The sequence below is a fragment of the Kogia breviceps genome, chromosome 13, assembly GCF_026419965.1.
Source record: "Kogia breviceps isolate mKogBre1 chromosome 13, mKogBre1 haplotype 1, whole genome shotgun sequence".
NCBI lineage: Eukaryota > Metazoa > Chordata > Mammalia > Artiodactyla > Physeteridae > Kogia > Kogia breviceps.
Window position 1 is genome coordinate 19,967,980 of NC_081322.1, and position 288,358 is coordinate 20,256,337.

At 39.9% G+C, this 288,358-nt stretch overlaps 1 protein-coding gene, 1 long non-coding RNA gene and 1 pseudogene across 2 annotated transcripts; 2 read left to right on the forward strand and 1 right to left on the reverse strand.

Moving 5' to 3' along the window:
• Nucleotides 1-1,123: 1,123 nt before the first annotated feature.
• On the reverse strand, nucleotides 1,124-30,872 carry TBX18 (T-box transcription factor 18). The gene is made up of 8 exons (XM_059083131.2): nucleotides 30,132-30,872; nucleotides 28,709-28,913; nucleotides 26,458-26,559; nucleotides 23,136-23,307; nucleotides 14,761-14,928; nucleotides 11,651-11,715; nucleotides 5,960-6,054; nucleotides 1,124-4,108 (listed from the first exon to the last, which is right to left on the reverse strand). Exons 1-8 carry the CDS (start codon nucleotides 30,436-30,438, stop codon nucleotides 3,384-3,386), a joined length of 1,839 nt encoding a protein of 612 aa, XP_058939114.1. The 5' UTR covers nucleotides 30,439-30,872; the 3' UTR covers nucleotides 1,124-3,383.
• An 8,980-nt stretch (nucleotides 30,873-39,852) lies between these two features.
• Nucleotides 39,853-190,558, forward strand: LOC136792425 (uncharacterized). Its single transcript, XR_010836209.1, has 5 exons — nucleotides 39,853-41,026; nucleotides 41,850-41,912; nucleotides 162,291-162,356; nucleotides 183,755-183,863; nucleotides 189,608-190,558. It is a non-coding gene; the product is annotated as an uncharacterized lncRNA (long non-coding RNA).
• A 91,204-nt stretch (nucleotides 190,559-281,762) lies between these two features.
• Nucleotides 281,763-282,606, forward strand: LOC131767754 (poly(A) polymerase alpha pseudogene; annotated as a pseudogene).
• The last annotated feature ends 5,752 nt before the right edge of the window (nucleotides 282,607-288,358 follow it).

A 288,358-nucleotide genomic window follows, 5' to 3' on the forward strand; every position in this document is an offset into this window, starting at 1 on the left:
CTACTGTTTATCTGAACACATATTTTAAGGAATGATGATCAATGAGATTAAAACACAATATGGTAATAATTTAATAAGATGACTTAATTACCAATGGAAGGCTTAAGAAAATCTCCATGCAGATGAGTCAATAAACTCCCCATGAGGAAACCCAGCAGAGTTACACTTTGAAATAAAGGATTCTTTACAAACCTAATTAAAGACAGCATTGGCATAGCATCCACCAACTCTACCATGACCCCTGAAAGAAACTCATGAAATTCAATAACGGCTGGTGTAATGGCTTTACACCAGGCTTGGTTAGTGATCATTTTTCTTGCACCTTCTCCTTCGCATTCATATTTTCCCAGAACTTCCCTACTCCAAAAATCACTCCCTTCTCTTAATCAAACCTCCAGCTGTCTCTAAAACTTCTGTTTATCTGTTTCATACTAAGGTGTGAGTTGCTAATAGGTTTAAATCTAGGGAGTGAGGTCTCAAGAGGAATTCACATTTTAAAAGTGAGGTGCATTTTGCTCAAAATTCCACTAATATAAAGAGTGAGTGTGATCCTTTGCTATATCAGCAACACTGTGCCCCGACCTTCTCTGGGGGCCACCAAAGTCTCCTGACCCCCTACATTCCAGAAATCAGGGGTCAGCAAGTGGGTGCCCTGCCTGTGAAAAGCTGGTGACCTCTGGGAGGGAGTTTGTATGGATGCAAGTGTTAATTTTCAAAATGTGACTGGTTGTGATAGCAGCAACCTCACCTCATCACAATGTCCCTTGGAATGTTTTCTGAGTAAGGGGTCTAAAAGTGATCTGTCATCACTGGTCAGTGGTACAAGCAGCTCATTCTTATATCCTTGCCCTTCCCCCCCAGACCCGAAAAAAAACATCCCACTCTGCCCTCCTCTTCTTACATTTGAATTTTCATGTGTTCAACATTTGTCAGGTCTTCACCTTCAATGACATGGTCAAGGCACCAAGAAATTATATTTAACACACCAAAAATGAATACCAGGCCCATTTCCCCAGGCCTTGTAATCATAAGCTACAAAATTTGTGTCTGGAGTATGCATGTGTGGGCCTATTCTTGGAACAACATTTATAGACACTTCAAATAATTCCCCTCCAAAGCCATAAAAGGGTTTAGTAACACACTTTAATATATAATTTCTTAAGCATTTTTTAATAAAATACAGATATATAATTATAATTATCAATGCCTGTATGTCATTTAATATAATGATAAAAGGCTAGTCTTTGAAGTGACATGATGATTAATATTTACAGTAAAATCTAAAGGAAACAGCATTTGTACAATATTGCTAAATCGAAAAGATTAAAAATTCTACTTGTATTGCGGTGTCATCTCAAATCACAAAGAGCAAAAAGGAAAATTCTCATCTTATTAATGCATATAGGTATAGATCATTACTTTCTATGTTTTCTCCAGATGGAAAACTCTCTTGTTCTCCCTAAATTATACCAAGCACTGAGGCGGGATGTACTCATAATAAGGACTTTTCCCAAATCTTTGCCAAGTTATTAATACCATACACAAACATCTTATGTAGATCTACCTATTGGATATATGTCATGTGTCTTCATGCTAATTTTAAATTTAAAGATCAATACTAATTTGACAAACTGTTAGAGAACCCATGAGGAAATTTATCAGTATACATAACCAGAGTCACATTCTGTGCAAATACTGTTTAAATAGTAATCTCCCTCAATATGTAACAGCCATGCTGTTTTAAAGTAAAGAAGCAAACCAGGAGCTTCACCCTAGCCCCATCTAACCTAGGGATGGGTTAAAGCCATTCTGTTTAGCACTGAAACACACTGCTTTTGCTTGGCAAATATATGAAATGTGAGTCAATGGACAGACACATGATTTTATCCTCAATAGATATACGGTAATGCTCTTCACCTTGCATTCTTAGCCTTTCCTATTCATCTCGTTATGTGCTATCAAAGTTACTACATGCTTTGAAACCCTGTATACATTGTTTTAGGGGTTTTTAAAAAATAATGCTGTTTTCATTTTTTTTTCCAGTTTTGAAGTTAAAAATGATGTTGAGGTTAAAAGTTTTACAGCTCCTTTATCATAATTGGTATCTTCCTCCTTAGTCTTGCAAGAGGAACTTTATAGTAATGGGCTTTGGCCTTTGCACTGCAACCCCCAAAAGACAGATTGCTGGAGATAACCCCCTGAAATTCCTTACAGCGTTATTTAACACCATGAAGGCCTAGAATCTATCTGTTTTGAGAAAGACTCAGACAAAGGGACAAGGTTCAGGAGGGGGGAAGGTTTCAATTTGTAGGAGTTATGAGACATAAATAAGTAGCATAAATGTCTTTTTCCCTTACTTATAGACCATGGGTCAGGAATCTCAAAGCAAGGTGGAAAAAAATCCTGAATTAAAAAAAAAAAAAACCACTATAAAAACCTAAGGGATAGCTAACAATATTCTTCTTCTTGATTTAAAAAGCTAGACGTTTCTGATTGGAATCAAAGAATTTGAGGTGGATTTATTTTCTTTTTGCCATTCCAGTCATATCATATATTCCTTCCCTGGTGAAAACTGGAATTTAAAAATGTCTATAGGACCTTCTTTAGTAGTCTACTTGATACTAAATAAAATGAGCAAAAAAATCCAAAATACTGGAAATTTATTCTCTGCAGATGAATAACTACCTCTTACATGTCCAACAGAAAGTGAAAAAAATCACAAGCCTTTCCATTTTCCTTAAGAAAGTAATTATTATGGATTATGAATTTTTATAGGACCAAAGTCACCTAATACCTGTGATAAATAAGAGCAAGTAGGAACACAAAAGCTAATCCTTCATGATTACAAATACCTCAGTACTATTACTAAGACTTCTACTGACTTAGGTTCTCACATTGTGCCCAAGAATAACAGAAATCACAAGACTCTGTGTGCTGGTTACTGCTGGTTATCAACCCTCAAGTAGGAAACTGTGTAGAACATTTTCCTGATAAATTAAGTTATATGTCTTAGTCTGGTTAGTGTCATTGCCAAGTTTTACGTTTGCTGTTTGGTGTTTTAAAAAGTATGAGAACTTTGTTTAAACATACTACATTTATGTCAATACTCTGTGTAACTGGGGGGAAAATAGAGGGAGGATGTGGTTTTGCAGGCTGCAAAACTCCACATGCCATATACAGTATACATATGTACCAAAGATAATTACAATCTCACCATGAGAAAGTCAAAAAAACTCAGTGAGCCTTCATTTTCTATTATATGTACATTTTACAAGCTACTGATAAGTTTCTTTTCATATTGCTTTCCAAAAAGAAAAGACAAGGAAAACGAAGAAAGAATATACATTAGCCAGATTCCAATGTAGTTTAACTTAAAGGCTTCATCAGACCATATGGGCAGACACTTGAGATGATGAGAGAGTTAAGCTTCCTAGGGTCCTAGAATCAAAGAAACTCTGCTGACCCCCACTGCTAAGCAGGTGCACTCCTTCCACGGGGGGCAACATCTGCCGATCCGTCATGGTCCCACTCGGTGAGGACCCCAAGAAACTTCCTTGGGAAGAAACAATTTTCTCAGGACTGGCAGCCAGTTTGGGGGATGTGGAGAAGTTATATCCATACAAGGCACAGGGGCTGTGTAACCTGAACGTGTTATAGGAACCCTGGTGTGTCTGGTTAGCAGCAAAGGCGTTGCTGGGGGGTGAAGGCATGATGTACTGGAGCTGGGGGGACATCCCAGAAATCTGCATGGACAAGCTGGTCTGTGGGCAGCTGAAGGTGTCCGCATCCGTGCCGCCCATGGACATGTTCACCGAGGCGCTGCCGCTCACGCCCACGTACGAGGGAGTCCTGGGCGGGGCGAAGGTCTCGCCTGTCTGATTGGTGAGCCTGTTGTAGGTCTCGGCCAAGGACGTGCTGTATCGGTTGAGGGTTAGGCTGGAGCGGGCGCACGCGGAGTAGTCAGCCGGGGCCAGACTGCACAGCTGGCTGGTGTTGGGTCCCAGATGGAAGGCTGGAGACGAGCAAGGTGAGCTGGACAGAAGATGAGGGTGGGTGGCTGCAACGCCATTCCCAGAACCTTGGAGTAAGGTGGAGGAACCTGTATTTCCTACAAAAGAAAATGAAATGTAAAGAGCATCTTTTCCTTTCAACTGTGTACACGTGAACTAGACGGACTTGTTACAAGGGGCGGGTACAAAGACGAAAAGGAGATGATCTTCGCTCTCAGGAATTGTAATTTAATTGAATTCAGACTGAAATATTTTAAACACAGATCCTCTCAATATTTTCAAGGACATTATCTCCCCAAGGAGTGATTTTGTTTTTTCCAGAAGTATTAGGACACTATCACATAGAATTTTCACATTTTCTCCCTCAATTTGCTTTCTCAAAGTTTTCTCATTTTTTAATAATAAACACTACAAATACTGACTTTCCTGGCAACTTTCGAAAATATAAATTTCATCTTACTCTGTATCTTGTTCCAAAAGTTCCATCACCTCACTTCTACCCAACTTTTACTCTTTCTTTCAGCAGAGCTTCCTCTGGAGCAATATATTTTCTTGCAAGAAAAAAGAAGGAATTCACAGAAAAGAGCCAAATTGGTCAAAGACACATCCTGCCTCAAACAAACTTGCAACTTCCCACTGCAAGCCTGTGTGCATCAATGACTGTACCACTCAGGGCTACTGAAATAAGGCAACGGTCTAGAACTTTTTTTTTTTATTGGAGTATAGTTGCTTTGCAATGTTGTGTTAGTTTCTGCTGTACAACGAAGTGAATCAGCTACATGTATACATATCTCATTTCCAAACAGAAAATGGTTTGGTGAATCACATGCTAACACAAGAGCAGAGGTCCAGCAAATAAACAGTCCTGTGAAATAGAGAGGGGGGTTAACCCTGCATCTAATCAATAACAGTGGTGGCGGCTGACTCCCCACTCTGGATTTGCTGACAGATTGATGTTTGCAACTTGACGGAACTTAGGGAGAGAAGAGAATTCCAATGGGCTGGATAGGTTGTAAAACCTTCATTGCTCTAGCGACAGTGTTTTATATAGCTTCTCAAAATAATCTAAAAGCCCGATCTGCCCAATGATAATTATCTAAAATCCAGCAATGCTAAATTCTCAACGGGGTGCTGGGCAGGATCAGGCGTAAAACGCCTGAGTGCAGGAGTGGGCTGCAAGTCCTACCTACCAGGTAGAGTAGGAAGCGTCATCCCTTTCCGTGCTGCTCTGTCTGAGGAAACACCAGCCCTGGGCTAGTAGGAAATACTCAAAGGGGAACTCAGGGAAGGCCGCCTCAGTGTACCTGACCTTCTCATCATAAATACAAGAGAACCCTGCCTAGAGGCAATTCTGCTGAAGGAAGAGGAAGCTGGCAAGAAAGGGTGAACCAGGACCAGCATCGGCAATTATCTGTGAAGTACGCCTGGTACCAGGGCCAACTGGTCTACTACCTCTAATTTTAAGACGAGATTTAGGGTAAAGTAAAGGATATGAAATATATAAACAGCCTAAAACATCCAAGACTTAACCTTTGACCACAACGGCCATTTTCCTGGCCCATCCCTGTACCAGACAGAAAAGAGAGGGATCCTGTAATGGGAGGATGTTGGTAATGAGGTTGCCATTATAGAGGACAAGCAATGACTTGTGCAGTTTTCAGTGCCTGAGCATCTAGGCAGGACCTGGGTGTATACATGACCCAGGAGACTTTTTTTGTTTGTTTGTTTTTTGTTTTTAAGACTTTTTTTTGATGTGGACCATTTTTAAAGTCTTCATTGAATTTGTTACACTATTGCTTCTGTTTTATGTTTTGGTTTTTTGGCCAGGAGGCATGTGGGATCTTAGCTCCCAGACCAGGGATCGAACCTGCACCCCCTGCATCGGAAGGTGAAGTCTTAACCACTGGACCACCAGGGAAGTCCCTGACCCAGGAGACTTTGTGATTTACCTTGCTTGGGAATTCCAGGGATATCTTCAAAGGTGAGGGTCCGTAGTGAAGGTCTCCAGAATGCATATGACTCCACAAGGGCTTCCAAACCCATTCTAAATGGAAGGGTCAGGATGGGGGTGAACACAAGAAGCCCAGTTAGGAGCAGTTGGCATTTTCACCCATAATAAGCAGCTCAGAAAACACCACTGGTGCTGACAGTGGCCCCCCACATTGGCAGGTGAGGAGCTTGGCACAAACAGAAAATAAAATGGTTCAGAGATGAGCTACCATTCTGTCACCAGGAGCACAAGAGGATGGAAACCACCCAGGATGTCCTGTTAACGTTCTCAGAAATCGTAGCTGATCTCAGGGGATAAAAAGCTGTACCCTTGTACTAGGAAGTTGGGGTGAAGAGAGTCCATCCTAGCTGCGGTGAGTCCAAGGCTTTGCTGTGATCTGGAGCTCATCCTCTCTCTCTGTTACACCCCTCTCCCTCTGATACAGAGAGCTCTGCCACAAAAGCACTCCCTGTAAAGAGGCATTTCTAGCCATCATTCGGTGCCTCGGCAGCCGGCTGAGAAGAGCACTTCTCCAAAAAAACTGACTTCTCTCTCAGAGGCATGATCACCACACCCAGGGCAGCCAGGGTGGGCTCTGGGGAAGAGGGGGGAGCCCTGGCTTCTCAGCCCAGCCTGCAGGATGATCACAGGAAGGTGATCTCACAGGACGCTACAGTATATGGAGCTGGTATCAGCATCAGACAGTATTTTAAAGCCCCTACATACACTTAATGAATGGACACTTAGAGAGACAGGATAACTTCATTATGGGCTACTTACATGGATATATGTATATTTTAAAACAAGGGTGACTACTCTAAATACATAATAAATGTATGTATCTCCTACCGTAAGTGATTCAGATATCACTTCCGTACATCAGATAACTAAGTCCTCCAGGTCATAGAAATGAGGCCCTTCACTCAACTAGCACATTCTCAAGGCCTCACCACTATTTCCTCAACCATCTCAGTGCTAAGCACTTTAATCTAGGTAACACTGTGCTTTTCATGAACTATATAGCTCCACTGTAGGAAATGCCTGATTCCTGAGTGTCAAACAGCACACGAACATCCCTTGTGATTGTCAGATACAGTTTTATTTAATACAGATAATCTGTATTTAATGCTGATATTAAAGACAGGGTCTATCTTTAATAGCTTCAATTCCACGTGCTACTTTCCCTCCATCCCCAAGTCACGAGCTATGAACTAAGACTAGAGAAAACCCCCTCACAGAGTCACACCCCCTATACAACATGGCAAGAGGTCTCGAAAGACCCATGGTAAGTGACCTGTGCGTGCAGATAAAACCATCTTCCCCTGCTTGCCCTGGGCTGCCCTGAGCATGAAGGACAGAGTCTGGCTTCAGATGGAATCAGTGTGAGTCAGAGAGAGGACTGTTTTGTAGTAAGGACACTGGATTGGAGATCAGGAGAACTGGGCCGTGACTACAACCCACTAACCTTGAGTAAATGTTTGAAGCTCCCTGGACTGCAGTTTCCCACAAAGTGAGGATTGGAATACAAAGCTTTAAACCCGCTCCTAGCTCTAAAGTTGTTTACCACTAAGTGATTTTTTCCCAAACAAGACATGCTATCTACGGCTGACTACAAACCAGATCCAAGACCACTCTACTCAGCAATATTTTATGTACATTGAAGTACTGACTGGGGAGAAGTTTGGCAGCCTGGTCAATCCCAAAGCCCCACATAACCTGCAGGTTTCATTTAATACTCAACTTATGAACACTGGGTGCTGATTACTCTATTTTTAGCTTGTACTAATACTCAATTTTTATGACTTTCTAGAAACAAGCTTTTTTAAGCTAAAGAAGTTAGGACACAGTTTTGCATAAACTGCTTTGTTAAACCTCATAGATGAGTTTTCATAATTGTAGTTTTAAATATTCAGGATACCAAAGTAGTCCTGGAGTGATCTCAAGGGGAATTTACAAAGAGGTAATTCATGAGCATCTATGGGACCTAGAAATTTATTAGCTGTGGAGATGAGCATCAGTGCATTATTTGCTTTAGCAGTGTAAACTTTATGATGCTTCAAATACAAACCCACAGACCAAATTTTTAGGGAGAAGTTATTGATCCTCACAAATATATAACCCTAAGCTTTAAAGGGATGCTCTGAAGGTGACAAATCTACATGTGATCTGATTTGGACCTATTGATATTTTTCTTGAAACTGTTGTTTCACACTGCAAGTTCTAGAAAGGATTTCAGATATTTTGCAGGAAACAGTTATAAAATATTTATTAGCTGAATCTGGACTTTTTTTAAAAAAAGCCTTCATTTTCTCCAGTAATGGAGACTTTTCCCATCTAGTTAAAGAAAAGATAAAAGACACCTCCTGCAGGAGTGTAGCCAAGATGGTAATTTATACAAGATGCTTTTGAACAATTTCCACATTTTATCACCTCGCTAATTTATGCTATCAAATGGCCAAGTTTATTTAGTAAAATGGTTATGTTTTTCCTGAAGTATTTAAAGAGAAGAAATTTTTGTACCTTCCTGAGTAAAACATTTTATAGGGTCAACCCTAAGGCCTAACTGAAGAATGAAACTATTCTCAGCACATAAATTCTCCTTCACGTAACAAATGTCTTGCAGGGGAGCTTTTAAGGGCTGAAGCTACTGATTCCTATAAAATAGGCTGCAGAACCATAAGTAGCCAGAAAGGTATAATTTTTAATTAAATTGTTTTATAAAGTTTAAAAAAATCATAAGCCCAAGTTTCTTTCTTGTCCTGCATAATTTGTTTATTTCATGTCTAGGGAAAAATAAAAACAGAATGTGTATTAAAAAGCAGTAACAACAGTGCAAGAAAACTGGGGGTATTAAAGAAATATTTTGAATTTTTTCTCATGGACTTTTTTCTCTATTAATATATGAAAACATATCACCCCTCCCCCAAGTCCTCAGCACCAACACACCTTCCTGGTCTTACAGATAACTTTTTTTTTAAAGGAAAATAATATATAAGTTAAAGCTGACCAAATTCTCTCTTTTCATTATAAGTGTCTTTTGCATTTATCAGTGGAAAATGTTAAAATCAGATTTTTTAAAACTGTGAATACTGATTCATAGATATTTAGCATTCCAAAATGGGCACTGAAGAGCTTTTCCATGATAAGCAGGAGAAGTCATTTAAATGAGAAAAAAAGTGAAACTTCATTTCACTAACAAGAAAGCTATGTATAAGTTTAACATGTTTTTCCTATACTAAGATATTGTTTAAACATTTGGAGTAAAATAAAAATTTTAAATTTTAACAACCTTTAAAAAGTGTTAAAACATAATTTATTATTTTTTGCATGTCCATTAAAAACTTTAAAAGGTTTAGAGTCAGGCAATAAACAGTAGCAAGCACCATGGATGCCATGCTCATATACTCCTGAAACAGCCAAAGGGAAGAAAAAATTTCTATCAAACCTAGCATTTGACCTCATGGTACCAAACAAGAGACTTAGTGGTTTATTTTCACCAATGCCTCTGAGTTTTTTTCACTGATCTAATTTTTAAAAACTAACGTCTTTTCATTATGCTGACTTATCTAGAATTCTTCCTGAAACCTTGTAATATGTATCTTATGATCTCACTTCTACTTATAGGCTTATCCACTATGACTACTACCCAAAATACACCTTTAAAAATATGTTTAAAGTTATTGCTTCAAAAACGAACTGACAGTAATGTGCAACATGATAAATATAATGAACACTGCTGTATGTTATACAGGAAAGTTACTAAGAGAGGAAATCTGAAGAGTTCTCATCACAAGGAACAAAATTGTTTTTCTATTTCTTTAATTTTGTATCTATATGAGATGATGGATGTTCACTAAACTTATTGAGGTCATCATTTCATGATGTATGTAAGTCAAATCATTATGCAGTACACCTTAAACTTAGGCATGCTGTTATGTCAACTGCATCTCAATAAAAGTGGAAGAAAAAAAAAAAAAAGACTGCGTACAAGCCATGTGACCCCCCCAATGTCAACAGCAGTGAGATCTTTGCTAGAGCCATCCTACAGGAGAGCCTGGACTTAGTTCCTGGCTGTATAGTCTCAAGCCTAAATGCTGCCCTCCTGGAGTTTCAGTGAGTTTTAATAAATTTATTCTCTGCTTTAAAAAAAAAAAAAAAAAGAACTGAAAGAAATGCAAAGGTCATAAATAGATAAATACTCTTCTGCTATAACCAAAACCACAAGAAGATTCCATCAAAGTATTTGGCAAGGTAGAAAAGGAGTCATCCCAGGGGCTTCCTTCCTTCACCTTACCAGTGACCACCCCAGTTACTAGATTATTCAACTTTCAGAAACTCCTCTGAAAAGCAGAGTTAACCACGAGATGATGCAACATAACAAAAGCCAAGCAAAGTTTTTCTGCACATGGAAAGAGACATCTAAAATGACAGAATAATCTCAATACAGCAGACAATGTACAGTAGGAATACCTGCCAATCTTCCTACAGAGTGAAGCACTGTTATTAGGCAGTCTTGTTGATCTGGCCGTGCTAAGTTAAAGGCTACTCCACTCTCATACAGTTTAGCCCTCACATTGCATGGTGTTTAAATGAATCATTGCATATGAAGATGAAATGCAAGCATTTGAGTTTATTCTGAGAAAAGGTCTCTGTCTACACTACCTTGCCCAGCTAATCAGCTGAAAGAACTAAAATTCTGCACTACTGCTTGATTGTTTTCTCTATACAATTTTAAGTGAAATTGTTCCTAAAATAAGATAATCGGGGATTCTGATTTCATGTAGACACCTCCTATCAATACCAAGTTTTCAAGAAGTATTTCTGTTGTAAAGTGATAAAAAAAAGATCTCAAATACTTTTTAAAAACAAAGTGCTTTTAAAAACATCTAAGTCAAAATCTTACTCTGAAAGGGCATCTGGAGAACGTTAGTCTATTATTACTATCAACAGTTATTTTAGAAAACATTGCACCGAACTGTATTGGGATAGAACCATATCAATAAATTCAAAAACTCTTGGCACACTAACTAGGGTGGTCTGCTTTTTGATAAAAAGTAATAGAGTAGAATTCATTATTGTAGCTCTCCCACTTAGTACAAACACCATAAAACACGACACAGAAAAAATAAACAAGTGTGTGGCTGTCAGTAGAGCCAAGATAAATTTGGAAACCAACGAACATCAGCTGTCTTGGCAGTGAGGAGTAGTCTCATATTCTAGTTGGAAATCTGAGTGAACAAGAGTCTCTGTCCTATTTCAAAGACAGATCAATACATAGTTGTGACATCACTAAGCAAATTCTAAACCAAGAGCAGATGCAGAGAGTATTTTGATTTGGGATATTAAAGCCCCTGGATCTTGAGGGGCAGGTTTCCACAAGGCCCCTTCAGAGGCAGCATGCACTGTACACCCTGAGAACTTCCGTTTTGACCCCAGCATTTCACATCAACATTAACCTTAGAAATGGGCAAAATGCCACACCCAAAATAAGTTACATCCAAGGCTCAATGATATTAGTAAATTTAAATCCTCATCAGAAGTGATTTCAAAACCATGTCAGTAAATTTAACTGTTTACTTTGTAATGGAAAATTCACAATAAAAAATCAAATATATTTATCACAGCCAGAATGTTTTTCACTAAGACTCACCTGTTACGCCCAGAGTCTCGGAAGCCTTTGGCAAAGGGATTCCTATCTATCTTCAGGCGAGTAATCTGCAGAGCAGAAAAAAAAAAAAAAATCACATCAAGTCTTATTATAAATGCCAAGGAAGGTTATTAAAAATGGAAATAATGGAAGAACTATAAGTAACTCCAAAATTAACTGTCAGAGGATGTACTGTGTTCTTCTTCCCTATTATATTAGTAGCAAAGCTACATGAACATTTCAGAAATCATCTAGACATTCATTTGCTATGAAAAGGACATTCCTCCACCTCTATTCAAGTTCTGTAATAGATAAAGTTTGCTTTGCTTTTAATAACCCTGAAGAAGGAGATTCTGAATCATCTGTTGATAATTTGCCCTTTGTTTGACAATCTCTCTAAACTAAAGTTCTTCCCTTTATTAACTCTGTGACATGTGTCTGTTTCTCTTGCAGTAGTGGTGATGGGGAACAGCTAATATCCAGCTTCTATTTAACAGCCATTTATACGCTTGAATGTTGTTAACCTTCTTCAGAAATACGCAATATACATTCCTTTAACTTTGTCTCTCCTTGAATCATCTTTATGGTTCTCATCTCCTCTTTTATCTGTGGAGTCGTGACCTGGTCAGAGCACTACAGTTAATGTCTAACCAGAGGTAACCATGACTTGAAGGTTCTAATGGGATTCAATCTTATATATGTAGGAGAAATAAATAATGGCTTCATTTTAACTACAGTTGTAATTTGTTGACTCACAACCAGATTTTTGCCCAGGAAGACCCCAAGATTTGAGGGAAACATTTTTGCAAGTGGTCTAATTGTCTCCATTAAAAACAACTATTTTTAATTATACCATCCTGAAATTGACACTAATAAACAACATCCCATTTGTTTCTTACCAGATCTCCACTGTGCCCAAAGGAGTTAACAGCCTATTTTCTAAGAAGCACATCATGCTTTGTTTTCTGTGTTCCCTGGTTTAGTGGAATCTCAAAAGTTAATGAACATCCTTCTTTCTTATTGTGCCATTTTGGCCAAGGACAAATGAACACTGCTGGACGACACTAAGGCAAAGAAAGGCACCCTTGGAAAGTCGTCTGCAATCCCCCTATATTATGCTGTGTATGCTCTCAACCATCTGCCAATCAGCCATGCAACACCTGAGGTAGGTGTACTCCATATGCTACTGTCTTAGTTTGTGGATAAAATTACATTATAAATGTGATAATGTAAGAGTCTGCTAAGTAATTCACCATGTCTGCCACTCTGCCACTGAAAGAATTCTTTATAATTCATTATAGCTCAATTATCTGTTCATTTAAATCATGTTTAAAGAACATTTAATAACTTAAGTGTTCATATAAAATAGTATTTTAAAAGAGTACAGATTTATATAATGGTGCCTTGTCTAAATATAGGTTTATCACAATGACTATTATAATGATTTTTATTACTGATATCACATCTGTTGAGTACATACCATGTATGCTGTAATATGAGTTTTGTGCATATTATCTTATTGAATTCTCATAGCAACTTAGATGTTGTTATTATCCCAATTTTATGTTTCTTTTATACTGGGTTAAGTTTCCTATGATCATAAGGTTAACTGGCCGTAGAACTGGGCTAGCACCCCAGGCTTTAGAGCCCACGCTGGTAGCCACCAAGCATGGTCTGCTTACCAATTTTCCAAAAGTTCTTCAAACTAGCAGCCAGGAAGTTTAAAAAAAATGAACATGGTTTTTCATTATCAATTTTCTTTTCTTCTAATTTTTCCATCCTATTAATTGATTTGTCAACATTTGTGAACTGGAGTTAGTCACCAACATGTACCAAAAGCCCACTGCAGCTTGTTTATTGTATCACAGAGGCTAGTAGAAAATACACTTTTAACACAGTTAATTGGGTGTGTTGGAGAGAGACTGACAGACAGACAGACAGACAGAGAAAAAAGATGAACGGGGTAACAAATGCCTCTGCTCTTTTCTCCCCGTGTATTATATTCTTCCTTTAAAAAAAAAAAAAACTCATTTTCTATACCTGACATATTTTAAGAATATCTTCCTAATTATCTCCAGCCCCTTTAAAGGTTAATTTCATGTTCCCTCCCCAAAGCCTGTATAGAAGTGTGACAACATGAGTATGAGAAGACAGGACAGCCTGGGCTGTGGGACAGGTGTCGCCACATGGACGAGAACAGATGAGCCTCTCAGCCCTAATGGAGGACGCAGAGGACAGGGTCCAAATCTCCTAAGAAGCTTTAAAACAACAGAAAACACAACAGGATGTTTATAAAACCTAAAATTGTTAACTGAGATGTATATAAATGTAAAGAGAAGTGGAAACCTAAAATAATTCTGCTGACCATTGAAATTTTAAAACAAAATCTACCACAGACCACATCAGCCTCAACTTCATTGCTATTTCTTATGAAAACTGGCCAGAATTGCAGGGATCAAATAATTGCCTCAATTCAATTCTCCACCTGCTTGACACAGCCTTAAAGAAGTACATATACTTACTCATATAGAAAAGAAGTATTTCACTTCTCAAATTATTTCTAATTTTATGAAAGGATTACTCCACAATCGCTCATCTCTCAGACTATAAGCATATGCATCACCCTCTATCACAATTAAAGCATATCTTGAAAGAAATAGCCCTTTTGTATACATATTCTAAAATGACTGCATAGGATAAATGCTTCTGAAATATTTCCCATAATATACGGATAGTAGTTTTAAAATAAAGTGAGCTGTCAAATCCCATGCCCTGTGACACAACTCACTTTCATATCCTACATGTCTATTTCCTAGTCAATACACATGCTTTCTAATTTTAATGATGACATCAGGATTCAATGTCTCAAAATGGAAAGTAAACCTGCCAGTCATGAGACACACTCTGGTCTAAAGAAATCCTCACTAGAGTAGCTTTACATGGGGAATAATGGATAAATAATTGTTATTACAATACATATATATTCTGGATGTCATACATGGCAAATGCTTTATGACAATTCATAACATTTAGATACAGTGAAAAGAAGAGCTAGCTTTCAATCTGCACATGAAATTAAAAGTCTAGGAAGATCCCAATTCTGAGAACAGTACCTGCTGATTCTGATAGGCGGTGACAGTGGTGAAAACAGTTTCTGGAAAGGAGAATGCCTTCACTCCCTCCCCAGATGGAACAGGCTTGATGGGAGAAAGATCATCTCCACAGTCTTTACGGATGACATGGACTCGCGGTTGGTATTTGTGCATAGAATGAAGAATAATCTATGTCAAGGAAAGAAAAGCCAAATTTGTCAGCAACTTCTGCCTTGACTAAATATTTAACGTGCAAAATGAATCCCAGTTGGAAATAAAAATATCAAAGGCTCTGAAAGTGCCAATTTAATAAAGTATATCAAAATTGGACTGAGACTGCTAGGAAGCTGTTTGCAAAGTGTGCATAAAAATACAAACGAAAAAAAGTAATCACTATTTTGGTGGAACCCTGTATATAACCATACGAATGTAACATCAAATTTTCTGTTTCTGAAAACACAAGAATAAATTCATAAGCCTTTTATTTATAATGAGCCTAATGGAACACAGAGTCCAAAACAATAAAACTAAGAATGAGATTGAAATGATTATTTGAATTTTACCACACCCATCCCCTAAAAATAAGTATTTGCACACCAAGTTTTTCTTCAGAAACATTTTTCCCTTGTTGGTGACCACAACATGTCTATTCAAGGGCTAAGGGGTTTTAAGGATACCCCAGGGTGTGACTTATGTGTGGCTCACAAAGTCTCTGGTTTGCCTGGAGAGCCCAGAGTCCGTGCTCCCATCATAACAAGGCTTCCAAAACCCAGATGCCTGGCGATGCAAAAGCTCTCAGACTCAGCTAGGGGAATCTGATGATATGGTTCAACTCCCTTCTGCCCAAAGACTCCACTTCTCAGAATTTATCCTAAGGAAATATTCCAAATCCAGAAAAGCGTTTCATATACAAAGATGTGCAGCGCACCATTTATAACAGCGGAAAAACTATAAACCACTGACATGAGTAGATTGGTTAGGTAAATGAAAGTCCACACAGTGGGATACAACATTATTCAGCCGTTACTAATCCTTTTAGGACATTTTTAACCACATAATGAAACGCTTCTTTTTAAATGTTAAATTAGAGTAAAGGATCCAAGTTGTTTTTCAACTTATCATAACTACATAAAAGTAGACAGTAAAAAGGACCCATACAAAGATATGAAGAGTGGTCATAGCTCTGGATGATGGAATTGTGCGTGAATGTTTTCTTCTTCTTTATATGTTTTATACTGTCAAGGTTGAGGAGGTGGGGTAAAGAAATAGCCCTAATCCTCTATGCCTACTTTTTGGAGATCAGTTCGGTGCTTTGTGACCACCTAGAGGGGTGTGATAGGGAGGGTGGGAGGGAGACACAAGAGGGAGGGGATATGGATATATGTGTATACATTTAGCTGAGTCACTGTTATACAGCAGAAACTAACAAAACATTGTAAAGCAATTATACTCCAATAAAGACGTTAATAAATAAATAAAATGCAATGTGTGATTCTGGGTTGGAACCCAGACAGGAAAAAACATTACTAAAAAGACATTATTGTGACAGCTGGAAAATTTTGAATATGGACTGTGTATTAAAAATACTATATGGCAATGATTAAAAAAAAAAAAAAAAGAAAGAAATAGCCCTATCCAATGAGATTTTCTATTTGCTGCCAGGAATCCAAATTAAGGTATTCGCTAATGAGTTTAGTTAATGAATCTATAACTTTCCTGAGCTATACAATTTGAATTCAGGTTTTGAGGAGTTAGGAACTTGGAGAAATACTTAAACAAAGGTCTGGGAAAAACACAGTGGTTGGTTGACCTGCCTCATGTTTTTCAGGATGTGCGCAGTTTAATAAGCCAAATTCAGAATCACTGGTCAGCCTAAACACAAATAGCCCTCTATCTGTAGAGTGTGTTTGCTGTCCCCAAAGGATGTCTTTACACTCTGTTATTAACCAACAGTTTTGGGGAGTTTTTAACACTAAAATTTTCTTTCTATCAGTGGAGGAAATGCCTGGATAGCAGATCTAATGATGGCACCCACCAGACGTTCTTGATGGAACAACAGCATGAGTCTGAGGAAAGGACAAGAGGGGACAATAGACTTCATCATCACCCAGGGACACACAACACAAATCAGCAACCTCTGGAAAAGTCTTTTTCCAGGTTTAAAAAAGGACAGAATTTCAACTAACTCATTCATGGCTCACAAAATCAGTTTAAAGTGTTGCAATTGGAATTTTTTAAAATAAGTAAAATTAGAAAATAAAGCAGAACAATAGAGTGTGCTGCTTGTAGTAAGGATAGGTACTGTTTTCCAAAACACTGTCTGTTTTCTGTGTGTGTGTGTGTGTGTGTGTGTGTGTGTGTGTGTTTGTGTGTGTGTGTATACTAAGTCTAACGTGAAATGTATGTCTGGCTGTGAGTCAGGTAAAAAGTATGAAAAAACAAGATTTAATTCCAATGATTCTAATGATTAGCAAATTCCAGAACAGACTAAAAATTGGAAAAAGCCACTTTACATTAAACAAACAAAAATACAGTGCATAGCCAAGAAGATGAGAGTGAACTGGCTTGTAGTGAAGGAAACAAAAATTGAGTTGGGTTTCTGTTTACTAGTCAATGAAAAGTGGGTTCCTGTTTTATGAAGTCTTTGTTCTCTCAAGCAGATTTCTCTATATAGCTATATACACTTTAATTTCATTTATTTGTTTATATCCTTACGGAATCTCCAAAATGACTTAAGGTGGGGTATACTGGGGTAGGGTACAGAAATAGATGAGGTATGCCTATGTTTGCACATTAAAGGGTAACTGCCAATAGTAACCTGAAAATTATTCAAGAAAAATAATATACTTTCAATATGATCTATAGGAATGTAGTATATCCCTGGAAATTTTAAAAGAATGCTAAACAAGCCTTAGTTATTCTCATAAAATTGCATTATTTGCTTTTTAATGAACTATCAAAGTTATAATGACAAGTATCCAAGAATTTTTTTTAACATCTTTATCGGAGTATAATTGCTTTACAATGGTGTGTTAGTTTCTGCTGTATAACAAAGTGAATCAGTTATACATGTACATATGTTCCCATATCTCTTCCTTCTTGTGTCTCCCTCCCTCCCACCCTCCCTATCCCACCCCTCTAGGTGGTCACAAAGCACCTAGCTGATCTCTCTGTGCTATGCGGCTGCTTCCCACTAGCTACCCACCCTACGTTTGGTAGTGTATATATGTCCATGCCACTCTCTCACTTCGTCACAGCTTACCTTTCCCCCTCCCCATATCTTCAAGTCCATGCTCTAGCAGGTCTGTGTCTTTATTCCCGTCTTACCCCTCGGTTCTTCATGACATTTTTTTTTTCTTTCTTAGATTCCATATATACGTGTTAGCATACGGTATTTGTTTTTCTCCTTCTGACTTACTTCACTCTGTATGACAGACTCTAGGTCTATCCACCTCACTACAAATAACTCAATTTCGTTTCTTTTTATGGCTGAGTAATATTCCATTATATATGTGCCACATCTTCTTGATCCAGTCATCAAGAATATTTTGCTTATTTAATAGAACAAGTAGAACGAGGAGAGCCACTGGCATTATAAACAAGGAGACCACAATGATAATGCCCATTTCTGCAACTCAAATAATTATATCTGATCTGCATGTTCCATGCTCTCTGTTCTGTTCAGATGGAGGACGTTTTCTTTCTTTGGGGCATTACCTAGTAGCATAGATAGTCACATGGACCTCTGTCCATAAACACGGGGTGCTTTCCCATGTGACGGTTAATACAGTTTTTTCCCACATTAAAGATACTAGGTTTGAGTCAAAAGAAGCACGATGTTACGTATTTCTGATCTGATGGGCCTAAAGTGCCTGTAGTTTGACAGATACACCACCCGTCCCTTACAAAACAGCTCAATAGGGAAACACTACCTGCTGACTCTGGAAATTTTCTACATGACCTAAATGCCAGTATTGGAACAAGTCAAGCAAAGGACCAAGAAGGAGCAGATGACAAAAACCTGGCTCCCTGCATTTTTGGTGATACCAGATGCGGACTTGCTTTCAATCGTAGGGGTCAGGTTATTTACACAGGGTCGCAAGCTTCATGGCAAAGTGGCCTGGGTTTTGTTTCAAGTGTGACGTTGTGTATGAAGCACTCCTTACAAATATGGACTTTCAAATTCATCAGCTCATTTGAGTCACTCAAAATTCTCTGGTTCCAATATAACCCATGAGAGAACCAAGGCCCAGAAAGTCAAAGTTCTTTGCTTATGGACCTTAGACCTCTAAACCATGGCAAGTTCCTTCCATCAGGGAGATCTAGCAATCTCCCCTGTGACCTCTTGCTTCCCCATCTGATTCTTGAGCAGAAATGGGAAGAGGGTGAGGACAAACTCAGAGCTAGGGTGACTGTATCAGTGAATCCTCAGCAGCCGGAAGAACAGACCCTCCGACAAGTTTCCTGGCTGTGGATCCCTGACTGTGCTTCCTTCCAAAGTACACCAGCACTGTGGGTACAAGTCCTGCTCTGGTTTAAGGTGCACCATCACCTGTTAAATGTCTTCTAATTCTGCAGGGAAATGATCACCTAAATGTTTCCCTCCAGACAGCAAATTCCAAATGAAACATGCACATGATGAGAAGGAAATACCCCACCCAAGCATGCTGACCATCTGCCCCCAGGTAATCCAAGGACCAGTCTTGGTTTGAATACAATCCAAGACAAAGCTGACTATGGTCTCCCAAAGGGCAAGTAGGGATTATAAAGTCTTCACAACATTCAAGATTAGCTGTGGACAGTGAAGTAAGTCAGAAAGAGAAAAACAAACACCGTATGTTAACACATATATATGGAATCTAAAAAAAAGTAAAAATGGTCTGAAGAACCTAGGGGCAGGACAGTAATAAAGACGCAGACGTAGGGAAGCAGCCACATAGCACAGGGAGATCAGCTCGGTGCTTTGTGACCACCTAGAGGGGTGGGATAGGGAGGGTGGGAGGGAGACGCAAGAGGGAGGGGATATGGGGACATATGTATATGTATAACTGATTCACTTTGTTATACAGCAGAAACTAACACAACATTGTAAAGCAATTATACTCCAATAAAGATGTTTAAAAAAAGACATACATGTGTATTCCTAAAAATTATAAGATTAATTTTTCTTAACTTTAATAAAAAAGTTGACATGCTAAACAAAACAAAACAAAAAAGATTAGCTGTGGAATGGTGGGACATTTCTACATCTCTAGATTCTCACCAGTATTCCTCTCTAAACAATTCTTGGTGTTTGGAAAGATGAAAAATCACTTTGGGGAAAATCACAATGGCACATAATCTCATGCTTTGTGCAGCCTTAGGTCCACTCACAGCCCCGTGACAATTTGCTTCCTCCAATCTCTCTGTGCTTAATAAAAGTCCCAGGTCTACATGGAGTTCTCAGGTCACCATGCTGAACACTTGTACATCTTTAGCAGAATAAAACTGGGAACTGAGAGGACAAAAAGTAGGAAACTAATTTAGAAAGCAAATTAGAAAATTACCTCGCATTTGAATCTACAGCTCGATTGGTTAGAGATTAGTGTCACTTCCTTTAGAATTGGGGGGTGGGGAGGCTCAACTGTACGAGGGCAGAGAGGTGAGAGACCCTGAGAGGTCTCTGCATCAGGAAAGGGACTGCTGAATTAGTCCCATCACAATGGTACTGCTGTCTTCTCAGACGCTGAATCACATCAGCAATATTATAAGAAATGACTTCCTAATCTCTAATCTAACCTTATTTAGGGTCATCAAACTGAGCAAAGAAAGACAACAGACACCTTCTTCACAGAGCCTTCCCAATTTCTCCTGGCTGGAACAATGTGGCAGCTGCACTGCTCTGCGCTGGCATCACGATCACCTGTGTGCCTGTCTTCTCTCCCCATCTAGGCTAGAAGATCACTGACGGCAGAGACTATGGCTTCTTATCTCTTGCTACGTTTTACAGAGTCTTCAAAATTTTGTTTTTAAATAAAGAACAGAAAAGAGCATTTTCCCTCCTACCTTCTCCTCTAGTATCAAGCAATAGGTACATTTTTACTATTTGCAAAGGCAATTTCCTTGCTTCCAAAATGCACACGTACATATTATTCTCCCCCTATTCCCTGAGCACAATAATTACTTTCCTTTATTAAAGTATTACATACCATCACAAACTTAAAAGAATTTTACCGGAAGATGGCACACTTCTATAGATTTTGTCTGTTTTCTGCTATGTTTTTATTTTTTTTAAGAGTGAAATGTTATAATTATTTAGGTATAAACAATTGTGGCTGAAGTTGCAGTCTATTCCTTTGTATTTTAAACAAATGCTGTGTGATAATTAACGTTATGTGTCAACTTGGCTAGACCGTGGTACCTAGATGTTTGGCCAACCACCAGTCTTGATTTCGTTGTGAAGGTACTTTTCAGTTGAGATTAACATTTAAATCAGTAGAGTAAAGCACATAACCTCCATAATGTGGGTGGGCCTTACCCAATCAGTTGAAAGACTTAAGAGAAAAAAGGTGGAGGTCCCCTGAGGAAGAGGAAATTCTGCTTCCAAACTGCCTCGAGGCTCAAGCTGCAACATCAGCTCTTCCCTGGGTCTTCAGCCTGCCCACCCACCCTGCAAATTTCACACTTACCAGCCACCACAATTGTGTGAGCCAGTTCCCTAAAATAAATCCCTCCTCTATCTCTATCTCTATCTATCTATATATCTATAACTATATCTATACAGTCTATTGGTTCAGTTTCTCTAGAGAAAGCTGTTTTAAATAAAGTCTAGTGAAATTATGAAGTTAAAATCAGATAGATGGATAAATTACTAGATCTATATCTAATTTTGTAGATATGGTAGAGATTAGATATAAAGCCAGTAATTTGATCTGAAAGAATCTGAATTATAGAATGACTATATTTATTTAAATTATTTAAAGGATTTTGTCCCTTATATATGACAGTGTATAGCTTTTAGACCCACTTATCTCTTTAAAAGATATATTCTCAAACTATAGAACTCAGAAAAGCAGGGTATGTTTAAGCTTTGAAAACAGGTAACACTTAGTGCCATTTACTTTTAAAATTTTTACTGTAAAAAAAATTAAAGACTCCTCAATGGATGCACTGGTAAAATTTCACAGTTGGCTCCCTCAATGAGACAGAAGAAACTAGTGTTCTTTCATTGAAATCAAATGAAAAATAACTGTTACAACCTGACTGTGTATATACAGAAAAAAAAAGAAGAGAAGCAAAGTAATGCACTTAAGTACAGGGCATGAAGTGGAATTCAGAAATAAACTGTACACTGTTACTTTTCTGATTCTGGTTTAGAATATGAAAGGCAACAAATAAACAAAAGTACTGGCAGTCTGAGAGAGATGAGTCTTAAAAATCCAGATGCTGCATCTGTACCACAATGAAATTTGTACTTGAATGTCTTCATTAAGGTTAATTTGCTTAAGATATTATCTAGCAACTTACAAGTCACATCCTGTCATCGCTGTATTACTAGTTTATGACAGTTTGCATTTTTGTTTGCAAAGATTGGCCCATAAATATGCTATCTTCATGTCACCCCTTTGAGAAATGAACTAGTTGGTATTACTTTTATGTACCATATATGCTCTTAAAAAGGCATTACAATCGTGCTTCAGTCAAGACCCTCTCAAATAACAGAAACCTAATAGAAATGCTAGCATAGAGTGGAAATCAGCATGTATCCAGAGTTACTTATTTATTAAAATAATAAGGATAGTCTTGCCTAGGAACAATAGTGTGTAAAAATTAATGAGGTGTTAAAAATGACTATATTATTGAAATGGCTGGCTTTAGCATATATATCATTTTTCAGCAGTTTTAAGACGAAAAGGAATTATTACAACGTATTTGACACCTTAGATGTCATTACAAAACAATTGGGAGCTTGCAGGTGGAACACGCAAACAGCATAAGCCTGGGCCGTTATTGAGAAGCATGAGCTTCAGCTGGAGAAAGAACCGGATGCAGGCAGGACACAATAAATCATTATCACTGTTCACCCAACTGCCAAGAATTCATATTCAGAGTATAATAATTGGCACCTCACGGGATTTCAAACAAATGTTTTGGCTAAAAATGGCTGCCTGAGGTTCTTTCATTCCAATACAAATGCAATATCTAGTTTTCCCTATTAAATGCTTCAGAGAATACTCCGGCCACAGGCATTATCTCTGATGCAACTATAACCTAGATTTTGCACAGATTGTGCACAGGCTAGTCAACCAGGAGAGGAATTTCATGATCTTAGAAAAGTTCATTTCCTTCAGGCAGGCACAGTACAGATACAGCCCACGCCATCCAGTGGAGGCAAATTAGGGAGGCCATGTACTCACGTGGCCTTGGTCATCCAGTTCGTTGTTGGTGAGCTTCAGCTTGTCAAAACTGATCACTTGTCTCATCCAAGTCTCCCCTGAGGCAGGCGAGTCCGGATGAATGTACACCCGGGGTGGCACAGGGGAATCAGCGTTGCCCGCCACCATCCATTTAGAGCTGTGGTAAACATACCTAGAAGGCAATGACAAGGCTCAGTTTGTAAATTGTTGCTTTCTTGGAATTTCTAACTCAGTAGACTCAGACAAAATGTGTACCCTTTAAAAAATCTAAAATTCGACAATTTGCTCTTTACATTCAATGCATATAAAATAAGAATTCAAGCACTTTTTAAAAACTCTCTGAAGCAGTGGTAACCTACTGACCACTCAAAGTGGTATGTTAAGGATTTAGTGAAAAATATGCACACTATTCCCACCATAAATGCAAGTATTTTAATTTGGATGAATCACACTTAAACACATTATACATTCTGTCTGTATCCTGATGTTTTCCATTTTTCAACTGGATGTTCAATTGACATGATGAAACTAAGTTGTCAATCTCCCCTTTAAGGAAATCTCAAAAATACTTGAGAGTTATATCTTAAAGTGTCCCACTTTCTTTATCACTTCCCATTTTAGGCTTATGTTCAAACTGATGAGATAGATGGTAGAAAGGCAAGGGGAAATTGTCAGAACTTTCAGTAAATTTATTTTCATAGGGAAAAAGGTTCCATCTATTATCATTTATAATTATTTTTTCTAACTCTATTACACTATAAACTGAGGATATTCCGTTTAATTTTAAAAGTTTGTAAAATCATAAAACATAGGCCTTTATCTCCTATATTTCTTTTTTTGACTATTGTAAGAAAATTCTTTAAATTTTTTTATACCACTAATTAAAATACACATCAAACTTTAAAAATTATGATATATCTAATTAACATTACCTTTCTAACTAAGAGACAAAACATCTTATTCTATTGGTTTGTGTATGTCAACTATATTGACTCTGTAAAAATAATCATTTAAATAACAATGTTTCAAGTAGTATATAAGACAATAATGTTTAATCTTATATTCAGACCATCATTTATTAATGTTAATTAAAAATACACTAATTCAAAAACTAGAAACTAGTATATCGATGATTGACTTAGAAAAGGGTAGAAAATGAAATTATATACTTGGATGTTTTTCTTCCATTTGTTTTAAAATATGGCATACAATTTAAAGCAACAATTTATAAATAGTCTCAGAGAATTCTACCAGTATATAAGCAAATTTCTTTTAAAATAGCATGAAACATTTTCATAATATCTCTGGTGAGGCTCACTGTTTCAATATGGTCACACATTTCATTCTCTTTTGAGTTCAATATGCCTTCTATTCTTTAATTCCTCTTCTTGGGAAAAAATACATTATCACAAAATTAAGAATAATAATACAAACAATTCCCCTTAATTGATATAGTGCAATTTCAATAAATAAGCTCCTAAGTGCATGGCCTTTTGTGAATATTATTTTACATTCTAATAAATCACAATCATTTTTCATTTCACCAAATACCACTCTTTGATAGCAGAGAATAAGCCAAAAATATTTGTTTCTACCATTGTTGAAAAAGTTGGAAAATAAAATACAAATCTTAGAAATGCAAAAAAAGCAGCACAATGGATAAAGAGCTATTGCCAAAATAAATAGAGTAATGTGCTCTGTTAAAACCTTGAAAAAGTATGCATATTGAATAGTTCAAAAATGCACACACACTAAGAGAATAAATGCTACATGTTACATATTCTTTGTGAAACATTCTCAACACAAATGCTAAAAACAATTTTTTTCTTGAGAAGCAATATAAGTGAAAGCAAATTTATGTTTTATAATTTGATCTTTTATAATATGGCATCTTAATACTAATACTTGAAATTCTTCTTGCTTTATGTGTGAATAAGGATCAGTTAAGTAAAATAAACCATCGAAAATATATGGAAGAGATTTGGAGAAAGAAATAGAAGACAAACTTAGAAGAAAAAGGAATAATTTCTAAGCTCATTAGAATTACATTGTCTTCCTAAGCGTAAAACCCAAATTAGAACATGGATTTTAAACCAAGTATACTTAAAGAATAAACTTCAATGCCTTCTAGCTTCTATCAAGTAGTAGATAATTTTAGCAAAGCCCCCTAATGCATTATTTAATTAAAATAAGGGATACAACTTATACATAAAACACAAATAATAAAACTGTCCTTTTTATTACCCATATTTTTAGTATTCCATATGTGCCTGTACTAATTAAATCTGTACACTTTTGACACCATAAACCTGTTTCAAAAAAGAGACTCCCTAAATCTTAAAGCGTAATAAAAACCAAATCTGATTTCATTTAAAAACTTACTAAATGCTCTAGCTGTTTATTTAAAAGACAGAAACAAAGAAATTTAAAGCAGCATCTTCTGATTTTCCACTCAGAATTTCCTTTTTTAAATGTTAGCATTTTTTTAACATCTTTATTGGAGTATAATTGCTTTACAATGGTGTGTTAGTTTCTGCTTTATAACAAAGTGAATCAGTTCAGCTCCTCAGGAAAATAAAAAGAATTGCTATTGACGACTGTTGATTTGCTTACTTGCAGGAGGAAAAGCAAAGGTTGGTTTGATACTGAAGAAAGTATCTTTTCCAACTTTACTTGGTGTATAGATAAATATATTCCCTCAAAATCCAAACACTACAAAACTTTTTAAAAATTACTGTGTTAACTACCAACCAAAAAAACAACAGTAAGGTAACAAATTCATTGCCAGCTAAAGATGTCTTAATATAGTAATGAATTGAGATTTTTTTTCTAAATTGTAAAAAATCTTCAATAATTTTCTCAAATTAAAGGGAAAAAAGCCTATGAAGTTATGATTTTGTATGTAACACAATAAAGGGAATTTATTTAAATGTCCAAAAAATCACGAAGAAAATGAAACAATTTGCTAACTATTATGTATATCTACAAACTTGACTCAACGTTTCGTCTCAAAATCCTAATCAAAATGTGAATCAACATTAAAGTCACATTTAGTTTAGCAACACTAAACTGACCCCTTATTAAAATTCCTCAACACTTAAAGACATTTCTGTATCTACTAAAAGCAAAACAAATTTTTTTTTTCACATTTATTGCAAGAGAAGGCACCATCTAGACTACTGGAAGTGACAGGGTTTGGATTATGGATCTGATAATTCTACAGGCTTCTGGAAACAAATATCATAATCAGCACAGATTAAATAGGCGTATCCTGTAACATGCCAGCATTTTCTTATCCTCCGTACCCATCTGATCACTGTACCTGTATCTTTTGTTGTCCACTGGCACAATATCCATGGCAATGTAATATTGCTGGTGAGGATCTAATCCTGATATCTTCACTCTCATTGCTGGAAACATGCGCCTATGTATAAGGGAGGGGGGGAAAGACGGTTTGGGTTCTGTTTTTGTTTGATTACGCTTGGAGAATAAATAAGCAAAGAAAACTCTCGAATCTGTATTTTTCACATGGAAAAACTTATAACATTCACTTTGGTAATGTAATTCAAAGAATCTGAACATGGTACGTATCAAAACTGAGTCATTTAAATGTAATTTGTTGTACCCTGTACTTGCATTCCATGTTTACTGAAATGTCAGTATAGCTAAAAGCAAAAAAAAAAAAAAAAAAAATTGTACACTGAAGAAATAATGGCACAGAAAGCACGTTATTTTTTAAACAAAAATCGGTAAGCAGATTAACTTTAATAATACAAATAATAAAGTGTTCCAAATGGTAGAAATAGAAAATTTGAATTTCTAAAAGTGATAAAATATATTATAATGTGAAATTTTAAAAGGGTTATAAAAAAAAGCACAAGGAGCCAATGTGCCATGCCATAACCAAACAATATGTTCTTTATTGAGACAGGACTTCCTGTCTGCAGCATGGTAAAGGTGAAGTGCAAAAGTTGCTCTAAATTTGAAAGGTATAGTAAAACTTCTTTATTGAAAGCAGAAACTAAACACAATGTATATTTACCAAATCATTCCTTCCCCCACCATACCCTGAAAATACTTCCTTATTTAACCACACTTACTCAACACTTTTCTAATAAAACAAATGAAAATCCACATTTCTATTGGCTTCCCAGAGATGCATATAAAAGGAGATGCTAAAATAAACGCACCTATCTTTTAAAAAGGGCACAGAAGCAAGGAATACAACAGCAAATTATTGTATATAAAAAAACAAATAAAGCAGTTCTCTTTTTTAAAAAAAACAACTTTCATCTAATGATTTATGTCTAGGACACTTCCGGTTAATCTAATTTTTGCTAATTTAACCTTATAACACAAATTTTAGTACTGTTATTTACCAGAAATGTTTCCTATAACAATAAAGCCATTAAAGACCACTTCTAGAGAAAAGAAAGTCCATTATTCCTAACTAGGCATGAGAACAGTTTAATATGCTGGCTGTTTTAGTGTTATTTCAGTGCACCTGTAAGATAAAGAGTAAAGGTCTTTAACTACATCCTTTATAAGACAACTGTTGCTTTGTGTTGTTGAAGACTGAATTTGGATCATTAATAAAAAGCTCTGTGAAAATGTAGAAGGTAGCATATGGATTCAATAAAATATGTTTTTGTAATTTCTAATAAGTTTGGATACTTTTATGCTATCCAGGTTTTTGCCATGTGTACTCCCTGAAAGAGTTGTGTGTGCTTTTTAAAGTTTCTTTTAAGGAAGATAGTATTCACCGATTTCACTGCACTAAATTAACTGAAAACTTCAAAATGCAAATATTTCTGTTCCTCCCTCACATTAACATGATCTGTGCAACAAATCAATTAATTTTACTAACTGACGGATGTGCAAATTTCACACTTTCAAAAAAATAGATATAACTTACAAATTTTTTTGGTATTCCTCAGCAAATTTAGGCTAATTTGTTGGATTTCATTTAGAAAAAAAAGTAATCACGTAACTGTGAATCTATAAAAAGAATGTTTTTTTAAAATCGGAGCAATTGTTTTTGCAGGGATTAAGCACGTATTACTGGTGATTCCACTACTTTTCATCCTAATCTAATATCAAAATAGCATAACACATCACATTCTCATACTGCCAGCAAATCTTTTGATAAAGAACCAACTGGAAGTTTCGAACTGCGTTTTTTTAAAAACGGGGGGAGGGGTGGATAATCTGTTCCTTAATTTCAGAAACATAACTAAAGCCTAAATAAATGCCGGAACAGATATTAAGTATGATCACGAATCTGTAACTACCCTGCATGCGGATTATCAACAGTAACCGTTACCGCCTCCGGGGCGACAGCGATTTTCTCCTCAGCATCCAAAGAGAGGACAGCCGGGCTGTGCCCCTGGCCGGCCGACTGCACTCCGGGTTAGGTAGGCAAAGCCAGACTCAAAAATGAACCACTACCCAGGACCTTGTCTGCAGAAACTGCTAACGAGAGACCCCACCTCTCTGGCAGGTACTTCTTTCCAACCCACCAAGAGGTGGGGTGAGGCCAGAGCCGGGGCCGTTCGCGCCAGCCTGCCCTTTACCTGCCGGCCTTGGTGATGATCATCTCCGTGCCGATCTCGTGAAAACGCTTCCAGAGCTCAGCTCCCTGCAGATCCACCCGCGGGGCCTGCGGCGAGGGCAGCGGGGTCCCGGGCCGGGCCAGGGCGGGCACCGGGGACCCCTTCGGGGAGTCTCCTGGGGATGCCAGTGGGGAAGCGCCCTGCAGGAAGCCGTCCTCACAGCCGCCTGGGCAGCAAAGGGCAGAGAGGGGTAACCGGTGAGGGCTCGAAATGGGAAGCCTGGTGGGGAGATGAACCCCCGAGGGCGGCTGGGGAGAGGAAAAGGACCGCGAGGAAAGGGGAAGCTTTCTTGCCATCCGGCCCTTACAACAAACAGGCCCATGGGTGGGTAAATACGCGCTCCGCCAGCCAAAGGGACGGACACTCGACGCTCAAGTAGGGCCCTCTCGGCCCCCAAGTCTCAAGTCCCGCAGAGGCGTGCGGCCAGCTTCCACCCCACCCTCCCTGCTTCCGCCTGGTCAAGGCCCCAAAATAAGTTTTGTGCCGCAGCCGGAGTCTGGGATGCATGCCCAACAGAGCCTGAGATGGGTTCCTGAGTCCAGATCCGCAGTGCAGGCCCCGACACACCCCGCTCCATGGAGAGCACGAAGCAAAAGCGCCTGGCGACCCGGCTCCTGGTCCCAAGCGTTTGGGCCTCCCTTCGCAATAGGCGTCCGAGGCGCCTTGCTCCGGGCCCGGCCGGAGGCATCCTCTAGAAAACTCTTCAAACACCGCTCTCGCCAAACTCCCTAGCCGCCCGGATCTTCTTAGCAAAGCAGCAGCGGGAAGAGAAGAGCACGAAAAACAAGCCCACGATCGCCGTCGGCCTTGGCAGCGGGAATCAAGAGAGGAAGGCAAGGGAACCGCTCAGCTACCCCTCGGGAAACCACGTTTGCAAATACGCCGCCCTCTTCCTGGTTTGCCCAAACCGTTTAGGCATTCGTTTCGGTTTAGGGGGGTGGGGGTATGCCGTCGCTACCCCCACTCCCCTGCTTTTAAAAGTTAGGAAAGAAAAAAGAGCACCCAGGGGCTGAAAGCCCAAGGGAGGCAGATGCGGAAAGCACAGATCTGCACCGCCGAGCGCCGCAAACTGCAGCTGCTGAGGGCGCGGCGTGAGTGGGCGGCGGCGGCAGCAGCAGCAGCCTGAGAAACCAGACTGAAAGCGGTATTTTACTGTCTGGAGGGTGACCCGAGTTGCGCGGCGAGAGCGTCCAGGGCAGCGCGAGCTTTGCGCCCTGACTCCCAGGCTAGCGCGCTGATGGCTGAGTTACCCCGGGCGCACAGGGACACCGCGCGCGCGCACGCCCACAACTAGCAGTAGTTCAGGTTCTCCGCGGCGGTACTGGCCCGCGGGACCGGGAGAGGACGTCTAAGGAAGAAGTTAGGCGGGAAGGGGCCGACTCACCCGAGGCTCCGCGGGAGCCGCAGCTCCGTTCCAGGTCTGCGCAGCTCCGGATGGGCCCGGATGCCGCCCCAGCCGGCGGCGAGAGCGCAGTGCCTTCGTCTCCCTCAGAGGAGCCCTTTTCTCCGGCGCCGCCGCGGCGGCTGCAGCCTCCGTCATCTAAGGCCCCGGCCGCCTCCTCCGCGCCCAGCTTTCGCCTCTTCTTCTGAAGCTGTTGCTGCTTCTCGGCGCCGATCAGTGCCTCCACGGAGAAGGCGTGCGCCTTAAGGCTTAGCATGCTGCACGGCGAGCCCCTCCGCTTCTCGGCCATCCCCGCCGCCCGGCGCCCGCCCCTCGCTCATATACACACGCGCAGGCACACGCACACACTCGCTCTCCTTCCCCCACCAAAATCTGAATGACTCTCGGGGCCTCCCGCAGGCCCAGATCTGCCCTCTTCCCCGCCCGGGCAAAAACAAATTTGGCGTTTCCTCTCTCGCGCTTGTGTTGGGATCCCAGGAACCAGCGACGCGCCCGCCAAGTTTCCTTCCCTCGGTCTCTCGCGCGCTCTCTCAGTGATGGACTCTTTCGCTCCCACCCCCTCCAACTCTTCCTGCAGCTCCAAGATCTGCCTCGACTGATGCGCCAGAGAGGACTAACATGGGTAAAAAACACTCTGCGGACACAAATTAGGGATTGTAATTGAAATTTGTTGCCTTGATCTGTCAGCACTTCCAGGCAGGAGAGCGGTGGGAAGAACTTGCTCATTAGTGTCAATAAAGGGGCGGGGGCGGAGTCCGGGGAACTGTCAATCACCGAGACGGCCAGCCAATCAGGAGGCGCTGACTCAGCTCCGCCCCCGCCCACTTCCTTACAAGGTCGCAAAAAACCTAGAGTGGAAAGCGCCGCCGTCTGGCTTGGAAGTGCCAGCCCGGGCCCTGAACCGGGTCAGTCTCCCTGCCTCCCACAGCCAGTCCAGCCCTGGAGTCTCCAGCTTTCCCCACCGGGACCTGGAAAGGCTGAGGCTCCTGGCTTGAAACCGAAATGATCACCACATTAGAATATCAAGAATCTTTCAAGAAACCTTAAGTTCCAGTCCCATTCCCTTATCACTTAATATTGCTACAACTCAGAACATTTTGAGGAGTGGGGAGAATTCACAGCCACCAGGCCCGTCTTTTCTCAGGGACACATTCCTGCATTTAGTAACACTCACTCTGCGCCGGGCGTGGCACTAGACTTATTTGTTTTACTCCGTGGATTTTTCTTGGGGAGGGAGGGGGGAATTAAAGATACGCTTAAATCCTTTATATTTAGGAGAGCAAAATTTTACCCCATTATTGCTCAGTCCTTTATATGAACCAGTCAGAAAAAGCACGCTCTTTCCAGAGTCTCCCATTTCTTTCGAACAATGATCGCTAATTTAAACCTGGTATTTTAATTTTTATGCCTTTAATGATAAGGACTTAGCTTTAAGACCCCTAAACACTTCGCAGAGTGAAATAAGTTTTAAGATGCAATAAAATTTCCATTGCAGTTTTAGAAAATGTCTCTGTGATTTAACGTAACTTCATGTTTGCCCTGTTTTTGCCAGTTAGCTACTTCTTTTCTCAGGCTTTTAAAAAGCCAACATGTTTCTTTAAAACAATTTTTAAAACCTGTTTTTAATTGAATAACACTTAACATGTATCTGTACAGTTTGTTTTGTAGTTTCAACTCGACTTTTGCTCTGGATTAACAAAAATAATGGATGTGATGTAAATAGAGCAAGTCTCTTTGTAGAATAAAACTCATGATGGATATCACTCTTAAATCTCTGGTATAAAATACACGACAAAGGATTGAGGGTTTTTTGTTTGTTTTTTTGTTTTCTCTCCCTCGCTCTGTTTAACCTCCACACTGTTGGCTGCCCCATTATCTCTTACTTCTCTCTTAGTTTCCAGTACAGTGATTCAGGCAGTAGCTTCGCCACTGCGATCTTTTTACCGTAGCTCCAGGGGGAACTCGCGGTTCCTCCAAGGAAACCAGAAGAGCGGGAACCAGAGCGGGCGGTGCTCAGAGGCGTCTCCGCACGCGCCGCCCGGCGGGCCCGGCAGCCTCAGGGTCAAACATGACTCCCTAACAACCTGAAGAGGAGGCCTCTTTTAAAAGATTGAAAACCAGACTCAACCAGGAGGAGGTGTTTTGCATTTGCAAAAAAAGGCTTTGCGAACGGTCTGGAGCGGTCCGGACCTCGGTGGACCTCCAGACTCCGCGGCGTCCTAGGCGGGTAGTACAGCCTTAAAAGTAAGCGCAAACCTGGTTTCTGAAGCCTGCCCGAAGACGGGCCCAAGCCCGGGAGAGCGAAGAGGCCGCCTGGAGGGCTGGGGCAGGGAGTGAGGAGGGGATACGGTGGAGGGAGGGCCGCAGACCTGGCGCTCCGCGCGGCTGGGGCATCTGAAGCCAGCATCCGCAGCCTGCCGGGACCGAGCGCCCCGCTCCACGCCCAGGCTTTCAGTGGCCCCAAGGAGGAACGACCCGAGGCTCCTCTGAGCTGCCCTTGCGGACTTGGAGAGTTGGAGGCGCTGAGGCCCAAGGGTGGAGTCGCCGGGGCCTTGAGGCCTACTCCGGGGGAATGGCTCCTCTGGAGAAACCCCAGGCCGCCAGGGACGATCACGGTTTTCCAGACGCGAAGCCTGCTTTGTAGACCGTTCTTGTCCGTTTACAGGCCCCGCAGCTCAAAACTGATTTAGAAAGGACTACACAGGCCTGCAGGGCCCCAAATCCTCCTATATCCCTACACCGCTTCTTTCTCCTTTACCCCAGGCAGCGAGGGGCGCATACCTCGGGACGCGCGGGGACTTGCGCCCCACAGACAAGCTGGAAAGCCGGGCCTCACACACATCCACTATGTCAGATAGAACGTGGCCCTTAAAAATAATCCAGATGTGCCCTGGGGGCCCGGGACAGGACCAAGGCTCTGGTTTCCTTAGTCCAAGTCCAGGCTGGGTTTCGGGAACCACAGCGATAGAGCCGCACCGCCGCTCTCCACCTTGGGCTCGCATGGAATCCGGCTCAGACTCCGGGACCCAGCGGGACCAGCTGCCCCCGACCCCACGAAGCAGAAGGTCGCAGACCTCAGCTCACCCCCGACCTTCGCTCCCGAGAGGGGAAGCCGAGCTTCTCCAGGAGCCTGAGGGAAGGAAGGCGGGTTTGGCAGGCTGGCGGAGTCGCGGCCTTCGAAGCGCTGGCGAAGCCACCACCCTAATCGGGCGTTTTCTCAAAAGCGTGGCACGAGCGTGCCAGAGTCGAGCCAGGGCCTTGCACTTTGCCAGTCAAGAGAGCAAAGGAAGCGGGGACAGGGCGCAAACTGGCAGGAGAAAAACTCGACAGGGTGCGCGCGTGCACGTGCCTGTATGTGCGTGGACGCGCGTGTGTGCACCTGCGAGGGTGTAAACATGGGTGGGCATGTGTACCGGGGAGCATGTGCCTCTCGTCACTTTAAGAGAGAAAATGTCAGTATGAGCTATGTTAAGGAAACGATTAAAACTGAATTAAACCGTCAGGCCTCTGGCACGAATAGCACGGCTCTATTTCAAATAAAAGGCATCCAGGGAAGAATGTTATCAGAGTGGGCTTCTCTCAGGAACTTGGGCGGGGAGAGAGAGAGGACACAAGAGCCTTGCGAATGGTACCTAGTGGAATCTGTGCGCAGCCAGATAGCAAAACTATCGCGGGAGGGGGGGGCGTTGAAAAGCATAGTCAGTTCCTCTTCCTTATTTTTCTCTGTGCATTTTAAAATTGGACAGTTCCGAAAGATTTTTTAAAACGCATTCTGTCGATTCCCGCTGTGCTTTCTCAGCCTAGAGCCTGTTCACACTATATATAGTGTAACATATATGTTTGGAGAGAGCTTGCTATTTCCACTTACCTGACATAGCTACTTGTATTTATAAACAGTTACTTTTTAAATTCTGAATTTAAAAATCCTATGCGTTAGGATTTCATTCTCTAGATAGACAAGTAGACCTTTTTTTTTTTTTTTTCTTTTACACTTCACGGTGGCCATAAGAGTTTCTAACCCTTACGATTAATTTCCCACACTCAAGACATGACACAGGAGGTGAGCCCTGGCACACAAGAGTCTGTTCTTGGCCCTTGAATGGGAGTTGCTTCAGGTGGTCCCCAAGTTTCCAAACAGGCGGGATCCGGACTTCCTTCCCATGCGCTAAAAACAAAACAAAACAAAACAACTTTATTATTAGCTAGAAGATTAACCTAGCGAGAAGTACAGAAATAGACGGGAGAGTGGGGGTGAGCAAGGGCCCAAATCTAGCACCAAGGGGGGTACTTATTTGGCTGCCTTAATTTGTAACAATTTGGGAAGAAGGTACATCCTAATTGGGGGCGTGGACGTCAGAGCCGCCGAGTCACCAGGCAGCACCTTACTCGCTGGCTGGAGCTCCCTCTCTCCTCCCTTCCTTCCCTTACCGTCTTCCACTCTCTTCGTTATCTGCCCTGCTTTTCTCGCCTCTCCCTCTGATCAGGGTTAATAAAAACAATAAATTATAACCTGTATAAGTTTACAAAGAGTAATTTACAGGAGTAAATTCAGTCGGCTGGGGGCTGGACCGCTGCGCTCTCGAGGCCTTCCTTCCTGCCGGGTCTCCGGCTGCAGCTGCAAACCCAGGCCCCGTGGAGAAAGCGATCCAGAACCTCGATTCCTCGCGGCTCGCTTCTGTCGTGAATTTGCGCACACACACACACAGCGCACTATCCCACATGTTGACGATTGTTTACCATTCTCCTCCTCCAACAACAAGTCTCTTAAGTATTCTCATCAGCTGAGACCGAGTCTCGATAGCAAAGAAATCGTGTAGCCCACCGAAGTGCTCTTAGGGGCTCCCGAGCGCCCAAACTCAGTTTGGGGTCCGGAGAGATTCCTTTTAGTGCTGGTTTTTCAATCAATGCTCATGTCTCGGTGAGGTTTAGGGGAGGTGCGCTGTTTGGAGAGAGCAAAAGGCGTGTACTCTAATGGTAAGCTTGTCGTCATTACTCCCTCCCTCCCTCCACTTACAGTTCTCCAGGGAAAGGTAAAGGAAGGGAGAACGGAGGCCTCTGACCCACCAAGTCGAGGGGCTGTGAGGACGTAATGAACCTGTAATGTATCCGGAAGAAAATTCACTCGGCTGGACGAATGAGCTTCGCCACTCATGTCCAATTTCCAGCAGTATCTGCTCTACCTCCATACGATGCTGGAATTATTTTTCACCCTTTGCGTGAAAAACCGCCCCCTTCACTTCCTCATTCATTGACCTACACTCCTCCGACGACACTACTACAGTAAGGGGTTAGTAACAGAAATGTCCAAGAAGGAAACACTTGTCTCTATCACTAATACCTGATCCAAATACAAGCTGGCTTCAAGGAGGTAATGAAATTAACACCTAGATGTAAATGGATACCCAAAGATGGGTAGATGGACATTGTTGAATTGCAACAGGTCAATCTGGACATAAATCAAACTGAGACAATGAATGGGGAAATTAAATAATATTCTCTAAATAGTTAATGGGCATTTTAATAGTTTATGCTTTATAAAATGATGTTTAAATTGATATTTAAGATATGCAGCTTCATATTCTTTGAATTAAATGTTTAATACTATTTTCCCCATAAACAAAGATTTTCTTGAGTCTGCTGGTTTAATTAAATGAATTGAAAAAGGAACTGAGTGACTGTTTAGGCTCCAATAACTAGGTAGGATGTTTAGCTTTTTATACAAATTATTACACCCTCTAATTGGCTGTAAATTGGGCCCTGTTCTCCTATTTCACATCTGTAGATACCCACAATTATTAAACAGTGAAAATTCTGTGGGCATTTATATAATCTGCTGAAAGTACGAACAATAAAGAATGTGGCTGAAATTTATTCATATTTTTGTACTGACAGATGAGACATTTCAGTTTCAGCTGAATGAAAAGACTTTTAACAGATTAATTTAAGGCTAGCCCTGGAACTGCACAAAAAGAAGTGAGCTATTGAAAAATTGTATTAAGAATGAACCCTGAATTTAAACACATGGGCAAAAAATTTGAGAACAAGCTTTGACTTTTCTACATTACTTTTGGTTTTGCTTTGTTTTCACTTATAATTGTGTAAACTTTTCCATCCTTTAACGAGTGTAAGATGAACATTTAAGATAGCTGAAAAATGAAAGAGTTTAAGGTTTTCCCCGTTTTTGATATAAAAATATTAAAATTTGTCTCAAATAAAATAATCTTGCTGGAATACACTTCCAACCTGGGTTTTCAGGAAGAGCCAACTTAGAATCTTCAAGCAAAAGAACAGTAATAACAAGAGGATCTTTACCAAAACATTTAGAAATTTTGGAAATGTTGCTTGTAAAGAATTCTCAGCATATATAACACTGCATTTCCAAATTCAGTCTCAAGAAGAAAGAGGGAGAGGAAAAAAGCTATCCAGGCCAAGCACAATAGGTGATGTAAATTTTGAATAACTAGCATTTCTAGAAAGACTTGTGCTTTTTTCTGTTAACCTTTACTCTTTGGTGCAGGTTCCTTCTCAAATTACATAAAATGTACTTTAAGAAGCACTCACTACCTGCTACAGATGTCCAGGAAAAACTGAATTATGGAAGTCGGAAACATATGGCAGTTGTCTATTGCAAAAGGAAGGTACATATGAAAATTATAAATTTCTTTCTTTAGGTCAGCATTGTAAATGCATTTTATAGGGTTCACAGTATGTATTACACCTGTGGATTTAATTTTTGAAATATACGTTTTTAGGAGAAATTTGTGGTTTGGGATTCTAAGAGAAAGAACTCGTCTGGATGTGTTAGAAATAAAGAAAAAACAACAAATAAAAATAAATATGTGGAGAGGCAAACATTTGTCTTTTAATTTCCCAGTTGGTTACACTGAAAAGGACATCAGACCATCTATTGGCAAAGGATTACTCACAACACAGGAGTTGCCCGTCAGCAGAGCATGCTGCATTTACTGCGTTCCAGCTCTGAAGAAGCAGAGATGTCAGCCTGAGCAAAACCAGTTTGGGGTCGATATAAAAAACACCAGATTAAGAATTGGATCACACAAATGTCAAAACCACACTAATATAATTTGTTTTTGAGAAAAATTTCCAACTACTTGCTTTTTCCCCATCAAATTAGATTTTATTTTATTTTATTTAATGCCTTTGAAACGTTTTGTTTGAAGTCGTATTTTAATATTTTATTTTCGGTGTGGATACCAAGCACTATCAACTACCAAGATATCTTCTCTTAAACCTTCAAAGTTATTTGAAAATAATACCTCCAACTTTCTACCTGAAGCCCCCTTTGGTATCTTTAAATTTAACTCGTGGATCTTAAGAGTCACAGTCTCCTGTTCCATTTTATTTGGAGAAATGTTAGAAGCATGTTATGTGAATGGTCTTGGTCAAAAAGAAGTTTAAACAAATATATACTTGTTTAATACCCTAAGACTGCGGCAGGTGCCCACATTTAAGGTCGCTGTGGGTTCACGTCAAGAAAACCGTCTTCAGATTCCCCTTGTGGAAGCTAGGGAAACGCTCGTGCCTGATCTCCGCTTTGCTGTGTTAGAATGAAATTTACTTGCTGGGGTGCGGGTTGTGTGAAATAATGCAAAAATAATAACAGATGCTCTCCACCCTGGCAGAACTTTTATTTGGTTGCGTTTTGAATTCCCCTAAGTGATCAATTGTTGAGTGGTCGCCTGAGTGGGTTTTCTCTTTTCCAGATCCTGCCTTACCGAAGGCCAGTCCTGCCCAGGCTTTAGACCATTCGATCTATGTGCGGCGGTAAGATATCGAGCTTTCATTATTGGGGGCTTCCAGACAGGTGGGGGAGAAGAATGCCTGAGGCGCAGAAAAGACTATCAGATTCTTTTCTGCTTATTCACAGAAATTTGGGAACATGGAAAGTGCCAAGAAATTTCTGGTTTCCTTCTCCAAGTCTTAGGTCGTTTCCAGAGCTCCCACCCTGTCCTGCCCAGACGGTTCTCGTTAACATTTACAATTGGAGCTCTTCAAGGGGACCCCCCAAGATAGCATATATTATTTAATAACAAAAACAGCAGTAACGGTAAAAAGAAATAAAGAAATCAGTCCAGTTTCCAGGGGTACCCTAGAAACCCCAAGGCAGATCCGACTGGTAAAACATTTACGAATTCACATTCTCGATGAGGTTCCACGCCTAAAATTAAAATCCAGTCTGGGTGTCTGAAGCTCGTTTTGCTTTGGTCAGTACCTGCGTTTTCTTTCATTTTGTTTCTGTTCCCTCCTGGGTTTCGTGGCTTTTTTTTTTTTTTCCCCCATTTGCAAAGACAATCTGATTTACAGTTTGACTGAGAGTTGCATTTCTGTTTAGAAGGTGAAACGTCCAAGTCAGTTAGCCAAATTATTCCCCGACGGCTCTAATATTGCGCCAGAGTCCCAGAGTCAGTTATTTTTATGTCTGACTGTATTTCAAATGTGCAGGGTGATAAATAAAACACGCCTCAAGCTGCAAACTATCTCAGTGTGATGAGGAACAATTGACAAAAATTAACTCAGCCAAAGCGTTGGGGTTCTTGCGAGCGGCTGGAGCATAAATCAGTATCCTGGAAGCTTCGGGAAGCAGCGCGCTTGAAGCCGCGCGCCCGCTGCAGCCGCGATTTTCCAGCAGCCGCTAGGCTCGCCTGGCTTGAGTGAGCGAGGCTCGGCCACGGAGATCCGAGCGGGAATCGGATTGCACCCCGAGTTCAGAGTCATCCGAGAAAGGGACATGTTAGGGGAGAAAGGCATGGCCACGCCTAAGCGACTCCGTAATTTATCACTGAGACTTCTCCAGTGGGTTGTGTGCGAGTGAAGTCAAGAGGACCAGGAAGGCAAACTCGGGGGTGGGGGGTTGAGCAGGGAGTAACAACCCCCAACTTTCTCTGGATCCCAGAGAAGCTTCTTTGATAGCTCATGTCACTTGAAAAGGAGATTCGTCTCAGCTATTAATTAAACCTATTTTACGGAAAATCAAGGGAGGAGCCTGGAAAGCTCTCTGTGTTAGCACTGTAACTGCTTGGAGTCCGGAGCCCGCCAGTGCGCACGCCGAGTCCTCGCCCCCTTCTCCAGAGCGAGGTGGCTGGCCGCGACACTCAGGAGGCATGGGTCAGGCAGGGCGGAAGTTGTTCGGGTCGGTTGCCGCCAGCCCTCGCCACCTGTTGGAGAGACCAAGCCTAAGATCCCGCGCCCCCGGGCGGACTCGCGCTCAGCGGCCACAGGGAGTCAAGGCTGAGGAGCCGCGGGTTTCTGTTGCTAAGAGCAAAGAACAGCCCTCTTGGTGCTAAGTGCACAGTAAGTGCGAAGAATAAATACATCATCTCCCGGGTCGGCTCTCTCGGAAAGGCCTCTCAGCCCCCTGCCGTTCAGAGCCCGCTGAGGATTATTGATAAGAGCGGAGGCCCGCGCCGCGCCGCGCCTGCGCCTCCGCTCGCTGGCTGAGAAGGGCGCGCTGCCTGGCGCAGCGCTAGCTCCTCCGAGGGGAATTAAAAATAAGGATCATCAAACCCCTCGGAGACGTCCCCACACCCAGGAGACCGCACAACGACGCTGACGATGTCCGAGGCCTCAGGGGAGCCTCAGCTGCGCCGCAGAGCCCGGACACAACGTGCGCGGCGTGTGCGCATGTGTGCATGCGTGAGCGTGCGTGTGCGTGCGGATTCGCCGCGCCCGGTGGCCGCGGGAAACGGCTAGTGTCTGTAGGAGGGGGCAGGAAGCTATTTTTGTCTTCTATATCTTCGAATTAAGATTCTCCTTTTAATATGGGTTAAAGAACAAAGTGAGTGAAAACCTAAGCGCCCCCCTCTCCCCGCAGGAAGCTCTAGTTCCGGGGCTGCGCGGGCCCCGTTTTTCCGGGGGTTAGCGCACGGGAGTTGGACGCCCACCGCGTCCGCTGCTGAGGTCGGGCGGCCGCATCCCGGGGCACCTGGGCCTCTTCGTGGCTCCTGGACTCCACGGCGCAGGCCTTCTCTTGCGCTCGGCTCGGCAATCCCGGGCCCCTTGACCTCTGCAGCCGCGCCGCCCACCGCTTCCTCCCGCGAGGACGTAAACCCGAATCCACTCTGGACTCGGGCCTCGGCCTGCGCCGTGGCCCGCGAACCGCCCGGGTCTGAGGATTCTGGGCAGGGGGGAGGCGGGCTGAGTTCCCCTCCTGACGCGATTCCGCACGCATCTGTTTCGGGACCCTGGCCGTGTCCCGGCCTTAACCTCCTCAGCGTTACAACAGGGATAATAATCCTTGCCGGCTTGCCCGCCAGGTGGTGGCTGGATAATATATTCCGGTGGAGGAGTGCGGAGGGTTGGTAGAGACTGTCAGCTATTCCGCTGGGGGGGGCGTTCACAGCCCTCCCAGATTGGAGGGTGGAGGGCGGGGGTAGTTCAGCCCCCGGCCTGCGACCTCCCGGAAGAAAGGGGCTCGTTGCGCAGAGCCCGCCACGCTTCCGGCTGGGGCACGTGGCACCCTTGGGGACCTTCGGCCTCACTGTCTCGAGCTCGGCCTGGGGCGGAGCTGCCTTCTCGGCACCCTGTACTCGGCTCTGCGCGGACCCCGCCGTCCCACCGTCTCGCCGCGGGCAGCAGCCGTAGGAGAATCCGGAACTTCTGGCCAGAGCAGGAGCTGAGCGTCCCCGACTGAACCCAGGCAGAAAGGGAAGCCCTGTAGGTTGTCCTGATCTGCGGACGCAGTGGAGGCGACCCTGAGTCTTGCAGGAAAACCAACCCCAGAGGAGACATTGGCCTCTGATGGTCAGACCTCCGCGGAGAGTCTCAAAGGAGGACATCCCAACTCTTCACAAAACTATAAAACCATCTAGAAAAGTAAGCGTCCACATGGATCGAGGGAAACAGTTGAGAATTTAAAGGTAAATAGAAGGAGGAACTTGAAAGGAATATTAATGTACATTTTCTTTGCACCTGAGTTCAGGTTAACTCTCAAACAAAAAAGGACTTAAATTTCCCCAGGCCCTGGGCCTGCTATCGCGCTGTTCCCAGGCCAGTTCCCGTGACCTGTTGCCATTATCAGTGCTCCAGATAGTGGGCGAGGAATGAGCTTCTTTCTCATTGTCATTTCCATTTATAAATGCAGGGCACGCTGCTGATGAACTTTCTTGACTTTTCTTATTAGTGAGGTTCTCTTGGGTTTTTTGTTGCTGTTTGTTTTTGTTGTTTAGAAAGGCACATTTCACAAGTTTGTAAGTAGGCCAACTGTTGCAAACTGTCCCATCTTGAATCATATAGCAGAAGAAAAAATGAATACAAAATAACCTGTATATGGGGGTAGTGAGCTAAGATGGTTATGGGCTCTCAGTTGCATAGTTATTTCTAAGAAGACTTCATTTGAAAAAATGAAAAACATTTTGGGGCAGTTACAGTTACATTAGTACATGTTGTGGAAATAAGCTTGCAGTTAGAGCAAAATTATTAGAAACAGCTGTGATGTTAATGTTTCAAAACCCAAAGTGCTCAGTATGCTCAGTATCTACTTTTCATAATTTTTTCTTGTGCATCCAAATAGTGCACTACTCTGTGTAATACAAGACACTTGTTTAATAAAGCAAATGATTGTCTGAGTCAGGGAGATTTGGTCCTCTTTACCTCTCCCAGTCCATGTGCAGAGCAGATCAAAGACCTGATTACCTCTGTCTTTCCAAAGGCACCAGATGGTATCTTGATTTTTTTTTTCAGATATTTTAGCAATTCAGAGGACTAAAGAATGTGTGTGATGCTACAGATGAAAGCTGTACCCAGGTAAATTATTTTTTAAATTAATGTCATGCCTACCTTACCTTATTCCACTAAAGTTTTGAGGAGTCTCATGAGAATATATATAATGAATAAATATATAAATGGTGAGTAAAGGTTAGAACCAAGTAAAATAGAAATCACAATCCAGGATCAAGATAAGAAGACTATAACTCTGATATGCATGTGGAGTACTACACAGTTATTAAACGGGAACTTTGGATTTGTCTCTGAGCTTCCTAGCATCAAGAGTAAAGAGCAAAACAAGATCCTTATAGTGCACAGGGAGAGATCTAATCAGTTCCTTATAGTAAGCAATAGTTCCCTAAAATGATAATGATGATGATAGTAATGATGCTAGCAGCAGCAGCTGTTCCATTTGGGAGATCAACTGCCCTTCCCCTCCCTGCCTCCCAAGTTCCAACACATTCAGATACTCTTCTTGGGTTGTTTTTACTTTGTTACAGTTAGGCTAAAAGCTGCTTCTCTGCATAGAGGCAGTTTAACATCTGGAAGGAACTTTGGAATCAGAGACATCTGAGTTCAGTACTGGCTTTTGCACTTAGGATTCTGCTGTAACCCTTGGCAAGGCATTTAATCTCTCTCTTTCTCTCTGAGACCCAGTTTTCTTTATAAAGTGGAGACAGTTTGTCCCATAGGCTTATAGGAGATAGTTGTCTACATCCTGACACTAAGAAGGTCTTTGTGTGAGGCTATTGCTGTTTTTTATTTTCCTTCACATAACACAAATGTTAGTTTCCTTTCTCCTTTTCCACAGCTATACAGCATTCAATGGCACTTCTACCTTTGGACCTCAGAGCAAATGAGAATGCCAGGCTTTAGACTTGAAGACCTGTCAGTACAGTTATATGAGCAAGGTCTCTGAGGTCCTTTACTCTCCCTGCTTACCTGTAGTATTTTTCTGGGGAGAGAAGGGGTATTGGTAAGATGGACCTTGTCTTAAACCAGCAAGTGTAAGAGGGTGTCAGTCCCTGAGGCTGCAGGGCCACAGGTGGGTTCTATACAGCAGCACTGCTCCTAGTCACCACTGGGGATGGCAACTGTCTGGATGACCTTGATAATGAGGTGAGTCATGCCATGAATGAGTTCCAGGAGAAGGAAGATAGATCTCTTGAGTATTTTTTTGGAGGGGAAAAGAGCACTACAGTTTTGCAGGTGACTATAGAAAGTCAGTAATCTCATAAGTATTGAGGATTTGGGGCAGGAGCTAAATACAAGGTGACCCTCCCCTTTCCCCCATCCTCCCTTACCCTGCCTCATACTGTGTAGAGCTTCTAAACTCAGTACTTGTGAAGAATCCAGTAGTGGCTCTAGGTTTTATGGAGACAGATTCTCTGTCCTGGATCCACCACCTAAGACTATCCAGGCAGTTGGCCTCCAAGAGGTCCTCTCTTTTTGTCTCTCTTCCCTCTTTCACTTGCTCAGTACCCACTAAACTCTCACCTTTCTCCTGCTAAAGCTTGCAGGTTGATAATGGGTTAAATATCAATCTAGTGTATCTAAGTTTTTATGTTTTCCAAGTTAGTTGTATCTTAGAAAAGAATGGAGGTGTATATGTGCATGTGTGACCTGTTCTACAAGACTGTAAGAATCCCAAGGTCAAAAACGTCATGGTGTTTATGCATTGACTGAATTTGGAACAGCAGATCATTTGTTTCAGGCTGAGGTGGCCCCAAGACTAAGATGCCAAGAAGCACACTTGTACTTGTTGTTTGTGGAGTACAGGCCAAACGATCCAGAATAAATCTCCAGCTTCTCTCCTTAGCAAATGCACAGAATATGGCAGAAGGGAAGCAGGCTTTATGATGGCTTTTTGTGACGGATTTTTACCCAACTAATTAGGTGCATAGTGGATATTGAGCAGTGTGGTGTGCAGCCAGCAGTGGGGTTCACCTGGCCCTGGGAAGGGGTTTAGAGAGGCCTCCCTGTTCCTGTGGCATGGATTTTGTGGCCACGTTTGCCAACTCTCTGAAGCTATCTCAGGGGAAGGGAAAGAAGGAGTGAGAAGACAGCTAAACTCTGTTAAAGTATATGAATCTGAATTCCTCTGCTGATTTTAATGGATTCCAGAATTAAGGCTGAAGGCAGAACCAGTAGACTGTTTTCTAGAACAATGCTGTGAGAGAAGGATACAGTAAATTCTCACAATGAGGCATTTCCTTGCTTCCTCTATCAGTTGGGTCATTGAGCCTACAGCCCAGCCCCTCCCTCCATCCTCTATGCTTACCTTTAACTGGAGCTCCTCCAAGCAGCCCTTCATGCTGTGGCCCACCCAGAGCCTCAGCCTGGGCCAGCTGGTACAGCACTCCTGCATTTCCTCCCTGGAAAACTGGTGCTTCCAGAGCTTCTGCTACTATTGCTTGCTGCCACCAAGTTGCTGAACTTGCCTGTTGCCTTGGTTACTGATACTATCTCCACAGTCACCCCAACTTCCCATCGCTGGGCCTGCATAAATGCTTAGGTCTTAGATGTTGGAGGCCCTGCTAAAGTGCTTCCTTCTTGCCCATATGGGGTTAGGCTGGGATGGTCCAGATCACTTGTCTTTTCTTCCTGCTGTGGATTCTTGTGGTTCTTCCTTCACTGCCTTCTCCCACACAGCCGTAAAAGTGAGCTAATGCACTCTGGCCATGCCTTCTAAAGGTCCCCTCTTTGAGTGGCAGGCCCAAAGGTATGGAATGGTACTTCCTGTGCACCTCTCCTTGTAGCTGCAGGAGGTACCCATGTACCCACATGTGAAGGCTCGTTGCTGGTCCCCTTCAGGCCAGTTAGGTTTTCTTGAGTTCAGTTGAATGCACATTCATTCCCATCCGTTTATGGTGCATTTATCATATAAGTTTCAAGCTTATTTATTTTAGAAAATTTCAACATTGTAGAAGTTATGTATTAGTCATGGAAAGTAATGCTAACTGCTATATCATACAATCCTTGAATAACAGTGGAATAACCCAATACTAGTTTACTTCTCACTTAAGAGGCCCGTGTGGGTCAGGTGGCATCTTTCCTCCAGTTGGTGACTCAGGCACCCAGGCTGACTCCTTGTAGCTATGCCATTTGGAACTTGACTTCCAAGTTTGCCCTGGAAACAGAAGAATGTATGGGGAAAGCACACCTATTCTTAACGACCTCAGCTTTGAAGTGACACGTGTGACCTCTGTTCACACTGGAAAGCAATCCCAAAGCCCCATGTACCTGCAAAGGAATCTGGAGATCATAGTATTTTTTCCCCAGGAAAATAGAAGTAATTTTGATGATTACCTGGCTTTTTCTCTGTTACAAGTTTTGAAGGGAAACCCTACTCTTTTCTGTATAAGGGAATGTCCAAGGCTAGTATGCTCCAGACTCAAAAGGACAGAGAAAATAGAATGCACTGTTTAATCAGGTATAAAAACTAAGATGAGTACTATAGGCCAATATTTGGTTTTTGCTTTTACGGAGCTGATTCAAGGACAAAGTTCTCTTTGAGGTCAGGGAGAATTACATTCCATGGAATTGAAACAAGGTGTCTGGAGGAAAATGAGGATGTGATGAGCCAAAGGATCTCCACTTATTGTGGAAACAGCTGTATCAGTGTTAAAAGCCCTAAATCCATCTATTACAGATCTCCATAGTGTTTTTATTGCCAGAGTAGTTTCCAGTGACTTGGAACTTGGGAAGGTTTAGCCAACAAGCTATAGTGATATTCCAAAATCCAGGAATTAATCATGTCTTTTCTGGCCTTTTACTTTTAGTCCTAATAGATGCTATCAGCACGCTCCCTTCCTTCTCTGTCTTGCTTAACATTTTATTTGTACCTTTAATGATTTAACAGATGTCAAACTTTGTTATGGGTTTGACAAGGGTTGACGTTGCTCGAACGTCCTTGCCCGGGTCTGGTTCATTTATGAGGGGATAACAGACCACTGATGTCATTTTCATGTGCTTTGATGGAAGTTTTAGTGTCCCAACTCCCCTGTGGACAGAGTTTTACACTTCTAAAGTGGTTGCAGCCTTCTTGTTAAGTTCTTTTCCCAACACACTCTTGAATTTTACTTTCTCACTGAACAGTATATTGTAATACCATTTAGGATAGTTGGTTCAACACCAGTATGCTCAAATTTTCCAGATGAGTAGTTAAGAGAAGAAAACTCTAAATTTCCTCTTTTTTAAGAGAGATGATGGACATCGCATATTGATCTGTAGTTCTAGTCTTCGAAGAGACTAGAAAAACCTTTGTGCTGTCTGTTCTTAGAATAGTTGCATTTATTGTTTAAAATAGCCTGACTTATTATTTTCATTCCTGAACTTATATGTGAGGAGGTCTTAGAAGTCCTGCCAGAACTTTAGAAGCCACTTGATTGGTTAATGCTCACTGGCCAGATTCAAAGCACCTAAGGAAGGCTCTGGCCAAAGAGGGAAGCTAACTGGGGATCCCTTGAGTGCCAGGAGACACATGTCATGAACTATACTGATCATGGAGAAGACCTGGCCTTTACCTTCAGTAGTTTATAGCTAAATGAACTGTGAAAAATCAAAAATAAATTAACTGTATTAATAGGCCAGGGAAAGCATGGTCAGAGGCAAACCAATGATAATACCTAAAGGAAATGAAGGTGAAAATATTTGGCTGGTATTCTTTCATGCAGAAATTTTTTTTTTAATGCCCCAATAGGAGTCAGGGTCAAGTGAAGGAATAAGAGTTGAGAGGTTGTTTCTGGTGCAGATCCTTTAACTTACTGCCTATATGACTTTGAGGGAAGTTCTTTAACTTTTAGGAGCCTCTGTTTCCTCAACCAAGAAATAGAGTAATGTGGACCCTGACAAACACATTAACTGATTGTGGATCAGATGAGACAGTATATTTGAAAGTGCTTTAAGACAGTAAAGTGCTGTGCAGGTAGCTTCCCAACCCCACATCTACACACAAACTGTTGCAGCTCTTCATTGCAGCACAAGGAAAGAATCCCACAGGAAACAGCACTTCTGGGTGGAGGTGGTGTGGAGGCGATTGATTTTTTGGTATGTTGTTTGGCACCGTAAGTATGTGTAAAAACAGTAATGTTGGTAGAGACCATTTTTTTCTCCCAAAGTTCACTTCCAGCTGCTAAAATCATTTGCTACGTGAATGGAAACATAAGTACGGTAGTATGTGGCACTTGGTGATGGCTCCAGATCAATTCTTTGACAATCAATTTGCCAAATTACCAATTTCAGGAAACCATCAGGTATATATTTTTTATCAGGGTGGAGAAGGTTTGTAAAGAGCCTTTTCACCAGCAGAAGTAGAGGCAGGGCCAGGGCATACACCTGCAGAAATAGAAAAGGCTGTAAAATGTGTTTAAAGGAAAGCTCATCCATCCACATCTTAAATGCTGAGTGCTGGAGAATTGCTTCAGCATCTGAAATGTGAATCACATGGGAAATTGATAACTGAGCTGCCCTCTCCAGTCATTTGTGAAAACTACTGGTGCAAACAATCACCAAAACTAATCTTTTGAAAAAATTCAACAATAACTCAGTGAATTGGTCATTCAGAAACTTTGTCAGACCAGTAAGGGGTGACCATTGATCACTGATTCAAATGAGAGTGGGTTGGATCTAAATTGCTTTCCCCATCCGTGTGTGTGTGTGTGTGTGTGTGTGTGTGTGTGTGTGTGTGTGTGTGTGTGTGTGTTGAGGAAGGGGGAGCGCTGCAGTAGTGGCATTTAGGTAATGGAGATTTTCAGAGCTCGATGCGAGATAGACCCATAGTTTTCTATAGCTTATTCAGTTTGGAGCAGGATCCAGAATAGTATTCAGGGTAAGGTAGGAGTAGAGGCAAATGCTGGGGGTGAAACGGCCCTTGGAACCCAGGTGTACAGGACCCATCCCATGAACACTGGAGTTCAGACACAGAGAAGCCAATCAGATTTCAGAAGCACCTACAGTGGGTTTAGAGCTGTGGTTAGGGAATGGCTCTGGAGCCCCTCAGGTGGTCAGAGATGTGGGCTGGTGACATCAGTGTCAGCATCTGAGAGCAGCAAAGGACCAAAGAAGCCAGTGCTGAGCCAGAGGTCAGGAACTCCAAGTTCTGGCCCCAGTGTTTCCCTTAAATTGATGTAAACCAGTGTTTCAGACTCTTTGTGCAAGATTATTTTTTTGAATGTCAACCCATTTTGGATTGACATATGGTCCTGGTGTACATGACATACACTCAGCTTGTGCCACATGTGACTTACCAGGGGAATTAGATGACACCCAAACTGGTTTACACTCTGTTGAATGAAATGAGTATACTACTGATCGTGGGCTTGCACGTCACAGAAATATCAAATTACTGTAAGTTTTTAAGTGTTTATTTTGTTTTTGATCTTATCTTTGTGAACTGATAACAGTTTATGGACTTTCAATGGAGTGCATGGTCTCAAAGTTGTTTTCTATTTTGACACTTTGTAAATGCAGATGTGGGAGAGGCACTAATCTTTCAAATACAGTGATGTTTCGTTTATGGGTCATTATTGGAGAATGAGAATGTGAAACTTATATAGGTGAATGCTTCAGAAAATAGAAGCTTAATATACTGGTTAAAAGGAGACTGGTTGTTTTGCAACCTCCATTTCTTATTCTTCCTTAGTATTAGAACCCATAATCTTTGGTTGGACTCATGACCCTTGGAATAAAAACTACATTTCTCAGCTTCCTTGTAGCAAGGTATGGTCATTTGCTAAATTCTGGACAGTAGCATATAAGCGTGGCAACTTCTGGGAAGCCTGAAAGGGAAAGCCCTGGAATGTGGACATAATTGCTGGGACTCCAACACTGATATGCTTGGCTGCCTCGGGAGTGCAGGCCCTGTAAAGCACAGCAACAGGACAGATAGAGCCTCAGCCCCTCTCTCCGTGGATTCAGTGTGGCACATCAGCCCTAGCTGCAGTGTCAGATGGATGTGAGACAAGGAAATTAGATTCCATAGTTTTCAATGGTGTTTTATTTATTTGCTGAACCCAACCCTTAATGATATAAGTATAATCTTAAAATTCTGATGTTTATATTAAAATATTTATTTAACAAAACAGTTTATTTCCCTAATCCTTAAACAGAGAGTTCAAAATGTGATTTAATCTCTTTATGATTAACAAGCATCACGACACAGGGCTATGATTATATGTGCCATCATCCAGGAGACCACAACTGCTTGCTTATGAGGACTGTGCTTATAAGATTGTTTTCCTTGTCAGCTCTGCCACTTCTTACTTTCAGTGTGCCTGCATCTACAAGGTAGGACTATATTCCTTTAAATGTTTTCTGCTTCCAGATGGCTGCAACATGGAAACCAAAAGTATTAAAATTGGGTTAGATTAATTCCACCTCTATTTATTAAACACCTACTTATGTGCCAAGCACTGAACTGGATGCCAGGCATCCACGTATGAACTAATATAATCCTCAGTCTCAAGTTGTTTAAAATCCAGTGGGGCATTATTAGTGACATCAACAAAATATTCTAGGAGCATTAAAGAGGAAGCTATTACTTTTGTCTGGTTTGGGAGCAAGGTTGTTAGGAGGGGTGGGAAATGTTCCCAGGAAAGGTAACAGTGGAGCTGGGTCCTGATGTGGGATGTCACCTGAGGAAGAAGTTGTTGATAAAGTCACTCCACATAGGGACATAGCTCAGGAGAGCCATAGCAGAGAGACAGTGGATGCCACATTGGTGAAGTAGCCCAAGGAGGTGGAGGCATGTAGCTGGAAAGGGAAGTTGAAGGCACATTTAGATGAATGGATTTTGAATGGTTTATTTAAGAGTTTGGTCCTTGTGGGCAGTTGGGAGCCATTGAAGTGTGTTGTTTGTTATTTGTGTGTTTTTAAGCAGGGCAAGGATATGACAAATATCTAAGGGAAGTAATTTCAGACAACTCTGTGAAAGAAAAATTGAATGGGAAAAAGAATAGAAAAAAATGGTAGGAATCTACTGCAGTATAATTTATACTATGATCAGAACAGGACCCAAGACATTGGCTACGAGGAAGGGGGATGCTTGTGTGACACGTTTTTAAAGAAGCAAGAAGACTTGCTGGGGGAAGGTTGGTTGTATCTGTGTATGTGGGATGAAGGAAGGGGAGTCAGTTACAGTCTCAGTGAGACTGAGGACACTTTTGACATGGGACTCAAAAGGAAGATTAAGTTTAGGGAGGAAGGTGATTTTAATCAGATTGTGTTGAGATAAGATCTAAAGAACATCAAGTTTTAATGTTCTACAGGCATTTACAAATTTTAGTTATCTGCTCCCTCGGGCAAGGGCTGTGTTTTATCTCTTTTCCTGTGGTATCCCCATCAAACAGTGTTTGACTATGACCACTGCACAGTATCAAATATATATTGAGATAATGACTAAATAATTCAACTAATGGAAAGGTCTAGGGAATAGATAGGTATTTGGAAGTCAGAAGTTTATGTGTGATGTTTGGGTCTGTGGGAATTGAAGAAATGAACACTCAAAAGCTTAAAGAGGGGTGAAAAGAGAATTTAGGAACTTTAGGAAATCTCATAGGAATAAAGAGGAGAGGTAGTGAGGATGTATCAGAATGGGTGATCAGATAACAACATGTTCTAGAAAACAATACAGTTTTAAGATTGAGACAGTGGTGAATTCTATTAAATGCCGCCACAGAGTAAAGTTTCATGAGGACTGAGCTCACTGGTAGATTTGGAATTAAGAATGACAGAGACCATTTAGAGAGCAATTTCTGTAGAGTGATGATTCTCAAACTTCAGTGTGCATCAGAATCATCAGGAGGGCTTGTTTGGTAGGTCTGGGATATTTGCATTCTTAACAAGTTGCCAGGTAATTCTACACTGTTGCTGATCCAGGATCATGCCTGAAGAACTACTGCTATAGTACTTCAGAGAGAAAATGATCAGATTATTTGGGGATGAAAGAGACTTTCCTAAAGGAAGAATTCCAGGAAAGACGGAAAAAAAAAAAAGCCCACTGTCCTCACTAATTAAGACTTCATCACCTCCTGGTGGAAAAGCAATAGAATAGATTTTTCTTAAATATTTGAAGCTGAAGAACTTTTGTCAAGACATGCAACCTCTTTGAACTTCTGTTTCATATTCTGTATAAATAGGAGTAATAATAAAACCTACCTCTATGCATTGTTCTTAGGAATAAATGAAATATCAGTATTGTGATAGTATTCACCTATGTTTAGTGCTCAAATAAATAATGCTGAATCTGAGCATATACACTGTTTATCAAATGCCAAACAGCCTATATATAAATGCATCTGTTAACAATAAAAACTGCCTCTACAAACTTCCAGCAGTCCTCCAAAATATTTTTTTTTATAATTGGCACTCCAGTGCCATCTATAAATTATAAATTGAGCAAATATAAAAGGCTTGATGACTGTTTTCAGGGGCAGTGGAATTTAATACTACATACCACAAAGCTTTTTCCTTCTTTCTCTTTAAATATGTGCTGTTCCAAAATTTCCATCTCCCGAAATATTTTCCTGTGGTCACTTTTAAAAATAAACATTTAAATTAACTATTCAACATTTCTTTCATTAATGTGATGAGTGAATATAAATCATTAAAACATGTTTGAGGAAAGACTACAAAAATCTATTCAAATAAAAATGTGAATGTTTGCTAAAGAATTTAATAGGAAGCCAAAACAAACTCTGTCAATATTCTTTATTAAACAAGTGAAGTATTCCTTTAACTCACACTATATTTAAATAATGAATCCACAAGACTAGGTAAACAAACCAGGATTTTGAGAAATAAAATTTAAATATGTCTTACAAATATTCTAATCCAGTAATTATACTTAGGTAGGCAATAGTTACTGAGTGTGGTGTTTTATGGCTATATAATAATAATATTTTAAGATTGTGTCTGCATATTAAGAAAAGGAAAATATGATAATATCAACTTCATATAATTGTTCTGAGCATTAAATTAAATAATATACATAAAATCTTTAGATTACTTGGAACAGAGTAAACACAATAATAACAACAATAATATACATAATAGCTACCACTATTTTTGTCTGAAATTATGGTCAAGTTGTTACCACATTAGCCTAGTTTAATCACTATTACATTATTATGTAGTATATATTATCATTAGCCTCATTTTACAGATGAGGAAATTAAACCTTAGTGAGGAAGTAATATCCCAAGTACCACAACTAGTAAGTGGTGGAGGCAGTGTTAGAACCCAGGCTCTCTACCTCTAGAGCTCTCCCTCTTCCCTGCAAAACCACTACTATACAACACCTCCATGTGTTGGTGCATATATTGTTGTGAATCTAATAGAAATGTTGATGAGGGAAGGCATGATACTGAATGTGTATCCAATGCATTTAATTTGAAGCATTTAATTATAAAGCATGCTTGACTTAACTTGAATGCAGGAAATGTGTCTAAAAGAAGACCATGATCATGTAGAGAGTTACCAAAACATGCAAATAAAATGCTATACACATTTAGCAAATCACATATCTGATAAGGGGCTTGTATGTAGAATAGGTAAAGAACTCTTACTACTCAGTAACAAAAAGACAAATAACCCCATTAAAAACTGAGCAAATAATCTGAATAGACATTTCTCCAAAGAAGTTATGTAAATGGCCAATAAGCACAAGAAATGATGCTGGATATCCTTGGCCATGAGGGAAATGCAAATCAAAAACACGAGATACCATTTCACACCTACTAGGATGGCTAGAATAAAGAAGTAAAAGATACACTCATACACTGCTGGTGGGAATGTAAAATAGTATGCAGCCATTTTGGAAAATAGTCTGGCAGTTTCTTAAATGAGTAAACATAGAGTTACCACATGACCCAGCAATTCCACTCCTAGATATATACCCAAGAGAAATGAAAACATATGCCCATCCAGAAACTTGCATATGAATGTTTATAGAAGCATTATTGATAATAGCCAAAAGGTGGAAACAAGCCAAATATTCATCAAGTGACGAATAGATAAATAAAATGTGGTGTAACCATATAATGGAATGTTACTTGGTCATAAAAAGGAATGAAGTATTGATATATGCTACAACATGAGTGAACCTTAAAAACATTATGCCAAATGAAAGAAGCCATACAAAAATCAATGGCATTTCTGTATGGTAACAACAAACTGTCTGAAAAAGAAATAATGAAAACTATCCCACTTGCATAGCATCAAAAACAAGAAAATACTTAAGAATAAATTTAACAAAGGAGGTGAAAGATCCGTATGCTGAAAACTATAAGACTGTGATGAAAGAAACTGAAGAAGACACAAATAAATGGAAAGATATCCTATGTTTATGGATTGGAAAAATTAATATTGCTAAAATGTCCACAATATCCAAAGCCATCTATAGATTCAATGCAATCTCCATCAAAATTTCAGTGGCATTTTTCACAGAAATAGAAAAAAACTATCCTGAAATTTGTATGGAACCATAAAAGACCCCAAAGAGCCAAAGCAATCTTGAGAAAGAAGAACATAGCTTCAGGCATCACATTTCCTGATTTCAAACTATGTTACAGAGCTATAGTATTCAAAACAGTATAGCAGTGGCAAAAACAGCCATACAGACAAATGGAACAAAATCAAGAGCCCAGAAATAAACCCTCATATTAACAGTCAACTAATATTTGACAAGAGAGCCAAGAATATCCAATGGAGAAATTAGTCTCTTTAGCAAATGGTGTTGAGAAAACTGGATATTCACTTGCCAAAAAAAAAAAAAAGAAAAGAAAAAAAGAAATGAAATTGGACCCCTATCTTACACTACTCACAAAAAATAACTTGAATGAAAGACTTAAATGCAATACCTGAAACCCTAAAACTACTAGAAGAAAACATTGGAAAAATTCCTCAACATTGATCTTGGCAATGATTTTTTGGATATGACACAAAAAGCACAAGCAACAACAGCAAAAATTAGTGGCACTACATCAAACTAAAAAGTTTCTGCATAGCAAAAGAAACAGTCAACAGAATGAAAAGGCAACCTATGTAATGGTCGAAAATATTTACGAACCATATAAATAATAAGGGGTTAATATACAAAACAAATAAGGAACTCATACAATTCAATACCAACCCCCCCCCAAATAATCCAAATAAAAATGGACAAAGGACCTAAACAGACATTTTCCCAAAGAATACAAATGTCTAACAAGTACATGAAAAGGTGCTCAGCATCGCTAATCATCAGGGAAATGCAAATCAAAATCACAATGAGATACTGCCTCACATCTATTAGAATGGCTCTTATCAGAAAGATAAGTGTTGGAGGGGGTATGGAGAAAAGGGAACCCTTGTGCACCATTTTTGGGAATATAAATTGATGCAGCCACTGTGGAAAACAGTATGGAGGTTCCTCAAAAATTTAAAAATAGAACTACCATATGATACAACAATCCCACTTCTGAGGGTATATCCAAAGGAAATAAAATCAGAACCTCAAAAAGATATTTGCACTTCTGTGTTCATTGCAGGATATTCATAATAGCTAAGACATGGAAACAATCTAAGTGTCAGCAGAGGAAAGGATAAAGAGGATGTGATATATATATCCATATCACATTCATATACACACACATACACATACTGGAATATTATTCAGCCTATAAAAGAAGGAAATCCTGTCATTTGTGACAATGTGTGTATACCTTGAGGGCTTATGCTAAGAGAAATAAGTCAGAGAAGGACAGATACTGTATGATCTCACTTGTAAGTGGAATCTAAGAGAGCCAAACTCATAGAAATAAAGAGTAGATTGGTGGTTGCAAGGGCAATGTTTATTACTGAAATTTCTTAGAAAAACCTTAAATATTTAACGATGGAGGCATGTAATTAGGTTACACAATTATCATATAATAGTATACTACTGTTAAATGAAAAGTACAGTGACTAGCAACATGAACAGATTATTATAATGGCATATTAAGCAAAACAAATAAGTAAACTTCAGAAACAAAATCCTACCAGAATGCAAACTTAAATCAACTGCCTAAAATTATTGTATATATATGAACAGGGGTTAGGTGGAGACACAGAAAAATTGAAAGTTTGATTTGTTGGAAGAGAGGAACTGTAGGTAAATGTTTTTATTTTCTTTCCATTTTTATCAATATAATGGGCAAAAAATAGGAGATATATGGTGCAGTGGAGAAAAAGTGCTGTCAGTTGCACTTACCAAAGCTGACTGCTATGGCAATGGGTGAAGTAAAATAGGAGTTAAGATATTAGGTGAATCATTAGAGATGTCTGATACAATTTATCAAATATTCGTTTCAATTAAAACTTTTGCAAAAAATGTTCAAGGCACTTTATGAATGTTTAACCTTATTGTTCAACTCCTTACCCCAAGTTTGGGAAAGGAATTGCTGTAAGAGATGCCATCCTACCACTGTGTCCTCAGAGGTGGACACATAAGAACTAAGTGCTGAAATCAGGAGTTCTCACATAAGACCAGAGGAAGGTGGTACATAGAAACCAAGGAAGTGGATAAACCCATGAATGAATGCTGAGCCCATCAAGCTGGGAGATGGGACCAAAGGACTGTAAAACAAAAAATGCCAGAGTTGGATATGGAACCAGAAGTAAGAGTAAGTGCAAGAAAGCCAGAAACAGACATCCTGATGTTTCATAGTAATCTGAGATGATTTTTAAAATTTTCATGCTACTTAGTGTGTAGAAAACTGGAAAGAGCATCACTCTCAAACTTACAACAGAAACAATGATAATAAAAAAAAGCCAGAAAATCTGAAAAATCATGATTTTTCATGAAACCATCAGAAAGCTGAGATCACAGGGCAACCAACTAATCCAGAATCTTAGGAAGCACAGGTACCTTCAAGGAGAGACAAACCAGGAGCAATTAGGGCTTACCTGGGGCTGATGCTACCAGATGCCGCACAAACTGGTAGGAAAAATTCTGCTAAAAACTTTCACAAATTGCTTAAGGCCAAATAGGGGCCGGCATGAAAATATAAAATGCCTGCAAGCAGCAGACACAAGGAGAAATAGCGCCATTTTCAGGCTCTTCTCCACAGATCTCAAGGAGTGCTCACCAAAAACAGTGAAGGTAGGATGAGAGTACCAAGAAAGCCATCCTAGGATCTTGGAGAGGGGGAAAGCATCCACAGTAAGAAGGTCAAGAAGACCAGCCTGTGTCCTTCTCTCCTATTTTTTTTTCGAAGAAACAAAAGTCCTAAGCTACTGGGGGAAGGGCAGTAACCCCTGTGGCACTTAGGGTATTGGTGAAGACACATGGAAGCTGGTGGCAGGAAACGGAGAAATCTTCTCTACCTCTGAGGGAGGTACAAGAACACTCCTGGTCCTAGACCATTAGATGTCTTCTACAGCTGGGGACAGGGCAGGATCATAAGAGGGCCCCACCAGTACAACCCAGGGACATAATTCCTGCCTAAAACTAAAGCTTAATCAGAGCAACACAGTAAACATCCCACCTCCTCTTCCCAAAACAGAGACTAAGAATCTTTAATAGCTAATAGCAGTCTACTGCTGGAAGAGGGGCTGGACTGTGCAGGGACACCTGTCTGAGACATAGGAGCAATGACTTAAAGCTGAGGAAAACTTTTTTTTCCTCAGATACTGAGGAAAGTTCCTCAGATACTGAGGAAAACCCTCTGACAAACCAACTACGACAATAAGCACAAAGTAATTCTATGGGAATTTGAAACATATGGTACACTGAGAATAACCTGAGCATCAGCATCCCCTGACCCATTTAAATTTCTGACTAGATTGAGTCAGACTCCCCTCCCCCACACTAAAGGCCTAACAGAAGAAGTGGTATGAATATTTTCATACATAAAATCTATTTACCTTGGTCTCTACTGCACAAGATGTAAGGCATACAAGGAAGCAAGAAAAAATATAGCACAATTTCAAGAGACAAAGAAATTAATAAACTAGACTCATATAACACAGGTATTGAAACTATCAGACAGGAAATTTAAAATATCTATTGCTAATACATCAAAGGATCTAATGGAAAAGGTAGACAATATGCATGATTAGATGGGTAACATCAGAAGAGATGGAAACTGTAGGAAGGAATCAAATGTGCATGCTAAGAAAAATCACTTTAAAAGAGGTGAAGAATGCATACAATGCCTACTTGTATCATCACTAAAATCAATATACCTGAGGGAGGAATCAGTGTACTTGAAGATAAGTTAATAAAATTTACCCAAACTGAAAAAAAAGGAGGGGGAGGGGAAACAGAACAGAGCTCCAAGATCTGTGGGATAATATCAGAAGTCTAACATATGTGTGATTGGGATACAGAAAAAAGAGAGAGTGAATGGGGCAGAAGAAATATTTGAAGAAATAATGGCCAAGAATTTTCCAAAATTAACCAGTTTCCAATCAACAGACCCAAGAAGCTCAGATATCAAGCAGGATAAAAACAAACACACAAAATACCTAAATATAAACACTTTATATTCAAACTACAGAAAACCAAGAACAAAGAGGAAATCTTGCAGGCAGCCAGAGAAACAAAAAGCAAATGAGGAACAAATCTCAGAGTAACAGCAGATTTCTGATCGGAAAGTATGAAAAGCAGAAGACAAAAGAGCCACATCTTTAAAATTCTTGACTGCTCCACCCAGGTATGGTCCAATAGGACCCAGAGAAGCTCTGGCTTCCCAGATAGCTGCATGGAGGAGCCTGGTAGTATATTAGGAAGTGCTAGGAAATTAACACCTCTTGGGGCAGTCTTTGACCAATGGAAGGCAGGAAATATTGATAGAAATGAACCAGCAAATAAATTGCTCATTTTTTCCCTTCCAACCTCCCAACAACAGATTGTTCCAAGTTGTTATGCTTCCATGTGGACTCTCTGGAGAAATACTATGTGACCAATTTCCAACCTGTGTTTTTCTGAGAAGTTGTTATGAATTGTCAATGCACCTTCTTGCATTTGCTGACCTTTTTTTCCTGCCTATTCCCTTCTCCCCTTTCTCATTTCACTGGGATTGTACCCTCCAAAAAAGTAGCAGCATATTCACTTTGCTTCAGGATCTATTTTAGAGTAGAGAAAGCTCCACACATTTTGATGTTCATAATATCTGGGGAATTCAATAAAATGCAGATTCTGATTCAATATTCTTCGGCTGGGCCTCAGATTCTGCATTTCTAACCATCTCCTAAGTGATGCCAATGCTGCTGGTCCATGGGCCACATTTTGAGTCACATCACTGTAGAATATATAGGATAAAGTAACTGGTATGAAAAGGGTTGTAATAACTCCTGGTATGCTGTGGCATTACAATTATTAAAGCTTTCGCCTCTTGTTAATTGAGCTGAAGTATAGGTGAATGACATGGTGTAAGAAAATTGTGTCCTCTCTACTTGAACATTATGGGAACAATGATAATCATAAGGATTATGCTGTTGGGTGGCTGCTTTTGACATCATCCGAAGCCTTGCAAAAAAAATTATAGGCTCTAGACAATTATTAACTTGTGTCCTGCTGTAAGAGCCAAAGGACCTTACGGCAGCTTTAGAAAAACTTTCATCTCCTGCAGCTGCGAGACTAACTAGGCTGAAATTCAAACATTTGATCGAGTATAAGGGTGGTAAGTCGGCAAAGAAAACTAAATGTACAGCCTCAATAGTTCTTCTATATCTAACTCATGGCTCTGATAGGGAAAGAGTTAGGATCCTGAAAATTAGAATAAGAACATTTGTGTGCATGAGCCTGAGAATCATTAACCTCCAATTTCTCTTGAATTCTCTGGCCATTAGAAGCAAGTCCTTACTTCTTGCAGACACGAGGAGCCTCCCCTTACCTGGAAAGTAGTCAATTATATATCTCACTTTAAGTAGGTGTCTCAGAAGATGATGCTTGTTGTCATCAAGGTCTGCTCCTCACCATATTTTATTGCCTCCAGATAATAACCTGGGTCAAGTTTTAGCACAGGCTGAGCAGGGAAGTACAAGGCTGCTTCAAGAAGAAGCACTTACATCGCAAAAGAATTGTAGTTCCTGGATATACACACATATCAGTAGGAACATAGGCATACATTAGGATATTGAGGGGGCTAACTAGGGGTAGGTACTATATATGAGTAAGAGAGAATTCATTGTCATGGGCATCTCACATATAACTCAGGACTCAGTGTTCTGGAAGTATGTCTATTTCTGGTCTTAATAATTTGCTGAGATAACTTCTTGAAACTTGGACATAGCAATGGCCTACAATAAATGGAACTTTCTTGGTGGAGGATTGAAGAAGTAGTCAGAGGGCTCAGTGTAGTGGAAATCTTAGAATAGATGGATTTACTGTGTGGAACACCTGACTATGTTCCCAGAGAGGCAACAGAGAAAACCCCATTCTCTAGAACTGTAAGAAATGTACTGCTGAAGGGGACTCCAGATATCTTTGAGAAGCTTGGCTGTGGAACTTGGATCCCCAATATCATTGGGAATTATGAGATTTTATAATAACAGGTGCTGGTGACAGCATTAGCCACCAAAAGTAAGGGGACATAATAACCATACTGGGTAGCAAGACAAGCAACAAGTGAGCCTTGATTCAGAGATCTATGGTGATGGCTAATAGAGTACAGATTTCTTGGGGCTAATACAGAGGGGAAGTTGACCTGAGTGTTGATTTATATATAAAAACAACTGGTACCCAGCAAGCAGAAGGTGAATGTCAGTTTCAGCAGTGGAAAAATCATGGTACTTTACCCTGTTTCCAGATATAGGATAGTTTACAGAGCTGGAGTATATTGAAAAAGAGATCAGTCCTTTTGAAAAAGAACCTGAAATGCCATCTCAAGTACAGTATGGTAGTGGCAAAAACAGACATATGACCAGTGGGACAGATCCTTCCCTTAATGGCCCTGTGGTCAAGGTAATTGTCCTCTGTGGAATACCTAGGCTTCTTAAGTACTGTAAAATATGAGGGCTGAGATGATACTAATACTAGGAGACCTGAAATACCATGTTGGTCCTCTGGTTAGAGTGGGAATTTATGGAGGTCAGATAATATATGGACTTTTAGCCCAAGTTTTTTTCATCATGAGTTCAGTGGCTTCATAGATCCAACCTATGGTTATACTCCAAATATGTACTTAGCAGTTGATAGAATTCTTACATAGAAGGGCCCATTGAAAACCCCTGAAATCAATCCCCTACTCTCCCTGGCCAGGATAAGCATGCCAGAAGGAGTATAACATTCTAAGAGGTATGGAAAATATTAGCGCTATCACACATTTAAAAGATGCAAAGTGGTCTTCATCAGGTCTCCATTAATTTACCTACTAGACCTCCAGAAAACCCAGATGGATCACAACTGATTAATGTGGACTACAGTATATTTAATATACATGTGTGGTAATGGTAGGGGGGGCATTAGTAGCTTCACTCACAGCTGCCGTGACATCAGTAAGACTCTGATACCTAGTATGCAGCTTTTAATTTGGGGGAATGCTTTCCTTTGATCTCTAGCAGCAGGAAGAATCAAAAGCCTATCATATAACAGGGACGGCACTATGCCTCCCCTATCTCCTTTCATAGATATCAGACCTGCATTGTACTCTCTCACTGCCTATTCCTCTTCCTTTTCCCTCTCACCATCACAGGCATTTCCCCTCGTGAATAACTTATACAAACAATCCCATTTTGGAGGGGACTATTTCTTCGATGATCCAAACTAACGTAAGGTGGAAGTAAGATTGATCCTATTTGCCGTCATTCCCAGTTGTCCGTTTATGGAATTTCTGATTTCCCTTCTTGTAACGTTAGGCTCTGTTGAGTTATATTCCTTGGTCATAGATGGTGGGGTACTTCCTTCAGGGACAAAGCAAGATCCACTGAACTGGAAGCTATGATTACCACTTGGCCCTTTTGAATTAAGCATCAACCAACCAAGTGACCCAACAAAGGCTGAGATAACTAACCTTAATTACCATGAGGAATTGTATGGGGACTACAAAATAGAGGGTCTAGAAAAACTATGTCTGATGCCCAAGAAAATCACTGGATTGTATATTGGTGCTTCTGTGGCCAGGGATAAGTGTGAATGGGTAATTGCATCAACCATGGCAAGACAATTTAGGGTTTAGACCCCTTGGGAATGATCATCAGCTTAATTCCACTAAGTTAGTACAATGCTGGCCAAGGGAAAGGGAAGTCTGGAATGAGGTAGAGGAGGGAGATGATCCCTATTAACTATGGCTCCAAGAGCACTTGCTGCAGCATCAATGATTATAGCTTAGATTGATAATCCTGTTGAAGTCTATTTAGAAGATTACAACTGGCCATTAATTTCAAGAATGAGACACCTTTTCTCTCAGGGAGGAAGTGAGGACGTCTTGTTCTTGTATGAGATTTGGTTATAGTAAAGGGTGAGAACAGATCTGAGAGGTGCACGGGGTGAATTGTACTAGACCAGTTTGTGCACCAATCCCTATGTGCTTGACATTATTATCCCCTGGGTCTGTGGTGTTGCTTTCCAGCCTCAGCAGCCACAGTGATGGCTTCCACCAGTTCTGCAGTTCACTTCATCTTCTAATACCATTGGTGGTCTCGGCTTCCCCTGAGGAGTGAGAACTGTTCTGAGATGCAGTTGTTCCAAACAGCCTCTTTGGAAATATCCCACATGGCTGACAACCAGCTATGTTTTCTTCAGAGACTGGCCAATCTGGGTAATGCACTTCTTAGTATTTGCTTCCTCCTTTTCCCTGGCTTACTTCCCACTTCTGGCCTGGGATTGCACTTGCTAATAGAGCAGCAGCACATAACCTGCCTCAGGTTTTGTCTTCCTGGGAACCAGGCTAAGATAGCCATATGTGTCATAGGAAGGCTTTTAAGTTGTATTTTAATTATTTGTTTTCCTGTCTCTCTTCCACTTTAGATTGATATTTCCATGAGCAAAGACCATGTCTTAAATCAGGGTTCAACAAACTTATTCTGTGAAAGAGCCAGATATTAAATACTTTTTGGCTTTGTAGTCCATATGGTCTCTGTTGCAACTGCTCAACTCTGCTCCTGTAGAGAGAAGGCAGTCACACTAAAACATAAATGAAGGAACATGGCTGTATTCCAATAAAAGTTTATTTACAGAAGCAAGCTATAGCCTGGATTTGAACACAGGCCTTAGTCTGCTGACCCCTGCATTAAATTAAAAGCAGCATGATGTGATGGAAAGAGCTAGAGTTTGGCAGAAAAATCGATCTGGATTTGATTCCTAGTCCTGCTACTTAACTGCTGTGTAACTGTTCAAGTTTATTTCTCTGAGCCTTAACTTTCTCATTTGCTAAAGCGGGCCTTGTAACATTTCACATTTTTGTAATAATTAAATGAGATAATGAGATCATTTTGACATAGTATAAATGCTCCATGAATCAAAGCAATTGTCTTATTTTATTTTATTTTTTCTGAACAGTACCTGGCATATAACCCAAAACATTTTAGGTATTCAGTAAATGCTGGTTAAAGTAATAAAAGATACAAAATCAGCAAACTGCTTTCTACTCATGACGGGTTCCCTAAGTAGGCTTTCCGAACATCTTTCCTGTCCTTCGTATAGATGCATTGATTACCTGGGCGTAAGCTGTATACTGTACTTCTAATAGTAAATCACTGAATTGGGATTTTGCCGTAAATCAGTCTCATGACTTACAGTTATATGAGTTTTCCAAAAGTCTGATACTAGAGAAGATCACTGATGTTCCCACTTGAAGCTCTGCAGATCAAATGTATTAGAATATAAAGGCTGCCTGAAGCTCTTTCTTCTCCAGGTCTTCTCTGAAGTTGAGAGAGCCTGGGCTAGTTTTGAGACTTGCAGTGTATAAACCAGTAAAGTGCCAAATGGAGTTAAAATCGTGTGGTCTATTTTAAATGTTTACATGAAGTAAAGTAGAGCTTTTAACCCTCAAAATAGAATGTATTATATTCCCTTTTGACTGTAAGCTGTCAGAGGTCTGAACATGAGGCCCATCATGACTGTAGGGCTGGGGCAAATGGACCTCGGGTTTCAACTCCTCTGAGCCTGACCCTGCTCAACTCATAAGACTTCTAACTTGTTGGCATTTAAAGCATTTTTCAACAACTGTTTTTTTGCTTCTGAGAAGTAGTTCTACACTTCCATAAAGCGCACCTGGAAATATTGGTGCATTTTGGATAATAGCTCTCATATTTCAAAATTAGACCTGATAACTTACTCAATGTGGAATGAGAAAAACAGACGCTCAGCCAGAAGAAATTCTATAAAATGCAGTTTAGGTTGATATACCTAAAACCATGCATAGGTAATAAGTAGTTTCATCCAACTTGGGGGAATATGTTTTGGAACTAAATGCTATTCTTTTTGCTTAAGTTTGAAGAAATGATATACATAGGAGGCATTAAAAGTATATATATCAGTGGGAGCTTTTTATTATGGGTTGATATAAATTATCCTTGGAGTCCTCTAGAACTAAAATACTTTGAAATAATATTTATGAGTGTGCCCATGGCCACAAAATTGTGTAATAAAGACTATAAGGGACCATAGGCACAGCATTTTGTTGTAGACAAGGGGTTCAGAATGTCTCCCTTGTGATTTTATACAGTTGAACATCCTCTGGCTATCAGAATTCTATTTCTATTGACTGCTATTTATAGAGCGGTATATTGTGTCAGGCCTCTGCTATGAGCATTCACTTAAGACTCCTTAAGAATGGTTACCTGATGATTATTTGTGGAATGTTTTTGAATGGATACACTATCATATTTTATTCTCACTCTGACCCTGTGAGGTATTATAAACTCAACTGTGTAGATGAGAAGCTGCAGTCAAGTAAATAGTGAGTAGTAGAGTTAAGATTTATTTTGGCATCAACTATGCTGAGATGTCTGGAGGGCCAACTGTATTCGATGTACTATGATCACTTTATATAAGGGATTTGAGCATCTGTGGATTTTGGTATCTGTAGGGGCTCCCAGAAGGGTGACTAAGTGGGTAGCTTTGATCCAGCTGAACTTAAGTGGTCATAATATTGTTATTCCATAGTATCTGTTCTGTATCAGAGACTGAGGTAGACATTGGTTTATGTTGTTTCTAAATCTTAAACCAGTGATCTTTCCCTGGAAACCTGGGCCAAGCCTTCCATGAGCAACTGGGAGGTGTTTAGATTGTATTTTAATTATTTGTTTTTCTGTTTTTAGCTATCCAAGGGCAAAGATCATGTCTTATAATGGGAAGCAGCATGATATGATGAAAGCTCAAGTTTTGCAATTAAACAGCCTGTCTCATTTTATGGGCAGTGAAACAGTATTAAGATGAAGTGACTTGTCCATAGTCACACTGCTGTGAAGTGGTAGAGCCGGGATGAGAATACAAGTTAGTATAGTTCAACAACCACCTTCCTCCTTTTTCCCTCCCGCCCCTGAGCAATGATGAAGGATGGAACAATTATGGTGCTGTTGTTTGGTCCTAATGTATAGCTGGATCCTTTCTGTACTGGTTAAGACATACATCTGGATTTATTGATGTCTCATATTTTTACACTTCAAACCTGGGCAGACTAAATCACACAGTGGAAGCAGGTACAAAAGGGTAACCACCATATTCGTTGCTGTGTAGAGATGTTTGAAGGTTCAATCACTTATGTTAATTGGGCTGTAATGCGTGGCTTTCTATAAGCAGGATGCTTGGATCCTGGCTGTAGCTTTGATTGCAGCAGCTCCTTCCAGGTGGCAAGAGCAGGCTTGTGTGGCTTGAAAAGTAGTACAAGATCTGACCTAAGGTAGTTTCTGAGGTTGAGCTACAACTGACTACGCTGCCATGTTAGGACCTTCTTCTCTCTGGCACATGGTAGACATAATTCTGTGGAACCTGCTAAAGTGATGCTTTAAGCGGAGAGTAAAGAACCACGTTACCTAAAGGGACTTTTGGCAGACTCGGCCCCTCTGTGGAAAGTGAACCAGGTGCCAGGCTCCGGCCATACCCACAGTCAATAGTTCTGCTGTTGATAGGTCATCTGACCTCTGTGGAGATGACTGTGCCGAGGATTCCATCCAGAATAGACTAAAAGCTGATGTTTCAGTCTGGTTACAGAGCAGTGACTGCACAGACTGGTTCTTGCTGGGTGGTCTGGAGCAGGGTATTGTTCCAGTTCAAAAGGATAAATTGGAAATGTGCCTACATACACATTCATGAAACAGTCTAATGTGTTCTGGAAGAAATCGCTCATAGAGTGCTGCATTCTGAGGAACTGGTACTCAATCCAAACATCAACACAGAATATTTAATTTTATTAAATTATTTATTCTTTCATTCATCAAGTATTTATGGGCTGCCAACCGTGTGCCAAGAACTATTCTAAATCACAGAGGCTCAAAGACGAATGAGATACAATCCCTGCCCTTGAGGAGCTCGCAGCATAGTGGGGAGACAGATATAATAATGGGCAATGGGCTTCCCTCGTGGCGCAGTGGTTGGGAGTCCGTCTGCCAATGCAGGGAACGCAGGTTCGTGCCCCGGTCCGGGAAGATCCCACGTGCCGCGGAGCGGCTGGGCCCATGAGCCATGGCCGCTGGGCCTGCGCGTCCGGAGCCTGTGCTCCGCAAAGGGAGAGGCCACAGCAGTGAGAGGCCCGCATACCTCAAAATAATAATAATAATGGGCAATGATAAAACAAGGTGAGAGATTATTGGCAAGTATAAAACTGCAGGAGATATTACTGGAGCAGCAAGAAAGGACCTCTAAACTAGCCTGGTGTGTGGATGGGGTTTCAGGGAGACTTCCCGGAAAAGGTAGCTCTTGTGTTGAGTCTTAAAATAGATGCTGAAGTATACCTGGCAAAATATAGGGTGAATAATAGTCCGTATAGAGGAGCTTGGAGGAGTAAAGCACCAAGCAGCAATGTGCCTTTTTGGAGAATGTTGCGGAGTGTATTGCTGATGGAGCACAGTTAGGATGATTATAATATGTCCAGAGGGTAATCTTCTTTATCTAAAATCATAACCATATTGCTCTCTCTAGTTCTAATTTGGTATGATCTATAGGTTTCAATAACTTGAGTGATAAATTAGAGTTCAAATGATGAAATTTGAGTGCCCAATAATCATTACAACAAAATAACATGTGCTCTGTTTCTGTGTAAAGATACCCAAGGCTTAGTGGGAGACATCTAGTTTCTGCAAGGACCAGACTGCCAAATTCAACAGAAATATAACTGGGAACACCATCCCTGTATCTTTTAGGTTTTAATAGTGGCATTAATCTCCACCATCCCTCCTGGTATGTGATATTGTTTTTGATTTACTATCTTGGTCTTTGAGTCAAGAGCAGTTTCAAAGGTTTCTATTTGGTCTTTCCTACTATGATAGGTCTTACTCCATAAGATGAGGACCCAATATGGGGGTTACTTTAATTGCTTAACATATCAATTCCAATTATAAGGTAGAGAATTAAGGAAATGACCACTGGGCAGGTCTCTAAAACTTGTAAGCCAGACTTTAGCCATAACTGCATTTATTACCTGTCGTCTATAAGCCCTCAGTCTAGCAGGGGGACCATGAGGATGCTTTGGGCCTCTGGAATTCACTGTCAATTCAGACTCTGAATCCAGTAGCTTCAATATGTCTGGGTATTCCCCTTTCCCCAGTATATCCATTCACCCAGGTATATGCCCATAGATCCCATTGGGGAAGAACAGGGGAAATCATTACAATATGTCCTTATAGCAGTGTTGTAGTGTTCTTCTTTCGAGGGACCCTTTCAAGTCAAGGGATTCTGGATCTGAAAACTGAGCAAGGGATTGGCACTTTTTTTCTGATTGTAGAAGTAAAGCAGCATCCTTGTCGCTCAGTGGTCTATTTTGCCCCTACAGACGCTGCCATGTTACGTTAACCATCTCTGCAATTCCCTGTGCGTCAAGACCTCTTGGCTACCCCTCTGGTCTTGCATGTAATAATTATGGTAACTGGCTTCTGGTGCGTAAGTACCCCCATGTAGCCTCTAGTACTTTGGGCCCGAATGTTATTGAGCTCAGTTCTATGACTGCCTCCCCTACAGTGAGCCCAGCCTACAGAGAAGGGCCACCATGAATATTTACTGTTGCTCATGCCCCTCCCACCATCACCATTTTAATGGCCTTAGTGAATGATACGTTCTGTTCTCTCGACTTCACTGGCCTTTTAATATATTCATTCCAGCATGTCCACTTCCCTTAGCCTCTTTATTTCTTCCTCTACCATCAGCCAAGGCAACCCAAGCATTTCCATTTCTCTCAGCATTGGCCATAGTTTTTTAGAAGTCTCTAAGAGCTACTCTAGCAGTGAGCTTATTGCATCACCTGGGATCTTTACCAAGTTATTAAATGTAAATATACTGGCTTGGACAATAAATGTTTGCTCATTTAATCTTACCTTCTGGATTATTTGATGTACATTCTGGATACTTGTATCAGTCTAGGTCTAGTCAGGAAACAGAAACTACAGTGTAATATGAACAAGAGATTTTTAATATAAATAATGATTAAACCTTATAAGGGACGCAATAACTATAAGGATGCAAAAAGAACTCTAAAGGAACCCCTCGGACTAAGGAAGCATACCCATGGAAGGAACAGCTTGGAATGGAGGCTTCGTCCCCAAGGATGGACCTCACTGTGGTAGGTGTGGTTGCAATTGATGGTTGAGATGTTTGCTGGGTTTCTTGGGTCAGAGTTGGTCTGCCATTGTCAGGCAGTAGGACGTAACTCTTTGGAGTGTAGGTAAGCTGAAGCTGGTGGGTAGGCATGAAGAAAGAGTTGGGGTGCCACTTCCAGTGCAAGTCCTGGAGCGCACCAGTGCTGGTGATAGGGCGACTGCAGCGAGATGGTCACCAGGCCCAGGCAAGGGCTGTGGGGTCACCACTGGAAGCTTTTCAGCTCCATATACACTCTTGTACACCCGTGAGAACTCCCATGCAACAACCGTACCACTCCCTATTTCTTCCTAACGAGATAGAGCTATCTTCCTCACAAGTAAAGAAATTCTCACCTTTCCCCTAAATGAGAAGACACACAGTTCCAACAGTCTGAAGGGGCTCTGCAGAACCAGCGTCTTGAGGGGCATCCATCCAGATGGCCTCATGCCATATTTGAGGGGCTCAGTTTTTCCCAGCCAGTGTTCTTAGCCTAACAGAGTGAGCATTCAAGCATCTCTGGAGCTCTGACACTCAACTGTCAGATCTCTAGATCTCTAGGCTGTTGCTCTGCTGTGTCTGCTCTTCCGTTCAGGGGTTAAGGACCTGTTAGTGAGCTACCAAAGATATGCTCTGGCTCTCACACTCAGCTCTTAACCGCCTGTTAATGGCTCAGTTTCTCATCATCCCTCTGTAGGACATCAAAACAACTTAGAAATAAATAGTCACCTCCACTGTTCTTATTGTTACTTCAGATCTTTTAAGTGTCTGGAATGTTTAATCTGCAAAGATATTTCCTTCCACTCAGACATTTTCCAAGGTAACCACTAGTGAAATCTAGCAACTGAGCTGCCAACTTGTGTCAGGAACTATCTATGCTTCACTTACCATTCAGGATAGCATCCTTTTTGCCTTTCTGTGACGAGTAAGCCAGTCTCAAGTTCTTATCTTACCACCTGTTTCTCAGACCAGCTCCAGTATCACTTGTATTAGTTCATGCCTACTGAGAAGCAGATGCCAAGATGGAATTAGACATGTAAGAGATTTATTGGGAGAAGGAGCTGGAGAAGGTGGGGAGAGGCTTCAGGCCACACGTAGGTCTGACATGTATGGAATGTGAGAGAGAAAGAAAGTGGATGGGAAAGAGGAGTCTAGTTTTGTACTGTGATGTGATTTCAAGAAAGGTTCATCCAGGATGAGGAGTCCTCAAACAACCTCAAACAACACCACGTATTAGAGAATCCCTCCATCTTGGCAGAGTGCCCCTGCCATGTTCAGGCATTGCCTGGGAATGGCTGGTGGGAAATGTGGCCTTGGTGAGAAAATAGTCCAGAGAGGCAGCAGGGGGAAGAGAGGCACTAGTCAATTATTCTCCCAAAATCAGTAAAGTTGAACAGGCATTTTCATTGTTTGCTTGGGGAGTCTGCACCACACAGCAAACTTTCCAGCACTCATCAAGGGGGCGGTTGATGGATCAGGGCACTGAGAGCTTGAGGAGACAACAGCTGTTTGCGTTTGAAGTAGCCTAAGTAGGAGGCATAATAGAGAAGGGACTGAGGCTTGGCAGGGTCAAGGGCTGATGGTATCCTGACTCACCCCAGCAGAGCTAGAGCCAGGCCATGAGCTGCCTCAGACTTTTTTTTTTTAACTCTTTATTGGAGTATAATTGCTTTACAATGGTGTGTTAGTTTCTGCTTTATAACAAAGTGAATCAGCTATATATATACATATATCCCCATATCCCCTCCCTCTTGCGTCTCCCTCCCACCATCCCTATCCCAGCCCTCTAGGTGGTCACAGAGCACCGAGCTGATCTCCCTGTGCTATGTGGCTGCTTCCCACTAGCTAGCTATTTTACATTTGGTAGTGTATGTATAAGTCCATGCCACTCTCTCACTTCGTCACAGCTTACCCTTCCCCCTCCGCTTATCCTCAAGTCCATTCTCTAGTAGGTCTGTGTCTTTATTCCCGTCCTGCCCCTAGGGTCTTCATGACCATTTTTTTTTTTTTTAGATTCCATATATATGTGTAACATATGGTATTTGTTTCTCTTTCTGATTTACTTCACTCTGTATGACAGACTCTAGGTCCATCCACCTCACTACAAATAACTCAATTTTGTTTCTTTATGGCTGAGTAATATTCCATTGTATATATGTGCCACATCTTCTTTATCCATTCATCTGTCAATGGACACTTAGGTTGCTACCATGTCCTGGCTATTGTAAATAGAGCTACAATGAACATTGTGGTACATGACACTTTTTGAATTATGGTTTTCTCAGGATATATGCCCAGTAGTGGGATTGCTGTGTCGTATGGTAGTTCTGTTTTTAGTTTTTTAAGGAACCTCCATACTGTTCTCCATAGTGGCTGCTTCAGTTTACATTCCCACAAACAAGAGGTGCAAGAGGGTTCCCTTTTCTCTACACCCTCTCTGACAGTTATTGTTTGTAGATTTTTTGATGATGGCCATTCTGACTGGTGTCAGATGATATCTCACTGTAGTTTTGATTTACATTTCTCTAATGATTAATGATGTGGAGCATTCTTTCATGCGTTTGTTGGCAATCTGTATATCTTCCTTGGAGAAATGTCTATTTAAGTCTTCTGCCCATTTTTGGATTGGGTTGTTTTTTTGATATTGAGCTGCATGAGCTGCTTGTAAATTTTGGAGATTAATCCTTTGTCAGTTGCTTCATTTGCAAATATTTTCTCCCATTCTGAGGGTTGTCTTTTTGTCTTGTTTTGTTTTTTGTTTCCTTTGCTGTGCAAAAGCTTTTAAGTTTCATTAAGTCCCACTTGTTTATTTTTATTTTTATTTCCACTTCTCTAGGAGGTGGATCAAAAAGAATCTTGCTGTGACTTATGTCATAGAGTGTTCTGCCTATGTTTTCCTCTAAGAGTTTGATAGTGTCTGACCTTACATTTAGGTCTTTAATCCATTTTGAGTTTATTTTTGTGTATGGTGTTAGGGAGTGTTCTAATTTCATTCTTTTACATGTAGCTGTCCAGTTTTCCCAGCACCACTTATTGAAGAGATTGTCTTTTCTCCACTGTATATTCTTGCCTCCTTTATCAAAGATAAGGTGACCATAGGTGCATGGATTTATCTCTGGGCTTTCTATCCTATTCCATTGATCTAGATTTCTGTTTTTGTGCCAGTACCACATTGTCTTGATTACTGTAGCTTTGTAGTATAGACTGAAGTCAAGGAGCCTGATTCCTCCAGCTCCTTTTTTCTTTCTCAAGATTTCTTTGGCTGTTTGCGGTCTTTTGTGTTTCCATACAAACTGTGAACTTTTTTGTTCTAGTTCTGTGAAAAATGCTAGTGGTAGTTTGATAGGGATTACATTGAATCTGTAGGTTGCTTTGGGTAGTAGAGTCATTTTCACAATGTTGATTCGTCCAATACAAGAACATGGTATATCTCTCCATCTATTTGTATCATCTTTAATTTCTTTCATCAGTGTCTTATAATTTTCTACATACAGGTCTTTTTTCTACTTAGGTAGGTTTATTCCTAGATATTTTATTCTTTTTGTTGCAGTGGTAAGTGGGAGTATTTTCTTCATTTCACTTTCAGCTTCTTCATCTTTAGTGTATAGGAATGCAAGAGATTTCTTTGCGTTAATTTTGTATCCTGCTACTTTACCAAATTCCCTTGCTGCTTTTAATATTTTTTCTTTGTATTTAATTTTTGATAGTTTGATTAATATGTGTCTTGGTGTGTTTCTCCTTGGATTTATCCTGTATGGGACTCTGTGCTTCCTGGACTTGATTAACTATTTCCTTTCCCATATTAGGGAAGTTTTCAACTATAATCTCTTCAAATATTTTCTCAGTGCCTTTCCTTTTCTTTTCTTCTTCTGGGACCCCTATAATTTGAATGTTGGTGCGTTTAATGTTGTCCCAGAGGTCCCTGAGGCTTTCCTCAGTTCTTTTCATTCTTTTTTCTTTATTCTGCTCTGCAGTAGTTATTTCTGCTATTTTATCTTCCAGGTCACTTATCTGTTCTTCTGCCTCAGTTATTTTGCTATTGATCCCTTCTAGAGAATTTTTAATTCATTTATTGTGTTGTTCATCACTGTCTGTTTGCTCTTTAGTTCTTCTAGGTCCTTGTTAAATAAACGTTTCTTGTATTTTCTCCCTTCTATTTCCAAGATTTTGGATCATCTTTACTATCATTATTCTGAGTTCCTTTTCAGGTAGACTGCCTATTTCCTCTTCATTTGTTAGATCTGGTGGGTTTTTGCCTTGCTCCTTCATCTGCTGTGTGTTTCTCTGTGTTCTCATTTTGCTTAACTTACTGTATTTGGGGTCTCCTTTTTGCAGGCTGCAGGTTCGTAGTTCCCGTTGTTTTTGGTGTCTGTCCCCAGTGGTTAAGGTTGGTTCAGTGGGTTGTGTAGGCTTTCTGGTAGAGGGGACTAGCGCCTGTGTTCTGGTGGATGAGGCTGGATGTTGTCTTTCTGGTGGGTAGGTCCACATCTGGTGGTGTGTTTTGGGGTGTCTGTGGCCTTATGATTTTAGGCCGCCTCTCTTCTAATGCATGGGGTTGTGTTCCTGTCTTGCTAGTTGTTTGGCATAGGGTGTCCAGTACTGTAGCTTGCTGGTCATTGAGTGGAGGTGGGTCTTGGCATTGAGATGGAGATTTCTGGGAGATTTTCGCCATTTGATATTACATGGAGCTGGAAGGTCTCTTGTGGACCAGTGTCCTGAACTTGGCTCTCCCATCTCAGAGGCACAGCCCTGACGCCTCGCTGGAGCACCAAGAGCCTGTCATCCACATGGCTCAGAATAAAAGGGAGAAGAAAGAAAGAGAGAAAGAGAGAGAGAGAGAGAGAGGGAAAGAAAGAAAGAAAGAGAAAGAAAGAAAGGGCAAGTAGCAGATAAAATAAAGTAAAATAAAATAAAAGTTATTAAAATAAAAAATAATTATTCAAAAAATTTTTAAGTAATAAAAAAAAAGAAGAGAGCAACCAAACCAAAAAACAAATCCACCAATGATAACAAGTGTTAAAAACTATACTAAAAAAAACAACAAAAAAAATGGACAGACAGAACCTAGGACAAATGGTGAAAGCAAAGCTATACAGACAAAATCACACACACAAGCATACACATACACACACAAGAAGAGAAAAAGGGGAAAAAATAATCTAACTTGCTCCCAAAGTCCACCTCCTCAATTTGGGATGATTCGTTGTATACCTATTCAGGTATTCCACAGTTTCAGGGTACATCAAGTTGATTGTGGAGATTTAATGCGCTGCTCCTGAGGCTGCTGGGAGAGATTTCCCTTTCTCTTCTTTGTTCGTACAGCTCCAGGGGTTCAGCTTTGGACTGGGCCCGCCTCTGTGTGTAGGTAGCCCGAAGGCATCTGCTCTTCGCTTAGACAGAACGGGGTTAAAGGAGCAGCTGATTCGGGGGCTCTGGCTCACTCAGGCCGGGGGGGCGGGGAGGGAGGGGCACGGAGTGCGGGGTGAGCCTGCGGCGGCAGAGTCCGGCGTGATGTTACACCAGCCTGAGGCGCGCCGTGCGTTCTCCCAGGGAAGTTGTCCCTGGATCCCAGGACCCTGGTGGTGGCGGGCTGCACAGGCTCCTGGGAGGAGAGGTGTGGAGAGTGAGCTGAGCTCGCACACAGGTTCTTGGTGGCGGCAGCAGCAGCCTTAGCGTCTCATGCCTGTCTCTGGGGTCCACGCTGATAGCCGCGGCTCGCGCCAGTCTCTGGGGCTCCTTTAAGCAGCGTGCTTAATCCCCTCTCCTGACACACCAGGAAACAAAGAGGCAAGAAAAAGTCTCTTGTCTCTTTGGCAGGTCAGACTTTTCCCGGACTCCCTCCCGGGCAGCTGTGGCGCACTAGCCCCCTTCAGGCTGTGCTCAGGCCGTCAACCCCAGTCCTCTCCCTGTGATCCGACCTCCGAAGCCTGAGCCTCAGCCCCCAGTCCTTCCCGCCCCGGCGGGTGAGCAGACAAGCCTCTCGGGCTGGTGAGTGCTGGTCAGCACCGCTCCTCTGTGCGGGAATCTCTCCGCTTTGCCCTCCGCACCCTGTTACTGCGCTCTCCTCCGTGGCTCCGAAGCTTCCCCCCTCTGCCACCTGCAGTCTCCGCCCGTGAAGGGGCTCCTAGTGTGTGGAAACCTTTCCTCCTTCACGGCTCCCTCCCACTGGTGCGGGTCCCATCCCTGTTCTTTTGTCTCTGTTTATTCTTTTTTCTTTTGCCCTACCCAGGTACGTGGGGAGTTTCTTGCCTTTTGTCAGGTCTGAGGTCTTCTGTCAGCATTCAGTAGGAGTTCTGTAGGAGTTGTTCCACATGTAGATGTATTTCTGATGTATCTGTGGGGAGGAAGGTATCTCCGAGTTTACTCTTCCACCATCCTGAAGCTCCTCCCCCTGCCTCAGACTTTAGTGGTGGTTCATGAACTATCAAAGGTTGGTGTAAGGGCCTAGTACCGTCAAGGTCTGGGCCTCACCCACGGAGTTGTTACTTTTAAACAGTGATAGAAAAATAGTCAGAGAGGCAGAATAAGTAGTGTAAAGTTCAGTGTTTGAAATAAGATATACCTGTGTATGAGTCTCAGTCTAGTTACTAGTGAAACTGGAATAATAATAGTGTTGATCTCAGAGGAATGTGATGATGAGGATCAAGTAAGAAAATCTACGCAAAGCTCTTAGCACCAAACAGGACATGTTGCACTCATTAGATTTCCACTGTAAAAAATATTAAACAGTTAATCCAAGACTAGCACCATTTCACAACCACACAAATTAAAGAAACAAGGGAGCGGATACAAGAAAGATAAGCAGGGCAGTCAGAATGTTTCATTGATCACATTCTGTTGCTAGCAGGTTTCTTTTTGAAATGGGCAGCTCAGCAGCTCTTGTTCCAAACGAGTTCTTGGAACCCAGTGATTGAATTTATAAGGATACAGCAGTGAACAAGCTGATTAAAATCTCTGTGTTAATAGAGCTTATGTTTCAGTGGGAGAAGGCTGTGGGTACCTTTGTTTCTGCAGAAACCCTCTCTGTCTGCATCAGAGGAGCTCTTTGCAAAGACTAAGAGTTCAGCTGGAGCAGGGAGGCTATAGGTGGATTTCAAGAAGGGTAGAGGAGAGAAAAATCCTCTCGCATCCTCCACTGGTTTCTGTATCACACTTTTCTTCCTTCTCTGTAGACAGTATAGTGGTTAAGTGCAGGAGCTCTACCCATATTAACATTTTGCCTTTACTCAGCATTAAGTAGTTGTATGTCCTGGGTGTGTTACCATGCTGCCTATACTTCATTTGCCTCTCCAGATCTGTTCTCCACTCTTCTCCTCCTTGCTCTGTATTTGGGAGGCTGGCCTTTAGAGACTGCATCACCAAGTTCCCCTGTCCTGTGGTTTCTAGTTGAGTCAGCCAATGTGATATGATTCAGGAGATCAGAGAGAGGGGAGACAGAGGTCAGGATATTTATTCTCCTAGCCACCTGCCTGCCAGGTCACAGTTTGGCAGTGGCTGTGTCCTTCTATCAAAAGCTGTTGGCTGGTCTTATAGTGTTCCAGCCTGCGATAGTAAGAACTTCCTGACGGGGTTAGCCTCTCACCATTGCTTGCTGGTTTCCCCTAATTTTACCCACAACTTTGTAAATAGTCACTTCATTTAACTCTCTTTATTTACCCCTTTTGGGGTGGCATCTCTTCCCTGCTGGGGTGGATCTCAACAGGTACAATTGTTTTTAATCTCTAAATCTGTTCTCTCACTTATAGAATGGGGATAATAATGGCACCTATATCATAGAATTTTTGTGATGGTTAAATGAGGTAAAATTCTTAGCATGGTGTCTATAACATAGTAAATGTTCAATGAATGTTAGCTGTTGCTCTTGGTACCGTTATCATTATGATTATAATTTTTATTCAGGTCCTGGACATTGGGACCGAGATAAGAATGCTGAGAATTGGGCTTTCATCCAAAACCTCCACTTAAGTCAGGATACTTGGGTCCCATTAGACCCCATTGCATGATAAATCCACTTTGCCAACATACAACTCACAGCAGGATCGTTCTGATCATCATTATTTCTGAGTGCATTTAAAGGCTGAAGGTTAGTGCCATTACCATTTATATTTCCCTTGATGCAAATTAAATTAATTTAGAGAAGGAATTCTCAATCAGTAGCATGAGGTAGAGGAAAAAATCCTCTAAGCACCTCAAAAGACATTACTACAACTTAGAGAAGCAAGACTTATTTCATCCTAAATGCTTTATAATTCCTGAATATATATCACAATGAAAAGAAAACAATACCTAAAAGAAATGGTATAATTTATCCACATTATCTGTGTAATCATTCTCATTGAGGATGACCATTGTGAGACCACAATGGTCTCATTGTGGCTTGGATCAGTTAGTATATTTTGTCATTGAGGAGATAATAGTCTTAATGAGGCTGGGTTGCAGATTTTATCTCCATGTAGTCCTCATAGCACAGAGAAATATTCTACTCCATGATTGAAAACTGTACTCATGGTCTGATATTCCAGTTTGTAAATGCATGATGATGATCACAGGGGAATGAAGAGGAAGTGAGAGAGGGTTTGGTACCTATTAATTTGTAGAAGTGGAAGAAAACTCCAAGCCCATGTTTTTCTGGGAGCGGGTAAATAATATTATTTTCCTATGCAAAATTCTAGTTTTTTGGTATGTGAATAGAATAAATTGTCATGTAAAGAAAGAACAGTGTAACTAATATACAAGTTTTAGTAATACACCCTTAGTGTCTGTATTAGTTTCCTTGAGCTGCCATAACAATTACCACGAACTGGTTGGCGTAAAAGCAGAAATTTATTCTCTCATAGTTTTGGAGGCTAGAAGTCCCAAATCAAAGTGTCAGCAGGGCCGTACGCTTCCTGAGGGCTCTAGGGGAGGATCCTTCCTTGCCTCTTCCTAGCTTACGGTTGGTGCTGGCAATCCCTGGCTTTCCTCGGCTTGTGTGAGCAGCAACTCCAATCTCTGTCTCCATCTTCACATGACCATCTTCTCTCTGTGCCTGTGTCCAGATTTCCTTCTTTTTGTAAGAATACCAGTCATATTGGACATGGGCCCCACTCTAATCCAGCTTGACTTCATTTTCACTTGATTATATCTGCAAAGACCCTATTTCCAAATAAGGTCATATTCACAGGTTTGGGGGGCACATGAATTTGGGGGGCACATTATTCAATCCATTGTAACTACTCAAGGGTTGGTTCATCGCTTTGTGGCTCTTTTAGGCTTGTCTTTTTTCTTCTTCTCCTTTGATACTTGATTCACATCTCTTTAGCCATTTTTCTTTCTTTTAAAAAAAAATTTGATTGGCTTATCCACCGGAGAAAGATTTAAGTTACATCATTTTGGTGATTACACAGCAGACAGGCTCTGTTTGTGGGGCAAGGGTTTGTCTCTCCCCCCTCACTCCCCTTCATGGGGTGTATATTCATATTTTCACTGTCCCTTTGCTACCTGGAGAATTATTGGTTGGTGGGGGAAGGAGATTTCGGTGAATAATGAGCCATCAGAGGGCTTCTCCATATGGTGTTTTACAGTCCATAGACTCTAATAAAATGCCTGCCAGCTAATCCTGTTCTCTGTTGCCTACTCTACAACGTCTTCCTTCCTCATGCCCCCTTTTCTGAAGCTACTCCCTAGAAAACACCCCTGGCAAACAGACTTACATTACTTGAACGAATCCCACAGTTCTCTCCCATTTCCCAGCAAATGTATGTTTACAACAATTAAACCTGTAGAATTTAAGGATTGTTGGGCAGAGAGGAAACATGGAAACAGAGAGATCTTCTGCCTTTCCAAGCCCTCTCTGCTCAAGCCGCTTCCTCACCCTTTCCCAAGCAGGAAGAGTTGCTAAGCTGACTGTGTGCAGTCCAGGGACATTGACTGGTGTTCTGATGATCAGGGTTACAGCATTCATGCTTGTGCACCCATAGACTTTCTTCTGTGCCCCTCCGTGGTGCTGCTGGTGCAGTGAGAAAGCCTGAAGCTGTCTTGTTGTTCCCCTCAAAGTATGCCTGCACTTGTTGGTCATAACTCTGATTTCTGTGCCATATGACTGGCCAGAGATGGTAAGAGCCTAATATGAGTTAGGAGTAGGGGTAAGAAGTGGCTCCACTTTGTAGTTTAGACTATGCTGCATACACAGCCCAACTGAGTTTTCACCTTCATTTTGCACTGGAGGTAATTGGGCAGGGCTAAGCCAATAAAATCCAAGAAACAACCCCAGCACTTTGCACTTTGCTTCCCTTCACGTGTGTGCGCACACGTGGCACAGCAGGAACCTCTGAGGAGAGGTGATTGTTAGAGCAGAATATGTATTTTTGGATCGTTTAGCCAAATATGTCAACATCCCAGCAACAGTTCTAACAAGTATGTTACAATCAATGTCTACAATAAGAGAACTGGGTTTATTTGCTGGCTTAACTTATTCAGGCCATTCATTAGTTCAAATAATTAGGAATTGTCCCCATTGTGGGAGCCCATAGTATGTCCTAGGCAGGTCAATTCAGAGGTGAAACTATGTTAGATTGTTACAAGAAGTATGAAGCATGTACTTCGACAGCAGTTTTGCACTTATTCATGGCGTTGATGTACAACGAAAGAGAATATCATTTCATAGTGGCTCTGACTAATGTGTTATTAGTTGGTCATTAGACCCTAGAGCTTGGATTTCTGTATAATACTTCAGTTTTACAGGACACAACACTCTAGGAATAATGATGTTATTGGAATATTTTTTATTAAACTATTCAGTGACTAGCTTTGAGGTTGTGGCAATATTTTAGATCCTAAGTCATTAACTGTATATATGTTGGACTCTAGTTCTTTGCCTTATCATAGAGAAAGGTATTATAATTATGAAGGATCTAGTCTATGAAAGGTCTATTACAGGATCATTAGTTTAAAAAGAATTTGAAAATGTGGCTTATTTCAAGTTAAACCAAAATATATATTAAAGCCATTCAGATGCCATTAAAACCAGCAGGACTCTTAACCCTTTTAATGGATTAGCTAAAAAAATCAGAATTTTAAAATCCAGATATATACAATTTTGACACGATGAAATAATTGTTTGATCCATTTCTTAAGAATAAGGGTTTAATATTTTTAAGGACTAATAATTTTACTTATATCCAATTTTAGTCATTTGGTTACCCATTTAACATTTTTATAGTTCCAAAAGAACCCAAGCTGATATAAGTAAAGATTATTAGAAATATATAAAAATAAAACTATTAAAATATTTTGTCACAGGTAGGGTACAATTATTACCTGTATATTAGTATAATCATGGCTGATGATATGGGTAAAATTTTTCAATAAATTGAGAAGAAAGAAACATGTTTTTGTGGTATGTTCATTCCAGAACTTGAATGGGTTCTAATGGGACAAACTCCTTGTTTTTTCCCACAAGAACATGAATAAGTTTTTGTTCCAGTACCATTAATTGGAGATCCTTAGTAATGGCTTATCTCTAAGACTATCTTTGCTGAAACTGATGTAAAATTCGTATGTAACTTTTATTTCCAAATGTACATGTATGTCCCATGATGTGTGAAAGGTAGCCTTTCTTAATTATAATCTACCTCTTTATGGCATTGTCAATAAACTTTCAGGAAATGGCAGAGTAGCTCCATTTTGAGGCTGAGGAAGCAACATCTATAACCAGAGTCGAAGAGAGCTCACTGGAGGTAAACTAAAGCCCACAAAAATTAAATACTTATCCATGGTGACCCAGAATATCATTAGGCTCAAATCCTCTGGCTCCTGAGACAAGCCCTCTTTTTGCTCTCACTTACACAATGTTGTATGCTTCCCTGATACATGCCTTCTGAATGTACTTCTCAGTGTGTGCTAAATTAATTGAGGCTGTTACCTGGACCTTGAAAGACACGTTCCACCCTGTGGTTCTTCACAGATTCAGATGTAAAATCTGAAGTGGGTCCACATACTGACTTCAATCTTTTGGGGCAACTTCAACTTAATATCACTGGCAATTCCTTGCACAGATCATGAGTAACGAGTGACCCCCAAGCTCCTCTCAGTTCATTATAATCTTTCATTTCTTCTAGAACATGTGAACTGGATGGGTTTTTTTTCCATTTATGCTGCCTTATCGTTTAATCATTTAAAGAAATATTTAATTGTATGAAAATGAAGGTTGCTACTGAAGGAGAAAGAGTATTCAAGGGACGTTTGCACTGCTTTTTCTTGGCTAACTTGCTCAAAGTGAGTTCACTGTAATGTTACCAACTCACTGCTAATGAGATTGTCTGAAATCTGCCAGCCTACCCCATTCTTGCTTCAGGCCCTGTGCTACTGAAGTTTTGCTCATGGCATTGGCATTGTTCTTCCTGTACCCATGACTGGGTCTGTTAAGACCTTTCATACAATAGCCTCAGAACTCTGGTTACAATTAAAGTTTTGATTAGCTGTCAGTGATGTCATAGCCATGGTTATTTTAAATCCACTGTGCTAAGTGTTTTCCTTTTCTTAATGTACTATAGAAATTCCATTTCTTGACAGCAGTAAGACACTTCAGGCAATGTGTTTCAGGGCCAATATTGCACTTCTCATGGAGTTAAGACACTTGGCCTTCAGCCTCATGACTTATAACACAATCTGAGTTATGCTATAATCACCCAGATATATACATGGCCTGTTGTGTTTTATTGCTTAAATGGAACCTGTCCCAGCGCCTCATCAACTGTCAAGGTGGGAATACAGCCCCAGATGACTGTTCAGATTCCCACCGGGGGTTGCATTTGGTCAGATCTCCTTCAGCCTTTCAGGGGTTGCACTGAAACTGGAGGCCTTTGGTGCATTTGCCACAAAACAGAAATCAAACCCTCCAGCGTCTCGGGTCTCACTGCCAGACTGCCCAACTTAGGTTGCCAAATATCTCCCCCTCAACACATTTACTGAACTTTAAAACAGCAGAACAGCATTGAATGAAGTCCAGTAATTTTTATAGGATATATTTTAGTCACTAGGCTTTGAAGACTATTCCAACATTAATTATAAAGTTTCTGTGTCTGGATAACCTATTGTTAACAGTTATTTTGCAAGCGCTAATGGCAAGATGGAAGATTTCCAATAACTTTATTGAGGAAGTGGCAATTAAAATGTTGAGCACTGCAGGGTACATACAAAATAAAAATAATCTTGCAAACACGGCACTGTACTTCACGACAAAAATGGAGGCATACTCTGTATTTTCAAATAGATATGATGATTTTGCACTTCCACCTCTTTTGGTTGGAGGAGGATCGAGAAGTTTCTTTTTTGTTGGTTTGTTCACTTTTAAAGGCAGCGTGAGATGCCAGTGCTCGGGGCTCGGCTGACATTATTTACCACAACGTCATGAAATGATTTTAAGACAAGTTGTCACCATACTTCTTTCAACAACAAATATCACTAAAATGAGATCATTGGCTTCGTGTGACAATTTATGACTCTGGAAATGCATGAGCTGTCTTTTCTAAGGACCCTCAAAGACCTCATCCAGCATGGTTTTCCCTCCAGAGCTCTCCGGTGTGACCACCCATCTTCCAAACTCACCCTACCATAGTCAGCCAGCAGCTTGGGGTTGTTCTCCGGTCATAATGCTGAGAGCAGCATGGTGGATAGCAGGAGGCAGCAGGCAGGATGGAGGACACTTCAGTACATATGGTGTCAGGGCAAGTCATAGAGGGTTGAAGGGACTTGCCCAAGGTCACAAGGCTGGGAACCCATAGATGGTGCATGTGGGCTCTGGGTCCAGATGTGTGTCATGTTCACCATATTGCTTCCAACCATTTTAAATTCAGAGTGCAAATTATTAATTGCACAGTCAAGACCCCTGGAATCAAAAACTGATTTTCTGTCAACGTGGTGCAATTACATTTCGAAAAGGATTTTAGACCAAGAATCCATTTGTTTTCCAACTTTACTTGGCTCACCACTTTCTTTTTTTAGCATATCCTGATTGCTGTGTAACTTAGGCCTAGGTTTCCCTTATTAATTTGGTGAAATAATTTTTTACCTGAAGTGTAATCTATATTTTCCACTTTGGTTTAAAGTGGAATGTTTATCAGTATTGGCTAATGATATCAAACCATGCTATAATATCACTGTGTGAAGTTTCCTGCTAAAATATTTTCCTAAAGGTTATGGTTTTCTGGGATCAATATATACTTCCCCAGGTCTTCTTTTGTGGATTATATCTTAAAAACACCTTATATCTGAAAGATCATAAAAGAGCAGTGAGATCAGGAATTAGCTCTTATTTTCTCATGCAAGAACAAGAGTGAACATAAGAAACTGAAGTTACCAGGACTTTTCCACCCACTTTGCTAAATCAGAGGTATTTTAAAAGACATTTTTAAGGATCTATACTCAGAAAGGCAATAATTCTCACTAATGGGGTCTCTTCTTTTATAACCCCTGTATTTGTGGAATTAATTCTTATATTTTCACATTACTTTATTTACTTATTCTTATGAATCCTAAATATTAAACCAGATTATTAGATTACTCTTTAGCTTTCTTAACTATTTTGTTTAACAGCACATCAAGGGCATATTAATTTCAGTTAAATAATTCATTTCTAGAATTTCATGATCTAGCCTGAAAGCAAATACTTCTTTAGCCCGCCATCTTAGGAGAGGATTTTTCATTTGTTGACTTATTGTTCCTTATGAGAGGATTTATAATTTATTGTTTAGTGAATATCATTGGTTCATATTGGGTAAATATATTACCTCTCCACCTTTGCCTCATAAGGGGCAAAACATGTCCATTTTTTCTTTTATGTTCAATGTGTTATGATGTCTTCATCTAGTGGATGTTCAAAACAATGCTCATAAATGTGTGGAAACTGAATATATGTATTTAATCCATGGCATATTTCTTTTCTCTAAGAAACATATTCTTAATTCATGAGTCACAGAAACCATGTGTTTAGAAAAGAAATTATTGAATATATATAAGTGACATTGGGAAAATTTTCTGATTTTCCAAGTGATTTTTAAGACTGATAAACTAACACAACAGAGCACAGAAGAGGGAAAAGCTTCTGGATAAAAGCCAGTATCAGGGGTTGGGATGGTAAACTGTCAGTGAATTTCAGCATAACATTGTCACTCTTCTATTTTGCTAGTATACCTCAAAGAATATTTACAAAATTGATTTTGAAATACAAGGTTTTAAAGCTAGAAATAAAATTTATATGAATAGAATTTGGTTGCAAAGATGATCTTGGAAATTAGTTTTCCTGTTGGTGGTTGGGCCCCCTGGGAGCCAACTAATGAATTCTTAATCTAAATTATATGTCAGGTCCTGAAACTGTTAACCTCCAAAAAGTGTACAATTTATCCCCAGGATGGATATAAGTACTCTGTGATTAGATGGGAGTTATGACAAAGAACTTGGAATAACTGTTACCTATATAGGAGTCCCTGGAAAGAGCAGTAATTACCTGTTACTGACACTGTAAGTTTTTATGACTAATACTCCAGAAATTTTTCTTCTTGATTTCATTCCATGTCCTCATGACGCTGTAGCTGTTCTACCAGATATTAAGAACCAAGGTTTGGACTAGACCCAGGGTAGCCAATGAAAGGCAGAATCTTCTAGCGTTTGATGGTTTGGGCTTTGACAACTGACAGATCTGAGTTTAATTTCTATGTCTGCCTTCATATCTTTGTGAATTTGGAAAATCCAGTTGTGTATGACTTTCTTTTGCTATATTGCTTTCAGATAGAATGGTAAGACAATTACAGGGACTGAAAAGGCAAACTACATTTTCAGGCTGTATTAAAAATATGAGATATCTTTTCCCCCCCTTTTTTGTGAAAACCACTCTTTATCCCAATAACCCATTTGTTTCATGATCTTGTCCAATTATCTATGAAGAAAATTTTTGAAGGTGCTCCTATTGAAAATATGCCAGCTATGGAAAAGACTTCTAGATGATCAATGAAAGCTTTTCTTCCTCTTCCAGGCCATACAGCCAGATAACATTTTATAAGACTGTATTATACTTAGATGTAGCCAGGTGACTGATCGAATGAGTTAGAAGTGATGTGTAGCACTTCTGAGCCTGGTGTATAAAAACCTCCTCTGATAGATTCTCTAGGCTGTTTTCCTTCCCATGAATTGATGCCAAGGAATGTGGCAACAGCTTTGTGTTAAAGCTGATGGAGCCACAAATGGGAGGAGGCCAGTACCCTGAATCAGTGGCCGGAGGTGAGCCCCATCTAATCAGGAACACTCATCTGGCCATCCATGAGTGAGAACTATGTGTTTGAACTGTTATAAGCTTTGGATTTGTTTTTACAGCAGCAAGCATTACCTTAACTAATAATCTGTGTAATTAGAATCTTGTATAGAATTTATTTTCTTTCACAGTCTATTACTTATGAATATTAGAAGTGCTGTTGTCAGCTTTTAATTATGCCATTGCACATGAGTGAAAGAGTTCACATTGAATAAATGTTTATCTGTTTGACCATATTGTCACTACCCTTATTTTTACTGTTTTCTGCCATCCCTGAATTTACTAATACACAAACAGGCTAGTCCAATTTCATTTTGTCTTTCACTGAGGCCACATATCCCCTCTATCCGCCCCCTGCCTCTGGAATTCTGCCTAAAATGAAACAGCAACAGAAGAGAGGTCAAGAACTTGGAATGATTCATATGGGAGAAACCAGGTACAGCTTGATTTAATATCAATATTTCATATGTTCAGAGCGTGGAGTTTCAGGCTACAAGATAACAGCCCATCATTTTTATGCCTTTCCATCTGTGAAAAGCTGTTCCTCAGAGCACAGTGTATGAACAAGCTAGCAGCTTTTCATTTTAGGCACCATATTTTTTTGGGGAAAAAAAGAGATCTTTTGATGCATAACTAAACTCAGAGGATAATTGAAATCTATGGAGTTTTAGGGCCAGACTCATAAAGAATGCAGATTTCCCCCTGAAATATATTGCTGGGGAAAGGTACAGAACACAAATCTTTAACATAATGAAAACTTCACCTCCTGCATATATAAAACAAGGGTTACACCATCTACTATCTGCTGGTGAAGAAACAAGTACTTTATTCACGCTTAAGAGATAGTATCAATAGAATAGGAGGAGCTACAGGGATAGAGTAAAAATTTCAAAGAGGCTTTGGCAAGGGAACGGATGAAAAAGCAAAACATAGAGTATTTTTAAGGCAGTGAAAATATTCTGTTTGATACTACAATGATGGATACATATCATTATACATTTGTCTAAGACCATAGAACGCATAACAACAGGAGTGAATCCTAACGTAAACTGCGGACTTTGGTGATTATGATGTGTCAATGTAGATTCATCAGTTGTAACAAATATACCATCCTGGTGGTGATTTTGGTAATAGGGGAGGCTGTGCACATGTAGGGGCAGGGGGGTGGATGGGAAATCTCTGTACCTTCCTCTTAATTTTCCCGTAAATGTAAAACTGCTCTTTTAAAAGTCCTGAAAAGTTTTATAGGAAGTCAAATATATAATGCATTTAAATTTATAGGGTGAGGTTTTGTTTAAAAGATATGAATAATAATAATAGTAATAATAATGATACAGATAAATCCCATGAAAAGCATTTTATAGAAAAGCATAAAATAGAAGTAGATTCATATTTTCTTATCTTTAGCAGAACTCCTGACATAATGAAAGACAGTAGAAGAATCCGGGACTTCTCTCCCTTCCTGTCTTCCTATTGCTCCTGTGATAGGAGTGAAACCACCAATGTGAACCTTGGACCAGGCTTTTCAGGTACCATCCCAGGTCAGGAACTTGTTAGGCAGGTACCTCGCTTTCCATTAAGGCAGGCAACCATACCCACAACCTTTGAAACCCGGGGGAACACTGTGGCAGCAAAAAGACCCATTAGTCTGAGGACGGTTCTTATAGTTCCAAGCTCAAAGATGGAGATTGTTGCCCCTTTTAGTGTACTTTTGCAGTAACATTTTTCCATTGGAAAGGTCTCTCTTTGTGAAGTCAATGTGAATAATTCATCTATTTCATGATTCACATAGGAGCGACTTTTCCGAAAAGTAGCACTTTCGTTGAGTTGCACCTAAATCATACCAACATAAAAATTCTAACAAGAGTACATGTTTAAGAGAATCATCTTTCTTTAATCACGTCTCTTCTGTCACATCTCTCACTGTATGAGTTGTAAGCTACTTCAGTATGTTATTCAAGTGAATCATAGAATATCATTTTTTAAATACTTCTTACATGTAAGGAGATAGATCTCTGAGATATTTTTTAAGTCATCATTCACTCATTCAACTTTAATCAAAGACTTACTATGTTCTAGGCTACAGCAGCAGTAAAGCCTCAAGGAATAAATAAGCAAAAAAACCACAAACAAATACATAAACCAAAGCAGCTAATAGTTATTAGATGTCATGAAATGGTGTGAAGCCTTGATTACCCATCATTTCATTTAATCCTCACAATCACCCTATAAAGCAGGTATTAATAGGATCCTTGTTTGCTACATGAGCACACTGAGGTTCAGAGTGGTTAAGTCACCCACCCAAGCTGGTAAAGGGCAGAGCCCTGCTTGGTTCTAGTCTAGAATGTGTGCTCTTAACCTCCACACAATGTCTTCCATTGTCTTTACTCTAGGATACTACTAAAAACTCTATTGGAGGGTACAAATGTGCTAGCAAGTAATTTTGGTTTTTGTTTGTTTGTTTTGTTATTAATATTTTTATTCAATTTATTTAAACTAAAACATAACAAGGTCCCTATTTCTTCCAACCCCTACCCTTTGCTTCTTGCAACCGCCAACCTGTTCTCCATATCTATGAGCTTTTTGTTTTGTTTTGTTTTTAGATTCCACAATAAGAGAGCTCATATAATCATATGGTATTCATTTTTCTCTGTCTACTTTTTTCATTTAGCATGATGCCCTCAAGGTCCAGCCACATTGTCATGAATGGTGAGATTTCATTCTTTTTTATGGTTGACTAATAGTCCACTGTACAGTTAAACTAAAATTCCTTTTATTTGTGCATCATTTTTATTGAAGTATAGTTGATATACAATATTATATATTACAGGTGTACAATATAGTAATTCACAATTTTAAAATATTATACTCCATTTATAATTATTATAAAATATTGGCTATATTCCCTGTGTTGTACTATATAACCTCATAGCTTATGTAGCTTCTTTTATACATAATAGTTTGTACCTCTTAATTCCCTTCCCCTATATTGCCCCTCCCCCTTCCCACTGCCCACAGGTAACCACTAGTTTTTTCTCTATATCTGTGTCTGTTTCTTGTTATATTCACTAGTTTGTTTTAGTTTTTAGATTCCACATATAACTAGTATACAGTATTTGTCTTTCTCTGTCTGACTTCACTTAGTGTTATGCCCTCCAAGTCTATCAATGTTATTGCAAATGGCAAAATTTCATTCATTTTTATGGCTGAGTAGTATTCCATTTTATACAGACATAGATATATGTATTCCATTGTGTATATATACATACAACATCTTCCTTATCCATTCATCTGTTAATAGACATTTAGGTTGCTTCCATATCTTGGCAATTGTAAATAATGCTGCTATGAACACTGGGGTGCATGTATCTTTTCAAATTAGTGTTTTCATTTTTTTTCTGGATATATACCTAAAACATCTTTATCCATTCCATCCATTGATGGACACTTAGGTTGTTTCCGTATCTTGGCTACTGCAAATAATTCTGCAATGAACATGGGAATGAGCATATCTTTTTGAATTAGTGTTTTTGTTTTCTTCAGATAAATACCCAGCAGTGGAATTACTAGATCATATGGTAGTTCTAATTTTAATTTTTTGAGCAACCTCCATACTGTTTTCCACTGTGGCTGTACCAATTTATATTTTTGGTGGAGTCTTTAGGGTTTTCTGTTTATAATATCATGTCATCTGCAAACAGTGACAATTTTTACTTCTTCCCTCCTAATTTGGATGTTATTTATTTATTTTTCTTACCTAATTGCTCTGGCTAGGACTTCCAATACTATTGAATAAAAGTGGTGAGAGTGGACATCTTTGTCTTATTCCTGATCTTAGAGGAGAAGCTTTCAGCTTTTCACTTTGAGTATTATGTTAGCTATGGGCTTATCATATATGGCCTTTATTATGTTGAAGTATGTTCCCTCGATTTCATAAGTGAATGTTGAATTTGGTCAAGTACTTTTTCTGCATCTATTGAGATGATCATACGATTTTTATCTTTCATTTTGTTAATGTGGTGTATCACATTGATTTGTGGATGTTGAACCATCCCTGCATCCCTGGAATAAATCCCACTTGATCATGGTATATGATACTTTTAATGTATTGTTGAATTCAGTTTGCTAATATTTTGTTGTGTCTTTTTGCATCTATGCTCAAATTATTCTGTGTTCATCTAGATTGTTCAGATCAAGCAAGTAATTTGAATGCATCAATAATGTACAATGTGGGACTTCCCTGGAAGTCCAGTGGTTAAGACTCTGCACTTCCACTGCAGGGGGCACAGTTTCAGTCCCTGGTCGGGGAACTAAGATCCCATATGCCACATGGTGTGGCCAAAAACCCTCCAAAAACCTAAAAAACAGCAAACAAACAACAACAACAAAAAAGAATGTACAATGTAATACTGGAGCACAGCAGAAGGAGAGAATAACTTGTGCTGCAGAAGTGAGAAAAAAAGATGTTATTATATTGGGGTTGCTGGATAAAGAATGAAGGACAGACATTGCAAGCAGAGGGGAATTGTTTTCAGACCACAAAAGGCATGGTACTGTGCACTAGTGATGGGATTCAGTGTGGAAGTTATAATGAAAAGTAGGCAGAGGCCAGATTGTTAAGAAGTCTAAATGTGCAATATGTTGAAGAGTTCCTTAAACAGAGATATTAAATGGATTTTTTCCCCGAAACAAAGCTGTTTGTAATGCAGTGAATGGACAGAAACAGTGATGGTTGGACAGAATGATGACCTTTGAACCATCATTTATTTATTTATTTTGTTTCTGAGGATATTGTTGCAGAAGAAAGAGTGAGATTTATGTCTTGTGGAACGAGTTGTATATAAATAAAAGATAAAGACATCTTTCATGTATTAAGAGCCTACTATGAGCTAGTTGCTGTCTGAAACTTTGTGTATGTTACTTAATCCTCAAAAATAGTTTTGCAGTTTTGCTGCATTTGTATTCTGTTGATAGATGTCTTTGGAAAAAATCCCCATTTTATTGATGAGGACTTGGAGGCTCTGAGAGCTTAAAACACTTGTCCAAGGTAATTCAATTCTAAGTAGCCAAAGAATGAGTTCTAATTACATTCTGAACAAGGAAAGTAGATATTTGCAACCTTTCAAATGGCTTTATTGAGATGTATAAATTCTGGCATGTCTGGTTTTTAGAAAGTCTAAATACTTTTTCAGTCACACTTAATATTTGGTCAGTGTTGATCAGGATGGATTTTTAATCTTCTCATTTTTAAAAATAATCTTGCAATTAGAGTATATTCATATTACCCTGTACTCTAAGGGAAAATACCAATGACAAACACAGAACAACTCTCTTAGATTATTAGCAACCTACATAGCAAATCTAAAGAGATTGTAGTACTATCACACAAACACATTTTTGATATTGATTTCTGGAACCATGCACTGTCTGCTTGCCATTCTCTGCAGTGGGAGTTCAGGGAGCATCCAGCCAAACTAAAATAGATTTTATAGAATCAGATTGATTTTTTTTTAGTATTTGCCCTCAGTGTAGCATCATTTCTCATATACTTGAGGCCAACCTAAGTTTGGGAAATTTGCCAATCAATTGTTCAGACTTCTTTCTTTATTTTATAACCCATAGGATACTATTGACCAACACAGGAAAACATCTGTTATAAAGAAAGCCAAAAGTTACTAAGAACTTAATAATAGATAGTCACCTTGTCCTTTTTATAGGCACTCCAGAGTTGAATGTTAAATTCAATCAGTCCAGTTATCTTTAATTAATTACACTCTTCTGGAGGTTGATGCCTCACTTTGTCCAAAATTTTACAAGGTAAATAGGGTAATTTGCCTAACAATTCCAGGATTTGGAATAGAGCTGGGGAGAGGCGTGTTAACAGATACAGCACGACTCTTTTTCACTCCTCAGCAGAAGGTTGAAGTTCAGCCAGAGGTCTTGTTTAATAGGAGTTTTTAGAGGATATTTAGTGAGGTCCCTATTGGAATGTTATCTGTATCACAAACAACCGTACATCATTTGGTAATCATGGGCAAGTTTCAACTTGGGAAAGCCTTGTGTTGATTAGCTTTATGTAAAATGGAGAGGTCCCAGTTTTGAGGATGCCAACATACTTTTATCCTATCAAATCCCTCATGTCAGGCGGGATTATCTGGTGGAGGAGTGGAGGGTAGGGGAAAGGGAGAGAAGCTCTGGAGCCATCCCTGGACACCAGGAGGTTTTCACACATCCTTCTTGGCTAGGATATAATATGAGGGGCTGGGCTTCATGGTCTCCAGAGTCTCTTAAAGCTTACAACACTCTGCTCCTAAGCTCTGTCACTTGCTTTCTCTGTGTGAACGCTGGCCAGCGAATGAATGGTCAGCGAGAGTTCCCAACAGGGCCATCTGCTGCTGTTGTCATGAAGGCAAGGCTGAATTCTCCAGCTCCAGCTCCTTACATTCAGATGCAGCTGTACCACTCCTGACAGCTGATGGACGCTCAGGAGGCAGCTCACCTGCTCTGCAGAAATGGCCCGGCCACCCAAGCTGGGCTGCAGCTCTTCATTTCTATTATTTTAGTTTATATAGCAAATCTGCACTGGCCTGCTAATTCAGGGGCTTTCAAATTTGGAGACACAACCCACAGTAAAACACAAGAATACATTTGATACATACCTAAACACTAACACACAACTTTTACAATATCTTCACAAAATAACATTTTGCCTTATTCCATGTGATGCCCTCTGATATTTTCATTTTTGATATTGTAACCTATGACAGATTATGACCTACAGTTTGACAGGCATTGTTCACACAGTTTTAACTGGATTAGGCATTAGTTTTTATTTCATTTTCTCTTCTCAAAGAGAATGTAAACCCGCTAAGAGCAAGGACATTGCACAAGTGCGTCCTTGTATTAAATATGGCGAATAAATACAAATTCATGATAGAAACTAGAGGCATTTCCTTATTGTCTGTATTACTGCAGCACTACAAAAAGCTAGCCTGCACCATTTTGAGGATCCTTTCGTGTCATCCATATCCTGGAATCATACCTGAAATTCACAGACTTAGAGCACTTTCACCCAGAAGTCAGGTTTTATTTCCAGGAAATAAGCAGTAATGAAGTTTCTCACCATTCCTAGCATTCGCTCTCATACCTGCTCAGTCATATTTATTGAACTTTAGCTTATAGCAATTTTCCCAGGGTGAGGCATTTATTAGCATATAAATTTTCTATTTAAAAAAACTTAATTTGTATACATACTTTGTTGACTGAATTGTATATATCTTTTTTTCGTGCTTTTCAGAACTAAATATATTTTTCAAGGAAACCTAAAACATTCACTTATTTTTAATGATGATTATGATTGTTCATGTGTACTTTTATGGTACAGTTATATAAATTCAGTACTTTCAAAGCAACCTCCCAATATTTTTTCATAAATCTTAACCATGAGTTTCTCAAGAGTTTTATAGACAGGTAACAAAGGGCTCAGCATGTTTAAATTCCTTGCACAATGTCAAACTAGGCATAGGAGAAAAATATCCAGGATTTCAGACTTCTAATAAAATTCTTTAAATAAATAAGCCTATTTTATATTAAGGTGCTTGATAAGGACTTGAATTAAGTATAATTTAAGCTTTACAGTGTTCTGAGAGTGTGACTGACTATACTATGGTATTAAGGAGAGAAAATACACAGCATCCCTTCATAGACTGTTCCACAGCCACAGACTGTATTTTTGTTTTCTTAATTCACCATTCACCCATCATTCATTCATTCTTTCATTAGGTTGTCCACAAACTTATGTCAAGTGTTGACAATGTTGGTTGGCACTTGGCAAAAAAAAAAAAAAAAATTGGTTAAAGGCAACTAAAAATATACAAGACATGGTCTTGGTCCTTACGGAACTTATAAGTCTACAGAGTCATAAATCACTATGATAACAACTGCCAGTTGGTGGTACAGCCATTACCTGTGCCATGTGTGTCGGGAATTCAAATAACCAACTTAATAAAGTCAAATGGTTGTGGAAAAGACTAGGAAGATTCTGAAACCACTTTGAAAAAAACAAAGGACCTCTGAAGGGAAAAGTCCAACAACCTTGCAAACAGAACCATTAGTCTATAGGAATTTAATTTCTCTACTATAGATGATGACTACACAAGATGTATACTGAACATTACTAGGAAGAATGTGGGAAGCATATGATAAGAATGGAGAGCTAGGGTGGATATTATACTAGAAGCCTTCATATAAGAATGGAAATCCTTTGTTTTGAAGTAGTTGTTAAATATCCATGAATTTTTGTTTTAATAAGTCAGGTAGGAAATGCAGACAATAGTCTTGTCACAATTAATCTTACTGTAAGTCTTCATGAGAGGAATGTATGTTAAATCTTTATTGACAGATGGCTTTGACCAATGAGAATGCATAGATATTGAAAGGAATTTGGAGAGGAGGACATTGGGAAACACAAGAGAAAACTGGATCCCAGTTCAGTTCACAGATTCTAATGACATCAACTGTGGAGAAGCAAATGCTGAGAAACAAGAGCTTCAGGAGGAGTACACTCAAGAGGTTCAACCATTAAAACAAACTTCATTCTACTAATTGCTCTTAAGGCGTTAAAAACAAGACAGATAGAGGCCTTCTGAGATCTCATGCAAAGTTGCCATCTAATCTGTCTGGCGTTATCTCGGTAAGACAGTAAGAAGAGAGAAACAGAAAACAGTCACGCAGATACTGCTAGAAGGATGCTGACCCAGCTAGAAGATTAATTCACTGGGAGCTCAAATAGCTCACGCTCACCCAAGGTAGGATGCTAAATCAAGTCCCACATGGGGAAATGGAACCTGGCTATCCGATGCACTTATAATGTGCAATTCTGTCTTTTTTTGTTGGAAGAAACTCATGAAGTCCAATTGCAAGTCTTGGAAATAATGATTTATTTTAGCTTAAAGCTTAATATCAATACCATGGAGAGTTATTAAAGAACGACCACCTTCCAAAGAAATAAATAGATAACTCAAAAACTAAATTCAAATGCCTAAACAATATAAAAAATCAAATTTTGTAGTAATAAAAAATAAAAAGAAGCTATTCTTTAGTTTAACAGTATTATTATTATCATCATCATTATTATTAACAGCCAGTTTGAATGGAGATTCAGGAACATGGGTGCTCAAACTTGCTGATTTCTGGATAAGTTGATGACCTGTATCTAAATAAAAATGTTTATTCCCTTTCTTTTAGCAGTTCTGCTTCTAAGAATTTATTTAGTCCAAGAATATAACCATAGATGTGCTCAAACATTGATCTATAAGGGTGTAGGATGGCTTATAATGGAAATAATACAAAAAGGGAACAGAACAAATGTCACTTAATAAGGGGCTCATTTGGCCTATGCTGGTACCTTTACATGCTGAATACCAGCCCACTGCCTCCACCTCAGACCCAATATACTCCCCAGTTTATGTCACCATCATCTCTTAACTGAATTACTGCAATATATCCTAGCTGGTCTTGAGATCTTCACACTTGTCCTCCTCCAATACATTCTTCAATAGCAGCAACACTGATCTTAAACTATAAATCAGATCATGTCATTCCACTGCTGAAAGCCATCCAAGGACTTTCCACTGTGCTTGAAATAAAATCTAAACCCATACCACCACTTCAAAGTCCCTGCATGAAATGGCCCCAGCTACTCTTGTTTGTGTGTATGTGTCCTTTGTTGTTTGTTTTTTGTTTTATATTGAATTATAATTTATAAGATATGTGTATAATGTGATGAGTTTTGACAAATGTATTTACCCATGTAACACACACCCCTATCAGAATATAAAACATTTCTATCACCCCAGAAAAATATCCTTCTCAGTTAATCACTGCCCTACTTCCTAACTTAGGGACTATTGTTATGACTTCTATCATCAAAAATGAGTTTTGCCTGTTCCAGGATTTCATATAAATGGAAGCACATGGTATCATCTCTTCTGTGTCTGGTTCCTTTTACTCCACACAGTGATTTTTTAGATCTTCTATGTTGTTGCCTGTAACAGGATTCTGTTTTATTGCTGAGTAGTAGTTCATTGTATACCCAGGTATTAATCTCCTGCCTACCTTTAACTACATTTTATGATACTCTTCTCTGTACTCACTAAACTCCAGCCACACTGATCTTTGATTGGTTCCTTGGATAAGCTTCTTTTGAATCCTCAGGGTCTTTGCATCTGGTGTTCCCTCTGCATGGAACACACTTCCTTCATTCTTTGCATGGCTGGTTTCTTCTCATCATTTTAGGTCTCAGCTAAAATTCCACCCCCAGAGAAACCTTCTCTGACTAGGCTAAGTGAGTTTTCTCTGTTACTCTTACTCTTTTCTTTCTGTTATAACACTGATCACAATTTGCAATTCTTTTATTTTCCTGGTAACTTGTTATATGCCTTTCCAGAATATAAGTTCCCTGAAGGCATATAAAATGCCTCTTATTCATTGATTTATCCCCAGCACCTAGTGGAGTGTTGGCATATAAAAGATGTCCAATCAATTTGGGGTAAGACTAACGTGATTCAAATAAATAATTACCTAAATGTGAATCATTATTTCAATAGCCATTAAAATATCCTTGAGGAAAAATATATAATGTCATAGAATATTTAGGTTAGAAGGCAGTTCCATAGGTAGGTTACATAGCAGTATACATGGTATAAACTCATTTTTGAGAAAAGTAAAAATTACATATGTCTGTGTATAATTAACATATTGTTGAGTGGCATAATTTTCATCTTCTTCCTCACATTTCTTTTTTGCATGTGGACCATTTTTAAAGTCTTTAGTGAATTTGTTACAATATTGCTTCTGTTTTCTGTTTTGGTTTTTTGGCCACGTGGCATGTGGGATTCTTGCTCCCTGACCAGATATGGAACCTGCCCCTCCTGTATTAGAAGGCAAGGTCTTAACCACTGGACCACCAGGGAAGTCCCCCTCACACTTCTTGTATTTTCCAGATTCTGTGCAGTGAATGTTAATAATTTTAATACTTGAAATTAATAATTTATTTTTAATCAGTGCCTCCATCTGGAGCCCAGTGCCATGCTGACATCCATGTCTTCCCGTGCCTAGATGGCATCAGGCAGGCATAGGCTGAGCCCAGATTAGAGGGAGTTCATTCTGTGTATTTTGTGGTGGTATCAGGTGGTCTTTTAAGAAGCAGAGAAGTCAGGAAGTGGCTCCAAGTAAAATCTCTTCTTCTATTACCAAACTTCTGTGTAAAAGGCCAGCTAGTAAATATTTTAAGCTTTGTGGGACATATGGCCACTGATGCAACTACTCAATTCTGCCTTAGTGTGAAAGGAGCAAAATATAATCAAATGGGTGTGGCTGTGTGCCAATAAAGCTTTATTTACAAAAACAAGTGGTAAGCTGGATTTGGCCCAAGGGTCTGGTTTTCTGACACCCTGATTAGTGTAACATCTCAAATTTTATTTCCTATTTTTTTTCTGACTATTTAGTAGAGTCAAACCATCTGGCTTTACTATTTGCAGGCAGTGTGCTCTGTTGAACATGTTATTTAACTGCTATAAGCTTCCATCTTCATGCCTGTAAAACAAGGATAATAGAAGCTTTATGACAATTAGATAAAATCGTCCATATAAAGGCACCCTGGGCTTCCGTGGTGGCGCAGTGGTTGAGAGTCCGCCTGCCGATGCAGGGGACATGGGTACGTGGCCCGGTCCGGGAGGATCCCACATGCCACAGAGCGGCTGGGCCCGTGAGCCATGGCCGCTGAGCCTGTGCATCTGGAGCCTGTGCTCCTCAACGGGAGAGGCCACAGCAGTGAGAGGCCTGCGTACTGCAAAAAAAAAAGCTTAAACCACTCAGCCCAGGGTCTGGCATAAGTGCTTGTTCTACTTATTCTCTCTTTGCCCCACATCCATTCTCTATCCTGCTCTGCCTGGTGCCTGCAAGACTGGCCCCTGCAAGTGGCATCACCGTGTCCTTCTTGCTGGCTGGCTGCCAGTTGAGTTCACCCAGTAGCCCAATAGGAGACACTGGCCAGAGACGACAGGGTGGGAAGAAAAAGCGGGTTTGAGGTATTTCTTCCTCTCTCTCTAGCTATTTCAGCACTGCCTCTCTGTCAGCAGCTGGGTGTCTCCCCAAGTGTATTCTGTCTTCAGCTGACACCCTGACTAAAACACTGCTTTTGTGTTAGGTGCGATGAGGATAATAGTAACTAATGATTATGGTGTCATTGTTGTAGTTATCAAGTGTTTCAAAAATTTTCAGGTCTAGGTTTTGAATTTTCTGTTTTTCAGTATACTATCCATTGTCCTGCTTCTATTTCTTTCCAATATAATTTCCACGAGCTAATGCTGTGACATGTGGTAATTGGTTATGGTGGCTAGGAGGTCACCTTGGGAGGTCAACTAATTTATTGTGTTGCTTCAAGTGTGAAACAGGACAGACAGGAATCTACACCACTGTGCCTTTCATCCCCTTCATGTAGGGAGAATTTAAATATGGTAGTATAAGCCCATGATAAATTTTCCAATAGTATGGAAATCACTCAGCACATAGAACAATGTGTACATTCTCATGTCATTCTTCCAAGTGGTGGACAGGAATAGGGTGATGGACAAGGACAGCATAACAAAAGCATGATAACTCAAGACAGAGCTGGAAGTCCCTGACCAGGTATTTAGAGAAGTAGTCTCAGGTCCATGGTAGACAAGTATGACAACCCTTCTATAGATTGGGCTCTGGTATAGGGGCTCTGAGCTAGGATTACCCAGTAGCCCTCTCTCTGCCACCTTCCTGAAGCTGAAACTGAGCTGACTACCATTCTGGTTCCTTGGAGCTATTTATATTTGAGCTTTCCTAATTAGCTCCAAATATTTGGATTAGGTGTATTAGCACTGTACTACTTCCATTTTCAAAAGAAGCCTAAGAGAAACTGTATTTTCAACACTCTCCATTTTAAATAACAAAGTACAGAACTGAGCTGAATTTGACTTTCATTTCAATTACATTGTTGAATATATCTGCAAACTGACCAGAAGGTCTCAAAAAAACATTGTATTGTGTCATTTATAAAATGAAACTTTAAGTGATCATTTTTGTGTACACACACACACACACACGCACACACAAGCAAATATATATAATACATATGTATTTATTTTGCCAGTTGAGTTTTCTCAGAAATGATTTTCCTTTACCCTGAGATACTTTCAACCTTTTTGCATTAAAATAATCTTTCTTTTGAAATTAAAATAATGAGGATAATAACAGCATGTGCCAGGCATGGTGCTACATGTTTTGTCTGCATTTAGTAGGTAATTTAAGTGTAATTCTCAGGAGAAGCCTAGGAAGTGAGTACAGCTGTCATCAACATTGTAAAGAGACTAAAACTGAGGCACAGAGTAGTTAAGCATCTTCTTCAAGATATGGATAAAGTAGATAGTCTGATTCTACAGCCTAAACTTTGTTTTCTTTTTTTTTAAACATCTTTATTGGAGTATAATTGCTTTACAATGGTGTATTAGTTTCTGCTTTATAACAATGTGAATCAGTTATACATATACATATGTTCCCATGTCTCTTCCCTCTTGCATCTCCCTCCCACCCACCCTCCCTATCCCACCCTCTAGGAGGTCACAGAACACCGAGCTGATCTCCCTGTGCTATGCGGCTACTTCCCACAGGCTATCTATTTTACGTTTGGTAGTGTATATATGTCCATGCCACTCTCTCACTTTGTCACAGCTTACCCTTCCCCCTCCCCATATCCTCAAGTCCATGCTCTAGTAGGTCTGTGTCTTTATTCCCATCTTGCCCCTAGGTTCTTCAGGACTTTTTTTTTTTATTCCATATATATGTGTTAGCATACGGTATTTGTTTTTCTCTTTCTGACTTACTTCACTCTTTATGAAAGATTCTAGGTCCATCCACCTCACTACAAATAACTCAATTTCGTTTCTTTTTATGGCTGAGTAATATTCCATTGTATATATGTGCCACATCTTCTTTATCCATTCATCTGTTGATGGACACTTAGGTTGCTCCCACGTCCTGGATATAGTAAATAGAGCTGCAATGAACATTTTGGTACATGACTCATTTTGAATTATGGTTTTCTCAGGGTATATGCCCAGTAGTGGGATTGCTGGGTCATATGGTACTTATATTTTTTGTTTTTTAAGGAACCTCCATACTGTTCTCCATAGTGGCTGTATTGATTTACATTCCCACCAACAGTGCAAAAGGATTCCCTTTTCTCCACACCCTCTCCAACATTTATTGTTTGTAGATTTTTTGGTGATGGCCATTCTGACTGGTGTGAGATGATATCTCATTGTAGTTTTGATTTACATTTTTCTAATGATTAATGATGTTGAGCATTCTTTCATGTGTTTGTTGGCAATCTGTATATCTTCTTTGCAGAAATGTCCATATAGGTCTTCTGCTGATTTTTTGATTGGGTTGTATGTTTTTTTGATATTGACCTGCATGAGCGGCTTGTATACTTTGGAGATCAATACTTTGTCAGTTGCTTCATTTGCAAATATTTTCTCCCATTCTGAGGGTGGTCTTTTCATCTTGTTTATGGTTTCCTTTGCTGTGCAAAAGCTTTTAAGTTTCATTAGGTCCCATTTTTTAATTTTTGTTTTTATTTCCATTTCTCTAGGAGGTGGGTGAAAAAGGATCTTGCTGTGATTTATGTCTTACAGTGTTCTGCCTATGTTTTCCTCTAAGAGTTTTATAGTGTCTGACCTTACATTTAGGTCTTTAATCCATTTTGAGTTTATTTTTGTGTATGATGTTAGGGAGTGTTCTAATTTCATTCTTTTACATATAGCTGTCCAGTTTTCCCAGCACCACTTATTAAAGAGCCTGTCTTTTCTCCACTGTATATTCTTGCCTCCTTTATCAAAGATAAGGTGACCATATGTGCGTGGGTTCATCTCTGGGCTTTCTGTCCTGTTCCACTGATCTATATTTCTGTTTTTGTTCCAGTACCATACTATCTTGATTACTGTAGCTTTCTAGTATAGTCTGAAGTCAGGTAGCCTGATTCCTCCAACTCCATTTTTCTTTATCCAGATTGCTTTGGCTATTTGGGGTCTTTTGTGTTTCCATAAAAATTGTGAACTTTTTTGTTCTAGTTCTGTGAAAAATGCCAGTGGTAGTTTGATAGGGATTGCATTGAATCTGTAGATTGCTTTGGGTAATATAGGCAATTTCACAATGTTGATTCCTCCAGTCCAAGAACATGGTATATCTCTCCATCTGTTTGTATCGTCTTTAATTTCTTTCATCAGTGTCTTATAGTTTTCCACATACATGTCTTTTGTCTCCGTAGGTAGGTTTATTCATAGATATTTTATTCTTTTTGTTGCATTGGTAGATGAGAGTGTTTTCTTAATTTCACTTTCAGATTTTTCATCATTAGTGTATAGGAATGCAAGAGATTTCGGTGCATTAATTTTGTATCCTGCTCCTTTACCAAATTCATTGATTAGCTCTAGTAGATATCTGGTAGCATCTTTAGGATTCTCTATGTATAGTATCATGTTATCTGGCAGGGACAGCTTTATTTCTTCTTTTCTAATTTGGATTCCTTTTATTTCTATTTCTTCTCTGATTGCTGTGGCTAAAACTTCCAAAACTATGTTAAATAATAGTGGTGAGAGTGGGCAACCTTCTGTTGTTCCTGATCTTAGTGGAAATGGTTTCAGTTTTCCACCATTGAGGACGATGTTGGCTGTGGGTTTGTCATATATGACCTTTATTATGTTGAGGAAAGTTCCCTCTATGCCTACTTACTGGAGGGTTTTTATCATAAATCGGTGTTGAATTTTGTTGAAAGCTTTTTCTGCATCTATTGAGATGATCATATGTTTTTTCCCCTTCAATTTGTTAATATGGTGAATCACATTGATTGATTTGTGTATATTGAAGAATTCTTGCATTCCTGGGATAAACCCCACTACATCATGTTTTATGATCCTTTTAATGTGCTGTTGGATTCTGTTTGCTAGTATTTTGTTGAGGATTCTTGCATCTATGTTCATCAGTGATATTGGCCTGTGGTTTTCTTTCTTTGTGACATCTTTGTCTGGTTTTGGTATCAGAGTGATGGTGGCCTCATAGAATGAGTTTGGAAGTGTTCCTCCCTCTGCTGTATTTTGGAAGAGCTTGAGAAGGATAGGTGTTACCTCTTCTCTAAATGTTTGATAGAATTCTCCTGTGAAGCCATATGGTCCTGGGCTTTTGTTTTTTGGAAGATTGTTAATCACAGTTTCAATTTCAGTGCTTGTGATTGGTCTGTTCATATTTTCTATTTCTTCCTGGTTCAGTCTGAGAAAGTTGTGCATTTCTAAGAATTTGTCCATTTCTTCCAGGTTGTCCATTTTATTGGCATATAGTTGCTTGTAGTAATCTCTCATGATCCTTTGTATTTCTGCAGTGTCATTTGTTACTTCTCCTTTTTCATTTCTAATTCTATTGATTTGAGTCTTCTCCCTTTTTTTCTTGTTAAGTCTGGCTAATGGTTTATCAATTTTATTTATCTTCTCAAAGAACCAGCTTTTAGTTTGATTGATCTTTGCTATTGTTTCCTTCATTTCTTTTTCATTTATTTCTGATTTGATCTTTATGATTTCTTTCCTTCTGCTAACTTTGGGTGTTTTTTGTTCTTTCTCTAATTCCTTGAGGTGTAAGGTTAGGTTGTTTATTTGAGATGTTTCTTGTTTCTTAAGGTAGTCTTAGGTAGCTATATAGTATATAGCTATAAACTTCCCTCTTAGAACTGCTTTTGCTGCATCCCATAGGTTTTGGGTCATTGTGTTTTCATTGTCATTTGTTTCTAGGTATTTTTTAATTTCCTCTTTGATTTCTTCAGTTATCTCTTGGTTATTAAGTAGTGTGTTGTTTAGCCTCCATGTGTTTGTATTTCTTACAGATTTTTTTCCTGTAATTGATATCTACTCTCATAGCTTTGTGGTCGGAAAAGATACTTGATACGATTTCAATTTTCTTAAATTTACCAAGGCTAGATTTGTGACCCAAGATATGATCTATCCTGGAGAATGTTCCATGAGCACTTGAGAAGAATGTGTATTTTGTTGTTTTTGGATGGAATGTTCTCTAAATTTCACTTAAGTCCATCTTGTTTAATGTATCATTTAAAGCTTGTGTTTCCTTATTTATTTTCATTGTGCATGATCTGTCCATTCGTGAAAGTGGGCTGTTAAAGTCCCCTACTATGATTGTGTTAGAATTGTGTGCAGAATTCCCCTTTTATGGCTGTTAGTATTTGCCTTGTGTATTGAGGTTCTCCTATGTTGGGTGGGTGCATAAATATTTACAATTGTTATATCTTCTTCTTGTATTGATCCCTTGATCATTATGTAGTGTCCTTCTTCATCTCTTGTAATAGTCTTTGTTTTAAAGTCTATTTTTTCTGATATGAGAATTGCTACTCCAGCTTTCTTTTGATTTCCATTTGCATGGAATATCTTTTTCCATACCCTCACTTTCAGTCTGTATGTGTCCCTAGGTCTGAAGTGGGTCTCTTGTAGACAGCATATATACAGGTCTTGTTTTTGTATCGATTCAGCCAGTCTATGTCTTTTGGACAGAGCATTTAGTCCATTTATGTTTAAGGTAATTATCAATATGTATGTTCCTATTACCATTTTCTTTATTGTTTTAGGTTTATTATTGTAGGTCTTTTCCTTCTCTTGTGTTTCCTGTCTAGAGAAGTTCCTTTAGCATTTGTTGTAAAGCTGGTTTGGTGGTGCTGAATTCTCTTAGCTTTTGATTGTCTGTAAAGGTTTTAATTTCTCTGTCAAATCTGAATGAGATCCTTGCCGGGTAGAGTAATCTTGGTTGTAGGTTTTTCTCTTTCCTCACTTCAAATATGTCCTGCCACTCCCTTCTGGCTTGCAGAGTTTCTGCTGGGAGGTCAGCTGTTAACCTTATGGGGATTCCCTTATGTGTTACTTGTTGTTTTTCCCTTGATGCTTTTAATATTTGTTCTTTGTATTTAATGTTTGATAGTTTGATTAATATGTGTCTTGGCATGCTTCTCCTTGGATTTATCCTGTATGGGACTCTCTGTGCTTCCTGGACTTGATTAACTATTTCCTTTCCCATATTAGGGAAGTTTTCAACTATAATCTCTTCAAATATTTTTTCAGTCCCTTTCTTTTTCTTTTCTTCTTCTGTGACCCCTATAATTTGAATGTTGGTGCATTTATTGTTGTCCCAGAGGTCTTTGAGACTGTCCTCAGTTCTTTTCATTCTTTTTTCTTTATTCTTCCCTGTTGTAGTTATTTCCACTATTTTATCTTCCAGGTCACTTATCCGTTCTTCTGCCTCAGTTATTCTGCTATTGATCCCTTCTAGAGAATTTTTAATTTCATGTATTGTGTTGTTCATCTCTGTTTGTTTGCTCTTTGGTTCTTCTAGGTCTTTGTTAAATGTTTCTTGTATTTTCTTCATTCTATTTCCAAGATTTTGGATCATCTTTACTATCATTATTCTGAATTCTTTTTCAGGTAGACTGCCTATTTCCTCTTCATTTGTTAGGTCTGGTGGTTTTTTACCTTGCTCCTTCATCTGCTGTGTTTCTCTGTCTTCTCATTTTGCATATCTTACTGTGTTTGGGGTCTCCTTTTTTCAGGCTGCACATTCATAGTTTCCGTTGTTTTTGGTGCCTCTCCCCAGTGGCTAAGGTTGGTTCAGTGCATTGTGTAGCCTTCCTGGTGGAGTGGACTCTAGTGCCTGTGTTCTGGTGGATGAGGCTGGATGTTGTCTTTTTGGTGGGCTGGTCCTCGTCTGGTGGTGTGTTTTGGGGTGTCTGTGACCTTATTATGATTTTAGGCAGCCTCTGTGCTAATGGATGGGGTTGTGTTCCTATCTTGGTAGTTGTTTGGCATAGTGTGTCCTGCACTATAGCTTGCTGGTCATTGAGTGGAGGTGGGTCTTGGCATTGAGATGGAGATCTCTGAGTGATTTTCGCCGTTTGATATTACATGGAGCTGGAAGGTCTCTTGTGGACCAGTGTCCTGAACTTGGCTCTCCCACCTCAGTGGCACAGCCCTGACGTCTGGCTGTAGTACCAAGAGCTTTTGGGACACCTGAGGTCTTCTGCCAGCGATCAGTAGGTGTTCTGTAGGAGTTGTTCCACATGTAGATGTATTTCTGATGTATTTGTGGGGAGGAAGGTGATATCCACGTCTTACTCTTCCGCCATCTTGAAGCTCCTCCCCCTAAACTTTGTTTTCTGATATTAGATTGCAGTTACTTTTTTTCAATGCTTTTAGCTTGGAAAACTTTACCTGTCTTAAAATTCCAGCACCTGGGAACCACAGAGTCTCCTTTTTGTTTGCCACGTCTGCTCCTGTGTCACACAGAAGCCTGACAGAAGGGGATAGTGTGGGCTGGCTTAAGGAGCCCTGTCTGAACCACTGCATTTCCCGAGGGGTCAGCACAGTGAAGGACTGCATAGGCAGGTGAGATTGACATGACCACTGAGCTGTCCACAAAGTCATTGACCACAGGAACAAAAGGACCAAGGAGAGGCATTGCGGCTCTCATGACACCACAGTGGGGTGTTATTTCATTGGAGCTATTGCCACCCCCATAGCAAATAACACCACCCTCAGCATAAGAAAGCAAACCTTCCTGAAGCAGCACATTCTGAGAAAATATGGCTGCAATCCAGGAAGCTGTTTCCAGAAACCACGCCAAACTGAGAGCCCTTGCCCCAGCTGGAAAGTCTGGTTATTGTTTGGATCAGCTTGTAAGGTCCCCATGGGACTCCCCTGCTCTCTATGATAGTAGCAATAGAACACAGGCTCTGGGAAGCAGGGTCTCTCGTGCTGCTACACCCCTCACCTAACATCAGGGCAATGTATTCTTGACAGGCATGATGGTGTGAGTATGAAAGTTGAGTTGTCTCAATTGGTCTCAACTGTATGCTCCAGAAATTTACCCTAAGAGAGTAAAGGTATTCTGGGTGAAGCTTTTCCTAGAGTCAGGGCTTGAGGGGAATTTGGAAGCCATCTACTCCATTCTGCCAGTACCAGAAGTACACTAAACCACAAATAAATAAACTGAAAATCAGGCAGAATATTGGTTCTCCAGTTACACAGAATCATGAATCATCAAACCAGTGTGTGTATCTGTGTGTGTATGTGTGTGTGCGCATGTATGTGTGTGTGTTTGTGTGTGTAAGATGTCAGAAAATCCTTCTATTCAGTCATCATCCACATGGGTCACCAAAAGGTCAAATCTATACATAAGCAAATGCCTACAAGGTATATATGTGAGGACAGTTCTTTGGTTTCCAGTTCTGTGCTCTCTGCTGGGGATATACCTATCTTTATTCAAATCTAGCCTTGCTGTTTTTCTTGCCAAACCAATGATGCACTGCCCAAACTGTTCTTTAGTGTTTGCTTTTAGTCCACACCAGTAATGTATTGCTTGAAGTTGTTCTTTAATGTGTCTTTATTATTAATAGTAGCTACAATTGACCAAGCTCCTACTATGTGCCAGCCATCATTCCAAGGAATTTACACATATTATCACATTAATTTATTATAACAATTCCATGATGAAGGAACTATGTTCCCATTTTATAGATAAAGAAATAAAGAACTGAAAATATGTAACTTCCCTAAGGTCAGGGCATCAGGAGCAGAGTTGGGATTTAAACTAAGAAGGTTTTTCTGGCTCCAAGATTCACTCTCTTTGCATACACCAAGGCTCCCTCTTTTCAAGCAGGTGTTCTCCAATATGTGTGTAATTATTACACTTCTGCTTGCTACACAGCAGCTCTGGAGGTATCTTGCCACCTCCTTGCCCCACAGTCCTGTTCCGCATGGGGACCTAGTCACAGGACCAAGCCAGGATGCTTGTTGCTCAGCAGAATTGATAAAGATTCTTACTGCAAGGCCTTACATTTCTGGTTCTGCCAGCTAGTGATAAATAGGTGTTGACAAAATTTATTTTTAAAGTTGCTTAAAGAAACAAGTTTTCTCACTATGCAACCACAGAGAAAGTTAGTTGGTAGAATTTTAGTTTGAGAACTCCTGTGTCACAAGGAGAGCATCTTGATTTTGGTGCTTTAGTTTTCTGTCAGTTCCCTATTGGGCAGTCTGCTCTTATGGTAGAGAGTTGGGCTCCAGATCTGTAAAATCTAAGGAAAATTTGGATAAGTGGAGGGTTTCACTGAGTCGGGTTGATCTTGGCCTTCTCCCAGGCACAAAATGGATTTCCTAAAGTGGCCCACACTTCTGGTCATAGAGCAAATAACCTGGATAAGAGGATTGAGAAATTTTGATGATGCTTATGTCATGCTTAAATGGAAGATTTTACTTTAAGTTTGGAAATATAAACCAAAAGCAGATTTCATGATGCCTCTTGAAATTTATTTCAACAGACATCTACTGAGCATGTACTATGTGTCAGACCTGTTGTAGGTGCTGGAGATAAAGCAGTGAACAAAGCTGATAAAAGTCCCCGTGCTCATGGAGATTATGTCTTGCTGCAGGAAGACGGACAATAAACAAATAAGTAGAACATATATCAGATGGTATAAATACTAGGGAAAAAAGTAAAACAGCAAAGGCTGGTGAGGGGTGATGGGGTGAGAAGGATATTACAATTTTTAATAGGGCGATCAGAGAAGGCTTCACTAAGAGAGTGACATTTGAGCAAAGACATGCAAAAGCTGGAGGAGTGGCCATGTGGATATTGGGGGGAAGGGTATTCCAGATAGAGGGATAAACCCCAAGGCCCAGAGAGGGTGCCAGGCATGTTGGAGAGTTGGCAGGGCCACAAGCATGGACAAAGAGAGCAGTGAGAGAGTAATAGGTGAGAGAGGCAGTGGGCACAAATGGCCTTGTGAGCCGTGGTATAAACTTTGGCTTTTTCTCTGTATTGAACAAGACACTGGAGGGTTTTAAATAGAGAAAGTACTTCCAAATTAACTGTGGTGTTGAGAATAGATATTATAATTATGATTATATATTATAATTATATATTATATATTATAATATTATAATTATAATAGATATTATTGGGAAGAGCTGCTAATATTAGTGTATTCATTTTCTATGCTGTGTAGCATATTACCACAAAGTTAGCAGCTTAAAAAACATGTACTTCTGATCTCACAGTTTCTTTGAGTTAGGGGTGTGGGCACAGCTTAGCTGGGTCCCCTGCAAGCAGGAGTCATGATATCAGCCAGGGCTGAGGCCTCATCTGGAGGCTCGATTGGGGAAGGGTCCACTTGCAAGCTCCCTCAGCTTGTTGACACAGTTCATTCTTTTGCAGCTGTAGGATTCATATAGATGTCTTCTTCAAAACTAGCCATGGTGAGAAAAAAGAGGGAGAGAAAGATTGTGAGAGAGAGAAAGGGAGAGATCCAGACTCTAGAGCAAGTCTGTTAGCAATATAGAGTCTTATATAACAGAACAGGATTGTGGAGTGACATCCCAGTACTTTGCCAAAATGCATTGGTTACAAGTGAGTCATGGCATGGGCCCCATCTACACTCAAGGGAGGGAGAAGATTACACAAAGGTATGGGTACCAGGAGGTGGGGAGGCATGGAAGCTACCTTCCAGTCTATCAGCCACAGTTAAGAAAAAACAATTAGGAGGCTCTTCCAACAATCCAGGCAGGAACTGTAAGACTCAGACTGGAATAAGTAAAGAATCCATTATATAAGATTTATTGGTTCCTTTGGTGCTGATGATGTCTTGGACAGGACATGACGAATTTGGAAATGATAAACCAGAGAACTTCATTACCTTCTCTGGGCATCCTTTGGTCTCACTCAATCTCCCCTGTCTTCCCTGGTGCTTCACCATCAGGTCTATAATGGCCTTGCCTGAATGATAATGCCCATCAGAGTTCTCCACGCCATCCTGTCTGAGCCAGAACCTACACTGCCCTAATCCCCCTTATGTCTCAGAACCACTCCAAGCAGCCATTTGGGGCCAAGTATTCCTACGCAGCAGAGGTCAGGGCCCAGTGTGGGGCACTGGAACTACTTGCTGAGTCTGATGGTAGGTCTTCTATACTCATGATAACCTTCTCTATGTGGCCTTGAGTCAGAGCTCACCCATCTTCAGGGTCTCCTCCTCCTGGTACCACCTGCCCTATGCCTGGATACCTGTTCAGAGTTATTGTCTTAATGCCCTCCTCCTAAAACTGGCATCTTCCTTAACCTCTTCAGGCAAGTTTCTTTCTGGTTTCCTGTACTGTATTCCAAGGATATCTCAAACTAGGGTCATACCACCACCCCACCTTAGGATCTGATTTCCTTCCCTAAGTTCCATTTGGTGTTCCTGCCTGTACCTCGGAGGATTGACAGCTTCCTGTTTGTTTTTCCCAAAGTGTGGCATTGTGGCCTCTTGCTGCCTCTCAGACCAGCTCGCCTAGCCTGTCTAGGACTCTTCTTCACAAGTATTTTTACACTAAGAGTAATACTGACTCATTGTTGATAAACAGCAAGATACCTACACAATGAAAGTCCCCCGTTGAGGGTCCAGACTCAAGGTTTAGTGAGATTCTATTGCAGAGTTGATAAATGAAATAAAGAGTCCTTTCCTGTTTTTTTTTATGTTTTCTGAATCCACCATGATGCAAAATCACATCACTCTTCCACATTTTGGCCTCAAGTTCCATTGTAAATCTGAGGGTGCTTAGTTTATAGGGTCACTCAATAGCTCAACACAAAAGCTTTGGGCTAAGATTTCTGGTCGAGGTGTAAAGTAACCTGAATATCTCTGTCCCTGCCGCAATCACGGCCAGAATTGTTATGAAGCCATCTGGCTTTTTTCCTGAAGCTTTGTGTCTTTCACATAAAACAAGTGGTGATTTTTGCACCTCTGGAATTTGGTGGCATTTCTGCAGTGTTCTCTTTGTTGAGGAAATATTCATGACTCTATTCATTTAGCACTTTTGGTCAAGAACTTTCACTTACTCTGCCAGCAAGTCTGTCAGGTTAACTTGCCCTCTCTCCTCTTCCATTTGTCTTCCCCAATTCTCCACACCTTTAAAATTTCTTGGAAATATATTTTTATTAGTCTGTAGACTTAATTGCTTCATGCCCACACACCCAGCCTAGAATCTCTGCATGGAGACTGTTCTATCTCATAAAAGCTTCCCACAAACTATAACTCCTTGGGCTTCCCTGGTGGCGCAGTGGTTGAGAATCCGCCTGCCGGTGCAGGAGACACGGGTTCGTGCCCTGGTCCGGGAAGATCCCACATGCCGCGGAGCAACTAAGCCCGTGAGCCATGGCCGCTGAGCCTGTGCGTCCGGAGCCTGTGCTCCACAACGGGAGAGGCCACAACAGTGAGAGGCCCGCATACCGCAAAAAAAAAAAAAAAAAAACTATAACTCCTTATCTTCTATAGTCAAGAAAATCTCTCTGACCCCACCCCTTTATATCCCCCAGCTCCTCAATCTGTTATCTCCAATCACCAATCAACTGATTATTTAATATTTCCCATAAACATACAAGACTCAATAGAAACCACTATGCCAAAACCACCAAAGTGTATGTCCTGAAAAATTCACATTCTGATGTCACTCTGGTTGTTGTCAACACATTAGAGCCATAATATCATGTTGGTGCCACAGAAGAGTGCAGTCTAGGAGGGTAGCATTACTTCCAGAAATTTTAGAAAGGACCATTTAGTCAGAATTTGGATCCTTCGTAGAACAGTCTGCACTAAGCAGAACTGCCCCTGACACACTGCAGCTCCCCTTTAAGTCAGTGAGAGCCTCTGGGTTCTGTGAGTCATCCTATCCCAGGTTTTTAAGGCTTAGATAGAGTTTTGATAAAAGACAGTCTAAGTTGTTGCAGCTAATTCACTTAACCCTTCCTTTGGAAACATATCACCCTAGAGCTTTCTAGTGCCTGCCATAAAGACTTCTAATGAAGCTTATAGAAGTCCTGCTGCATAGCACAGGGAGTTCACCTCTGTGCTTTGTGACCACCTAGAGGGGTGGGATAGGGAGGGTGGGAGGGAGGGTGACAAAAGAGGGAAGAGTTATGGGAACATATGTATATGTATAACTGATTCACTTTGTTGTAAAGGAGAAACTAACACACTATTGTAAAACAGTTATACTCAAAGATGTTAAAATGAAAAAATAAATAAATAAAAAATAAATATAATTAACCTACAAAAAAAAAAAAAAGTCCTGCTGGATGTATAACTAGGCATTCAAATAGTACTAGATGGTAAAAGAAAAATGTTATAATTGCCTCTTTAAGGAGTTGGAAGGAAATGAGTAAACTAAAGGATATTGACTTTCTAGTCTGTCAGACTGACATTTGAGTCACAGCTTACAGTGGGCAAGTTTCTTATTTTTTCTGAATCCTAGTTACCATTTCTGTAAAATGGGGATGATAATACACCACATACGATTCTTCATAGAATTAAATACGCAAAAATATCCTGTGGAGTCCAGGCACCTTATAAGCATTTTCCCACTTGTGAAGTGGAGATGATGCTTATACAGAATCCACCTGCAAAGTTGCTTATGTGAGCACTTCACATTTGAGAACAGCTAACAATCTCATCTTGTTGGCCTTTCCCTGTGAACAATACAGATTCAGAATTTGTCCTGCTGTCCTCCAGCCTCACCCAGCCTTGGCTAAAGGAAGTGCAATAAAGCAATAACACTTTAGATCACCTTCAAGCATGTTCACAGAATATGGAACCATGCAGGAACCAGAAGATTCTTAAATCTGCCAGGTACTCATATGGAGGCACCAAAGAGATTTCACAAAAATAAAATGTACAGCATAGCTCAGAAGCCACCAATATGGTCAAACCAGACTCTTTATTCATCTTTTTATGTAAGAAGCACCTTACAGGTGATGTCCAGGATGGCAGGGGAGGATTTCAGAGCTGGACACTTCAGATTTTCTGGACCATGCCAGCCTTCTCAGTTTCTTCTTTTATACCTTCGTGTGGTGGGAAGCCTAGTCTCTGAGTGTCAGAAGGAGTGTATTTGTGTGTGAGTATGTATGGGGCTGGCAGTGTATTTTATTTAAGAGTAAGATTTAAGAGTATACTAATTTTTTATTGCTGTGTATCCTATTAAATACATCAACACTCCATATTTTCTACACTATTATACTTTCTTATGTTAGCTTGAAATTACAATCTAGAGACTTGATTTGTGCCCTATATATAATATCTTTACATCACTGAATATTGTACAGCTCGATGAGCAATTTCCCAAATTTCTGTTTTTCTGTTGTTGATTTTACAAGAGGTAAGCAAGCAATCTTTAAAAAAAAATTCAGAATTGTATGTGGGTATCACTTTGATGTATAAGTATTTTTAAAATTTATTATATTAACATCTTTATTGGAGTATTATTGCTTTACAATGTTCTGTTAGTTTCTGCTGTATAACAAAGTGAATCAGCTATATGTATTCATATATCCCCATATCCCCTCCCTCTTGCGTCTCCCTTCCACCTTCCCTATCCCACCCACCAGGATGGTCACAAAGCAACGAGCTGATCTCCCTGTGCTATGCAGCTGTCTGTTTTACATTTGGTAGTATATATATGTTGATGCTACTCTCTCACTTCGTCCCAGCTTACCTTTCCCCCTCTCTGTGTCCTCAAGTCCATTCTCTACGTCTGTATCTTTATTCCTGTCCTACTCTACATTCATCAAAATCTTTTCTTTTTTTTAAGAGTCCATGTACATGTGTTAGCATATGGTATTTGTTTCTCTCTTTCTGACTTAATTCACTCTGTATGATAGACTCTAGGTCCATCCACCTAAGTACAAATAACTCAATTTCATTTCTTTTTATGGCTGAGTAATATTCCTTTGTATATATGTGCCACATCTTCTTTATCCATTCATTTGTCGATGGATGCTTAGGTTGCTACCACGTCCTGTCTATTGTAAATAGTGCTGCAATGAACATTGGGGTACATGATACTTTTTGAATTATGGTTTTCTCAGGATATATGCCCAGTAGTGGGATTGCTGGGTCGTATGGTAGTTCTGTTTTTAGTTTTTTAAGTAACCTCCATACTGTTCTCCAGAGTGCCTGTATCAATTTACATTCCCAAGAACAGTGCAAGAGGGTTCCCCTTTCTCCACACCCTCTCGAGCATTTATTGTTTGTAGATTTTTTGATGATGGCCATTCTTCCCGGCGTGAGGTGATACCTCATTGTAGTTTTGATTTGCGTTTCTCTAATGATTAGTGATGTTGAGCATCCTTCCATATGTTTGTTGGCAATCTGTATATCTTCTTTGCAGAAATGTCTATTTAGGTCTTCTGCGTATTTTTTGATTGGGTTTTGTTTTTTTGATATTGAGCTGCATGAGCGGCTTGTATACTTTGGAGATCAATACTTTGTCAGTTGCTTCATTTGCAAATATTTTCTCCCACTCTGAGGGTTGTCTTTTCATCTTGTTTATGGTTTCCTTTGCTGTGCAAAAGCTTTTAAGTTTCATTAGGTCCCATTTTTTAATTTTTGTTTTTATTTCCATTTCTCTAAAAAGTGGGTCAAAAAGGATCTTACTGTGATTTATGTCATAGAGTGTTCTCTCTATTTTTTCCTCTAAGAGTTTGATAGTGTCTGGCCTTACATTTAGGTATTTAATCCATTTTGAGTTTATTTTTGTGTAAGGTGTTAGGGAGTGTTCTAATTTCATTCTTTCACATGTAGCTGTCCAGTTTTCCCAGCAGCACTTATTGAAGAGGCTGTCTTTTCTCCATTGTATATTCTTGCCTCCTTTGTCAAAAATAAGGTGACCATATGTGCGTGGGTTTTTCTCTCGGCTTTCTGTCCTGTTCCATTGACCTATGTTTCTGTTTTTGTGCCAGTACCATACTGTCTTTTTTTTTTTTTTTTTTTGCGGTACGCTGGCCTCTCACTGCTGTGGCCCCTCCCATTGCGGAGCACAGGCTTGGGACACACAGGCCCAGCGGCCATGGCTCATGGGCCCAGCCGCTCCACGGCATGTGGGATCCTCCCAGACCGGGGCACGAACCCGTGTCCCCTGCATCGGCAGGTGGACTCGCAACCGCTGTGCCACCAGGGAAGCCCCATACTGTCTTGATTACTGCCATACAATTGTGAAATTTTTTGTTCTGGTTCTGTGAAAAATGCCAGTGGTAGTTTGATAGGGATTGCATTGAATCTATAGATTACTTTGGGTAATATAGTCATTTTCACAATGTTTATTCTTCCAATCCAAGAATATGGTATATCACTCCATCTGTTTGTATCATCTTTAATTTCTTTCATCAGTGTCTTATAGTTTTCTGCATACAGATCTTTTGTCTCCTTACGTAGGTTTATTCCTAGGTATTTTATTCTTTTTGTTGCAATGGTAAATGGCAGTGTTTCCTTAATTTCTCTTTTAGCTTTTTCATCATTAGTGTATAGGAATGCAAGAGATTTCTGTGCATTAATTTTGTATCCTTTTACTTTACCAAATTCATTGATTAGCTCTACTGGTTTTCTGGTAGCATCTTTAGGATTCTCTATGTATGGTATCATGTCATCTGAAAAGAGTGACAGTTTTATTTCTTCTTTTCTGGTTTGGATTCCTTTTATTTCTTTTTCTTCTCTGATTGCTGTGTCTAAAACTTCCAAAACTATGTTGAATAATAGTGGTGAGAGTGGGCACCCTTGTCTTGTTCCTGATCTTAGAGGAAATGCTTTCAGTTTTTCACCTTTAAGAATGATGTTGGCTGTGGGTTTGTCATATATGGCCTTCACTATTTTGAGGTGAGTTCCCTCTATGTGTACTTTCTGGAGAGTTTTTTTCATAACTGGGTGTTAAATTTTGTCAAAACGTTTTTCCACATCTATTGAGATAATCATAAGGTTTGTATCCGTCAATTTGTTAATATAGTGTATCACACTGATTTGCGTATGTTGAAGAATCCTTACATTCCTGGGATAAACCCACTTGATCATGATGTAGGATCCTTTTAATGTGCTGTTGGATTCTGTTAGTATTTTGTTGAGGATTTTTGCATCTATGTTTATCAGTGATGTTGGCCTGTGGTTTTCTTTCTTTGTGACATCTTGTCTGATTTTGGTATCAGGGTGATTGTGGCCTCGTAGTATGAGTTTGGGGGTGTTCCTCCCTCTTCTGTATTTTGGAAGAGTTTGAGAAGGATAGGTGTTAGCTCTTCTTTACATGTTGATAGAATTTGCCTGTGAAGCCATCTGGTCCTGAGGTTTTTGTTTGTTGGAAGATTGTTAATCACAGTCTCAATTACAGTGATTGTTATTGGCCTGTTTATATTTTCTATTTCTTCCTGGGTCAGTCTCGGAAGGTTGTGCTTTTCTAAGAATTCATCCATTTCTTCCAGGTTGTCCATTTTATTGGCATGTAGTTGCTTGTAGTAATCTCTCATGATCCTTTGTATTTCTGCAGTGTCAGTTGTTACTTTTCCTTTTTCATTTCTAATTCTATTGATTTGAGTCTTCTCCCTTTTTTTCTTGTTAAGTCTGGCTAATGGTTTATCAATTTTGTTTATCTTCTCAAAGAACCAGCTTTTAGTTTTATTGATCTTTGCTCTTGTTTCCTTCATTTCTTTTTCATTTATTTCTGATCTGATCTTTGTGATTTCTTTCCTTTGGCTAACTTTGGGTGTTTTTTGTTCTTCTTTCTCTAATTGCTTCAGGTGTAAGGTTAGGTTGTTTATTTGAGATGTCTCTTGTTTCCTGAGATAGGTTTGTATTGGTATAAACTTCCCTCTTACAACTGCTTTAACTGCTTCCCATAGGGTTTGGGTCATCGTGTTTTCATTGTTATTTGTTTCTAGGTATTTTTAAAATTTCCTCTTCGATTTCTTCATTGATCTCTTGCTTATTAAGTGGTGTATTTTTTAGCCTCCATGTGTTTGTATTCTTTACATATTTTTTTCATGTAATTGATATTTAGTCTCATAGCATTGTGGTCAGAAAAGATACTTGATACAATTTCAATTTTCTTAAATTTACCAAGGCTTGATTTGTGACCCAAGGTAGGATCTATCCAGGAGGAAGTTCCATGAGCCCTTGAGAAGAACGTGTATTCTGTTGTTTTTGGATGGAATGTCCTATAAATATCACTTAAGTCCATCTTGTTTAATATATCATTTAAAGCTTGTGTTTCCTTATTTATTTTCATTTTGGATGATCTGTCCATTGGTGAAAGTGGGGTGTTAAAGTCCCCTACTATTATTGTGTTACTGTTGATTTCCCCTTTTACGGCTGTTAGCATTTGCCTTATGTATTGAGGTTCTCCTATGTTGGGTGCATAAATATTTATAATTGTTATATCTTCTCCTTGGATTGATCTTTTGATCATTATGTAGTGTCCTTCTTTGTCTCTTGTAATAGTCTTTATTTTAAAGTCTATTTTGTCTGATATGAGAGTTGCTACTCCAGCTTTTTTTAAATTTCCATTTGCATGGAATACCTTTTTCCATACCCTCACTTTCAGTCTGTATGTGTCCCTAGGTCTGAAGTGGGTCTCTTTTAGGCAGCATATATATGGGTCGTTTTGGGATCCGTTCAGCCAGTCTTTGTCTTTTGGTTGGAGCATTTAATCCATTTACATTTAAGGTAATTATTGATATGTATGTTCCTATTACCATTTTCTTTATTGTTTTGGGTTTGTTTTTGTAGATCTTTTCCTTCTCTTGTGTTTCCTGCCCAGAGAATTTCCTTTAGCGTTTGTTGTAAAGCTGGTTAGGTGGTCCTGAATTATCTTAAATTTTGCTTGACTATAAAGGTCTTAATTTCTATGTCAAATCTGAATGAGGTCGTCATTGGGCAGAGTAATCTTGGTTGTGAGTTTTTCCCTTTCATCACTTTAAATATGTCCTGCCACTCCCTTCTGGCTTACAGAGTTTCCACTGAAAGATCAGCTGTTAAACTTATGGGGATTCCCTTGTATGTTATTTGTTGCTTTTCCCTTGCTGCTTTTAATATTTGTTCTTTGTATTTAATTTTTGATAGTTTGATTAATATATGTCTTGGCATGTCTCTCCTTGGATTTATCCTGTATGGGACTCTCTGCACTTCCTGGACTTGATTCACTATTTCCTTACCCGTATTAGGGAAGTTTCCAACTATAATCTCTTCAAATATTCTCTAAGTCCCTTTCTTTTTCTCTTCTTCTTCTGGGACCCCTATAATTCAAATGTTGGTGCATTTAATATTGTCCCAGAGGCCTCTGAGACTGTCCTCAATTCTTTTCATCCTTTTTTCTTTATTCTGCTCTGTGGTATTCCACTATTTCATCTTCCAGGTCACTTATCCGTTCTTCTGCCTCAGTTATTCTGCTATTGATTCCTTGTAGAGAATTTTTAATTTCATTTATTGTGTTGTTCATCATTGTTTGTTTGCTCTTTAGTTCTTCTAGGTCCTTGTTAAACGTTTCTTGTATTTTCTCCATTCTATCTCCAAACTTTTGCATCATCTTTACTATCAATTCTCTGAATTCTTTTTCAGGTAGAGTGCCTATTTCCTCTTCATTTTTTATCCTGGAGGGTTTTTGCCTTGCTCCTTCATCTGCTATGTGTTTCTCTGCCTCTCATTTTACTTAACTTACATTGTTTGGGGTCTCCTTTCTGCAGGCTGCAGGTTCATCGTTTCCATTGCTTTTGGTGTCTGCCCCCGTGGCTAAGGTTTGTTCAGTGGATTGTGTAGGCTTCTTGGTGGATGGGACTGATGCCTGTGTTCTTGTGGATGAGGCTGGATCTTTTCTTTCTGGTGGGCAGGACCATGTCCAGTGGTGTGTTTTGGGGTGTCTGTGACCTTATTATGATTTTAGGCAGACTCTCTGCTAATGGGTGGGGTTGTGTTCCTATCTTCCTAGTTGTTTTGCATAGGGTGTCCAGCACCGTAGCTTGCTGGTTGTTGAATGGAGCTGGGTCTTAGCATTGAGTTGGAGATCTCTGGGAGATCTTTTGCTGTTTGATATTACGTGGAGCCAGGAGGTCTCTGGTGGACAAATGTCCTGAACTCGGCTCTGCCACCTTAGAGGCACAGGTCTGACACCAGGCCAGAGTACCAAGACCCTTTCAGCCACATGGCTGAGAAGAAAAGGGAGAAAAAAAGATAGACAGAAAAAAATAAAACAGAATAAAGTTATTAATATAAAATTTTAAAATAATTATTAAAAATAAAGTAATTGAAAAGTAATTTTAAAAAGAAAAAAGAAGAGAAAGAAAGAAAGATCAACCAAACCAAAAAAGAAATCCACCAATGATAACCAGTGCTAAAAACTATACTACAGAAAAAAAAGAAAAAAAGCAACAGGCAGAACCGTAACACCAATGGTAAAAGCAAAGCTATAAAGACAAAATGACACAAAGAAGCATACACATACACACTCAAAAAAGAGAAAAAGGAAAAAAAAATATATATATATATCGTTGCTCCCAAAGTCCACCTCCTCAATTTGGGATGATTCGTTGTCTATTCAGGTATTCCACAGTTGCAGGGTACATCAAGTTGATTGTGGAGATTCAATCCGCTGCTCCTGAGGCTGCTGGGAGAGATTTCTCTTTCTCTTCTTTGTTCGCACAGCTCCTGGGGTTCAGCTTTGGGTTTGGCCCCACCTCTGTGTGTAGGTCGCCCTCTGGTGTCTGTTCTTTGCTAAGACAGGATGGGGTTAAAGTCGCTGCTGATTAGGGGGCTCTGGCTCACTCAGGCCGGGGGGAGGGAGGGACACGGAGTGCGGGTCAAGCCTGCGGCGCCAGAGGCCGGCGTGACGTTGCACTAGCCTGAGGTGCCCCGTGCGTTCTCCCGGGGAAGTTGTCCCTGGATCCCGCGACCCTGGCAGTGGCGGGCTGCACAGGCTCCCGGGAGAGGTGTGGAGAGTGACCTGTGCTCGCACACAGGCTTCTTGGTGGCGGCAGCAGCGGCCTTAGCATCTCATGCCCATCTCTGGGGTCACCGCTGTTAGCCTCAGCTGGCACCTGTGTCTGGAGCTCCTTTAAGCGGCGCTCTTAATCCCCTCTCCTCGCGCACCAGGAAACAGGGATGAAAAAGTCTCTTACCTCTTCGGCAGGTCCAGACTTTTTCCTGGACTCCCTCCTGGCTAGCCATAGCGCACTAACATAGCCCCTTCAGGCTGTGTTCATGCCTCCAGTCCTCTCCCTGTGATCTGACCAAAGCCCGAGCCTCAGCTCCCAGCACCCCGAGAGGCACACAAGCCTCTTGGGCTAGTGAGCGCCGGTCGGCACCGATCCTCTGCGGGAATCTCTCCGCTTTGCCCTCCACACCCCTGTGGCTGTGCTCTCCTCCACAGCCCCGAAGCTTTCCCCTCCACCACCCGCAGTCTCCGCCTGCAAAGGGGCTTCTAGTGTGTGGGAACCTTTCCTCCTTCACGGCTCCCTCCCACTGGTGCAGGTCCCGTCCCTATTCTTTTGTCTCTGTTTATTCTTTTTTCTTTTGCCCTACCCAAGTACGTGGGGATTTTCTTGCCTTTTGGGAGGTCTGAGGTCTTCTACCAGCATTCAGTAGGTGTTCTATAGGAGTTTTTCCCCATGAAGATGTATTTCTGATGTATTTGTGGGGAGGAAGGTGATCTCCACGTCTTACTCCTCTGCCATTTTAAAGGTCCCTTATAAGTATTTTTTAACAGGTTATTTAATGGTTACTATCAACTGGGTAGTCTTTTTATTGCATTTTCTTTTCCAAAGTTAATTGGCTATAAATTTACTTTTTAAAATCTTACTGTGTATCTATCCTTAGCATAGGAAAAGAAAACAAAAACCAATCTGCTATCTGATATGACATTATCATTATTAAGATTCATTAGTAGTCAAAGCCTACCCATATCTAAAACTTAGAAGTTCTGTTTTCACTTTGAAATCATTTCCTATGACGGAAAATTTGCTATCAGAAAGAGAGAGCTTTAACTTGATCCTCTGTCTTACTGTTAAGCATCTAAATGATATTTTAGATGACTGTGAGGTATAAGGCAAATTCCATGAAATTTGTCACAACTTCAGAAATTAAATGGTGTAATATTTGGGGCAGTTTTAACGGATGATGTATGCTTTTTGGCAGTAATAAAGGTATTTACTATCTCTGTTTTAAAGGATGTGTGTCATTAAAATTGATAGTTTTATTTATTTATTGAGTTACAGATGACACCTATTTTTGGTGACAGTGAATGTGGACCCAAATGACAACCAAGTGTAGGCAGGTTATCAGACTGTGCCACCACCGATAGTTTCCTCTTGATGATAATCCTGCAAAATCTAGTGAAAACCTGGTTTCTTGGTGTTGGAGGGTCAGAAATGTTAGAGTTGAGGGAAAAACAAATCCACTGGGTGAAGGAGATTTACTAGGAATCTCAAACCTAGTACCATGGCTTGGGGAGGGGAGGATCATGATTTTAAAATAACTGAATATTTTAAAAAGGATTTTAGGAATAAAAGCTTAGATTAGATATGTGGCCATTCTAAGTTTAGCCTAAAAATAAATAGCTAAAGGAATAAGAATAAGAGAATCACAGAAAGATGCCATTATAAGTTGATCCTAAATTCATCACTAGGATCACCCTGGAACCAATGTCTTACACATCTTCCCTGTTTAATTCCTCCTTGAGAACAAGTCACAAAACTCCCTGCAATAGTGAGTGACTATTACTGTCAGGAAGTTCTTCCTTATATCTAACTTCGTTTGAATAAGTGGTGGACTTATTCAAAACGTTCTTGGTAGTGTCCGTGGTAATTGATTCAGACCATAGAATTTAGTCCCATTTCTTTTTTTTAATGTGGTAGAATTTCTTTTATTGAAGTATAGTTGATTTATAATATATCAGTTTCAGGTGTACAACATGGTGATTCAATATTTTTATAGATTCTAATCTATTTAAAGTTACTATAAAACATTGGCTATATTCCCTGTGCTGTGCAATATATCCTTGTTGCTTATTTATTTTATACATAGTAGTTTGTATCTCTTAATCCCCTACCCCAATTTTGGCCCTCCCCCTTCTCTCTCCCCACTGGTAACACTAGCTTGATCTCTGTATATTTGAGTCTGTTTCTGTTTGTTATATTCATTCTTTTGTTTTACTTTTTAGATTCCACATGTAAGTGATATCATACAGTATTTGTCTTTCTCTGACTTATTTCACTAAGCATAATACACTCTAGGTCCATCCACCTTGTTGTAAATGACAGAATTTTATTCTTTTTTATGGCTGAGTAATATTTCATTGTACAATATATACCACATCTTCTTTATCCATTCATGTTAATGGATATTTAGGTGGCCTCCATATTGTGGATATTGTAAATAATGCTGCTGTGAATATTGGGGTCCATGTGTCTTTTCAAGTTAGTGTTTTCATTTTCTTCAGATATATACCTAGGAATGGAATTGCTGGATCATATGGTAGCTCTAATTTAAGTTTTTTGAGGAACCTCTATAGAGTTTCCTACAGTGGCTACAGCAATTTACATTCCCACCAACAGTATACCAGGATGCCCTTTTCTCTATATTCTTTTAGATGATAGCCATTGTGACGAGTGTGAGGTGGTTTTGGTTTGCGTTTCTCTAATAATTAGCGATGTTGAGCATCTTTTCATGTGCCTGTTGGCCATCTTTATATCTTTTTTGGAAAAATGTATATTCAGGTCTTCTGCCCAATTTTTTTAATCCAGTTTTTTTAATATTGAGTTTTATGAACTGTTTATGTATTTTGGATATTAACCCCTTATCAGTCATAACATTTGCAAATATTTTCTTCCATTTCATAGGTTGTCTTTTCATTTTTTGATGATTTCCCTTGTTGTACAAAAGCTTTCAAGTATAATTAGGTCCCATTTTTTGAATTTCACTTTTGTTTGTCTTAGGAGACAGATCCAAAAAAATATTGCTATAATTTTTGTCAGAGTGTTCTGTCTGTGTTCTCTTCTAGGAGTTTTATGGTTTCAGGTCTTACATTTAGGTGTTTAATCCATTATGAGTTTATTTTTTGTATATGGTGTGAGAAAATGTTCTAATTTTATTCTTTTACACACAGCTATCCAGTTTTCCCAGCACTGCTTATTGAAGAGACTGTCTTTTCATCATTGTATAATATATTCTTGTCTCTTTTGTCATAGATTGACCATAAGTACATGGGTTTATTTCTGGGCTCTTTATTCTGTTCAATTTATCCATATGTCTGTTTTTGTGTAAGTACTATACTTTTTGTAGTACACTGTTTGATTACTATAGATTTTATAGTCTGGCATCAAGGAACATGATACCTCCAGGTTTGTTCTTTTTTCTCAAGATTACATTGGCTATTGGTCTTTTGTGGTTCCATGTAAATTTTAGGATTATTTGTTCTAGCTCTGAGAAAAATGTCATGGGTATTTTGGTAGAGATTTTGTTAAATCTGTAGATTGCTTTTGGTAGTATGGACATTTTAACAAGATTATTTCTTCCAGTTCATGAACATGAGATATGTTTCCACTTCTTTGTATCAATTTCCTTCATCAATGTTTTATAGTTTTCAGAGTATAGGTCTTTCACTTGCTTGGTTATGTTTATTCCTAGTTTTTCTAAAATTATTTTTGATGCAATTTTAAACAAAATTGTTTTCTTAATTTTCCTTTCTGTATATACCAATCTTGTATCCTGCAACTTTACTGAATTCATCTATTAGTTCTAATAGTTTTTGGTGGGGACTTTAAGGTTTTCTGTATACAGTATCATGTCATCTGCAAATAGTGACAGTTTTATTTCTTCCCTTCCAATTTGGATGTTTTTTATTTATTTCTCTTGTCTAATTATTGTGGCTGTAACTTCCAATACTATGTAAAATAGAAATTGTGGCAGTGGGCATCCTTGTCTTGTTCCTGATTTTAGAGGAAAGGCTTTCAGATTTTCACCACTGAGTATGATGTTAGCTGTGGGTTTGTCATAAATGACGTTTATTATGTTAAGATATGTTCCCTCTATACCAATGCTGATGAGAATTTTTATCATGAATGGATGTTGAATTTTGTCAGATGCTTTTTCTGTGCCTATTGAGATGATCATGTGATATTTATGCTTCCTTTTGTTAATGTGGTATATCACATTGATTGATTTATGGATATTGAACCATCTTTGGGTCCCTGGAATAAATCCCAATTGATCATAGTCTAACACATGCTCTATCCTGGGGAACATTCCATGTGCACTTGAAAAGATTGTGTATTCTGCTGCTTTTGGATGGAATGTCCTGTCAATATCTACTAAGTCCCAGTTGATCTAGTGTGTCATTTAAGACCAATGTTTTCTTATTGATTTTCTGTCTAGATGATCTGTCCATTGATGTAAGTAGGGTGTTAAAATCCCCTACTATATTGTATTATTGTCAGTTCCTCCCTTTGTGTCTATTAACATTTACTTTTTATATTTAGGTGCTCCTGTATTAGGTGCATATATGTTAACAAGTGTTATATCCTCTTCTTGTATTGATCCCTTTATCTTATACAATGTCTTTCTTTTTTCTTATAGACTTTGTTTAAAAGTCTATTTTGTCTGATATGAGTATTGCTACCCCCTCTTTCTTGTCATTTCCATTTGCATGAAATATCTTTTTCCATCCCCTTACTCTCAGATTGTGTGTGTCTTTAACTCTGAAGTGAGTCTCTTGTAAGCAGCATGGTATTTTTTTTGTCCAATCAGCCACCCTATGTCTTTTGACTGGAGAGTATTCAGTCATTCATTATTCAGACATTTAAACTAATTATGGATAGGTATGTACTTGATGCCATTTTGTTACTTGTTTTCTGGATGTTTTTGTAATTCTTCTCTGTTCTTTTCTTCCTCTTTTAGTTTCTTACCTTGTAGTTTATGATTTTCTTTAGTAGTATGCTTGTGTTCCTTTCTATTTTTTGTTTACCTATTGTAGGTTTTGGACTTGTGGTTACCATGGGGTTTATATATGTAGAACTATAGCTGTATCTACTTGTTTTAAACAGGTAGTCCTTTAAGTTCTAACACATCTAAAAAGGTCTACATTTTTTACTCCCCTCCCCTGTAATTTGTGCTTTTGATGTCATGTTTTACATTGTCATGTTTATCCCTTTACTGTTTATTGTAGTTATAGTTGATTTTACTATTTTTTGTCTCTTTATCGTCCTCATAGCTTATTTAAGTTGTTGATCCATAGCCTTTACTATATATTTGCCATTAGTAGGGGGGGGCTTTTTCCTTTCCTATAGATTCTTACTTCTTGATGTAGTCTTTTCTTTTCCACTTAGAGAAGACCCTTTAACTTTTCTTTTAGGGTATGTTTAGTATTGATTAACTCTTCATACTTTTCTGCAAAGTTCTTCATCCCTCTTTTAATTCTAAATGACAATCTTGCTGGATAGAGTATCCTAGGTTGTAGATTTTTTCTTCAGCACTTTAAATATATCACACCACTCCCTTCTGACCTGCAAAGTTTCCTCATAGAAATCAGCTGATAGCCTTATGAGGGCTCCCTTGCATATGACTCTGTTTTTCTCTTGCTGCCTTTAGAATCCTCTCTTTATCTTTAACTTTTGCTATTTCAATTATGATATGTCTTGGTGTGGGTCTGCTTGGGTTCATCTTATTTGGGACCCTCTGTCCTTCCTGTACCTGGATATCTGTTTCCTTTTTCATGTTTGGGAAGTTTTCAGTCATGATTTCATCAAATATATTTTTGACACCTTCCTGTCCCTCTTCTCCTTCTGGGATCCCTATAATATTAATGTTGGTACGCTTGATGTTGTTCAAGAGTTCCCTTAAACTGTTCTCATTTTTCAAAATTTGTTTTTCTTTTTGCTGTTCTGTTTGGGTGATTTCCATTATTCTATCTTTGAAATCACTTACATGTTCCTCTGTATCACCTACTCTGCTGTTAATTCCTTCTAGTGTGCTTTTCATTTCAATTATTTTATTCCTCAGTTCTGACTGGTTCTTTTTTTTTTTTTGGTACGCGGGCCCCTCACTGTCGTGGCCTCTCCCGTTGCAGAGCACAGGCTCCGGACGCGCAGGCTCAGCGGCCATGGCTCATGGGCCCAGCTGCTCCGCGGCATGTGGGATCTTCCCGGACCCGGGCACGAACCCGTGTTCCCTGCATCGGCAGGCGGATTCTCAACCACTGTGCCACCAGGGAAGCCCTGACTGGTTCTTTTTTATATTTTCTAGTTCCTTGTTAAAATTTTCACTGTGTTCATCTAATCTTCTCTCTAATTCATTAGCATTCTTATTACTAATGCTTTGAACACTTAATCTGGCAAATTTCTGTTTCATTAGTTTTGTTTAGGAGGTTTCTCTTGTTCTTTCACTTGAAACAAATTCCTCTGTCTTCTCATTTCACTTAATTTTCTCTGTCTCTCTGAAATTAGGGGAAATGGTTACATATTCTCGTCTTAAAGGGGTGTCCTTGTGTGGGACCATCTCTATATAGTTTGGGTGTGCCCAGTGGCTTTGGTGGGAGAGCTGGATCTGACGTGAGCAGGAGTCATGTCTTTCCCCAGTGTGTGCTTACAGCTATCACTTTGGCAGGAGCTGGGACTGGAGATGGAGGGGCTAGAACCAGAGCCATGTTTGAACTGGGGCTTTTCCTCTCCTCAGTGGCCAACACCACCCTATTAGGAGTGGGAATGGGTCCCAAGTTGGTGGAGCAGAAGCCCTGAGCTTTGGGTCTGAGCTGGTTCTGTTCCCTCTAAGGATGTGCTTTCCTGCCTTCCAGCACCAGCATCCTCACCCCAGAGGGGAGCAGTGTTGGAACAATAGCAACTGGAATGGGCTCTTGTTTTGGATTGGGGCTTGGACTGTGGTGGTTCCAGTTCCAGTCAGAGTTCTGGACCATTTCTGATGAACTGCCTCACTAAGTGCCAGTAATGGCTGTCCCCGCCCCCTTCAGATGCTCTTCCGGGACGAAGCCGGCTCCATTCCTTACAACTGAGTGCTCCCCTCAGCTCCAGCAGCCCTTGTCCTAGTGTGGAGCTGTGTCACAGAGCAACAGGGGCTGGAGTGGGTGCTCGTTTCAGGCTGGGGCACACACCGGAATGGTGAAAGGAAACTGGCCAGAGAGTCCTTTGCAGTTTCAATCTGCTTTCTCCAGCTTGTTTCAGGAGTAAGCAAATGTACGTGTGCTCTTCACAAGCAGAGTCTAGGTTTCTTACAGCTCTCCTGTTAGTCCGACTGGTTTTCTAACTCATTTTCCTGGTGTCAGACCCCAGGGCTGGAGCCCCCAGTATGTGGCTTAAACCTCTCACTCCCTAGAGTGGATCTCTAAGCCCATGTAATCCCCCTCTTCTTCTGTGTCCCCTCCCAGGGGCAAAAGTCCTGACCTGCTCACTTCTCTTCCCTTCCTACCTGATTATATGTGGATCTTTCTTACAGGCTTGCTTGTACAAGTGTCTTTCTGTCCATCTCTAGTTAGTTTTCAGTGAGAATCTCCACATGTAAGTATATTGTTGATGTCTTCAAGGGGAGAGATGAGCTACACGTCCTCCAACACCATCTTGATCTGAATCCTTTAGTCCTATGTCTCAAGACATAACTGGGTGTCTATCACTTTGTGTACTTGTGTATAAGCCAGCTACTTCTAAGGCTGTGCATTAAATGATACCTTCAAAGAATCCATGCAATCAATATGAACTTTTATGTATTTAATACCAATAACAAAATGAGAATGTCCAGCTGAAAACATGCAATTATTCTCATGCTCAACCCCCCACTCTAAAAGAAATATGGAGTAAGCATGTGCTAACAGGGTGGGCTTGGGGTACATAAAAGTACCGAACTTTCTTTAACTGTGGGAAATGACATAAATCGGGGGGGGGGGGAAATACTTATGTGTGGCATTGGGGTCCTGTGTTCTGGAGTGGCCTGGTCTATATGCTTACATTATACATGGATAAATGCTTCACATCTGCTACTACCTCATTGGCATCGTCAGAAGAGGAACGGTACTGTCTGTAAAGTGTTTTAGTTCCCTCAGAAAACACCACATGAATATATGGTAATATACTATTACCATTTTATAGAACAGAGGCCAAAAGCCTCTTGCCAAAGTGATTCTCTGAAATTTTACACCTATTTAATGCATTAAAAAAGGAATATGTAGCAAATGCTTTCATGTATTTTACGATTAGCTCATCAGATTTGCATCTGTGGGCACAGAAAGCCAAAAAGCCTGCGTCTCTCAAGACCCTTCCTCTGACCCTATGCCTGCCTCCTCTTCCAGCATTGTCTTTAAAAGATGTGGTCTCACAGGTCCTCAGAAGTAAAATAAAACTCAGACTCAATAACTTGCATTTGTATAGGTCTTTTAAGTTCACAAAATGTTTCTATATAATCTCATTTGATTCTCACAACTACTCTATGGGGCTAGTAAGGCAGGGAATAATATTCCCATTTTATAATTGTGGAAACTGAGACTGAGAGAAGAAAAGCTTCATGGCTTGTTTCAAATTATCCAGTTATTAACTAGTAGAGCCTGTGACTTGAACCCAAGTCATCTGGCTCAATTCAATACTGCTTTTTTCACTCTGCCCCAGCTGCCTGTGGGAGACTGAATGCTCCTGAACATGATGCCTAAAGACCTAAATAATCTCCTCTTCCAGAGTGTTTACAGAGTGAAACCTGTAAATATAATGAGACATCACTCCTTGATCACATTACTTTATATACAAAAGGAATTTTGCAGTTGTAATTAAGGCCCCAGATCAGTTGACCTTAAGATAAGGAGATTGCCTGGGTGTGGCTGACCTAACCTTAGGAGTCCTTAACATATGGGTCTAGAGGTCAGAGATGGAGACAGTCCGAGAGATTTAAAGCATATGAAGGATTCAATGCGAGGGCTATTCTCAAGTTGCTGGCTTTGAAGTTTGGGAGGCCTCCGTGGCAAGGACTCCCTGCAGCCTCTGGGAGCTGGGGGTGACCCTGCTGACAGCCAGCAAGAAAACGGGAACTTCAGCCTTAGAACTGCAAGAAACTGAATTTGGCCAATAGCCTAAATGAGCTTGGAAGCAAATTCTCCAGAGCCTCTAGATGAAAACTCAGGCTGGCTAACAATGATTTTAGCCTTGAGATACTATGAACAGAGAACCTGGTCACACCATGCTGAACTTTCAAACTGCAGAATGTGACATAATAAATGGTGTGGTTTTAAGTTGCCAAATTTGTGATAATTTGCTGTGCAGCAATAGACAAATAATAAACTGCCACTCGTAAATATTTATTGAGTGCTCATTTCATGAAAGACAGTAGTTTTTATTTCAGAGACGCTTTATTTTGTGCCTGTGTCTAGGACGGTTAGTTTTTTTTTTTTTTTTTTAAATCTGTAGACTTGTGGTAACATTAGTATTTCCCCTTACCTGTGGGAACGTAGAGAATTCCAATCCTTATCTTCTTGAAGGTAACCATGACTATGTCCCTTATTCTGACCAATGAAATGGAAGGAAGTGACACATGTTTCTTCCAGGACAATGGCTCCCCAGTTCTCCCTATTCTTTTTCCCTCTTGCAGCAAACCCTGAAGCTCTGGATAAGAAGGGAGTTTCCCTTGGGACTTCCCCAGTGGTCCAGGGGGTAAGACTCCTCACTCCCAATGCATGGGGCCCGGGTTCGATCCCTGGTCGGGGAACTAGATCCCGCAGGCACGCTGCAACTAAGAGTCCGCATGCCGCAACTAAAGATCCCACATGCCACAACAAAGACCCAGCACAGACTAAATAAATAAATAAATAAACAAACATTTTTTTTTTAAAGAGAAGGGAGTTTGCCATGATGGAGAGCACCTGTCAGCCTGTGTCTAGGGAGCAGAGCCTTCCACCCATCTGCTTTGGGCATATAGTGTAAGCAAGGTATACACCTTTATTGCTTTCAGTCTCTGAGAGTGTTGGGTAGTTGGTTTGCTCAACATAACCTGACTTATCCTGACTGACACGTTTGCCTTGAACATCCTGGAGCACCATATAGTACTGAGATTCATAAACACCGATTGCCGTCCTGCTACAATAGCAAGGAAAGCTGGGTGATCTTTTCCTTGGACGTTTGGCTGAACATTTTTTGGATAAGAAACATTATTTACCACCACTTTTCCCTCCATGTAATTGAGGAGTGGGGAAAGGGATAGAGGAAGTAGCATAAGACTGAGAAGATAAGGAAAACAGGAAACAACCTGTGATGTTCTGACTGAGCAACAATTGCTGAGTGGCTACAACTAAGTTTTGTGAGTGCCCCAAATGTCGGTGGAGACAGGCTCACTTTCCACAAGACCTTGATGACCACAGTCAGTTATTAGTGTACCAATGAGTTGAAGTGAAGAAATTGTGTACTTTAAGTACTTAAGGTGCTCTGTTCTCTAGGTTTGCTGGAACAAACTACGCTAACTTAGGAGAAGGAAATCAAGACTGTGAGCAAATTTTAAGGGGTTTCCACATTTCATGTTTCTCTGTGTTGTTTCTGTAGATGACCTAGAGGGTAGATCTAGATGGCAGCTAAGTTAAAAAGCAAGTTTTATATTCAGAACAAAGTCACTAACAAATGTAACAAGTCTTACTATTTTGTTTGCAATGAACTATGCTTATAATCATTCATCAGCTATCTTTTTCAAAAAGCAACATTAGATAAAACATTTCCTTCCTGTCAAGTTAGTCACTAAGGTTTAGAATTTTAAGTGAGCCAAGTTGAAAACGTTGGTCTCTTTAACCATACACAACAAACTTCTTTTGCAAATAAATTTGGGGGGGGGCGTAAATTCCATTTAACTGCTAACAAGTGGAGGTCAAAGTGAGCATCTGTTGAAAATATTATTTCAAGAAGTTTTGATACAAAGCAGGAAAACTCTATGTAATGTTTAAGCTCTTGGTTTCCAGGCACATCCTATCATCACTATTTTTCCATTTATTTCCTAATCAGATTAATCAACTCTGTAAGGAGTTTCTTCCATCCATTTGTGAAGTTTTCAAGTAGATCTTCTCAAACTAAACTAAAGCTAGAGGATTTCTTTAGAACTTAAGAAGATTTCTAGAAATCAAAACCAAACTGGACTTTTTCGTTTTTTAGAAGATAATTTCAAAAATGTGGTTTGATTTTCCTCATTTTTTTGCAATTCTTTTTTAAAGTATATTTTAAGGTAATTCTAAAGGAATTAAAAGTTGAATGTCCTTCAAGGTCACCTCTCTTTCTTTCTCCCTCTCTCTCCTATATTATCAAGTCAGCATCTTGGCACCTGTAATAGAAGGTATGACTTCCATGGTATAACAAATGGGTATAGATTGTGAATTCTGAAGACACCCCTAACTCTCACTTCAGTGACAATTTGGAGTTAGGAATGAGTTTTACCAAAGGTTTCTTGTGTCCTGTCCTGGGTAAGGGGAGATGGTACCTTGAGAGGATGAAGCAAGGCTGTAATACATAAAACTACTACCTGGTACCTCCTGAAATTTTCCATTCTTCCCCCACTGCCATATTCAGCTTCTTCATCAGCATGTTAATTTCAAACTAACAGATGATTTTTCTTTAAATGAGCAAATTTTCTCTTCAGAAAGGACATGCAACAACTAATTCCAATCTGGCCCTGAAACAAGAGTGTCATGGAAGGCATAAAAGGGCCAAGTTTTCAAGTGCGACTTTTTTCCTTCCCCCCCATGCAAAAAACACACACATTTAGTATTTCTTTATTTAAAGACATACCCTCCCACAAACATCTGAGAAACATCTGTAGACAAAATGCCAAAATGCATAGTCGAATTTTGACTTACACCTCACCACCCACCAAGACCCCTGTCAACTCACAATAAACACCTTTCTAGCATCTGCCCCAGAGAAAGAAACGCCACATTACCGAAAGGTCAGAGCAAACAGATGTCACTTATTGCAGACCCTAATCATATCCATATCCAACCTTAGGAGGCCTGTGGTGAAAGCCGACTTCTGGAGTCGGGGTTCCTCCAGTTAGAGACGCTCACCCCAGTTAGAGACTCCCTCCCTCTCACTAGAGCCAGGGTGCTTTAGGAGTGGCTGTCTCTAGGGGCCACCCCTGCACCCCACTCACAGAACCCATGACTGAACACAGGGGTTAGGGAAGCAGTGGGAAATTCTTCATGGTTGGCCAGCATCTGAGCAGTCTTCCTGCTTCTCATTCTGTCAGACCTGGAATATTTTTCAAGAACATCTCCTGCCTCAACCTTCCTGATTCACTGTGGAAGACTTGAAACTGCTCTCCTCTGTTCTCATAGCCCTTTGTGCACATCTCTGTACCTCCTTTTATAGCCCTCATCATAGTAAATAGCATCATCTTACATCTCTGAACCCCATGAGACTGAATTTCAGTTGGAGGAAAGAAGAGGGAAAGAAGGAAGGAAGGGAGGAAGGGAGGAAGGGGAGAGAAGAGAGAGAGAAAGAAAGAAACAAACAAAGGGAAAAAGAAAGGAAGGAAATGGGGGTGGGATATGGGATTTACAAAAATAGGTTTAATGAAAAGACAATGTTGGCAATCCAATTTGGTGGGGGTTTTTTGTTTTGTTATCTTTATAAACTGATAAAGCATAATACTCAATTCAGTAACTGTATATTCAGTATCTATAAAAGATTCTTAGAAAGATAAATGTATCGATATTTTCTGCTTGTTCCTGCAGACCTACCCTTTACCTTTCTCCTATCTTCTCCCCCCATTTCAGTCCTGATGTGGGGGACAGGTCCAGTTCATTCAAGGAGAAATACAGTGAGAATCATAAATAATCTAGAATTTAGAAGATATAGAGGTGTAAATCTCATGATAATAGCCTATACATGTGAAGGATTCTTTCTCATGATTGCAAATAAGTTTGGGAAGGGTTGATAGTTGAATGTGATATAAAAATAAAAGCAAAAAAAAGTGAGGAATCTAGCTCACTTTCCATAACAGTATTCAGTCCCTGCCTGCCTCACACAGACACATACATTATATACCTACAGCCTGAAGGTTCAGCCTTATCCAGTTCTTGAGACAATCCTACCATATCTGTCTGTGTATTAGGAGCTCCATCCCCTCAGCGACCAAGCTCTGGATGCAGTTATGCTGTCATAAGTCTAGTACCTAGTGATCCTGGAGTGGCTCCATATGCTCCCTGAAATCTTCTCTCTATCCTCATGACTGAGCATCTGTTTTCCATGTGTCTGTGTCCCAGTTGTTTCCCCTCTTGAAATGGAACCCTATTCTGACCCTTAGACCATAGTTGGGAGCCTTCTAGCCAAGTCTTGTCAACTTACCTCCATGGAGACTGAACTCTGCTCGATGGCTGAACTGTGCTACACCAACAGCCATCACTCTACTTGTTATCTGTGTCTGCCAGGGGCTCATTGTATATTACTAAAAATTCTCACCAAAATCATTCAAGGCAGATAACATTGTCCTCTTTTGCAGATAAACCACAGCTCAGAATTAGAGATATCTAATGCCTTAACTACAGCTAAATAGCTACAAAGTAGAAGAGGCAGGTGCCTCTGATTCCAGAATTTATGAACTTCCAACCCCTCATCTCTGGAACTTTGACACTATTCATCCACCATCCTTAAAGACCCCGTCTTCCAGAGATGCCACCACACAGAACACTCAGATATCAATGCCAGACCAGATTGGACATGGATTTGGACAACTGTGGAAGGGGCAGCCTTTGCTCCACTGTCCCAACTCCACCCAGAACCGCCTTACTCTCCTTGCATACATTAAGAGTTAGTTATAAATTTTTTATGACAATCCTACAAAGCTTTAGCATCATCTCAAAGTCTTCTTTAAATATTTTTTTTGTCATATGAGAAAACACATGCACAAAAATGTAGGCTTTTAGGGATATTTTTTCATACAAACATAACTACCCTGAAACCTCATCACATGAATGTTGATTCTTAAAGGAGTCCCATTTCATTCTCAATCACTAGAATTTACAGAAGTGAAATTTAATATCCCTAAGAGTTTGAAAATTCTACAGACTTGTAAGTGACTCTTGTTTGCTCTGAACTGAATTATCCCATTTAGGTATACTGAATCTTCTTGCTTTTCTTTCCTCTTGCCTTCTGAGTTTTTCAAATAAAATCTATCAGATAAAAATGATTACTGAACATTTCTGTGTACATAGTACTGGTCTACAGTATATCTATTTTTCGAATATCCATTAGTGGATGGATTTTATATCTTTATGATTCTAAACCAGGTTCTTGACACGTTGTTGATAACTTAGAAAAATAAGAGATGCCCTTTCTAAATGATGAATTTTTTTAAAAGTTGATGACTCTTAAAAGAGTCTCCTTATTTGTTCAGATCTTTCCAGACTCCTATTTTAAAAAGTTACTTAAATAACTTTTATTAATAAACATTTGCCAGTATATATATCAATAGCTATCTTGCCCTTCTGTATAAGCTTCTCCAGGGTATGAAGAAAGACCTGTGTTATAATATACAGGTAATATATAGGCAAAGCAATGCCAGCTTCTGTAACAAAGCCCCAAATGTATAATGGTTCAAATACAATAGAAGTTTATTTCTCATTCACATAAATTCCAAAATAGATTTGTCTGATTAGCAGATGACAATTTTGTCAAGCAGCAAAGCAGAGACCCAGCACCTTCCTTCCTGTGCTCCCGTCATATTTACCATATCAAAGGTGCCTATGCATATTTGCCTCAAGCCCATGGAAGGAAAAATAGCATAAAGTAGTGTTCTGCATGGAGGATTTTATGGGCCAGTCCTGAAATTGTACACATCATTTCTATTTACATACAGTAAGTGGAACTTGGTCACATGACCAACTCTAACTACAAGGGACTACAAGGGGACCAGGAAGAAGAGGAAATGAATCTAGTGAGCCCACAATGTGTGTTTAGAGTCAGGCAGATCTGGGTTCAAATTCTAGTTCTACAAAGAATTCTTATGTGAGTTTCTATGTCTCAATTTCCTTGCCTTTTAAGGGATAAAGCTGATTTCAGCAATTGTTGTTAAGCATAAAGGGAATAATAAATATACAATGATTAACACATAGTACTGTTAGTTGAATCTGAAAGGCCAAGATGTATTTTGTTTTATGGTTATACAGATTTGTATAATTTTAGATTTTGCCTGGTCCCTAGCAAGTTTTGTGATGTTAAAATGCCCTCCTTGATATTTTGAATTTTCAGCAATATTTTACAAATGCACTCTTGTTACCTAGCAACCTAATTGAACATGAAATAAATACAATAAATTGGTAACATCTCATCTAATGATTATCCATGTTTTAAGTTACTCCTACCAAAATTTTGCAGATTGCACTGAAAAAAAAGATATTTTTTCCATTTCACCATATTTAGTTTGGTGAATTGATACAATTTGGTGGAAATAAAAATAATGGCTACAATTGAATTCAACCATAATGATGGCTTTCAAATCCTGTGACCACAACAGTGGGATAAACTCTTAAAATTCTCTTCAGAGTTCAAAAGGTTGACAGTCTTAAGTGTTAAACCTTCATTCATAATCCAGGTTCATAAAAGCATTTGCCATTTCAAAATCAGAAGTCACCCAATAACCAAAACTTTAGAATAAATGAAAAGAATGATCAGGGTTATTTTTTGATAGGTTGTACAAATCACATGCATTTACCTCCTTTTGATTCCCCAGATAAATTTTATCCTTTGTTATTTTTTTCTTTTCTTTCTTTCCTTTTTTTTTTTCTTTTGTACCAGCAGCAATGGGATTTCTGCCAGAACTGAACTCAGCCGCTTCCCTGGGAATGTTGTCCAGTTGCTAATTTCACTACCGGAACTGTGTTCCCTCGCGTTCTGGTCTATTTCCATGCATGCCTCCACTGGAATAAAGGGTCTGACAGTTCTGTGGATAATGGTAAACATATGTAGCCAATGATGTGCAATTCTTTTAGAGCCAGAAAGCATTAGTAGGTATTTCAGTTGCTGGCAACAAAAAAATCAATGTAAGGCACTTCGAACACCAGAACCCAAAGAAAACTACACATCAATGATTTTAATGCACAGCAAAGTTCTTTTTTCATTCTTTCTTTTTTAAATCATTGACTAATTAAAAATGAAAGTCAGACTATTATGACAGCCTAATTCCAAACTTTAAAACTACGGGGGAAAATGTTGGGTTTAGGGGGAAAGAGAACATTACAACTTGTTTATTTTGGATACTATTCCAATTTCAAGTTAGGCCTTTTGATTCTTTAAGTGTACAAGAGAACTTTGACTTTCCCCAATACACAAGGGAAAAATTACATATTGTGATGTCATTGCCTTGTGGATTTCTCATACCACCAAACACATTAGTCACACTGTCAATGTCTAGGAGATAGAAAAGAAAAAGGAAAAAAACATATTATCTTCATATGAGAATCAGTAATGATTTCTCTTTGGAAGCATTTCTTCAAAATTGTTTCCCAAATTCCAGTGGAATCTAAGAGAGCTATTAAAAACTATGTAACAACATCTCCAACAGGTCAATTTGTAGTATGATATTACCAGCTTAATAAAAACATTAACATGTAGTGATAAATAAGAATACAATGAAGGATACTTTGGATGGTGTCTTATTGCTGTATAACTTTGACCCAGTTAATGGTTTTATTATTCTATATTGTGTGTTGATGATTGCAGGGAGACATTTTTATCCAAATATACTGAAAAGTGATAATCCTCCAGGGTTCTTGTCTAAGGTGTTAAACTGATAAAGATGTCCCCAGGCTCCCGACTGTTCTTGCAAATCCAGCTGCCTCCTCATTTGCCTGGAAAACGATCTACCATCCCTTACTTGCTGCTTTGTTTCCTGCCCTCTGGCTGATTAGTATTCCTTCCAATATAATGGAGGACATGCCTGACTGAATGTCTTTAAGATATAGTAGAATCTTTCAATGCTAAGTAGGAGCTTCTCTACCTAAACTCAGAGCAGATGACCCAGAATTGGTTCCAAAGAGAGGAACCAATTGCAGAGACCCAATGTAGAGAAAATCAGAGATATTGATTAGACCAAGAAGAATTCTACTTGACTGCATTTGACTCCAATATCAACATATTCAGTTGGCTCAATTCCCCAGAGGCTGTGTAATGAATTGTAAAGAGAGAGATGGACACACACTTATTCAAACCTCTTGATACAATGAAGTAAGTGAGCCAAAGCAAGTAGGACCATTTGAAGTCCTTTCAAATCAGATAATTACTCTGGATGCACAAGCACTTGGACCATTTCTCAAATGCCCAATGTTTACTTAGATGCGGGTTTCTCGATCTTGGCATTATTGACATCCAGGGCTAGATAATTCTTTATTGTTGGGGGAGAATGGCTGTCCTGTGCATCACAGGATGTTTAGCAGCATCCCTGGCCTCTTCCCACTAGATGACAGTAGTGCCTCCACCCTACTTGTAACAACCTAAAATATCTCCAGACATTGTTATTTGTCCCTGGAAGAAGGAGAGCAAAATTGGCCCTGGCTGAGAACATCTGAGTTAGACAAATCCATGCCTGGAGTTTTTGAGATGAGTGCCCAGACACTGGCCTTTAGCTTAAGCAACAGTGTTCCAAGCCGTGGGGCTGGCGGTCAGTAGGCTTGACTGTTGGGAAAAGAGACAGGGGTTGTGAGCTGTATAAATGGGGCCACTGACGAAGCAAACAAGCAAACACACACTCTACAAACTGTTTCACTTGCCCTTTGTGACCCCCATGAAAATGAAGTTTGCCTCAGAGTTGAAACATTCTGGTCATAATAAGACCATGAATTTAATTATTACACACTACATCTCTATAGAGCTATAGGTACATCCTTACATACAGGTATAGGTAAACAGATACAAATAGTTCCCAAAACACTTTTCTCAGACAGAACCTTAAGCAATTCTCTCAACTACCTGTAAGGTAAAATGGTCAAGGGTTCTGGTTACTCTCATTTCATGGCTGAGGAAACTAAATCTCAGAGAGTTTACGTGATTTTTTTTCTAGATTGTACAAGAAGTGTTCGTATCAAATCCAGGGTTTCTATTGCTCTGACTTCTTTTAAAAACAAAGGTTAAATAGTGACAGGTGGCATATGCTTATACCATAAAAATATCTAGTTATGTATCCCATAAACAGAGAAAGATTAAGTGTCTCCTTCTCTGTGATACAGGGAGAAATTCCAGTACATGTTGGCTAAGATGACCCCTGAATTTGGGGCTCTATGGCATTCATATTGGATATTTATCAGTGGAGCTACAGCAGCCCGTTCACACCAGGAATAAATAACATAATCTTTAATTCTCTCTCCTTTAACATCCAGAATTTAGATCTAGTTCAAAGGAAAGGAATGATTTTTTTCAACTGTGACAATGCTTTAAACAACTTCTTGAACTCATTTAGCTGCCACTGCCACTGATCCTATTGTTTTGTTTTTTACATCATCCGATTTTGATCAAAGGGGTCACAAAAATTAGAAATATAAAGAGCAGAGCATGCTGTGCGTCAGCTGGCAGTAGAGAACAGATTACACAAACGCCAGGGTTTATCAGAGGCCTGGGACTACCCAAGCCAGCAGTTTCAAATACAGCAAATCCTTAAATAATTTCAAATCCTTTTTTTATTATCCTTTACAAAAATAAAGCTGGATACATACTAGATTCATAAGCATTCTCTGAGACACAATCAAGGGAAGAACCCATATCATGCCAGATCAAATGCTGTTTCTTAAAATTAAATGTACAATAAATATAAACAATAAATAAGGAATGAACTTTTTCATGAGTTCTGAAATGATTCTGCTGGTGTCACACTCTACCTTGATAATTAAGCAGTGTCATGTCATCTCATGTGTAAAGGTTTTTAAAGCAATCTTTGTACAACTAATACATGTTCTTTTTTCTTTTGAAAACATGATACAGAGAAGAAACTAGAAACCATCAATAATCTTCACCTATAATATATACTGCTAATTTGGGGATATTTTATTCCAGTATTTTCACTGTGTATGACCATATATAGTTAATTTTAAAATCATGTACTATCTGATATATACAAAAAACATATAAGCCACGAGGCACAGTTATAAAATGACACCCCTGACTTACAACTCAAACTAGGAACTAGAGCATTATCAGTAACTTGCACCTTCCCTTGGGTTCCTCCTCTATAGTCTCCCTGCTTTGCTCTCTAGTCCCAACCCAGAGGCAACCTCTATTCCAGGGATTCTCATTTGGTGGCACCTTTATCTCCTGTGGGACATTCCACAATGTCTGGACACTTTTTGGTGGTCACAACTGGGATGGAGGTTGCAATTGGCATCTAGTGGATAGGGACCAGGGATGCTGCTAAACATCCAATAATGCATAGGACAGTCTCACACCACCAAGAGTTATCTGCTTCCAATGCCAATAGTGCCAAGGTTGAGAAACTCTCTTCTATTCTGTGTGTTCGACTTATCATGACTGTGCTTAAAACAATAGTTTTGTCATACATATGATCTCCTAAATAATATGTAATTTACTTTTGCCGGTTTTGGAATTCTATAAAAATATCATGCTGCATGTAGTATTCTGTGACCTTTTTTTCTCAATAGTTGGTTTTAGTAGTCGTTTATCATTTTGTCCATTTATTTTTATTGGTGTATGTGTGAATATACCCCAATGTAATTTTTATTCCATTGTCAATGAATATTTTGTTTGTTTACTGTTCTTTTTGTTGTTCTGGGTTTGTTTTTTTTGTTGTTTTTTTTTGTTTTTTTTTTTTGCTAATACGAACAATGCTTCTAAGAACATTTGTACAAGTCTACTGGTGCACATATGCAAGAATTTCTGTGAAGTGTATATATAGAATTAAAATTACTAGGTTGTAGGGGATGTGAGCCTTAAGTTTAAAAGATAATGCGAATTTCAGTATGACTGTACCAATTTGTATTTTTACCAGCAAGATATAAGATTTTGCCTTGATCCACCTTTTCTCCAATTTCAGTATCTTGGCTAACTCTTGCCAATCTAGTGAAGTATAAAAGGTAAATCAATATGGTCTTAATTTGCATCTCTAGAATTACTAGCAAGATTGAGCGTTTTTATGTGTTTATTCACCGTTTGTGTTTCTTTTTCTCTGAGGATCTTGCTTTTCTCTGAAGTTTGTTAGTGTTCTCAATCTTATTTGTTAGATGAAAAAGCCTTCCCCATCAGTTTGTGACATTTCCTTTATTACATAATATGTCTTCTACATACTAGAGTCTGTTTTAAAGTTATCCATTCTGTCTCATTGATCTGTCAATTCTTTGCCAATACCATATGGTTTTAATCACCAGAGTTCCATGTTACATTTTATTCTGTGGTAGTGTGAGTCTGACTTCAATATTTCCTTTGTTCAAGATTTTATAAGCCATTCTCATACCTCTACTTTTATGAGCTAGTTCAATGTTAGAATCATTTCAATAAGCTAAAATTTAAAAAATAAATTTTGATTAGTAAATGAGTAATTTATCTTTAATATTTAGTGTCATTCAGAAACACGACATTTCTTTCTCTTCTTGCATATCTTTTGAATTACTGTTATAGTTTACTTCAGAAAAGTTACTTCTGTGGTTCACTTCAAAAAAAGTCACACTTTCTTGTTAGTATTTTGTCTAGTTATTTTATGTTTTACGTTACTATTGTGAATGGAATTTTCTAACTGGCTATTGCTTATATAAAGAAAAGTTATTTTGGATATTTATCTTGAACTTCATCATCATGCTGAAGTGTCTTTCTTATTTTAAGAATTTTTAGTTGTGTCTTTTTAGTTCTGAAAGAATTTCACATCCACATAATAATTTTTCTCTTCTCTTTAGGCATGCATGATGTTTCTCTGTATCATCTTACTGTGTTAACCAAAACCTGAAAACCAATTGTACTAATAGCCATAGTGAGCAGGATCTTGTTTGCTTGGAGATTCTCGGAGTGTGACTTTGGAGGCACACTACTACTTCACCATTAAGTATGGCTGTATGTTTAATACAGTTAATTTTTCTCATGCTGATATTTCTAGCCCAGTCCTAGTTGTCTAATTAGGAATGTATGCAGAACATGATTACTTTTTCAACATAAATGATACTGATAAATTTCAGAAAGTTAAATGTCTCAACAACACTACAATGGGTCAAGTAAGACAGAATATTTAAGATACCATGTGGCAAAAGCACATATGTATATTTTCAGCCATTATAAAGACACGTGGATTGCTCTGGAAACTACTTGCCGTGCTTGCATGCTCCACTTTTCTAGCTTAGCTCTAACATGTCCTCATGACTTTTCAATATTGACTTTGGCTAGCCAACACCCTCTCCCCCTTCTTCCAATCCTACCTCTCAGTTCCTTGACTGTATTTGCTGTTGTCCAGGACTAATCCTGCAAACTCATGGTTTCAGAAATCCTCATCTAGAAGCAGCAGGATGCAATAGTTCAAAACAACTCAAAGAGAGATCAAAAACTGAGAAACATTATTTCTGTAACATTGTTTCAATTTGAAGTGCTCAATCTATTTAGTTCGGTTAATCTACCATTTACTACCATTTTAGAAAATAAGATAAAATATAAACTCAGGTTTTCCTATTGTGCCCTTTTATATCATTATTATTACTTAGTACAGTAAATTAATAGCATTTATTATATGTAAGGTTGTTATATATAATACTCTGCTTGTACATCTTGGTTAAGTCTCATTCCATGCAACAGTCTTATACCTATCAGAAATGGAATTACAGAAAAAAAAATTGCTCATATTATGTTAGATACATTTAGTGAGTTGCTAATATCTATCTTGTGATAATTCCTCTTCATTTAAGGAGTCATTATTTTTAGACAAGAAATAATTTTCTTTGCAACATTCTTACTACATAAAGTCTCATTTTCTATGTCTAATGGGTCTCTAACTTTCTTCCTTAAATGAGGGGAGAAGGGGCTTCCCTGGTGGCGCAGTGATTGAGAGTCCACCTGCCGATGCAGGGGACACAGGTTCGTGCCCCAGTCCGGGAAGATCCCACATGCCGCGGAGCGGCTGGGCCCGTGAGCCGTGGCCTCTGAGCCTGTGCGTCCGGAGCCTGTGCTCCGCAACGGGAGAGACCACAGCAGTGAGAGGCCCGCATACCAAAAAAAAAAAAAAAATGAGGGGAGAAATTTCCAGCCTAGAAATTTACTGTTATCTGATGCTAACTTTATTCAACTTTTTTCCTGTTCTTAGAACTCAGCCTTTGTTTGTTCATCCATTTAAAATTTCTAACAGCCTCAGACCATGAGCTAGATGTTCAAAAATGACATTTTCATTTTGCATTTTAGCAAGTGACATTTAAAAGAAAATTTCCCTTGTATATATATGCCACATCTTCTTTATCAATTCATCTGTTGATGGACACTTAGGGTGCTTCCATGTCCTGGCTATTGTAAATAGAGCTGCAATGAACATTTTGGTACATGTCTCTTTTTGAATTATGATTTTCTCAGGGTATATGCCCAGTACATATATGCAATGGAATATTACTCAGCCATAAAAAGAAACAAAATTGATTTATTTGTAGTGAGGTGGATGGACCTGGAGTCTGTCATACAGAGTGAAGTAAGTCAGAAGGAGAAAAACAAATACCATATGCTAACACATATATATGGAATCTAAGAAAAAAAATGTCATGAGGAGACTGGGGTAGGATGGGAATAAACCATAGACCTACTAGAGCATGGACTTGAGGATATGGGGAGGCGGAAGGGTAAGCTGGGACGAAGCGAGAGAGTGGCATGGACATATATACACTACCAAATGTAGGTTGGGTAGCTAGTGGGAAGCGGCCTCATAGCACAGGGAGATCAGCTCAGTGGTTTGTGACCACCTAGAGGGGTGGGATAGGGACGGTGGGAGGGAGACGCAAGAGGGAGGGGATATGGGGACATATGTATATGTATAACTGATTCACTTTGTTGTAAACCAGAAACTAACACACCATTGTAAAGCAATTATACTCCAATAAAGATGTTAAAAAAAAAGAGAAAATGTCCCCTTGTTTACAATCTTCTACCCACCCCCAACAAAAATTCTTACCATATATGCTCATTTCTTGTCTCCCTCTCTCTCTCTCTCTCTCTCTCTCTCTCTCTCTCTCTCTCTCTCTCTCTCTCTCTCTCTCTCTCTTTCTTTCTCTCTCTCTCTCACACACACACACACATACACACACCTGCATGTGCACAACTAAATGTTGTCAAGTCTTGTTGATCAGTGATGCCAAGTTGCTGAGAGGACGGCTAAGAGGACAGCACATAAGCAGTGTAAGGAAGGCGGCTTTGGGGTAGGATGGCTGGTTGCAAATCCTGGCTCCTACATTTACAGTGTTTCTTTCACTCCGTTTCATTTTTGTAAAATATTTATAAATGGGGCCTTGATTTTATATTATAATAACAGTCCCTTCCAATAATTTTTGTGAGGATTAAGTAAGTGGAATTATGTAAAATACTCAAAACATTGATCAGTGTGGCAAATGCTTAAGTGTGGTTTGTTTGTGTTATAACTTCATACTAAACAAATTGGCTTTAAAGAAAAGTAGGGCAAGGATAATTTCATCCTTCACATGTCTTTAAGACAAGTGCAAGAGACTGAAACATTATCAAGCACATATCCTAACTGTGCCAGAAATAAAGTGTTAACAGAAACAATCTTTTGAAACCATGATTGCGAATGGTTACATATGCCTATGCCCAGTAAAACAGGCAGCAGGTACAGAAAGAGATACGGTGTACTGAATAAATACCTAGGAGTAAAATTGGTAGGTGACAGGAGAAACGTAAATTTAACCTTCCAATCCTTCTCCAAAGTGGTCATACTACTTTACACCTCCACCAGCCGCAGATGAGAGTTCTGGTTATACAATACCCTCAGCAATATTTGCTTTTACCAGTCTTTTAAAAATATTTTAACCATTCTCATGAGCATGAAATGGTACTTATTAAAGGAATTGAAATTGTAATTAAAAACTTTAAAACTCCGAACTCAGACAGTTTCACTGGTAAACTACCAAGCATAGGAGGCATTCTGACAGGTTTAGGGACCTAGAGGGTGGAAGGACACTTTCTGGGGTGGGGTGGAATCTAAGAATCTGTTGCTCAAGGAGTTCACCCACACTTCTCTCCCTCACTCCCAGGCCAGAGATTTCTGGCTCCACCGATTCCTGAGAATTGGACTTTGGTGCATTGGCGGGGTGGTGATGGGGGCTGGGGGAGGGTGTTAATTAGTTATAGTTAGGCTCCCCACTGGGAACTTAGGACTCAGTTTTCTTGGATGAGCTACTTAGTCCCTCCTCATCCTTCAGCTTTTCCAGCTTTCTAAATTTTTTTGCTGCCATCTCATCTCCTGTTTTCCCGTCTGTCTGAATTTGTCTTTAAAAGAAATCACTTTCACTGGTGTGTTCACTGGGGCTGAGGGAAGGAGTGAAGTTAGATGGTGGTCCTGCTACGTTTTCTGCGGCCTCTCTCAAGTTCTGCTCCGTGGAGGAATTCTGATCTCTGGTGAGATGGGGCGGTGGGGCACAGGGGCTTTGACTCCGGAGGCCCTGGAGGAAGAATGGGTCGGATTCATCACTGACCGCTTGTTAGGGCTTTGGGGTGAGTTACTTTTCTCGCCTACTGCATGTAGTTAGGAGGATTAAGTAACACATGCATCACACCCAGAACAGCGTCTGGAACGTAGTGAGGTTTTCATAGATATGAGGTGTCACCACTTACTACTCATAGGAGGACGTGAGAAGGTGAGTTTCCTTTGGAGGATGGACAGGGGTAGTGGTGAATGTCACCCAAGGGAGTTTTTAAAAACTGTTTGCAGGTTTGTGTGTGTGAATATATATTGCAACTTTTGCGTATTATTTCTATTTGTGTTGTTTTGATCCAAGTTTATCTTTGTGTCATGTATAAGATTCAGCAAACAGTATCACAAGACTTGCTTATTAATTCTATTTGTGCTTATTTCATCCAGGTTTAAGTTGGTCTTTATACCATTTCTAAGTAAATATTTAGCAAACTATTTAATGGTCTAAAAGATATTTCAAGGGGCTTGTTTAGCTTGAAGAGAACATAGTGCTACTGATTTGCTTACTTGAGCGCAGCAATCGTATAGAAACAGATAAATGAAATTTTTATTCATTAAAACGGAGACAGCAGTAAATATCGGTTAGTGTCAACAGGGAGAAATTCTTTAAACCATTTTTTCAGTAATAGAAAACAGTTTTATTTGTTAATTAGTGACATGGTAATTATATTCCTACAGTGTAATAGGCAGTGTACTCACGTGCATACATAATTTGAGGTTGAATTTACATAACTCCTAAATATCCTAAAATAGGAGAAAGTATTAACACATTTACTAATTAAACTTCTATTTATTTAGTGCTTTGAACTCAACCTAGCTGCCTATTTTAGGTAGCTCTGGCAAATGTCACCTCTTACTGTATATGTGAGTGTGTGTGTGTTGGGAGAGGGGTTCAGCAAGTAAGATGTCGTGTGGCATGGGCTCAAGTGAGCTGCCAGGTGAGAGGGATATGGGTGGTTGGATATGGGCAGTATTACCCTTGGGTTCAGGTAGAGGAAGAGGAGGTCCAGGGTCAAGAACCACGTGTCAGCAGGTGAGTAGCCAGATCTGAGCAAGGAATATGCAAGAACCATTAAGCTGAAAGTAGGCTTAAAGGACTGACAAAGAGAGGGAAACTGGGAACCCTGTGGGGACAAGGAGGACAAAAGCGTGTTCAGCTCTGTTCAGATGTGTTCTCAATCCCAGTGGCCCGGCTCTACGCTTGTACTTCCGCCCATCTGGAAAGGGTAGCATGGCATCTAGTAGCAGAAACCTGATGTCACCCATATTGATATTGCCACATATAGTTATGCATTCTTTGGGATGATGGTCATTCATGTGTGGCCACGAGAGGAAACTAGGAGAGGGTCAGGAAAACAAAATGTACTATACTCACAGGCCCTAGAGACAGGAGGCAGGCCAGACAGCACCACATGTGGAAGCACCAGCGTCGTCAGGAGGTTAAATGGACCGAGGTGAGGGGAGCATCTAGGCCATGGCCTTTATTGGAGTTTCTTTGAGAAGGACAAGGCAATCAGTTTAGGATTGGCTAGTTCGAATAATTTTGGTAGACCCTAAGTGATGGGCGTGGTCCCTGGTTGCCTGGCACCTAACCCTGGGATGATAAAGGCAGAGGAATATTGCCTCCAAGGACGCTTGGGCCACATAAAGGAGGTGTGGCCCTGGATTGGTTAGTTTGTATGTGAAATGCGCGCTCCCAGCTGGGCTCTTAGCTATTTCTAAGAATTGAGGCTAGCCCGAGGAGGGGAGTCTCTCCCCAGCCAGGATTTTCAGGTGTCAAAACATCATAATACATAAAAAATAAAAATAGAAACAATACATGTGTTAACTCGCTAATTAACACAGGATTATTCCCTTCCAAGAGAATTACATGAATAAATGTAGTGATTGTTGTCCTCAACTAAAGAAATTAACTCCTGTTCTATCAAGAGTTAAGCCATCTATATAGTCATAAAAGGCACAGCTGGTTACAAACTTGCTTATATATCATCTCATTTTATCACTGTTTACTCATGTGTAAAATAGACTGATGACCATAAAATGTTATAAGATTACTTTCTTAGGAGATTTGGTCATTACCATTTTTGTAAGCTTCAAGCTGGTATTTCCTGCCTCACCTCTCTAGAGATTATAGGATGCTTTATATGTTCATCCTTTACTAAATTTTTTTTCAAAACTCAAAATACTCCAGTCTTATAAAATGTGTATGTGTGTGTTTTTTCTAAAGAAAAATAAATTGGCTGGGAAACAAATTAACTCTATAATAAATAAATTCTATTTTTATAAAGATTTGTACTCCAGAGCTACTCTTGCATTCTATATGTGCAACTTGGATTTGACTTTCAGTAAAACTTTTCCAAAACTAAGAAAACATGAACACAATCCCTAGACGATGAGTCTGCACCCGGAGCCCAAGGTGCAGATGGGGTAGGATTGCTGGAGTCCCCTTAGACAGACAGTCTGTGACTGGACTCCACAGTTAAGAACACAGCTAGCCAAGTGCATGCAACAAATCCCTAGTGTGATTAAAGCAAAGCAGAGGTGAAAAATTCAGTTGGAATGTCATTGGGTTTTTGTTTTTTGTTTTTTCTGGTTGTACCCCTTTTAGCAAAATATGTAAAAACCCTTTGGTGTCCATGAAATGTCTTTTGTTTTCCATATCCTGTGACCATTCACCAACTCTTTTCTCCAAAACTTGGTGTTTCAAATGTTGAAAAGGTTAACATTCAAGTGATGAAATCCGTGGCATATCTCTCAGTACTCACTGAACTACTTTTAGTATAATCAAATGCAGGGACCCCAGTTGTTCCATAATCCTTCCCCCCAGATTCTGGCTCTGCCAACCTCTGCCCAACTGACTCGCCTGGGGAGAAAACATCACGGCTAGTACTCCTGAACGTGATTGCATTTATTAATAGAAATTAAAAATAACTGCCATTTATTGAGGGCCCATGATGTGCCTGGAGTTTTATTTTCATTATCTCTCCCTCTCCCAATAACCCTATTAGGTAGGTAACAAGAATGTTAATTGCATTCATCACCCTTTTAGCAAGCACTGTACTAAAACTTCTAAATACATAATCCCACTATAACCTCACAAGGAGCTCATGAATTATTGTCTCCATTATACTAATGTTGAAACTGAAGTTTGGAGAGGTGAAGTAACTTGCCCATGGTCACAGCTTGTGGTCTAGCACAGCCAGGACTCAAATCCAGAGCAGTTGACTCAAGGCCTCAGTTTTTTCCAAAATAGCATTTTGGAAATAGCCACAGACCAGAGTTCCCAGCTAGAGCCTAAATACCACACACACAAACACACACAAACACACACACACACTATGCGTGTGTGCTCTTAAACCTACTTCTAAAATAGAGGTTGTCCCTGTAGAAGCCAGTGCTTCCACACTTTTGAGAATGAACAACATCCCTTCCAGCTCCAGCTGAAGCCAATGCCATCCTCTTCTCCAGCAGTGCTTCTACTGTTTCCTTTGGAAGGAAATCCAACAGGTTGGCCACCAGATCCCGGGTTGTGCCTGGAGCCATGTGAAAGGTTTTACACATTAAAAGCAAAACTAGCAAACCTAGTGTTTGACAGCTCTGTGGAGTGTGAAAAAAATCATATTTCTCTGGCACAGTTTTATGAGTTTTTGTCTTCAGCAAGAAGGAAACTTTGCCTTTGAAAATGGTAAGAGGGTCATGCAAATGACCTCAGCACTGGCAACCTGATTTGAGATCCAACGAATTCTGAAACTGAAAAATTTCACCAAAATCCTCACATTTTCAGTGCAACTACAGAATAGCTTTCCTTTGCAACCAGGGACCCTCCCCCCAACCCCTTTGCTCTATCACCTGCAGCTGGCAGGGCCCAGAAAGCCCAGGTCCAGAGATCTCCATCAAATGCCACTGAAAAGAGTAACTGACCGTGATTAATTACCACACAGGGCAGAGTATTTGCAAGGATTCTTCCAGAAGGCACATTTGTACAAAAAGATTATTTGGCTGGACTGAAAACATAAATTTAAGAGCCTGGTGGAGGCTCGTGAGAAAGAAACCCTCTCTACAAATCTACGGTCACGGAGCTAACAAGAGGATGGGAAGACAGAAAATCTAACCCTCGAGGTATCCAGTCTCTTCCCATCATTTCAAACAGGCAGCTCACCGCACAGCTAACCTAGGGTGAGCCTTGGGGCCCCACCCTGCACACTACTGGGGAGAGTCCTGCCACGCGATCGCATGATTGTGTCTTTGAGTTTGTCAGCCCTTTGCAATTTTAAAATTTGTTGCATGTCCTCATGTGGTCTTTCCTGTACGTGTGCACAAGTCTGTGTCTTAATCTCCTCTTACAAGGACTCCAGTCATATCAGGTGAGAGCCCACCAAATGACTTCATTTTACCTTCATTACCTCTGAAAGGCCCTATCTCTAAATACAGCCACATTCTGAGGTGCTCGGGGTTAGGACTTCAACATATGAAATTTGGGGGGAGACAGTTGAGCCCGTAACCCACCACCCTCTCGTTTGCCATAAATCACGTAGTTCTCACATGCAGATACATTCACCCCAGCCCAAAAGTCTTAACCCATTCACGAATCAATTCTAAGTCCCCAATTCTCATTTGTCTCGTCACTATCACTTCAGTTTTGCCTTTTGGGATGTTGAAATTCTGGGCAAAAGGCTTTATTACCCCTAGCACCCAGACACCTAAGCCTGGAGCTGCCCTTAGCTGCTGGCATAACATAGGAAGAGGTGGGCTCAGACGCTGGGCAGTTAAAAGAACAGCTCACTGTTGAATAGTTCAACTCAACATTTGAAGTTGACACAATTATATTTTCCTCTAAGAATTTAATTGGCCTGGTGTATGACTCTATGCCAGCCCCAGAAGGCTTATTTCACCAGCTGGATCATTACTTAGCCCCTTCCCTACATCAGCAGGAATCTTAGACATGCCAGTTCATTTTCCACCAGAGGATCTCCACATGCCCAAGGACCCTGAGGGTCCTTCATGTTATCCAGCTTAGTTTCTACTTCCAACATTGCTACTTTTAATGTCCAACACCCCAAACCCACAAACTACCCCCAAAAGAGACTCACTGATGAGGCAATTAAAATGACAAATCTCACTTTGAGTTGGCTGGATGAGTCGCCGAAAAGTGGTGGGGTGGAGATCCTGATGTTCGCATATTTCTGTATTTTATCTCCCGTAGGAGAGACCTGAGGGGTGTGTGTGTGTGTGTGTGTGTGTGTGTGTGTGTGTGTGTGTGTGTGTGGCAGCAAATGGATATGGTAAGAAGATAGAAAATTGTGGTGAGGGGGTACAATAAAGGTAGAAAAATAAGACAACTATAAGATTTGTAGGTGATGGTGAAGGCTACAAACACATATTTATACACACACACACGTACACATTTGCTGCTGCAAGGCAAAACAACCGCAAACAAACAAAACCCCAAATCCTTCACTTTATTTATTTATTTATTTATTTATTGCGGTTCGCGGGCCTCTCACTGTTGTGGCCTCTCCCGCTGCGGAGCACAGGCTCCGGACGCGCAGGCTCAGCGGCCATGGCTCACGGGCCCAGCCGCTCCGCAGCATATGCGATCTTCCCGGACCGCGGCACGAACCGTGTCCCCTGCATCGGCAGGCGGACTCTTAACCACTGCGCCACCACGGCAGCCCTGAAAATCCTTCACTTTAAATGTCATAGACCCACGATGACTCGTGAATCCTAAGGAATAAAATTGGAACCCATGGTTGCTGTTAGGCTATTTTTCTTCTTTAGGTACATAGTGGGTACTAGGGCCTTATTAGTCTGCTCATTCATTCAACAAACATGTACTGAGCAACAGTCACGTGTCAAGAACCTTCCTAAGTGCTGGGGATTCAAAATGAGTAACAATGTAAGGCGGCTACAACAATGTAACAGGCTCCACCGCCAGCCACTCACCTCCTGCTGTGTGGCCCAGTCTGCAGGCCGGGGGTTGGGGACCCCTGGTTCAGGGTACGGGAAGAACAGAGTGCATCCTGGCCCGGGGGGAATCAGGAAAATGGGGTGACAGTGCTGGATGCTGGAGCGGGGATTCTGGAGGGGATGATCCTAATGCAGGGAGGCTGTGTTCAAAGATGCCAAGTCATAGAACGGAAGTTAGGGAAGAAGCAACTCAGTGCTTGTAGAGTGGAAGTTGAGTACAGCACACAGAGGAAACCTGGACTCAAAACCTTTGAGGTTTAAGGTTTCCCTTTCATTTTTGTCATTTTTCTAAAGGGAATGAAAAGCCTTTGGGTTAACCTAGAATGGTTCACCCTAAATATAAGATCAGTAGCCACAAACAACTTGGGGACTATCTCTGACAGAAATGCATTTGAAAGGAAATTCTTCCGGGAAATTTATATTTTGGATGTGGCTTACTTCACCACCTGGAGGTGAATAAACTTGGATACAGACTGTGTCTATATCTGTTTATGCTTAGAAAACAATGTACAGTGCTGATGCCAACTACAGTCAGCAGTCTGCAATCTTTTATTCCATCTAGGTAATTTAGGTAGTGTGTAGAGTAGGTGCATAGGAAATATAGACTAGGGAGGCCCCCAAAGCAGGATACGGCACCAAGGGTATTTCTGGATGCCCCTTACACCAGCGCATATTTTTAGTATCCTGTATCCAGCATCACTTCAGCAGCAGAGTTCTGGGTAGTCCGGTATGATGAGTAGTCTAGATTTTGGAGTATGGGCTGAAAAGAGTTCCATAAGGCCACCCAAGGCCTAGCACATGGTCTAGCTGGGACTTAATAAATGTGCTGAGTGGATGAATGAATTCCATGTACTAAATGAGTTTAGATCTTTAAAGCATTTTAATACTAGATCACTCTAGATGTATAATACTGAAAGAAAATTTTTTTTAAAACACCATGGCCATATTGTTTACATAAGCTCCTTACTTCTTCATCTTATGATTTATGCAAAAAAGTGTTTCCTGGTGCTTAAATCTATAAAACCAAAACGTTGGAATAAAATTGATGTTGAATTTTATCTAATTTGGCAATGACTAATTGAAAAGGAACAACTAAATGAAAAAAAGAGTTCCATGTGTTTCATTAAATGATGCATGTCTAATAAATGTTCATTTTTACGTTTATAAAACATTGACTGTATATTAATGTTGCTTTTGATCAGCCGTGTGCTAATTATAATAATAATCCAATATAGAATAGATGGTTTAATATTTAGAGCCTTATGTCATATAATTTAAAAATATTTAAATTTAAATATTTAAATATACACATTTTTGTTGCAAAGAAATATCGGATCCTCAACAGAAGACACTTAATCCTGACAATATACTCCAGTAGGATGGGATTCTACAGGGGAAGTAGGATGGAAATACAGGTCAAAGGAGGGGAAAAAAAACAATGTAAAATTTCCAACTTGTTTGTGTACTTTTTACAACCTTTTTGAGGTATAATTTGCATATCGTAAAATGTACCCCTTGTAACAGTGCAACTGTGTGGTTTTTAGTAAGTGTATACAGTAGTGCAGCATTCCCACATTTCCACTTTGGACCATCTCCATTATCCCAGAAATACAATCTGCGTATTCTAAAAATAGAAGACAATCGGTGTCAAATAGCTATGTTATTTAGATTTCACTGAATACATTTAAAAGAGTGAAAATGTTGATATTTACAATGCACTGGAGATTGTATCTGATGTATCTATATAAAACTATAATAAACAATTTCAGATATCAACCTAAGAATAAGAGAAGGGAGCTCCTAACTAATAAAAAAATGTAAGGGTTACCCAAGCACAAATGACTGAAAACCAATAGCCTACCTCTTATCATTGATCATTAATTATATAATAGTTTACTCTGTAGTGTTTTCTTTCTATTTTATTTGATAAAATAGGTAAAAGTCTGGTCAATTCTGTACTTGATTGGTTGGTTGATTGAAATAGTTTATTATATTACTGACTTTGATCCAAACTGGGGGGTTCAAAATGCCTTTTTCTTTCAAAAAAGATGCTGTACCCTAGTCTGTATCATGGGAAGAGCAATAAAATACTTCTTCCTTATTTAGAATGACACAGGACAGATCTTCTAAGTCAGAAGTCAATGTCATTATATTCTTGGATGACAGCTAATGTCATGTTTATTCTCTGAATCTTTGGCAATATTTCTGTTGACTTAGGCCCCCTGGGATTCTCTTGGGCTTTCTTATTTTTGTCCCTTCATTTTTCTTTTTATCTGGTTATTCTGGTGGTAACAATTTTCATTTGATATAACTCTTAGACTTTACTGCCACGAGGTAAACAATATACATTTACATTTTGTAGATGCAACAAGACTCCAAATCTCATTTTTAAATTAAGTTCCATAAAACTGTTTTGTATATATGTATATATACACACACATACATATATTCTCATGGATATATATGTATGTCTAAAAAATAGATTTTAAAGGATAATCTTGGACTCCATCCTCACATATAACCTTCTCTAAGACCATGAAAGGATACACAATTTTTTTAAAAAAATCAGGAATAAAACTTGCTTCTAATGCATAAAAATAAAAGGTGGGTTTGTTTTATTTCTCATTGACTTGCATACTCCATATTCTTAATAAAAATATAGAAAAGTCCCTCAATTACTAGAGATTAAACTGTAAGGGTCTACATCAGCATGATAAAGGTTTCTAACTGTGATTAAGGTTCCAATCTCATGACATGTGGAATAACCTATGTAATTATATTCCCCTTAGTGCTACAGAAAAGTCCAAGTGACTGTAATACATGCTAACTTAATCTTAGCCACAGAAAATGTGTTTCTAATTTTCAAATTCGGCAATTTTTCAATAAAAGTTGTTGCACTTCGTCTGATCTATTCTCAAAATACGGAAGTGCTTGAAGCCCGACCACCTGCAATAACAGATTACTGCTCTCTAAAATATTACCATACACCTACAATGTGGACGCACAAAGCCTTGCTAAAAAAGATCTTTGTTGTTTTTTCTAAAAGAAAGAAGTGATCCCAAAGTAAAGCTGGTTTTCAGCAGCCTCTCTGCTCCCAAATGTGACTGGCATCAAAGTCTAATGAAAACCTGTTTGCGGACACTGGATCCATTCCAAGGTACACCATTGGCATATTCTAGACCCCTTGGGACATGACTCATATAAAAAACACAGGGCTGTCATCGGACGGCTGGTGGCTCAAATAAATCAAATTTACTTTGAAAACTGAGGCATACCAAAATTTTATTAGGTGAAACCTGGGCATTTCTTATAGCCAACTTGCACATATATATTTTTATTACTTACAGCAGTTAAAAGGTACGCTACCAATCATATGCAAAACAAGAAAAGATTGTAGAGTACATTTTTTACTGGGTGGTAATAGGAACTACCTTTTTTTTTTTTTTTTAAAAAAAGAGCAATTCCAAATAATAAGTTAATAATAGGTGGCATCAAAGAATTCAGCTCTGTGTTTACATAATTCATAAGCCCTCTGGTACATATTTCTCCATTGCACCTCTATTTAGCAGACCCCATCACTAGTCTTAAAAACTGACTTTTACCCCAAAGTGATTTCTTGCTCACTAAAACTATCAACTGTACCACACTTCATGGGATGATGACAGATAGTGTTTATAATGTGCATTTATGAGAAACAGACATGAACATACTCAAGTTCTTGATGATCTAAAAAGGATTAAACTTTAAGCTTCAAAGACCTACTATTGCTTATACTGTAACCTGCACACTAAGTCAGTTTCAAATTCCGGATTAGGAAAGTTCAGTCTTCTCTTTAGTTAAATATTAGAAATTTCTCTATTTTTAAGTCTAATATGTTAGACCTTTTAAATATGCTCATCGGTCATCAAAGGCATAGCAGAAAACAGGCCCTTGCCCAGTGAATAGCATATTTGCAAATTAATATTCACTTTTTAAGGCCACGTCTGTCACATTTCAAAAGTGGTGGCAGCTTATTTTCCTTCGGTGGCAACTCCTTCAAGAGTCTTACGTGGTGAGGCATGTACTATTGTGTATATGTTTTAGTACACACACAACTTTTACCAGATAGTACATAGATTTCAATTGTCTTTGTCAATAGAGTTAAATATTTTGTCATATTGTAATTGGCCAGTCATATCTCTTTTGACGGTTTCCTGCTTATGGTCTTTAGCTCATTTTTGGTTTTTTCTGTTGATGTGTTTGTCTGACCTTACTGATTGGTTATTGCTCTTAGAATAGTAACCCTTTTCAATGATGTGGCAAATCTTTTTCCCAGTTTCATAATTTGCCTTTAATTTTATTTGTTTTTTTTTTCCCTAAACAAAATTTTAAAATAAATGATAAAGTCAAAGCTAGTAATCTGTTCAGAGGGAGAAGACTATTCAGGTTGAGGGAGAAAAAAGAAACAAACACAGGCAGCCGGTAGTGAGGCCAGTTCCTGCACGGCTGCTCTCAGCCTCTGTTGTCTTTTCTTCCCATCACAGTACTGTCCTTCCAAAACCCTGAACTGAGTTCACTCCCGTAAAATAACGTGGTACTGCATCATTTGGCATGGATGGACTTACTGTCCTGTATTGCTCCTAGGATAATTCTTGTAATCATTCATGAATTCTCAACCAGATTGTAAGCAATTTGAGGACAGAAACACTTTTCTATATTTCTTTCATAATTTTCGTACTTCTAGCACCATGCTCCGCAGGTAAAAAGCCTTGAACAATTACTTGTTCATTGATTACAGATGGGTTTCCTCCCTTGCATTCCATGGCCAAATGATTCCATTTTTCCTTTCTCGAATATTTTGTGGAGGCTAAATTTATGTATGAAAATCACTGAGCCATTTTAAATGAAGTGATTTCTTTTCTGACAAATTACTAGTCAAAGCTCTATTCAGAGTAAGTGACTTCCTTAAGTGATGGGTAAATTCAGTCAAAATAGTTGATTTGAGCCTTTGAGTTGACCCAGCTTGCTCTCAGTTAGTAAGAACACATAGAAAGTTGGATTTCCCTGGATGCCTCCACTGCTTGCCCAGTGAATTGTGGGGAATTCTTAGAATGATACTAAAATAGAGAAGCTATACTGGTGGTATAGCTGGTGGTCTTTCCTAGAATACTACTAAAATACGGAAGCTACAAGAATATATGTAAAAATATTTCTAGGAGATCTTTAAAAAATACGTATGATAATATAATTTTAATAGATTATTGTTTTAGTTTTGGGGTAAAAGCCATTCTTTAAGACCAGTGATGGGGCCTGCTAAATGGAGGTGCAATGGAGAAATTTGCACCATAGGGCTTGTGAATTATGAAAACACTGGGTTGCATTCTTTGACATCACCTATTACTAACTTATTTGAAGTTCCTTTAAAAAAAAGGTTAAAAAAAATTAAAAAAATAAATAAATTAAAAAATAAAAAAGGTTCAGGGCTTCCCTGGTGGTGCAGTGGTTGAGAGTCCGCCTGGCAGGGGATACGGGTTCGTGCCCCGGTCCGGGAGGATCCCACATGCCGCGGAGCGGCTGGGGCAGTGAGCCATGGCTGCTGAGCCTGCGTGTCCGGAGCCTGTGCTCCGCTATGGCGAGAGGCCACAGCAGTGAGAGGCCCGCGTACCACAAAAAAAAAAAAAAAGGTTCAACTAAAGCCATGCAAGCTAAGCCCATAAAGGAATGCAATTTTTACCAACCTAATTGCCAAAGAATGATTAAAAATTATAACACTTGAGGTTGTTAAAGATAGAGAGGTGCAAACATTTGTTCACAGATACTGGGAGGATAAATTGTGTCAATTTTAGAAGGCACTTTGGCAATATTTATTAAAGTCTTAAAATATATACTAATCTTTGACCCAGAAATTCTATTTGTAGGACATTTTCTTAAGGGAATAATTATGGATGTGTTCAAAGGCTTAAAGATAAGAAGGATTTACACCATTGTTTAAGATACTGAAAACTTGGAAATGATGCAAAGATCCAATAACAGAAGATTAAATAATTAAAGCTTAAAATTACTGATAACTTATTAAATAATATTAGTGGTATGGAAATATGTCCTGTACACTAAGATACAAAGTAGGTTACAAACACTATATGGAATACATTTCATATTTTAGTAAGCATATACAGAAAATAAATTAGAGATACGTTAATATGTAACCAGTGTAATAGTAATTCTCTGGGTGCTGGGAATACAGGTTACTTTTCTTTATTTTAGTGATTTTTTAATTAAAAAAAATACTATTTTTTGTTATTTAAAGAAGTCTATTCATAAAACAAGCTGCAAAAAAGAGTTTGAGGCTAAAGTGGGTTGTACACATTTAAGGTGTTTTTTTTAGCCTGCAGCACCAATGGTTGCTATGGATCGCTTAGAAATTCTTCTGGATTTTCTAAAAATATGCATTTCCAGCAGGGATTTATGATAATGTCCTTTTCTTTTCACCGTACCTTCAGCAAGAGGCTGAATAATAATGTTATAGAGTTTAATAATGTTATAGAGTTCAGTTAATTTACTTTTTAAACCATCTTTTGCAATTTCTTTTTTAAAGGGCTGCATTTAAACTTGTTTCATCAAGGTGACAGCTAGCAGCTTAATTTTTAAAATTTCAAGTAATAGGTATAAAAGTGAAACATTTAAAATATGTATCTGTACAAAATTTTATCGGTGTTTATTGATAGATTTAAGAGACCTTTTCCTAAAATGTTCTTGTGTGTGGAGAGAAATGGGAACAGGAAGAAATTTGCTTCATGTCCTTCCTGTATGACTTACCTCAGGAGAATTTAAGGGGCAACGCAAATCAGAATCTCCAATTTCTAACCAGGCTTTGCTTCATGGCTTTAAAGACAACTCATTCTTGACTGTCTTAACTAACAGAAGAAATAGTGGGGATAATCACACTCAATAAATAACCAAAAGCTTTTTATTATTGTCTTTGCAACAAATGATATAATTTTTCAACAAATAGTATACCAAATATAATTGCCATTGATCATTGAAACGATGAGTTTGAGAGACACATAGAAACATCGGAGGGAAGCTGGTTTAAATTTTAAATAATTGCAGAGAGAAACAAGATATGGATTTTAAAAGTTAGTTGTGCCATGTTTCTTTGCCAATTTGGCTCCAAATTCTATCTTGAAACATAAGGATATGATTAACTTGCAGAAATTATTTCTTCTGGAAAAGTGTAAGTTTATTCTCACCCATACTCTGAAAATGGAAACGTTTCCCAGACTGTTCCAGTGTGATAGTTTTTCTTTAGGTCGAATCAGACCTTTGGGCCGAAGCCCTTTATCAACCAGTCAACAGGAAAGCTTTTCTCAGTCATGAAAAATGAATTTTTTTTTCTTTATAAACATTCCTGAGAAAGGGGGAAGTTTTCTTCAGGTTTAATTTATAAGTTAGAGGGGCATTTCTTCCATGAATAGAATGATTTTGTTCCCATATTTGAAAAAATAACATGGATAGTGTCTGAGGTTTTGATGAAGGAACTGAAGAATAACCTGAGTTGTACTTCTGCAAGTGACGGAACCCAGCGGTGATAGAAATACGATCCTTTGCGGAGGGAGTTCTCTTTTGTAAACTGGACTCTATGTCAAGTGATTCCAAATCCCCATCTGACCTTGTCACCAGCCTGACCCTATTCCAACTCATTAAGAGCAAAACTGGTGACCATTTGGAACAAAGTACCTTCGTGGTCAGATACGAGAGCTAGACAGTAGGAGCATTTTACTCTGTAACCTGAGTTGCAACCACAGTCCTCTGAAAACCTCCCACAGTCTCCTTCTCAGATAGTTCTCCTGCAATTATCTTTGCCCCTCCTTCCCCAGCTGCTTTCCCCTCCTCATTAAAGATATAAGAGCAGCTAACTGGAGAGGTGCTCATCTGGCTGAAGTTTTCTTAGTTTTGTAAAAGACAGTGTGGCACACTCACGCTCCGAAGCCTTACAGATAAAACTAGAATGTCATTAGCAGAAGTAAAGTGAGAATGGTGGGGAGAACACTGCACCAGGACTCAGGACACCTACATTCTTACCTCTCTCTCTCTCTCATGCATGAGGCTTGTCGTTAAAATAGTCATTTGGTGAAACTTCTTTGTGCCTCATTTCCTTCTCTGAAAGAAATGAGGAGTTATGCTACCTAGGTCCTTTCCAGCTTTCATGGTCTGTGAATCTAAATCTTTTACAAACTATCCTTAAAAATGATTTTTATTTCCCTTCTTCAATAAGACAAACCATTTTTTCAGTCCAGTGATATCAAAGGATTACAGCCTGATTTGCCACAAAACTTCTCAACAAGTCTGATCATACAAATATTCTTGGAGATTATTTTAGGAAGCCTATATGCTAGTACTTTTGACTGCAGGAAGGGAAACAAAGTTTCTCCAAAGGTAAGTGTGTGTTTATTTTATTTTATTTTATCTTGTCTTATTTTACTTTTATTTTATTTTATTTATCTTATTTTCCAGGGGGCTCATTTGATAGAACAAAGTACAATATTAAGTGGTCAACTCATTTATAAACATCCTAATAAAGTAAAAAAAAATTGAAACCATAAATATAGCATCATTACTGCAAAACAATACAAACTTGCTCCATCTACTTGGCTTTCCTACTCCTTATAATAAGCAACTAATTAGATATGATTGTGCAAGTCAAAAATGTTATTTGCAACCATTGTATTTATAAGTATTCAAAATCAGTATTAAATATCAGGAATAAAACAATTATTAATTTCTAGTAAATTCCAGAGTGCACTTTTTTACCTTCTTCATAGAAGATTGTTGAGCGTTTTGATTGTGATTCAGAATGTACCTTTGATAACTGACTACTTCACACGTTTTCCTGTACTTGATACATATAAAACTGGTTTGCCTACAAACTCTGATCTCTTTTTGAATTTTGTAGTAGAGAATTGTCACTGTCATTAAATATATTCACACTCTTATTTTGAGAATAAAGGAGTTGCTGTTCTCTCTCTAAATGTTATCATTATTGTTATTAAACTTATGGAATACCAGATATTTTTTCCAAAAAAGAAGTAGGTGACTTTACCCTCTTATGGCTTCTAAGAAACCCCAGTCACTTTAAATACCATCTTCTTGACAGATAAACTGCCTCAAATGTGTTGAGTTGTATTAATAAAATATATCAACATTTGAATAGGTTTTATAAACACATTTGTTTTGATTCAGTAAGTATTGGTAAAGCTCCTTTTATGAAAAAGATTATTTCAGGGACCATGTGACATACATTAAGGGTTCTACCTTGGTATAGCAAAAATATATAGCTGGAGATAAACCAAGGAAACCAAAACAGCTATAGCAGAGTTCAATAAATGGCAAAATACATTGTTCTATGAAGCAAAGAAAAAGTATGATGCCTGGGTGGTTGATCAGATGGGACTTCCTGGAAGAAGTTATTTGAAATTAACTGTTAGTACATCCCTTCAGAGATTGCTATGGGGACAAAATATTCCAAGTGGCTCTAGACTGGCTAGGTAAGGACATGTTAGAAACACTGAAATTGGCCCAAGTTCTCATGATGTTAGTACCTCCACTTAGAACTAGTTCCCCATATCACTTGCTAGTTATTGGTTGCACTCTTCCTACAAGGATTCTAACAAAGCCCACTGAGCTTAACTGTGTAGAATGCAGAAGTGGAGGAACAACAAGAAGCTAGATTAGAAAGGCAAACTGGACCCACGCTGTGGAGGGTCCTGAATGCCACACTGAGTGTGGAGCTGGCTCTAGGGACAACCAGAAGCCATTCAACCTTCTGGGCAGAGTTGCCGCATAATCAGATTTCACACCAAACTGCTAGCTGTGCATAGGACAGCTTGGCCCAGGGAGTGTTGTTGGATTCAGAAACAACAACGTGGAAGTTTTTGAATACTTGACCCTGGGTGATGGCAGTAAGAAGAGGGAAGGAAGTGGAGTGGTTAAAGAAACAAACAAGGAGAAAGTTGGTAATCTCAATTATGTAAGAAATAATTCTCAATTATTTAATACCATGATGGCTCCCAAAAGGGATTGTAGAATTTTCTACTTATGAAAAATAGAACCAACAAAATTCTCTGTAGCTCAGGGTAACTAAGCAGAAGGTCAAGGAAGGGATAAAGTAATTTTGTTAATTTTCTTAATTCTCTTTTTAAAAATATTTTCATTAGCTTTTGGTGTTAACAATTGGCTGAGACCTGATTCTTAAATGGATTTCACAATGAATTATTTTCTGCTTTTAGAAATTTAGGAAAAAAAACCAGTGTTTAAAAAAATAATCCTTACAAGTAATTCCAGCAAATCAATTTTTAAGGGGACTCTAAAATTTACAGCTTCAGAAAATCAAACTCAAAAATATTTTGTCATATTAGAGTAAGTGATATTTGTACTTTTTAATTTTTAGAATTTTAATTATTGAATGAAATAGAAATGAATGTTTCAGTACTTGAAATTGACTCAGTTTTCGTGTGATATTTTAAAAATTTCCTGAAAATGTAGACAACCTAAAAATGCATTTGGAAAAAAAATTAAACATGAATCATAAAGGCCTACAGTCAAGAACTTTATATTTAAATAGGATTACTTTTTACAGGTATTTATTTTCATAGCAAATACACAACAAAGTACGTATATCTTCATATATATACAAGACAAACCCAGTAGTCCCAATAAAAAGTGTAAGTTACAAAATCAATAATAAAATGATTATTTAATATACAGATTCATATGCTTTCATAAGTTTTCTCTTTCTCAGCCTAAATATCTTATTTACATAGAAAAATTATCAAATGAAATAATGATGCCAATAAAACAAAACACTGACATCTCACAATAAAAGTCATTGGACACAGAAAACAATTTGAACTTTTAAAGTACAAAGTAAGAAACATGATGTTTACAAAGAGATTAATTCTAAAAATGGCAGCATGTTGAACTCAGAAAACCTCCTTCCAAGGTGGCATAATTAATAACCAAAGTCAAACTTTCTCACATTATCACGGAATTGTTCTTTTCACCACACTGCATGAGACATATTCGTACATCAAGTGGAGCTACCTGGAAAAGGAATCCAAAAAGGGCCTATTTTTAAATAATAATATTTGTAGATTCATTGATAACACGTCAGGTGACAGAGAAAACATTGACCCAGAAGATTATAAATCAAAAACAGTTTTCATTACTGAGTAATACTAATAATGCTTGTCAGAGCCCTGAAGAAAAATACTTGGGAGAACCATATTTACTCTGCCAGAAAATTTCCTAACAAATGACTGGAGTTGCAACAGTCGTTAGAAATAAGTAATATGGGCTTCCCTGGAGGCGCAGTGGTTAAGAATCTGCCTGCCAGTGCCGGGGACACGGGTTCGAGCCCTGTTGCAGGAAGATCCCACATGCCGCAGAGCAACTAAGCCCGTGCACCACAACTTCTGAGCCTGTGCTCTAGAGCCCGCGAGCCACAACTACTGAAGTCCACGCACCTAGAGCCCGTGCTCCGCAACAATAAGATTTGAATGGCCGCAATGAAAACCTGCACACGGCAATGAAGAGTAGACCCTGCTCACCGCAACTAGAGAAAGCCCGCGCACAGCAACGAAGATCCAACACAGCCAAAAAACAAACAAACAAATAAATAAATAAAATAAATCTATATTTTAAAAAAAGAAATAAGTATATATTATGGTAGCACCGCAAGAAGGCTTTACATCAAGAATTCCTTCTGAACGTCCAGAGACTAAGTAATATATTGTCTTATTTATACAGGTGCTCTCAGATATAAATGTCAGTCTATAGATCTAAATTACACATATTATCAAAATGATAATCTAATAAAATCCAAGCATCCACAGTCCTATTTTCAGATTTTTGCAAAAAATACCATCAGAATACCACTTTCTGCTGGTTCATATTTATTTGCATTAGCTGTCCAAAGGAAGAGTTTTGTCAACAGTTTATAAACCAAAAGAGAAATTGAAAAAATTGGACGTTTTTCACTTTGCAGATTTGCTGAAGTATAGGTTTTGGCTTCAAAATAGCTTATTTGATGGAAATTTGCAAAGATTATGGAAAATGTATTAATATGTAATGACAAAGCAAGAATTTCAACTTTAGTAAATTGAGATTAAAATAATTTGCAAGGGATGTGTAGTCAATACAATAATTTGAGTATTTATAAAAACTTATTAAGACCAAGTAACATTTGTGTATTGTTGAGGAAAATCTTCATCAGTATTTGAAATACTTGATTTTTAAAAATACCGATTGGATTTGAAATTTGTTTTTGTATAACAAGAAATTCAAATATTATATTTATCAATGAAGGAAAAGGAAGAGTTGTTATATTTAAAACATTAATATACCATTGGTGTTTAAAGAGTTTGCATTGTTTGAATTGTGCTCCATGGTATGAAGGAGTCTGTCAAAAGGAGAAAAAGTAATAAATATGTTTTTGCTATTTGCTACTTCCTACTCCTGTGAACAAAGTTTCTCACAGATGATTTCTATCAAGAATGTGAAGAGATCATCATTAAAGAAATCTTGATTAGGATGTATGTGTGGCCAGCAAGCCATAAAATTGTATCATAAAATGCTATTATGCTAAAGCAAGCTCCAATTTCTCATTTTAAAATGTGAAAAGATTTTATTTGGAAATTGTATACAAACTCAGCATGTAATATTCTCCCTAGCATTTGTGGTTTGCTTTTCTTAGCATAACTATATAAGGTAAAGAAAATACCATATTTTTTTTTGTATATAAGTGCCAAGTGCCAAGTGCCATATCCTCCCCAGTTTACTCTGATGTGCTGTACAAATACAATCGTTTTATATGTGACTTGATATGAAAAAGCTTGGGAATAACTGCCCTAGTGGAATGAATTTAACTGATTGTTAGGCAAAGTACAGTAGAGCAATGAAAAGCCCAAGATAACCCAAAAGTCAAAAATATTACCAAAGAGAAAAGTTTGACTTGACATTAGCTTAAATGTGACTTTAGCTCAAGTTGTTTCTTAGGAGATTTAAAGGAGCATGTGGTCTCCTCAGACATCAGAGTGTAAAGACACTCCAGAAAGCAGCACACCCATCCTCTGCCACATTTCCCTAATGGGGCTCCCAATTCGCTAATGGTGGAAACCTGTATGGGCATTAGTTGTGGTTTCTTATAAAGACCACGTATAGAAGTTGTCTGAAGCTGTAGTCAATGACTGAATCTTACAGAACTTGAGAGAGTTTGGTATTTGGGAAAATCGCTTCAAAGCTTCACTCTTCTGGCGACTATCTGGGAACAGGAAGGGAAGAGGCATGAATATACTCTTAAAATAACGTACATCAATAAATCAACATTCAAACTAAATTCTTTAACTGAGTGGTGATACAGATCAGAATTTCTGTTAACTGTGGAGACACAAAGAATCTTTTAAAAAATATGCTATTTTAAAATCCCATCCAGGAATAGGTCTGAAGTTTTAAATATGTATTCCAATAACTCGTATTTCTTAGGACTTCTGTACTTTTTATCTCATCTACTATTTGAGGATTTTCCAGGTTCAATATTGTGTGCATCAAATTACCCCATATTCTTGTATGTTTCAGAGAGTCTGAAGAGACAAAATAAAATACTTCCCTTTTGATCTAAAATGGCATTTCCTATTTAAGAACAAAAAACCACAAGAAAGTTTTAAGGCTCCTACAACTAATATATTCAAAACCTTTGCAGCTTAAGACTGAAAAAAAAAAAAAAAAAAAAAACTGAACATGATTTCCAGTGAAAGGTTTCCAAACCTACTGGAAAAGGCTGCGTCAAGAGGAATGCCTGTGTTCTTACAAATAACAGCAAAACTCTGGGCTGCGAATAATAACCTAAGAGTTATTGAAGGCATGAGAAGAACTTGTAAAAAGCAATTGTAAAGCATTTTGTAAAATATTATTGCCATTCAAATGTTAAATGGTGATAACAGAAGCTCTTCAGGGACTGGTAAAAAGCAAACACTGTTGGAAGAGGAACTATAAGGAAAAAGGAAAGAAAACAGAGTGGATATAAAGACCTCATAAATTTAGGAGAGAAAAAAAGACAATTGTGAGTGACAAACGGAGAAGGCTTACCAATTTTATGTCCTATTCCATCAAAATAAATAGCACATTTTTAATTTCAGGGGACTTGAAGCCAAATGGGAGAGTCAAAGTTAATCTCTTAAATGTTTATAGTGACATTTTTCACACATATAAGCAAATATAGAAGAAATATATACTAAGTGATTCTACTATTTTATAAGACTTATAGTACAATTGAATTCTTTTTAGGGAAACAAAGTAGGAAGGATGCATCATTTCTGCATTATACTAATAAACAATGGAGCAGTCTATATGAAAGATAGAAAGACAAGATGTTCAGCAATCTTCCTTACTCCTCAAAATCAAGGTCTTTGGAAAAGAGCCTTGATAATCATCTTGTTTCCTAAGAACCAAACCTCCATATAATTATTATTATTATAACAATAAATACCCAACAGAGTACATTTAATTCTTCTACTTTTGGAGTCACAAAATCGATATCATGGGGAAAGATTTCTGAAACTGGTATATTTAAGTAAAATGAAGAGAAAAAGAAAGGGTCCTTATGTAAATCAAATACAGGTTTTTCCAGTTCTGCAGAAAGGATTCCTTATTCTTTGCCCTATTTGGCACTTGTATGTTCTTAATTATTGCTGTTTGGCCTCTTAGAAAGAGAAAGTGGGATAAAACATGAATCACACTAGAATGTTTTCTGACTTAACAATAATGAATAACCTTTTTTTTTCTTTTTTAAAGATTAAAATAATAGGATTAGAGTCAAAAGATTAACTTGATTATCTCTGTTTCACGGGTGTGTTTTCATCCATTTTACAGTGGCCATCTCCAGGAAGCAAGACTTACTGCTCATAGCTAAAGAAGATCAGTTTCTGGAGAAACAAGGTTTGTTCTGTGTTTATGTTGCATATTCCATTTCTTCATGTTTTATAGAGCTCACTTTTGTTTCCTCTGTAGGGCCTGGGTTATCTTGTTTAGATTTTATATTGTCTACACTAAAGGGTGATTGCTGAATCCTTATTTCCCATACACTGTGAAGAAAAGGTGAGAAGAAACAGGAGAGGGTATGAAAGAAGCAGAAGAGGGTAAGAGAGAGAAAGAGAGAGAAAAGAATCAAAGAGATTTCCTCCTATGCTGTCTGCCCTTGAAGGAAACATCTGCCTGAATGCTTTACTCTGGGAATGACCTGTTCACATAGTCCAAACTTAGAGGGAAGAAATACAAACTTTCTGAAAATTGAGAAACAAAAGTAAATGGATAATATTATTTTGCTTCTTCAACATTATGTAAATGTTATAGCTAGAAAAACACATGTGCATATATTTAGGCAGAATTTATAAAGATCAGGGTTCAAATGTCAAGAAATGTGTACTAACTGAAAAGCCACCAATCCATATTGGGGAGCCATGGGGAAGAGGCAGGGACAAAGTAGAACAAGGAGAGCATGATGTTTCAGCATCTTTGTCCAATGGAGCCAATTTGTTTGACTCAACTTGGGTTTAATCTCACCCAGTGTTCCTGGACTTACTATTGCAAAGCTTTGTAGAATTCTAAGTGAAGTCCTGCCTTCGTACTCATGCTCCCTTTCTAGCCCTGAAGTTACTCATCTCTAGAGTGAGCTCTGAGGTCCTGAAGCTTGGACACCGCTGCTCACGAAGGCCCTGCCTAACCCTGCCTTGTAACAGGACTCTGTAAGTCACCCCACTTATGGCTCTGGAACCTGAGGACTTTCTCTGGAGCAAAAGCCATACCTTCCCTTGGCAGGTGCTTCAGTGTTTAACAATCAATGGCCCTTTCATCTGGATGACTGCTTTTTATAACAGAAAAATATGAATCTGATTTCTTTGAGGAGATAAAATGGATCCTTCTGATGAATGACTACTAAGGAGAGCACGGATTCACAAGTTAGGGAGATTCATGATGAACAGAAAGGGGCCAAATAAATGCCAGATTAGCAAAGGAGATTTATACATCAGAGGGGACTTCAGGCTGGCTTTAGGCCAGGTAATGGGGGCAGTGACCACAAAAGAGTTTAACTCACATCACAAGATGTCAATGCCTCCTGAATTCCAGCTATCAAAAAAAGATGACTTTATTTGACAATAGACAAATTAAAGGGGAAAGGTGGATGGGTAACAAATTATTGTCCAAAACAACCAAACATCTTTGTAGAATCAAAGGAAAACTGTTTCAAAAGCCCCTGACTGAGCCCACTAAAGATCTCCAGAGGAGAGAGGCTACCCTGGTCACCTTAGAAATCTGCTTTAAACCTTACGGTTCAAGTTTAATTTATTATTGGGTTGGCCAAAAAGTTCGTTTGGGTTCTTGCATAAGATGGTATGAAAAACCCGAACGAACTTTTTGGCCAACGCAGTATATCCAAACCCACCTCCTCTGCTATCTTTTATCTTGCCATTCTTAATGAAGACAGAACTGTTGCTTCACCAAACCTTTAGTGACAACACATCTTACCCAGAACCAGCAAATCAGACATTGGTCTAAAGAAATATTGTCTTAGTTCCCAGTTTTATAAGAACAATAGTATTTCAGGAGACAATGGCCTCCTTAAACTAGGAAATTAGTTTATTTCTTCCACAGTGATTTATTCAACCAAACACATTCATTCAAGGAGGCTGCTCAGTGGTCTCAGATATCACAAATGCTGGAGGCACCTAAGCTTAAACACTGGTGCTCGAAGAGTAGACCACCCCTTCTGTTCTCAATGAGCTGGCATTCTCTCTTGCTTTTGAAGATTTAAAAAACACAACAGTAGCTGTTGGTTTCTTTAACTTCCAAGTAAAGAAAGTGGGAACTGAAACCAAAGGGTCAGAAGAGTGTACAAATAGGGGATTAGTGCATTGCTGGAGGAGGAGGATGGCTAGTGAGTTCATACAAGGTTGAAAGGAAACATTGGGGCTAAATTGATAATAAAGTTAATCTTTCAATTCACTTTTTTTGTTTGTTTGTTTGTTTGTTTGTTTTTTTTGCGATACGCGGGCCTCTCACTGTTGTGGTCTCTCCCGTGGCGGAGCACAGGCTCCGGACGCGCACGCTCAGCGGCCATGGCTCACGGGCCCAGCCGCTCCGCGGCATGTGGGATCTTCCCGGACCGGGGCACGAACCCGTGTCTCCTGCATCGGCAGGCGGACTCTCAACCACTGCGCCACCAGGGAAGCCCTCAATTCACTTTTAATGTTTCAAGTTAATAGGACTGATATATGGAAACAATCTAACAAAGTTATAAGAGTAATCCATTTGTTTTTTATTTATTAACCCAACCTGCTTTTTGTGTCACCCAGAAATTTATGACCCAGACTTGACACCCAAGGAACTTGGGTGTTGGGGAGACTGGGTTTAGGCTTGAGATACAATGAAAGAGTATTCCAGAGATGGAATTTCATCAAACAAATGCGGATGACATTGTTTTACTGTGTGTGATCTCCCTGTGCTTTCTTATCCAGAAAGGAACTCCTTCAGCATTTCCTCAAAAAATCAAAATTTATATGCCCAGAAGTATTTTTGAGGTACTTGTGTTCTTCGTTTCATTTCCATCACATTTAGACTATACTGATTTACACTAAGACAGTCCAGTGTAAACGAGTGCTCCGTTGTGTTCCATCACAGACCTTCCATACCAATCATTACTGTTAGTATGCATTGAACAAGTACTATGTGCAAGGCACTGTCCTGAAAAATGCGCATCTAATTGCAATCCTGTCATTTAGGTATTAGGATCATTCCCATTTTGTAGACAGAAGATTTGAGGCAATTTAATCATCTGTTCAAGTTCACAAAGCAAGTAAGTGGTAGAGCTGGGAATCCAATCTAGACAGACTACTTCCCAAGCCCATTTGTTTAATCACAACACTGTATTGTTGACTTTTGTATAATGATGTTCAGGTTATTCATTTGAAATGATTTGTACAGAATAAAGGAGATTGATATGGAATGAGCTTTACCATATCTGACTGATCATTTCAACTCAGGTGTGAATTAGGTGCCAAGCATTGGATCAGACACTGGGGATTCGGAAAAGAACCAAATCCAGTCACTGTGTTCATGAATCTCAAAGTGTGGTAGGGTCCTCCCAGCTGGAGTGAGAGCATTAAGGAGTGTAGGTGCAGCACTGTAGGATAGGGAGGGTTGCAGCAGTGAACTCCTCAAATGCCCAACAACAAAGTGTGTGAATGAGCATCTGTCTCAGAAACTACAACCCGAGGAAAAGTGGAACAGCCTTCTTCCCCTGCAAGTAGACATACTAAATCTTGCAAAAATGTAGGCACTCCTGGCAAATTAGAACTACGCATCTGTCTATGAGCTTGCTAATCATTCCAAAGCTAAAATATAACCTCTCAAGAATGTCTCGGATTTATTCATAGACCAATTCAGTGAATCATAAAAAAGAAGCAGCATCTGTATTCAGTCAACCTAGTTGGAATTCACTGAAAGTCTGAAAATACTAGGAAAACTTTCTATCAATGATGAACAATCATGCTCAACATAATAAAAACTCATTACAAAGGAACTGGGGGGGAGGGGAGGGGAATAAGAAAGGAAGGTGAAGATTAAAGCCAAACCAAAATATGGATAGATTGTTACAAGATTAAGAGGATCTTTGTATTAGAAGTAAAGAAAATTAGTGCAAGTTTGTCCGTGGAAAGACAGTGAAAACAAAATTGTCCCTTATGTCAGCCAATTTTGGATTTTCTATTATTTATTACCACTTGGTGATTTATAACAAGAGAAAGGCAATGGAGAAATTGAGAATCATTAGAATGTAATGATGAGTTTCAAAGTCAGCCCCTAATGAAAAGCAGAAATTTTACAAAATAAAAAAACCCAAATCATATTTGTTTAAAATCTGTAATGACTTCTTTTGAAGTCCACTGAGCTACAGTATGTGCTTACATTGGCTGTTGAGTTATGATTTAAATTTATGCTGTATTTAGGAGGTTAATATTTGTTGACTTATATGGAAAAAATTTAATTGTGGAAAGTTGAGGAAAGAAAAAATGAAAACAATATAGTACTCATTAAAGTTTACTGTATTGTTTTATAAGAAAAGAAATAGGCGCATAGTTTCATATATTCAACTTGGGTAAAATGTATGTGAGTAAAATACACTAAAATATTAAGAGAGTTATCTCTGCATTGTATCATAACTGCAGGCATTCTTTTTCTTTTTTCTTTGTACTTCACCTGACTTTTCAAAGCTTGTACAGTGAGCTAGTACCACTTTTATAATTATTAAAAAGTCATGTTATTTTAAAATAGACTTGCATCCGTGTTCTAGAAGGAATAGATTATATGATGGTAAATTGAACACCTATTAGAATACAAGTGATTAGTTGTATATAACCAGCGTTTACAAAAAACAAATCAAAATATACAAGCTTAATAACTTCTTTTTGTCTTGCACTGTAAGATTCAGCAGATGTTATATTGGAATTTTAGTAAAGGACATAATATGGTCTCCTGAGATTTACTGACAAAAAGAATTTATTTTCTGTTAGGACCAGAGAAGCTGCACTTAGCTGGAAAACAGGGCTGAAATTCTGTAAACAAAAGGAAATAATGACATGATCCAGGGAAGGTGCTAATGAAAGCTGTAACATCAATCAACAGAAGCCTTAGGGATAAGAGCAGAGCGTAGGTAGCTCATGGGGTATCTAAGGAAGAAAAAGGCACTGGTGGGAAGTGGAACTGGAAATGATAGGAGGAAATAGAAGCTAATAATTACGTATCTACTTTGTGCAAAGTATGGCACCAGGCTCTTCTCTCCAATTAACAGGTGAGGAAATTAAGAATAACGGAAGCCATTAAATAAGAATACTGATGGATACGTTGACTTATTTCTTTGGTTAAATGTGATCTGAAGAATAAAACCTATTGTTAGTTGGAATCTAATTAACAGGAAAAAACACATAGAAATTAGTGGGCTAAACATTGACAGAAGTGTACTAGGTGATGTGAAAGGAAAAACTCTTTTTTTTTTTTTTTTTCGCATAGGTGCCTCATATTACACTTAATAACAAAGACACAAGAACAGTTAGCCCCTCTCTCTACAAGTATGGTGATATTCCCGGAGCTTTGTATCTCATTACGAGAGATTTATTTTAGTAAAGAGAGTAAAGTCCATAACAACACTAAAGCAATGCACATGGAGAGCCCGACTAAATGATAATTTGGATGAGTCATAACATATATGAAAAGCATAAGCACTTGGGGAAGATGATGTGGCCTGATCTAAACAGGATAAGTAGGAAAAGTGGGATAAAAGTATGGGAAAAAATAGGTCAAATATCAATAAAAAACTTTTCAATAGTGGGAACTATCAAAACCAGAAGATTTGTTCCCAAAGGAAATCCATGATTGTGGAAGATTTAATACTTGAGTGAGTAAACATGAAAGAATAACTAATCGAGAACAGTTCTAAATTTTATGCTTCTATAGATTCATTTGTAAATAAAGTATGAACAATGAGGCCTCATTTATTCATCAGCATCAGGGAACACATTGTTCCAGAGAAGTCAGTTCCCCAGATACTGCAAGCCTCACAACAGGAACAGATTTTTCTTTAATTTCAACCTCTCCAGTGGAGATTTATTTAAATGGAATGACTCAGATCCTTGGCTTCTTAAATATTCCAATCCAGAATTAGGATATGAGATGCCAGAAGTGTGTATGGAAAGGCCTCTGGAACACAGGGTCAGGACAACCAGAGATCCAGTCTTGGTTCACAGAAAGGTGATCTGGAGGTCTTTTACCACTCTGGTCCTTAATTTTATGTGTAGATATATTTGTAAATAAAAGCACAGGAGAAGATGATCTTTAAAATTTCTTCATCTAAATTTTCTAATTCTGAACATCTGCTACCTAATTGCACTATACAGGCAGACCTCACTTCCTTGCGCTTCGCGGATTCTGTGTTTTCCACAAATGGAAGGTTTGTGCAACCCTGCTTCCATTTTTCCAGCAGCATATGCACACTTCATGTCTCTGTGTCACATTTTGATAATTCCTGCAATGTTTCAAACCTTTTCATTATTATTGTATTTGTTATCGTAATCTGTGATCAGTGATCTTTGATGTGACTATTTTGACACTTTTTAGCAATACCGTATGTTTTAATTAAGATACGAACGTTTTTTAGACATAATGCTATTGTACACTTGATAGACTACAGGATAGCATAAATGTAACTTTTATACACACTGGGAAACCAAAAAATTCATGTGACTCACTTTATTGTGAGGTTCACGTTATTGCAGAGGTCTGGAACAGAACCTGCAGTATCTCCAAGGTATGCCTGTAATATTTGTCTCTACATTAAATATTTTAGACACTCTTTTCTGCTAGTGGGCCTTAGCTAAGGCTTTATGTAAAGTGCTACACTCCATCAATGAATAAAAGTCATGTGCTTGATAGTAACTCTTTTCCTTGGTACTCCAAAGCATCTCACATGGTTTTTAAAATTATTTTCAGGTTCACAGGTAGATACCTAAAATTGAGGCTGCTGAAAGTCTGATTACCAGGTACATGGGTCGAGACTGTATTCCTATTTGGGGAAGGTCAAGTCAGAGGTGAGAATAACTGTTGTTATTCTGTCACTTCTAAGCAGAAGTTTTCAGAGTCAGCCTACTGTTTGCCATGCCCTCTTTTGCTTCTGTCACAATGACTGCACTGCCCCACACGGAGGTGTCTCCTTCAACTGAGGCCTCTCTCCTGGCTTGCAGATGGCTGCCTTCTCAGTCGTGTCCTCACATGGTCTTCCCTGTGTGTGTGTGTGTGTGTGTGTGTGTGTGTGTGTGTGTATCCCTGATGTCTCTCTGTGTGTACAAATTTCCTCTTCTTTTAAAGACACCAGTCAGATTGGATTAGAGCCCCCCCAAGGGCCTCATTTCAGCTTCCTTAATGGCCCTGTCTCCAAATGCAGTCACATTCTGAAATACTGGAAATTAGGCCTTCAACATATAAATTTGGGGGACACAATTCAGCCCATAACATAACTAGAGTCTTGACCTGCTATGAAAAGGAGGTCTAGGCAGAGTAAGCCGAGGTAGCAGAGACAGTGGAGAAGGATCACTCTATACAGCTGTGTATAGAATGAATAGAGGCAGAAAATATGAAAATGGAGCAAGAAGTAGGGCTTTGGGGTTTATTCTGTAGAATCATTGCTCTTCGGTTTTATAGTAGAATCACTTGGGACTTTTAAAAAATGCCATCATCCCAATCCTGTTCACAACCGGTTCTCTCTGAATCTGTAGGAGTGATATTTTAACAATATCTCACTAGGCGATGTTAACATGCAACCACATGTAGAAGCCACAGCTATAGAAAGTTGAGATCTAGGAGCCTAATGAGATGAGATTTGTATTTAGGAAGCTCTGTCTGACTGCAATGAGAAAAATGGGCTGGAATACCGTGAAGCTGGGGGTAGAGAGGTCAGCTTGGAGGGACTGTTGTAAGAGATGGTGGGGTTTGAACAACACACAGTGATGGGAATGGATAAGGGACAATATGAGACGTGAATAAGGTAGGAGAGAAAGAATTTGATTCTTATTTTAATGTGGGGAATGAGAAAACCGAGAGATTTGTGAAGACTCTTGCATTTTTGGCTTGAGTTAGTGAGTGGAGAGAAATTGAGTTTATTAATAACAACAAAAATGCAAGAGGAAGATAACATTTTGGGGCAGTGACAACAGTCTCAATTTTGGATTTCTTGGGCTTGAGTTTCTTGTGATGAAGTTCATGGGGCACTGGTATATAGGAGAGAAAGCTGAGCTAAAGGCAGAGAGTTTGGGGTCATCAGTATATGAATCATAGTTGAAGACATGGGAGTGTGGAAATGGCCTGCGAGAGAGGAGGGCTTAAGGCTGCCCCTGAAACAATAAATGCATAAAGAAGACTGGGAAGACAAACCAGGTGGACCAGGGGATGACAGTGACAAAGAAACCAAGAGAGGAATAAGTGGAAGCAAATGCCATGGAAAGATGAAGAAATATCAGGATTGACACGAGTCCATTGGATTTGTTAATCAAGAGGGGATTCGTGATCTTTGCTCCATGATTTTAGTGAAACCTAGTCTTCATTGAAAGACTAGGGGGGCCTAGTCTTAATTGCAAACTGATGAATTTGTGTTGTGTTGGAGTAGACTGAATGAGTGTAAAATATTCTTTGGTGGAGGAGCATGCAAAGTCAGAGTGTGGGTAGACTGTTAGAATAGTTACAGGCAAAGCAAGAGCGGTCATGAAGATGTAATGAGAAGAAGGGAGTGAAAGGGGCAAAGGCATTGAAGGTTTTACTTGGAGACTGATATAATAAAGTTTAAGATTTCAGAGTGGGGTGAGGTCCAGGCAATGATTATATTTTTAAAAAATCTTTGGAATGAGCTGCTAAAACAGAGTGGAAGAAGGCAGTGAATTTTGAAGCTAAGTTATTGAATTGATCAACCACACAGTGTCATTGTGATAAAAGGACAGTTGGGGCTAGGGGCAGCAGAAGACTGAGAATCAGGTGCTAATGTCATCTATGGAGATACAGATAATATTAATGGTTAGGGGCGAGGTAGAGGAGGGCCAAGGTTACTGTGTGGGCCTAACCCGACCAAAGATGAGGGCTGGAGAGGAGGTCCTGGAAGTCCAAGGTAATGTAATAGTGATCAGCCAGGTGCAGAGAGGGTGATGGGCTTTCAGGATGAAAACAAACAACAGCAACAAAAAGGCAGGCACAAATACATTCAGAGACTGGACTGTCATGTACCTGAGCAGCCTTGAGTTGCTACAGTGAGCAGTTGGAAAATGCAGGTAGAGAGCTGTAAAATGGTAAGGTTTTGCAAGGCCTTATAGGCTAAGCCAAGATTTTAGTTTTTCACCTGAGATCATAGGGGACCATTGCCTGGTTCAAGCAGGAAGGTGACATGGTCAGGTCTGAGTTATAAAAAGCTCTTCTGGGGACCATGTGGAGGATGTATCGTTAGGAGTCAGGTTGTGGAGGCCACTTTAAGAGCAAATTGTACAAATTCATTTAGAGTCTAGAATAAAACAGGGGTGGTGGAGCTGGGGAAGAGGGAACAGGCTTAGCAGCCAAAATGTAATTGACTTGGTTATGTGGAGAGAGGTTGAGACAGAAGCCAAGCTTCCTCCTATGTCTGTCATCATCAACTCTGTATACTTAGGTAAGAAATCTTACTCAGAGAACAGACAGACATGGAACTTACACTTGAGTACCAAACTAGAATGTAGAAGGGCTCAAGGGTAAGCTGGGATGAAGTGAAAGAGTGGCATGGACATATATACACTACCAAATGTAAAGTAGCTAGCTAGTGGGAAGCAGCCACATAGCACAGGGAGATCAGCTTGGTGCTTTGTGACCACCTAGAGGGGTGGGATATGGAGGGTGGGAGGGAGATGCAAGAGGGAGGAGATATGGGGATATATGTATATGTATAGCTGATTCACTTTGTTATAAAGCAGAAACTAACACACCATTGTGAAGCATTATACTCCAATAAAGATGTTAAAAAAAAAAAAAGAAACATATGGAGAGAGGGGAGGAAAAGGAAGAGGAGATGAAGAAGTCCTTGTTCTCAAGAAACACATGATGTATATAACTGTCTGAATTTGATGCCCTATATTCTGATATATAGTAAAATGTGACATTATTTTTAAAAGTCTCTGTCTTTCAGATATTCTTCCAATTTCATAAATCAGCTTAAAGTAAGTGCTTAGATAATCTTTGGCTGACAAATTTCAGTGATTAATTTATCCCTGCCATTATCACTTGCATTGCTGTTGTTATTATGAAGCTAGTCAAATGGAAATATAATTATAAACAATAGGAAAACCAGAATAAAATGTTTTATAGAGTTTCTTTTTAAGGGCTTAACTTACACTGAGGAAACCAGAAAGCTGAGTGTGATCTATTGGTATTGTTAATAATCCTGATTCTGTCCCTACTTGAGGAAATAAAACATAGAGTATCTGATTGATTTCATGAAAGATTAAGCACAACCCAAGCATTGACCAGGACATTGACCAGGCTTGAAGGGAATTTATTCAACTGTGTAAAATAATAAAGGAGATTGGAAATATGTAAAGTTAATGATTTTTTATGTAGGCTTCCTTAGAAATACAGAAATCTATTACTGAAAATATATGATTATGACTTGCAAATTCTTTATAGGAGGAAAGCAATTTGAAACAGAGTCCTTCTTTTAGGACTGCAGATATTCCAACCCAGAAACAAAACTGAAACTTTAGCAAAATATTAGTTGTTTGAGGAAATTTTCTCCCTTCTTCACTAGAGCCCTTTCCACACATTAAAACTATGAAGGATCATTTCTAATAACCTGGGAAACTTACATAGTATTCTTACATCTTTCTAAAAGTATGGACTCATGGTAATTTAGATGCCTTGTGAAGTGATGAGTTCCTGTATTGGAGATGTTCCTACAAAGGACAGAGCTCCAGGTAGCACAAACATCATATGGGAGGCTCACAAGCTGGGCTGCAAATTAGGGCAGAAGGATCTTCAAGGTAATTTTTATCATTAAAAAACTTACTATTTCATACTCTAATTTCTCAGTATTTTTTGATCCAGCATGTACCTCATAATATTTTTGAAAACAGAAAGCAATCAGACTAAGCAACTATAACATGGATGAAGTTACCAAACACAGTTTGGTGAAAAAAGCCAGACAAAAAGGAATGAATACTGTATGATTCCATTTATATGAAGCCCAAACTGGGCAAAACTAATCTAAACTGTTAGCAATTGGAAAGTGGTTGCTTGAGGTGGAAATTTACTGGAATGGGCCACATGGGAATGTTTTATAGGGTACTGGGAATGTTCTATAACTTGTTTTGGGTGGTGGTTACACAGGTGGATACAATTGTCCAATTGTCTTCAAACTGGAAACAAATTCCCTACATTTTATTGTACATAAATTATGCCTAATTCTAAAAATTAAGTGCTCAGAGACTCACCTTAGGGTGAGAGACACACACAGACTGAAAGTAAGGAGATGGAAAAAGATATTTCATGCAAATGGAAATGACAAGAAAGTGGGGGGTAGCAATACTCATATCAGAAAAAGTACACTTTAAAAAAGAGGCCATAAAGAAAGACAAAGAAGAGCATTATATAATGATAAAGGGATCAATAGAAGAAGAGGATATTATACGCATTAACATATACACACCCAATATTGGAGCACCTAAATATATCAAGCAAATACTAACAGACATAAAAGGAGAAATTGATAATAATACAATAGTAGTAGGAGACTTTAACACCCCACTGACGTCAATGGACAGACCATCTAGATAGAAAACCAGTAAGGCAACAGAGGACCTAAATAACACAGTAAACCAGTTTGACTAAATTGATATCTACTGGACACTGCATCCAAAAAAACCCAGAATGCACATTCTTTTCAAAGGCACATGGAACATTCTCTAGGTTAGACTACATACTAGGTCACAAACCAAACCTCAACAAATTTAAGAGGATAGAAATTATTTCATGCATCTCTTCTGACCATAACTGTATGAAACTAGACATCAACTACAAAAAGAAAAATTGGGGGAAAATGCACATATGGAGACTAAACAACATGCTAGTAAGAAAAACCAATGGGTCACTGATGCAATCAAATAAGAAATTTAAAAATACCTTAAGACAACTTCACAGATGTCTATGGGAGGCAGGAAAAGCAGTTCTAAGAGAGAAGTTCTTAGCGATACAGGCCTTCCTCAAGAAATTAGAAAAATTTGAAATAAACAACCTAACCTACCACCTAAAAGAATTAGAAAAAGAAGAACAAACAAAGCCCAAAGTCAGCAGAAGGAAGGCAATAATAAAGGTAAGAAAGGAAATAATAGAGAAAAAAAACAATAGAAAAGGGCTTCCCTGGTGACGCAGTGGTTGAGAATCCGCCTGCCGATGCAGGGGACACGGGTTCGTGCCCCGGTCTGGGAAGATCCCACATGCTGCGGAGTGGCTGGGCCCGTGAGCCATGGCCACTGAGCCTGTGCATCCGGAGCCTGTGCTCCGCAACGGGAGAGGCCACAACAGTGAGAGGCCTGCGTACTACAAAAACAAACAAACAAACAAACAAACAACAATAGAAAAGATCAATGAAATCAAGATGTGTTTTTTTGAAAAGAAACAAAGTTGGCAGACCTCCAGCCAGGCTCACCAAGAAGAAAAGAGAGAGGACCCAAATAAACAAACTAAGAATTCAGAGGAGAAATAATAACCAATACCATATAAATACAAAAAATTATAAAAGAATATTATGAACAGTTATATGCCAACAGATTGGACAACCTGGAAGAAATTGACAAGTTTCTAGAAACATACAGCCTGCCAAGACTGAGTCAAAAAGAAACAGATAATTTGAACAAACTGATCAATAGACAGGAAATAGAATACGTAATTTTAAAAACTCTCTGCAAACAGAAGTCCAGGACCAGATGGCTTCACTGGGGAATTCTAACATATAAAGAGGAAATTATACCTTGCTTCTCAAACTACTCCAAAAATTTGAAGAGGAGAGACCACTCCAAAATTCATTCTATGAGGTCACCATGACCCTGGTACCAAAACCAGACAAAGACACTACAAAAAAAGAAAATTACAAGCCTATATCTTTGGTGAATATAGTGCAAAAGTCCTTAACAAAATATTAGCAAACTGAATCCAATAATATATAAAAAGGATCCTACACCATGATCAAGTTGGATTTATTCCAGGGTCACAATGATGATTCAACATATGCAAATCAACGTGACACACCACATTAACAAAAGGAAAGACAAAAACCACATGATCATCTCAATAGATGCAGAAAAAGCATTTGACAAAATTCAACACCCATTCATGATAAAATACTCCCACCAAAGTGGGTATAGAGAGAATATATCTCAACATAATAAAAGCTGTATACAACAAACCCACAGCCAACATAATACTCAACAGTGAAAAGCTTCCTGCTAAATTCAGGAACAAGACAAGGATGCCCACTCTCACCACTTCTAATCATTGGAAGTCTTAGCCACAGCAATCAGACAATAAAAAGAAATAAAAGGTATCCAAATTGGAAGTTAAGTGGTAAAACTCTCACTATTTGCAGATGACATGATACTCTATAAAGAGAACCCTAAAGTTTCCACACAAAAGCTATTAGAACTAATAAATGAATTCAATAAAGTTGCAGGATACAAGATTAATGTACAGAAATCTGTTGCTTTTCTTTAATAACAAACTATCAGAAAGGGAAATTAAGAGAGCAATCCTGAGAAAAAAGAAGAAAGCTGGGGATATAATACTCCCAGACCTCAGACTATACACAAAGCTACAGTAATCAAAACAACATGGTATTGGCACAAAAACAGACATATAGATCAGAGGAACAGAATAGAGAATTCAGAAATGAACCCATGCACCTATGGTAATTAATCTACAACAAGAGAGGTAAGACTATACAATGGAGAAAACACAGTTTCTTCAAGAAATGGTGTTGGGAAAGCTGGGCAGCTACATGTAAAAAAAAAAAAAAAATGAAATTAGAACCTTTTGTCACACCATGTACAAAATAAACTCAAAATGGATTAAAGACCTAAATGTAAGACATGACACCATGAAACTCCTAGATGAGAACATAGACAAAATGTTCTTGGACATAAATCATAGTAATATTATCTTAGATCTGTCTCCCAAGACAAAAGAAGTAAAAGCAAAAATAAACTAATGAGACAATCCAACTTAAAAGCTTTTGCACAGCAAAGGAAACCACCAATAAAATGATAAAAAGTATAGTTGTAAATAAAATTAGAAGTATAGTTGTAAATCAACTATACTTCAAATTTAAATACAGAGAAAATATTTGAAAAAAATACAAATAACAAGGGGGTAATATCCAAAATATAAAAACAGCTCATACAACTCAATGTCAAAAAAACCCAAACAACCCAATCATAAAATGGGCAGAAAACCTAAATGACATTTCTCCAAAGAAGACATACAGATGAACAACAGGCACATGAAAAGATGCTCAACACTGCTAATTATTAGAGAAATGCAAATCAAAACCACAACGAGGTATCACGTCATACCTGTCAGAATGGCTGTCTACAGAAATTCTACAAATAATAAATGCTGGAAAAGGTGTGGAGAAAAGAGAACCCTTGTACACTGCTGCTGAGAATGAAACCTGGTACAGCTGCTATGGAAAACAGTATGGAGGTTCCTTAAAAAACTACAATATGATCCCCCAATTCCACTCCCGGGTATATATCTGGAAAAAGATGAAAACTCTTAATTTGAAAAGATACATGCCCCCCAATATTCATAGCAACACTGTTTATAATATCAAAGACACGGAGGCAACCCAAGTGCCCATGAACAGATGAATGGATATAGAAGATGTGGTATATGTATATACAATGGAATATTACTCAGCCAGAAAGAACAATGAAATTTGCCATTTGTAGCAGCATGGATGGACCCAGAGAACATTATGCTTGTGAAATAATTCAGACAGAGAAAGACAAATACTATGTGATATCACTTATAATTATACAAATGAATGTATATAAAAAATAGAAACAGACTCACAGACATAGAAAACAAACTTATGATTGCCAAGGTGGAAAGGGAGAGTGGGAGGGACAAATTAGGAGTATGGAATTAACAGATACAAACTATTATACATAAACTAGATAAGCAATAAGCATTTACTATATAGCACAGGAAATTATACTCAGTATCTTATAATAACCTATAATGGAATATAATATGCCAAAAAAAAAAAAAGCTGAATCACTATGCCGTACAGCTGAAACTAACACAATATTGTAAATCAACTATACTTCAAATTTAAAAAAATATGCTCATAAAAAATCATCAATCTTAAAACATCTTTAAAATATTTTATCTCAGGTTAACATACAGCATAGGATCAAAGCAGGTTAGACATAACACATAAATGCCTATTTTCTAAAATTCTAAGAAGTTATTTGCTAAAATTATTATTTTTCTTATATCCAAAATCCAGGAATGTATAACTGCTGACTGCCCATTGATATATTATAAATAAAAAAAAATTAAGAAAGGGTTTATTTTTTGGTATCTAGCCTTTGTATCAGATTGCATACTCAGGAGATATTTTTTATGCTGTGAGAATCAAATCACCTATTTTTACTTTGAAGGAATCTCTCTTGTCAGTTTGCAAATCCTAAGTGTGCACATAAGCAAAATACTGGTTCCTCCCTGATAGGCCCAGTGTCAATCCAGGGCAGAGAGTTTCTTTGTTACAGGTATTTTTGTAACAAGAAAAGAGTAACAGCCAGAGAGAAATAGGCATTGAGGTAATGGGACGGAGTTTTTCAGGCGCTTCCTAATCCAGAATGTATCCTAATTCCATCCAGAATCAAAGAGGTACAGGAAACTCCTCCTGGCACAGTGCAGATGAAAGATCATTTCACAGAGCACAGGGGAGAGGGTGATGGGATGCTTGTAATGCCTGCACTGGATCCATTGCCTGTACTCAGTGATAGCAACTGGGCACCAAAATAAAAATGACAAAACTGCAGAGCAGACCCCTGTGTATTTGTGGTAGAAGGCCTATTCTTTAAACCCTGAACATGAAGAAATTGCCGTCCAAGAGACTTTCTGTATAATCAGAAACAATTCTGCTACCAGATGGAGCACAGAATGGACCAGAGTGGGATACACAGGTGCACAGTGCATATAGAAGACCCAAAGGTGGGACAACTGAAGAATGCAAAGGTATAAATTAGGGCAGACAGGAAATTTGCTTCTAACTAAGAACTTTACCCTAGGTTTTCATAGACCAATGGGTCATAAACACCAGACTAACACCATAGTTTACACCTGAAGATTATTTGTTACTATACATAATTTATTCCATAGGTGGAACATCATTCTCTTGCTTAATTATTTTCTTATCCTTGTCATATGCCTTGAACTAATATAACCACTATAGCAACAATCAGGAAGATGACCTGCTTTGATAGTAATTTGCATTTACTATTTTGGACCCCCAAGTTAGAATCCCTTAAATGAGAATATAGGACAAAACCAGACCATGTGAGGCTCTGTTAATAGTATGTTTGTTCAATATGTTTCTGACTTTCTGAGCCGAGGCATAAGGATACTGAAAGGTAAGTTCCTAAACATTTCCACCAGCAGATTTTTGACCATTTTTATATTCTTACCTTTGTCAATAAAGTAAACATATTTCATAAATGCATGATTGTCATTTTCCTAACACCTAATGTTGTTTTGCTAAATATGCATCTATAAATGACTGTTTATATTAGCCCTTAAGTATATGTAAAGACTCATACAGGACTACCTGTCTTTCCAAGTAGAGGCTAACAGTCTTGAATTAAATCAGGACAGTGTAAACAGGATGGCATATAAAGTGTGAGCCAATATACAGAGGACAAAATATGTATGAAGGATAACTGATTAATAAAACATGGCTGGCCTTGATTTCGTTTATAAGAAACTTAAGACATTTATCAACATCTGTCTGAACCCAGCTCCAGTCTCTTGGACTCTGTTGTGGATAAGCTGATTAATAAAAGATGATGCCTTAGGAAGGAAGCTTAGATCTTTGTAAGCAATGACAAAGGAAAAGGCAAGGCTGAATCTACATATGAAAGGAAATTGTGAAAGTAAACTAGTTTACCACTAAATGCCTGGCTGCCACTTCCCTATAACATTTATTTCCCTCATATTGTCTCAAGTCTGGAGAAATAGGAAGGAATTTCAAAAATTAAGTGTGGAATTAATTTACAAGACCGATTATAGGTTTTTTGTGCTTTTTTTTTTTTTTTTAAACTCTGAAATATAATCTGGTTCCCTTGTGGCTTCCCCCTCTTGGTGTTCTTAACTTTGCAGCTTTCCATGTTTGTTTTTCATTTGTATACTTGATCTTTTAGGCTCTCCTTTCCTCTTGGCTAGCATAAAGCACCAAGACTGAACAAGTGCCTCCCTTTACCAGCTGGCAGACTGTTGCCCAATAAATGTTGCCCTTAGGAAACCATCAGTGCCCTGTGTTCGTCTTCCAGCCAGCCATTCCTCGAAGCATCTCCCATCCAGCACATTTAATTCGCATCTGGTCACATTGGGATTTCTTCATTCAACATCCATGACCCCGGACTTGGAGGTCAAACAGAATAGTAAATGCAGTAATGCCTGGAAATAAACATCTCTACCAAAACATCGCATTATCTCCTAAATGTCCAGGGAAAATCACTGAATAACACAGAGGAGGAAGGGGTCTAAAATTTTAGAAGAAGGCACCGTGGGTTACAGAGGGAATTAGAATCATCACATTTTTTAATGCTCTCTATGAAAATTAATGCCTTCCTCAATACTTAAGGAAGCTCAAAAAGTAAAGTTACATGATCAGCACATTTCATTAATAATGGTCAAATAATAAACTTGAGAAAATTATAAACTTTTGATCTCACGTCATTATAGGACATCAAACCACTGGTTGCTCTGACAGTAGACTTCAATGTCTGAAACTCAGTTTTATGGCTGTGTCTAGAGTCTAGGTTGGATATTCAGAGTCCAAACAGATAATCAAGAGGAAAAATGGAAAAGATGGGGGTTAATGCTGAGGGTGGGTTCACTGAAGACTTGGTGGTCATACGTCACCTGGGCCATTTATAGTCATCTACCTAACTGGATAGTCCCACAATTACAACTCTTCTTTGTGCTGTATAAAATTACTTGGGTCAAATTAACTGTATATCAGTAAAAACAGAAGCAAAGGACTGGAAGAACACAAAGAAAAATATTCTGATCTACTGTTAGAAACAGAGGTCTGAGAACATTTTGATGTTCTGCTGATCAGGTTGTAGGACTTATCCCCCAACACCAAAGACTATAATTTATATATACAACTTTCATTTATATATAAATTTAAAAGACATGAAGAAGAAGCAGCCAAAAATCTCACCAGGGTGTTTATAGGAATCACTGTTGCAAAACTGATTTATAAATCAATCTAAGGAGTCAAACAACCCCAGAGCAAGAGGAGGGCTGGAAGCCTGGCTGCCAGTGTCCGCTGTGGGGAGTTTTTGCTATTTTTGATATCCTTATTCCCTAGTTAACTGCAAGTTGTCCAAGAATTCTTTTTCTAAGACTGTTTTTGTAATCTAAAATAGTCCTTCACACAAATCAGTAACTTGCCATACCAATCCTGAGAACATGATAAATATTAAACAATTAAAACTAAATAAATGATTTGTTTAGCCATTTGAATATGTGTGTATACGCATGTGTATGCACTTGTATATGTGTATACAGTCCATATGTATATATGTGCATGTATATATACTCATATATTTGAGAAACTACAATGATAGTTCATATGTATGTTACCTGAAATTAACAGTGTTCTGTGAAAGTTGTGAAGGAACCTGTATACTTTTGCTTTTTCTTTTCGAGGGGTGTGTGTGTGTTCTTATTTGAGCAGTTGCTGACAGGAGCTGGGGAACTGAGACTGATAAAGCTGCAGGAGGGCTGTGCAGGCATAACCTTTACTTCAAGCAGGAAAACCACCATAAAAAAAAAAGAATTGGGCCGGGCTGGGCAAAGCTGGAAGCAGGACTGTCCGGGAATGTCAGACATGTGGTATTATTTAAGGCTGAATCCCCCAGGGCTGGGAACGGTACTGCTGTTGGGATATTGTGCTCTGCAGCGATCGCCCTGGTGGGGAATGGGGTCGGAGCTGAGACCGCACTCTTGTGGGTGAGAGGTCAGATTTCCCCCGAAGGGAGGGGTGTTTGTGCTCCCAGGCATCGTGGGAAGAGTCGGATCCTGGGTCAGGAAATAGGGACTCAGAAAAGTCTTAAACAGCATATTCCTTGCAGACCGAGGATGGGTCCCCTCTGTGTCTGTCAGTGTTGTTCCTGCTGGATCAGAAGCAATAGTGAACGTTCTGTGATTCTGACGGATGCTCAATTCCAGGGCTCCTGCCCACAAACTGCACACGGTGAACACCTAAGTCACTTGCTGCTTTGCTTATTCCTGAAGGTCTGTGAGAGGCCCTGCAGCATGTCTGGCTTCCTCTAGGTATCTAGGGGGTAGTGGGTGAACAAGCATTAACTTGGGAATGACTTGGGTTCAAGTTCTCCAGAAACCACTTATTTGCATTTCTTCACCAAACCACTACTGTGCCCTCCGTCTATTCGTTGGTAAAAGGGAAAAAACAATACTTATCTTTTCTATTTTCCAAGGATCTGGTGAGGATGAAATAAAAGAAAGAATGTGGAAGTGATCCATAAACCATGAAGCATTATTTATTCCCATACACTCCTGCCTCAGGCCCTTTGCACTAGCGGTTTCTCTGCCTGGAATCCTCTTATATCCTAATGGTTGTACCCTTACTTTCTTCAAGCGTCTGCCAACTGTCACTTCATCAGAGAGCACTTCTCTGGCTGCTTTGTATAAAATAGTGATCTTCCTGACTCTACTCCTTTTGACACTTGTCCTTAACCCTGCTTTATTTTTCTCCAGAGCCCTTGCCACCATCTGACATATATATTTTGTATATTGTTCAATTGACTCCATAAAGAGGAGGATTTGGGGCTGTTTATTCACTGCTATCTCCCTAGGGTCTAGAACAGTACCTGACACATAGTAAACACTTAATAAATATTGTTGAATGAATGAATGAAATTATTCATTGTAAGATATTATTAGAGTTGCCCAAATCTCCACAATATAAATATACCCCAAAGTTACAGAGAAATCATTTCCCACCACTCTTGTCCAAATGATGTTGCATTGTACAAACTACTGAGAGGCCTGGGATGAAACTCAGAATTGTCTCCAAGCTCTTCGATGTTTTCCCTGGCCTGCTCATTTTGAAGTATGACTGTGAAAGCCTCAAATGTATGTGTGGCTTTTTCCTCTGTTTTTCAAGCCATTAGACCTCAAGAACAAAACTGGCATCAGCAAATGACTACACAAGGCTCCCTATGAACAGAGGTCTCCTGCAGGTCTAATAAAAAGATAACAGAAACTCTATAGATTTCTCGTATGTAGAATAGGGATTATCATACCTCTTCCCACTATGGTCTTGATGATAGTCTATGATCTTGTAAATTGTCTGGTAGAAGAGGCACAACAGGGAGAATTCTTCGAAAATAATAATTCCCTTTCCTTTCTGCTTCAGCTTAATTTCTGCTCTCCCATTGAATTTCTATACCGAGCAAAATCAGTGAGTTCCCTCTCCAGGCTCTGACTCTTCTGATGATTTGAAAGCCCCTATGTTTCTTTAGATGAGCTTAGCCATCATCGTTAGTGTACTCTTCATTTCAATTAAAACAATAAACAATTGTTTAAAAAAAAAGAAAAAAGATAACAGAAGCAAAGCGTATTCGTTTTCTCTTTTCCCAGTGTGTTTCCTTTAGACTTGTTGCCTGAGCTTCTCTGTCTTTCTCCGGATTTCTCTGAGAATCCTGTCTGCTCTAGGTGGCTTTTCTAATACAATGCAGTGTTTGCAGAGTGTATTTATCCTTCAACACAACATTCTGAGCCTTCTTAAACTTGGTTTTCTAGAGAGTTAAAAGGCATTGGCTTTCTGCTCCGGTGCTTGTCACCTCTCTGATCCTGTCAGCTCTCCCCTCCACCCACACAGGTCTCCTGGAACATACCAAGCCCCATCCCATATCGGGGGCCTTTTTTCTGGAGCTCTCTTCCTGCAGACACATGCTTAGCTCACTCGCTTATTTCAATTGTTTGCTCAAATTCCACATTCACAATGGGGCCAATGTTGACCACCTTACTTAACCTTGAAAACGCCTCCTCCTCTTGCCTCACAGCCACTTCCCCAATACCAGCCTTCCTTGTCCTCCTAAACCCTTTTTTCCATCTTCTCTTTTTTTTTTCATAGCATTTATTATCTTCTAATTCATTATATAATTTACTTTTTATTTGCATGTATTGTTTGTTGTCTGACTCCCTCCTTCTAGAACATTAACTCCATGAGAGTAGAGATTGCTTTTTTTTTTTTTTTTTTCTCTTTTCTGCACTCCAAGGATCAAAGGCAGGACTAGGCCCAGAGAAAGTGGTCAATAAATAGTGTTGAAGAAACGAATTGACTTTAAAGATGAGTGAGGTGATTTGCATATTGCTGGCTTTCCTTGTCCTGACTAGTAATTGTAGGCTTTCTGAAATCCTAATTCTTTGTAAAATGTATGGCATCTAATTTGCTTCTCTTTCCTTCATAGAAACATGATGCTGCTGAACAATACTTCAATTCCAGGAGCATGAACTGAAAACCTCCTAGGAATCGGGCAGTCCTACATAGTCCCTGACTTTAAGAACACAGACAGAAATGTAAGCAAATAAATTATAATTCAGTATCATAAGAACAATAGTGGAAGCATACTCAAAGTAAAGAGACAGCCCAGGGGGAAGAGATCTGGAATCTTCACGTGGGACGGGAGAAGGTTATCAAGGAAGCCTTCCCAGAAGAGGTGCTGTTAGAGCTGAACAGGGGTTTCTCAAGATGAATCAGACTTGGAAATAGACAAGCAAAGTAAGGAAGGTCATTCCAGGCAGAAGGAGCAGCATGAATGAAGCCATCAAGCAGTGTGGTACCTGTGGGGATCTATAAGTTCAGTATTGCTGTTCCACAAAATGCAAGATAATTGGTTCCTTTTGGGGAAATAACAATAACAATAGCCTATACACAGGGTGCTTTCCACGTGCCAGGCAGCATTCTAAGTCTTTATACATTAGCACGTTCAATCTTCCCAGCAACCCTGGAATATAGGTACTATTATTATGCCTATTTTGTAGATGGAAAAACTGAGGCACAGAGAGATTACTATATAAGATGATAATACTGCACAGGTTCTAAGGAAATAGGATATATTTTTTCTTTTTATTAAATCATTTTTTGTTTTCTTTTTTTTGAATTTTATTCTTTTTTTATACAGCAGGTTCTTATTAGTTATCCATTTTATACATATTAGTGTATACATGTCAATCTCAATCTCCCCATTTTTTGTTTTCTTAAAGCAACTATTTAAAAAAGTCTGGTCTAGCTGTCCAGGACTGATATACTCAGAGGAGAGCAAGAAAGAATAATTGGTGATTAAAGGAAGAGAGAGGATTTTTTTTTTTAATCTTTGAAAATAGTGTCATTTAAAGTAAAACAATTGTGGTAGTGGTGTTGTCGTAGTTCCTTAAGGATTTTTATTGCACAGAAATAGAAAGAATAAACATTTCTTATGTGATTAGTGAGCAAAAAAGAGTATGAAAAGTGGAAATAAGTATGTATGCTTTTTAATACTTTACAGAAAGTTATATTAAAACTTTATAAAGGCCCACTGGATATTTATTTTCCCTCCTCCAGTAACAGTCTTAAATAAATATAATTACTTTTGGACAATAAAGTGCTTCAACGTCGTATACTGAAAACCAATAAAAAATACCAGTCACTTGGAAGAGGTCCTGTTTGGAGGCTGACCTGGCCCTTACACAGCAGAGTCAGAAGGTGAAAGGTTAAAAGTGCATACTTGATCTTAGACTGAACATAAAGTGTAAACTCCGGGTTTGTTTTTTTTTTTTAAGCCAAAAGTAGTTTTATTTCCTTCTCTCTTTTTTTTAAAGTTAATTAGCCACTAATGTGGACAGTCTCAAGGATCCAAGTCAATTAGGACACTTCGTACGTAACTTTTCCAAGCTGAAGCCGCATGCCCTTTGCATTTATAGCTGATGTACTCTGGATAAAATCTCTTTGCAAGGAACAATAAAAGGCTGAATGATGGAGACCATGAGCTTAGGGTTGATGTCATAAAAGAAGTTCTCAATATTTTGGCACTTCCCTTCTGATGTTAAGTGTTATTTTCATTTGGCAGGCGATGACCAAGTGGAATAAGAGAAGCACGTGCTAAGCCACTGCAGCTCTAAAGTGACAGCAAAAGGCATCTGCTGCATTTCCCATTTGGATTCTGCAGCCCCTTTGATTCTTCACACCTATGTGTTTCAGATTACATCTCTGCCATTTTATTTATATATGTCACTACCACATTCAATTCACACATTATAACCTGCCACACAACGTAGCTCTTCTTATCCTTATAGATACAAATGACAGTATTTGACCATTTTATCTTTAGAATTATTTAGTATCTACCAACAATCAGGATCCTTTCTTTTCTTACACTTTATTGAAGTATTATTGACATGAAAAGTTGTACAATGAACTTATTTACAAAACAGAAATAGAGCCATAGATGTACAAAACAAACTTATGGTTACCAGGGGGAAGTGGGGTGTGGGGGGGAGGGATAAATTGGGAGATTGGGATTGACATATATACACTACTGTATATAAAATAGATAACTAATAAGAACATACTGTATAGCAAGGTGAACTCTACTCAATACTCTGTAATGACCTATATGGGAAAAGAATCTAAAAAAGAGTAGGTATATGTTTATGTATAACTGATTCACTTAGCTGTGAATCAGTTGTATGTTAACAAAATCAGCTGTTGTGTTAGCAGAAACTAACCAACATTGTAAATCAACTATACTCCAATAAAAATTAATTTAAAAAATAAATAAAATAACCTATGTGGTGTTCTAACTCTCCAAAAAAAAAAAAGAAAAGAAAAAGGAAAGTTAAACGTACTTAATGTGTACAACCTGATGAGTTTGGAAATAAGTATACACCCATGAAACCATCACTACAATCTATGCTATACACATCACCTCCAAAAGTTTACTCCTGTCCTCTTTATTAATTATTATTATTTAGTGATAAGACAACATAAGATCTACTCTCTTAGCAAATTTTAAAGTATACAATATGGTATTGTTAACTACACACTTTGTGCTGTACAGTAGATCTCTGGGACCTTATTCATCTTGTATAACTGAAACTTGCTGCTTTTTGGCTAATACCTCCCCTTCTCCACTCTCCCAACCCCTGGTAACCACAGGATCTTTTCGTAATGAGCGCTTGCTGCTCTATTTTTAATACTACCAACATTTCCATTTAAAGGGGGAGACAAGGCTTCTCTTATAGCACAGAGCCCTACATTTCTAAGTTTAACTTATATTTACGAGTATAGATTTACATATACATATGTATTCTGAGAGCTATTTTAGAGGAAGAGTTGAAAAGTCTTAATGACTAGTTGGACATGGGAGGTGAGGGAAAGGGAGAATTCCAGAACAGTCCTGAGGCTTCTGGCTTGAGCAAATCTGTGAATGGTGATGTCTTTCAAAGCCCAAATGGAACAGGGCCCATTTGAATGCACTGGGCTTGAGGTGTCTATGGGATGTCCAGGTGGAGGGGGCCAGTGGGTGGTTGGATGTTTGGCTTTGAAGCTCAGGATGGGTTTGGGCTGAAGATAAGGCACAGGGGTCGTCAGCATCAAGGAGGCAATGGAAGCCAAAGATGTAGGTGAGCTCATCAATCAGAACAAATAGAATTTGAAGAGAAGACAACATCCTAAGGAAGCCCAATGTTTGAGGAGCTCTAGTGGAAGAGAAGTCACAGATGGACTGACAAGGAGCATCCAGAAGGGACAAGAGGAAAATAAGGAGAGCACAGGGCCCTAGAAGCAAAAGAAAGCCCACATTTCAAGGAGCCAAGGGGAGGGGGCTCAACAGCCACGAGGTCACAAAAGATCATAACTGCAAAGTCACCTTTGGATTTAGCAATGATGACATCAGCGACCTTGATAGGATCACTTGCAGTTGATAAGTTGGGGATCATCCCATTATAATAATAGAAACAATCATCTTAAATTGATGACATGGATCTTTAGAAATTTTCAAAGAACATTTACATGCCTCATTTCATGCTCATAATACTCTTGTTAATTAGATGTGACTGCTTCCATTACATAAATGAGGAGAGAATTAGAAAGTCAAGTGATTATATAATAATAAAATAATAATAAAAATGGTCTTTCTAAAACATTTACTATGAGCAAAACATTGTGCTAAACATTTACTTTGCATAAAAAGACTGCAATGTAGATTTTATTAACTCAATTTAAGGAAGGTCCGGAGAAGTGGGGTAACTTTTCCAGGCTCACACAGCTAGGAAATGGCAGAATGGGGCTTTGGACTCAGATCTGTGGGGTGCTGAAGTCCAAATTCTTTCCACTATTAAAGACTGCCTCACCAGCTGTTCAGGTTTTCAGGCAAATATCACTTTAAAACTTTTTCCTGGGCTTCCCTGGTGGCACAGTGGTTGAGAGTCCGCCTGCCGATGCTGGGGACGCGGGTTCGTGCCCCGGTCTGGGAAGATCCCACATGCCGCGGAGAGGCTGGGCCCGTGAGCCATGGCCGCTGAGCCTGCGCGTCCGGAGCCTGTGCTCCGCAACGGGAGAGACCACAAAAAAAAAAAAAAAAAAAAAAAAAAAAAAAAAAAAGAGAAAAACTTTTTCCTGAAAATCAATATGTATTCTTGAAAACATTGACAGAAATGCAACTTTGCAAACTGAATTATTTCCCTTCTTGTTTATGTTATAATTTAAAAGATGTGTCTTCCATGGGAGGAAAATTCACTTTAAACATAGTATTTGGCTGCACAGAAATCATACATTGAAGGTAAAATGTTAACCTCTGTAATAAAATATTAACCACAGAATTCCATAATGCAAATACTATACTGAAGACAGTGCTGGATTCCATAAGTAGAGAGGAGCCCCTTGAGGTAAGGAAGGAAAGCATGCTGCCCTGTTGGAGAAACTTCTGAGGGAAAATTTGCTTCCAAGGTGGTGGCTCAGACAAACCTTCTATATGTTTTTCTTCCACCTGACAAATATCTGACATTTTCTGTTTTCATAGTGAAGCTGCAAGTGCCTAGCATTCAATTTCTACCACATTAATGATAAAACATGAACTATATTTTAGATTTTAGAAACAAATATATATATTGTATATATATGTTTTTTTCTTCTAAGAAACTAATCAGTTGGTGAGAAATTAAAGCTAAGTTTGGACCTATGTGGTGTGTGTATGTGATTCATTCCATAATTCTTCAACTTTTCTGTATGTTTTTAAAATTTTCCTAATAAAATATTATTTTAAAAAATTAAAAGGAAGAAAAGAAAAAAACACCAAAGCACCAGGAATGTAATAAGCTCTAGATCCAGGAAGGAAAGTTCACTCTATGAATATAGCTGAATTGTCTCCCCAAAGAACTCAGTTGTCTTCATTTCAACTATTAATATTGAGTTATTTTATGAGAAAGTTTAGATCCAGATAGATCTAAAATAGAGCTGATTTCTGTCCACTAATTTGTCTTCATAACAAAGTTACCAAAGCTTTCACATTTCTCTCGTTTTATTTCCATTTCCAGGAAATCATGAAAAGTATGGCACTGGTTCATAGAAGTTTTAGAATATAAATTGAATTTATAGTCAGTAAATGAGTTATGATATAAGCTAATTTTAAAGCAAACTGACTTTATAATTTTATTTTTAATCAGGAAGCAAGGTAATCTTATGACCTAAAGTTTGGAGAAAAGAGAAAAAAAAAATCAAATTCTCCTCCTTAAATACAATGGTTATAATTTTTATATATTTTTGCTGGTCTTTTATTTCCTAAAGATGCTTTTAAATAGTTGCAAACATACAGGTTTAGACCCTGCTTTTTTCACTTAGTGTTATATATTGTTTTTCTATGTCAACATATTTAACATATTAAAGGTTGCGTAACCCTTTACTATTATAAACAGTGCTGTGATGAATCTTCAGCTGTATGGCTTGTTTTACATTTTGGATTAGATTGCTGGAAGTGGAATTACTGGGGCAAAGAGCAAGAAATTTTAATAGCTCTGTGTATTAATAAATTGCTTTCCAAAAGTGTTGTACTAATTTATATTGTAAATGTAATGTAGAAAGCCATCTTTGCCAGCATCGAGTATTATAACTTCTCAAAGTTTGCAAATGATTGTCCCTTATTGTTTGCATTTGTATTTCTATAAAATATTTTAAAACAGACTCTTCTTCTGCCTACCATGTGAGTTGACAAGCAGGAAGTATGACAGTCAGTGGATTTCATGATCCTTCTGGTTGTAATTAAGTGTTTCCCTCTTGCCCACCACAGCAAATTCAAATTCCGAGCTCTTGTCTTCAAAGTCCTGGACCAATTCTCCACCTCCTCTCCTGTCTTGACAGCTCCCTCCCAATGTGTCTCAAAGTTCACTGAGAAGGATCACCTGGGCTGCTTGGTAAACACACCCATGAAGGCTCTGAGCCCCACTGGACGCCCCTGAGGGTGGGGAGCCCGTATATTACCCTCTGCATTTGTTTCTTCATGAATCTCCTTGGCTTCCTTTCTTTTATAGATTTTTATGCCAGGAATAGTCAGATTAAATTCAAAACTCATTTAGGAGACTATTTTCCCCAGAAAGTCTGCATAGATTAGGCAAGAAACAAATTCAATATAGTACTAAAGTGATGAAATATAGCTAAAAGTGAATGATGATGGGCTTTCCCATCTGCAGACATACTTCGGTCTTAATTATGGAAGAAGTAGAGCTATTCCAGTGGCGGACCCAGGTGTCTGGATTCGCCTGCTCCAAGCAGATTGACTCACCCCCTAGAGGGAGAAACAGAAAAGTCCATGTGAAGAGAGGGTTAGCTATGCTGGAGACCATTGGTGAGGGCGGGGCGGGGTGGAGTGTGAGGGTCAGCCTTTGAGAAAGTCAAGGCAGCTTGAATGGGAAAGTAGGGACTTACCAGGTCTAGGAGGGTCCCCAATTCTTCAGATCAAGGTAGGGAAATATTTTCTTCATTTCTGTCCTTATGACTATTTCAGTCTCAAGCTGATGAAGCCAAGAAAAAGACCTGTCATGTAGCATAATAATTATAATATTCACGATGTCACATATAATATTTTTAAGTACCCATAGTGAGCCTGGCATGGTGCTAAGTTCTTTTCGTATGATTTCATTTTAACCCGCATGCCACCACCTCACGCATGAAGTAGGTACTGATATGATCCTTGCCGTGTTGCAGAATAATAAATGATCCTGAAGTCACCTTGCAACCATCCAAATATCTTGGTCCTTTGTTGGCTGTTTTCTTATATGGGATTGTAAATTCCCCACGGTTGTCAACCATGTGTCTTCCATGTCTTCAAGTACTCACAGGAGGCAGGGCTGGAGACAGAGCCCAATCAGGTAGCTGCTCGACATATGAATTGAACTATAATGAAAGAAAAAGAATGATTAAAAGATCTCTTGGGATTTTCTATTAAAAGATTTTTCTTAACAAATTACAAAATGGGTTTCTACAAAAACCACCATAATTCTTTGGCCTTCTTCCTGCCACCTCCTCCCACCCCTTGCCCAGCAAACCCTTGGAAGTTCCTTTCCCTTTTGGGTCCAGGTTAAAACCTAGCAATTCAAATGATCAACCACTAGGCTTTTATTTTTCCAGACAATTGGCAAAGGCCTCCGAGTCAGTAAACAATATTGTTTCTATTCCCTTGAAGTAAGCACATATTTTAAAATGCAAACTTGGATGCATTTTACGTAGGTCAAATCTTGGTCAAAATGATTGAATGGCTTGATTCCCACCTCTCATGTTGATGAGTGGAGGCCCATCATTGAGCTAAAACATCACACATGCTCAGGTCTTAGAAGGCCCCCAGGAGGCCCAAGTCGGTGTCGGCACAACACATTTTTTCAGCTTGAATTACGTGTTTGGGCTTAGATTTGTATTTCCTATTAAAGCTACTGGAGGAGAGCAAATGAGTAAGGACTCTGACAAACCCGTTTCACCCCAGCTGGGTGCTGGCAGCCCTTCTCCAGCTCCCATAGACAAGGAATGGCTCTCTCCACCTCCCACTCTCCAAGGCAGGACAGCACTCTGAGCTTGCTGTTCAGAGCCTCCATTTCACACGTCCAAAATCCGGCTATGGAATAAAACTAGGAAGGTTTTCATGGCTCTGCTATGTATGTCAGAAACTTGAGTAAAAGACTAAGAAAGCCCACACTACATCCATTCCTAAAGGCTTGAAGGCATCACCGACTTGAAAAGGCAGCCAAGGAGACCCTGTCCAGGGTTGGATGCTGGTCCTCTTCCTTCTCACTGGACTGGGATGCCGAATGAAGGCTTAAAACACAAAGGAGCCTGGGTTTCCTTCCGTGGACCACAAAAAAGACCTGTGCCTTAAAAGGAAATGTAAATGAAGCAAGAGGAAGTTTTAGCCCAGCAAGATGATGTAAAGTCTCCCTTATCCAGCTCCCAGGAAACCCTGTAAAGGTATGAGAGAGGCTCCCTCCTATGCATTTCTTAAACGTTGTTGTTCTTCCAGATTATCCCTCTTAGAGCCTGAAACTGAAATGTCTTCCCCCGATGATGGCATGACATTGAGCTTCTATTTCTAAAGAAATCCAAAGTGAGCTTATTACAAATCAGGGTACCTAAGCATTGAGTAGCTTAGGTAATGCTGCTGACTTTTCCTGCCAAGTCTACCTTAAACCGTATTTTAAGGGCAATTGATTCTAAAGACATTGATAATGATAAAGAAAAAAGAAAAATCTATTTTTTAATTGAAAAAGAGGTCCATTATTTTGGGAGCTAGTCAAGTTCTTGGAAGACTTACACCTATACACCTAGGAACGGCTCTGACTCCTTCTACTTGGCTCTCTCCTTGTTCCTCCTGGCTCCTTATCAATCTTTATCCGCTCCCAGTTTGCAGTTGTTTTATCCCCAGCTAAGAAACGATGCACTTCCATACGCCCCACTCCCCAACCCCAGCTCTGACCTTAGAAATGACCCAAAGTTGGTCCTGATACTCCGCATACAACCGATGAGAGAAAGTGGCTTTCTAGAGATTGGAATATCCATAGTAGAATGAGACAACGGTGCCAGAAAAGTTGAATCCTATGTACAAATCTTTCAGCGTGTCGACTGTAGCACCACGCTGGCCATGCAGTATGCGAAGGACATCTGTCAACAACTGCTAGAAATGCTTTTCAAACCTCCTGTAAATTTCAATAAGAGAAAAATAAATTAATGAACTCCAGACATTAGTTTTAATTTTAAAATTGGTTTCTACTTCATTGTTTGGCTCTGTTTTATTTTGTTGAATTTTGGTGTGGAAAGGATGCTAAGAGGACAACTGATGTCCTCTTCCACTTTGTGAACGAGGAAACCAAGCCACCAAGCACTGTCTTACGGCGGCCACAGAACTTATTCATGTCAGAGTTACAACTTCAAGGCCCAAAGCTTTGCTAATTTCTATTTTTTATTTTTTAAACAACACCAGAATAGGAGTAAAAGCTCTCTTTTACTCCTATTACAAAACATATGTTTAATTTTTAAGATAAATTTATATTTCTGAGTTTTGTATTTCGAAGCCCCCTTTTCCCCCAGATATCTTTTTTCTTCAGCATTTTTCTCTGTCTCCTAATATTCTTGGTATATTCAGCCTTTTAATTTTTCTGATTTTTCCCCCTGCATTTGATCTTTAATCCCCTTGGTTCTCTCTCTCTCTCTCTCTCTCTCTCTCTCTCTCATCCACTTCTATAATCCATTAGTGTGCATCATTTTCCTTCCTTAACATTTTCTTACATCTCATTCGTATTTTCTCATATCTCATTCGTATTTCCTCTTTATTCTTTTTAAACTTCTTTCTGGAACCTCTACCTCTCCCCGTGCATTCCTTTTCATCTTGTTTCTATCTGTATTCCTTCCTTCTTGAATCCTGTTCTATTAGACCATTTTTAACCCTTTCTTCATTTTTTATCTCCTCCTTTTTGTCCTGTTTCAACATGACCTCTTTGTTTCACTGCCCTTTCCACACAGCAATGAAGGATATGTGACTGAGTGTGAGTGTGTGTGTGTGTGTGTGTGTGTGCGCGCGTGCGCGCGTGCACACATGCATTTAGAATTACTTGGGGTAGGGGTGGAGAAAAGGGGAGAAGAGATTGAGGGAGACACCAAAGAATGTGTTCATAGAAGGAGAAATGCTTTGCTTATTCTCTCCCTGGGGACGTTAATCAGAGAGTTTCATTTCTAATGCCCGTTTAATAAATACAAGTTATGTACATATGTTTCCTATATAAAAGTATCCTGAATCAGTACTGTATGTGTGAAATGTTTCAATTTTCCTAAAACATTCTAAAACTTATTCCAGATCCATTGTACAAATAGTTAAGGAGGAACGGGATTGCTTTCTGAGTTGCATTTGGACCTATTTCAAGTGTAATAAACACATGTTAAGATTATGTTTTGAACATCACAGAAATGTTTATCAACTATTTTGAGACAACTATAAAATTACCATGGTAGCATTGAGTAAAGTTACTTGCTACTTTCTCTACAAAAAAAATCTAGATATTTAAGCATACTATTACTTTAAAAATTAATTTTTTCTGGGCTCTAGACTTTGAATGAATTTGGTTAATATATATTATTTAAGAGTACTGCTTTTTAACAAAAGAAATTTGTTTTATTAATCAGAGTACAGTAATAAAAATGACTGTGTGTGCGCCTTAAGGATTGATGTCTTAAATATTTATAAAGGTTTATCCTATCTATACCATTAGGCACAAAATGTTTTCCTTTGTTCCATAATCACAGTTCGTTACCCAGCTCCATGACTGAGTAATTCAGAGTTGGAAATGAGCCCATGTATAACTGCATACGTCTAAGAATCAAATCTTAACAATGACTGAGGACAATCATGGCACAAAACGAACTTAAATCAGAAATAATTCAGATAACTCTCATTCATTTCTTAAGTCTGAAAATTATAAAGCATCCTTAAATACTAATGAATAAAGAAATAAATACATGAACAATAGTAATTACCTTTTAATTACAAGACCTCTGCTTAAAATCTTGTAAAAGGATCTTTCCTCATAGACTGCTTTTCGGTCATCTTATATTGGTGAGTTTGCCTGGTGTTCTCCCAGATGACCTGGGTTCAACATCTGCTCCGAGGAAAGATTCTCCGGGCTCAGTAATTAAAATGCAGTGATCTTATTACAGTTGGAAAAATGATTTATTCATCTTTATTATACATTGATTTTTGGCATAGCAGAAAACAGGGGAGAGATATTACATGTAATTCCATGGGGCCGGAAATGGGTCTAATATTACCTAATATCTTCAGAACTGACCAGATCAAATTAGACAGTAATCCAGAGTTAGAGAGGCTGACTCACACTTTGAAGAGACGGAACACCGCAGAGGCCATTGAGCACTTGATGAATCAGTGGGATCAGATGGCTTGAAGGAGGGACACTGTTACATACACCTGGAGAGCAGGAATAAAATAGATGAATGGTGGGGGAGAAATCCACAGAAACTGACAAAGAAGAAAGATTATCAATGAAATGACACATATGCATAAAGAACAGAACTGACCTGAAATGCAAAAATAGAATGACCATGAGAGGGAACTATTCTTTCTCTTCTTAGACACAACTGTCTAAGGAGAGACACTCTTGTTAAATCATAGTTTGGAAAACTAAACAGTCTGATTTTCTCCTGGCAGAAAGAATATGGGAATGCTGTGCCACGTTTAATTCATCATTACTCTTTCTTAACGAATGAATTTGCTTCTCAATTCCCCACTTTCTTCTAATGCCAAATTCTAAAGTAATGCATTTAATTGCCACCCCATCTTAACCTTTTACCCGTATGTAATCAGGTGTCTTTATTTTCTAAAATGATTCAGTATTTCTGACCATGGTCTGAATGTCTCTCTTAGTGTTAACAGTACAGAAAATAACATGGCAACAGATTAACAATGTTTTTAATACAAGGGACAATAATACATATAAGAAAAGATGACCTTAAAAAATCAGCAACAACTGGGTCAACTGTTCACTTTCATTAAAATGCCTTGAGTCTGTCTGAAAAAAATCAGCTATAATAAATATTTATTAGGTAAATGGAAAGGTCTGTCTCTATAGAAGGTTGTGACTCATCGTTCTGTTAATTCTAGTTATTCATAATTTTTCTGTTTAAAATAAAATCACATAGAATCAGTCACTAAGTTTTCTCTTTTTGAGAATTATTTTGCATATCCTAGGTTTTTTGCTTTTCATACAAATTTTAGAAATAACATCAGTTTCTATAAGAACTCCTGCTGGGGCTTTTTATTGGAAGTATCACCAATTTAAGCGATAGTTTTACAGTAATGAACCTTCGGACCCACCAGTATGGTGCAAGTCTTGGGCATATTTTGTTAAATATATCCCTAAGTATTTAATATTGTCGATGGTGTTATAATTGATATTTTTTAAATCTCAATTTTCAATTATTTATTGCTAATACATACAAATACAATTGATTGTATAAGTTGGCCTGTTATCCTGTGGCTTTGATAAACTCATTTAATTCTAGAATATTTATGGATTCCTAAGCATTTTCTATATGGACCATTATGTCTTCTGCAAATAAAGATAGTTTTATGTTCTCCTTTCCCAAAATAAAGGAGAGAAGTTGACATTGATCATTTTCAAAAATTGATTGGAGAATGACATTCTTGACAGTGTTTACATGTTTAAAAAACAACACTATCTATAATGGGGAATTTTTGGAGAATAGTGACTGGAAGAAAAACTATCCATCTTTGTTTAACAATGAAGTTTTAAAATTTTTCCTGTGGAATGGTTTTGTGTCTTAGAAAACCACAATGGCTGCTTCTGCTAACAACTTAAACATGGGGAGAAGAGTGTGTTAAGAAAAGAATAAAAATATGTCCACTTCTTCTTGGAGATTTATCAATCATGAAAACAAGGTCATAACAATTAAGGAAAATATAAGAGGGAAAAAGTCAAGACACAGAAAGACTGAAAAAGAATGTAAGGAATTGCCTTTGGAAATCAATATATCAATAACTTATTATCTGAAAGAATTTCTTGGTTCTTTCCAGAAATATAGGTCTTATGAAACCCAAACCGAATTCATCAACTTCTCTTCCAAAACCAGGGTTTTTTGTTTTTTGTTTTTTCCCATTTCTCCATTCTCTTTCATCAGAACCACATTTCCCAGTATCCCAAGTGGAAACCAATTAGTTATCTTTGGTCCTTCTTCTCCTTCGCTTTTGACATTCTACCCAAGCGCCAAGCCCCATGCCCCATGCATTTTCTGCCTAAAAATTCTCCGGGCACCCACTGCCCCCCATTTTCCCTTCATGCGGGGCATGACCGCCGACTCTCCATTCCTCCCAGGGTCAAATGAATGTCAATTACTTTTCCCACGGGCGGAGGGGCAGAGCGTGCCTCGCACAGTTGCTGGTCAATGGCTCATTCCTTCTCTTTCGTCTCCTCGTCTTCTCCAGTTCCTCTCAGACCAAGAACCAGGAACACATTCTGCAAACAACTCAAGGACACCATGCCTGTGCTAAACATCCCACTCCAGGCCCAAGCAGGCTGGTGCTCACGGCGGGGTGCTTCTGTCTCTCATGGTACTCTGCCTGCTCACTCCCAAGACCTGCAGTCCCTGGCTTGCCCCTCTTGGGAGGCAGCCCCCAGGAGCCCAGCGTTCCCTCCCTGACTCCCCCTCTTCCTCTGGGTTTCTTCATCCATTCCCATCAGTACCTTTCCTGTTAGCATGTAAATTTCCATTGCTATGTATAACTTTAGAAGTCTCATGGGTATAAGTCGGAGACTACGAGGTAACCATAATCCTTTCCATCTCCCAAAGCATCTAGCAGGCCTCATTAAACGCTTATTGAGTGAATAAGTCAGGAAATCAGTAAACACAGTTTCTTTAACACACATCAGGCCTTTTTTTTTTTTTTTCTAGGCTTTTGGTATTCGCCAAATCAGGATTCTATTAAAATGAAAGGATTTAATTTTTTATTTGCCAAGGCAGGATTCTATTAAAATTAAAGAAACAATGTATGGTTTCAGATTTTTTTGGAGGAGGAAAAAAGGCTTTTGTAACATTTTCAGATAATAAATGACAACGATAATTGTTGACTACTGACCACTATATGTCAGTCACCGTAAGTATATCAGTTTATTTAATCTTTACAACATTCCTGTAAAAGATTCATATTACTCTCACTTTGCAGGTGAAAAAAACTAAGGATCAGAGAGGGGAAGCAACTTGCCTAGTGTCACATAGCTAGCCTGTTTCAGGACTAGAATTTAGATTTAGGTAAATCTGGCTCTGTCTTCTTCAGACCAGGTTACCTTAACAAAATACCACGGGCTGCGTAGCGCAAACAACAGAAATTTATTATCTCACAGTTCTGGAGGCTGGAAGTCTAAGATGAAGGTATCAGCATGGTAGGGTGCCATTGAGATCTCTCTCTTTGGCTTACAGACAACCCCCTTCTCTCTGTGTCCTCATGTTCCTATTTTATTTTACTTATTTATTTATTTATTTTTGGCTGCTTTGGGTCTTCGTTGCCACGTGTGGGCTTTTCTCTAGTTGCAGCGAGCAGGGGCTACTCTTCGTTGTGGTGCGTGGGCTTCTCATTGCGGTGGCTTCTCCTGTTGGGGAGCACAGGCTCCAGGAGCTCGGGTTTCTGTAGATGTGGCTCTTGGCCTCTAGAGCACAGACTCAGTAATTGCGGCGCATGGGCTTAGCTGCTCAACGGCATGTGGGATCTTCTCAGACCAGGGCTCGAACCCGTGTCCCCTGCATTGGCAGGTGGACTCCTAGCCACTGAGCCACCAGGGGAGCCCTCATATTCCTCTTCTTATAAGGCTACCAATCCTATCAGATTAGGACCCCAATTTATGACTTCATTTAACCTTAATTACTTCTTAAAAAGCTCTATCTCCAAATACAATCGCATTACGGGCTAGAGCTCCCATATAGGCACTTGGAAGGGACATAAACATTCAGTCGTCCATAATAGGCTCTAAAGAGATGTGGGGATATGGATTGGGCATTACAAAATGAAATCCAAGAAACTGGCTCCCAGAGATAGATGGTCCAACCACCAATTCATCACAACTTTCAAACTCCCAGACTTAGTTTCCATTAATTCAGCATGCCAGGTCACACTAACACCCCAATCCTACCTTCTCAACAGCCAAGGGATTTCAATTTTTAAAAACCGAGTAACAACTCTTAAAATTTTCCAGCCTGTACTGTTCTGGATTTCATGCAGATTTCAGGATGTGAATTTAGGGGATATGTTTGACATTGAGGGGCATAGTTAGGTGAGGCTGCACAGAGGCTGGGGTACCCGTGTTCTGTGGGTGGTGACAACACACACCCACCAGCGCTGGCTGGACTCTGCTCTGGTGATACAAAGGCAGTGGAGAAGAAACCCATAAGTTGCTTATGCAACCCATCTAGTTCTAGGTGGCTCCACTCATAAAGCTCCAAAATGCACAAGCAGAGTAATTTTCTGTAAGGCAGGTGAAAGTTGAACTCCTTGGCTGCTGGAATGGGCAGCAGGCTTCCCAGGAAAACAAATCCAATGTTCAGATTCTTCATGAAAACAGTACTGGCATTTCTGCCTTAGAGAACTGATACCCTGTGCCAAGCAGGATCCAGACATTCCTGCATGTCTCCTCTCCCGTGCGGTCATCTCTCAATGATTATTGATATTTCAGAAAAGAGAGGCATTTTGGCAATTTCTGCTTTCATTAAAAACACATCTCACAAATAGTTTTGTCCTTATAAAATTTCTCTTCTTTATTTCATCACCATTTTTGTTTTTCAACTTTTCCTACTGTAATTTCTTTGGCTGTTGTGAGGCTTTGGTTTACTTATTTCTTTATCATTATCTTTACTCGGGTGGAAATCACTTACAGTGGTGGTGTTTTCCTAGTGTGTTTGCCCCCAAATTCTCTTCTCTCTGTTTCTCTCTAAGACCCTTTCCTGCCTTGCTGCTCTGCATGAAATCCAACAGTATATGAACCCAGCATAAACAACTTTTTACTGCTGATTTTTTTTTAAGTGGATTATAAAGAGGCAAAAGGTAAATCTCTTTCCCTCTGTGAGAAATGGCATGGACATTATTTGATCTAAATTGGAGGATGCTGTAATTCTTCTCCTATGGTGATTAATTCAGTCCATCCAGAGAGAAAATGGGGAGGTGATGTTTCCCAACCATGTATTACTTAAGTATTCACAGTAAAAATAATTGTATAAAACTGACATTAAAATGCTACCTGATCGTTAAGAAAGTACATCTGAAGTTGAAATTACCGAAACGTGTACTCTGCGCCAATTTTTGTAACGGGTAAGATTACTGAGACTCATAAATGAACTGATAACAATAAGTTCACAGGTATTATAGGAAGATGGGTGTATTATGCATTTTCCACTGTTTTATTGCTGGCTGAGCGGGAGTGTGAGAGGCAGCCTCTCTCTACTAAGACCCCCCCCCCCCAATGGATGTCACACATTCCTCCATGTGACTATTATCTATGCCAGGAAACTCTTCTTCACCAGCTTAAAATCCTCTTGAAATAACATCAGTTCACTTGGTTTTATTTCCAACTTCTATGGCAATAGAGAACAGCTAGTCATGAAGGCAACCTTCTATCTTCCTACATTCCAGACTAACCCAGAAGTCGTTTTACATTGTCACCCTAGGAGAGCCACAGTAGGGCTTATCCTTCAATGGTCTTTTTGTGTCTGCTGAGCTACTTTCCAAGCTCTCTTAAAGTAGTGATTTCAGACTTGTATACAGTTCCAGATTTTTTCTCTGTAAAGCCTCCTTGAGGACAAGGACTATTTTGACATCCTTATGGTGCACAAAGAAGTGGTTTAAACCTAGGAGAAACAAATACATGTGGAGTGTATGTATTTAATTTAACACCGGTTGTATGGTGCTCACTGGGTTCTTTACAAATATTAACTCCACTAAATCTTACAACAACTCAATGGCATAAATGTTATTTTCATCTCCATTCCACAAATGAGGAAATCAAGGTGCACAGGGGTTAAGAAATCAGCCAAAGGTCACATAAGTTATAAATACCTGAGACAGGATTCAAACTTTAAAATAAGGAAGTTGCAGACAACAGAGCAGCATATAAGTTCTTTAAGTATATTATGCTTCCTTGCATGTGTTGTGCACCAAGTGTATAATTTAGATATTACTTAATTTTTTTAATTACTAATTTTGACATATGCTATAATCTGTAAGCACTTAGCTTTGTTGTTTCAAACCCTGATATAGATGAGGCCAGAGTCAACTTTACTATGACCAATATCAGACACAGAAAAATAGACAAAGCATCTATCTACTGTACCAATTAATTAATGGATATGACTTGTTTATCATTACATTTTGTAATTATAGCATTTTTGTTATCAAAATGAGTTTATAAGATGGAATATTTTAAAAGTATACATGCAAAAAAAAGAGAGAGAGAGAGAGCTGTCTGTGTGCTGGACTACCCTCTATGTAATCCCTCTCTGAGTGAATAAATACACCAAGGCATGCATAGGCCATCCTCTGAAAAAGTGTTTATAATATTGTACCTCCTTTGAGCACAGTAGTTACTCATTGTGAATTTGTCATGACAAATTGTTTTTCTGCCCTAACTATACTGAATCAAGGGTTGCCCATTTTCTGCTTACAATGTGTACTCTTAACAATTCTTGCTTTCAATCTCTCACTCCCTTTTCCTTCTACACTGATTCTCTTTCACATCCAGTTAATTTCAGGGACTTGGCACTCCTTTTCCAGTTTATCACAGTTGTAATATATTTTGGTGTTATATTTTTTTTTACCAGATGCTACTTTCTAAAATTACATCATCTGCCACTTTAACAGTGCACACACTATTTCACCATCCAAGTGAATGACAAAAATTCTTCTTCAGGGAATATCGGTCAGGCTAATTGTTGGCTATGTCACGCAATTTTCTACTTGGAGAGGAGATTAGGAAATTAGTGTTGTGCCCTTTAAAAATAAACACCTTCCCAATACATGTATTCCACAGGTAATGTTTCTAGGATTCAAAGCCCACCTTCTAGGAATTTATCTAATTACAAAAATTCCTATAGAGCAGGGAGAATATTACAGCAACACAAGTGTGACTAAGAAATATTGTATTTCTTTATTTTTTAAAACATTAACTAATATGAGGTCCCCATCTGGCCCATTTTTTATTTAAAATCTGTATAGTGCAGGGAGCTCAGCTCGGTGCTAGATGGGTGGGATGGGGGTGGGTGGAAGGGAGGCTCAAGAGGGAGGGGATAAATGTATACATAGAGCTGATTCACTTCGTTGTACAGCAGCAACTAACACAACATTGTAAAGCAATTATACTCCAATAAAAAATCCTCTATTTCCAAAAAAATAAAATAAAATAAAATCTGTACTCTTAAAGATTCTTGCTTTCAATCTCTCACTCCCTTTTTCTTCTACACCGATTCTCTTTCACATCCAGTTGATTTCAGGGACTTGGCACTCCTTTTCCAGTTTATCACCATTGTAATGTATTTTGATGCTGTATTTGGGAAAATAAGCTAGTGGGAAGTTAAGTCTTGGTCACCGTTTGGGCTCCTTCCTCTTCCTTGATAGTCTCATGAGAATCTGGAGGCTTAAGTGGTACCCAGCAGATAGGGGAGGTTGCCTACTCTTTACTCTATTGTCATCCTCAGCCGTTTATGCCTGTACGCTCCCCCCACCCCCAGTCCAGGGGCAATTTGCTGATGGGCTACGTGTAAAGCACAGGAATGTTTGCCAAGGCTGTTCCTTGGTCCACGCAGGGGATCCAGCCTCCCTAAGTGTGCCTGGCCTTTCCCTCTGAGGTTCTGCCACTTCCCCAGAGACTGATCAGGGTCAAATACGCCCACTGGTTGAAGTATCTGCACACCCTTCTACCTTTCCCAAGCTGAGGAATAATATCTTCCTCTTTCCTGTCTTCCTATCCTTGGGCACATCCCTCCCTTGCCTTCTAGAAACATTCCATTTCTTCTATGAGTTCAGGTGTTTACAAAAGACAGGGAGAGCCCAAGACTGTAGGCATAGTTTCTCTTAGCAACCAAACTTTCTTTGGACAAAGGGGGAGGGAAAATATAGGTATGAAAAGAACTAAATTACCATCTGAATCAATTATTCTGACATACTTGGTGATAGAGTTCTTGCTGTTAGTTTGCTTCCACCTTTAAGCCAAGGAAAAAAGACATGTTTGCCATGCAGAGATATCAACATGTGATCTTGCTAGGTGAGCTCTATCCAAAAAAGCCTAAGAAATTCAGAGGGCAGGAGTTCAGGTACACAGAACTCCTCTCTGGGACTAGCTAGAAAGAGATCTGGCTTATGGGAAAACTTGTTCAGGGAAATAAATGAGACAGGTTTGAACCAGGAAAGTAAAAGTGTTCAGCCATTTCATTAATGACTCATGGCAGGAAAAAGCAGTAGGAAGGCAGGGGGTAAAAAATCAGACATCATCTCAAAATTGGTGCTTTTGTCCAAGCTTAGGGGTAGAAAAGGAAGTAACACTAAAGTGTAATGAAAGTACGTAGGTGTAGTATCCGTATGGTAAGAGTTGATGTGTTGGCTGTGCTGCTTTACAGTATAAGCTCCAGGTGGGAGACATCTCGTAGATGTTAATCCATGAAGCTGTTCAGCCTTGGCCTTGAACTATGAAAAGAAGCGGTAACATTTTAATTCCTCAGACTAACTGGTACCCAGCTTTTTATCACACCACTAATCACCCCCACTAAATCAGATATTCTTATTTATCCTCACCCACTTAAAAATGGAACAATCTTAATCCAGGAGGAAAGGGGTGGTGGTCTGGAGGTGGGTATGCTGTATGAAACACCATGATGGGGGTTCTGTAGGAAGGGGAGACCTAGAGCTACCTGGTGAGAGAGGGTATTTTTATGGGATATACAAAATCCAGTACTGTGATCTGAAAGAGACAGTAATGGGAGGTTGAGGTTACTTTTTCCATCAAAGTTTTCAAGGACTTCAAGCCAATTTCTGTGAAAAATAAGGTATAGATGTTTGTTGTCTACTTCCTTCACCTAAAAGGTTAGGGAAAAGACACATGCAGCATTACTGCTATATTCCATTAAATTTAAGTTAAATCATTATTCTATGTTCCACTAGAGAGAAAAAATACCATCAATTAAACTGACACACTATTTTCTTATCATTTAATATTTGTATATTATTTAAAACTATTTTGAGACTCATTTGAGGTATAGATTTCATTATATATCATATTTTTTCCGTTCCTGTGTCTTTCTATGTGCATACTAAAATTTCAGTGCCAATTCATGGTGTAATTTTTTTGAAGACATGTTAAAAAACAACTAAACTCAACCTTTTTTAGCATCACCCATACACATAACTCCAGGAAATAATAGCAACATGAACAGCTATGACCAAGTATGAACACACACAAGCTGAGCAATTATGTCAAAACCACGGCCTGATTAACAGCGATTGTAAGGTGCATCCCAGTTAAAAAGGTGAAAAGTTTGCATCTCAGAATCAGTGAAATACAGCATTTGGGGATGAATAGAGCTTCCCGTTGCAGACAGTTTGGGTGTGTTTGCATAACTCTCCATTTTTCCCCTAAGGATATGCTGCCCTTTGAATAAGATCTTGTGCCAGACCTTCATGTTTAAGATGATGCTATCATCCATCATGAACCTGGAGTTGCTTTTCTAGCTGGGGGAGTGCAATAGTGATTCATGGACACTGTATACTCAGCCCCCTTGCCTAGAAATGACCTCGGCTCAGTAAGTGTATTTTATTCCACAGAATTCCAAATGCAGAATTTGGATGTGTCCTTGAAACCTGAGAAACCTTTACCCAGCTCCACACCCAAGTTACAATCTGAAGATAAAGTTGGCTCCTTCACTTAAGATTTCTGATCCGATCTTTTAAGCAGTTCTTAAAAGCTTCCACAGTTTGGATATCTAAAAGGAGCCAAGTTTGGAGGTGGGGTTTAGATGCTAAAGAGTGCCTAATTGGTATCAATCAGAAACATAGAAATTTGGTTATTTCCAAGAGGACTCAAAGAGAGAGAAGGTGGACAGGAGACAGAGGTATTCTGTGAGGTGGCACAGTCAGTGGGAAAGTCCTAGTGAAGTGACAGCTAAGAGGATTTGGGGAACAAGAATACCAATTATTCAATATTAAGATAAAACACTCCATTTGTCCAAACTCTCTGTACCATCTGCTACACACATAGAGGTCTCATAAAGGGGATGTGTGTGATATGGAAAAGAAAACAAAACACTGTCTGGTTTCCATAGTTAAGAAAACCTAGTACCTAATAGTATGAAGGAAAACCCCTAACCTGAATTGATTCCATGGAACCAAGAGCTCAGAGTCAAGAGTGAGCATGAAAACGAAAGTCTCTTACATAGTCTCAACAATCCTGGGGAAGGCCTTACGGATTCCCTCTAAGTCATAGAATGAAGGTGTAGAAAGAAAACTACATTCTTTTCCTTAGTTTACATGCCAGCTTGTCCCCAGGTGGCATCTAGGTTCCACGCAGTACAACTCTGATGCCTGGCCCGGCAGGTGGACAGTGAACAGGTGAGGAAAGCAAAGGAAGGCAACGAGTCTGAGTCCAACCAAGAAGTCGGCTACTAAGGACTTACATGGGTCTGAGGGTCTTGTTGCTCCTCGGGAACCAACTATAAACAAGGAAGAGTGAAAAACAGTGGACTCCGATGGTAAAAATAAAAAGAATGTGTGTTGTTGGAAAAAATAATCAGATCCTGGATAGCTATGCTCTTAGTATTCTCTTTGTAGGCTCCAGCCTCTTGGCTCCTGGCCTCTGGGTTACCCTACCTTCACTTCTTTCTTCCAGTTTTACTCAGTCGACCATAGATGCTCTGCAGGCACCAGATCTTGAGGTGACCTGGCTAACGTTTGACACAACACTTGGGCTTCCTTCCAAGGTATCTCACTCTGTGTTGTAATCAAGGATCCACTCTTATTTTCACTAGAGCAAGACCTTTCACTAGATCTTGGCCATTGTCTTTCTTCCTGAAGCATCTGGCTGTAATCCTCCATTTTCATGATCAACAAAGCTCACTTGTGACCATAGGTATGAGTGCCCTCACCGCCAGTTCTTGATAGCCTCCAGCAAAGAACGCAGAAGCAGCCTGCCACCAGCGACCTGGCCAGGGAATGCTGGAGCTGAGTCAGTCAGGCTCCAAAGGATACTACTCTTTGCTAGAGAACAAAGTGAGCACTGAGGAGAACAAACAGACAGACACAAGTGTAAGTCCTACACCTGCTCTAGTCAGGAGCACGCGGGAGCATGTCCTAGAGGAGTCTTAATGGGCTCTCCGGGTAAGACTAGCTCCTCATCAATAGACAGGAGTCATGAAAACAAAAATGCTCAGGGGAGAAAGCGAACCTGGCGTAGGGAGAAGCATAAGCAAGCCTCGTTCCCATTCACACCATCCTCCAGCCACTTCTTAACCTTTTTGAGCAGGCATCCTAAGGCAATTTTTGAGCACAGGCTTCATATATAAATATTTACTTGCTTATCATATATGTGTGTGAGTGTGCGTGAGACAGAGAGAGAGATGAAAGACATAGGGGTTACTATAGCATGAAGAAAATAATAAACAATTAAAACATTAAAATATCTTGAGAATCATGATGGCTTCATACTTTAAGCTAATATCTCAAGACACAATATACGCTCATGGCAGGGATCATCATTAATGTGAACGCCTATAAATCCACCTTTCAGATAGTCTTCTTGGTAATTTTACATTTCTTCACCTTCCTGTCAGATCTGATTAGCTAATTCGTTCCTTGCTTTCCTTCCTGATAGGACTGATGCAGAACTGGAGCAGGGTGCTAAGCATGGGGTAAGGGACAGCTCTGCTGTCTTCTCGTGGTCTGTTTGCATATTGCATTATGATGGCATTCATCTTACAGTTTCTTCCCCAGAATCTTTTTCAGCCTCTTGACCATTTTGTGAGAATCGGTTGGGTTCAAACTTTATAATAAAACTGCACACCTGCCTTCCCTAGGAAACCCTGCTCACAGCAGCATGGCAGACTGAGCATGGAAACAATGCCGATACAGGCACTAAACACTAACAGTACTTAATTACTTTCCTCATTTTTAGATTAAAACAACAGATGAGTAGCGGTCCTAACACTTTCTTCCTGCACCCTCTGGATTGTTTGTTTAACCCACTGGCATGTTACATCCGAATTGGAGACTACCATCTAAACGACTGAATTAATCTAATATGTAAACATTTGAGGAGTCGAAAAAAACTCAAGTTTCAGAGTTGGACCCATTTTTTTTTTACTCTAGATTTAATGTAAATGTGAGGCAGGGTGGGGTGGATTTTTTAGGGGGAAAAAACTAAAATTATGCCCTTATATATTTTTAAATCTTTAAAAATGTACTATCAAATCATTCCAGTAATTCTGTGATGCCAGCTTTAGACTGAAGACAATGAAAACTCTTCCAAAAGGAACAAAACAATAATTGCTAGCTGCACACAATGAGGCGGTCTGTGGCTATGTGATCCATCATAAATCCCGAGAGCCAAAAAATGTGCCTGATGTTGGATAATGATGATGAAGTGTATCCAAGAACATAAATAAAATGGACTGTGTTATTTTAAGGGAAAGACTGTCATTCCCTCGTCTCAAAAGTAGGAAAAATTATATTTCTTAATATAGTGAAACATTCAGAAACCTTCTAGTTTACATAACCACTCAGATAACAGGCTGGACGACTTCTCACCTGTGACCACACACCTCCTTACTCCTAATATCTTGATTCATATTAGAATAAAGATACTCTCTCTCTCTCAAGAGTACACTGCTAAGATAGAGCATTATAAATATAATATTTTTATTAAAGTTCAAGTCAGATTCCTTCTACTTGTTGGCTTCTATGGGAGGCTGAAAACCACTACTCTGATGACCCAGAGTGACAGCTTCAGATAGTTACAGTACAGCCCTTTCCTGAAAGCAGAAATTCACAACTTCTGTTTAGCTCTGAATCTTTGTACAATTCCATGGAAACTTCCTTAGCTGGATGAAACCTTCATAAATAAGACATTTTCCCATATACTTCATGTGTCAAGTTTTGGCTGGGACTTCATAAGGCAAGGGCTCCATGGTGTTACTTTATCAGGTCCCTCAACCTCTGAGTTGCAATGATTGTGATTGTGTTTGCTAATAGCACATTCCTTAAGTCAAGAATGAGAATGGATTCTCACTGCCTCAAACATACCCCTCCTGGTTGCGTAAGGAGGAAAGAGAAAATGGCAGAGTGAGAATAAGCAGTTTGAGACTCTCTCAGAAAATAATACATGTTCATAGTAATCACACTGCCACCCACATTCAGTTGGCCAGGACTCATTCGTGTGGATACAACCTAACTGCAATGGAAGCTGTTAAGTGCAACCTTCCCCTATGTCTAGAAAAGGAACGGTGTAGCGGACACAGCATGGTCTTGGTCAAGTATGATCCTCGACCTCAAGAGTAATCAGAGGAGGCACATCCAAACAACAGTAAGAAACCATTTCCTCTCATCAGATTGTCAAGAATTAGAGAGTCAAATAATACAAATGTGAATGAAAATAGGAACCATCACAGACCACTGGTGGATGTCTGCACTCATTCCGGCAGAGACTCTCAGAGCAATAAGTGCACATGAATACGCACGTATCCTAGGACCCAGCGATTCTATTCTTGAGCACATGCCCTGTAATAACTTTCATGCAGATGCCCATGGAGACTTGTATAAAGATGTTCTCCGCAGAGTTATGGATGAAAATCATGGCAATCAAAAACTCCATCAATAAGGAAATGAATAAAGTGGAGCATGTTTTCAATCAACAGAATACTATGCAGTGATCAGAAGCACTGATAAATATAAATTTTCCTTTTACTCTTTTGATTTTGCACTATAGAAATCAACAACAGCCAGTAACATATTGCTTTTCCTCACATTCATATGGAGAAATAACCTACAGACAAAAAGAAGTAGTACCACACTGTGAAACCTGAAAATTCCAGATGTGGACAGCTTGAAGACCATACTCGGGGGCGGGGAAGAAAATAAATGTCACAAGAGACTAGACGTGCATATTAAAGATGGTAAACTGGGGGAATGACCATTGTCAATGCAACTGACCCAGATTGTAGGTGCCCTTTTTCTCCTGGCATCCACGGCCGCCACCTCAAAGGGGTGGCTTTTCATCTGAAGAACTCTTTTCAAATGACACAAGAGTTGCTTTGAGGAGCAATGCAAAGATGTAGATATCTTTGAGATATTGACATAGATAAATAGATCTCAAAAACATAAGTGAAAGAAGTAAAACTGAATGAGATTTGTAGCAAATATTCTTTATGTAAATTTTTAAAAACATAATCACACTATGTTGTTCAAGGATACACATTTTACTGAAATAAATGGAATTTGCAAGGACATACACAAGAATGGGTGCTTATGAAGTTGGAGGGGAATAGGATGAGGACAGAAAATAATGTAATCCAAAAAAAGAGAAAGGCATACACGATTCAGTACTTATTAGTGTGGCACCAGCTGAAGAATCTGATCAACCAAATTCTGGTCCTCTGGGGCGTGGCTCCATCCCCTCTGTGTAAGCGCCCCGGGAACCACGGGAGAAATATGGATTAGGGATAATATTTTATGATCACTTCTTCTACTTCTGAATCACATTTAAATCACATGTGTTTGGCCTTAGCTTCCTCACATTCTTTGAATACGATTCTTATAGTAGTTCAAGAAGCAGGAGAGCTGAGGGGACCACCGGCTCATCGGGTCCGATCTTCATTTCATAGATAAGGAAACTGAGACTTCAAGCAGGGAATCTTCAAGACCTCCTTTCAGTTTCTTGGTTTCTCTTTATATGTGAATTTTGCTTAAATTCATTTGAGGAATTTGTTTCCTTTTCTAAATACTATCTGCAGGGTTTCATCTCTGCAGGGTTGCTCCAAATCAGAAAAACAAACAAACAAACAAAACCAGGGGGCTGAAGAGGATTCAAACCAAAACTATTTTAAGTGTAAGAATCTAGGCAGATAACAAAAACATGGTTTTCTTAACTCATTTCAATTATGCGCATCTGCATTTATTTGTTCTCAGATTTTGTCCATTCTGTGGGTGGTAGCCCAGGAAAAAACACACGGAGACATTTGCTTGGGGACTGTACCACGTAAAGAGCATTACCACAGCAGACAGGAATGTGCAAGCCAAAACCCAACACAGGTCGGAATCCAGATCCACAGTCAGTTGATGCCCTGGAAGGGTCCATGGCTTGCCTGGATCCTTTCCCTGTTGAAGGTCACGTGCTTCTTCACAGATGCAAAGATCTTTAGTAATACTTTCAATTAACTACTGCTCTGCGTCCTGGTTACAATCATGTACTGCCAAGTTACTGTTTGGGCAACAGTTAATTATCAGCAGTCTCTACTAGCTCACGGTAAACATATTACAGTGTTTCACCACTCATGTTTTATTTAATTTCACTTGTCATCAAGGTCCTTGATTGGAGCTCAGTGATTTGGTCTGAGAGAGGTGATTTCTATTCCCGTTGAAAACTGCTTGTCATTCACTTCATGCCCTGCTCCCAAGGCAAGGATGCTCCTCTCTCCCCCATGGGGCCAGGTCTGGCACTCCCTCTGGCAACTCCGAGAAGGAGCCGGGGCCATGGATTGTAATTGCGATGGGATGGCAAGAGGCTAAATGAGAGACACATGGCGTTGCGGGTGGTATCATCTGTCTTCAGTTTATAATGACATTTCCAGTGTGGATTACTAACAAGAAGACCCCAGGACCACTGCCCAAACTTCATATGCGAAGAATTAGTGAGCTCCCACATAGGTTTTGTGAACAATGAAGAAAACTTTAATGATGAGACCCAGCTTTTCATGGAGATGTTTGTGTTGTGCCGGATGCTCTGGCGATGATACAGAGCCCCCATCTTCAACCCACAGAAACACATGCGAGCACATACACACACTGAGACGTGCCGGCTGATTTTCTCAGCATATGATCGCAAGCCACTGAGTCAGCCCCCTAGTGAAGCCAGTGGAATAACCTGGAATCAGCCCCAGCTCTGACACTCAGGTGAGTGGAGAGGCGTAAGAACGATCCTCCGCTGTGAGATGTGTCAGGCAGACAAACACACCCCTGCATGGCCCGTTCCTCTCTAACATGGACAAGGCACAGGCAAAATACGCTTCCTCCAAAGGAAAAGCACCCCTCCAATGCCCACCAGTCCGTAGCCTGTGGACCAGGTTCCCAGCCAGAAACGGTAGAGTTTACCCCTGACTGTAGAAGGAGCTCAGAAAGGAACTTCCCACCCAAAGAACTTGCCTGATCCATGAGGTTCTTCAGTACAATTTGAGGGCTTCCATTTTCGGTGGGAGCAAGTAAATAAATAAATAAAAATAAACAATGGGACAAGAATGTCATAAAGTCAGTGAGTGCAGCATGTCCTTAAAACATTTATTTGCCCCAAATCTCTACGTCTATTATTTTCCCCCCTCTCAAATATTAGACATCAATAGCCAGCGTTATTTGGAGCTGATTCTAATTTTCTAAGAGTATTGGAAACAAACCTTAGCTACTTAGCCCAGGATTATCTGCTTTTGTACATAAGAGAGAAAGAAAGAACTCCAGTTGCAAATCAGTTAATAAGAGGACTTCTTGTTACTAAAGAAACAACACATTAATAATAACCATGTCTTTCATTTGTAAATGTATAATTTTGTAATGAATAATCTATAAAATAAATGATCATATTGATCAGCAAGGACCACCAGTCATTCTAGGTGCCCTGAGCTACTATTAGTACCAGGCAAAGCTGGGAAAGGAAAAGGAGGTGTGTTAGACACGGCTCTTGCCCTTGAGATGATCACAGCACACTTTAGGAGCAGATGCACACAGAAATATTGGCATAGTAACAAAAGCACCATAAATGGCAAAATGATCAGAGGACTACAGAAGCCCAGACAAGGGAATATATAGTCTCATGTAAGTATATACATGTCCCAAATATGTGTGTTAGAATAATTGCAAAAACTTAGTGGAGGAAGCATAGTTTTTATAATCAAATTCTTTTTTATATCTTATTAAAAGGCCTTGAGCAAATTGTTTGGGTGAGTAGTCAACGTACATGTGGACACTGACATTGATCATAAACTTCATGAGGGCAAGAATGAGGCAGTCTTACCACTGCAAGCGCTCTGAGCATCTGCTGAAGCTGTGCCACCAGAGTTGTGACATTTACTAGCAGTGTGTCACTGGGCAAGCCATGTGGGAGTGAAGGTCCTGAGACTTCTGGTCAGGTGCTCTCCAAGGACCCTCACAACTCTAAGGATGTTATGACATGCATAGAGGCATTTGCCTCCAGGGACCTCCCTCACAAGGAAAGGCTGAACAGGCTCCAAGCACCCAAAGGCCCCTCCCTTACGTTTGTCCTTTCACTTTTGTCACTCTTTCCCTTTGGTCTAGAGGTCGGTTCTTACCACAGCTGGCATTCCATAAGTGAATGTCCAAGACTGGAAACACATCCTGAAGCACCATTTTCCACAAACTGTTCCTTGAAACACAGGTGATCCCTTGAAAAAAGATCAAATAAGACTAGGAGATGCAACAGCCACTCACAGGCACACTAACGTATTAAAGGATTGGAGAAATTCTTCTGCAACACCCGCCCCACTTTTCTTAACATATTTTTTCCTAATCCGTAATATCGCTTAGAGATGATGGTCCATACATATTAAGGTAGATCCAGGTGATTCTCAGAGAAATCCTGATTCTCTGGCAAGGTTCATAAAATTCAATAAGGTATAAGGATGTGACAGGTTACTCTCGGGACCATTTCTAAAGAATAAGAAGGGTGTGTTTGCAAAATAGCCCCAATTCTTCACTCTGCGCTGAATCCAAACTCTTTACAGTGTGACTTTCCAGCTCCTCCTATTTAAAGGGTAGTGTCTACTTCCCCACCTTTGGAGACTGGAATGGCTTTGTGACTTGCTCTGGCCGATTAAACAGAGGAGAAGGGACCTTATACCATTTACAAGCCTAGGCTTTAAAAAAACGTTGCATGTCATCACTGGCTTCCTTGGAAACCTGTCATCACTCTTCAAATGACCCTGGGCTAGCCTTCTGGGTGATGAAAGATAAGATGGCCCAGTCACTCCTATCACTCCAACCAAGAGCCAGCCAATCACTGGACATATACATGAGACCATCCTAGACTGAGCCAATCCCCACTGAGGTACCAGCTGACCACAGATAACTGAGTAAGTCCTGATTCCTGGGTCACTTGAACTGGCCCAGGTCAGCAGAACAACCCAGCTGACCCACGAACTTGTGAGCATTAAAAAATGGTAGTGGTTTTAAACCATTATTTTGAGGTGCTCCACTGCATAGCCATTCAATAATTGATACACAAGGTGAAACCCCTGTTAACTCCCATGGACAAAAATGGAACGCTGAAAAACATAGGATGATGATACATCATAATATACCATTGAAGCGGAGAAGGAAAACTGGTTCTAACAAAAATTATAAGCATTTCCAAGGCAGGGGTTAGGTCTTATTCACCTTTGTATCCCTTATACCAAACACAATGCTGTGCACATAGAGTGATCAGTAAATGATTTTGAGGAATAAGGGCTTGGTAAATTGTCAGTGTACCTGACAGCCAACTCTACACCAGAACCAGTGAATTATGTATCACAGTTTGAGAAAGAATATAAAAAAGAAGCATACCTAAAAACAAGGAGAAATGATACTGATGGCAGACAGTTGGAAATTAATAGTTTCCCTGATCTGAACTCCTGTCCCTCATACTCCTGGGATTATAGGCAAGTGGCCCTTCCAGCGTTTGCACCCCGGGATTAACATCTGTGCAAATGTGGCAAAAGAAAAAGGCAGAGTGGATGAATTCCTGAATTGTTCTCCCTGACATTCACAGATATGTTTTCTTGGATGATTCCAGTTCACAGGTGCACTGGCCACACACTAATTGAAAGAATTATTTTCTTAACATTCAGTGTCATCTGCAAAGGCTTTTGTGAAGAGCAGAATTGTTTCACCCAGCTGCTAGGAGCTGTTTTCATTAATTTTTTAAAAAATCAAACAATGCCAAAGCAGGGGATGTTTGTAATATTCCCACCCCTTCACATTCTTTGGGGGGAAATCAGTGAAAGACAACAGCTCCTACAGCTCCATGAGGCTAGGACCTTTGAAGACCAAAGAGTTGGGTTCTGTAAACAGCAACAACAAAAATGTGTCCTTTTTCTCTCTATTTTTATCCTCACCCCATGATAGACTGTCTGCATACGGCGTGTCTGGGGGAAATGCCTGCTGGCACTTGTGGAGCCCAGAGCAGGTCCATCAGGAGCCGGTGCACTAGTTCTGCCTGAAAGACTTAATCTCATGTTTCCACCGTGTTTGCTCCCTTAAACTAGAGGACATGTCTCAAGTTCAACGACTTCTGCTCTCTGGGTGGCTGCCAGATCCATCTCCAAGAGACTAGTCCTAATAGCTGAAAAAAATCTCCTTATGGAGTCAAATCTCCAATGTATAAGAATTCCCAAATTTTCCCAAAGGCAGGCAAACTGTAAATGTTTCTAAGTCTAAATGTCACTGCAACATTAGACTACTTTCTTCTAATTATTTGCTTTCCCTCCCTTTTTGATTTTAAGTTCCTGAAAGTGGCAAGTTAAAAAAAAAAAAAAAAAAAAGGAAAACATCCAAGAAAGAGATGAGTGAGAAAGTAAAGGAAAAAGCATGCATGCTGTCATTTGCATCACACAGGGAAACCAGCAGTGACCTAGAACAGGATTGTGACAATCAAGGTTGAAACTGATAGTCCTTTTAAGTAATGAAATAAGACACAAATCAAGATAAAGTATTATTTTATAAGGCAGAATTGGGCTCTTTGACTACTTGGAATCTTTGGAAATACTTCTTTTAGGTCAAAATAGATGCTATGTTGTAATAACCTATAATGGAAAAGAATCTGAAAAGGAATATATATATATATATATATGTGTGTATATGTAAATATACATGTATGTATATATATATATGTAAAACTGAATCACTTTGCTGTACACCTGAAAATAACACAACATTGTAAATCAACTATGCTTCGATAAAAAGTTGTTCATTTTGAAAAAAAAGTAGGTGCTCTGAGAGTAGTTTTGCACACACTTCCATCAGATTACAGTATCATTACAACATGCGACAGAAAATGTTAGCGTCATCCTCAAAGTGTAACGCATTCATTCTGGAGCATGATTTCCTTATCTTTAAATCTTTTTTCTTTTTTTCACATTACAATCAGCAGCAAATTAAATGCAAATATCTAGAGAAATGAACCACTTGTGCTACAAATTTACACACACAAAATCAGAAAAAGAGAAAGTTATAGTCCTGTGGCCAATTGTACGTCCCCAGACTTCTAAACATGTACACTCAATGCATTAAAGAGCAACTTAACCTTGCTTGGAGGACTCTGACTTTTGCAATTCCCAACAGATGTTTATTCTTCAAACGAAAAATTGCACTTCCATTGGGTTTAATATTAATATGCCAGTTTCTGCTAGCGCTTAAGCTACTTGTTAGAAACAAGTCTGGCACTTTAAAAAAATTACCTAGAGCTTGTTAGATAGCTGGAATCCCACATAGAAGAAATGTCATCAAAGGGGAATGGCAAACTGTAGTTAAGTACCAGACTGTTTTAAAAGACAAAACATAAAGAAGCAATCACATATTCAAAGTCACATGGGGACAAACTCCGCCATCAAATGCCACCGGGGTTTGCCATCACTTATAAACACGTCTCCTGGCAGGCAATGTTCGCAGTGAGGTTATTGCAGCATTAGTGTGACATTTTCTCAAATTTAAGGCATCACCCAAAGTCACCACCCCCACTGTATCACATCCACCGAGCTTCACGTCATCCTTTCCCAGATGTTGGATGTATTAGATTAAATGGGCAAATGGGACACTTCTACTTTTTAACATTTCTTTGTATGTTGGATGTATTAGATAAAATGTTGGAAATGGTATTAGATGTTGGAGGTATTAGATAAAATGGGTAAATTGTACACTTCCACTTTTTAACATTTCTTTGTAATTGTTTCACCTAACGTAGCTCTCAATCACCCTCGTCCTTACTGATCTTCTCAGACCAGAAACAGATGTGCAGTGTCATTGTATACTCACCACTTAATGATTAAAACAAGGGAACTGAATAGGGCAGGACAGGGTTGAAAGTCACCATGTAGATATTGGATTTCCCTCTGAATTCAGAGGAACTGTGCTGAAAACCCACAGGGGGAAGGTAGAATTAGAGTGAGGATCAAAGCCTCCTTTTGCCGAAGTTACTCGTATAACAAGAGAACCCAAAAGATGTCTTTAGTTCTCCCAACACCCCCTGCTATGTATTTTCATTTAAAAATACTTTATAAGGACTACAATCCAAGAGCCACTTATTCACATACAAGGAAATGAGGAAGATTCCATCGACCAAAGAGGAGTATGTGTAGTTTACGGGGCAACCTGAACAGTACAGAATATTTTACTCAATAGTTAAAACTCTCATGCTGAAAGATTCAGTTACTTCGGAGAGGAAGCCACCCTCTTGTCCTGTCATGTGGAAGCTAAAGCCACAGGAGGCCGGGGACCTGATAGGCTGGCTGCAGGTGATCCAGATGTGCACATCTGCTGCAGCTGTCCCCTCCCCCGGGCCATGGCTGGGCTGCAGTCCCTCACTGGGGACAGCCAGCACAACGGAGAGGCAGAAGAACAAGGTAAAATGACACTTGGAGGGTTTTCTGAGTTATGATGATAGTCTTTGAAATTCCCAAGCGTTGTGAAGGGTCTTCAAAGGGATTCTCAGCTCCAGGATTTAGTGCTCTGGGCAGCCACCCAGGTACCACAAAATCCCCATGTGTGCACGTCTCCTTTGTTACCCGTGTCCAGGCTCCCTCCCTGACGTCAAAGCCATGTTTGCTCAGCTTGTAGAAAATGTGTTCTCCGCTGGCCACATTCTTCCCTTTTCTGAGTCAGTGAGGCTTCCACAGAGCTATGGCACTGAAGCTGCTCCCGCCATAGATGGGTCGGGCAGGGGGACAGTTTTTTCTGTGTCAAGCCATATGCTAACCAGACAGGGCTTGTTTGCCTAAGAACCCTTGTGTTTATTCTTGTTTCTGTTTGTTTTTGGCATCTCACCAGCATTGTAGTAAAATGTCTGTCTCTTAGCTTTGTGAATGGAAGACTTGTGTAAGAGGGGCTTCCTCCCTATTCCTTGGTCCCCAGGTGGAGAATTGTTCTAACAATGGTACTGGACCTGGCTTAGCCCAGCATGTGGCCAACTTCTCTCTCTATCTTGAAGAAGAATAAATGTAGCATCGGTGGAAGATGGTCGCTTACTGCTATTGCGCAAGAGATGGTGATTGTCATTGGCTCTTCTAAGGTATAAAACATCTGAACGCTTGCCAAAGTTTTGATTGAACTGTAGTCCGAGGAGTTTAAAAAAAAAAAAAAAAAGCAAAAATCAGCTTGATTATTCAATGAACTTATTTTAACTATTTTGGAGACTTAGTCATTTACAGCTACTCCAAGTGGGATGGCAAAACCTTCATCATCTCCTTTGAAGGTATTGGTCTTAGCTTAGAGCCTAGAAAGAAGGATTTGTGACCAATCGCCTGGTCTGTTCCATGTAATTTATTGGTAAGAATGGGGAAAGGGCACAATATTTGTTACATGTCTCTGATGTGACAGACTTTCAGCATGTATTATCTGACTTTAAATCTACCAGATAGTTAGTCCCATTTTAAAGCTGGGAGACTGAGGTAGAGAGAGCTTATACAACTCATTCAAATTCACATAACTGATAATTGATGAGATCAGAACTTAATCCTGTGCCAGAATGACATCAGAATGCTGAAAAAAAGGCTCTGACACCGCTATATTCTTGACAGAAAGACCTGATAACTTCATGGCTGGCCCCAGGGTACTGCTGTCATGACAACAGATGTCAATGGAAAGCAGAGAGCACTGGAAGTTTCTGATGACCCCCCCGGCCTATTCCACCCAGTGTCCTGCCCACCTTGTCACCGCACCCCACCCCTCCTACTCCTCAACATTTATTTCTCGTATTGCACAAGGCTCTTCTCCACACCAGCTACTCTTCAGGGCCCTTGGTTTCAATGGTAAATGGTCTCCCCCAGAGAGGAACTTACATCCTAGTAACATTTTCTCCTCACCTCTAGGATAGAGGTAACTCAAAATGCACTTATTTTCAGAACTGAGACTTTAAAGAAACTCTGCACACGTTGACATAGGCTCACACTTTTCTACCTAGCTCAGCCATTCTCAATTTGGAGGCCCTGAAAATAGGGGCATCTATAAGCTGTTTTGTTATCTGAATGTTATTCTTTGAGAGTTATTAAAATATTTAATCAGGAGAATTCCCTGGTGGTCCAGTGGTTACTCTGCATTTTCACTGCTGAGGGCACGGGCTAGATCCCTGGTTGGGGAACTAAGATACCGAAAGCCCTGTGGTGTGGCCAAAAATAAAAATAAATAAAATAAAATATTGATTCAGATTAAATGGAAATCATACCTTTACTTGAGAAATATGTCACAGGCTAATTAAAGCAACAAAGTCCTTTGTGTTTTTACTGAAATTACAGTGAAATAGGCTTTCGACTCATTAAAATGGGAAAACTATTAGCTTATAAAATAGTGTATAGGGTAGGGGGGAGAGCACTGGTGATATCAAGGGAGGAGCTAATAAAATAACTTTACGGTGGCAAAAAAAATGAATACTATTGACCCATTGCTTCAACTCAACACTGACAGGAAGGCATTTTAGAAATTATACATCATACTTTGAAAACAGGAGATAAAAGTGATTAACTCAAGATTACCTCAAATAGTTGCCAGCCTAAGGAATAGACTCCAGATCTTCTGATTCCAAGCCCATGATAACTTCTAGGACATGCTAATTCAATCAATGTGTGCATGGAACGCCTACTTTCTAGAAAATTATTTGAAGTTCTGAGAATGTGGTTACATTTCTAACACTTCTGCAATTAGATGAGCATGTATTATACTCTAGGTTTTTAAAGATAAATAGTACAGTGCCAAGAGAAACAAAACTCATCATATTAATTGTATATTGCAGGAAAATATGTATATCTAGACCACCTATGCACTTGGTTGGTCACAGAACTTAGACCAGTGGATAGGTAGAAACACAGCTCCAAAGAGATTTGTCAATGAGTAGTTAAGAAGTAGCAACAACATCTCACTTTCAACTAAAATTACCACCCACAAATAATTTATAACTTCAAACACAGTTTATTCGGTGTCCCATTTTCCCCATCCATAACTCCCATATTGAAGGGTAGGATCTCATGTAGGGTCTGCTACGTGGAATTTTCACCACATTTTTGATGAAGGAAGAGTGCCAAAATGCTGTAAAGAAAATTGGGTCCATGGGCCAAAACAGCAATTACAGCTAAATGAAACACAAAAATTGAAGGGTGAATACTTTATTCAGTTCAGCTGTTAAGTCTTAATGCAAAGAAATAGCTTTCCACAAATCTGTAATGGACACCAATTTAATCTCCTCCGTTATTAGCTTTTGAAACTCTTATCATGATGTATTTTGGCAGCCAACCAAACCCAGGATGTTCAGCTTAATAGATTTAACCTGAATTTTTAGGGTTTCCCCTCTTCTACCATTCAAAGCATACAATTAAACCTCTTGGTGAACTGCCGATAACATTTCTCTAAGCTAAATTTGCTTTGGGATACAAAAGACACATTCCTGAAGACTGACATAACATTGCCACCGGGCCAAAAGGCAAACGTGCTGTGGAACTTTTTTTCAAATGACAAAGTATATTGTTTCAGGATTATATGCAGAAACAGCACTATATCACTAACCAGATATCAGGCTGCTTGAAATAACATCCTTCGTGGCCAGAGGGGGTGCGTAGTTAACAGGGATGTCTCTATGAGACCAGTTGTCTGGACATCAGCATACACAAACTCTATCATTGTAGATGATACAATGAGAAATAGAACTCAAATGAAAAGGGTACAAGCTAACGCGTGCTATTAAAGCTAGCTTCTGACAGTTACAGAGAAATATCAACACTGCCCGGACCAATACCAGGCTGAAATATTGGATCAAACAAAGCAATGCATTCATTCAACAAGTGCTTACTGATTATCTAAACTGCATCTGGCTCTGTATCAGGAGTACAGATACAGTGATCTTACTGAGTTTACAATCTGCTGGATTACAGGCACATTAACCAACAACTCATGCAAATGAACATCGAACTGCACCTGGGATAAGAAAATAAGAACTCTGAAGAGGATGCATGGTTGATAACTTAGTGTACTTCAGCTGTGTTAGCTTGGATACACTGCCTAATTTCCCTGAGCTGCTTCTTCTTATTTTTTTTTATTTTTTAATTGAAGTATAGTTGATTTACAATGTTTCAGGTATACAGCAAAGTGATTCCATTATATATATATATTTTTTCAGAATCTTTTCCATTATAGGCTATTACAAGATGCTGATTATAGGTCCCTGTACTATACAGTAAGTCCTTGTTGTTTATATATTTTATATACAGTCCTGTGTATCTATTAATCCTAAACTCCTAATTTATCCCTCCCTGCCCTTTCCCCTTTGGCAATTGTAAATTTGTTTTCTATGTCTGTGAGTCTATTTCTGTCTTGTAAATAAGTTCATTTGTACCATTTTTTTAGGTTCCACATATAAGTGATATCAAATGATATTTGTCTTTGACTTAGTATGATAATCTCTAGGTCCATCCATATTGCTGCAAATGGCATTATTTCATTCTTTTTTATGGCTGAGTAATATTCCATTGTGTGTGTGTGTGTGTGTGTGTGTGTGTGTATGTATATATATATATATATACACATTGTGTACATATATATACATACCACATCTTCTTTATCCATTCATCTGTTGATGGACATTTAGGAGAACAGTATGGACGTTCCTTAAAAAACTAAAAATAGAGTTACCATATGATCCAGCAATCCCACTCCTGGGCATATATCTGGAGAACTCTAATTTGAAGATACGTGCACTCCAATGTTCATAGCAGCACTAATTGCAATAGCCAAGACATAGAAGCAACTTAAATGTCCATTGACAGACGACTCTTTTACTTATTTTTTTAAATTGAAGTATAGTTGATTTACAATGTTGTGTTACTTTTTCTTATTTTTAAATGAGGTTAATGATGGTCCCTGTCTCAGAGGGTTGTTATGGGAGATTATATGAGATGATCAATGTAAGTGTTCATAACAGTGCCTGTCCTATAGGATGCTCTCAGTAAATGCTAGCTATTATGATTGTCACTCACTATTATTTTCATTACTGTTAGTAAAGGGGGTCAGAAAAGCCTTCCCCGGGGAACTGAGTACTGGCTGGGGGTTCTTAGGATTAGTGGGAGTTAACATAGTAAGGAAGAAAGGGATGAGACTTCTAGATGGGGGACCAGCAGGTTCACATGCCCAGCAGAAGCATGGCATGGAGGAAGAACCCAGAGCAAGCTGGCATGGAAATCCTGAGAAGATGGAAAATGAGGCTGGAGAGGTGGACTGTACTGAATATCTTTGTGGATGTATTTAGCTTACCTCATATATTTATTGTGGATTTTTTTGTTGTTGTTGTTGTTATATGCGGGCCTCTCACTGTTGTGGCCTCTCCCGTTGCGGAGCACAGGCTCCGGACGCGCAGGCGCAGCGGCCATGGCTCACGGGCCCAGCCGCTCCGCGGCATGTGGGATCTTCCCGGACCGGGGCACGAACCCGTGTTCCCTGCATCGGCAGGCGGATTCTCAACCACTGCACCACCAGGGAAGCCCTATTGTGGATTTTTAAAAACACACAAAAATGGTGTTTCCATTAAAGTAGAAATCCTAATTTGACAATACTTGCAGAGCAAACACAGCATAATTCTGTTCCTGTAATATTATAGTGGACCATGTATTTATTTAATCTTTTTTATCCATCTTCCAACCAATCAACATTTATTGAATATCTACTGTGGGTGGAGCACGGAGTCCATGTTGAAATTACAAAGGTGAATCAAGAACCTTCACTTTCATGGTGAGGGAGCTAGAAATATGAACAAATAAAATAACTCCTCAAATTACTAACAGAGAAGAACCAATCTCTACAAGGACAGAGGAAGTATCCACTGATTATGTGGAGAACAGGGGAAACATTAAGGAAGAGATTTGGAGACTTGAAGAATAAATAGAAGGGAAAAAAAGAGGAAGGAGGGGAGCAGGTCATGAAGACGACACAGCACAGGAGTGAGGCCAGGGAGGGCAGGCAAAGCGATGCAGGGAGAAGCCTCAGGGAGATGCGTGGGGACAGCTGGAGAAATCTCAGGATGTGGGCTTTGTATGATTTTATTCATTGGGAACCTGGAAACAAAAGATTGAAACGGAGCCTCATCACTGGGACAAGCCGGAATCCTTCCATTTTGGGACTGCGAGGTCCTTGGGGCAAAGCAGTGTGAAACACCAGCACATACCATGCTTTGGAACTGCTTTTCACTCTGTTTGACCATCCAAGCGGCTTCTTTCCAAGCTGAGGCAGAAGGTCAGAGAAGGACAGAATTTTATCCCAGAGTTGTCACCTAGAGTGAGACTCGGAATCACTGTGGGTTGATAGTGCAAACCTGAAGGCAGGAAATGTGTAGCCTTAAAAATCGTGTCTTTGACTAGTATTTTATATCACCAAATTCTCACCATAGAATGCTAACTGAACAAAACCAGGAGACAGAGCCATACGTAAGTGAGAGACTCTAATTTTGTTGCGAACGTGGGGTGTATGAAAGAAACGTTCAAAGGAAAAACACCCAAATGTTCAAGGGTATTATCTATGAGATTATGAGTGATATTATTTACTTCTCTTTACTTTGGGTGATTTTCCAAATTTTCTTCAAAAACTATATTGATTCTATAGTCAGAATAACAATGTGTTAATTGAAAGTCATATTAAATGAACATCATCAATAGTCAAGCTAACATGGAGAGAATGTAATAAGGAAACCCTGGACCCACCAGCATACGACCCTTTGACACCAATTGTTTAATAGTTTGTAAATAACTCTAATTCATGCCACCAGTTCACCCCTCAATGTTATGTCAGATATAAGGTAGATGATTAAGGGAGATAGAAACGATAAAGCTTAATTCGAAGATAATTTATATAAAGCACCTACTAGAGGGTCAACACACCATAAATGATAGATTATTTGCCCTGAAAATAATTTCCCTGAAACTTACAGACTTTATCTCTCACAGAGGAGCAGACACTAGTGGCAAAAGAGTGAAACAACTTAGCCATGAGAGGCCTAAAGGAATATGGAGACTTCCTACTGAGTACAGAACAAGAAAAGGTATCTTACAAATAAGCCCTGAGGCAAAATACAAGCATGTCAATTATGGCCAGTTGCAGATTATACAGCACTGAAGCAAAAGGGATTTATGTGGCCAAGAATGGGCATGTGGGTATGTCTAAATCCCCAACCTATGGCCTGATTGTTAATCCTTGAATATAACATGTAGCATCATGCTCCCCTGAATACCTTGTAAACCCAATTGTGCATAAATTATCATTATTATTTTTAAGAGGTGAATCATTTGGGATAAAATAAGAAGGAAGGCCAAACCAAAAAAAAAAAAAAAGAGAGAAAGATAGGAAGGAAGGAGAAAGGGAAGGAGGGAGGGAGGGAAGGAGGGAAGGAGGGAGGGAGGGAAGGAAGGAAGGAGGGAAGGAAGAAGGAAAGAAAGGAAAAACTTGAGCACATATAACTGCAACCATTTATTCAAGACTGGGAACATGAATTGGAAAATATTGGATACCCCATCTTCTTTATCCACTCATCTACTGATGGTTGCTTCCATATCTTGGCTATTGTAAATAATGCTGCAGTGAACATAAGGGTGCATATATCTTTCCTAATTAGTGTTTTTGTTTTCTTCTGATAAATATCCAGGAGCGGTATTTCTAGATCATATGCCAGTGCTATTTTTAACTTTCTGAGGAACCTCTATACTGTCTTCCACAGCGGCTGCACCAATTTACATTCTGACCAATAGTGCAGGAGGGTTCCCTTTGCTCCACATCCTTGCCAACACTTGTTATGTGTTGTCTTTTTGATAACGGCCACTCTGACAGGCGTGAGGTGATATCTCATTGTGGTTTTGATTTGCATTTCTTTGATGATTAGTGATGTTGAGTATCTCTTCATGTGCCTGTTGGCCATCTGTATGTCTTCCTTGGAAAAATGTCTATTCAGATCCTCTGCCCATCTTTTAATTGGGTTGTTTGTTTTTTTGATGTTGAGTTGTATGTGGTCTTTGTATATTTTGGATATTAACTCCTTATCAGATAGATCATTTGCAGATATCTTCTCCCATTCAGTAGGTGGCCTTTTTGTTTTGCTGATAGTTTCTTTTGCTGTGCAAAAGGATTTTAGTTTGATGTAGTCCCATTTGTTTATTTTTGCTTTAGTTTCTCTTGCCTGAGGAGACATATCCAAAAAAATATTATGAAGACCAATGTCAAAGAGCATACTGTCTATGTTTTCTTCAAGAAGTTTTATGGTTTCAGTTCTTACATTTAAGTCTGTAATACATTTTGAATTTATTTTTGTACATGGTATGAGAGAGTAGTCAAGTTTGATTCTTTCGCATGTAACTGTCCAGTTTTCCCAACACTATTTGTTGAAGGGACTTTCTTTTCCCCATTTATATTCTTGGCCCCTTTATCGTAAATTAATCACCCATATAACTGTGGGTAAGAAGAGATTGAAAATGAGAAATTAGAAGCTTTTGCTTCGGGGAGCAAAGTTTAAGGAAGCTGCTGTTAGCTCCACAAAATCATAGTAAAATACAGCCCAAAACTCTGCTGCTTGTGGCACTGAAGTGGATGATTTCAGGAAGATGCCCAGAAGCTTCTGTTAAACATTCAAGGCCACCAAGCTCAAGCACAAGCCTTCAGGGACTCACATCTTCTTCTCTCCTGCCTTTGAATTCTCATGTAAGCATCTTCTATTTACAGAGTTGAATGGAAACATTCCTGTCAAGGGAGTTGGAGAGATATATTTTCTAGGCTTTCAGCCCCTGCAGTACAAAGAAGAGCTCAGAAGGGTGAGACTGGTCTTGAATGTGAACACACGGTCTCCGGCACATTATCAGGCACAGGCACTTTGTTCTCCTCTCCCCGTTAAATCTTTTTGCTAAGAGTTCTGTCCTTGTGCTAATACTTGCTTACACTGCAAACTCCCCTTGAGTTATCACAACTACTCTCATCATTCCAGTCACCTGCAGGCTGCTGATGCCTTAATCTTTAACTCCAGGGATTTCTCCATGAATTTCATGTTTGTACAGCTCTCTACTGGACCTTTTCATCTGATTCATACACAAGGACCGCAAACTCAACTTGTTTGAGAATGAAATCTTTATTTCTGCTCCCAAACCTGCTCTTCCTCCAAATTCCCTGTCTCTTTTATGCACATATTCAACCACTCAATCTAATTTTTAAAATCTTTCCTAGCTTCCCTATCCCTACTCTACTGTCCTGGCTCAGTGACCCAACACCTTTTACCTGGGCCACCACAGCCTGTTAACTGGACTTCCTGTTCCCAAACTTACCCACCTTGAATCTGTTCGTCAGAGCTGAAGGGATTGATCTCAAACACGAATCTGCAATGATTCACTTTTGCTCGGAACCCTTGATAGTCTATAAGGCTAGAAAAAGGAAGCAATAATTCATCAGATAATTCTCAATAATTCATCAAAGAAAGTACAAGAATACTACAAGTGTTCATTCATGAAAGAGCAAATGAAGATGAGAGCTGGTACAAGGAGAGAAAAAATTGTATTCCAAATGCTCTGATTCTAATTTCTCAGAATGAATGTTCCTGTGTCTCAGGTAAGCTTTCAGAAGAGGAAACTCTGATGAAGAATCCAGTCTTTTATGCTCTAGTTTTTAATGTGGAGTTAATTGGACAGTATGGTTAAGTTTGCAGGCTCTGTGTTGATTCTTCATGTATTCTTAGTTTATTTCTTATTTTCAGTGTGTGGACTACAACATGTAGACTCTTTAGATACCAGATAGAATGTGATGCGTGGGAAGAAGAAAGTCCAAAAAAGACAGAGAGATTAGGCAGAAATAGAACTCTGCTACATAAAACAGAATCAAGGGAAAAAATCCCCTGGGAAGCAATAACATCCACCTGCCTTCTGCTATCCCAAAATGCATTTGATTAACCTGAACCACAGCTCTCATTGATAGTGCTGTTCTGGATGCTTCCTTCATCTGAGTCAGTTTGGGTCTGTGAGGAGAAAAGGTACAAGTAATATTGTCTAAATTCCACTTGGAGAGGTGCAGAGGGAAAAAATACCTGTAAAGTAACCTTCTCTTGAAAGGAGATGTACTTCCACAAACATGTAACATCTGGATGCCAAAACTGGGCAGCGGTTTCTGTGGCCATCGATCCTGCCTCGTTTCCTAGGGAAGAGACTTCCTTCAGTGTTGGAAGCTTGGCATGGACCTCGAGCTGCTTCCTTACTCTCTGTATGTCTTTCCACATTCTTGCTCTCTCCCTACCTTCGCTTTCTATCACATCAAAATTCAAAATGTATTACAGACTTAAATGTAAGAACTGAAACCATAAAACTTCTTGAAGAAAACATAGACAGTATGCTCTTTGACATTGGTCTTCATAATATTTTTTTGGATATGTCTCCTCAGGCAAGAGAAACTAAAGCAAAAATAAACAAATGGGACTACATCAAACTAAAATCCTTTTGCACAGCAAAAGAAACTATCAGCAAAACAAAAAGGCCACCTACTGAATGGGAGAAGATATCTGCAAATGATCTATCTGATAAGGAGTTAATATCCAAAATATACAAAGACCACATACAACTCAACATCAAAAAAACAAACAACCCAATTAAAAGATGGGCAGAGGATCTGAATAGACATTTTTCCAAGGAAGACATACAGATGGCCAACAGGCACATGAAGAGATACTCAACATCACTAATCATCAAAGAAATGCAAATCAAAACCACAATGAGATATCACCTCACGCCTGTCAGAGTGGCCGTTATCAAAAAGACAACACATAACAAGTGTTGGCAAGGATGTGGAGCAAAGGGAACCCTCCTGCACTATTGGTCAGAATGTAAATTGGTGCAGCCGCTGTGGAAGACAGTATAGAGGTTCCTCAGAAAGTTAAAAATAGCACTGGCATATGATCTAGAAATACCGCTCCTGGATATTTATCAGAAGAAAACAAAAACACTAATTAGGAAAGATATATGCACCCTTATGTTCACTGCAGCATTATTTACAATAGCCAAGATATGGAAGCAACCTAAGTGCCCATCAGTAGATGAATGGATAAAGAAGATGGGGTGTGTGTGTGTGTGTGTGTGTGTGTGTGTGTGTGTGTGTGTGTATACACACACACACACACACAATGGAATGCTACTCAGCCATAAAAAATATGAAATGTTGCCATTTGTGACAACATGGATAGACCTAGAGGGTATTATGCTAAACGAAACAAGTCAGAGAAAGACAAACACCGTAAGGGCTCACTTATCTGTGGAACCTAAAAAACAAAACTAGGCAGCTGCTCACCTGCATCAGCCCGTCGCCCCGAGAGTGAACTCCCACTCAATAAATCCTCACTGTGCTTTCTCTGAAACAACAACAAACAAACCACAACCAAAAAAAACAAGTGAACAAACATAGCAAAACAGAAAAAGAGTCATAGATACAGAAAACAAACTGGTGACTGCCAGAGGGGAGGGTGTGGGAGAGGAGAGAAATAAGTGAAGGAGATTAAGAGGTGCACATTTCCAGTTGCAAAATAAATGAGTCACGGGTATGAAATGTACAGTGTGGGGAATATAGTCCATGACTATGTAGTATCTTTGTATGGTGACATATCATAAGTAGACATACCATGGTGATCATTTTAATGCATAGAAACATGCAAGTGCTATGTTGTGTAACAGGAACTAACAATGTTGTAGGTCAATTATATTTCAAACAAACTCATGGGAAAAAGAGATCAGATCTGTGGTTATCAGAGGCTGGGGGTTGGGGAGGAAGGGAGGGGGGAATTGGATGACGGCAGTCAAAAGGTACAAACTTCCAGTTATAAGTACTAAGGATGTAATGTACACGATAACACTGCCGTACGTTATATATGAAAGTTAATGTTGAGAGAGTGAACCCTAAGCGTTCTCATCACAAGAAAAAATTTTTTCTATTTCTTTAATTTTGTTCCTATATGAGATGATGGATGTTCACTGAAATTATTGTGATAATCACTTCATGGTGTATGTAAATCAAATCATTCTGCTGGACACCTTAAATTTACACAGTGCTGTATATCAATTATATCTCAACAAAACCATAAGAAAAAAATATCTTCCTTAAAATACAATAGGGTCGGTCTGTCTTCATGAACAAACCTTTATTAATATAGAAAGTATGCTGTCATAGAGGTGTAACGACAGCAGGTTGAGAGTGAGTGATACATGAAAAAAGTAGAGACAGGGAGCATAGACAAACTTTTAGGGGGAAAACCCGTATGAGAAGGAGAGGCAACATATTAGAGGGCAGCTGAAAGGGGAGATGGGGTAAAATATTGAAGTGAGTGTGTGTGTGTGTGTGTGTGTGTGTGTGTGTGTGTGTGTGTGTGTGTATGTGTATTATGAGATAGACCTGAGCAGGTTTATACACTAAGGCAGGAGCCAGTAGAAAGGAAGAATGTGAAGACATATGAAATAGTAACCATGACTGCTAAAGTCAGATCCTGGACCAGATGGAAGGAGTCAGGGCTACTGGTGGATAGGTTGGCCATGAACAGTAGGAGGGGGAATCTATTCTTCTGAGACCATGGCAAGAAAGAGGACGTGAACTGGGAAGTTGAAAAGGGTCCACTTGTCTTGATGAAGCAGGTTTCCAGTGCAGAGGACACATCGGTTTGGCTGCCCTGCCTCCATGCCCCCTTCGTTTGGTAACCAAAGCCTGACTTCTCTTGGAGAACCACCCCTTTCCATTCTCCACCCTGTGACTCTGGAGTGGAGCATGTGATCGCGTCCTCAGCCAATCAGCGCACCACATTTTCTGTCTATAGTGACTGGTCTAGCCATGGGTTACAATTGGAGCTAACAGGATGTGATGGGACATTGGCTGAGGCTTCTTTTTAAGAGGCAGGTAAACTTTCCCACAGGGCTTCAAGCAGAGATGATCTGAGTTATCTTGTTTCCGTGGTGGGAAAAGACGCTCTGAGAATAGAGTTAAACCAGAAGGAATGGAGCTGAGAGAGAGTGAGAAAAATCAGGTCTTGGTGATAGAAGTCAAGGCTCTGCTCTGAGCTTCATTTGAAGCTAGATCTTTTCCTTTTCAATTAGTTTAACCAGTCAATTCCATTTTTGCTTAAGCCAGCTTGAGCTGGGTTTTCTCTCATTTGCTGAAAAGTCCTAAACCATAGAATGAAGTTGTCTGCTGAAAGTGAAAGGGGTGGGGCATATTTTTAAAAAATAAAAAGCAGACTGATAACATAAACAGCAAAGGGAAGGATCTTAACCAATAATCACCCAGTTAGGCGATAAAACACAGTTCAGTTTGGCTGAACTCAACCATGCTAAAGTCAAGCCCAAGTCAATAATTTGGCTTTTTAATGTTCTCTGTGGCAACTAAAAGAACTAATTTTTTTCATCACTTGCAATTGCCTTTGTGAAGTATGGACCACCTTTGACTGGGCTCTTGTATGCCTAACATCTGGATAAAAATTGAAAAATGTGATGTCAGCCATGCGGTCTGTCAAACACAATTACAAACCCCGGGGTAGTTAGAAAATATCTAATAATTGTTTCAGATTTCATCTGAATCATGTGCACACAGAATTTGTGACTCCAAACTTGCACAGTTAAGGAACATAATCTCTGCACCCATTCCTCTGCTTTACAAGTCAGCCCCCAGCCCAAATGTGATGTCAGCTTTTCCAATATTTCCCGTGTAGTGTTTCCTCAATACAAATACATAAAATTTTCTGCTCCATGAGCATTGGAGTCTTATCTCTTATAGTTTAATTGTGTGGTGCATACACTGCAGTAGAATGTAGGCTATTCCAGTTGGAAGGTGAATGTCGATCTGGAAAGGCAAAAACAAACCTTTAATTTTACCAAGAATGAAACTGACGTGCAGTTCAAGACAGTTGAGAGACTTGTGCAGAGTCCATTCCTAGCTAGTGGCTAAGCTGAGGCTTGGACCCATGACTTAAGGCTACTGCCATCGCTCCATGGTGCCTCTTCCTGCATAACCTGGAAATTTAGGTTACATTATGATGTTGCAGTCAAGGGCACTTTGTGACTATGAACATCTTTAGAGCTACCCAAAATAGTGTCAGTCATCCCTTAAATGCTTGCTTCTAAACATCTAAAAAAGTGCAGGCTTCAGAAATCTAAAACATTTCTCTCCATTATTAAATACCTTAGTATCATAGCTATCATCCCTGCCTATACACAGTTCCTGAGATTTATTGTTCAAATACTTAATGATAACTCGTGTGGCTACTACATTTAAAGGGACTTTTAAATGAATTAGCTCATCTATGTGATTCTCTTTTTATGTTTCTGGAACAATTTTATATTTGCTATTACCTTGTGGAATGGAATGTAATATAACAAACACATTCATGCAATATGATCTCATTTGCAATAGGCAGGGCAGGATTATCTTTACTTTAGATAAATATATAAAGGAGAGCTTAAACCCCTGTCTTTTGAAGTAAGTCTCTTACCTCAGAGAGCGATCTGAGATTCAGCATCATTTGTTCAAGCCGTAGGGAGATTATGACCCTATGACTTCTTGCTTATTAATTCATTCCATTAGAGTTGTAATACCACCAAATATTCCATAACAAAATTTCCATTACTTCACTATGTTTAATCATTATCATCAAATGGATTCACATAAACATGGTTCTGAGCTAAAAATTATACAAACAAGCTACATAATTTATTCTGAATCAATTTCAGAAAGATATATTTTATCATTTTCCTCATGTTTTAGAGGCAGAATCAAGATTATCAGTTAAGTCTTAAAAAAGAGGGGAGTTTGGCTCAAAAAAACCTTAAGAAATGAACAAAAAATGTGATAATTTAAGCAATCAATATCTATTTTGCTTTTTTAAAGTCAGGAAAGATAAAAGTGAGGTCAAGAATTTAGAAGAACATCATCTTTTAAAAATGGTAGCATTCATGGATCTCACAGTTGTTTTTAGCTGCAAGGAATAATATTCACAGTAACTATCAAGCACCCAACCAATTAACCAACAAATATCCACCACACACAGTACATATAGTACACTCAGAAGTGTGAGACACGGATATGGATTCTAAGAAGTTTATGATGCCATAGGGATGATAAGTCGGAAACAATTAGTGGAAAATATCATATATCATCTACTGAAGTGATAAATTCTTCTTCTTCTCCCTCAAGCTCTGGTCTACGCCTAATAATCTGGTTAGGACTTTGCCTGAAGCTTCTTGGGGTCAGTCCCAGCTTGTATGAAGGAACATAAGCTTTTTGTTCCTATTGTTCAAACCTGAAGTCAGTAAATTGATGATGATAAAATGACTCTTCATTCTGAGGACTTGGCTTTTACAAAGTAGATAGATACACAGTTGTGGCGAGCATTGCCCTCTGAGGAAGGCACCATTAAGACCCTCATAAGCCTCAGGGCCCGATTGTACTCTCCTTGGGATGCATCCTGGACTTTATGGTATGAACGTAAAAAAGGAGATGGCCTTTGGCCAAATCGCTCCAGGGACCTGCTCAGTTACTGGGAGTCCCTGGTTGTTCCCTAAAGCTAGGAAAAGCAACCCTGGAGGGGAAATTGGTGCCTTTGAGGGAGAAGCCGAGAAGCCAATCAACCAGCTGATGCCGATAAGGCGTGACTGAGCCGAGAAGCCAATCAACCAGCTGATGCTGATAAGGCGTGACTAAGCAAATTCCCTGCTTTAGGGGTATATAGACGGCTACGCTTTGTTGTTAAACTTGCCTTGCAACCATCAGTTGCTTGTGCCCTTCCGATCCCATATCTTGGTGCGTTCAGTTCCCTACCCCCTCTCGTCGATTGTTGATGCACTTTGAGGATCCGCCGCGGCTGGCGGCACACAGTCATTATTATCTCATCAAAATAACTCAGAAACCCTATAATCTTGGTAACAAAAATGTTTCCCTCCATTTTATAAAGAAGCTCAGGCTGAGAGAGAAGACCTCTCTTGATGTGTTCAGTAATGTCTAGATAACTGTGGCACAGTGAAATTTAATTTAGTTACAGTTCAAATTTAATTCCAAGGGCATTCAACCTAAAAGTCAGGAGAACTGGGTAAAGTCCAACTTCACCACTTATTAGCTGTGTCATAAGAAGCATGTTACTTTCAGTCTCTCTGGACCCAATTTCAGAAAGAGCTGCCTATATTAGTAAAATTGGGTTTAGTTCTGAGTGCTAGGAAACCAAAAAATAAGAGTGACTTTTTTAAAAAAGAAGTCTATTTCCTTTACTCATAAAAGGCGTCTGGAGGTGGGCAATCCAGGGTACCCCCATGAATCAGGGTTCCAGGTTCCTTTTACATTGTTGCTCTGTCATTTTTCAGCATGAGATTTCTACCTCAGGGTTCAATACAGTTGCTCAAACTCCAACCATCACATCTGTATTCCAGCCAACAAGAAGAAGGGTGTACCACTTCCCATTCATACGCTTCCTGTGAGTTGCACACAACACTTCCGTTTTTGTCGGTCAGAAGCTTGTCACATTCACATCTACTACAATGCAGACTGGGAAATCGATCTTTATTCTGGAATGTCATGGTCTTAGCTGCAAGTCAGGAATTATATTACAAAGGCAAAAGGAGGGAATAGGATTTGGAGATCAATGTCAGGCTGCTATACTGTCCTGTCAACATCATTGCTAAAATGTTCACTTGAGACATTAAATGTAGAAGTGTATACCTTATTCTATAACATAAGGCAGTTTCCTGATATTTCCAATGAATCTGACTTCAAGTGTAAAGCAAAGGATGTTTCCTCACATAGCACTATTCTTGGGTGTTTCAGATGAATCCAATATAGATGTGACCACCATGAGAATGTACTTGCAGCCCTCCCATCACGGGGAGCCTCTGTAATTGACCACATGCCACACCTCCTGCAGCTGCTCCCAGCCAAGGAGGGCTGGGGCAGAATTGCAAAGACAGTTTCATTCCTGAGAGACCAAGGACGCCTCTGACAGCTGATTTTGGCTCAAAGACTCTGGACAGTTTTGCTGAAACTTCCTTAGATGGCACAGCAGTCCAAGATGCTTCCCCCAACATTCCTCCTGTCTTCACTCGGGATCAGGGATCAGCCTTGACCACGGTCTCCCAACCCGCTCCCTATTTTCTCTCACACAGACCACTTCCCCAAATAAAATCCTTGCTTGTTTAATTCTGTCTTTACATCTTCCTTTGGAGGACCTGGATGAACAAAACATAATATTTTGTAAAAAAAAAAAAAAAAATTGAACTCATGGAATTTCTTGATTTAAAAGTCTTTTGGGCAACACTAAGCTTGTGCTAAGTAAGCACATCTTCAAGATCATGTTTTATGTCCACATTAATCTCCAAAAATTTCAAGTTCTCCTCTTAGATTACTTTTAATTATAACAGGTACTAAATACTTTGTATCATTATTTCTTTTTAGATACAATGGTAACATTTTACTTGGCTTATGACTATAGAACTGGCTTAAGTACTCCATGGCAATATTTTTAAAATCCAAGATAACATACATATACATTTAAGGACTCTATTACTAAAGGCGCTTTAGATTTAAACTCTTTGTTCCTTCATTTAAGCAACATTAAATATTGTGCACCAACTACGGTGCTGGGTACGCAGTTAAAACACTCAGAGACAGAGATGAGTAAAATCGATCTGCCCTCTGAGCTTGGTGCTTTGTGATGACCTAGAGGGGTGGCATAGGGAGGGAGGGAGGGAGGCTCAAGAGGGAGGGGATGTGGGGATATATGTATACATATGGCTGATTCACTTTGGTGTACAACAGAAACTAACACAACATTGTGAAGAAATTATACTCCAATAAAGATTTTTTTTGTAAAAAATAGATCTGTGCTCAGGGGCTCTGTCATCTAGTCATGGAGGACCAATCCTAACAACCAACCGTCAAGAACTCTTAAGCACACCCTTCCTTAGCCAGTGGGAATCATGGCAGAGGAAGGACCACAGGCTGACCCCAGAGAGAGGCCTCCTCGCCAACAGATCGCAGCTGTGCTTCCCAAGTTACTCATGGATGTGCATCTACACACAGAGTGAGACAACCACAGGGTAACTCAGAAAACCATGGAAAACAGCTGCAAAATGGAAACAATGCACACCTACACTTCTTTCTTCAAATGCTTCAAATCAGCCACGTGGAAAGAGAATTAGAGAGAGCAAAGGTTCGGGGAAGAGCTACGAAGCCGGCAGTCAGACCCAGGATGGCAGAGAACAACCTGCCCATCAGGGGCTGACACAACACGAAGTGTAGAGAGAGACTCATTAGACACCCCCCAATGCCCGAGGAAAGCACTGGAAAAAAGAAGGTCCCAGGAGAAAACGTGGAGGATAAAGCAGGCTTGCTTTTGTTGTTGTTGTTATTTTTACAATTACCCAGAATCAGTCTAGCCTGTCTGGGGTGTTGTCCTCCACTTTTTTTGCCTGCTCATACACTGGCAAAAAGTAGAGCTGTTAGATTCCACGGAGCTCGTGGACTCAAAATTTATTTTGTAAAAAAATGTAAAACATTTAGAAGTAAGTTCAAACTAGCTAGTTTCAATTATTTCTGAATAAATTATATTTTATACTGAATATCAAATATAATCATTTTATGAGCAAAACAAGTTGTTGACTGCATTACATATTTTAATATTCTCCAAGTACTAAAGTGACTTTAGCTCTGGAAAATATTCCTAAAATATAAATATTGCCTATGTTTCAGATTTTGCCAAAATGTCTTTTCTTTCCCAGCTTAATTCTTTTTACAGAAACTCTATTCTTCCCTACAGGATCACATATGGAAAAAGCAAGCAGTCGTGAATGGCAGGGGTCCAAGGGGTCAGTAAAAGTCAAGGACACTAAGCAGAATTCGGAGAAGCCCTGATGTTTCTTGAGGGGAGTTTCTCATATACCTGTTCTGTGGCTTCCCTCAACTCCTACGATGGGTCTTGATGCCCAAATCCTTTGGAATGGGATGGAGGATGGACGGTTGAGTGGAAAAGAACTAGGAAAGGAAGAGAGAAAGGTCAGAGAGGGCTGAGGCCATCTCAGAGCACTTAGTATTGGACAGAAACAAAAGGGAAAAAAAAAGAGCCTTGGACCCTTGGAATCCAATGACCTCAAAGCAGTCAAGAAAATATACAGCAGATTGTCTTTGTCTTCAAAAATAAGCAGTTGGAGGAGGTAAACACCTGAACTAATGAAAACTGGTATCTTATGGCCTTCTCTAAGGAAATGCAAACAGCTGGCATACGTTCATGGTAGACACAGATGTCCCGAAACCCCTGAGGGCTGCTATGGCATCAGTGAAGGTGGGGCGAGAGGCAGGTGGGCACGCACACCCTGGGACCCTCCACCTCACAAGTCCTTTGTCTTGTCTGAGAAGCAGTGTTCCCTTAGACGAGCGCTCGTGTGGTCCTGGCCCCAGGTTTCAGTTTGGCTTTACTTAGCAACTGCCTTGGGATTGGAAGGGAAACTCTTTGAATTCTGAGGCAGGCTGAATTCTGGCGGGTGCTGCACAGCCGGGCTGGGAGGCTGAGAGCTCTCTCCAGGGAGTAGTGAGGCAGGACACGGAGTGCACCTGGGACATCACCTTCTTCCTCGGGCTGGCCAGAGGAAAATTGTTCTCCTACTTGAGCAATTTGTGCCTTCCTTCTAGAGTTTCTCTTAATCAGCTTGTGTTCATTGTTTGTGAGTTTGTCCTTTCTCTCTTAAAAGACCACATACCTCCTGGAGGTGGCAGTGTTCATGTACATGCTTCCCCCGTGGGCCTGGCTCACAGGGGTGCTCGTCACATGGCTGCCGAATGAGTCAATGGGTGACAGACAAGTGGAAAGCTCACAGCAACGTCTACATCCACCGCCTCTACATCCCCACCATAAAGTCTCTCCTCCTGGGTTTTTTACTTCTCTCTCTCTCTCTCTCTCTCTCTTCTGAAATCTCCCTCGGAAAAGTTAGAAGACAGTCCCAGACAGCTAAATCGAAGAGCTTCTCATCTTCTGTCCTCCTTTTGAATCTCTTCGATCTACGCGATGGCCTTCCTTCATTGTTTTAGGGATCTCTCACTCTTTGGGGTTCTGTTGTCTCCCTCTGAGATCATTCGTCCTCAGTCCTTTTTGCCTTTTCCTCCTTTAACATTAGCTAACAGCCATCCACAAAACACAGCCTTCATTCATTTGATAACATTCTATTGAGTGTCCAGGATGGGCCAGGTACTGCATTCCTGGATTTGAGGAGGGAATCGGCTCGTCTGAATTCAGGTACCACCTCTGGGAGAATGTGCTGGGCCTGGGACACCAAGAGGGGATCAGCTCTCCTTGCATAGTGAGTGATGCTGGGAAGCAGTCAGGACCCTCCCTGTGGTTCAAGGAACAGGACAGCTTGGTGCTCTAACCTTTCTGAATCATGGACTTCCAGCTTCTCTCTTCGTTGTCCCCCCTTAACTGCCCCTCCCCTGCCGGATATCGTACATCTTCACCTACCTACACGCCATTCCTCTTACAAAAAAGCACCACTCTCCAGTCCCTTTCCCCACTTTCTAAGTTAAATTCCATTGGAACACATTCCACTGCAGTGAAAACCTCTTCACAACAAGTAAGTGATGTCCAAATCCCCAAATATTGCTAAAATAACCCTTTCCTCTGATGATAGTTTCTGATTCTCACTGAAAGTTTGCTTTGCAGTTTTGCAAACCACTTCCTCTGTAATTCATTCTCAATTCGGTACAACAAGCATTGCAGGCATCTCCCGTAGGAAAGTCTGTGTGCAAAAAACAAATAACACCACCCCTGAGTCTCTACCCTAGAGATGCTCCCTCTTTGGCAGAAGAAACGAGACCAAGTCTAGAGAAAGAAGTCAGTTCTTCTGCCCAACATTTCTACCTGCCTCCAGAGTAGATACTCCCCACTGAGTAGCCAAATCCTTCCTAAAAGAGTTGAAAAAATCTCTCCCCACCTATGCAATTTCCGGATGCAGCCCTGATGCGAAGCAGCACCCATGTGGACAGGATCCAAACCGCTGGACCCTTTGACTCCAAAGTCAAACTCTGTTCTCCACTGCTGGCTCTAAAGCATGATGCTGTCCCTCCCCAGTAGACCAAGAAAGCACTGGAGGACTTCCTGTATGCCCGGCTTCCAGCCAACCTGAAGCTTTCCAGGTCGCGGGACACCTCGACTGATGGGTGGTGAAGAGAAACGAACAGAGATGGAGCCCAGCAGCATTCTGGGGTCTGCGAAGAGCATCTCCGACTCTTTCTCAAATGGCTTGAATTTGGCAAATCCCAAAATATTCTTTGCCAAGAACTTTTTTGCCTTAATCTCACACCCATGTGAATTTCAAAGGAAATTTGGTCCGTATGTTTCTGATTCATTTACACTTAACTCATCACAAAGTTGTTGTGAAATAGCCATTTGATGTCCAAGAAGCCTTTAGAAGTCCTTTCCTTTGCCTTTTCTCCCTTGCCAATGCTAAAACAATTCCACTCCAGAATCTCTGTAAGTTGGATCGACACTCAGAACTGAAAGAGAACTCTTGTCTTGATAAAACATTCTTGTCAGCACGTAGACGATTTAAACCCATGGGAAACAGAATTCCCTGAAGCTTCTGAAACTTCCTCCAATGCAGGGCTTGCTTTCCCTTTTCTGAACTCACGTTAGATGAAAAGCAGGAATGCCGGGCTGTAAACAGACATGGCACCAGGTCTCACCTCAACCGCAGCAGAAATGCCACGGAGAACAGTTGCCCCAACCTTCGCGAACAGTTCCGGCTCCCACTCTTTGGGAGAGCTGCCATCATGCTCCCGCCGTATGACCTTTTTAAGACACAAGAGCCTTTGATGTTTCCAAACTCAGCCACGAGGATCCAACATGCAATGTAGCCCAGCCATCAGCTATAGAGGGCCCAGACTAAAATAAGTCTCCGCTTACCTCATACATAATATAATCCTAACATAAGCCAAATTCAAACTGATGGAATTTAGGAGGAAAGGCTGTATCGGAACTGTGGTTTCCAGCTGGTCCTTTGGTGTGGACACTGTGGTGTGGGTTTGAGTATCGAATACTAGAAAGGAGATGCGTGGGGTTAGGGTGGGTCTTTTGTGCTTGCTCAAGGGTCTGTGCACACGAGTGACTTCAGAAAGCTCGCGCATCCTGGGGAAAGTAGGCACTGCCCGCCCGTCTGGAGAGGAAAGTGATGAGGGTTCATCCTGGGTACCTCTTGGCAAGGCATGCATGCAGGCCCGATTGCTGCCTCAGCATCTTCCTCATCTTCCTTCCTGCCAGCCTTCTGCCGCAGAACAAAGACTCTTCAGATCCCAGGACGTCAAGACTGGGTCACGGCAGGAGGAGAAATCACTCTCAAACAATCCCCTCCTTCACCTCTGTGCGCCCCACCTCCATCGTTTTTTATTTCCTGCTTATTCTGAAATCATTTTCTTAAGCATTTTTCAACAATATTTGCATTTAATCATCTGGAAAAATATCCTTTCTTGCAGCCTCCGAGCTCTTTCAAATACCCGTTCATGAATCTAAACAGAACTTGAACCATTTCACCTAACTCCCTCTTGGGCTCAGTAAAGTTGCCATGTTTTTTCCCCCTTATTTTAAATTGTGCAAACAATTAGACACTTTGAAAACGGCATACATCAAGTCGAGCAAGTCAGGTTTTAATTACTTTAAAACATTTATAATCCCTGCTGTCAGAATCAGCCTTCTCCCTTTGGGCATGTCAAATTCTAGCACTGTTGTGATATCTTTCGCATTTGACCTAAATATCTATTTACTTTATTGAGTCAGTATAAGGCCTGATAGGTCAAAAATTAGGCATGGGTGGTTAATAAGTAAATACCTGCTACAAGATGCCGGAGTTAAGAGGAATTATAAAATTAAATGCATCTTTAGAGGTCTGTAACTAAGTTCACATTTGTATTTAAATACCAAGTAATCTTCCAATTTTTATGCATAGTTTTCAGTCACTGTAACGAAAACATGATGTCGCCCTCATGCTGTGAGCCCGGTGCTTGGCTTCCTTGTTTACATTCACAGCTATAAACACAGTCTTATCCAGGCTAGCTTGGAAGCAAATTTCCCCATTGTTTTCTGCATTCGCCATGTAGAGAGATCTCTAGCATTTTTCTTCATATTCTCATTCTTTATGCGCTGGCCCCTAAGTGCCTCAACTTTGCAGGGTCTGACCACACCTCCGCCTACCAGCATCCCATCGCAGATTTATGGTTTCTTCATTTTTAACCCCTCTCAGATTTCAAACATTGTAAATAGAAAATTGTGCCAACGGTATTTATTAAAAGTCATTTCTATGCAGATGCCTTTGCTTTAGCGCTAGTCCATACTCTAGGCATCTTTCCCGCTGCTTAAAACCCATCTGTCTTTCCAGAAAGAGCTCAGCTAGCCCCAACTTCACCAGAGCCACCCTTGGCAGCTAACTCCAGGGAGAGGGATTTTTAGATAGAATTTTCAACTCTCTTCATGGACCAAAAAGAAAAGGACCCTATGTCAACGCGATGGCTGGAAAGAGTGGTAAACTGGGCTTCATTAAATTGATCAACAGAAAGTTGAAAAGGGGTGCAGAAGAACAGAGATAAAGGAAAGAAGAGAGAAATAGATGATGATCAGGAAGAATTCAAAGAAAAGGAGAGAAAAAATATTGAAAAGCAAATACCAGCAAAAGACCATTAAATGTATTAAATTGAAACAGGGCAAACAAATGTGAATGTGGAGAGAAAATAATTAAATTCAGAGTGACTTTGCCTGTGTAGAAACATGGACTGCAGAAATAAAATTCTCCAAATGCACATTTTTATTACCAACAAATACCTACCTTGTATTATGGAATTAAATTCAGTGTGTGTGCATACACACACACACACACACACACACACACACACTCTTGATTTGCTGCTCTTCTAAACCAGATGCAGTCAACAAGTGTGCCCTAACGGTGAAGAGACTAGCCCCACGTATCCCCTTCCCACACCCGCAAACTCCAGGTCAGGGGTGGTCTCCCACCTTCTTGGTACCAGCTGGGATCAGAGCACGGCATTAAGTCACCAATCACCACCACCACGAAAACCTCAACCATCACTTTGCAAACATCACTAAGAGAGTGGGCCTCACTCTGGTCTCTCAGCAGCATCCAGCAGTCAAGAAGGCACGGTGTTCCAGAATCCACAGCCTATCTCTGCACAAGACTCTTCCTCGGAAGTTCTCAAGCACTCAGTCTGGATTTACATAAAATGTAAAAGCCCCTGCCCCTTTGTTGCATGGCCATATTTCACCCAGATGGGGTCCCCTGTTAGGGATCATATGTTGCCTATCTGGCAACTACACTGAGCCTTTCTCTCTGTCTCATGAATGATGTTTAAAAATAAATTGTATAAAGATAAAAGGATTTCTATCTTTAAAAATAAAAGAGGTAGATGTCCCTGCCACGCTGTACTTTGCTGATGCTCTTTGAAATCCAGCCCACCTTTCAGATTCTATTACAGCCCTTGTGTTTCTGCCTCATCTTTTGACAGAGAAGTGTTTTTCTTAAGATTACTTTTTTCGTTGATATCTACTGGTTTCTAAAACACAAGATCTAATTTTAAACTTGATTTTATTCTTTGTCATTTTCCATCAGAAGAGAGAAAAATATACTCCTGAGGTTCCGGTACTGGAACAAATATCTGAAATCCTTTAGTCTCTGAACTCAATAAGAACTTCTTTATGTACATGGAATACTTTTAGGGCTAAGCAAAAAACATGCATGTAATTATCTAATTTTTAAGCCAGAAGGATACAGCTGAGCTCACCAGGGACAGACAAGATAGGTCTACCTCCTTTAAGGGTTTGGAGGCCTTCCATAATTTTGCTGCACTTTTCCAATGTAACAAGCTCCAAGGCGACTCCAGAAAGCACAAATGGCCCTTTGTTTACTGTTAGAGTGAAAATTAATGTTGATACGAGACAACGAAACATCCTGAAGTAACTTCTAAACCAACGAATCCATAAATAATGTCCAATATCTTTGAATATGTTTTAACACATTTTTTTAAAATTTAGACATTCAGTGTAACATCTTAACCACAAAATCCTGTTCCCTGGCCATTCCGCATGAAGGAAAAGGAGCCACATAAAGTGTTCAAACCAGCAGAGAGAGGAAACCCTAAGGAGAGCAGCCCAAGCCAAAACACTGGTTTTTCAGGGAAATTGAGTGAAAAATAATAGAAAGGAAGCAAACTAGAGGGTAGGAGAAGGTGAAAGGGAGCTGTAGGAAAAATGAAAACTACAGGTGGAATGACTGCGGGCCCTTTGATTGGTTTCCTGAAAGCAGTAAGTCTGCTGGTGGCGTCGGGCCAGGCGCCAGGCTGGAATGCGCATGCCCACAACATTTTACCACGGTTGTCAACTTCATAGACCCCCTCAGAGCCACCTGTAACACTCTAGAGCAAACAATAATTGGAACATCTTTGAACCCTACAGTAGTGTTTAATCAGGATATTTAGGAAACAGGAAACTGGTGAAAAAGACAGCTGTGTCATTCAACACAAAATTACCACCCCTAACTATTTTGCTTCAGTGAAGGCAGAGGAGTCTGCTATTAAATCAAAACTTGTGCGAAAGCCAGGTCAAGATATGGTTCTATATCCCTTTTTATTTTCTTCAGAGATATTCTATTAAGAATAAGGTCATTCTTCGAAGTTTTTAAATGTGGGTATCATTTTTAAATTTCTGATGCTTCTAACTTAATAATTTCACGTGGTCATAAAAATAATCTGTGTTTAAGAGCTCTCCAAGGATTGTGTTCCAAGAGCTGCAATTCCTTTTATTTGGCCTAAAGCCTGGGTGACATTTCCCTGCTAAGGGTCCCCCATGGGTTCCATCTGGATCATGTGAGTCTCTGGGCAATTTGCGTTTACTTTATGTTGAGTCAGTCCCTAGTTCCAATGTTGCTGGGTCAGAGATAGAGCCAGATGCCGTTTACTTGGGGGATTGAGACTTCAATGTTTCTGACCCTTGTGCCAGAGAGGCTACCTTCTGAGGGAACTCATTCCAAAAAGAGTAAACAAACTCTGGAAAAATGTTCAGCCTCACTGGTAATTAAGGAATTGTAACTCAAAGCCAGTGAGTTACTACTCTACAGCATGTGTTAGAAATAAAACAGAATATTATTCCCAAGGCTGATGGCACTGTACTTTGGTACAATCTTTATCAAATTGAAGAATATTTTAGTAATACATAGGAAGAATGGTAAAAATATTTAATCCCTTTGACTCAATCATTCCACCTTTAGGAAAACTTGAACAGAGTGAGAGAGTAGAAATGACAAATACCAAATTGTTTCCAGCAAGTGAAAAGAAATGGCCTAAACAGCCAACAATAAAAGATTGGTTATCTAATTATGGTCAGTCCACAGGGACACTGTGATCTCCATTGACCATAATAATTCTACCTCCAAGTCAGTGTGGGCTTGTGAATGGCCGCAGGACTTGATTCTGGCTACTAAGATGAGAGGAAAAGTTTCCTCAGGAGTCTTGGGGGGAAAAATTTTCACTCCCTCCTAAGAAAAAGGCACAGGAAGAAACAGCACATCTTCTAACTCTGGGTGCTGTGCTGGATGTGGACCCTGGCATGGGTGCCGCCATCTTAGATACACCAGAGGGGAATTCAACACCGAGGTGAGCTCCCCAGAGAAATGGAAAAAAAACGTGGGTCCTTGACAGGATGACAACACTGAGCTACTAAGTCAATCATCCCAAAGCCTCAACTTCCATTATATATGAAAAATCCCATATCTGTGAAATATTAAACTTCCTTGTAACTTAAGCTAGTTTGAGTTGAGTTTTTCTGTAACTCGCTGCCAAAGGAATCTAACAGAATCAAAATTAATTTAATCTTGCATATCCCTCATAACAGTGAAGACTAATGTAAACTTATTTTGTCAATAATCTTAAATAAGACAGTCAAATACCCCGAAGTATATCCAATATAATTATAACTGCATAAAAAATGAATATATCTATATATGTACATTATGAAGAGAACTAACAAGAAATAGTTATATCACAGTTAAAGAAATTAAAAGTAAATTATAAAATATTTTAAAGTTTTTAATTAATATTTTAAGCACCGCCTTCTATAATTTTTCTTCACATCGTTTCTCAAGATGGTGAGCTACCAAAGGTTAAGTGGCAAGTCTGATTCATCCCAATTTCAAGTACAATTGCTAGAATATTTTTACTTTTATATACATCAGGATGAATTCGGTTCTGTTGCAGTAACAGACAACCCAGCAATCTCAATGCCTTATAACAACAAAGGGTTGTTTCTTGCTTAGGCTACAAGTCGACTGGGTTTAGATGGAGTGGTGGCATCTTTGGGCTGATCAGAGTCACTCAGGGATCAGACGGATGGGGTAGACACCATACCAACCGTTGATTGTCACCATGCCAGAGGCTAAAAAAAAAAAAAGCATACAAATTGTGTTCTGGATTTTAATGTTTCCGCCACATAACTTCCACTCACGTTTCATTAGCCAAAATAGGTCACGTGGCTTTGCCTAACTTCAAAGGAAGAGGGAAAGTTTAATTCTCCCATGTGCCCGGAAGCCCCAAATATTGGCAAACAGCCCTAATGACTAACCACAGGGTTACAGCAAATGCATAGTTTCATCAGATGTACAGAAGGTAGACTTTTTTCTAAAACCCCAGAGGTAAGAGAGAGATGAAGCCTCTATGTAGTAAAATTAGTCTAGTGAGACACAAAACATCCCCTCACATGTTTTAAATACATGCTCAACTTCACCCAGCAATTGATTCCGCAGGGTTCATATGGTTGCTAAAACATGTGGTTCAAGTCTCAGCCTATTATAAATGTAGTGGAGACTTTTATATCATTCCTCAAGTGCTGCCACGAAAGACCACCAAACAGCAAAGAGATTCATGGTTACAGAAGATCTCCCTTGCAAAGTCTGCATGCATCCACAAAAGCAACCAGAATCTGCCCGATAAGGACCTACCTAGCACTTGTCTCTACTCCCTGCTATTTTTCTGCATGTGTTTTGGAAGTTTTTAACATTTTAAGCTCAGTTCAAACATAAATTCTGAATTGTGAGACTCAGAGTGTACTTATCCTCGTTCATTCCTCACCTCTTTTTTTCTCTTCTTCCCTTACACTTCATTCTCCTAACCTATACCCGTGACTCCCCGGTAGCACAATTTTTCCCATTGCCAAGTTGTGAAACTTCCACCACTGAACTGCCATTCTTCCTTGGCTACTTTCTCCAACAGCCCATAAAAATCTTTGGGCGTCACCAGCTGCTAGAAGTCTAAGCTCTCAATCTGAACCCTAGGTTGGTTCCTCTCAGCCACCGGAGGACCAGGCGGAGTTCCTTCTCGGGGGACTCTGTCTCTGACAGCAGTCTGGGAGCAGTGGGCTAAGAGCACGGCCAGGCCCTGGGCTATGGAGACGGACTAGCGGCTGACTTTGGTGGGAGAAGATGGGTTTGACTGCCCCCTCATTGGTCCATTTCTCATCACATTCTACAGAGATAATCTTCCCCTTCCCAGAGCACATCAACCAGAAATTTTTAGATTGTAAGTATCAGAAACCTTCACTTACCCTGGATTTTTTTGAAAAAAGGTATTTATTTATTGGCTCATAAAATTTTCAAGGGTAGGGCTTGTTGATGGCAAAGCTTAATCCAGGGGCTCAAGTGACGTCCTCAGGATGTGGTTTCTTCTCTGTTTCTCTGCCCTCCTTTCTCCATCCTGGCTTGCTCTGTGACAGCTTTTCTCTCATGAGTGCAGGACGGATGCCAAGAGCTCTGCAGTTCACATCTAGTTCTCAGCAGACCCAGTGAACGCCTTGAGCGCCACATGCTGACAGGTCAACACACTGACAGGTCACGTGGGCCCCCCAATCAAGGCGTCCATAACTGGACTGGAGGATTAAATATGCAGATTGAATGAGGCCAATCAGGCTTGCCCCTGGCGGTGAGGGTGGGGTCATGTCTCCCCAACCTGCAGCGGTGGGGAGGGGACATATAATGTCCCCCCGTAAGAAATCCAAGGTACTCTTATAGGAAGAAGATTGAAAGGATGCTAACAGCCCAGACATGGGCTCCCAGGCAGCCTTTCTTGGACTTGGCTCCTTGCCAGCGCCCCCTTCAGAACTGGCCTTGCTTTTGTTTCACTCTGGACAGTTAGGGGGAGATGGCCTTAGTGTTCAGTAACAGAGAAGGCTTTAGGTGCTGAAAGCCACATTTCCATTTTCATGAGGACTTCCTGAAGACCCAGTGGGCCAGAAGGAAGAGCCTTGGCCTGGTGGTCTAAACCCCTAGTGTTGGATCTCGGCTCAGAGACCTTAGATAACTCACTTCGTGGACTTGGTTTTCTCATTCACGAATAGGGGGATGGACTATATGATTTCTGGATGCTGTGATTTTTTTGTCCTATGACGTTGGGATAGGTTTGCAAACCTTACTCACTCAGCATCTCACATGTGACACAAGGTGCCAACCTCACCCTCCAATTCCAAGGGAAAGGCTCTTTCTAGAACACCACAGCTGTCACATTGTAGAAATGAAAAAAGGAGGGCAAAGTTGACAGACTTGCTCGTGGATTGGTAAAGGGGGTTGGGTGGGGGGAGATGGAGAAGGCACAGTCACCACCACATTTTTCAGGTTGTTAACAAAGATGGCATTAAAATTAGCACAAGAAGGAAAATGTTGACTATTTTCTGATCCATGGAGGAGACAAGTCTGGTTTTAGACATATCTGCTTTATGGTGATTGTGGGACAGCGATGTGAAATGCCCAGAAGATCTTTAAAGTGGAATTGGAGCTTGGCAGCTAGGACAGGGCTGGACATGTGGACACGTGGGAGGATTAAATAGAAAGCTTGATAGAACTTAGAAGGGTGGTTGAGAGGCCTGGGGGCCATGGCACAGGGTGAGGTTCTAAGACCAGGAAAGGTCTCCCTTTCAGAGGTAAGGGGGCGGGGCACAGAGAGACCTGGAGGAAGAGAATCGAGAAGGTCCATGAGAGAGTCACTGAAAACAGATGGGAAGGGAGTTTGGGGATGGTTGGGGTGAGAAACGGAGCAGAAGAGAGGCAGGGTGGAGTGAGAACTCAGATCTGCTAGCACCTTTCCTCAGAGCAGACCTAATAAGTCTCCTCGGGTGGAGGGTAGGGGTCCTGGCAATGACAAAACTAAAGAGAAAGTGGGTGTTGAAATGGGGGCACGTCCATCGACAGAGGAATGGCTAAAGAAGATGCGGTACATATGTACAATGGAATTTACTCAGCCATAAAAAAGAATGAAATAATGCCATTTGCAGCAACATGGATACAACTAGAGATTGTCATACTGAGTGAAATAAGTCAGACAGAGAAAGACAAATACCACACGATATTGCTTATATGTGGAATCTAAAAAAAGGGTACAAATGAACTTATCCACAGAACAGAAATAGAGTTACAGATGTAGAAAACAAATTTATGGTTACCAGAGGGTTAGGGGGAAAGGGAAGGATAAATGGGGAGATTGGGATTGACATATACACGCTACTATATATAAAATAGGTGACTAATAAGGACCTACTGTATAGCACAGGGAACTCTACTCAGTACTCTGTAGTGGCCTACATGGGAAAAGAATCTAAAAAAGAGTGGATATGTGTATATGTATAACTGAGTCACTTTGCTGTAGAGCAGAAACTAACACAACGTTGTAAATCAACTATACTCCAATAAAAATTTTAAAAAAAGAAATGGGGGCAGTGAACACAGATGAGACAGGAAGTGCTGTCTTCCCTGCAGCCAGGGGAGGGGTGGGGTATAGGGCTTGGGAATGGGGGAGACTTGGAGAAATGAGACAGGAGCTCTGAACCACAGCGGTGAGGAATAAATTAGTGAATCAACAACGTTTGGGTTTTTTGATTTGCCCAGAAGAGCTGATTAACTGACATTAAATTGTACAGACTTCCCCTCCAGAAGCGTGCTGGAACTAAGTGTCAAGGCAATGCAACAGAAAACTAGAGCAAAGCTCACAGAATACAAAAGAAGTGGACTTGTATTTATTTGGGTTCCTCAGGGCTCTCAGTAACCATTCAATCCCTCGAGGGCCAGGACCTTGTCTTCTATTCCCCTTTCACTCCCCTCATGTTTGGCAAAATGTCCTGGAGCCCAGGGGACCCAGACTCAACCAATGGTAGGGGACAAACCCTCTAAAAGAAAGAAATGATCAACGGATGAGCAGAATCCGTTCCTCCAGAGAGAAGCATTCACTTCCGCACATTTTCAGATCGTTTAAAAGAAAATGTGGCATGATTACAAATGGAATTATAAATGCCTGCCTTATCCCAAAATAAAGCTGGGGCAGAAAATATTCTCTCACTTCTTAGGCAAAGAAGTAGGCCATTTGGGAGGAAGTTGGACCCACTGCTGAAACAGTCTGCAAAGGACAAGCCTCTGAATGGTCGTTTCTCAAAGGAATGGGAGAGACAGAATACTCTAAACTCTAAACTCTAAACTCTAACACTCCTAAACGGGTGGGAGGCCATCCTGGACTTCCCGGTCCTGCTAAGACGCAGACCCCGGCTGGAGAGTATAGAGGGAGCTGTGGCCGTGCGCTCTGTGCTGCCACCTAGTGGATATAATTGGTAACTACAAAGGCTTGGGAAAGGCCAGGAAAGGAAAACTTCCTGCTTCCCGATTTAAAAAAAGAAAAGGAAAACATGTCCTGTCCAGAGTGTCCGTAGAGCAGCAGCAACCAGCCTCCTGACAGCTGCAAACACATCCCTTATTAGTTCACCCTGTAGGCCTGAGAGGCCCAGCGACGCTCCTCATGCTGAGCGCTGGAGAAACACAGCAGGCGCTGCAGGCAGCGGAAGGCAGGTGAATCCTGGGCCCTTCGGGGACATATCCTTTGCTGTGGTCCCAGTCCTGGCAGCGGACTCTTTCTCTTCCAGGTCTGGGCTTTGCTATGCGGCAGCCCTTTTCAGTCTAGGACTGAAACCAGCGGTGATGAAACCATCAGTGACCAGTCAGTAGGCAAAACACACGCTCGTCCACTTTGGGGGAAGAGATGTGACAAGTTAATGAGATGCAGCCGCAGCCTCTTCCCGGTCGCACCTCACGCGTGCACACAGGCAGGCCGGCGCGCACAGGAGGTCCGCGCAGCCGCAGTGTGCCTGGTGCCGGCTGACTCTAATCAAGGCAGGCATCGGCTCGCGAGGGAGACCTGCTTCTGGTTCCATGTCCATGGGGGGATCCCTCTCCTGTGCTTCGCTTCTCTGGTGAAGAATCGCCAAGGCAGACTGGCTCAGAGACCCCGTTCTTAGTTAGTCACCAGCCAAATATCAGCTTAGAGACGGCCCGTTCTTGATGCCAAGGCCACCTTACCGCTCCAGCCATGTTCCCTCTCTAGGTGTATATGGTAGAGGAAGAGCAGAACAGACCTCTGCAACCCGTCATTTGGCATCTCATGAAGAAGGAGTAACAACAGATGGTTAGAAGCCTGGAACCACGGTTACTCGAATTTCGGACAGGATCTTTAGATATGTTTTCCCTGCTGAACAGAAATGTTCTATCACTTACTTAAATAATTTCATGAAGACTGTTTTGAGACGAACAAGGAAGAAGAAGGCCCTGTGAATTCCACAGAATGTTGCCAAAGGCAGTGCAACTATCTATTGTTTTAAGAAGTAACTGACTTTTAAAAACCTCCATACGATTTATAAATCAAAATCATTTCTCCCTCGAGAACAATCCAGAAAGAGTAAAACATTCAAAGCACCAAACTTTCAAAAGACCTGTTGGATTTCAGGGTTCTATCCAAGAAAATAACTCCCTGGATTACTTAAATGGCCGTGCAGCTCTTGGCGACTCAGATGAAAGACACCATCAAAGTACAGAGTGTTATTAATAACCCTTGGTGTCCAGCCATCTCCTTCCCCTGCTCTTTGGGCAGGCATCTGCCTGGTTCTATTTTGCTATTTGATTTCATTATGTAGTTTTCCGACATCTGCTCCCAGGCTCTCTGAGACAACAGTGGATTCCGCTCAGAGATGAAATCACACAAGAAAGGGGAGGAAGACCTCATCAGCGTGCTGCCTCTCATCCCTCAGGTCCCTGTGTCCTGCTTGCCATGGGGGCAGGGCAAGGGGCTGGTCCACCCTCCACAGCCAGCACCTGCCTCGCTCCTCCAAGGGCTGTTCTCAGACTCCGCCCTTGGGAGCCTAGGAATTGAAGCCCTTCCCACTTCAGGCCGCCCGGATCCAAAGAGGGGCAGGTAGGAGAGAACAAGTATTCCAGCTCCCGGGCCCCTGATGGAGACCAGTCTGGGGGGTAAACTATGTTATCTTCAGAGCTTCCCTGCAGGACAGAGCCAAAGTTTTAAAATGTCCACAAATTCTTTGACCCTCCTCCCTTCAAAAGGTAGAGCCTAATTCCCTTCCCCTTAAATAAAGTCCAGCCTGAGTGCTTCTGCAAAACACAAGATGGGGGAAGTGATTCTCATCGTGGTCCCAGGCGAGGTCATGAAATGGGTAGCTTCTGCCTGGCTGTCTCTCTTAGCTACACACCTGGGGACCCCCACAGCACGAGGACACTCAAGCAGTCCTGGGAGAGGCCCATGTGGAGAGGAACTGAGGCCTCCCACCAAAGCCAGCGCCAGCTCTTCAGCCTGGTGAGTGAGCTGCTTTGCAAGTGATCCTCCGGCCCCAGGTAAACCTGCTGAGACCTTGACTGATACTGTGGCTACAACCACAAGGAGACCCCGAGCCGGCACTGCCCAGCCAAGCCACTCCTGAAATCCTAACACACTTAAACTCTGAGAGGTGATAAATGTTTATTGTTGTTTGGGGCAATGTGTTACACAGAAATATGGAAGGAATAGGGTTTCCCTCCTTGGGACTTGGCCCAATACTACACCATTGCCTGCCTTCTCTTCCCAATCATGAACGCATGCTTTCCCATCCCCCTACAGGCTTTCCCTGGGAATGCTCCCTAATACAGTTGAGCCTTGCACAATGCGGGGTTGGGGTGCGGCCCTCTGCACAGTTGAAAATCAGAGTATAAACTCATAGTCAGCCCTCCATATATGCGATTCCTCCCTATCTGGGAATCCTCCATTTCCATGGTTCCTCCATATCTGTGGTTTCCACATCCAGGGATTCAAGTAACTGGGGATCGTGTAGGGCTGTGGTATTTACCATTGAAAAAAATCCACGTGTAAGTGGACCCTACAGTTCAAACCCATGTGTTCAAGGGTCAAGGAAAATCCCTTTCATAAGAACACTTGTCTCAGAATTGAATTCCCCTCTGGGAACTGGTTAAAACTTCTCATAAAATAATTCTAATTCAGGGTCCTTTTTCCCAGCCCATTTTCTCTTCCATCCCAAGAGTCCTCTTTTCTCATCTGGTTTTGCCTCTTTCCATAGTAACTATCCTCACTCCCTTCCTTCACCCCCTGCATCATTGCAATGGCCCTTCCTCAGCTCATGGACCACAGGAGGGCAGGAGGCTGATGTGATAAAACCAAGCTGTGACGATGTGAGAGAGTGGCATGGACATATACACACTACCATATGTAAATTAGATAGCTAGTGGGAAGCAGCCGCATAGCACAGGGAGATCACCTCGGTGCTTTGTGACCACGTTGAGGGGTGGGATAGGGAGGGTGGGAGGGAGGGTGATGCAAGAGGGAAGAGATATGGGAACATATGTATATGTATAACTGATTCAGTTTGTTGTAAAGGAGAAACTAACACACTATTGTAAAACAGTTATACTCAAATAAAGATGTTAAAAAAAAAGATTACTGTTAGTAAAGCCATTATACTCCAATAAAGATGTAAAAAAAAAAACAAAAAACAAACAAAAAAACCAAAAAAAAAATAACAAACAACAACAACAAAAAACCAAACCGAAAGGGAGAAGGCCCTTCCTGCCCGTCAGCCAGCTATGCGAGCCTTTAGCCACCTTGGCAATGCGTCCCTACTCTGCTTTTGCATCCTCTGGGTGACCATGGGAACCACAGGTCTGCCAGTGGGATGGAGGGTCTCCCTGCTGCCCAGCTGAGACTCAGGAGGTGGGAGAAGCCTCCTGAGCTCTGGCCGTGCGTGAGGCAAGCAGAAGTGTCTGTTCCCTGAGCATTTTGCAAGGCACACTTTGGAACCAATGTCAATTCCTTTTTCTAAGTAAACTTAAAGGGGGGGCGGGCATAGGTTCTACAAACTCCTAGCTCTGTCAGTCTCTCCCAGAGAAGGAGAAAACAAAAACAAGTAGTCTTGGGATGTTTCCCACATGGAAACTCACAGACTAGGGAAGCAATCCCACTATAACATAGACTGTGCGGAATGGTCAGACACGGCAGGGGACAAACAAGAATAAAACTCCCACACTGACAACCCACACAAAGGTTGTCTGAGTGGGAACATGATTCCTCTAGATATGTTTCATGGGGGACATTTTATTTCAAGCTAAGCCAGTTTTTAAACCCCTGAAATATCTGAAAAATGAACTGATTTGAATTCATTCCTTTGTAGTGTATGATCATTTGCCTGCACTCTATCTAGGCTTATTTTTCTACTATCAGTGAAGAAATAAATAATCTGCTAAGTGAATTCATAGGCTAGAAAGTTGGTGGGGAACATAGCTGATCTTCTTATAAGAAAAATCTTTCAAGAAATTTTAGCACGTTTATACTTTATCTGTAAAATGCAGCTTCAGGAGGAAACAAACTTCAAGAAAAACACTCAAGAGTTTTCCAAGCCAATATACTTGTTTTCAGTAAATTTGCACCCTTTGAAAAAAACTTCTTTGTTTTCAAGGTGAGTGTATTAGTTTGCTAGAGCTGTTATAACAAAGTACCCCAGACTGGGTGGCTTAAACAACAGGAATTTACTTCTCACAGTCTGGAGGCTGGAAGCCCCAAGGTGTCAGCGGATTTAGTTTCTTCCCAGGCCTCTCACCCTGGCTGGTAGATGGCCTTTCCCTGTGTCTTCACAAGGTCTTCCCTCTGTGCATGTCTGTATCTGAACCTCATCTTCCTGTAAGGACACCAGTCATATTGGATTAGAGCCCATCCCACCAACCTCATTTAACCTTAATTACTCCTTTAAAGACCTATGTCCAAATACAGTCATATCCTGAGGTACTAAGCATATTTCAACATATGATTTTGAACAGACACAAGTCAGCCAATACCAGAGAGTTTATTAATTCAGTCTAGATTTTGCTCTATAACACTTCCCTGAAAATAACATTTTGCTAGGTATTAACATTTTTTAAGAACAGGGTAAAACAAGCCCAGTGGGAGTCATACTTGTAATAGAGACAAGAGAAGAAACATGGCGTGTAGAAAATCATGTGTCTTTATAATATCTTGGGGGGAAGGGTGGCAGGGAAGCAAAATCCTGGGCTGAAAAGACCTCTGGAAATAATGCGTCCAGTTATTTCCTCGGGATTTGTTCTGACTTCCAACTTGCACCAAGCTCTAGGGGGCGGTGTTGAGCCTTCTCCATCACTCCTCCTTCCTCACAATGTGTCTGTGGATCCACTAAACACGACGTGGACTCGCCAGACTGACCCTGGCCACTGCTGGCAGTCTGGCTGTTTGTCTGCATCACAGCCCACCTTCATGACAGAGAGGATATGCCAACTGTTTCCAGGGTACCGTTTGCACTGACAACCACGCCCATTTACCGTGACAGGCAGGGCAGACCTTGAGAAAGAAGCTGGCCCGGGGCGAAGTTTAGAAGTCAGCTGAACCTTTACCAACAGTTTGTTTACCAACTCCAAGAACTGAGCTGAATATGTAGTCCCTCAATGAAGAGAAAATATTTCCAACCCTGTTGAGAGATTCTACATGCATCGCCTCACCCCATCCCATCCTTCAACCCCCTCAGAACCAAGGAGGGAAAGCTGGAGACACCTAGGACAGCAGCAGTTTCCTTTGGTGAAGACATGATGGAAATGCTGGGAGTTTCATCAGTTTTATTCATCTGAGAAATGTACTCAGATGCGTCATTATGTTCCCAGATCCACAGCTGATATCCAGACGAAGGAATGTGTAAAGTTGTATAGTGGGAGCTGAAAATATCCAGACTTGTGAAAAACACAGAACAGGAAGCCTGAACTCCCCCTGGAGACGATGAGAGAGATAGTAAAAACTTGGATTTTCATACACGCATGCGCACACAGAGAAAATCCTGCCCAGGGAGGGAATATGTCACCGAAGGGATGAGAAGTATGGGTTTGAAGAGTCCCTGGTGATAGGAGGGGGGCCAGATACCAGCTGATCCACACTGCCAAACAAGTAGGCTATGTAGGAGGATTTGTTTGACTCAATGAATCAAGAAGAGGCCTGGCTGGAGAAAGTCCTTTAGGAGATGGGGGACATATGAGTGCTTTGAACTAAAGGGATCAGGAATTGTTTTTCACAAGCTTTAAAAAATAAACAAGATGAAAGAAATCATACGGTAAGGTGCTAGGCTCCTATTGGTCCTGGGCTTGAGTCCTAAAAATCAGGGCCAAAGGGAAGAATTAAGTGTGGTTTAACACACACACACACAAACACATACGCACGGATTTTGTTAAAGTATATAATTATGTCTGCAGAGAATTTTTCCAGTGCAGGTTGCCTTCAGTGAGAAAGCAGAGACTCTTTAAATTATCCTCCAGGGAAGGGACTGAAGGAGGCAGAAGTTTAGCAGGAAGCATCACAGGTGACACCAGTTCACCCCTTTGCTGAGAAGAAAAGGTAATTGAAGTGGTCCTCCTTCACTGGATTTGAACCTCTAATCAAAAGGCTTCTCAGCTACTTCCATTCTTTCTTTGCTTGACCTTTATCATCCATAATGTTGTTCTGTCTTTAAAGGGGATGTGAGGTTTTAACAGTCATCTCTGTGCGTGCAATATATATTTTACTGCTCAATTTTTTTTCATGTGACTTGTGATTTTAAAAAAGGCTGGATTCATTTAACCTCATTATCAGGACATGTTGACTTCAGCGGACATGGATTCCTGTTCCAACAGGCTTCATCGTGCTTTGGTGGCTGAGGAAAACCTCCTTCCTTGACCAGTTGTGACTAAATCTGGCTCAAAGAGTCATGAAGATTCCACATGTGGCTACACGTTAACAGAATAAAATATGATCTAATCTTAAATCCTTAACAAGTATTTTCCACAGAAGAACCAGGGAGAGAAGAAACTGATTATTTTGCCTGTTGGCTTAAGTTCTTATTATCTTTATGTGTTTTCCATTCATTATCTTGTTTAATCCTCACAAGAACTGGGGCAGGAGTATTTTTAGATGAGTTTCTCTATGATGCTTAGAGAGGTTAAGTCATCTGTGCATCATCACACAGCCAGTTAGTTTGACCCCAAAGCCTAAACTCTTTCCTTTTCAGTGTTTGGAGATGTGAGAGATTTGTCAGCTCACCAACCATCGACTATGATTCCTGCAATGAACATGACATTCTGGTCATAACCAGTCATGGTACAGTCCTTGTTTATTCAGAACTCTAATGTCTAGAGAAAAAGAAAGTGCATCTATGGTGGGTCTGATTAAACAGATGCTGACTGAGTGAAAATGGATGGAACTTTTGTAGATGTCTACTGTCCTGGATGTATAACATTCTATGACACTTTGACATCAATGTCCTGGGTTGAAAGTCCCCAGCTCCTTTGTCTCTCATCTCTGCTCTCTCATCCCACATCTACAGCTGAACAAGTAGCCAACTGGCACTCATCTGTGATACTGCCATGGGGCAGGACCAGCTTAGTGATGACAGCACCATTTTCTGGGCACCAGCAGGGGCAAACAGACTCCCAGAGGAGTGACATGCCTGCATGTCATCCTTACGACTCTCCAGCAGCATCCAGCTTTGCAAAGGCAGCCCATGCCCCTTAAGTTCAGATCAAAGCAGTGCCTGCCCCCATTCATAAAAGGGCACTGTCCTTATTTGCTGAGAGACAGAGGGTGTTTACCTTTTTCACATCATCATAACATACCTAAAGAGTCTAGTTCACACACAGACACACACACATACTCTTCTTACTAGGACACACTTACTTCGATAATCTTACTTCAATGACATTTTCATTACTTACAAGTTCTGGAGCTCTTAGGTGAGCAGCGACTATATAACTGGCAGTAATGCTCACTTATGCAATGTCCTCTGTACCAACTTCCTTGTGGATTTAATTCAAGGGTCAGAATGACCAGTACATTTAGAGCAGATAAAGCTCTGCACACATTGGGAATGAGCCCCCAGTGGTTGGAAAAACGGAATCTGCTGGGTAATGATAAGACTCGTCAGATTTCCAGGTGACAACTCAAAGTAGCTAAGTTTCCCAATTCCACAAAATTAGCTATAAATCAGGCAAGAACCCACCTGTCCCAAAAACCGAGCCCTGGCAACTCAATGGAAACCACCACAGTGATTGCAGTTTTTTAGAAATTTAAGACCCGGACCAAATTCAGAAGGGTGAAAATTACACCCAATAGGAACTAAAAGAAAAAACAGTCTGAGTTTTTTATTCTGTTTTTGCCAAAGGAAGTTTCCATCTCACGTTCTCTCCCGTCACAAAATGATTTTTCTAATTTTAAGTGTTGATGGAGCTATTGATGGAGAAAGGAAACATGGACCAATGAATTAAGCATCCCAAACCCATTCCTAGATCTGTACTCATGCCACCAATGAAAACAGCGACAGACCCACCATCCACCTGTCCACAAAGGAGAAACCCTGAATATTTCTAAAATCAAGAATGCATCCACAGCAATGCATTAGCATCCTGCTGGCCATTTACAAACAACTTGGCGTGTTCTCCGGTGGCGGGGCCACTTTCAGATCCTTAATTTGTAGATACACATTTTCCACACCACTAGAGCTTCAAACGGGAAGCCCCTACGCCCTTTCCACATGAAACCCTAACCACTAACATGCCTCACAAAGGCCCCCTAAGATATGAATCGACTTGAATACATAGTGAACTTAATTGCTCGTATTCCCTGGCAAATCAGATCCACTATTAACCTTCTAATAACGAGTATGCATAGAGGTGCCCCAGCATGACCAGATGCGTGTGTAAAATAAATAAAGTCGAACTGCCATGCTAAATAAAGTTGTCCTGCCACCTCAGGTTACCATCTGTTTCGAGTTTGCCTCAACAGTTTTCCCTCAGCTTGTTTTCTCAGCTCCAAACAGCTCCAGCTGGTGGGCCTTAAGATGCAACGTGGACAGACCCAGGAGCGCTTGGGTTACCTCAAGCTTCCCGTGAGCCCAGATTTGGACGTGACCTCCACGCACAAGATCCCTGCCATCCTGCAACTTTCTGGTCCCACATTCCCTCAGTTTAAAAAGGGCGGTGGAAATGTAAATTAGATAGCTAGTGGGAAGCAGCCGCATAGCACAGGGAGATCACCTCTGTGCTTTGTGACCACCTAGAGGGGTGGGATAGGGAGGGTGGGAGGGAGGGAGACACAAGAGGGAGGGGATATGGGAACATATGTATATGTATAACTGATTCACTTTGTTATACAGCAGAAACTAACACACTATTGTAAAACAGTTATAATCCAATAAAGATGTTAAAAAATAAATAAATTTAAAAAATAAAAAGGACGGTGGGTTGCGGGCAGGGAGGGGGGCAAGAAAGGATGGGGGGTAAGAAAAATTCAAGCGTGCTCCTGTGGGGAGGGAGGGCTGCTAATAATTGACAAGTGTGAGATTTGGCAATAAATTATTGTCCAGATGAAGGGCAAACAATTACAAATTAGAAACATTTATTCACACTCAGTGCATTCATGAAAACTTTAAAAAAAAAAGAGAGAGAGAGAAAGAAAGAAAACTAAACTGTGTGTACTGTGTGGAAAAAAAGTAATGGCCCGGCAGGCCCACTTTTTATTAACAACTCATCAGTAAGCAGGTTGTAATTCATAACAAAGAATTCACCCCGAGGAACACCACATGACTGTGAGTTTCCTAAGAAAATACATATGTTGTTCCACTTGGTTTCCTTTCAATAAAACCCACCAGTTAGCACTTCATTTTCAAGCTGTTCTGACAAATCAGGTGAGTTAGCTTTGTAGAAAAAACAGAAGCCAATTTTTCAGCTGAGAATTGTAGGGGAATTTTTTTTTTAATAACTTAGATAAATTTCCCCAATGGCAAGGAAGCCACGATAAAGGCTATGAAATGAGTTCATTGGGAACAGCTTGAAAGAAGGTCCATTTTAATGCACTTCATTAATTTTTCCTGAGGAAATATTTAAGGATCTATCTCTCGCTGCTAAGGTATGTGTCTGAAGGGAGGAGGGAAAAAATTGTGTGATTTCTGTGTTTTTTAATCCCTCAAAACGTGATTAAAGATTTTTGGAGAGCACTCAGCAGCTCCACAGAATATAAGACGTTAACAGGGTAGCAGCCAGGGCCTCCTGCCACCAAACGGTTACTGAAACAAACACAAATGTCTCCGCTCTCTGCACTGTGGCCAACGCCCATGCCATGTGACCCCCTCACTCCTCAAACCCCAGGTAAACTAGAACGTTGGATGTTCCCAGCAGAGAATGAGGACTTTCCAGCATTTTCTCTCTGGGCAATGACCTCCTTCCTACCTGATCTCCTTCACGTCTTCCAAAGTTGCCTTCATCCTTTGAAACCTACTTTATTTCCAGCCTCCTCCGATGCACTCTCCACTGATCACCCTGAGTAAATGAACAGAGCCTCATCTCTCTTTCCGAATCCCCACAACACAATGTTTATTCCTCTGAGGTTCTGCCTTGAAGAAAGTCCCATGTGAAAGAGTTCTCGGAGAATTCCTCATTATGAGAAGGTTGCACAGCCCGTGTGTGTGGCGGAGGTGCTGACCTGACCGAGCATTGCATTTCTTGGCCCCTTATACTCTTGCACGGTCATATGACTCATCCTGGCCAATGAGCTGTGAGCAGAAGTGACATGTTTTCTACTCACTCTCGCCCTCCCTCCTACAGCCAACACAGAGGCCTTGGGTTGAAGTGGTAATCGATGAGATGAAGATGGCCTGGACCCTGCAGTCACAACGGTGCCTTGTCCTGGAGAGCTTCCTTACCTGAAGTCTAGTCATGGGATAAGAAATAGGATCTGTTGTGATGGATGCCTCTGAGATTTGGAGCCAGCATGACCTGGCCTATCCTGATCAATTCAGGGTGGACTTAATCTCTGATATTGAGAATTATGTACTTGGACATGTTTCACTCTTCACTTTGGATGCCAGGAAACTCAGAACTCGAAGCTCTAGGTTGACCTCTAGGGTCACCATTCATGTTATTCTCCCTTCTTATATGTGATCAGGGTTGTTTTAATTTAATAATGTCCTAATTTAAATGTAACATCATCTTATTGTGGAGGTACTTGTGAGCAGCTTCACATACATTCTGTAGGATGAAGCATTGCATATATATATATATATATATATATATATATATATATATATATATATACACTAAGAAAGAGAATTAATATGGTTGTTAGTGTCTGTGCTTGTCTTACTTTCAGTACTACACTGTAAACTGCTCCAGGGAAGCACCTGAAAGCCCCCCATCTTCACATCCCTCAGAGTTGCTAACATAGTGCCTTGTCTAATAAATATTTTTGAGTGAAATAAACTATGAGGAGTCTGAAGATGAAGAAAATAAAAACACCACAGGTCACTTTGTCTGGTTGCACAGTTGGTGCACTGCACAAAGGTACCTGCTGAGGGGACAAGCAGGTCAAGGGGGCTGAAATCCAGCCTATATGCTGCCAAGCCTTACACCTTGGCCTGGAGGAGAGAGTCCTTTATTTAATTTTATCACCTGGAAAGGACATCATTTTGTACTTTATCCACCTAGAGGGAGCATCCTTTTATAATTTGTAGAGCTAGCACTGCTAGCTTGTACCCACTGAGAACACAAAGATGCCTAATTATGGAATTTTAAAATATAGAAAGAAGCATTGATCATAGAAGTAAAATAAAAAGTGGGAAAACACACCAAAATGCAGACAGAGCTACCCAAAAGAAGTATGTATCACTGAACAAAAGAATACATAGAATATATAATATTTTTAGTTAAACTCAGTGTCAAAGGTCTGTAAAACAAAGTGTACTGTTCTGGGAAATGATAATACCAGAAAACCTGTATTTGTCCCCATGTGTTTAATGCATCAAAATGTCTATTATTGGGCTTCCCTGGTGGCGCAGTGGTTGAGAGTCCGCCTGCCGATGCAGGGGACTCGGGTTCGTGCCCCGGTCCGGGAGGATCCCACATGCCGCGGAGCAGCTGGGCCCGTGAGCCATGGCCGCTGAGCCTGCGCGTCCGGAGCCTGTGCTCCGCAACGAGAGAGGCCACAACAGTGAGAGGCCCGCGTAGCACAAAAAAAAAAAAAAAAAAAAAAAAAGTCCATTATTTGGCTAATATTAAATATTAGCACCTTTGAAACTCATCCTCCCCGCATCCTACCTTCCCCTTCAACGTACGAGTAACACGCTGTGTGCTGCTGCACTACAAGTGCATGGCTGCAGAAGATGGTCACAGAAGAGAAGACTCCAGAGGGTGGAATTTTTGGTCCAGAAACTTCCCATACAACACAGGTGACATACTGCACCTGGACACCCTAGCACTGCTGTCTGCAGACCTTAGCGCACATTAATGAAACTGGTCCAATGCAGTTCTTTTTCCTACAATTTGGGAGGGATGCTTCCAATTCTATTAAAGTGATTGTTGACAGTAAACTTTGAGCTGTAGTTCTTGATGAGAATGACACTGAAACGTAGAGGAACTACTACAACGACTCTGTACTTAACCAAAATGATTAAAGAAAAGCCTCCAAACATTTCCAGCTGACATTTTCCCCCTCACGTTTGCAATGACCCTGTCTCTAAGAAAGAAAATCTTGCCCCCAGGACTAGCCATGAGACATCACACACCTGGGAGAATACAATCCACAATCCCAGCCCACATGGAAAAAGACTCCAGTCCTTATTACTTCCTTTTGGACCACCAGCCACTATGAATGGGCCCACAATTGTTCTTTATCTAAAAATAAACTCTTGGTACAATTTACAAGACCCACATGGTCCATGCCCACGTCTGCAGCTTTACCTAGCTCCCCGTTTCTAGCTCTTCTATTGTCCCTGCTCTTTGCCTCCTTCAGGTCTTCCTACACTGAAGCCACCCCCCTCCACAGTCTCTCCCCGCCCCATCTCCCCTTGCCTGGCTAGCGTCTCCTTATCCTGCAGCCCTTGGCTTTTAAACGCTGCTTCTTTGTTCAGGAAGACATCCCTGAACTGTCAAACTCCTGCATCCTCTACACTTTTCCTTTTCGGCACTCAGCGATCACCCATTTTTTTCTCCAGGCTCCTTGAGGGAAGGATTACTTATGTCTTCCTCATTGCTGCATCCCTAGTGCTAAGCTCATGCCTGGCCCTCAAATACTTTTTGAACAAGTGAATAAATGGGTGGGTAAGTGAGAGTTCATGGCCTAGAATGGAAATTCAACAGCTCTCCCATTCCTACACTCAGATCATGAAGTGTGAAAGACATTTGCCAAGTGAAGAAAGTCATTCTCTGCATTTGATGTGAACCTCATCTCCTGACAGTTTCCTTTCCTACACCCCTCTGTTCAGAAAGAAGATACAAGTTTATCTTTGGCAGGAACTTGTCCAGGCTACCATGTGAGTTACAAAAGGACATGTCGGTAAGCAAACTTGGCAAAATAAATAAACAAGCGCAGATTTGATCTTTCAGTGAAAGAAGACATGGTTCTGCTAAAAGAAGCTGCTCAAACTTTCCACTCTAGTTGGGACCCCTTAGGTCCAGTCTTCCCACCTTGAGGAGCATCGAGCTCAGCACTGGATAGTGTCTGTCCTGCTCGGCCCCATCCACACTTCCTCACTCAGCCTTACTTCCTCCTGCCACCCTGGCTTTGATTTCTGCTTCCTGCTACCAGCCCAGAGCCACCACTGCTTGGATGACCCACTTGGGACCACTGTTCTCACAATTACCTAATCCTGATCCATGATCCTTAATTAATAACATCTCTCACCATTGGTCTCACACCTATTTCTATGGATTAGAAATACAGATTAGATTAGATTTAGATTAGATTTCTAGAATCTAAGGATTCTCTTGCTACCATCCCTAACCCTGCTAAAGCCACAAAGGCCAGCCTAAACCTCCCGATGAATGCTAGGGAAGGGGACTCATACTCAAAACACTCACCAGTGCACTCTGGTCCCAAGCGCAGGACTCTGAAACACAGCTTGTCCTACTCATTGACTTCCCGCCTCCTTCAAATCTGCTCATCCTCTTGGTTAAAGAAATCACCATCCACTCACTCTCTTAAACAAGAAGTTGATTCATGCAGTCTTCTCTTTGTCTCTAATAAGCCTAAATTAGCCTGTAAGTCTGATTAGTTCCATCAATGAACTATTTCCCATTTCCATGTCCTCCTCTACATCATAATGCTTGTTCAAGCATCTGTTGTCTCCATCCTAGACCACTGTCATCACTCACCCCCCCCCCAACCTGCACCCTGCTCCCTCAGTCCCTTCCCTCTGCAAACATCCTCTGAAATGTTATCCAAACCTCCTTCAAAATACTAGTAGTCTCATATCACTTCCCTTCTCCAAAACAGTCCATTACACTCGGCCACAGGATGAAGCTTAAATCCATTGGCATTCAAGTCTCTCCCAGTCTGGCACTGACACCTTCAGCTACTTTCCTCCCCACCCATGTGTCTTGTACTCAGTCATATCAGACAATTTTCCTTTTCTTTTGTCCTTTTATCTGCCTGGAATTCCATTCTTTGCCCTATCTCCCTCCCCCAACCCCACCTCATCACCAATCTTCCTATTTTTCAGGGCCCTTACTTCCTGTCTAACCCCTGTGGAGTAAGTAATTCATTCAAACAGCATTCATTGAACACCTATTAGGGTCCTCTCTACTCCCTTCAACCTTTTTTGATGCCTCTACAATAATATTTGGTGCGTTGTGTTTATTGTTTTTGTTGTTTACGTCCCTGTCCATAGAATGAGTTCTAGGCACACAGTACATCTAATTGGCCTCCAAAACCACGGCACCCGCAGTGATGAACAATTATGATTCTGATGAAAGTGTGAATGAATAAACACTCAACTTGGTCTTTGATTCAACTGAGATGCTTAATCCTTGGCCTATACCAACCATCCTGCTCACAGGAGCTTCCCCATGCAACATTGTTGACAGAGACCATTTCATTACCTACCTAGGACCCTGGAAAGAATCAAAAAAAGAGTGGATATGTGTATATGTATAACTGATTCACTTTGCTGAAACTAATACAACACTGTAAATCAACTATGTTCCAATAAAAATTTTTTGAAATTTTTAAGAAAGAGTATATTAACACCTCATTTCCCATAACATCCATTCCTTTCCTGCTGCCCCACTTTTCCTCTCTTAATTCAAGGTCCCTGGGGGGATCTTGGACTTTTTCCTCCTGCTCCCTCATCCTGTGTATCAGCCTTCAAATAAGGCCAATTTCACTTTTGCCATATCTTGTAAAGCCCTTTCTCTCTGTTCCATGGTCACTGCTCCTCTTTCACATACTTAAATCCCAGTTGCTTGCAATAACCTGTTTTTCCAATCCCTGGCTTGCCCCCCACTTCAATCGAGAGAAGCCATGCAACCTTCAGTGTAATCTACAAACATGCAAATCTCTCTTTGCCTCTGCCCAATTACAGCCCTCTGATGGTTTCCAGTGATCTCAGGATGACATCCAGTCTCCTCGATTTGGCCTTAAAGATGTGTATTCATTCAGGTGACAAATACGGATTGGGTGTCTACAATGTGTCAAGCATTGTTGTAGAAGCTGGGCTACAGTAGTGAACAGAACATCTAAAACCTCTGTTATCCTGGAGTATGTATTTTCATGGGAGAGGCAGGCAGTAAACAAAACTTACTTAGTGATTATGAGCACTATGGAGAAACACAGGCCTGGGACGGTGGATCAAAAGTGCCACGAGGGAGCTGCAGTGTTAAGTGGGAGAGGAGGGAAGGGGAGCCGTCACTGAGGAGGTGGCATTTGGGCAGAGACTGGAAGGAAGTGAGGCAGTGAGCTCTGGAGAGAGCTGAGAGGAGGCTTCCAGTGGACAGGAGGGCCGGTCCCAAAGGCGCAGAGGCCAAGCGTGTCTAAACATGTGGGAGGACCAGCAAGGCGGCCACTGGGCCTAGAGAGGTGTGAACAGGGAGGAGAGCAAAAAAGAGGGGAGAGGAAAAGGGACCTAGTTGTTGAATTATCAATTCTCTTTGCACCTAAGTTCCTTCTCTAGGATCACACTTCCTCACATTTCCTCAGAACTTTCAATTTTGTAGAGTGGGACTTTCTATACAAAGAGAAACTGTAAGAATTTTTGTGATCAGTCTTTCATTTTCCAAGTAGGGACTGTGGGATTTATGTTCATCCATTCACAGTGTCTTAACTGGGAGTTCATATCTGCTCTGCAAAATGGTGAAGGGAGTTCATGGGTGGGGCAAGGATGCCTATGGAGTATGCGGCCCTGGATGAGGATTAAGAGGGCAAAGGACTCTGTTCTTACCTCAAAGTCTACCAGGGAAGACAGGCAAGTGGGCACTAATCATAGGGTGTGATGCGAGGTAAATAGAGCACGGTATGTACATAGAGACAGGCCCTGAACAGCCCTGGCAAGAGGAGGTTCTGACAAGAGGACAAGAACGCAGCCTAACATATTTGTGGAGCCACAAGTAGGTGCACAGAACTGGATCAGAAGGGGAAGCCTGGATCGCTTAGGAGAAGACTTAGAGGTTAGTTATGATGAGAAATAGTGAAAATAGTAGAAATGGAGAGGAAAGAAATTCATGGAAATCTCATCAGTAGGGCTGAGGACCTGTTGCATGTCAGGGTGAGGAAGAGAGAATTTTCTAGAAGCACACTCAGCTTTCTAGAATTGTGGCTCTCTGCCACCTTCACACATGGTGGGAGAAAAACTTGTCACTGAGAAGACAAGGGAAGAGGGAGTTCTACCAAAGGTGGTAGGAAGGTGGGCCCCCAATCGTCCTTAGTCCAAGCCTCTACCTGTTAAAGAGCATGCGACCATCTCCACTGTCACAGGCAGATGCTATGGTCACAATCCACCTTCATCCTTTTTCTTCTAGGAAATTTTGTTCATATCTCAGCCCAGCTTGAGAGAGCAATAGAAAATGTGTGAATTCATCCATTTCCAGCTTGGAAGATGGTTTTTCCACGTCCAACCTAGGCAACAGATATATTTATGTCACCCACAGCACTACAGTGTGGCTGATTAGATAAGAGAGGCTTATAGAATAGTTTGCGTTACTCCACGCACTATGCTTAGGTTAGTTAGATACGTGGTAGGAAGCTATAAATTTTTTTAATTGAAGTATAGTTGATTTACATTGTTTCAGCAAAGTGATTCAGTTACACATACACACACTACAAATATATATATATATATATATATATATATGAATATATAGGGACTTCCCTAGTGGTACAGTGGTTGGGAATCTGCCTAACAATGCAGGGGACACGGGTTCGAGCCCTGGTCCAGGAAGATCCCACATGCCATGGAGCAACTAAGCCCTTGCGCCCAACTACTGAGCCTGCACTCTAGAGTCTGCGAGCCACAACTACTGAGCCCGTGTGCCACAACTACTGAAGCCCATGTGCCTAGAGCCCATGCTCTGCAACAAGAGAAGCCACTGCAATGAGAAGCCCACACAACACAATGAAGAGTAGCCCCTGCTCGCCACAACTAGAGAAAGCCCGCACGCAGCAATGAAGACACAATGTAGCCAAAAAAACTGAAAAAAAAGAAATTAAAAAAAAGAATATACACATATATATGTATATATTCTCAGATTCTTTTCCATTATAGGTTATTACAAGATATTGAATATAGTCCCCTGTGCTATATAGTATGTCCTTGTTGTTTATCTATTTTATATACAGTAGTGTGTATCTGTTAACCCCAAATTCCCAATTTACCCCTCCTTACCCCTTTCCCCTTTGGTAACCATAAGTTTGTTTTTGATGTCTGTGAGTCTATTTCTGTTTTGTAAATAAGTTCATTTGTATCTTTTTTTTCAGATTCCACATATAGGTGATATCATATGATATTTGTCTGTCTGACTTACTTAACTTAGTATGATAATCTCTAGGTTCATCCATGTTGCTGCAAATGGCAATATTTCATTCCTTTTTATGGCTGAGTAATATTCCATTGTGTATATGTACCATGTCTTATTTACCCATTCATCTGTCGAAGGACATTCAGGTTGCTTCCATATCTTGGCTATTGTAAATAGTTCTGCAATGAACATTGGGATGCATGTATCTTTTCAAATTATAGTTTTCTCCAGATATATGCCCTGAGTGGGATTGCTGGATCATACTGTAACTCTATTTTTAGTTTTTTAAGGAACATCCATACTGTTCTCCATAGTGGCTGCACTAATTGACATTCCCAAAAGTAGTGTAGGAGGCTTCCCTTTTCTAGGAAGCTATTTTTTGAAATCATTTTTTCCCAAGTTTTCCAAACAGTTTTCCTGTTTCTCAAGGTTTGCAGACTTGGAATAAGCCAATATTTTTTACATTTTATAGACATGATTACAGACACACAGAAACAGACAATTTGCCAAAGGTCATTGAGGCAGATAGTGCCAGACAAAGGATCAGCCTTTATATCTATGGTGAGTATCACTGAACTTCATTTCTGTGTCTTCACAGAACAGTACACTCAAGTGTCAGGTTGTGAACACTAAGAGAAAAATAACATGTTGGAGGGAAAAAAACTAATATGAACAGTATTTATCAGTTTCACTTATACATTTTTAATAGGATGGATTGTCTCTTTATCACAGCTTTGGTACACATATTCTACATGCAAAACACATCACTAATTGTAGAAAAATTAAAGAATACAAATTTTAAAAGAGAAAGAAAATTACTATAACCCCTACTGTTGACATTTGAGATATGTGTGTATGTGAATATGCTTGAACACGTCACTTTTACAGATCTGTAAAATACTACAGGCATTTTTTTGTTCACACTTTTTATTAGATAAAGTATCAAACATCTACAGAAAGGAATAAAAATACTTCTGCAACATTATCAATGGTTACACAGTATCATATTCTACGGAAGTTCCTTCATTGCAAGTGAATAGAAAGCTGGTCACATTTAATTGATTGTTTCCTTGAAATAGTTTCAATTTTTTAAAAAACTAGGTAACAAATTATGATCTGCTTTTCTGCTAAGAACTTTATATTTTTACCTTAGGTACCTTTCCCATATTGTGTTGAATAATTTTCCATGCAGATGCATACTATGAGTAATTTGCTCATAAAATTTAATTCAACAAATATTAGCACTGTACCAGAGACACGTTCAGGAGATTACCCAATGATACCGGTCCTTGATACCTAAGAATCTGTGATGGAAGGAAGAATAGGATAGAAAGAGCTGTGAAGTAGACCATCTGTGCCATGGGAAAGGCACAGATGCCCATTGAAACTCCGAGGGGAGGTCTCTGCTGCTTGGGAGGAAGAGAGAATGCTTCATGGAACAGTAATCATTTGGAAAGTGGTAGATTTCATATGTAAACACAGAAGAAAGTCAACACATTATAAAGATAAATTATATATAGAATTTTTGACCCATTACACATCTTTAAAATTTTTTTAATCCAAAATGATTTATTTTAGTTTTACTACAATGAAAGGAAGTGGACCAAATAGAATATTTATTATCAGAGGGAAACTGGCATCTGAATTCCAGTGAGGCCCATTTCCTCCACAAAGAATAGGGAAGAAATAGAGAATCCAAGGATTCCACAATTGGTACTGTTCTTTACTGTTTCCTTGGAGGAAACCAAGGTTTCTAGAGGCTATGTTCCTCATCTAATCTCCGAGTCACACATCCTGGGATGGCTGAGCCAGCACTAGGATCCAGGGATGTGGACTCCCAGCTCCATGCTCCTTCCATCACTCAATGTTACTTTCCCAAGGGCTGCTAAGCAAATTTATTAAGGGCAAGGATTCCTAGCCCAACAGGTGCAGAGAAGTGAGAGGATCCTTCACCTGTCATATTGAGTTGATGAACTTTTTCCTGCACGTCTGTGAGACTGAGGAATTCATTCAACAAGTGTGTACACAGTGGCCCTGATGTACCTGGCATTACACTAAACACCGGGGACCCGGCAGTGAAGGAGCCAGACCCTTGGAAACATGTCTGTCCAGACATCGATGTCTCCTGCTTGACATGGAGAGGTGTGAGTGGGAGCAACCAGGTGTTGATCTGGCTCCAGGGAAAATGAGGGGAGTTCAAATGTTCCATTGCAACCCTCCCTGCTGTGTGCAGATCTCCATTTTCTGATCAGTGATCTGGAAACCCCATTAAAACACACAAATGATATTCCCATACAAAGAGAGAAAACCACGCCCTCTGCTACCCGCCTCTCTGCAGCCCACTAGCTCATCTCCCTCACAGTTCACACTCACTCTGACTTTTGTCCAAGAGCAACAGATCTTCCAATGGTAAATTGTTTGTCTCCAGACTTTAGGCTGTCAGTTTCTGGCCAGTGACTTTATCACATTTTCTCAGCTCTTCAGTGCACCTCCAATGAGGTGAAAACTCATAAAACTATGGGAACTTCAAAGAATACAAGAGAAGGAGACCTTCAAGATGGCAGAAGAGTAAGACGTGGAGATCACCTTCCTCCCCACAAATACATCAGAAATACATCTACACGTGGAACAACCCCTACAGAACACCTATTGAATGCTGGCAGAAGACCTCAGACCTCCCAAAAGACAAGAAACTCCCCACGTACCTAGGTAGAACAAAAGAAAAAAGAAAAAACAGACACAAAAGAATAGGGACGGGACCCACACCAGTGGGAGGGAGCCGTGAAGGAGGAAAGGTTCCCACACACTAGAAGCCCCTTCGTGGGCGGAGACTGCGGGTGGTAGGGGGGAAGCTTCGGAGCCATGGAGAAGAACGCAGCCACAGGGGTGCGGAGGGCAAAGTGGAGAGATTCCCACACAGAGGATCGGTGCCGACCAGCACTCACCAGCCCGAGAGGCTTGTCTGCTCGGCCTGCGAGCTGAGGCTCGGGCTTTGGAGGTCGGATCCCAGGGATAGGACTGGGGTTGGCGGCGTGAACACAGCCTGAAGGGGCTACTGCACCACAGCTAGCTGGGAGGGAGTCCAGGAGAAGTCTAGAGCTGCCGAAGAGGCAAGAGACCTTTTCTTCCCTCTTTGCTTCCTGGTGCGTGAGGAGAGGGGATTCAGAGCGCCGCTTAAAGGAGCTCCAGAGACGGGCGCCAGCCGAGGCTATCAGCGTGGACACCAGAGGCGGGCATGAGACACTAAGGCCACCGCTGCAGCCACCAAGAAGCCTGTGTGCGAGCACAGGTCACTGTCCACACCTCCCCTCCCGGGAGCCTGTGCAGCCCGCCACTGTCAGGGTCCCGTGATCCAGGGACAACTTTCCCGGGAGAACGCATGGTGCGCCTCAGGCTGGTGCAACGTCACGCCGGCCTCTGCCGCTGCAGGTTCACCCCACACTCCGTGCCCCTCCCTCCCCCAGGCCTGAGTGAGCCAGAGCCCTCGAATCAGCTGCTCCTTTAACCCCAACCTGTCTGAGCGAAGAACAGACGCCCTCAGGCGACCTACACACAGAGGTGGATCCAAATCCAAAGCTGAACCCGGGGAGCTATGTGAACAAAGAAGAGAAAGGGAAATCTCTCCCAGCAGCCTCAGGAGCAGCGGATTAAATCTCCACAATCAACTTGATGTACCCTGCAACTGTGGAATACCTGAATAGACAACAAATCATCCCAAAATTGAGGCAATGGACATCGGGAGCAATGATATATATATATATATATTTTTTTTTTTTTTTTTTTTTTTTTTTCCTTTTTCTCTTTTTGTGAGTTTGTATGTGTATGCTTCCGTGTGTGATTTTGTCTGTATGGTTTTGCTTTTACCATTTGTGCTGGATTCTGCCTCTTCATTTTTTTTTTTTTTTAAGTATAGTTTTTAGCACTGGTTATCATTGGTGGATTTGTTTTTGGTTTCCTTGCTCTCTTCTTTCTTTCTCTTTCTTTTTTACTTTTTAAATTACTTTAAAAATTTTTTAATCTTTAATAACTATTTTTAAATTTTATTTTAATAACTTTATTCTATTTTATTTTTTTCAATCTTTCTTTCTTTTTTTCTCCCTTTACTTCTCAGCCATGTGCCTAACAGGGTCTTGGTCCTCTGGCCTGGTGTCAGGCCTGTGCCTCTGAGGTGGCAGACCTGAGTTCAGGACACTGGTCCACCAGAGACATCCTGGCTCCATGTAATATCAAATGACATCTCCATCTCAACGCTAAGACCCAGCTCCACTCAAAGACCAGCAACCTACAGTGCTGGATACCCTATGCAAAAAAAAACCTAGCAAGACAGGAACACAACCCCACCCATTAGCAGAAAGCCTGCCTAAATTCATAATAAGGTCACAGACACCCCAAAACACACCACCGGATGTGGTCCTGTCCAACAGAAAGACAAGATCCAGCCTCATCCACCAGAACACAGGCACTAGTCCCCTCCACCAGAAAGCCTACACAATCCACTGAACCAACCTTAGCCACTGAGGACAGACACCAAAAATAATGTGAACTGTGAACCTGCAACCTGCAGAAAGGAGACCTCAAACATAGCAAGTTAAGCAAAATGAGAGGCAGAGAAACAGCCAATGAAGGAGCAAGGAGAAAACCCTCCAGACCAAATGAATGAAGAGGAAATAGGCACTCTACCTGAAAAAGAATTCAGAGAATTGGTAGTAAAGATGATCCAAAATCTTGGAAATAGAATGGAGAAAATACAAGAAACATTTCACAAGGACCCAGAAGAACTAAAGAGCAAACAAACAATGATGAACAACACCATAAAAGAAATTTAAAATTCTCTAGAAGAAATCAGTAGCAGAATAACTAAGGCAGAAGAACGCATAAGTGACCTGGAAGATAAAATAATGGAAATAACTACCACAGGGCAGAATAAAGAAAAAAGAATGAAAAGAATTGAGGACACTGTCAGAGACCTCTGGGACAACACTAAATGCATGAACATTCAAATTGTAGGGCTCCCAGAAGAGGAAGATAAAAAGAAAGGGACTGAGAAAATATTTGAAGAGATTATAATTGAAGACTTCCCTAATATGGGTAAGGAAATAGTTAATCAAGTCCAGGAAGCACAGAGAGTCCCATACAGGATAAATCCAAGGAGAAACACACCAAGATACATATTAATCAAACTATCAAAAATTAAATAAAAAGAAAAAATATTAAAGACAGCAAGGGAAAAACAACAAATAACATACAAGGGAATCCCCATAAGGTTAAGAGCTGATCTTTCAGCAGAAATTCTGCAAGTCAGAAGAGAGTGGCAGGACATATTGAAAGTGATGAAAGGGAAAAACCTACAGCCAAGATTATTCTACCCAGCAAGGATCTCATTCAGATTTGACAGAGAAATTAAAACCTTTACAGACAAGCAAAAGCTAAGAAAAGTCAGCACCACCAAACCAGCTTTACAACAAATGCTAAAGGAACTTCTCTAGGCAGGAAACACAAGAGAAGGAAAAGACCTACAAAAACAAACCCAAAACAATTAACAAAATGGTAACAGGAACATACATGTCGATAATTACCTTAAATGTAAAAGGGTTAAATGCTCCAACCAAAAGACATAGACTGGCTGAATGGATACATAAACAAGACCCATATATATGCTGTCTACAAGGGAACCACTTCAGGTCTAGGGACACATAAAGACTGAACGTGAGGGTATGGAAAAAGATATTCCATGCAAATGGAAATCAAAAGAAAGCTGGAGTAGCAATTCTCATATCAGACAAAATAGACTTTAAAACAAAGACTATTACAAGAGATGAAGAAGGACACTACATAATGATCAAGGGATCAATACAAGAAGAAGATATAACAATTGTAAATATGTATGCACCCAACATAGGAGCACCTCAATATATAAGGCTATACTATCAGCCATAAAAGGGGAAATTGACAGTAACATAATCATAGTAGGGGATTTTAACACCCCACTTTCACTAATGGACAGATCATCCAAAATGAAAATAAATAAGGAAACACAAGCTTTAAATGATACATTAAATGAGACAGACTTAATTGATAATTATAGGTCATTCCATCCAAAAACAACAGAATACGCATTCTTCTCAAGTACTCTTGGAACATTTCTCAGGGAAAAATCTGTAAAAAAATACCAACACGTGGAGGCTAAACAATACACTACTTAATAACGAAGAGATCGCTGAAGATATCAAAGAGGAAATCAAAAAATACCCAGTAACAAACGACAATGAAAACACGATGACCCAAAACCAATGGGATGCAGCAAAAGCAGTTCTAAGAGTGAAGTTTATAGCAATACAATCCTACCTCAAGATCAAGAAATATCTTAAATAAACAACCTAATCTTTCACCTAATGGAATTAGAGGAAGAAGAAAATAAAATCAAACAGTACAAGGAAAGAAATCATAAAAATCAGATCAGAAATAAATGAAAAATAAATGAAGGAAACAATAGCAAAGATCAATAAAACTAAAAGCTGGTTCTTTGAGAAGATAAATTTGATAAAGCATTAGCCAGATTCATCAAGGCAAAAAGGGAGAAAACTCAAATCAATAGAATTAGAAATGAAAAAGGAGAAGTAACAACTGACACTGCAGAAATACAAAGGATCATGAGAGATTACTAGAAGTCACTATAGCCAATAAATTGGACAAACTGGAAGAAATGGACAAATTCTTAGAAAAGCACAACCTTACAAGACTGAACCAAGAAGAAATAGAAAATATAAACTGACCAATCACAAGCACTGAAATTGAGACTGCGATTAAAAATCTTCCAACAAACAAAATCCCAGGACCAGATGGCTCCACAAGCAAATTCTATCAAATATTTAGAGAAGAGCTAACACCTATCCTTCTCAAAATCTTCCAAAAAATAGTAGAGTGAGGAACACTCCCAAACTCATTCTACGAGACCACCATCACCCTGACACCAAAACCAGACAGAGATGTCCAAAAGAAAGTAAACTACAGGACAATATCACTGATGAACATAGATGCAAAAACCCTCAACAAAATACTAGCAAACAGAATCCAACAGCACATTAAAACTATCATACACCATGATCAAGCAGGGTTTATCCCAGGATTGCAAGGATTCTTCAATATATGCAAATCAATCAATGTGATACACCATATTAACAAACTGAGGATAAAAGATCATCTCAATAGATTCAGAAAAAGCTTTTTATGAAATTCAATACCCATTTATGATGAAAACCCTCCAGAAAGTAGGCATAGAGGGAACTTACCTCAACATAATAAAGGCCATATATGACAAACCCACAGCCAACATCGTGATCAATGGTGAAAAACTGAAACCATTTCCTCTAGAATCAGGAACAAGACAAGGTTGCCCACTCTCACCACTATTATTTAATGTAGTTTTGGAAGTTTTAGCTGCAGCAATCAGAGAAGAAAATGAAATAAAATGAATCCAAATCAAAAAAAGAAGAAATAAAGCTGTCACTGTTTGCTGATGACACGATACTATACATAGATAATCCTAAAGTCTCTACCAGAAAACTACTAGAGGTAATCAATAAATTTGTTGAAGTAGCAGGATACAAAATTAATGCACAGAAATCTCTTGCATTCCTATACACTAAAAATCTGAAAGAGAAATTAAGGAAACCCTCCCATTTATGATTGCTACAAAAAGAATAAAATACCTAAGAATAAGCCTACCTAAGGAGACAAAAGACCTGTATGCAGTAAACTATAAGACACTGATGAAAGTAATTAAAGATGATACAAATAGATGGAGAGATATACCATGTTCTTGGATTGGATGAATCAACATTGTGAAAATGACTATACTACCCAAAGCAATCTACAGATTCAATGCAATCCCTATCAAACTACCAATGGCATTTTTCACAGAACTAGAACAAAAAATATCACAATTTATATGGAAACACAAAAGACCCTGAATAGCCAAAGCAATCTTTTTTTTTCTAGCAAATTGATATTTTTATTTGCATTAAAATCATATTACTCCATTTTCTCATTCAGCAGTTTTTGAGATCCATAGATAAAGTTAATTTTTTAATTTTTAAAAATAAAATTAACTTGGGGTTTTACTTTTTTTCTTTTTAAACATCTTTATTAGAGTATAATTGCATTATAATGGTGTGTTAGTTTCTGCTTTATAACAAAGTGAATCAGTTATACACATAAATATGTCCCCTTATCTCTTCCCTCTTGTGTCTCCCTCCCTCCCACCCTCACTATCCCACACTTCTATGTGGTCACAAAGCACAGAGCTGATCTCCCTGTGCTATGCGGCTGCTTCTCACTAGCTACGTATTTTACGTTTGGTAGTGTATATATGTCCATGCCACTCTCTCACTTTGTCTGAGTTGACACTTCCCCCTCCCCGTATCCTCAAGTCCATTCTCTAGTAGGTCTGTGTCTTTACTCCCGTCTTGCCCCTAGGTTTTTCCTGACCTACTTTTTTTTAGATTCCATGTATATGTGTTAGCATATGGTATTTGTTTTTCTCTTTCTGACTTACTTCACTCTCTATGAAAGACTCTAGGTCCATCCACTTCACTACAAATAACGCAATTTCGTTTCCTTTTATGGCTGAGTAATATTCCATTGTACATATGTGCCACATCTTCTTTATCCATTCATCTGTCGATGGACACTTAGGTTGCTTCCATGTCCTGGCTATTGTAAATAAAGCTGCAATGAACATTGTGGTACCTGACTATTTTTGAATTATGGTTTTCTCAGGGTACATGTCCAGTAGTGGGATTGCTGGGTCACATGGTAGTTCTATTTTTAGTTTCCTAAGGAACCTCCATACTGTTCTCCATAGTGGCTGTATCAATTTACATTCCTACCAACAGTATAAGAGTGTTCCCTTTTCCCCACATCCTCTCCAGCATTTATTGTTTTTAGATTTTTTGATGATGGCCATTCTGACTGGTGTGAGGTGTTACTTCGTTGTAGTTCTGATTTGCATTTCTCTAATGATTAGGGATGTTGAGTATTCTTTCATGTGTTTGTTGGCTGTCTGTATATCTTCTTTGGAGAAATGTCCATTTAGGTCTTCTGCCCATTGTTGGATTGGGTTGTTTGCTTTTGAATATTGAGCTGCATGAGCTGCTTGTAAATTCTGGAGATTAATCCTTGGTCAGTTGCTTCATTTGCAAATATTCTCTCCCATTCTGAGGGTTGTCTTTTCCTCTTCTTTATGGTTTCCTTTCTGTGCAAAAGCTTTTAAGTTTCAGTAGGTCCCATTTGTTTATTTTTGTTTTTATTTCCATTTCTCTAAGAGGTGGGTCAAAAAGGATCTTGCTGTGATTTATGTCATACAGTGTTCTGCCTATGTTTTTCTCTAAGAGTTTGATAGTGTCTGGCCTTACATAGAGGTCTTTCATCCATTTTCAGTTTATTTTTGTGTATGGTGTTAGGGAGTGTTCTAATTTCATTCTTTTACATGTAGTTGCCCAGTTTTCCCAGAACCACTTATTGAAGAGGCTGTCTTTTCTCCATGGTACATTCCTGCCTCCTTTATCAAAGATAACGTGACCATATGTGCCTGGGTTTATCTCTGGGCTTTCTATCCTGTCCCATTGATTTTTGTGCCAGTACCATACTATCTTCATTACTGTATCTTTGTAGTATAGTCTGAAGTCAGCATCCCTCATTCTTCCAGCTCCATTTTTCTTTCTCAAAATTGTTTTGGCTATTCAGGGTCTTTTGTGTTTCCATAAAAATTGTGAACTTTTTTGTTCTGGTTCTGTGAAAAATGCCATTGGTAGTTTGATAGGGATTGCATTGAATCTGTAGATTGCTTTGGGTAGTATAGTCATTTTCACAATGTTGATTCATCCAATCCAAGAACATGGTATATCTCTCCATCTATTTGTATCATCTTTAATTTCTTTCATCAATGTCTTATAATTTTCTGCATACAGGTCTTTTGTCTCCTTAGGTAGGTTTATTCCTATTTATTCCTATTATTATTTATATCCTATTTATTCCTATTATTATTTATATCCTATTATTATTATTATTCCTATTTATTCTTTTTGTTGCAATGGTAAATGGGAGTGTTTTCTTAATTTCACTTTCAGATTTAATTTCACTTTCAGATTTCTCATCATTAGTGTATAGGAATGCTAGAGATTTCTGTGCATTAATTTTGTAACCTGCTACTTTACCAAATTCATTGATTAGCTCTAGCAGTTTTCTGGTAGCATCTTTAGGATTCTCTATGTATAGTATCATGTCATCTGCAAACAGTGACAGCTTTACTTCTTTTTTTCTGATTTGGATTTCTTTTATTTCATTTTCTTCTATGATTGCTGTGGCTAAAACTTCCAAAACTATGTTGAATTATAGTGGTGAGAGTGGGCAACCTTGTCTTGTTCCTCATCTTAGTGGAAATGGTTTCAGTTTTCACCATTGAGGGTAATGTTGGCTGTGGGTTTGTCATATATGGCCTTTATTATGTTGAGTAAAGTTCCCCCTATGCCTACTTTCTGGAGAGTTTTCATCATACATGGGTATTGAATTTTGTAAAAAGCTTTTTCTGAATCTATTGAGATGATCTTTTATCCTCAGTTTGTTAATATGGTGTATCACATTGATTGATTTGCATATATTGAAGAATCCTTGCAATCCTGGGATAAACCCCGCTTGATCATGGTGTATGATAGTTTTAATGTGCTGTTGGATTCTGTTTGCTAGTATTTTGTTGAGGATTTTTGCATCTATGTTCATCAGTAATATTGGCCTGTAGTTTTCTTTCTTTGTGACATCTTTGTCTGGTTTTGGTATCAGGGTGATGGTGACCTCACAGAATGAGTTTGGGAGTGTTCTTCCCTCTGCTATATTTTGGAAGATTTTGAGAAGGATAGGTGTTAGCTCTTCTCTAAATATTTGATAGAATTCACCTGTGGAGCCTTTTGGTCCTGGGCTTTTTTTGTTGGAAGATTTTTAATCACAGTTTCAATTTCAGTGCTTGTGATTCATCTGTTCATATTTTCTATTTCTTCCTGGTTCAGTTTTGGAATGTTATACATTTCTAAGAATTTGTCCTTTTCTTCCAGGTTGTCCATTTTATTGTCATATAGCTGCTCCTAGTAATCTCTCATGATCCTCCGTATTTCTGCAGTGTCCGTTGTTACTTCTCCTTTTTCATTTCTAATTCTATTGAGTCTTCTCCCTTTTTTTCTTGATGAGTCTGGCTAATGGTTTATCAAATTTGTTTATCTTCTCAAAGAATCGGCTTTTAGTTTTATTAATCTTTACTATTGTTTCCTTCATTTCTTTTTCATTTGTTTCTGATCTGATCTTTATGATTTCTTTCCTTCTGCAAACTTTGGGGTTTTGTTTGTTCTTCTTTCTCTAATTCCTTGAGGTGTATAGTTAGGTTGTTTATTTGAGATGTTTCTTGTTTCTTAAGGTAGGGTTGTATTGTTATAAATGTCCCTCTTAGAAATGCTTTTGCTGCATTCCATAGGTTTCGGGTCATCGTGTTTTCATTGTCATTTGCTTCTAGGTATTATTTTATTTCCTCTTTAATTTCTTCAGCGATCTCTTGGTTAAGTAGTGTATTGTTTAGCGTCAATGTCTTTGTATTTTTTACAGCTTTTTCCTGTAATTGATATGTAGTCTCATAGCGCTGTGGTCAGAAAAGTTACTTGACACGATTTCAATTTTCTTAAATTTACCAAGACTTGATTTGCCCCAAGATATGATCTAACTTGGAGAATGTACCATGAGCACTTGAGAAGAATGTGTATTCTGTTGTTTTTCGATGGAATGTCCTATAAATATCTAATGAAGTCCATCTTGTTTAATGTATCATTTAAAGCTTGTGTTTCTTTATTTAATTTCATTTTGGATGATCTGTCCATTGGTGAAAGCAGGGTGTTAACATCCCCTACTATGATTTTGTTACTGTTGATTTCCCCTTTTATGGCTGTTAGTATTTACCTTATGTATTGAGGTGGTCCTATTTTGGCTGCATAAATATTTACAATTGTTATATCTTCTTCTTGAGTTGATCCCTTGATCATTATGTAGTGTCCTTCTTTGTCTCTTGTAAGAGTCTTTGTTTTAAAGTCTCTTTTACTTTCTTCACTGTAAGCCACCTGGCCTCCTTTCTCTTCTCTCAACATGTCAGGGCTTCTTCTGCCTCAGGGCTTTTGCACTTGTTGTTCTGATGCTTGACTCTCTTGTCCCCCATATTTACATTGTTCTTATACCACTTCAAGGTCTTTACTCAAGTATCTTCTTCTTAACATTTGTTTCTGGTCTCCCTATTTACAACTGCAACATTCCATCTTCCCCCAACATTCTCCATACTTTATGACTACCTTATTTTTTTTCTATAGCTATCACCACCATCTGAGAGACTATTTTATTTACATAGTTTGTTAATTTTCTTCCTTCCCCTCTAGAATGAAGGTTATGCAAGAACAGGATTTTTTTGTCCATATTGTTCTTCATGTATCCTCACTACCCTGAGTAACATTTGCTGAGTAAATTAATATTCCACTATTTTTATATCAATGTCTTATTCAAAAAATTTTAAAATTATAATCTTTGAATAAAGGTACAAAACAGTTGAAACAATTTACAACCTTATGAGTCTCCCTCATACTCGAGATATGATTTGAAGGTATCACCGGTAAGCATCAGTAATAGTAACCACTACATATTTACAAGAGAACCTATTGAACCAAAGACTAGAGGTTTCAAAAACTTGGACTAAGAATGCAGGAAATTACAAGTTGAAGTGCAGTGTTATCCTGGACTAAAAGTAAGAGATGTTGGTAAAATAAATGTACATAATTCCCAGAAAAAGATTTCCTGGAAAAATGGTGAAAAGTGTAAGTATGATTTTTAAACCGAAATTTAACTCTACAACTTTAAGCCCATTTTCTTACAATGTGTTTAGTGAATTTAGTTTACTAAAAGGGACTCTGCTTGCCAGAGGGAGTGCAGTTTCCCACCAGAAATGGGCTACCTCATGGCTATGGGGTGGCCCCAGAGCTACCATGCCTCACTTGATAACCCAGCACTCAGTGGTGCCAGGCTTTGGTTTATATGAAGAAAACTGAGAGGAAAGAGAACATATGAGCACAGAGAAGTTTCGGAGAGAATGTTGAATTGGAGTCTCCACAGTGATCAGATGAGAGAACAGAAATACATTTTACATTGACTGTCAATTCTTGGTGACTCTAGCCCAGGCATCCCTCTGTAATTCCCCACAACTGATTTAGGAGCTCCTTATTGTTCAAATGCTACTCCATGAGTCACTGGGCAGGGACAGCAGACCCAATAATGTGGGCTTTTGAAGAACAAGTAAAGTTAGAAGGTTTTGCTGGAAGAAAAGATAACTAGTGGATAAAAAGAAGTTTTGGTTTTGGCCTGTTCATGATGGAAACTATGGTTTGCCTGTGCAGTTTGTTCCCAAATTGTGAATTTTCAGTGGCTAATAGATTACTAAGTGACACCAGAGGTAACATGGATTCATTACAGTCCACACTGCACAAGGACACTTCTGCTTAGACATCTAAAAGCCATCTCAAAATTAAATTCAAAACTGAACTCCTGATCTTTTTACCAAAACCAATCTTTCCATCTCAGCTGATTGCAACTTCTTTCTTCCAGTTGCTCAGGCCTGAAGTCTTAGAGTCATTTATCTCAGTCCCTTTGGGCTGCTATAACAAAATACCACAGAGTGGGTATCTTATAAACAACAGGAATTTATTGCTCACACTTCTGGAGGCTGCAAGTCCAAGATCATGGTGCCAGCATAGTTGGGTAGGGTCCTCTTTCTGGTTCATAGCTGGAGCCTTCTCACTGCATCCTCGTCTTGCAGAAGGGGCTAGGGATCTCCCTGGACCCTCAGTTACAAGGCACTAATCCCGTTCATGAGGGCTCCACCCTCATGACCTAAGCACCTCCCAAATGCCCCACCTTCTAATACCATCACATTAGGCATTAGGATTTCAACATATAAATTTTAGGGGGACACAAACATTCAGATCATACCATCATCCTTGATGATTTTTTTCTCTCATAGCCAGTTTGTCAGGGAATCATTAGCTCTACCCTCAAAGCACATTTGGAATTAGATTACTTTTCACTATCCCACTGTTGCCACTCTGGTCCTCATCATCTGTGCTCCTGTCTCCCATCTGGTATCTCTCCTCTACCTCCCATTTAATGGGTTGAATTGTGTCTCCCCAAAATACACGTTCAAGTTCTGATACCCAGTACCTGTGAATATGACCTTATTTGGAATTAAGGTCTTGGTGAAAGTAATTAAGATGTAAATTAAGATGATGTCATACTGGATTAGGGTAGGCCCTAAATCTAACTACTGGTGTCTTTATAAGGAAAGAAGAAAACACATAGAAACAAAGGAACACATAGAAGAGAAGCCCATGTGACAACCAGACAGAGATTGGAGTGATGCAGCTACAAGCAAGGAACACCAAGGATTGGTAGCAGCCACCAGAAGCTCAGGAATGTGAAGAAAGAATTCTGCCCTAGAGACTTCAGAGGGAGGGTAACCCTGCCAACACCTAGATTTTCAACTTCTGGCCTCTAGAACTGAAAGAATAACTTTTTGCTGTTTTAAGCTACCTGGTTTGTGGTACTTTATTACAGAAAACCTAGGAAATTTATATACCCACTGCAGTCTCGTCTCGACACGTCAACCAGAGGAGTTCCTTTAAAATATAAGGCAGATCATCCCACTTATTCACTCAAAAGTCTCCAGTGATCTCCCTCTCCTCCCAGGGAAAAAGCTGAGAGCCTTACAAAAGCCAGGAAGGTCCTACAGGACTGACTCCCCAGTGATGCCGATGACCTCATCACCTACTATCTCCAGCCACACTGGACTCCTTGTGTTCTTCCAACACTCCAAGCACATTCCTGTGGAAGGGCATTTGCACTGGCAGTCTCCTTGCCTAGAACATTCCTTTCCCAGATTTATGTATGACTAGCTGTCTCACTAGTTCAGTTAAATGCCAACTCCTCAGTAGGACCTAATATGGTTACCTAAAATTGCAAATCTCCCCCACCAGTTCCAAAGCTTCAGAATCTCCTTTATCTTGCTCTCCTTTTTCTATCTCTGAAAAACATTTATCACCTTCTAGTGTATCATACAATTTACTTAATTATCATGTCTATTTTATATTGCCCGTCTCCCCCTACTAGAAAGTAAAGTTCATGAAAACAGGGATCTTTATCTATTTTAACTGATATATCCCCCCACACACAAAGTGCCTGGCACATTATAGCTGTTCATCCAATATTTTTAGGATGAATGAATAGGAAAAGGCAACATGACACAGCAGATGTGAGGGTTTGCCAACCTCTGATCTCTGCTATTCTTAATCCCATTTTTATTTAGATCAAGTTTTCAGTGGTTAAATAACGCCTTACGGGTTCCAGCTAAAAGGCAGTATCCTCACTTTCTCATTTTTAGATAGATATGCATAGAGTGTTACCCTTCGTGTCTTTTTCATCAAAAACTGCCACCAAAAATGGACGTAGAGGAAATTCCAAAAAAAGTAAACTCCAGCTACTACTGCTTCCAAAATATCCTTGTTGAGGAACAAAATGTTGAAAGTAAGAATTAAATGCTTCAAAGGTTCTAGTCATCTTCCCAAAATACAGGCATCACACTCCTTTCCATCTTAGTAGAATGGGCTCACAGAGGCTCCATAATTTGTATAGTGAAAAATTACCAAATAGCTTAGGGGTGCAGATTAGAAGTTCTAGGCATTGGTGTCTATGAAATCATCATAGGCTAAAGCACTTAATCCTTTGAGCCTAAATCCAAATTGCAAACTACCCAGGAAAAAAAAATGAGATCATATATCTGCTACTCAGATCATGTTCTTATCTGCCAAAAATGCCTCTGAGAAGAAGGATGTGTGTGCATGTGCACATACACAATACACACACAAGCACACTCTCATTCCAGCAGCAAAATTACTTTGAAAACATTAGTACATATTAATAAAAATGTAAAGATAACAGCTGTTTGAATTTCAGATAAACTGTGGACCATTTTTTACCATTTAAGTCATTGAGAGTGCTGTGCACATAACTGAACAAAAACATGGTCCAAAAAAAATGCAAGTCGGCTAAAAAAGGAAGTTAAAAATTTGAGTTCGAAAAAATTTATCATAAATTATTAGTTATCTTGCCTGGTTGCCGAGGGAGATGCTCTGGTTAATATGTGTTCCATATGTGAATCAGTAATTTAGACTATCGTAAAATACACTTAGTACTCTAAAAGAACGTCCCCTTTCTTTGATGAGGCAGTTAAAGGTTTTTCAAAATATTTCTGGGCCTTATAGTCACCATGGTTAGCAAGAAATATCACTTAACCACAATTGTATGCAAGTGCCAGCTAATACAATTCTGACAAATACCAGAGAGTTTACTATAGATGAAATTCAGGGTTACCCAGAGAGATATTTACCTTGTAATGTAGCCCTTCCAAGTTTTATTAATGTCAGGACTTGGATTGCTCTAAGTGCCCATCTAAATATTACACAACCCAGAGGAGAAGCACTTAAAGCCATGGGAGAAGGTGCAGGAGTGGGGTTGGACCCAGGGCTGAGGCAGGCACCCCCCTCCTTCCTGCCTCAGTGAGTCATATGAGCCCAGGGCAGCAGCAGCACGGGAGTGACTGGACGATGCCTGCGCGGGAGACTATGCCTTTTCCAGTTACAACACAGGGATCACAACAAACACAGCTGCCACAGAAGCACTGTGGCATTACCTCTCCCATCAGCTTAGCAGCCCCCAAGGAGACTGACTTACACAGGAAAGAACTGAGACTCTGAAGCCTTTGGGGGTTTTTGAAGAGGAAGAGGAACTGCAGCACAGAATTTTAATTTGGGGAAAATTAAATAAACTGGTAAAAGAGTGGATACAAGAAATCAGTGAAAGCAAGAATCTTCCACAGTCTGTAATTGAAAATGTTGGGGGGAAAATTTTTACATTTGGATCTTATGGATTAAGAGTACATACAAAAGGTGCTGATATTGATGACTTGTGTGTTGCACCAAAACATGTTGATTGGAGTGACTTTTTCACCTCACTCTATGATAAGATGAAATTTCAGGAAGAAGTAAAAGATTTAAGAGCTGCTGAGGAGGCATTTGTACCAGTTATCAAACTGTGTTTTGCTGGGATAGAGATTGATATTTTGTTTGCAAGGTTAGCCTGGCAGACTCTCCCAGAAGACTTGGACTTAAGAGATGACAGTCTGCTTAAAAATCTAGATAGAAGATGCATAAGAAGTCTTAATGGTTTCAGGGTAACTGATGAAATTTTACATCTAGTACCAAACATAGACAATTTCAGGTTAACCCTGAGAGCTATTAAACTGTGGGCCAAACACCAGAACATCTATTCCAATATATTCGTTTCCTCGGTGTTTCCTGGGCTATGCTAGTAGCAAGAACTTGCCAGCTTTATCCAAATGCAAGAGCGTCAACTCTTGTACATAAATTTTTCTTGATATTTTCTAAACGGTATGCATTTAGATATTAAAATAAAATTGGGGGCTTCCCTGGTGGCGCAGTGGTTGAGAGTCCGCCTGCCGATGCAAGGGACACGGGTTCGTGTCCCGGTCTGGGAAGATCCCACATGCCGCGGAGCGGCTGGGCCCGTGAGCAATGGCCGCTGAGCCTGCGCGTCCGGAGCCTGTGCTCCGCAACGGGAGAGGCCACAACAGTGAGAGGCCCGCGTACCACACATACAAAAAAATTAATAATAATAATAAATTAAAATTGATTGTAGACACTGAAAAAATACATACATACATACAGCCCAGAGCAGCACTGCTCTAATTCTCTGTGGCATGTGGCCCCTAGGCTTCTGCTTTACACTTGTGCATGCTACTAGAAAAGGCAGCAATTGGAAACACATTCCCTCACAGCCAAAATCCTTCCCGTTAAGTAATTACCGGAGACCCATTTCAGAGACAAAGGCATGACAGTTAATGGGTGTTAAAAAATAAATCAAATGGGATGGAAACAAATGCACAATGTGAATGAACATACTCCTCAGATGTCAGACTTTGAACAGGCACAAGCAAACAAAACTTTGGGTCCCAGCTATTGAGCATGTCCCTCTCCTTCTCTGGGAGGCCACATACTGTCACTTCTGTGCTCAGGCTCTTAGGATGACTTCCTTGTTAATGATAAGTGATCGCCCAAGTTAATGATAAGTGCTAAGTGCAGCCAACTCTATGGTCTGAGACACCACAAAATGCACACCTATCCCACTGAGGAGAAGACATCACTTATACCAGGTCAGCCTGATAAAACTCCATATCCAGTTCTCAAAGCCGCTCTGGGTTTGATAAATCCATGTTACAAGGATATAAAGAACATCCATGAGGGCAAGGACTTGACTTTACTCACTGCCATATCCATCTCCAAGAACAGTGCTTTGCATGTAGTAGGCACTTGAAAAATATTTATTGGATGGGTGAATGGCTAGTCTGTTCTCCTGGAAACACCTGTACAGTGATAAGAAGTTTGAGCCTATGTAGAAATGAAACTCCTCTAGTATCCAGTTAGCTTCCATAAAGCTCAGATTAATGTCAATGCTTCAAAGGCAGCAGTTCTAAAAACTCCATGCTGGTTGTATATTACTTTGAATTTTTTTTTTGTTCCAAGGAAATAGTTCTGATGAAGTCATGGACACTAGGATTTGCTCTGGGGACTAAAGGAACAGGCAAGTCTTAATACAAATGTACCAACCAAACAGCAGGATTCCAGAATGATAATATCAATAAATAGAAGAGGACTTTGGCAGGTTACCCTCCTAATGGCCCTCAGATTATATACAACACTGTCCCTGCTGGTCCAGTTTCTCTGAACAAATGGTTTTGCCTTTTCTCTATATCTTGCCTCATGGAGGTTCCTCTCCCTTCTGTCTGCGGTACAAATCTTGAATAGACCTCATTTGAGTTGTCACAATATCATCACTACTGCTCTCCTTACATCTAATCTCTCCTCCCTCCAGTTCATCTCTTATGCTTCCTCCTTTTAAAAACTCTCAGTTCAGATTCCCAATATAATGAGATCCAAATACCTCAGCAGGACCCAGAAAGTCCTTCACAAACATGCCTGATCTCCTGACATTTCTTTCTACCCCAGATCCACCACGTTCTCGTGCCCAAATATATACACACACTGCTGTAGCTCTACTGACCTCCCTCTAGTCTCCTTGTCCTTTCCAGCTTCCCTGTCATTACTCATGGAATTTCCTGGTCCTATAAAGCTTCCACATCTTGTCTACCTAGGGCATTCAGAGTTCAAATATTACATCTTTCTTGGATACCCCACTATCTACCATGCCCTCACCAGCACCCACCCTGTCTCCCAGCCTGACACAGAAACCCTCAGAGGCCACCTGACAAAACTGATCCTCCATCTGTGATCTCAAAGCATTTTTGACACTTCTAATGTGGTAGATTTTCTCCAAAAATGGTCACCAATAACCTCCCCCATCCCTTTATGTACATGCCACTCCTCCAGTGTATTTTGCACTCCTTGAATTTTGGCTGGTCTTGTGACTTGACTAGAATGCAGTAGAAGTAACCCTGTGCCAGCTCTGGGACTAAGCCTTAAAAGAAGCCAGACACCAGCTAAAGAAGCGTGGACGAGTTTACTATTTGACGCAAGACCATGTGGAAGAGAACTAAGGAGCCCCCAAGCCATTCCAGCTACCCCAGCTGAGGCAGCAGACAAGAGTGAAGCCATCTTGGGCATTCCAAGTTCCTAGTTCAATGCAGCCGAATGGGTGACCCCATTCAACACCATATGGCACAGACCCACCAGCTGATAACTGATAATTGTTGTTTCAAGGCAGTAAGTTACGGAGTGGATTATTTCCCAACAAGGTAACTGAAACATTTCCTATGGTATATTATAGTTACATGTTGACATGTCTAATTCTCTGCAGTGGGCTAGATTTTCCAAAGGTGATTGCAGCAACATCTCCCATACTCTTCTGCTGAATCCTTGCTATTCTGACTTCAAGAGGTAAAGTCCAATTCCTCTCCCCTTGAATTTGGGGTGTCCATCATGACTTACTTGTAGCCACAGAATGTGGAAGAAGTAACAGTGCATGACTTCCAAGGATAGTTCAAAAGAGCTCTTTCAACGTCTACCCTGGTCTCTTGGAAAGCTCTCTCTTTGGATGCCCCTCTTAGATGTTCCTTTTGGAGGGCAGCTTCCATGCTAGAGAAACTAAAGCCACATGGAGAGGCCATGTGTAGATGCTCCAATCGACAGCTCCGGCTGAGCCTACACTTTGAGTTATCCCAACCCAGACACCACATATGGGAATAAGGACCTCTGGATGATTCCAGCCTCAGACACTCAAGTCACTTCCAGCCACTGGAAGGTTCCCAGCCAAGTTCCCAGATATTGTGGGGCACAGAGAAGACTACTCCACCATGCCCGGTCTGATTTTCTGAGCCACAGAATCTGTGAGCAAGATAAAATGGTTGTTGTTTTATGTCACTCAGTCTAGGGCAGTTTGTTACCCCCAAACAGGCAACTGGAGCACCTCCCAACCAGACTCTGGGCTCCTGGAAAGTGGGGAAACATTCAGCCATCACTGTATCCCTAGTTTATAGTATGATACCTAGAGGCACAAAAGAGGCTCTCACCAAATATTTATTGAGTGCAATTGAAAGGTTGGAATGTCTGCTATCTTTTTTTTCTAATGTTCAGCTTTATGGAATTTTGGAAATCTACACATTTGGAACAAAAATAACAGAGAAAATATATCTATGCATTAGGTTTATCATACTATGTTTTGAGGATTCTTACAGAAATGGCTCTTTACTTTTCCTTTCTTCATGGTATGAAATCCTATGGGAGGAGTTGGACCTGGTATTGCAAAGCAAACTGAAATAGCACAAAATAGAGGAAAGTATTCAGTAAAAAGGAAAATCAATCCAATTCAGCTACGTGCAAGTCATTTGTTCCCTTTTCCAATCAAAGTGTCTATCCTGTGTTCCTCTGTTCCATTTTACACAAGGGAAAAAATTTCTAAATGCCCTGTGCGCCCATGATTTTCCTCTCCTACCAAATCAAAAGTCAATACCCAAATGCTACTCAACATAACTCTGTAATTTCTTTGGCTCAATAAGATGTCTGTAACATTGAAAAGTTCTTTGAAAAAGTGTATCTTAGAGACCCAATAAGTGGTGATGTGTTTCCCTGGTAGCACACTAATTTCTTCATTTTCTGGCTTTGTCAAGGAAAGAGATGCTCAGAGTAAGTGAATTTTCCAGATGGCCTCCCCCAACTCAGAAGACCTTACTTAGAAAGTCTATGAACTCTCTCACCACAGGGAACTGGTCACCCCTGCAGTACCTTGGGCTGAATGAATAAGGCCTGGCCAACCCTTGTGTGTCAATATATGCTGGGCTATAGCAGTTTCCAATCCTAAATTGCATAAAGGCTGAGGGTTGTGCACGCAAACCCTTAGCGCCCCCTGGAGCAAACCCATCAGTGACTAAGATTCCTCCACGGAAAGTGGCAGGTACGAAGCAAAATCCACATTTAATAACCTTACTCTTGCGTTTTAACACTATTTATTTACAGACATTAGAATGGTGGAGAACTGGCCCCACAGCCCAAGGCTTCGGGCTCCTTTTAACCCTTGGCAGCCCAAAAATGGAAGGGTTAAAGCTTTCTAGCCACACTGATCCAGATCCTGTCAAAGGTTGCTATCTAGCCCTTTACAGAAAAGGTCTGCTGACTGTATGCTAACAGAGATCTGTTCCATATGCAACAGTCCACCGAGGCGAGGCGAGGTGGGATGGGTTGCCAAGGAGCGCCTGCGCAGAGCAGAGCGGAAGCACGGAGGATCAGCCAGGAATAAGGGCAAAGGCAGACGATAACAGGCAAAAGGGGAGGGGGGCTTCTGAGAATGGTTAGGTCATGGGGGAAGAACAAAGGTGTGGAGAGAGATGCAGCTGAGAAGGGAGAAAGTGCAGGTCTCCGCAGGCCATGAGGAGGCTGTGTTGGATTCTATTCTGTCAGCGGTGGAGGTTTTCTGTAGGGTTTTAAACAGAAGAGGCAACAGAAAATAGATGGAAAAGAGATGAGCAGAAAAACCAGTGAAGATTGCATCGCATCGGTCTAAGCCGGAGATAATGCCTCAGAAATTAAAAAGGCAGTGGCAGCTGGATGGAGAGGAGGATTCAAAGGCCTCGAAGAAAACAAATTAACCAACGTTAATGTATCACATACATTCAGCGAACACTCTATGTGGTGTAATAACTGCGATGGCTGAGTAATAACTGCTCTGTTCTAATCCACCCCTGAAAGGCTCAGACAAGGACCATCCTGTACCTTTAGGGCTCAAAGAGGAAAACCTTCGGTCGGCTTTTTAAAAATAATTATAGCTAAATATTGTTCGATGGCCCCTGCTGAAATGAAACAATCTAGGTGACTAGATTGTTGAAGATAGGAAACTTTTACTCATTATTTGATCACGTCCGCCCCCCACCCCCGGCTTGCTTTTCCCGGCTTGCTTTTCCCTCGATGAGACCTGCGGAGCAGGGAGGTGGGTAGGACACCAGGTGGCAATAAGCACAGGCTTTGTATTCAGATGGACCTCAAGCAAGTCCGGAAACATTCACTTCATTGCTCTGTGCCCTTGGGCAAGCTCCTTAGCCTTTTGAATCTCAGGATCCTCATCTGAAAAATGAAGATAAACTAGGGTAAGAATGGCCAAGTAGGTGACGTATTGGTAGAAGAATTAGATAGGACAGCACAGGCAGAGTGCTTAGCTCAGGGCTATAGTTAGTCGAAATGAACACCAGAATCCTTTAGCTCTCAATCAGCAGAGAAGCCTCAACCCACCTCAACCAAATAGGTGAGATCTCATTTCTACTGGCACCTAACACAACTGAATAATTGAGGAGCTGAGTACACTGTTTCATGTCTGTTTTCCAAATAGAATGAAGGCTCCAAGATATCAAAGTCCATGACTCCACTGGCCTCCTCGGAGCCAGCACAGTGCCAGGGACATGGTAAGGGGCCAGACGTATTTGTTGAACAAATAAGAGAGTGGGGAGAAGAGGAAGGAAGGAGGGGGAGGGGGAAGGAGAGGAAGAGAAGGAAAGACACAGAACCTCTCTCTGCCTCTCAACATCACTGCCCCTAAACCTGGCTGTTGAGAAAGGGAGGAGGGTGGGGATTAAGTGGCTAGTGTGGATGACATGCATCTCCGATCCTTGAAGCCACCTTTGGAGGGTCCAAAGTATTCA

What these genes read in the sequence shown, in the direction of transcription:
- TBX18 (XM_059083131.2), bottom strand. Translation starts at nt 30,438, where the DNA reads ATGGCCGAGAAGCGGAGGGGCTCGCCGTGCAGCATGCTAAGCCTTAAG. An exon ending in CGGCTCCCGCGGAGCCTCGG is followed by an intron (nt 28,914 to 30,131) that starts GTGAGTCGGCCC and finishes TTTGCTGCCCAG; the next exon opens with GCGGCTGTGAGGACGGCTTC. An exon ending in CGAGACTCTGGGCGTAACAG is followed by an intron (nt 6,055 to 11,650) that starts GTGAGTCTTAGT and finishes CCTTCCATTTAG; the next exon opens with AATGGGTTTGGAAGCCCTTG.